Below are 288358 nucleotides of genomic sequence, written 5' to 3' on the forward strand. Positions count from 1 at the left end.
GTGTCTGAATAATAGAGGAGCCCTCCCAAAAATCTAGGCTTTAACATGCAGATTGTTTAAAACTCCATGAAACTGGGAGTGTTCCAAAAATCGGCAGGTATTAATGAACATCTGATTGTGTCTATAAACTCATACTTTGAGCCTAGGCTTTTAATAAGTTCATAAGTAAAGCAGAAATACAAAGCATAGTTTAGATTTTAATTAAATTGCATGGACGAAATAGGCGTATCTAACTCAGTCCAGAGGAATCAGCCAAACAGCTTTCACAGAAGTATTACAACTACCGTATCATTTTATTTCTGTTATAGGCATTATAGTGTTTTGGCAAATTCATCCTTTGAACAGAACTCATAGAATATAAAGCTGAAACAGTAATACTGACTTACGTACGAATTACTTAGGTTTTGTAAATATACATTTTAATGGATTGAGACAGGAAAGGAAAAAGATTGCTTTGATTTCCTGTTTAACATAGATTTTTATGTAGTCATTAAAGGTTTCTTCAGCTAATTTGAAGAATCAAGAGATGAAGAACCCATACATTTTCTTCGGTAGTTAAAAATATGCCTTATTTATAATTTGAATTAATCTGGTTTTCTATAGCAACAAAGAGTGGATTTTCTTCATACATGGAACATAGAAAGCCAATAATTTTTGTACTGGTAAAGAAATAAAATAGTCTACAAATATATTATCTATTCTATAATTAATTCTAGAGTTTCTTTATACAGTAATGAAATGGTCATAATAAAGAAATGATCAATTTCTCATACAGCTTTTGTTTGAATTATTTGACTGCACAGTTTTTGATTATGTGGACTTTCTCCCCTGCTTATCTGAGAGAATTCCTAAGTTTGGCTGCGGCCTTTAAGCATTGTGAAATAATAATGAAATGTCAGGCTCAGGCCTTCCTGAATAATGGGCAATTCTTCCCTAAGTTCGAAGTGAAGCAGAAAAAGGCCTCTCAGCATCAGTTCTAGTTTTAAAATTAGATGATTACTTGTCTTCACAAAAGATCAGTTATGCTTTGTTTTTCTTATTGGATATAAAAGCGTGCGTTAGTTCTTTTCATGTAATAGAATTGCATTTTATATTACTTTTAATCATTCGGTTTTTCATGGTCTTTTTGAAGAGTTTGATGCATCTGGAAAAAAATTATTGCTGCGTACACTTATTACTGAGTGTATATTATTAATTTATTAAGAATTATTAAGAATTATTAAGAAAATTTGAAGCAGATTAAATTGAATCATATGGCAAAAATAGTCCCACTGAAATGAGAGAGAGTACTTTATGGAATCTCAAGATGGATAAGGGTATCAGTATGGACCAAATAACCCACCTTAAACATTTTTATTTCTCTTTTCCATCTTAATGAACGAATTTTTGCGCAACAGGTTCTAAGGTATGCCAAGTAGGGTTTTATGGTTTGATCCAAGGTTAGAACAATGAACATACTAGAGAGACCCTGTCTATGATACTGTGATTTTTAAGATTGGCTTGAAAAGGGTAGAAATCTTATAAGGATATAGAGGTGAAAGATTTATACCTCTTTCTCTCTCTGCAAATATACTAGTTCCAACTTTTACTTAATTATTGTGATGTTTCCGTTGTGTCTATGCTTTAAGTCTCTAGGTGCATTACAGAAGTTTAAAATCACAAATCACACAGTGTGTCCCATCTCAGTATTCTGGATAGAATGAAAAATTACCTAGCCAAACTTTTAACATCTAGAGGGCAACCTCATACACTAGCAGTGTGACTATAAATCTAGCAGTCAGAAGAACAGGTTCTGATTGTGGAAATTGCATTGGTTTAAAGTAATGGAGTTTAAGTAAGATAAAAAACTATGGTATTGCTGCCTTTTTTAAAGTTAACCCTGTGTACTTTCTCTTGGGTTATGTAATTTTTAAATTTATATATCTGGTGTTCTTTTATTGATAACAAGAACTTTATCTTAGCCTATCTTATTCTGTCTTTATTGGCAGTGTTTGGTCTGGGAAGACATGTTTGTAAAAAGTATTGCATAATATTCCACCACAATCCTATCTTCAGTTTTCCCATTCTATATACACACACTTTTACTGGAAGGAAATCAGAAGTTTCAATGCTGTCAGTGGCATTTTATACAGATATATGGAATAACCTATAGTATAAACCCCATTTCTTTAAGTGATGGCAGAGGACTATCCCTTGGTATGATTCCATACCCTTTGGAGATTGCACTACAGTATTGTTGTACTGCATTTAGCATGCTGTGCCTCGGATCCAGCAAAAGTGATAGGACTAGTCATAATGCAGATTTTTCATAGATAACTGTAGAGCGGGTCAAAACAAGAACCCTTTAAACCAAAAATGATCCTGCTTTTCCTGAACTTTGAGGCTTAGATAAAAAGAGAACAAAATCCAAATCATGCCTGCTTTAAATTCAGTAAAGCAAAGATCACACCAGGCTGCCTACCTCTAATTATAATGTTTTTTTCATGATCTTTGGTCTCTCCCCAACTCTTGAATTCTCTGATTTCATTCTCTCTTGAAGAGAATAACTTTCTCTCTAGGATTGTCTGGGCCTCCTGTAATCAGATATTATCTTCATGTTCTAGACCCATTCTGATCTAACGGGTCCAAATTGCATATCACACACACACAGCAGGCAAAAGCATACATAGGAATAAAGAGCTCAAGCATATACTGCTATCCATCAGACTTGTTAGTCCATCAGAAATTTATGTCTGAAGGAATAATTTTAAAGCAAACAAAAGTTTATGGTCATTTTGAGTCTCATTTAAAAACAGTTTATCCTAATTTCTTGGGTGATTAAGTTAAGACAGATTTATGAATGTAGCTTATTCAACTTCAGAAATTCAGATTTCTACAATTGTACATGCTTAGACATCTTAAATTAGTAGCTGATGCAACCAAGACTTAGAGTTGTGCTAATATAAGATGGGAAGGAGGTGGCTAGTCTTGTGGTTAAAGCATGGGACTAGCTGCTGAGAGGTCTAGGTTCTATTCCTGGTTGTGTCACTGACTTCCTGTGGGTCACTAAGTCACTTAGCTGTGCCTCGTTTTACTCGTACATGAAATGGAAATAATACTTACATTGCTAAAGCACTGTGAGACTGAACTCATTAGTGTTTAGACAATTATTTTATGCTCATAAAAGGACTTTGTGTGTAACTGTATCAGCAGGTCAAAATGTATATTCCTAACGTAATTCCTTTCATGTAATTTGATAAACTGATTGATTCCCGTAAAGAAGACTAAAAACTCAAAAGTGCAAAATTTCACTTAAAGCACCTAGAGAACTTTGCTTCCAGGTTCCGATTAAGCATCTCTTCATGATGAGAATTGAGTTTTCTTTGTAAGAGTGTGAGAAAAGCAGTTTTGTGGTATTTACTCCCTCGTAGTTGTTAAAAAAAAAAATTAATTCTCCCCCTTCCATTGTTTCTTTTGGAGGAGTGTGTGAAGATCTCTTGGTACTTCCATTTCCTATAACCTTTGTCCTGTTTTATAGTTTTTATACATTGTTGTGATGGAATTAATTTGAAATACTATTTTTAAAATCCCTGCTTTTTACATATTTTACCCTAATCTCCAGGGTGCTTCAGATAGACGTAGGAAATACTGTCGGTCAACTAAATGACAATTCTGTAGAAAACCAGTATACACTGCAGCTACTAAATCTCAGCGAAAGTCATGGAATCAAGAGCATCTCCTGGTACACTGCCTGGCCTTAAGGGTTAGTTTCTCAGCATTTCAATCACAGTGGCATGGATCTCACATTCATGTTACCACAGCTTTTATTTCTATTGCAGAGGGAAACTCTGGAGGGGTTTAAACCAAGGAGATTGGTATGTCTTTCAAACGTCTGGTAAATTAGGTTTATGTACTTAGATACTTACAAACATTTTAAACATTTTGTAATTCTTTAGGACAGATATGGATTGCATAGATGCATAGATGGCATTCAGACTATCCTATAGATTTAATTATGTTAACTGAAATACTTTCAACAGTCTTTACAGCAAATGGGTTGCATGGCTTTCAATAACAAGACCAAAGACTAAGTAAAGCAGTTTCTCGTTTGTCTTTGTAATTAATATATATTATTATAACGCTAAACATATCCTAAAATTATGTCATTTTAGTAATATTATTTCTGAAAGAATCACCAGGAGGAATGGCATAACAATGAAATGGAAGCAGTCTTTTCTTAGATCTCACAAATCGTATTGCAGAGGCTGCTTTTTCCACAGAAATTGTGACCACTGATGTATATTCCAACAAAATACACACAAAACTCTGACTTCTAACTGTTACATGGGGATTCACAGGCAGTAGTGAGAGACTACTGACAGCAGCATAGTGGAAAAGTACATAAATATTTGTAGTATTAGGGCATAATATTTTTCAAATCTTGTTTTGTGTAAATGTACACAGATGCTAACCTCAAAGGCCTCAGATGACAATTCCTACTGCATAAACAGTATCTGCTTACTCTGTGATTAAATCATCACCATAAAAATGTGCTGCCAACATGCATGGAGTTTTGCTGGGCAGAAAAACAGTAACTTTAATCCTTACTGATCGTTGAATTTTGTTTTGCAGAAGTACAAGAAAATAAAATATGGTCAGGCAATACAGCTTGAAATAGCTATTATATTAAAGTCATCATGTTTCATTCATGCAAATGTTTCCATTGGTTTGTCAGCCGCTCTTCTGAACTGATTCTTGTTAGTCGTTTAAATAAATCATTATTTTCATTTAAGATCTTCAGACTCTTAAAAAATAAAGTTAATAACTGGTTTTTAGTCTGTACTAACCATTAGAGGATGCCAGGTAACTTTAGCAGTGAATCAGGGCTATTTTGGGAGAAAAATATTACAATAATTTGCAGGAAATAACCTTTTTGTTCCAAAACAGCTGTCATTGAACACTATTATATCTACAACAATTAAAATTATCTTTGGTAACTTTTAGTATTTGGCATGGCTCCATTATTGTTCAGTTAAATATTTTTCAAGTATGTTAGGACTTCTGCCCACTGTGTGCTTGAAACCCTTCATTATCAATACAGAAGCTCTCTCATTTTTGTCATATTGTAGTCTCTCATGGCAGGACAATATCTTCTGTGAAGATTCTTTGCCATTCTATAGAATGGCAACAGGACTTCTACTGAGCACTGATGACTCAACATTTACCGTATAGAATTTGCTTTTTAATATGAAGTGCTGAATGCCAAAAAAAAAAAAAAAAGAATGTACTAGCTAACATATAAAGTGAATTAGGAAACATGTGCAAACATCCTGGTGAATTTAAATAGCTGGTTGGATCAGAAATGGAGGAAAAATAACATTGGGTCAGGAACAAAACACAAAGCAGCCAGAAACCTTGTATTTCTAATTTAGGATATAAATACTCACTGCTAAAAAATTCTTTGTTACAAAATGTAATTGATTGAAAAAAGGCAGTTTTAGGGGGTGTTGTGGGTTGATGGCTTTAAAATGATTCAAACACTAATTAAAAGTATTTCCACGGTGCTGAGAGTTTTTTTATTCACTCAGATTATAACTAGTTGATATGCAACTAACATTTTTTGTGAATTGTTTTTCAGAATGAAATCTTTATTATTTGTATTGTAATAGTGCTTGTGATTCCTGTTTATGGCTTTGAATCCTCAGTATTAGCAGAGCAGAACTGAAAGAGTATGCTCTTCAAAGAGTCTATCATATGTATGTAACATACGGTAATGTTTTATTAATAGCACATTTGCATACTATAGTATGCTTACTTGTATTTGCATCAGTGTAAGTTAATATAGAAGTGTCCCTTCAATGTGGCATATATCAGATGCCATCAAACTCATTTTTCTACATAAGATTTTACTCTGTGAACTTAATTATTAGTATTTTCTTAACCCTTGTTGTGTTAGCAAAAAAATGCAATCTTAGGAATATATAGGGGACATTGCATTGATTCCTGGTTTTTGAGTTTTATATGTACTAATAAATAATAAAATATAGCAGTTTCGTACACTGTGGACTATAACCTGGCAATCCACTGCTGTTTCAGTGAACTAAAGTAAATTTAATCTAAACTCTCCTACTATTTGAAAACTTCTGACATTTGGGCCAGATCACCCCTTTATGTGTGTGTTTGTTTCTGTGGACCTTTCATTGTACTGTGTACTGTTCTTTGGACCAGCAGATGAAGTAGTACTAGGTTACCGAAATATAAAACATAGGGGTAGAATGGTAGGACACAAAATTTGATTAAAATGGGAAATTATAATTGAAATTTATTTTGTATTTCATTTATTCCAGTTCAAATATGCTTAATTAAAAGTATCCACATATAAACAGTAATTTGTGTTGTGTGGAGTTAGACCCTTTGCTATTTTTTTGCTCTAAATAGGCATTATAGGTAATTCGACTTATATTATGAATCACTGAAAAAATATTTTTTTTAAGGATAACATATAATAACATACAGATAATAAAGTGTATCAGAAAGCAGGATTTTCTTATCACAGCCCCTCTTTTTAGAGTATAACAGTACAAACTGGGCCACAATTGAAGTTACATTTTCAGTAACAGCTGGTTTTCCATAATTTGTTTTTTCAGTAATCATTTACACCTGCTTCAAATGACCACGGAGTGAGCAAAACATCATTTTAAATGTGAGTGAAAAGAATTTACAGCTACTTCTTCCAGACAGACCACAAAAGCTTCAACTCACTGAGGAACAGCTCTGATAATTTCACTCCTAGAAATAGATGGATTAGTACTGAGAAAAATGGAAGTTGCAACTAAAAAGCTTTTGGGGGAAAAATGGCTTGTTTGTAGACTGTGACTTGGACAGCTTTGTTCCTCAAGGACGTTTTTGCAGGCAGGATACTTCTTCTCATACTTCTCATCTAAATTACAGTAGTGTATATAGAGTGAAAGCATAACAACAACAAATGCCTGAGGCTTGAAAAGCAAAATTTCAAATTTAATATTCCATATTGTAATGCTAGATGCAGAAGAGGAATATTGTAAGGTTTTAACTTTCATTGTGATTTCTGGGAGAAAGAAAAGATAGCAAAATGACTTTTGTCTCTAGATATATGTCCAGAAGATTACTAAAAAAGGGAAAAAATATTCTAGGTTTTAAGAATTTAGCCTATTCCTCTGAATTAAGTTATTAAAACTGCTAATCTTAGCTCAGAACAAAGAAGTGATTTAGGGTAACTGCTGTCACATATGGCAGCAAACTCATTCCATTCTATCTTTTCTGTCTCCAGTTTCCTGTTTACTCATTACGCAGCTCCAGTCTCTTTTTGTCTGGAGTTCTTCATTCATGAGTGTACCTTTTTTCATTTGTTTGATTTTTTTGGTTGGAAACCTCAGCTCCATTTGTACATGTTTTTACCTCAACTTTTTTGTTATATAATATTCCCATTTTTTAAAATTGTGTGATGTGATCTCTTATGGTCTGATCTGTTTACCAGCTCAGGTTTTTAAATGCTCTCAAACCTTTCTTTAAATTAATGTTTATATTTTTGAGAAACAGTCCTTGTAAAAATATATGCATTTCTATTACTGGCAGTATTTTTTTAAATAGACAGCAGTATATCTTATTTCCCAGTTATGTTAGTTTGCTTCTCTAACACTCTGAAAGCACTTAAATTGGGAAAATAAATAATGATTTCGAGTAGCCAGGTGAAACTAGGGGTGTGAAAAAGGAAATAAGCCAACCTGCTATGATATCTGAGGATATGACAGCAAACCCAAATCTTAAATTCACCTCTTTCTGATTGTATTATCTTTCTGTCTTTTAAGAAGATTATCTGAGTATGTTATATTAATGTTTCTAGACAATCTGGTAAAGTTATTTATAAGACCGTATTTCTGTATTTGTTCACACATCTAAAACCAATTTTATAGATATTCTCAACATTTTGAGTGGCGTTGACTTCCAGCTACACTTCTACTTTACACTTTTACACTGTACTGCCTTTCCGTATGCCAATTATCTATTACCCTTAAGCTTAAATAATAACAATTGAGTCGGTGCTGAAGCTCTTCCATATGACCATTTGAATAAATTATAAAACTTCCCTGTTTCAAATTGAAATATGTCCCTCAACCCCTATTTAAAAGTAGAGAGTTACCCTGGATGCAAGCCAGTCTTTTAAAATCCCTTGTAAGTGAGAAAAGACTAAAATTGTTTTATTTATTGTATCTTTGGTTTGCTTTGCTGTCTTCTTTTAACCGTTGGGTTTCAGTTGGAGAAACATTATCAGTCTGCCTACGCCCCCAAGCTTTTAAAAATCATTTCTTTACACTTTTGTTTCTATTAAAAAGGCAGCCACACTGCTCTTGCTGATGCATTAAGGCAGAGCACAAGTGGGCACATCCTGCTGTCAGAAATGTGCACACATGTGACTTACAACAGGAATCGTGTGGGTGTCTGAGATCAGAATTTGGTCCAGTGCATGCTCTGCCTGAATTAGCATCCCCTTTTGCTGTGCAGTAGCAAAGAACTTCACCCAATGTCCAAAAAAGGAAAGAGTGCATTGTGATCTGCAAGTGCGCAGCTGGGGTCCCAGGGGGCCTGGCTGGAGCCCTTGGCGAGTTGGCTTCCTGATGGGAGAGTGAGAAAAGGGAAAGGAGGGAAACTTTCTAATGTAGTTGATAAATTGTGTGTATGGTAGGGGTGGGGTCACAGACAAAAGGAAAAGAAGGCTTTCTGAGGTTTCTTATAACAAGGAGCAGATTTTCTGTGTTCTTCTGACCTCATTATTACATTAAGTGAAACACTGTCTTGATTTTCTTTTTGTGCTTGGGGAAGCAAGGAACTAGGAGGGCTTTTTGATCTCTCCTGGGTACTTTGCAGCAATGATTCCAGGTGTATGCTTCAAAACACATCTTTTAGAAAAAAGGGCATTAACAAGAACCAGTTCTCTCTTTCCCCTGCTGATTCTCTCTGTTGTTTCAATTAGACACCTCTTCTGTTCTCAACCATTGCTAAATGCCAGTAAAAGGGATTACAGACTAACAGAAACTAGTTAAAAGAAATACTTTCTTAATCCAGAAATTTATGCTTATTATGTAAGGCACAACAATAACAACAACAAAAATCCCAAACATCAAACTGAAAGTAAAATAACTGTCAGAATCATGATTAAAAAGACTTTCCAGAGTCTTCAGATTGATTCACATAATAAAAAACATTAAGCAAAACCAACATTAAATTTAAGAAGCGTTGACTTCCTAGGTCTGCATTTTACTTGTGTTTAAACACAGGTCTCCTCTTAAGTTTCAAATCATCCCTTAGAAAAGCCTATATTTTCTGAGTCCTAGAGACACAATAGAAAGACACCTATGTACGTGCTGCAGGCTGCAGTTCGCGTGAGCTGAGGGAAATGAATCTTCTTGAGTCCTGGAACTTTCCCCCCTGCCTGAATGGTGCATCCTGTGACATATGTTCCCCAGCATCCCATTTGTCCTAGTAAGAAACTGGCCAATCTAACAGCGCAAAATGAAATTCAGAGGAGTAATTCCCCTAAAAAATTAGGACAGCAGTTGGTGGAAGAAGGATAGCTACATTTTGATTAATCACCTTCTAGCCAGCAATGTTTCAGAAACGACAGACTGCAGGTGGGGAAAACTGTGTTTTAGAGAGGACCTTTCCAAGACATGTATCTTTCTAGGTTTATTGCCTAATAATGCGTGTCTAAGACCATTCACATCAGACCTTTTGGAGAATAGTTTTTCCACCTATAGAATCTCCAGTTTGTTTTTAGAAGGTTTTTTTTGTTTCCATTTTTTTTAATGGAAAAATTTTCCATTTTCCATTTGTTTTCTCTTTTGGTGCTAAAATTTTTAAGTGTGCTTTGAGCTTTCTAAACAGGACTGCATTTCTTTCATATGTGATGATACGTATCCTGTGATTAGAAAAACTGGCATTAGTGAGACATGTTGAAGAGAAACATAGACCTGAATTACCTATCGTGTCCCCTTAGGTCTCACTGGTAGTTTATGGGCAGAAATGTTAAACATTAAAAATCTGCTCAATTGTGTACAAGATTCTTTGAGTAGATAAATGACCCTGTAATAACTTAAACTCTTAAAGCAGATGTTAATTAGGCTGTGAGTAATTTTTAAAGCATTGCCATAGTGATAGTTTCCAGAATGTTCTCTGCTGAAAGCAGAATTTGGGAAATTCCTTTTACAAAGTGGCTTCAGTTATTCCTGGAATATAAGTGAATAAAAATGTTTCCATAACTAAATGAGGTGATTTGACCTGTTTATGGACTTCCTTAAAGGGTAGAGCTGTGTTTTGATTGATAGAAAAGTTGAGGAAGTTTTGTGTGTCACCAAAGATTTGTGTATTCTCTGTCAATTTTAAAAGTAGCATTGTAGTACTAGCACTTAGACCACAATCCCACACATGTTAACACATGTCTATTGTCACTGCCATGGAATAACTTACATTAATGTAGTTATTTGTATGTGTGTGTCAATGACTGTAGGAATCAAGACTTCAACTTATGTCTGACACTAAGATGAGCAGAATATAATCTCTTGCTCCTTTCCTCATAACTATGGGTAGTCTCTGAGGGGGTGCTTTGCCCCAACTCTTTGTTTTGGTTAGTGGTCTGCGGTCCATTATGAAAAACAGACATTTGTGAACTCAAGAAAAAAAACAGGTTATTGTATGCAACTTTGTTTCCCAAGTCTGAAAAGCTGTTTCAGACTCGTACGCAGGTATAGCTGCATGGATGAAAGCTAGTAAGCAGACAGAAATATCCATTCCCACTAAAACCCAAAACATACCTCTTCCACAGAAAAAAAAAAACACCTTAAAAAATGGAAACTGTGAGTGACAGCTCTTTTAAAAGGTACTCTTTTATCTTTTTTTCTGTGGATAACTGTGTGCCAGGTATTTCTGCCTTTTTGTTGGTGGCTCACGATAAAGTGTTAAGGCTAAGGAAAGGTCCTGACATCTTTCTGCATAGAAGCTTTGCATTATCAGAAAGTTTGTCATTGATGTAGAATTCTATTTTGGCTGTATGTGCCAGAATGGATTTATAGACATGGCAAGGAGCATCTTCATGTTTGATTTCAACAACACCAAAGAATCCATTTACCAATGAGAAAAGAAGTGATGAAATATTAGTAAAAATGGGTAATGTTTTCTGAATTACTTAACAATTTAAACAGGCTTCTACATTCCAAAGGCCATTGGAGTACTATTGATACAATTTAAGTGTGTGGGAAACCATACTAGAAGAAAGTTAAGAGAGCTGCACTACACTTTACAGCATTGTTACGACTTGTAGATATCAGGGTCTTGGACCAACCTACAGAAGGTAAAGGTCAATTGACTAAGTAACAATCTGTGCAGGGAGGGTTCTTCTAGCAGTGGAAACTGGAGAAAGAGGTAAAAGATGCAATACTTACGAATTCAACTACACAGATTCAGATTAAGAATATAATTGAAACACGTAATCTAGAAGGTGATGTATTACTACCCAGAGCCTACAAACCAAGTTTTAATATATCTCTAGAAGATACGTTTGATTATCAAGAATTAGTTAAAGGCTTGCTAGAGCAATTTCTGGGGAGGTTTCTGTGTCTTTGTATTACGTGGAAGATCAAGTCAGATAATAATCTTTTCTGTCTTTAACATCCACAATATCTTTCTTTATGTGCCTGAATTTTGAAGATTAGTAGTATCAAGCAATTATTTGCCTTTGTCTGGAGTTGCTTTGATACATTCTTTCTACTACGGTAAATAACTTAATGAGTAGTAAAATCCATGTAATCTTTCTCTTAACATCAGATTTATAATCTGGTGGGGTTTTTTTCCTGTACTTCTCCCTCATTCCTTCCATAATCTAAATGAAAGAACATCAATGCCTCCATAGCTGTTCACAGTATTTTATTCTGTATGCAATACTGGTTCTGCTTTATAGTTTAATTCTGTGAAATTCTGTATTTAGTCTTAGTTTGCTAAATGTTTAGCTTTACCACTTACTGGTTCTTCCCTAGTTTTATATAAATGTGAACCATTTGGCATGTCTGACATCACATATTCTGCCAAACAACAGAGAAGCTAATTGAAATACTCTGAGTATTTCAGTTTCAATCTGTGCGCCAAATTCTCAGTTGTCATCAACTCAGTTGTCGTAATCATGGAGCTCCACAACAGTACATGGAAATATGCCGATACAAATTGAGACTATAGCCTACTATCTTTAATTGAGATCCGTTGTTTAGTTGCCTGATGGAAAGGAAATTTTTTTTACATCCTGATGCTGTTTTCTCCAGCAACATGGTTTCTCAGTAATTGCCACCTTTGTCCTCCTCATTACAGAATGTGCTATATCTAGCAGCTAAGATGAACTGTTGTACCATCCAGGATTGAATGGGGCAGCGGTCACATCCACTCTTGGCAAATAGTTTCAACCTTGGATCCTGTTTCTTGTATCCTGATGCTGAGAGTTCTGTTTACTACAGTTTTCACAATAGCCTTTGAGAACGAGGACTCTGAGAACACAATAGTGTACCTCCAAAAGAGTTGCCAAGAGGAAAAAAAAATAGACTTCCTCCTTTGGCAGTGGTAGAATATAGGTAAGGCTAAGCAGCATTCTTAGCCAGCAAGAAGGGCATAACAATATATTTTGACTCCAATAGTTCAAATGAAGTTTCCTTTGAGAAAATGCATTTTTCTTGGACAAGGGGAGTCTAGAATGACTTTTCGTGTTAAAGAAGATTGCATATAGAGGATAGAGGAAAGGAGGATGGAATTCAAACATTTAAGAAGAAAGGAAAACATGGACATCTCATAATTCTCAACCTGCTATAGACTGTAGGGAGCAGGAAATGCAATTTAAAATAGAGGATGCCGTGAGTGCCTATGAAAAACATTAGGACATTTTGTTTATAGGCAGTGTACCACAACTGCTTATTTAATACCATTAAGAGAAATTCTAATATGAACAGTAGACTGTGATATCATGAGTACCCATGAGATGTTTCTGGAAGTATAGGAACAGTCAGATAATGAACCAGAATGTACAGGCATACTACTCCTCATCAGGTAGGCTGCTGCTTTCTTGTATGGGAGAAGGACAGAGGGGCTGAGGTAAGAAGGAAGGATGCTATCCATGCTACTTTTTTTTCTCTTGTTCTCTGAAGAGTGGAGAAAGAATGGTATACCTGACACTGAGGTTGGGCCTGGAGACCAACCATAACTCCTAGAAGCAACATGGCAGAGGTAATGGTGCTAAAGCACTGTGAATGCTCTTTGGTTTATGCTATGAGGGAGTGTATGAGTAAAGGGCTGGCAGGATAAAATCTAAATGAGAATACTTTATTGGGAAAGGGAAACAGAAGAGGTAGGCATATAATAAAGGAAGAAATAGGAAGAGAAAATAGATGAGTAGAGAAACATCACCTTCTGGATTCCCAGTCTTCTAGATTTCCTTATAGACTGTTACAGATTTTAGCAGTATGGGTGCTGATTTTGAGTTGGCTAACAAAAATGAGAGCTGTAGTCTCATAACTGAAGCACTAGCCTGATTGTGGCTGTTCTGTATGCATGAGGGTTGGGGTTTTTGTTTTTTTTTTTTCAGTTGTAGCATTAGTTTTTTTTCATCTTCAGCAGCATTTACAACGGAATTAGTCAGACTCCCACTCAACTCAAAAGACATGTTTTTTAAATTAAGCTTCAACCAAAGAACAAATGGATTTAAATTACAGGAAAAAATGTTTCATAAAACTTTGAAAAGTTCAGTAAAGCCCCAAACTTATAAATTCTAAGGGTCTGATGAAACCCCCCATACTATAGCCTCTTTTTTTCCTCATCTCAGCTACCCTGTGAAGGACTTCAATGCCACTGCTTTAATTCCCAATGCCTTTGAAATGAAATAGGGTTTGTGCCTTAAACACATCTAAATCTTTCCATAATCTCACCTTCTTTATTCAGAACTTCTAATGTCTGTGTTTCAGTAATTGCACTGAGGGTGCTGGAAATTGCGACAATGTCAATAGAGTCTAGGTGAGATATACATGGGTCATCCATAGGGCAGGTGTACCCTGGTAAGGCGTGTTGGAAACTTTCACGTTATACTGGCCAGATGCAGTGATTGCTCTGGGGAAGGGGAGGATGAGAGAATGAGCGTGGGCGGTACACGGGAATTCACTCTGGTTGGCTGAAGGCTCCGCTCTAAGTAGAAATATGCTGACTTTTGTATGTATGTGATAAATGTGTTTTAAGAATAGCAGTGATTTCTTAATCCAGTTTTGCAAGTACAAACAATTACAATGCCTTGTAAAATAGTTGCTTAGATTCCATAGTCCCAATGTAACAAAGATCAAACTGCTTTTCAGCTTCTGATCACTTTTACTCCTGTTTAAAGGAGGAGGGGAAGGAATACCAGAATTTGAAATAAAATATTTATATCTTAATTTCTTTATATGAACTTTTGGGGAAAAACATTAGAAATGGATCCTACTATTTTATTCTTTATTCATGGATGGCAGTAAGCATTGGTGGCTTTAAACACAGTTGCTGTTTCAGGACAGACCAAAACAGTTTTTTCTTAACACTTTCTACATTAGTGATGGGATTTGCTAGAATATGCTGTTCTTTTTAAGACACATGGGAGATGAAAATATTTTATTGCTATATGTATGCAGCTATATTTCAGTTTTGAGAGGGAGAGGAAAGCATATAATGACATTTAAGCTTTATATGCCCAAAAGAACCCAAATCGGGATCTTCATTTAAAATAAGAAGTGTGCATTACTGAGGTATTCTCTTTTTAAGCCCAGTCCCTAATGAACACTGCTGCAGTGGCATTTGAAAGCACACAGAAAATAAATCAGCACAATGTGACACTGTTGGCAGGAATATTTTTTTGTGTGTATAAGATAATCCCAGAACTGATCTGGCATATGCTGTCTGAATTGTCTTGCATCCCAAGGGTGAGTTACTCTTCTAACACAAAGCTCAACATTGGAGGTGTTTACCCTTTTAAAGTAGGGATTACAGAATCTATGTACAAAACTACAGGGTAAAAAATTATGAAAATGGTGGGCCTTTTTTGTTGGGGTTTTTTTTGTTTGTTTTTTTTTTTTTTAAACTGGGATGCTATGATGTTATGAGTTTAATTGCAATTGTATCTTTCCTATAGGTAGTGTAGCCAAGATCTGTTTCAGAGCCCATGGGTGGAAAAAAATCAAGCCCTGTTTCTCTTCTTTTTCTGTTCCCTCATTTCCCTCCCATCTCCCTATTGTCAACTGGGGGAAATTGGCAATGAGGTTGTGTGTGCGTGCACTTGGGTTGGGGCCAGAGGAACAACCCCAAAAGCCTCCTTCCTGCAGCTGCAATAAACAAGAAAGTGAAATGTAGTGTGTGCATATACTCAGCCAAAGAACTTGACATGAAAATTTTAATTGTAGGGGTATTTTTTTCTTTTTGGTTTTTTTTTTTTTTTAGAGTGCTATCTAAGGTTTTTCCTTTACAGTACACTTTTAAAATCACGCATTAATTTTCAAAAGGATTTTGCTATCATAGGTAAAATATAGGACATGATTTGGCTATATTTTTGTAGGTCATTCAGTTATTTGTGGCCCACTGTCTCTCTGTTACTCATATTATTTCCTCCTTTTGCAAACCCTTTTCATATGATTTCTTATTGTCTGGAGACGGAAGTTTCCAAGCTAATGCTGCCCAAGCTGAGTTTAACAAAAGAGTAAAAATGAGGAAATGATTAAATGTGTTTGAATTTTATCATGCTTTCAGTTTTAATAGCATTAGGACTCTTAACTGCCATGTAAATAGTTTGGAACAAAAACTAATACATATTTGTTGCTGTACCACATTCAGTAATAACCTCAAATTTCTTTAGGGCTATGGGCAGTAGAATTTGTCCGACTGAAAAATGTACACTTGCACTACTCGATTAGGAGTGACTGCCCTGTTTGCTGCGAAGTATAGGGTTCATGGTATGTGATTAAGCAATTACATATGCCATTGCCCCCTGCTGGAAAGCATGTGAAATACTTATTTCTAGGTAAAACACACACAGGGACAATCTTTTTTTTCCTTAGTTATTCGGGAATTAATGCCATGGTAGACACGTTCCACCTTCCAAAACGATGAACGGCTTCAGTTTTCAGCATTGAAACTGAACTTAGTAAATGAATTTAATAGCAGTGTCTCAAAATGTGTTGTGAGATTAAGGCAGAGGAAGCTTTATTTTAAAACTAAAAGAGAACTGAAAGCTGCCTTATTGAGATTTGTTTCATGTGTCCACAGTGTTGATCTCTAAAAAGTATTTATTTGGTCTTTTATTTAATATTTTACATTTTGGCATAATAATAAGCAGTCACTCTATCAGACAATGTAAGTTCAAATTCAAAACATGAAGGTGTAAACCTCTTATGAATAGTTAGGTACAAATGAACTGAGATTAGTTAGTAGCCATCTCACAAAATGAACATTGATCTCCTAAGTGTTTGCATCAGACAGAAATTGTATCAGATGTTTGTCTGATGTTGGTGGAACTGGGTGTGGTAACAGTTGAACTGGTGTAATGCCTCAGCTTTTAGTGATTAATGTAAAAGCAAGGAACTTATAACACGTGAACATTGTATTAACAGCAGCTCAGCCAACAGTGTAATGACTGAAACACTCATTGAATGACAAATCATTAATTCAATACATAAGCAGTACTACTTTTAGGATCTCTGTGCATTGCAGAAGGAATAAGATAGCAGGAAACTTAATTAATGTATCCTACTAATTTACCTTCTTTTTGCTTTTGTTTTGATAATATTGTAAGTGACTCAGTATCTTTACAGAAATTTTCACTGTGAAGTTTTTTTTCTTCTAAAATATGTGGTAATTATATTAATATCAGGAAGCCAACAGCCACAGAACAGCTACAGAGTATCTCTAGCGCGACGATGGCAATAGACTTGGTAAACCCATTCTAACCAAATCTGCTGAAGAGAAGAGAAAGGATAGGCCTTTTATTTTGGCATATATTTTCTGTACACTGTTACAAAAACTTATGTGCTTGGAGTAAGGAATAATACAGGTCACTGAGTGTAATCACATAGGAATTAAATGTATTGCGTGCACTGTGAAGCAAGAGGCTGACGTGAACTGTCTTTTCTCTTGGTAATTGAAAAGCAAGTCTTTGGAGTAAGATGCACAGATCTAGTAAACATATATACATACATATGTAAGTTTGAAAGATATTTTATTGTTCGGAGAGCACCTTATACTGATTTTTTTTTTTTTTTTAAATTTACTCTGCTTTTGGGAAAATCCTCTTCGTCCCCCAGAGCCATGAAAGACTTGCTAAGACTTGGGGCCCAGTGCTGTTCTCCTAGGTGGGAGATGGTACACAGGCATCCAGTGCACGTACGCTTGCCTACCCGTCTGGGCTTCTGTCACTGCAGCTGGCATGCAGTACCTGCAGTGCCTAAGGGCTCTGTCATGGAACAGCTCACCTATTGCTCTTCAGTGTTTTTCTTGGAAGGGTCCTATAGCTTCTTGATCTCTGCTGACCGACATTTGGTCCCTGTGGTTTATCTTTCACAATGTAACAAGTATTCTGATATGCTGTGCATTTCATTGGCACTTTTCCTGTAAGGCAGCATAATTGGTCATAGCTGGCGTTACCTTCTTTTCAGGATTTTTTTGTAAAATAACTCTTTGAGAAGATAGCTGATGCTTTGGGCAGAAAGGAGGCTTCTGATTTTTAAAGCTACATGTTTCTACCCCTCTTTAGCCCTGAATTTTTTGTTGGTATCTTGAAAATTACAGAACACAGTATTTGTATTTGGGAAACAAGTATTTCCTCCATTAAGAATGTACCTTGTGAAATACTGATATGCATACTAACCCACACTTCCATTTGTTTAAAATACAAATGATCTTTGTGCTGGGTAGCAATCAATTTTGCAATGTTATGGCCTTTTCTGGCTTGAATCCTCCTTATAGTACACACCTGATTTTCAGCCTTCATTGATATTAAAATGAGTGTAATCGGCTTGTAAATACATTGGACTCTTTTGGTGTGGGTTTCATGAACAGAGTATGCTTACTGTAGCAGCAGATTGGGTGCCAGTATTTCACATAGAAAACCAGTCTCCTCAAAGCCCAGTCTGCTCTAAGAAAGTGATCGACTCCTACAAAAATGACATAAATTAGTTTAATTATTGTAAAACAACTTTCAACACTGTTGCAGCAAGATCAGCTAAATAAGCAGAAAATCACTGAGCCTTTTTTTGTGTGTGTCAGAAGCTAAGTAACTGGGGGTTTTGATCAGTTGTGCTGTTAAATTACTTTCGATGCTGATTCAAAAGGGCATGTTGCTGAAAACCACAGCTGGCATTAAGATACTTTTCTAGATTAGATGATGGATTGTATTTTAGAACTGTATTGTGCAAATTGGGCACAAAAGTTAGTCTTGACTTCATCATTATTTCATCGCCTATTTCAGACTTATTGAACTTGATGCAAAGGAAATGGCAGACCTCAAAAATTGTTTTATAAGTTCCCTTCAAACTTCATGAATACAACCTAGAATATGCAAGTTCTTACTTCAGGAGAATGAACAGACTTTCTGGAACACAGTATAATATTTGACAATGATCGATTGATTTAAATGAATGTTTTTTTCTTGTCTCTGTCAATTTTATCCCCATATGTTTGTAATTGTTAGGGATCTTTTCAGAGTCCTTTTCTAAGAACAAGGCTAACTGGAAATGTAGCTTTTAGATTTTTCCAGTTCTTGAAGATGACTTTTTCAACATAGTATAGCCCAAAGGAAATGTTTGGTCTCTCATTGTCTGATGATGAAATTTAGTCAGTTAAGGTCTTACGATATCTTGTTAAAGTATGCACAGATTGTAATTGCTTCCTGTCAGTGGTCAAGGAAGTGATTTAAATATTAGAAAGCAGGGACAGAAGGGAAAGTAAGGTGGTGGTCTGAGTTTTAGTCAGAGTGCTGTAGTTTTGAGAGCAGAGGTGTCAACCTCAGCCGATGCTGAGTGGTGAGGCCAAAGTGTAAATAAAAGGCCAGATACAAGTATATACTGCCTGCAGTTGGATGTTAACTCTAGTACTCAATGACAGGCCAAACAAACAGCAGAACTCTCCAGGAACACGTACAAATTTTACTGATTCTACTATTTCTAATGCAAACTGACTGATTCTGTGAAGACTAAAATCAAATATCCAGCTAGATTTACTCAGTTTTCAGAAATTTTTCTTGTGAGGAAAGGAACATAAGCATGCATCTTTCACAAGTAACTTGCAGTTACAATCCTGTTTCAGAAGAAATTTTGTCATTCCTGCCAAATTAACTTTAACTTGGGCTGGCTTAATGTAATGTGTGTAACTCATTACTTAGAGGGAAGAAGAGAAAGACCACAAGAACTGTTCTTCTGGGTCAAACCAATGGTCAGTATAATTCAGTATTCCATCTCTGACTAATGACAGTATCAGAGGATAATAAGAAAAAGACGTTTTATGTAGTTAATTTTGATAATCATGGTACTTTGGTGTAGTACCTAAAATATAGACTACTGATTAATAAGAATTTCCTGAGATGTTCTATTTTTTTCTTTGAACTTCTACAGAATGGACAAAATTCTGGTTTGAGAGGGCCAAAATCGTAGGAAAAAAGGACTAATTAATCACCTGAATTACCAGGAATGTTTGCTCACACAATTAGAGTTTAATTCCAAATTAGAATTTCCTGCACTATGTGTTGTACTAACTTGCAGAAATGAGCTGGTAACTCACTAGGGAACAGCTGCTGAGCTGTTGAGACAAATTTCCTGCTACTACTGTAAAAAAAGCCTGTGCTAGAATGGTATCAGTGAACTTTGTATGGCTCTTATGCTACTCTCAGTAAGGGCTGTCAAGCTATTTCTGAGTAATCTAACATCCCATTTTGCCTGTCCCATGGCATTTTAAGAGAAAGTATTAGTGAAGGTTCACCATCTTCCAACCGGAAAGAAAATGGAAACACATTCTTCTCAATTGCTGAGTCACTCTGACACTCTGAGCCAAAAGCTGATGCAATTCTTCTTTTATCACCGGAAGATCTCTTTGGTAATCACAGACACACCTCTTATTTCAATAGCTTCGGTAAAGGACTGTTGATTCCTCAGACCTAACCCAGTGCGTACAAATCACATTTTTGTTTTCTAGCCCCAATCTCTAAGAATAAAGGTTTAAAACTTGAGAGGCTGCAAGAGGCAGATATGTAAGGAAATTTCAGTCTTTTTGCTGTGGAATTGCAAGGTGGCTTATGCACAGAAATTCAGAGGAAAAGCACTTCTAAAATAGGAAACACTATTCTAATGTTTAGATGTGTATTTCGTTCTTAACACTAGTTAAAATTTTTCATTTTGTACTGTTTGCTACAATAATCTGGTTTTAATTGTAGCAGAAATTATTTGAGCCTCAACTGCGTGTAAATACACGCACTATAAAATAACAAATTCTCCATTTTCAATCACTTCTATAATGCTGTTCATAATATCAGATTATAACTATCGATTTCTGTATGTAACTAAGTTAATAATGTTTTGTTACAAATGGAACAAGGACCAGCAATGCCGTTTCATTTACTTTCTGTGATCTGCTTGAGTAAGGAGAGATGATACTGTCCTAGGAATGTTAAGCTTGACCTGGTAAGAATTGTAATAAACATTTTACTAACTTCTGCATCAAAGGAATAAGCCCAATGTTATAAAAATGTTAAGCTGGCATTTAAGTAGTCTATAACATTAAGTATAAATGAAAAATTACAGGCATTTTCAAGAGACTTGAGAGAAATGAGAGATCAATGTATTGCTTGTTTTACTGTTAGAAGATCTCCATTTTAAAAAAATAATTGATATTCCTTCTTCCACACCCTTCTGCCATAATTATGTAAAGAATCTGGATTATGCTTCCGACTTGATTTAACTGTTTTATAATAAGTCACAAGCATACCTTGCCTACTTGATGATATTCCTTTAAGGTTGTGCCAGTCTTTCCATTATTAAATCATGTTTAGTGTTATATACTGGTTGCTTAAAAAAAATTCATTTCAAGCTTGAACTTGCTATGCATTCTCAGCTAGCCATATGTGTGAGGGAGCACAAAAAACATCGGTACTATTTAGCAACCTAACACATTATTTTTCAATTTAATGGAAATTTTGGATTTTCTTTAAAACAAATGTGAAAAATATGTTTATCATAATGAGGGCTTGAGTTTGTTAGTGGGGAGAATAAGCATAAAAATAATTAAGATCTGCATTTTGTGCATATGGTCTGTGTGTTGCCCCTATATACTCCTCCCTTCCCACCCCCCCATCATAAATCTGACCCATTTGTAGAAAATTTGACTTTTTGTTTGAACAGGAAGCAACCAACTAAAAAGGAAGACTTGTGTGTAGAGAATAGGAAGGATTGTAAGTTTTAAACACAGCAGTTACAGGTACAGGAGTCCTAGTTACCCACTCTACTACTATTCTGGCTTGTTAGTTTTTCCAAAGTTTAGAATTAGATGAGAACTGAAAACAATGGTGGGTCTTTTTGTAACCTTCTTAGTTATGGATTTTCCCCCCACACCACCCATCCCCCACTCCCCTCCCCCATATCCTAGAGAAACATGGAGACTTTGCAACTCAGTATGGCTGACCAGTCGAGAGACATTTTTGGTATGGAATACTGTATGTTTTGTAGAACAGGGTAGAGATTTTTAATAGCTGAATTAGTGTTTTGGGAGCATTCAAAATGAAACACTATGTCCCTTATGGGTCACTATGTAGAGATCATAGCTGGTCAGTGTACTTTCTCCCCTCCTTCTGTAGAGATCATAGCTGGTCAGTGTACTTTCTCCCCTCTTTCTGAGTTTTATGCATGACCTACTGAAGCTCAAAAATAAATGTTGCTTTGAAATACCTACACCTTAAGAAGATGCACTAAAACATATCTGAAAGAGTTACTGTAAGGATAGTAAAATCTCCTCTTCCTGGCTTTGTCCTGAAGAACAAGTGTCCAACTTTATCCAGCAGCTCTATTTTCCAGTATGCTTCTGCTGACTCTAGTAACATACATTTTTAGGCCTTCAGTCTAAGTAGTGATGTGGTCTGTAGTCTTTCTTGGACATAATTATATTTTATGACTTGTTTTTCAGAACAATGATGACTGTTGCAGTCTTTTCATTCATTCAGTTTTTATTATCTTCTATTTGTTGAGAACTCAGGCCACATAAGATAAGCCTCCAGTTTGGGGGGTTTTTTTGTTTGTTTTGGGGGGCTTTTGGGTTTTTGTTTGTTTTTTTAAACCTATTTTAGGCTTTTGCTGGAGTCAGAGAGGTAGCCTAATAAACTTATCCTAATGCCTCTTTGGAAGGTACATTTACTGTATCTGTAAGTCTGATGTTGTGATCATCCCTCACATGCAAGCTTTCAACTATGAATACATCCTGTGCTAATGTCTAATGCTATGTGGAATTGCCAACTGGTCTCTTATCCAAATACTTACTAGGCTGGGGACTGCCTAATCTCTGAGATCAGGGAGATTTATTCTGATGTGGCTGTAGACTCTAGACAGTTAAATTTGCAGAAATCCACTGAAGGCAGTTTGCTTTTCAGAAGTTGCTGAGGGCATAATTTGGCTTTTTGCAGTTTGAGGGTGGGCTGTTTAACCTGAACAAGTTCCAGCTTGTTCAATTATAATTTAACAATATATTTTCCCCATTCTTGCTGTGTTCCTTCCAAGAGATGCTTGCATCTCCTTGATGCATGAAAGGATACCTGTATTTAATGTATATATTAAATAAGTCTGTAAAGTAAATTCTCACATAATTTTACATTTAAAAGTACTATTTGAGGTGTGTGTATGTGTATATAATTTTGTTAGATGCATGTATAGAAATAAAACAGTCTTTGCTCTTCCCTTTTGTACCTCCTCAAGACATGTAATCTACAAAGCAGGAGAATTGCATGATAAAATGTGCCAGAGTGGAATGCATAATTATTCCAGAGGAGGGTAAGTCAGTTCAGAACTTGTACTAACATTCTTAAGGGCAGCAGGAGTCTTCTTGCCATGAAATTACATCAGCTCTCTATGGCCCAGAGTCAATGCACATGCTTTCCCTTTCTAGTAAAAAAAAAAGGTGTGAAAAATGCTAATGTCTTCAAAAATGTACTGTAGAACAAAGCTGAGTAGACGAATATGTATTATAGTGTGGTGTTCACCTGTAAATGAACTTGAGTTTAAGGGGAGAAGAGATTGAGATGTTGTACTTTTAAAACAACCATTTTGCTTTTTTAATAGATTAAGTCATGACTTGCAAACAGACAAAAAACATCTAAATAAGAAAAAGAATGCTTCCTTGATCCTAGTTCAGAGACATTCCCATAACAGGTGGGGCAGAGGCCTTTAAATTACAGGTCTCCATATACCCAGATTTGTTACAATTCCATCAAGCAATGAGAAAAGACATTTTTACAGTAAATAGCAGTGGATGCAGCTAGCAACACCCATTTTCAAGATTGTTAAATGATGAATGTTTGGTTGGGACAATATCAGAGGTAGAATCTGTTCTATGTGGAAACGCTACCCAGTTTCCTATGCGTCTTGAGATGAAGCATACAGCACTTACTGCTAACTAATATACTTAAAGTGTCACCAAGACAAACAGTTAACTAATGCAGCTCAGCACAGTTCTGATTTGCTATCATTTCTATGTAGTAATTAGGCCTGGTTCACATGGTGGATAGGGAGTGACTAATTTCCATTTCCCCGTGAGGAGAGGGGAAAGAAAGGAGCATTTCCTTTTTCTTAAGCTAGAATATCTGGCACTTACAGCTCTTTGGTGGATCTATTGTGTGAGACAAATTGTACATAGACTGCAAGCTGATATGGCACCTTGACAGCAGAATTTGTTTGCTCACTAAATTCTAGTGGCGGTCTCTTTAGTAACACACCATGTTTCTTACTGCATGAGGCCAGTGGAGTATGTGGTCTCAAGCTGTGCATAACTGAAGGAAAAAAAAGTGTATGTGGGGAAAACATGCCTAAAGATACATCCATACTCATGACACTATTGTTAATGCAGGTTGCAAAGAAAGAAAAATGTGCAAAAAGCAGGCACTACAGGAGTTTGGCTTGAACCAGCCAAAACTATGAAGTATTCAGTGATGATAGATATAGTCAGGATAGTAATCTACTGTTTAAAGGGCCCATCTGGAAGATTTACATAATCATCAGTTGGAGAGATCTGTACAGTAGATCTCCAGTTAGAGCACACTTGGCAAGTGAGGTGTTAGCTTATGGCATTCTGCACTTAGTGAAAGAATGCTTTGCCCCTTCTTCTTTCTTTGTATGTTAAAACTCCTCCTAATGCTAGGGGAAGAGGCATATTATGAATGAAGCTGTGAGATGTTCACGTTTTATTACAGTGGGTGGGAATGAAATAAATATATTCTTCTCTCGCATTGACATCTTCTGATTATCTGAAAAATTTTTGTCCAGTAGCTCCAGTTCCCACAAACAACATTTCGGGAGACTTAAATGGCAGAATTTTATGTGAAATAACCTGAGGGGTAAGGGAAAAGAAGCACCAGCTTATCCTCTTTTTCCTTAACAGCAGAACTACTAAAAATCTAACATCCATGGACCATGTTAATTCTTTGGGTGATCATCTTCACTGTTCTGAGTTACAGTAAAATCAAAACCATACTTCAGGTTTCGCTACAGCCTCAGAAGGGCACATAGCATGCTAATGAAGCACAGCTCTTTTTAATTTTAGTTTCCTGCATCTAAAGTACTGTCTAGTGTTTCTTTAGTATGCAGTAATTCTGTAACTGGTGGAGCAGATATAGCTGTATAATTTTAAGTCCCTAGATCATCTCTTAAAGATGGTTGTCACTCAAACACTTGCAACAGACTTTTTGAGAAGTAGCTCCCAAATTTTAAAAAATGGTTAAGTACCAGCCCATACACACTACTTCATTTCGTTTCTTATCTGGAGAGACAAAGTTCTTTTGTATTGTCTGTCTAGGCGCTTTTAAAAATCTACATAATCTTTTATCAAAATTTCATTCTTAGTTAAGAGAGCAAGAGAAGAACATGAACAGTCAGCTTTCATTTTTTACTACTTACTTCAGCTATCTTCATAGTGTTAGGAAGTTAGATCAGTAGTTAGAGTGTTAGATCAGTGCAAGGCAATAATAACAATTCAAAATCTTGCCTTTAAACAAAAATTCAGCTACTCCTCAGAGCTTAGAAATCCTTAAAGTAGAATTTGGCTGATTGGGATTGGTCAGAAAAAACAGGCACATGTGAGTAAAGTAGAAATGGTTAGGAGGAGAGACAAATGCTAACAAAAAACATGTGTAAAGAGTTAAGCTCCCAATTAATCCATTCTCGGTCTTGTCAGGTTAGCTTACATTTTACCCCATTTCTGTAACCCTGTTACCATCTGTCACTTTTATAGAACAAAGATTTAGCCATAAAGCCAGGTACCTTCTCCTCCATAATATATATTGCGTACTGGGAAACTTAAATGTCAAGTAATGTGAAATGGATCAGTTTTTAAACACCACATCCACCTTTGGAAGTTCTGAGCAATGCCACTGCTAAGAGAAGTCAAAACTCCAGTCCCAGTAAAAAATACAAAATCTGCCTTTTTTTTTAAAAAAAAAAAAAGAAGTTGATTCTCTTTCTAATTCTTTGTAACATAATCTGTGGGAAAAAAAAAACCCTATCTCTTTTACTCCTGGGCTATATTAAAATGAAACAGGGGGATAGTCTTTCTGTTGTTGTTCTTGGCTTATTTAAAATTTAAAGAACTCACTTGATACTCTAGACATTATTTGAACTCTTTCTTTTTTTTAAAAAAGCTAAATTATATTTGCATTCTTTCTTGAATTATTTTTGAGCTGCAAGAATCTAACTACAGATGAGCAAATCAATGTTTCATGAAACTTAATGTAAACTATTGTCTTGAGGTGGCATATTCTTTAGAAAATGAGGAGGAATTGGAGGAATTAGAGGAAATGAGGAAAACAGGATTTTGCAAATTTGGTTGCTTATTTAGATGACTGAATATGCATTTGGAAAACTAATTACTAATTTTAGGTACCTATTTTGAAAATTCTGATATGAGATTTTAAAAACATCTTCAAAAAAAGAAGAAAAAAAATTGCTTGTTTATGTATGTCTAATAAAAAGCATTTCCATGTTGGAGACATGTATTGTCATTCAGAACTTTAATTAATTTGTGCTGTCATATGTGACGGTTTAGATCATCTTTCTTCAATTACTCTGAGTCAATAATCACCTCTAGTTATTTTTGGTATGGAAAAATGAACTCTATTAGTGTTCAAAATTTGCAAATGCTTCTTTGTTTGCAGCACTGTCTTTCTAGACAGGTTTATTTTGCCAGGGGAAGAAGAAAGGTAGAGCTCAATTAAGTTGCCTCTTACTCCATGCCTGAATGGTTACAAATGATAAGATAGTTGAGCGTCGAGACATAACAGGAAACTCGGTCCCAAACATTGGCAACTAGTGCCATTTTAGATCATCTTTGTATATCCTGCCTAGCTTCCAACTGCCATTTTAGTATAGCCTAGGTCTCCCACAGATCCTGTATCATACCTGCCAATCCCTGTGTGGCTATCTTGGTTACTAGGATAGGCATCATGATATGAGATCTAAAAAGGCACTAGATAGTTATGTTGGACTTATGCAGCCACCTGCATCCTACCCAACCTCACTGGAACCTGCTGTTGATGGACAACTTGCTAGGAAATTTATTTGTAGTATTCAACCAAATACTGGCAATGACCATGTCAATGCACAGACAATATCCACTGACTTTTTCAATTTTGTAAATAGGAATTTTATTGTATGTGATCTGTTCATTCAGACAACATTGGCTCAGAGAAGTGACTTTGTTCTTGTGGAGTAGGAAGTATACAAAGTACACACAATATTTACAAAGTACCTTAGTACTATTTTGACTAATTTTTACTGGGGAGTTAGTGGTTGTTTCAAAGCTAGATTAGTCACTTGGTCCATAATTATAATCTCTTGAAATCTGCTTCAGCATTTTGAATTGGCTTCAGGCCTAATGGTCAGAAAATGGCTCCTCCATCTCAATCTTAAGATTAAACTTGTTTAGTAGCTCTGTAGATTTCATATTATCCTGATTTATAAGTGAAACATGAAAAAAAGATGGAGTGCTGTACATAGAATCCTGTGGCATCATAAGATGCATCTCCATGGAAAAGGTGCAAACGAAGTACAGACCTTATGTTCCTAGGCTAATGTTCATAAAGATGAACAACCACAGACACTCAGATTATTTCTGTGTTATCATTTATGCAACCCTAGATGGCATTATATTGGATAACTGGGTATTTAGAGCTTACACATTAATTCAAAGCACGATCTTTTCAATGAAGGCAAAATGGACAATAAATATTTGAATAGAGTTTTTATAAAAACTCATTTTTTCTGATTAGTATTTTGGAGATGTGTTATAGATTGCTTAAAAATGTCTTAACCATGAAACACCGCATAAGGAACATAAGCATGCATCAGCTTGCATGTGACACGCTTTAGCACGCTTGGAGGTATAAAGAAGTTTTGGCATTGTGGAGAGGCAGTGTGTTATGTACATTGTGTGGGAGGATACACCATGCAGATTTGATTGCATCATCTTGCTCTCTTTTTTTCTTTTCTTTTCTTTCTTTTTTTTGTTCCAGATGGTAAAACAAAGACTGTAGTGAAACCCGTTTTCTCCCAGGAAGAGGTGGGAGGGAATTTTATATGAGCGAGAAACTTTGCCTCAAGTCGAAATCTGGGGCCTGGACTAATGAACTACCTGTAATTCACATTGTACTAAATATTGCTGAAACTAGGCATGTACTAATCATGAACCATGCCAAACTATGCATAATTACTATGCTTTCTCTGTAGCAGTAATTAATTTGCGTTAGCAACTTTGATTAATCTTTCTAATCTAAAAGTAAAGCGCTTCTCAGACATGAAAGGCTCTATAACTGCTCAAGGTTGTTATTGCAGCCCAGTGAAGGGTGTTTCAATCCAGTGGGGGGCAGGAAGGGGACAAAACTTTTAAAAAATCAAAGTATAGCTGATATTTATGAAATAATAAAAACTATTAACAGTTAAAGCATTCTGTTTTGCCACAGAATTCATTGTCTAAACTACAGGCTCCTGTACACAGTACATTCCTCCTGAAAGAAAAGAGAATTGTCATTAATTCAGTAAGAGGGCTTCTCTGAGGGCTGTTCCGCAAAGATGAGGGTTATAACCCAAACAGAGAGACTGAGATTCCATCCTATGGAGGGCAATGCTACGTATTTAACATTTGTAATGTTGCAGTGCAAACTTACCCAATAAATTCATTTTAGTCTTAACCTGGAGGAAAGCATTGTTCTAGGCACGATTGTTCAACTACGATACTGAGTCAGTCCTCGTTGTCAGTCCAAAAAGGGTGTCAGTTGTGTTGCCTGATTTGGACACGTCTGCTTTTCAGGAAATATATATGCTAAGATCATCAACTTAAACTATGTTGACAAACAGAGAGCTGTCAGATGCTAGTGTACAAACTAAATTCTGGCATCACTGGAGATTAAGGTTTCCGTACTTCATTGCCAACCTCCTGGCCCAAGCCAGGCTCTTCACCAAAAGGAATCCAAAACTGCTGAAAGGACTTCTGCCATCAAATGGTGATTGTGATTTACCTAGACTTCATAAACTATCAGATCTACAGGAAGTAAAATTTCCGAGGCAATTAGATGTGTCTCTAACAACCCATTTCACATCCCATAGGGTTTTTAAGTTAATATTTTGTTGCTTGTTTTCTCCCTTAGACATGCTAATATTACAGTTATTTTTTTCTTGTTTCCCCTGTTAGCACTGTTTCCTGGCAAGGAATACTGCTGCATGTAATTCATGATAGGCAGAAGACATGATAATAATTTGGAAATGGATAGTCTGGAGATTACTAATGAACTTCAGTTTGATGGAGATAATTAAAAAAAAAATGCTGCTATTACCTCAAAGTCTGGGATCAATTCTGTTTTTGCATGTTAGAGAAATATTTTTAAAATACATAACGTATTAGAAAATGTAAATGTGGTTCCTAGAATTTATAAATTTTATGACGCTGATTCAAAAAGGGAATTATTTGTGATAGTTTATTTTCTTACAGTTGTGGTTTGTGTCCAAATATTTTATAGTCATAAAGCTACTCTTTTAATATCAGTTAAAATAGACAACATATGTTGATGTTGAAACAAGCTTTGTAGAAGACATGTTTTTAAATCAGGCATGGGACTTTACATTTATTAGAAGGTGTTCACAAAAATAAGGGTAACATCATGCATATTCTTTGCAACGAAACCCAGTTATGGTTACAATTTGGAAATTAAATAGACATATGGAGATACAGTAGTACATATACACTCTATTTATGACATTAAGTTAGTGTACTCATAACTCTCAGCAATACATCAGAAGGCTACAACCAGCTGATGGCAAGATTGTATAAGGAGGAAGAAACTGCTTCAATTTCTCACATTATTTATGCGGCTTGACAAGAATGTCAGTGTGAATTGCCTCCTGAATTTGGGAGGCAAGAACAAATCAAGACTATACTTTTGCAGTACAAAACATTTACACACAAAATACACATGCATTGCAATGCATTGGAAATGGGTAAAGCAAGAAGAAACCCATTACTCAATGCTTTATTAACACAATCCTACAAAGGAGTCTCAAAGAGGATTATATAGTTCAGTCACAGTAAGGCCACAATATTACAATGGATAAGGACCTTAGAATTCGGCATTCTGTGTTAGTAGATAGAACCCTTCACTTCTTTCTTTATAGATTTCTATACGTGTTCCTGAATGGTATCTCATCAAAGTCCTCCTATTTTTTTTCTTTTTTGTAAGTTTAACATATTGCTTAATACAACAGTTAGCACAGTAGAGAAGGGCACTGTCACAGGGAAAACAAAACCTATATAACATTCACGTAGTTTTTAGACTATATGCTAGGTGCATTTAGATGAAGCTGGCTAATCAGAAAAAAGACTAGCAAAGGATTTCCTCAAGTTTCGAATAGTTTCAGCTTTTGCTTCATCTTCATTCACAGATGATCGGAAGAAGGATGATTCTGTGAAACTGAAGGCATTTGTCAAAGACTGCGACTTGCTGCAAGACAAAAATGCAACATGTTTTGTATGGTCATATTGTCTACCAGCTTCCATCCACATACAACTTGTATAAATGATGAGAAAAGGAAAAATCTCCATTAGATGTAGACAGTTTGCATGTGAACAAAATGGACAATCAACACAAGAGATATAGTTAGATGTAGCATAGAGAGCTGCTGCAATACAGCACGTTCCTTCTGTACTTTGATTTGAGAAGTAGAATAATCTTTTTCTTTAGAGAACACACTGCTTTTTTACAGATCTGAAACATGCTGTTCCAGTAAACTGGATGATGTAAATTAGAACTTGAGGAAAAAGTGGGCCTGCCTGCTAAATCCAAACCACCACCCAACCCAGGATGATTAATAATTGTGTTCATTAAGGCTGTAAACAGTTACACAAAAAGAAAAATTAGGTATATCAGCAAGAATTTGAAGAATGAATCCTAAAGTTGTAATGTGCTATCTCTCTCTCTATATATATTGGACATTTGATCCTTAATGGAGGCTTAATGACACTTTATATCTTTAAAAAAAAAAAATCCCAATTGTCTATATGCAGTTAGTCTAGCAATGCTATTCTGGTTTTAGTGCTATCATGTAACTACAGTGTAAGTCTCTGTAAGCATGAATAAAATAACATACAAGAAGGAAAATGTCTGATATCTGAAGTTTAAAATGTTAACTCATGACCTGTGAGATAAAATAATATTTAAAAAGTGGGTTTGAATTTAAATAGAAAACATTAATGACTTACAATCTCTTTACAGAGATATGCATGAATTAGTAAAACTAGTTAACTGATTTCATTTTTATCTCAGTACAATAACAGGATTTCAGTTTTGGCTATAGTAAAACTGAAACACTTTTCTTATTCAGATTGTCTTACACTCTTCATGGTTTGCAACTTCTCTACCTCTAAACTAATAATGTACAGCAAACAGTGCTACGGGCGTTTTAGGTTTTTCATAAATTATAGTTGTGTTAATGAGAATAGACTGATAAATGTTTGTTTGTACTCACTGAAAGAGGGAGGGTGGGAAGCAGCACTTGACTTGATTAGTAACACAATAAGTAGCCTAATTAAATATTTATTCACAGATTAATAACATGTACATACAGGTTAGGCAACAGCATGTGGGTGAATACAAAGCATATGCATGCAAATAGATAGAGTTAATCCTACAGGCAGGAGATCTGAGTCTTGGTGTGGACCTGAATCTGCTTCTTGAAAGTTAGAAAAACTACTTTTATTATGGCTTGCATCTTAAAAACTTTAATTTCTCCTTTTTTTATTTTATTTTCAAATAGACACTATTCCCTTCCTTTTGAAGAAGAGCAAAATGAATCTAGATTTGAACAAGGAACTAAAGGAAAGGAAGAAAGCTGGGAAACAGTATGTGGTACAGTTTTTCTGTACCTGTTCTTAACTGTTTTTCTTAAATGTCAGAAGTTCACAAGTTAAGTTTCAAACTATAAACTAGTTTCCATCTTGCTTAAGAAAATCGACCTCCCTATTCTCTACTTATGCTTTAATAATAATGAATTAATTTGAGTTTTATGATTATAAAACCGAATAAAGAAATACACTGTCCTAGGAAGGCAAGGAAAATAGTGTCATCTTTGCATATTGTCACCTACCACATCTCTTCCACTGAATTGTGCTCAGCTGAGGACTCAGAATTGGTTCATGCTAGTATTAGCATATGAGTGGGTGGAAAAAGGGAATCTGTGTTACTTGGATAAAACCGAGACTACGTGCCAGTCTTTGTACTTACCATAATAAGCAGAATGTGTCTGTGACTCTACTGGCAATAGTATGTGTCAGGATCACTATGTTGAAAACCAGCAAATCATTGCCAATACCTTCCCCATGTTTTCTGTTCACTGGGTTGAAGCTGTGAGAGGGGACATAGCTACAGATCCTTTCCATATTCTTTACTGTAGCATGTGGCTGGCTAGACATAGCAACAATAGCATGCTGTGCATTAAGGAATCTTCCAGTAGTGAGATAACTACAGGCAGTTTTCCACATGAGTCCTGCAGTCTTCTCTGGAAAGGGCCTGTGTGAATTGCTTGTGCCATACAGTCAGTAGCAGTGTATAACCACGAACGAAGTGCAACCGTAAAGAAACACAGTTTGGCAGCCACTGTCTAGCATGTTCATTTGGATTGTTCCTCAGATAGCCTTTTGAAACTGGAATCTGTTGTCTGAGCGACTGCAAGGTTAAAAGTTTAAATAGGTAAGATTTCCTCTTTTCTGTGCAGGCTTACAGCACACCCAGATCGTGAGTCAGCGACATAAAAAGGAGAAAACATACACCAGAAAGATGACGAGTTTTCAGACCTAGTTGGGGCACAACAAATAAATGAAATTTTGTGTAGTGCTTAGGATGTAACTAATGATAGTCTTACTAATCATAAAGAGAGACTAAGCTGTCTGAAATGTTTTAACCTCATTTTAGACTTGGGAACATATGTACACATTTTTCTGAATATTAGACCAACTCCCAAATTACAGTTATGACAACAAAATCTGTGTTACGAGGAGAAAAGAAAATGGATAAAGCGAATCTTACTTAAGTTGTGGGTGAGACTGAGGCTTCTGTTGTGGCGCGGGCTGTGGCGAGGGCTGTGGCTGTGGCTGCAGCTGCGGCTGTGCTTCCTTTGCTAATCTGGTGCTGGAAGGACCTTGAGCCTGGGGACGTGGCTGCTGAGTTGTAGGTCCAGGTGGACGCTGTGGCTGGGAAGTTGAGGGCTTTGCTGACTGCCCAGGGGGGTACATGCGCTGTGGCTGCAATGGCTCCTGGCTTTGTGATTGCATTCCTTGGGGTTGCACTGGGCCCCCTAGGTTCAGTACAAGAAAAACTTCATAATGTTATAGTATCAAAGTATTCTTATTAGATTTCATATCCAACACTTTAAAATAATCCTTGAATGTGATTAATTCTACTTTTGAGGCAAAATTCTATTACTATGGACTGCAGTTTCATGTAGTCAATACTACTAATCACAGTTGGTACATTAGTAACTTCCTTGGAGCCCCTATGATTCATCCTTAAAATTGCTAAGAAGTACAAAATTTATCCCAGCAGTAGCAGTACTGACTTCAAATCAAATCAGTGGAGTTACACCCAATACAATTTTGGCCCAGCTCAAGGAGAGGCTGCGAGATAATTGAATATACCAGTAATACCTATTTCAGCAATACAGCTACTATTTTCTGTGTAGTTATTGCAGTTTTGTTTCTCCACAGTTTTAAAATTATTTCTGTAATATTCCTCTTAGATTCCCTCTTACCAAACAACTTTATACTGAAATTTTCCGGCTGATTTAAAGTCTTTTGATAAGATATTTAGCCCCTTAGTGAAATATGTCAAGAACATTACAAAAAAACACAAGAAAGTCATTACTAATTCTTTACCAAGGAGATCTTTCCACTGAGAAGGAAGTATACTGGCAAAATGCTGTATCAAGTGTGAAACTACAATGTGTAGTAGAGACTTAAGTTGTGAAATCCATGGCTGAAAGATGCTACTTCATCATACAGGGGTTTTTTTTCTGCTTTCTGACTGAAATAGTGCTGTGTCAGATATCAGTGGGCATGCTGCTTTTATCTCATATCAGATGTCTGAATGTGGTTTTCTGGGCTGATAGCTGCTATAACTGAATATTCTTGCATGTGACAAGGCACACAGGACATCTGAGTTAAAGGGAAGGAAGGACAGGATGAAATTCTGTTTGTATAATGTTTCAGTCAGGGTAAGAGCTTTGCTGAACAGTAAATATTATAGAAGACAACTGATCTAGATGTTCTGAACATTGGGGAATTTTTAGTCTTACACAGATATTTAGTGCAAGTAAAAGACTTAATCTATTCAGGTCTCTAAAAGAAAACCTTCATATCTGGAAGTACTGTTGCAATACAGGATTATTTCTTTTAAAATTGCTGTTACAGTTAGCTTTCTACTTACTATATGAGATTCCAGTGTATGTGACTGAGAACAGCATGTACTAATGCTTCAGTAAGTTTTAATACAGTTGTAGCAGTGTGTTGTGGTGTAGAAAGATAAATAGCACGTACTGTATGTTAAGGAATGTGCCTTCATTGTTTATTAATTTGAACCACTTTTGTAGGAAATATTTGAAGGTGATAACATGGTCTTGCAACATCTTAATAAGGATCGTTTTCTTATTAGTCTCCTTTCACTCAATATTGAAAAACAGAAAGGTTTCTTTCCCCCACTTGTACATACAGGCTTGAATGCCAGAAACTTTACACTGAAGACAGATATAACTTTCTTTTATTGCACATTAAGCTGTACAAGATATTTCACATAAAAGATATACTGCTGTCACACTTCCAGCATTTGCTCACTTTCTTGCAGCTGGGTTGTACAAAAGGCAACAATCATGAAAGAAACTTTTACCAAAAATAACTCAACAAAACTGAACATTAAGCCTACACTGTAAAACATCTGTTCCCTGTTACCCACAATATTGCACCTAAGCATGCTTACATGCAGAGAGACATTTTGGCTTGCTTCTTGTCTGCGGTATGTAGTAATAGTGTGTGCCCTTGTAAATCCTTTACAGTCAACAAGCTGAAATCCTATCTGAAACACCCATCTCTTCTTCTTTGCACACACAACTCACAAATGTTGTGTGAAAAGCACTTGTGAATACTTGTACTACTACATGCAAAAAAATGCCAACTGCTTTAAATAAAATCAATCATCAGATTCATTTCTTCATCCCAGGGAAGTATGGTTTATTCATTTTTATGGTGTCTGGAGGTAAGGATTTGTGAACCTGATTCTAAGTGGAATTTTCTTAATATAGAACAAAATAGCCAATGCCATCATTGGAATGATCACTGACCCAGACAAATGCTGATCACTAAAGCAAAATATTCATGTAATTTACTGATAGGTAGTAAACAGTAGCACTTACCACAAACATTTAAATAGCTAATAATGCATACCTTAATTCTCATCTTACCAGCCAGCTTGTACAAATAAAAGAAACACTAAGAATGATGATTCTCACTGATAATTTTTTCCAGTGTTTGTAGGGAAAACAGAAGTAGAACATAAGACTGTTTTCCCTTTAAACAAAATTGTTTGCACTAAACTAATGGCCACTACTCATCTTTGTACATATTCAAGATTAAAATTATAGTTTTGTGGCTCACTTGCAACTAAGCTTTATGGTATGCTAGCAGTCTGTAGCCTGTGATTCTAGGCTAGATTTCTCACAACAGATTAATTGCCTGTCTGTGTATTTCTTGTAATATTACGTTCTAAATTGGTTATGCAAAAATCACAAATAATTTACCTACAGAAAATCTAGCAGTTGTCAGGCATCTCAAGTCTTTTTGCATGTTTGATTTCAAGCAATTATTATAAACCCTAGTTATGTGGATAACGCTGGGACTGAATATTCTTTATAGCTATCTGGATACTTCTAGCTTTAAAATAGTAGACCTGAGTTGGTAAAGAAAACTGCTGACATTTTTGTCTTGCGTTCTAATCAAAGGACAAGATCCCTAGCTGGTTAAAGGTACCTTGGTCTACCATCTCCTAACATCTCAGTATTTGAAAAAAAATGAGCTCAACAGGAAGTTTAACAGTCCTTGAGGTACTTCTCACCAAATAACCTGGGATTTAACTCTTAGGTAAGTATATGATTTTTGAAAGTATTTGCATTAGTTTTCATTAAAAATCTCCATAGATTACTAATTCAGAATGACAACAAAAGGTACTACTTAATTGAAATAGGATACATTAAATACACTTTCACTGAGATATTGCACATAGGTGGCCCATTTACATAGCTTTGTAGCTAATAATTTAATGTAGAATTACTAAAAATATGAATACCAGTATGTAAAATAGAAGATATTTTAAATATTCCTTGGGAAGAACTGTATCTTATGGAGTCACTAAAATATTAGACTTCCACTTGCGTATAAGTAAAACTCAAATGTTAACAAACTGTATAAAATTATAAATAAAAAGCCTCACTAGCAAATTCTAATCTAGACTTTTAAAAATATATCTGGATCACCTACCTATTAGTCATGCACACACAAAAAAATAAAGGCTATGAGTACAGTGTGCACACACTCACAGAGTAAGCAAAAGTATTTAGATTTGAACCTTGGTGGTATTTTACTTAACGATATATAATACTCAAAAAATACTGTCTAACCATCCATAATGTACAGTTGCACTGGGCTCTAAAGAGGCACATTCTTTGTACACTGTTGACAACAGCCCTGAAATCACAAATTTTACAGAGAAAGGTAGGTAAGCGTTACACGCACAGACATGAACAAGTAAACAACCAGACGGTATAGTTGACACTGCATAGAAAAAACACAGTCCAGGTCAGCACTGAAACAATGCAAAAATTGAACAAAACTGGTATGTTTGCTTTTAGGATTGTGTGTTTGTTTCTTTTTCTTTTTTTTTTTTTTTTCATTTTTGCTTTAACCCTTGCTTTTAGTCTCAATTATCTAAGTAGCCTGGACTTGTTTTGGTCCTACTGCAACGCCATTACAGTCGAGAATGTACTGTAAACAACCTTGAGGTGGTGGTCGCTGAGGTGGGATTTTGTTTGGCTCTGGCTCCTTTAGTGATCCACTCTGGAAAATACATTTGAAAACAGAAGAGAAAAAAAATTAGAGTAGCTTAGTTCCAATTTTCCACTAATTTGTCTTCATTTTCATTAGAAATCTTTTTATTGGTTGGGGCTGAGCATATACTTTTAATTTATTCCAGATAACATTTTCTAATTTAGTTGCTGTCTGACATGATATATGAATCCTGGACTAATCCAAAGCTGAGTTCTTGAAAAAAAAAAATTGTTTTCCCTTTGCAGCATGTGATTGTGATATAAGGAGTGCCTTCTCAAATCGTGCCTCTATTTGTGTATGGTCTTTCTCCTTCGGTTCCTAGCACCTTGAATGACTTTTCTGTATCTCATTCCTTCTGCTCTCTTTTTTAGGATAGACTGAATAGAAAATGGACTTCAACAGATACCTTTGTGTAATTTAAGAAATAATTTATTTTTAATTACATTCACTTGTATCTGGAAGCACTAGCACAGCAGGATTTTTTGCTAGTGGTAGTTTCACTTTGATTTGCTGACTGTAAATGGGAAGGGAGATGGACTACTCTAGGTTAGCTGTTTTGCTAAGCAAAATGAAAGAAGGAAGCAAAAACCACAGACAAATAATAAAAATAATTGAAATTACTTCATGCTACTCCATCTGACATGTTATTAGAAACACATGGAATACTTAACTTTTCAAAACAGGAGATTTATTTGGCAGTATCCTTTTCAAATGTATACTTGTCGAGAGGAAAAGATGGACCTGAACCAAAACCTTGGAGCAGAACACCCTCTGGGAACATTAGTATTTGAATTCAAACTCTGTCTTAGGTCCATCTCTAATATTTTGAAAAGTAAAATATGTTAAATCATTGGACATAATAGCTTGGGGTTTTTTTAAGGATCCAGAAATTAAATTGCCATCTGTCAAGAGGGAAAAATCCCAGAAGGTATTAAATAGTAAATGTAAAATTAATTAAACATGTTTCTCGCAAAGCTTACTGTTTTTTTCTGATAGATTTGTATTTGATCTTAGAACTACAGAAATAAATCTTACTCATAGTGATGTGAATTCCTGCACAGCAATCTAGACATTACACTTTTTAAATGTTACAAGACAACAATGCTCTGTCGTATGCAGCTGTTGCAAATTGCCTTGTCTGCTTTAGCTACAGAAATAAAAGGACGTAGGACAGGTCCAAAACTCTGTTATTCAGAATTACCAACCTTCAGAAGACCAAATGAGGAGTAAAAATGAAACATACAAAATGAATGAGGCAAAATCTGATCCTTATGTTAACTTATGTTAACTATGTAACCCAGTTACATAGTTCTCGGTAAGCATCATTGTAAGGATGAGGATATGTAGAAAAGAAGAGAATTTCATAAGGAAAGACACAGCCACCAGAAAATTTTGAAGTGCTTTAGTGTGGGTTAAAGTCTTCTGTTTTGTTTCTCTCCTTCCTCTAATTTTCTGAACCACATGTAAAAGTTGACATTCTATCCTATGCATGTTTCAGTAACATTAAGCATTTGTGGTATCTACTCTGTATAATGTGTTGGAGCTCACTGAAACAATATGCATTTACATCAGTAACTTCTTGGATATGGGGGAAATTAGCCCAGAGTGGAAACCTTGAAAAGTTGCCCTAGAGGAGCTCACTCCTTTCATATTCTAGTACCATTGTTCTGATGCACCTGGCACCTTCCTCTGTATGCCTTCAGGGCATTTGGGTGCTCCATATTACCAAGCGAGCCTGTGTTTCCTTTGGTGTTGTAGTGCGACACGTGGCGTGTGCCCTTCAAGGGAAAGTCTAAGTATTTGCGCTTAAGGACCTCCAAGAGTTTCTTTGTGGAGGACCGAACAGATCATGTGACTTTTGTTAGAAAGCATGCATAATATTTTATTACATTACTACAATTACCACGCAATAGACTTCCTAGCCTTACAAAGGGCCATAAACCAATCTATATGGTTCTCCACAGTGGCAGAGGATGACTAGGGGGGATATGAGTGTTGCTATTTTTCTACTAAAACAGAAGTAAAAGATTATGTAGGTAAAACTTATCTTTTATTTAGAAACTAAAAACACAGGCTGGCAATTTAAATTCACATCTACTTTAATGTTAAAACAACATCTGCAGGGCCTCTGCCTCCTCCATGCCTTGAGGCTGAAGCAAATCTGCCATTTCTTCTTGCACTGAAATAATGGTCTTGGGGTTTATCATTGCACACACCACCTAACTGACTTGACGTGACAACATCAGTACTTATGCAATCTGCATATCTCTCCATCTACAAAGAAATTATTCTATCCTAAATTAAGCTTTCAATAAAGGTTATAGAAGCTTGCTAATCCTTACCTCAACTGTTCTGAAAGTTTAGAGCCTTTGTGCATTTTCTGTTGAAGATGTATTTCCCCCTCTCTAGTCACTGACTGCAGCTGTCCTGATTTTACCACCCACACATCCTTTTTTTCACCAGATATCACCTGGTGCTTCCAGGAACCTCACCCACACTCCAGGCCAATCACATGGGTATATTACTTTTGCTAATTAGCCAACCCACCCAGGCTGACCCAAAAAGACTAATTAGCATTACATTCCTAACTGAGAAATCTTACTCATGGTTTTTCAATGGTCTGTAGTAACCCAGTCCTTTTCAAGAGTCTTTCTTTCAGACAGTCAGAAACCTTGATACTTGATATTAAAGACAGGCTTTGAACCAGTCTTGTTTGCTGTCCTGAGCCAAGGCCTTTAATAAAATCCAGGCTTCTTCTAAGACACCAGTTGTTGGCAAATCAACTACAGACTGTTACTTCTCACCTCTCCAAGGTGGTGTGCCAATGTAATTGTAAGAGCTGCTAACTCCTTATAGGCAACACAATCTCTCTGAACAGAGATGCTGGACTAGACCTGTCCTGCAGATGTATTCACCCCTCTTGTTTTTTTTTCTTTTTTCCTTTGTTGCCCAGCCTAGACGCTCACCCTCCTACCACTTTCTTTTAGTACAAACATGTTTTCCTGCACTGCAGTTCTGATCTACAGACTTGCCTATTGCTTAGTTCAAATATTGCAGGAATCAAGGATTAGAATATGCAGAATATGTCATGGAAAATGACCCTGAACAGATTCTTATTTGGAAGCTCAGGGCTGAAGAGCAAAATTAGTAATATAGAAGCTAGAAACTACAGTGCTTAGTATGGTTTAGGATTACCTAAGTGAGGTGTGGTAACTGATGTTGTAAGGAGCCCTTTTGGTTTTCATTTTACGGAATGCAACTTTCATATCATATCCAAAGTCCCCAAAGAGAAGGGATTGCTGATGTTGATAGTAGCATTATTATAGAACTGCTTATAGAATCTCTCCTGTTCAAAGGGGATTTACTGTTTATAAAACTATTCTTAAAAACTACAACTTTACTTGTGGAAACCTCTAAGCCACATGAATGCTGCAAGATATATATATATAGTGATTTCTCAACTCTGGGTGTGACAATTGATGCTTTGGTTGCATAATGGTCTTTAAGAATATTGGCTAAGTAATTTTAGCCAGAGCAGAAAACCCACTACTTGTCTAGAAGGTAGATGTCTCTAGATGTCTCTGTAGCACTTCCTTCCTTTCCACACTTACCTGAAACAGTCTCCTTAGAATTTTAGGGGTAGAACTGGAGGAGAGAACTGGTTGTTCTTCAGAGCATGTTGTATTAGAATTTGATTAGTGGTATTACTTCTTTTTCCACCTTGTATATTTATATAAATGCAGATTGAATTCATATATACTTGAATTTTGAATAGTCTGAAGAATGTTAAAATGGGTGGGAGCAAAAGCAGCAACTTGGCAGGGAAATAGCCCTTGGGCAAAAGAGATGCTAAATGGAGTCCCACAAAAATTGATTTTGATTTGGCTGAGTTTGAAGATTTTGTGAACTATAGTTGGAGCACATATAGTTGTTTTTGGGTTTCGTTTGGTTTTCTTTGTAATACAATGATAGAAACTTTTCATAGGTATTTCAATATTTGAAGGGAAAGCCATGTTTTTCCGGTCAAGAAGTAGAGGGATCAATTGAGAATTGCCAAAACACAAGCTGAGTTAGATCTCATAAAGGAAACAAGAATAAATTGTAAAACAGTTAAGTAACAGAAGAACTAAGAAAAAATGTGATTGCTAAGCAGAGAGGTAATTTAGATAATTTAAGTAGGGTGTCAATAGTAAATGCATGTTTGAAGTGTCGTAGATTATGATAAATACAGGGGCAAGGGCAAGATGGCAGGTGGGGTAAAAGCTAAAAATGAGATGTAGGTAAAAATCAAAGATCTTCTTGGGCTTATATTGGTCAGACCAGATATTCTTCATCTTAGAAATCAAAACCAGCTGACTCATGAAATACAGAATTCCCTACCTAACAATTGGAAATGTACAAGTTACACTGGAGAAGGTTAAGCACTAATACTACAGGAATTACATTGTGGGTAAGGAAGTGGCTACTGAGGAGATAGGCAGTTACTGAAGAAAAACAAATGGGAAGGATATAACTGGGATGTGGAACTCAAGTAGAATGTTCATTAATTAAGCTGGCACAAACAAGTAGGTGTGTGCTACTAAAATCTGTAGATGATACAGAGCTGGAAGACTACAGACCAAAATATCCCAAAGAAACAATGAAATTGACGAGTGGAGTAAAAAAACCAAAACCAAAACCCCAATAACTTAAATGCAATGTCTAAAGTAATTTATTTATGGACTATTAACATGCATCTGTCAGAAATGCAGAGCTCCCTAACTAAAATCTAACAAGAAAGATCTATGCAGTGAAAAAACCAAAATCTTATCACACATTCAGTGAAGTATTTCACGTAGGTGTTAGGCATGATGCTGCCTAACATTTACATCACGCCTGCTCAAGAAAGATGAATGTAAGCTGATCAGGCACAGAAAAGTGCTACTAAACTGACCAGGCAGATGGAAGAGTCTATACCTACCGCATTTGGAAGAACATGTCTTGTTTAGTTTAGCAAAATGAAGGCCTGAATGCAGTACAGTTGCTTTTTATAAATATATTGTACTGGTAAAGAACTAGACAGGAAACAAGCTAGACTAAAGGACAATGCGAACCAAGAAGAAATGGGTATAAACTGAATAAAACTGGGCTGGAAATAAGCACATATTGTATAGTTTAGCAAAGCAGTAAGATCCTGAAGTGGCTTTCTGATATGGAGCATCCAAAAATAAGAAACTCCTTAGAACCTTGTTGCTTACTGCTTTATACGTTTAACGTGTAGTGACTATGGCAGGGATACTTAGCAGTTGCTGATTCAGACCTTATCCTATTTCGGGTGAATCTGGCATAGGTGATGTACCTGCTTCACTGTGACTACAAAGGACTACAAAGGTTTTGCTATTTATTTTATTATATATTCCCTGTGGACTGAGAAAGGCAGTGAAACAGGCTTAGTTACAGTTATAATGAAGAGATGTGGGAAGGCACACCTTAAAAAGAGGCCACCTTCACTTTGTCTAGTGCAAAGGGGGCAGCTAGAGAAGAGTTGGCTCCTGCTTTTTACAGTTCTTTGGAGTACCAGTGTTCAGTCTTGCCCTTCTCCACTGAGGAAATCTGTATGGAAAAGATACTCTCAGCAAAACTGATGCCAGCCTAACATTTCTTCACGTTGAAGTTTTGATAAAGAATTCAAAAATTTATAGCAGCATTTGTTATTGCTTAACCAACTTTCTAAACTACCTGTGTAAAACCTCTTAATATCTTCCTCTGAATGGGAAGCAAAATGACTACTAAGAGGAGAAAACAAGCTATACAGCTTAATTTTTACTTGGAATAGTATTTACAAAATGCACTGAAAAAGTGTTGGGTTTTTTTTTTAAATCAAAAAGTATTCTAACTTAGATTTTATAGATTAAGTGTTTTCCATTGATAGATAAATAATTACTTCCTAGAGAATAGTTCCCTTCTTGAATATTTTTACATAAAATCATACAAATGAGTACCCTAGTATGGACTCACTGCAGTTAAAAGGTACACTCCAGTATTTTCCCTGGGATACTGAAACGGGTGACCTCCCATTGGCCATTCCAGCCCTATTTTCTATTATTCTGCTGAAGAAAAATAATCCGCCCCCCCACCCCCACCCCCAAGAGATGAAGTTCTAGAGAAAAAGTAGGATGTCAATTTAACAGGTAAAAAGTTTCTTAAGAAGTAGCATCACTTGTTGAAGCTAGATGGTCCCCGTCCAGAGCCAATCAGTAATTCTAATGGACAAGGATGCAGTCTTATTTTATTGCAGTTCTTGCTTAAAGAAGCCAGATTTCAACTTCTGTTTTTGAAAAGGGAACATTAAAAGCCTGCAGTTGCACAGCAGCTTTCAGGCAGTTCTTTCCAGTGAAAGAATTGCTCCCTATAGACAAGGAAGGAATGTGGACTATGTGATAGCAGAGAGCTCCCCCTGTGTGCTAAAGCAGCCGAGACTAAAATGTGTATGCGTGCATGTTTGTACCAGAGAAAGAGCTGTAAGAAATGACAGGCAAGCGAAAGTGGTACAACATATCAGAAGACTGTCCAGTTACTGGAAAGTTAAACTTCCTTACACCTTTCTCAGTGTACATAGATACCTCTACATACATAGAGGACAAGGTACCCCTTGGGGCTTGCTAGTGTTAAAATCCTGTGCTATTGTTTGACGTTGTAAGGAAGGTTTTGATGCTTGAACCCAGGGACTTTGACCCTGCCTGATGCTATGTTGTATCTGCTCCTCCAGTCTTAAAACAAAAAAAAACCAGATTTTTTTTTTTTTTTTTAAAATACGGGATGGCAAGTGATCCTTGCATGAAGAGGAAAAGATTAAGGTCTGCAGAACTTCATCTTGAGCCACAAAGATCCATCATAACTGGATCCATCCAGAACTGAAGTTTATGCTTTGAAACAAGCGAGTCTGGGAAAAAGATGGTGGAGCTAACTCAAGTCCAGTCTTATAACCCACATTTTATCTTAATATTATTGTATCAGTGTTTCAGAACAGTGGAGTGGGAGGAGGCATGGAAAAGAGGTAGTGCACTGAGCTAAACACTTGAGCTCTCCCCCAAACAATAGCAAAGTTCAGAACTCTAGTATATGAACAGAGCATAAGACCTCTCTGTCAATGGTTGCGTGTGCTTCTCTTCTTGCTTCTGGTGCAGCACAAGTACACAGCCACACAGAGGAGGTTTTGGTGGTTGGTCTGAACTCTGACAAGCTTCCTGAGTCTCTCCTAGGAGTTGAGATATACTGGAGAATGATATATAAGCAGCTGAAGACAAGCTTGGTCTACTGGCAGCTAGCCAGATGGAGCACTGATCCACCACTAGATTAGTGTCTGAAGTGATGGTGGGGGAGGGAGGTTTCTTCTTTTTTTCTATGGATAAATCAAGAATATTTGAAAATGAGCTGCTCTGTTTTGGATTTTTCTGTAATTTCTCTTGGTGCTTATCCTTGTTTAAAATTTTTAACACATATTTAGCACATGGTTCTTATTCAAAATAAACTGTGGCAATGACTGCTGGGGAGAGGGACAGAATCCTTGCAAGTTAAACATGGAGTAAAGCCAAATAGCTTTGCTTAACAGGTTATGAATTAAAGGTCAGAGAAATCAAATAAAAAAGTCAAGTGGACACAGAGCATGATAACAAAAAAAGTAGATGGGAAACACCCACCACAGTGGGGAAAGGAAAGGAGACCAAGGAAGAGCCTCCAAAAAAAAGATATTTCTATTAGGTTCAGCTTAAATAAACAAAATCAGAGAGTAAAACTAGATGAAAAATAAGGTAAAATAAAAAATCAAAAGGATGTTATATGATTATATAGTAATTATAGCACTAAGACAAAATAGAGATACCTAACTTAGACTCCCCTTTTCTGTTTGTGTATATGGCAGCTATTGGCTGTTCTGTAACAATGGGATTACTGTTTTCCTTGTTTTAATTTTGAAAAGGCTGGTTTGTGCTCTTTAATGGATTGAGGACATTTTTTGAAGTCTCCCAAAAAATGCCTGTGAGACAAGAAAGCTATTTCTCACAGAAGTCTACCAATTACTTATAAAGGCTACTCTATAGTGGTAGGCTCATGATTACTTAAAAATTGTTTTCTTTGTTCTTGAGGGTAGTGACTATGGAATTTCAGAATTCTCAAAGATAGTGTCTGTTTCTGCCAATACAACTGGTAGACTGTGAGATGATCAGAAGATCACCTGGCAGAAGGTAATAAAAAAGTTAACAAAAGCATAGTTTTGTTGTGTGAATGAAGACAAAAAGAGAACAGTATTGTTATTATGTTTAAAATAAATGGGGGAAAGTATCTATTAACTAGTAATACTTGTCACGTTTTCCAGTTTTAGTTAGTATTTTGTTGCCTTCTGTATAATAAAATTATTAGCACTAAGGCTATAGCACTATATCCTACAGACAATTGAAGTCATCCTAATCGTCCTGGTCCTGAAGCTTGACCCTTGTCAGGTTGCCTGTGGGGCTTTTTCCTTTGGACTTCTTTTCTAACGAGTACTTTTGTGAGCAACTCTTTCTCTTACCAAGCTTTGCTTGGCCTCTCTGCAGGGATCGTGTATTTTTCCAGGTACACTGCTGGTGATGATCATTCAATATAGAGTATTCAGGAAAAAAAAAAAAATATCAGGCCACATCATGAAAGCTTTTATTTCATTTGGACAAATTTCTGTTGATGTCAGTAGAAATTCTGACCAAATATCCTAAACCTTTAATATATACCCCTTAGTATATTCTCTCCTACAGTCTAAATGTCATGAGGTCCCTTTAAAAAAGGGCATTGTAAAGGCACACTTGTGTAGGTCTGAGCACATTATTCCAAAACAAGCTAAGAAAGATAAGCACTTATTAGTGTTTTGATTTAATCATTCTCATTTAATGGATACATTCACAGCTAACAACCAAAAGCATTTATGTAGACATTTATCACTAGCAAATATCCAGCAAGCTATTTACCTGTTACTTCTGTTCACTAGTGAGACTAAATAAGCAACAGAATTGAGCAGTATACACATACCTCCCTTAGTAATTACTCCATCTACTGGTATAGGATCTCAATTATTTTAAAATAGGTTATCTTAAATTTCATGATCAATTTGTTAGTAAAATCTCTTCTCAACATTTGTATGTTGTGTCCCACTGTTTTTTAATTAATGTCAATATTAAAAATCTTACAATTTATTTTCCTGCATGAACTTTGTTTTTAGTATATTACAATACGTGAATGTCAACTTCAAATGCTCAAACTAAATCAAGGTTTGTGTAATGAAATGGTGACTTTTAAATATATGGACATCCTTCATCCAGCAGTTAAAGTCTGAGTCTCCACCTCTATTGTGATCTCTGTCACTTATATGAAGAACACAGTATCTGCCCTGAATAGGTGTCTTTTTCAAAGATGGACAAAACATCCGTGGTGTAGTAAAATATATGCTATCATTTTATACTTGTGATAAATAAACTTGAGTGTTGTAAATTTAGCTGGAATGAAGTGTGCCTCAAATGTGGCCTTTTACCAGGATGTGGTAAGCTCAGGCTCCATACATGTTTATTTTCTTCTGCTTTTCTTAATTCCATACATTTATATTAGGATCTAAAAGCGTAACAGCTGTTTTTCTTGTATTTTCACAAAGATAAAATAACTAAAAGGTTAAAAAACCCTTCAATTAAAATAAGTATCTCCTCTTCCAAATATACACAGCTAAAAATTGTATGTATATATGTACACTTATAGATATGTACACATTAAGGCAGCACACTAAAATATATTCCATATTAAAATAATGAAAAGAGGTTAAATCAATACTTTACAATAACATTATGAGAAATTTTCGAATAGGGAGCATTTAGTATTTGTAAAACGTATACCCAATTTCTTGTTGAATGTGATACAGCTTCTGTAATGCGATGCAATACATTGTAATACTAAATAATACAGAACTCCCCAAATCTGTTCTTGCACAAGAGAATAAGCCAGAAGATGTCGCTGTGATTCAGATAACCAAAACTCACGGCAGTAGAAGAGGTCAATACCTTCGGTATTTCAAAAATGACTTGCAAAAATTGTTTTAACATGACAGTTTTAAGAATGGCTTCTGACTTCTATAACCTTTGAAAGGCACTGTGTTTAGTGTTCTGTGATGTATATATGCCCCAGCAATATTTTTCATTGTTCTTTATGAGTTTTGATGACAATGTTTTAGATTCTCTGCCAGTATTTTTAGGAAGGCATCTTGCTGCTGCCTGACTAATTTGCCTTTAAGTCACAACAATAACTCAATAAGCATTTTAATATGAAAAGTATTTTGCTTACTAGGGACTATGATTTAAAAGAACTTCTAGGCAGATGGACAGTGCAAGCAGTAAAGGATAACTACTTAGATTTTGTTTGTAGTCTTGATGCCTGTTGAAGTGCATACAAACTTTCTGAGGTAAACACTGAACAAAAAAAACCTTATTGATTGCTAATGTAGACTACAGAAGATACTCAATTAATATCTACATACTACTTGTTTATTGACAAGCTATATTGCTCTGTTTATACAGAGTAACCTGATGTAAGAGTTTGGAAAAGTAAACAATTAAAGAGCCATATAGTAAAATACTGTCCAGACTTTTTCCAGGGGCTCTGTGTTCCCTTGCCCTGAGCAGAGAGAAAGTCAGGCTAATCTCTTGAGTATATTTAGGATCTGGGCTTCCATCAGATGTTATTCCACAATCTGGCTACATCGGATTTATGTATATGGCACTATGATGCCATAGCTGCCATTTATCCCCTATTTAAATGTCTTCCTAAGAGAAAGAAATACAGCACGTATGGTTTCAGGGGTGATTAGATCATTTAGCAACCTTCTTCAGGCAAGTTGTTCTTAAATTACTCCTGCTGTCTGTTAGTATAGATCTAATTAGACCAGGGAGTGATTTGCTTTGCACCAGTTCAGCAGGATTCTCAGATACTAATACTGAAACTCTGTATTTACCCTCATTCATGCAGAATGATCTAGTGTAGTCTGTTAACTTGTTTATTTGTTAGGCAGCCTTTCCTTCCAGACATAAGGAAGAAAAATATGTTCCTGCAAGTAAGTGCCAAGGGACTGTGACAGAAAGAAAATTCTTGGAGGTGATGTTAATTGGTAGCATGAACATGGCCTGGCTAATGTGAGTAGATTTAGCATTAGGGGTCTGAAGGACGATACAAAGCTGTAGCAAACCTGGAAGTCTTGGTTATACTTGAGGTGAACTTCTGTGAGACTGTGGAAAGCAGAAAGTCATTTAGAGATGAGGTCCACACCTCAAATTAGTGCAGAGAAGTTTACTTCTCCTAATAAGCAGACTAATACTGAATTCTAGGTTTCCATATAACTCCATGATGGGATCCCTCCCAATTAAGTGCATTCCCCTTCAGTTAAGATCAAATCGAGTAACTGTATTGTCTGACCATCATAAAAGCTTCAGTGATTTGAAACAAACTGCTGCTCATCATAAGGAGTTTGCTTTAAAAAAAAAAAAGGCAAATGGACAGAATGTAATAGAAGTATGACTACTCTTATGGAAGTCCAAGAATAGGTAATCTGATACTGGTCTGTTTTTCTCTCTGGAGGTAATACTTTTTTGTTATTTATACTATGTTCATATTTGGTGCAATTTTCTCTCTGACCATAGAAAAATGAAACTGGAAAAAACTGCTTGGCTCCAGTCAAATCATACAAATGGTCAGGAATGAAGAATGAGTAAGATAAAAATAGGAAAAATAGAAATAAATTATGCCAGATGTCTGAATAGCTGAAGATAGCTGAATAAGGGCTCCTTGACCCCAGTTTCTACTGATCTTAATGTAACTGTACTGAACTTCCCTGTGGGTGAACAGTGAAGAAGGTATTAAAATATTTTAGAAAAGAGTGTTAAGAAATGAAACTTCTCAGGTTCTGCTACTCTAGTCTCAAAATAATTAAAGTACCATCCTCTTTACTTCTGCATCGTTTGTTGCTTTATTATTGGTGTGTTACTCCTTTCTTTTAAGTCGAACAGAACCAGGATATAGCTGGGAATGCCGTGCTCTTTGTGATGTTATGTCACTACGGATAAAACTTCTTCCCTCCATTAAGGATAATAAATTCCTTGTTCTTTTGCGGATAATGCAACACGGTCTCAACAGAGCTGGACTGAAATAACATTTGCCTAATATGATTTTTCCTTAGCTTCAACTGCTAATATGACCATAATAATTTGCATTTTATGGTAATATTCATGCACAATGTAATATTCTACACAGAATTTAGTTCATCACAATTTGTATCATGGCTTGATATGCAGCTTTGAATACATGTTTTACTATTATTGTTTTATGTACAAAAGCTGCTACAGAAACAAGCATAAAATAGCCTGCACTGAGCAACCGTCTGCAGAGTTTGGCAAATCCAGACAGCAGAATTTTAAGCAGTGATCTTTCCTATCAACAGATGGAGACAGAGAAAAGTGATTCCACTGGCTAGGACACTTCACTGGGTAGATAAACCTAGTGGTTTGTTTTTTAGGAAAGATTTGAAAAAGGCTTCCCAAAAGATCTGTCAAAAGTATTCGAAGAGGTTACAAAAGGTGGAAATTTAGATTTCCATCATTTTATTGCCTGCAAGAAGAGCAGGTTTGCCTCATGAAAAACTTCTTTTAAAATCATATTCCTAGATAAAGTTCTGTTATATATTTTCATCATGGTTGTAACTAAAACAAGCTGTCATGTTTTTAAATTAAATAGAAACAACTTCATTTTTGGAAAGAGCTTTTTGACCATATGTAGTTATATCAGATAGAACTTCTCTGAGTCCAAGGACTCTTGCTTTTCTTTGAAGTGGAAAGACTTGTAAAGTAGCTGATAAGAGCAAAACTGGCAAGCTTTGAATCCTGTAATCAAGAATACTTTCTATCGCAATATGGTTCAATCATATTGTCAAAGGTATGCAGTAAACTGTAGCCTGGGACCACAGGAGAAAAGCATGAGACACGGTTTGTTGGCTGCAGCCAGAGTCAGCCGGCCTGAGGTGCAACACAGAGAGCTGCAAACTGTAGCTTTTCTCCGTCACAGATTCTTTGCCATTCTGTGTACCAGTTGAACTTGTTATAGAGCCTGTGCAAGTGTCTATGGAAAAATAAATAAATAGATATGTAATATACAAAAATACATATTTTAAAATTCTCAGTATATCTTAAATTAGAAAGGCAAAAGCCCAGCTAGAACTCAGTCTGGCCACTGTTGTAAGAGATAATAAAAAACGTTTTTACAAGTACATCAACAGCAAAAAGAGAGCCAAGGAGAATCTCCATCCTTTGCTGAATGTGGGGGGGAACATTGTCACTAAGGATGAAGAAAAGGCTGAGGTACTTAATGCCTTCTTTGCCTCTGTCTTTAATAGGCCGACCAGTTATCCCCAGGGTTTTCAGCCCCCTGAACTGGAAGACAGGGATGGGGAGCAGGATGGAGCCCCCATAATCCAGGCAGAAGCAGTTAATGACCTGCTATGCCACCTGGACACTCACAAGTCTATGGGGCTGGATGGCAACCACCCAAGAGTACTGAGGGAGCTGGTGGAGGAGCTTGCCAAGCCACTCTCCGTCATTTTTATCAGCAGTCCTGGTTAACAGGGGAGGTCCCTGATGACTGGAGGCTTGCCAATGTGACACCCATCTACAAGAAGGGCCGGAAGGAGGATCCAGTGAACTACAGGCCTGTCAGCCTGACCTCGGTGCCGGGAAAGATTATGGACCAGTTCATATGGAGTGCGCTCAACAGGCATGTGCAGGTCAACCAAGGGGATCGGGCCCAGCCAGCATGGGTTCATGAAAGGCAGGTCCTGCTTGACCAACCTGATCTCCTTTTATGACCTGGTGACCCGCCTGGTGGATGAAGGAGAGGCTGTGGATGTCATTTACCTGGACCTTAGTAAAGCCTTTGACACAGTCTCCCATAGCATTCTCCTTAGGAAGCTGGTGGCTCATGGCTTGGACAGGTGTACTCTTTGCTGGGTAAAAAACTGGTTGGGTGGCCGAGCCCGGAGACTTGTGGTGAATGGAGTTAAGTCCATTTGGCGACCGGTCATGAGCGGTGTTCCCCAGGGCTCTGTTTTGGGGCCAGTCTTGTTTAATATCTTTATCAATGATCTGGATGAGGGGATTGAGCGAGCCCTCAGTAAGTTTGCGGATGACACCAAACTGGGTGGGAGTGTCGATCTGCTGGATGGTAGGATGGCCCTGCAGAGGGACCTGGACAGGCTGGACCGATGGGCTGAGGCCAACTGTATGAGGTTCAACAAGGCCAAGTGCCAGGTCCTGCACTTCGGTCACCACAACCCCATACAACGCTACAGGCTTGGGGAAGAGTGGCTGGAAAGCTGCCTGGCTGAAAAGGACCTGGGGATGTTGGCAGACAGCCGGCTGAACATGAGCCAGCAGTGTGCCCAGGTGGCCAAGAAGGCCAAAAGCATCCTGGCCTGTATCAGGAATAGTGTGGCCAGCAGGAGCAGGGAAGTGATTGTCCCCCTGTACTCAGCACTGGTGAGGCCGCACCTGGAATACTGTGTTCAGTTTTGGGCCTCTCAGTACAAGAAAGACATTGAGGTGCTGGAGCATGTCCAGAGAATGGCAATGAAGCTGGTGAAGGGTCTGGAGCACAGGCCTTATGAGGAGCAGCTGAGGGAGCTGGGGTGGTTTAGCCTGGAGAAGAGGAGGCTGAGGGGAGACCTTATCGCTCTCTACAGCTACCTGAAAGGAGGTTGTAGTGAGGTGGGTGTTGGTCTCTTCTCCCACGTAGTTAGCGATAGGACGAGAGGAAATGGGCTCAAGCTGTGTCAGGGGACGTTTAGATTGGATATTAGGAAAAATTTCTTCACGGAAAGGGTAGTCAAGCATTGGAACAGGCTGCCCAGAGAGGTGGTGGAGTCACCATCCCTGGAAGTGTTCAAAAAACAGGTAGATGTGGCACTTTGGGACATGGTTTAGTGGACATAGTGGTGTTGGACTGATGAGCTTAGAGGTCCTTTCCAATCTTAATGATTCCTAGTTTTTAATTTCATTAAAAACAATCCAGCCACCAAGCCAGGAAACAGGACATTGCTACTCTACCCTTAATTGGTTTAGTTGTGGACTTGGTAAGGTTAGGTTAATGGTTTGACTGGATGATCTTAAAGGTCTTTTCCAACCTAAACGATTCTATGATGCTAGGAACTGATATATGAGATTATAGATTTAATGTGTTTAAGAATCACAGGATCTGCACCTCTGAGGTTTCAACATAAGCAAGGCAGTTGAGGTCCCTGCCTTTGGAATTTGCTCCTTCTGGCACTCTGACAGAGAGCACTTTGTTGGCCTTCAGAACATATTGCAAGGCCAATCTTTTCCATCAAGGTTTGGCTGCATAGCTCTAAATAAAGACTTATTTTCCTAATAATTGATTTGTTTTCTGATGGATAGTTAATTGGAATAATACTGACCATTGCGGGCATTTATAAATTGAAGCATTCTTTTACGTACGATGCACCCAGTGTCACAGTAGTGGGTAGATTATAAATAATTTTAAAAAACCCACGCAGATTATAAGGGAATTCAAAACGTGGCACATCTATAGCTGTACTATTGACTGTAAACTGTTCATTTAAAAGCAGAAGTAGCAAAACACACAAATTATTCTTTGATATTTACATTACTTTGGTTTCTACGACCACACATACATATGCACATAGCTGATTGGGGATGAATTACTGTCTTTGCATTTTATGTGACCTGCAGAAATATGCAGTATCCCCCTGCCCCCCAAATGAATGGACTGTGTTTCTCAAGATTACGAAATAATATCTCAGATTAGAAAAGGAGAAGACTGTTCAAAGATGAAAGGGACAGCTTGTTTTAACAGCCTGATTTTATTCTTAGGAAAACAACCTATCTAAACATTAGCTACACATGAGGAGATATCTGTTTTAAATACTATAGATCTGTTTCATGATTTTCCCTGAAAGCTGGGAAGATTAATGGGTATTTGCAAATAGTATCTTCTGTAGAAATTCAGATCCCCTTTGTCTGTCCTAAACTGCTGGATAATATGACAAGCCAAATTTTAAAGAAGCAGAGTCTGATTAACTGAGAGGAAAACTAACAAATATTGCAAATATTCTGAAGGGATATCTCTGATTTTGGTCAACTGCATTCCATAATTTAAGGATAGGATAAGGAAAAGAAGATTAATGTTGAGTAACATCCTGTTGCCATTAGCAAAGGCTGAATTCTTCAGTAACCTAAACTAAGTAGAAATCTAATAAAGTTCAGCAGCTAGCCAGCAAATATTATCTTTGGATTCATCCAAAGCTTTTTTGTTTAAGAGGAAAAAAACCTTTTCATGGACATGATGAGTGACAGCAACGACTGAGGAATTTGGGAACTTTCTTAAAATGCTCCTTGTGTCCTGTTTTCATTCTGGACTTATGTAGGCAGTTTTCTTTGGAAATGAGTGAAAACTTTATTTACATACAACAGATAACCAGTTTCTTTGAATGACACCAGTAACCATAAACACTTCTCCTCCCTTGTCTTCTTTAAAATTCAGGGAAGCATGCCTACACAAGATGTTACATTTTTTTCCCCAAAATGTGAAATATCAAATGCTTTAAATGACTGTGAATCTATTAATGTTACAATAATGTCTATTAAGGTTTTAAATTTTGATTTATGTTGACTTGTATGCTCTGGGCAACTCTAAATTTGACTCTGCTTCATTTTAATATATGGCTAATTTACTAGTCCTAAAAGAAACTGTATTTTGGCATAAGGTGATTTAATGTTTTCCCCTCCTTGTCCTTCTTTTTCAGTGCCCTTTACAATGGACTTGAGCCATGTTGGATGGAAACTTCTCCATTGTATGTGGTTCCGTGGTTGAAACAATTTTGTGCTTAGTTTCAAGCAGCTGTAATATAAATAGAAGCCACACCACTTTTTTATGTGGGATGATGTATTTTTATAACTTAAAGGATGATGATATATTTGAAGAACAAATTAGTCATTCTGCCTCAAGAACTAGTCTGTCTGAGGTATGCCACAAAATTGTTTTCAAATTGTTTACCTGGTGTGGAGCCTACTGGGAGTAAAAATAGATTCTTGATTTAGGCTTGGTAATTCCTGTATTACAGTTTGGCTTATTCTGTTGCTTAACTGATTACCATGGAGCTGTGCTGGTACAGAGCAGCAATACAGTCCCCAATAGTTTATGTCAGAGTCTATTGTCATGGTTTATTGCTTCAGTATATTAAAAGAAGTACATGCAAGTTGCAGCTGATAATGCGGCTCTTGATCAGACCTGCTGCCTAGCTATGAAGACATAAAAGATGCTGTTTAGCATTTATATAGCACTTTCCAAAGAATCATAGAATTGTAGAATGGTTTGGGTTAGAACAGATCTTTTAAAGATCATCTAGTCCAACCCCTCCTGCCATGGGCAGGGACATCTTTCACTAGATCAGGTTGCTCAAAGCCCTGTCCAACCTGACCCTGAACACTGCCAGTGATGGGGCATCCGCAACTTCTCTGGACAACCTGTTCTTGTGTCTTACCACCCTCATTGTAAAAAATTTCTTCCTTATATCCAATCTAAATCTGCCCTCTTTCAGTTAAAACCATTACCCCTTGTCCTATCACAACAGACCCTACTAAAACCTCTGTCCCCATCTTTTTTATAAGCCCCCTTTAAGTATTGAAAGGCCACAATAAGGTCTCCCCGGAGCCTTCTCTTCTCCAGGCTGAACAACCCCAACTCTCTCAGCCTGGCCTCATAGGAGAGGTGCTCCAGCCCTCGGATCATTTTTGTGGCCCTCCTCTGGACCCGCTCCAACAGGTCCATGTCTTTCTTGTACTGGGGACCCCAGAGCTGGACGCAATACTCCAGGTGAGGTCTCACCAGAGCGGAGTAGAGGGGGAGAATCGCCCAGGATATGGTTTGATGTAGCCCAGGATACAGTTGGCTTTCTGGGTGGCGAGCGCACATTGCTGGCTCAAGTCCAGCTTTTCATCCACCAGTACCCCCAAGTCCTCTCTGCAGTGCTGCTCTCAATCCATTCATCCCTCAGTCTCTACTAATATTGGGGGACTGCTGTGACCCAAGTGCAGAACCCTGACATCCAGGGCCCTCTGGATGGCATCCCATCCCTCTAGCATATTAACTGCACCACTCAGCTTGGTGTCTTCTGCAAACTTGCCAAGGGTGCACTCAATTTCACTATCCACGCCATTGATGAAGATATTAAACAGTATTGGTCTCAGTACAGACCCCTGAGGGACACCACTTGTTACTGTTTTCCATGTGGACATTGAGCTGTTGACTGTAACTATGGACGCAGCCATCTGGCCAATTTCTTATCCATCTGATAGTCCACCCATCAAATCCGTATCTCTCCAATTTAGAGGCACAACTTTTATGTTCTTAGAGCCTTTTACAAAAATACCACACTTTCAGAAGTTATTTAAAGGATCAATAAAATAAACTTCACATTTTGTAAGCATGGAAATGGAAACACAAAGATGATTTCCAAAGCCTGAAATGTAGCAAGGCCGGGGCAGAATTCTGCATCCCCACACTTCAACTATCAGGCCATGTAAGATAAAGTAAGTGAAACACATCCATTTGCAACCTTTGACACAAGTTTTCTAGTATGTTAAACATATTTCAGGTGTTTCCTAGATGTGAAAGGTATTTTTGTGAATTGCAGCACATTAAAAAAATTATTGTGTAATTAATTTCTCACAAGAACAACAAGAACTATTGTCTTAGTATTTTCTAACATCCTCAGGGCAAAGATTGTCTATGACAGTGCTTTTTATTATTTCCATGATATTTTATACAGATGTAACTGAAAGGAAACAATACAAAGCCTGGTAATTCACTGAGTCCAGTTATCAGTTTACTGGTAGAAACACACCAACACTTGGACTACTCAATTATATCTGAGATAATCTCATCTAAATATGAAAAACCTATAAAACATGTTGATAAGTTCTTGAATACTTGTAGTTCAGGATATGTCTGCATAGTTTTCCAGCCAAATTCTTTGGGGAAAATTTTGAGCTTAAAATTATAGAATAAGATTCTCTATTTTACAAACAGAAGTCTCCTACCTGAGGCTGCTGAGTGGCAGTGGGTCTCTGAGGAGATGGTATAGGAGTTTTGGACAACATTTGGTTCATTTTGCTTACGACTAGATCAGTTATATGTTGCCTGTCTTCAGTCTGATGCTCACCAATCAGAGGCATTGCACAGTCCATGACCTGTAAAATAAAACAATACATCAGCTATTGATATGGCACCAAAGTAAACTTATTCCACATCTGTGTAGAATGTCAGGCCATCTGTTTATTTAATTGTTTTTAACAAAAGTCAAACAAGATCTGTAGAAATGGAATATGTTATATCAGAAAAAAAGCCCGAGTGCAGGATAGGGGTCAGCAGAGCAAGAGAACAGCAACTTTACAATGTCATCCCTTTCCAATCTTCATACAATATACAGGTTCAGTATGATACTTGAGCATCCACTCTCTGGAGAACATGACCCCTATGCCCCTTATGGGAAGTACATAGCAGGTACAGAAAATGAGGTTTCTTAGGCTATTCAGTGGTCTGCCAAAAATCTGAAGGAATTGTCTGTGCTTCTGTCTAAGCTACATTTCTGAAGATTTTCTCATGTGTTTTTGTGGCTCATACCATGTTCATCATCTGAATTAGAACATGGAAATGCAAGCTAAAACTTCAGCTTCCTAGCTATTTGTTGAATTTCTGCTAGGGAAGGCTGGATCCTTATTGATTAATTAAAAATTTTAAATAAGACCTTGTTAATATTGATATGCTTTTTTGAAAAGTAGTCTGGCTGCAGTGCAGCTTATGCAAAAAAGAAGTAAGAATTTCTACAAAGAAAGCAGGTTACCAGAGAGACAAATAAAAATGTGCACATTTCCATTCTAAATGTGGCAGGTTAATAGTGTTCAGCAATTATTTAATTCAGCTATTTAGATGGATAAAACTAATACCGAATTCAGTGCACTTCAGTGGATTATTAGTTATTTCTACAGTGTACCTACTTTTGCCACGTGTGTGTTTCAGAGGAAATAAAAGTGTAACATACTAACCTCAACTACTATTCACAATGGCGCTGGACATTCTTATTTCAACAACAAAAGGATTTAATTAACTTTTGAGAAACTGCAATCCTTTTTCAATATGCATCAAAGCTATTCAGAAAAAGCTGAAGGCATGTCACCTGCAGCCCTGCATTCTGGTGTTTCTCATAGGTATGGATCACAAGTGACTGAGGCCCACAATACAAACAACAGTATTAATAATTAATAAGAGGCTGTCAGGGATAAAAAAGTTGGACTACATTAGCAGAAACATACTGTATGGATGTCATTGTATCTGACCCAGTTAGAGTCTTTGTACAGAGTTGTATCCATCTAGCTTTCAGTCTGTGAAAAGCCGTCCAGCTGCCAAATCTCACGCAAGATTTCTGACTAGCATAGGCAAATCATGCACTAGACACAATAAGCTGTGCTGGTAAGCGAGAAGGTGATAGTGGGTGAACAAAAGAATCATTAGTAAGGGATCCTCATGGGTTTTGCACAACTGCAGAAGGATCAGTGAGATTTATGGGGATGTTTTAGTTCTTCTGGAAGTGCACCTTCCTGTATCTCTTTGGCTTCTGAGATTCCTTCTCTATTGCAGGTAAATGGAACAAGACTGAAAAGGTTCAACAGAGTCAAAAGAGTGCTGGAGCACTCTTGCTGCCACAGGCAATTGTAAGTGCTAATGGTTAGAGAAAAACCTTAAACTTCCCTCGCTCCTATCCAATCTCTAGCAAAAGGATTAGAAAGAGAGCTCTGATATTGGGAGGCAAGGCTATTTTGGCTAGAGTTTTTTTTATTTTGGCTAAGTGGAACATAAACAATGTTTTTAATTAATTGAGAGAAAGGTATTGAACCAATACGAGTTCGTATTTCTGAATGGGTAAAATGTAGTCTTGCTGGTTGTGTGGCTCTTGAAAGACAAAATTTTTGTGGATTTACTTTAGCATTAATGTCTGCTGAGTTATTGCTATTCCTTAAAATTGTTCTAATGCTTAAAGATCCACTTCATTTTTATCATGAGCTTTTTCTTGCAGGAGTAATATATATAATGTCTGGAGGGAGGAGGCAACCATATGTGCCAGATACTTTGGCCAGGACTTTAAAGTGTTAATAATGACTGAATGTTAGAATGTCTTGATGTCAGTGTGAAGGTCATTGGATGTTTGACTGTCTGCTGCAAAACATCTGATTTTCTGAGAGGGAGTTATGTCAGCAGTCTAAAAATCTGCCCCCCCTTCCCCCCCCAGCCTTGAAGGCAGGCAGTAATAAGTTATTTTTTAAACTACTGCCCCTCTCATTATCCAGGTGTATATTAACCCCCTCGTACTGCACAACAGAAGCAACAGTTCTGTTTCATAAGTGTGCAAAGAAAACCTCACTTTGTTTGCAATCTACTTACATTAAAAAAAATATTTGGAATGACTGTGAAATAAATTGCCTAAAATATCTTGCCAAAGGATTAGACAGGATTAAGATCTGGAGGACTGGGTTCTGACTGAATTTCTATTTTTAAATACTTCTGTAACTGCAAATTTACATATAAAGTTTCTTTAGGAGATAGTGCCATGTTGTTTACCAGAACATGTGGGAAAACTGTAGTTCTATGGCCACGGGTAAAAAAAGAAGCCTTGAGCATGTCCACTTCAGTAGAGAAGATCTTGCATTTCGTGAAGACAGTATTTTCAAGCATAGATGCCCTATTCACATATTGAGGCAGATTCAAACACATATGACATTAGAAACAATAGCCATTTGCCCTTGACATTCTTTTGTCACTTGGACAGGTTTTGGTGTTGTTAAAAACCCTTTCGGTTGTTGCCACACTTGAACAAATACTGTTGGCCAAAGATATGCTGAACCTAATGCTGAGAAGTACTGAGTCTTGAATGATGATAAGCTATAATGTGCTCTGGTGCTTTCCTGAACTACAAAGATAGTAGCCAAATTGGTAAAAGCAGAAAGTAAGGCATCAGATTATCGAGAAAACTACTGATCCTAAAGTGAAATGTCACTAAATAGCTGCATGAGTAAAAGATTACCAAAGCTTAAAAGCTGTTCAGTTGCAGGACACTGTTCAGTTTAATAACTGATTGGACTTGACAGGCAATGTGGTGGGGTAGGAGTCGTAGGTGGCAGAAGGCTGAAGAGCACAGCATTTACACCCAGCTTTGCATGTGGCTGCTAAGAGGAGGCTTAGCTTCCCTCACGTTATTGCTGCTGTGACTCTCAAGGATAGATGCTAATCTTACTAAGAGATCACTTCTGCTATTCCTTGCCAAAGAAGCTAAGATCAAGGTGAATATTTTACAGGGTGGGTTTTGTTGGTTTTTTTTTTCTTTAAGAAAATGCAGTCTATATTCCTTCCCAGTAAAATAATTATCAGTTATCAAAAATCAGTAATGTTTTATATAACAGTATCTTAACAATTAAAAAATATTTTGGGTAACTAACAGTTGTTAAAACCTGTGAATAAGTAACAGGAATGTCATGCTGGCATTTCCCCCACTTTAGAGGACTTGACAAAATTTAAACACACACAAAGCATCCTGTTTATAAATAGTCTATTTACAGCCTGTACTAGTTTTAAAATATCATTTAAACACAGCCAGGTTTTTTTTTTTTTTTCAGTACCTAGTTCAGCTATTTAAAATATTGGAGCGTCCCACTAAGAGGATTTCTTAGAAAAAAAGACATCTGTAATTTATAAAGTCAAATATATTACTTTTGCAGATGCCAGTAAAAACATGGGTTGCTATGAATTACAGTCACTTAATTGGTATCACTTCTATCTTTAATTTATATGCATTTCAGTAACCAATTCTATGAGATGAATTTCTCTTATCACCCAGAAACCATATTCTGAAATGCACTTAACACATCTTTATATTAAACTATAAGAGGCTGAGTGTATGTATTAGCAGTAGTAACAGAAACTACAGCAGCACATTTAAGCCAGCACAATACCGTGACAAAACAAAACACTGCCCTTTCAGTGACATGACCTTTTAGTGATATGACGTTTTAGTGAGTATTTTAGTCTGTGCCCTCTGCTGCTAGTGTGGATAAGGCAAGTATTTGAAATTTGGGCTGCAAGACTGAGGCTGGCAAGAAAGAGAAGAGACATTCTGTTTAACTCTGATGAATATGAAAGGAAATGGGATGGGATTAACAAAGGAGCCAGTGCAACCTTAAGATATCAGTAATTGCAAAGGGATCATCGCATTTGAAGGAGAAACTACTCTTGACTGCCATTGTCCAGACATAGTTCTCCATTACAGAATATGTTTACCACCAAAGGATTAAGAAAGGTCTCTTGCTTAGAGCTTTATGAAGACCCAGCCCAGATGGTGCTGGGAAAGACAGAGTTGTGGAGGTTAAAGGAAGGGCGAAGGTAAAGAACTCTGTTGATGCAGTGGAAGAACAAGGTGTTTGTCAGCATGCTGAAATACAAGAGGAATATGAAGGAACAGATAGAGGGCTTGCAAGTCAGAAGTGCCCAAGGAATCTGACAGAGTAGTGACATATGGATTTCATATAGAAAAAGACATAGGAATTACAGGAGAAGATACGGTAATTGGTAAGTGCAGAGGGAGGAGGAATTAATTTCATTGCGAATCTGGGTAAATTTGAAGGTCCATGCTTGAGAGTCTGAGGACTGAGAAAAAAACATTTACTTTGGTCTGTGAATAAGAAAAGCTGGATTGTGTTGTTGCTATGTTATGAATGTGTTATTCTTCTGTGTTGTTTTTGTGGGACCTGGATGTCTCCGATTGTGGTGAAAATTTTGACTGTAAAGGCAGAGGCTGATACAGATTTTCATTTAAGAGTTCTAAGTCTGGGGAAAGTAACTGACATTAAGAAAAACTAATAGTTTGAGGAGGTCATTTAAGACTGACTGGGATGTAAGAAGAGACGGTGTGATTTCTGAGAAGTAAGGGAGTGACTGGATATGAAGCAATCATGGGGCTTTCCCTGAGGCCTCTATAGCAGACGCAGGAATAATTTGTAATTGGAAATGTAACCACACCTGAGAAGTCGGTAGGGGATAGTACAGCAGAAAATCAGTGGTGACTGCTAGGAAATTGTTACAGTCCCTCCTGTAGTGGGTGAATAACAACATCTGCAGAAAAAGTAAGAACAGCTGGGAATGTGAATTAAGCATTCCTAGATGAAGGATCCAGTGCCTACAGACAAATTTATATGGTCTTGTTTTAATCTGGAATGAAAAGAAACCAAGCAAATGATTTCTACGTCCAATCAAAATCGCTGGATGAAGCTGAATTTGTATGTTGCAAACTCATGCCAACATCGTAGATTAAAAAAAGTGTAAAAATATATAGAAAATGCAGTTAATATAGCTGAGAAAAAATCAAGTACTTTGAAGAGAATATGTGAAAGATATTGGTTTAATCTATAAAATAGCAATTAATTTAACATCACAATGAATTTTACCCGTATTCACCCCCTATTAATAAACTATCAGTCATTATGAACAAAAGAAAACATTAAGATGGTCACATGTAAGTACTACTACTGTTGCTAATTTAAAATTTAAAAAGTTACAGGTATTTTGACAATAGATACAGTAAACAAATATTATGTGAAAAAATATTAGTGAATAATTATTCTTAGGATGGAAAGCAAAATATTAATGTTATTGACGCAAGTCAATAATTACTCCATTCAAATGCAAACTAGTGTCCTAGCAAAACAAATTCGCCCCCTTCATTAACTGTGTCACTAGGTACACTTCATTTACTTTTCTGTCTAAAAGAACAGCTGATGTCATTATTTCTGGAATGGTGTCTGGAAAATTTCAGTGGATTAAATCTGTTACCAAAATATAAAAAAAGGCCCAGAAGAGTTCATTGAATAAACTGAATTTTTTCTATCACATGAAGCCCACATATGAAGAAATATATTAATGAATTCAGCATTTATGCATCAGAAACCTGGAAAAATCTTAATTAAAAAGTTGTTTTTTTTCTAGAATTGTATCTTCTTAGCCGTTTCTTATTAAGTTATATTAAGTCCTATTAGGAAATGTAGGAATGCTCCTTGTTTTGGAAATATGAATCTTCACAGACAGATGTGGTCTTAATTATAACTTAGTTATATCACCAAAAGAGTAATTTTAGACCCCTAAATGTTCAAAATTTCTTATAGGACCAGATCATAAATTATGAGAGACTTCTGACTTTACCAACTATTACAGCTGGATTTAGTTCCCTTACTAACATGAAAAGAGGATATTCTTTAATGGATGGAAAGCCACTTACATATATAAAAAAATCATGGCCATTATTATTTGCCACTCTTGCACATATTTATATGCCAAATCACATCATTCAGAGATAAAGTTATGTTTCTAGAGAGTTTTTAAAAATCTGTTCATTATAGGATACTTGTAGCTACAATATTGGCAAACATGGTAAGAAATGAAACTTCTCCCTTTTTTCTTTTAGGATAGGGTCTAAGCAACTTTGAAGTTAGCATTGCTTTGAGCAGAAAGTTGGACTAGGTGACCTCCTGAGGTCCCTGCTAATCTAAATATGTCTATGATTTATGATACAGCACTGACAAGGATATTGCCAAATATTTCTAACAGAATATATTTTCATGTCTTTGTCCAGTCTTTGGTGCTGAATTTTGGAACCATATATGATTAAGATAGAAGAATAAATAAGCTTAGCTTCTGAGCACTTGGAAGTACAGTATTAGAGGCTTGTGCTTATTAAACTTGGGCCATAGTCAGTGACATAGCTCTGTCTGAATTGTAAATTGAATAGTATAGCTAGCATTTCCGAGAAAGCACACCTTTAAGTAAAATTGTGCACAAATACTGCATGAGGTACAGGTTTCTTCTGCCTTTGCTCTGTTCTGATGTATTCCTTCACGTACTTTGGCCAATATTACTCAGGACACTGAATATGGGAATACAGAAGTCTGTAACAGGCAGCATACTCAGTGCTGGTGCTGTATCACTACACCTAATACAGTATATATACTCTGGAGTTGGTGGTATATTTCCTAGTAGTTTGATAGACTGCAGCACCTTCAGAAATGGTGTCTATTACACCAAGACTTAAAAAAAAAAAAAATTCTGTTTCTTAATTTCCTATATTGGCTTACAGTGGCTGAAAATATTCTTTATGAAATCTGAACGGTTTGCATCTTTCCAGGTTATAAACCACTTGGAAGCTAATTTTAATATAGCTTAGGGTAAAAATAAGCAAGTAGAAATAAGACACCTGCAGCAGCCACCCACCCATTCAATCTTGAGCAAAATTTGGGAGACTGCCTGTGAGGCCACTTTAAAGGATTCTGTTATATTTGTTCTCTTTTCCTGCATTCATCATCATGATATGAGCTTTTGTTTAGTTTCCCAGAGGTTTGGTTTTCCAAGAATGAATCATGAAAGATTATGTTCAGTGGAGTCAGAAACATGAACAATTCTCAAGTATCTGTTCCTTCTAGTATTAAAACTACAGAAGTATTAATTTAAAAAGGGAAAGATTAAAAGTCCTTCTTCTATTTAAGAAGTTACAGTTTAATGGACCTTAATTTGATGTCTTATTAGCAAGAATTGGTGAGACAGTTAAAAAGCTGTACGTTGCAATGATGTGTTAATAAAATTCTTGTTTCCACAGCTTGTCCCTGGCATAATGATGCTTGGCAGCTGAGTATTCCAATTGAGGTGAAAAGAATAGACCTAAATGAATATAGCTAAGATTGTTACACAGAATAGTAACTTGGCTTGCCTCCTGACCAACCTGACAATCCTTCCTTTTAGCTAAGTGATTCTTTAATTAGTTCATTGCTCTCTAGTAGGAGTTTGGACATAATTCTTTGGAGTATAGCACTAAAAGACAAGAAGAACCACAAGGTTCTTCTAGAGAAGGTAATTTCTTCCAGGGAATAACTTTTAGAAAACCATGTTCTTTTAAAACTCAGAGTTACCTCTTACAGCCCCCATCTAAGAAAACCATAGAGAGCTTGTAGCTTCACAGAAGAACAGAGGTTGTACTGTGCTTGAGTAATAGTATGACTTCAGTATTTTCCTGTCTTCAGACAAAATGGTCTGGATTTTTTTCCTGGGGTTGCATAAGATATCCCTCAACTGCATAGCAGGAAGGCACAAATGGACATCCTACAAAATTCCCCTGGGAGTAGCATTTATAGCAGTGTGGGAAGATGAATGGTACACTAAAAATGTATCCTTTTTATCATGTTTGGGAAATAATAGATCGGCTTCAGCTTGTTCAAATGACTAGAAATCTCTAGGGTGGCTAGAGAAATATGAAGATACTGATGCACAAACTAGCACTGACGAACTGACCCAAATCTATAAAATGGACCCAAATCTAGCACCCAAAGCTATAAAATGTGAGAAACTGTACTTGCACTGCAATTTCTTGGTTTTTTTATTACAAGACCTACTTGGTCAAAGGAATGTGCACATTGCATGAGGGAGACATCTACAGGAAACTAACAGTAACAAAGATCTGTATATTTATTTCATAACAAGGTTTATGTATGCAGAAATTAAGTGTCTAGAACTATACTTCAGTGTCACTAAACATCCTTAATTTTTTTTCTTTCATTTCAGTTCTCTAATCCTTTCATATTATTCCTGAACAGTCATTATGCTACTTACACAGCAAACACACTTTGCAAAACTTGAATGGCCATGAGGCTTTAAAATAAGAATAAGTTATTTAAAAATTCTCATCCTTTTAATCAAATATATATAGAAGAGAAACTATTAGAGAAACTAAAACAGAAAAAAAAAATGTTTACCCTTCTTGAAAAAGTGGGGCATGATGACTGGATCTAACATGAAGAACCAACACATTCTTACCTGCAACGTAAGCATGCCATACTAGATCATAGATAAAGAATCACTTTATAGTGGTGCTTTTTAAGATGTACAGCTAGAACATAGATTCATGACACACAATGTTGTACTGATTCTCTAATATCAGCCACTGGTACAATTTGTTGCTCCATTGTTTTGGGGAATAAAAGAAAGCAGAATGTTAAACCAAGGAATGATGAAATGACCATCACAAAGCAGTTGAATGGCTACAACACCAAAATACTAAAGTTATTGGTATAGGATAAAAAAGGAAAGAACAATATGAAATTAATTAACAACCTTCCAGAAATAGTCATATAAAAAGTCATTTATGTGTTACACTTTCTAACATGAGTTTAGATGGATTTTTTTAAGCAGATTAGTTGTTACATGTCATACTTAAACACTGTGGTATTTTAAAACTATTGTCTTGGATTATGCAGGTACTAAAGCTCTTGTTGAACACCTCTGTCAAAACATATACTATGTACTAAGTACTCATTCCTGTAAAATGCGGCTCTCCCAACCTTACTACAGAAAATCCCTCTGAAGTTAATTTCTGTCCAGAATGATGAGTATATGAAGGATACTTCCATAGAATTCTACCCTAATTCACATTCACTTGGAAGCTGGCTGAAATATATGTATGCCTTCCCATTGGTGGTTACGCTGGTCAAATGTTCAAACTGAAAAATCAGGAAGAACATATCTGCATATATTATTTCATACATTAGGAAGTTTTTATGTTTCTTGTCAGATCATATCTGCAGAATTAAAGTGTCAGTAATACAGAAACATTTAGTTTTGTAGTAGGTGCCCTAGTCACCAGGAAAATATGAGAGCATAGGTTTCAGTATGGGATTGCAACTGGAGTGTAAACCCAGTATTTATGAATTGACTGTCCTACTCAGCTACTGGTTCTTGATTGCAGCATGTACGTGCTAGCCTTAATAACACATTTATTTTCCATGTTGGAAGTACACAAAAGGCAAAAAATTTTCCTATACTGGTGCAGACGGTCTTCTACTCTTCATTGTATCATGTAATTACAGCGCAATAACTGTTAAAATTATAGTGTAATAACTGTTGATGTAAGCTGGCTTTTTAGTAGCAAATGATCATAAGTTTTACAGATGTTCTGTGGATGTGAACTTTGCAAACAATTCTACATTTCAATGTCTTATCCAGATTCTAAATATTCTTGCTGGTGAACATTATCATCTTCCAAACAATTCAGCTGATTCGGTAGAACAGCAAGAATTACCACGCTTCTATCCACTCTTTCTTTTAATTGCAACTTCTATTATCTACACTACTTAAAATGCTCTATAAACCCAGTTCCTGATGTATCCAGCAGTTCTCAGAATTCTGTTGGCTTAAAAGCATGACTATATCTGGCATGGAAAATTAGGGGATTTGTTCAGAAGCAGGAGGTGGGGTACTCTGGTACCATTATATAATTTGCACTGGCTATTTCATTTTCAAAAAACTGCTCCCGCTTCTCCTACCCAACAGACCTCCCAGGGCTGATGCAGGAATTAGTTTGTGAACCTGACTTCAGTGGAAGCCGATGATGCTTGCTGGCTTTGTTCAAAAATTTGAAAAATTGTGCAATATCAAAAATGTGGAAACAGTCAAGTTCAGTGAATGAAAGTGAAGTGCATTTAGTCTGACAGGAATTTGCTAACTGAGGAATGCCACAGAAGCGTCAACTGTTAAAATAAAGGAGACATACTTCAATTCCGTTGGAAGCAGAAAATGTCCAACTATATTTGTACAGAAACAGCAGGATGAAAAGAAAGTATGGAATAAAAGAGATCGGTAGGAGGGACTAAGTAGTGTGGGTTTATGCCAATCATTTTGCAGACTAGCTTTAGCTACAGTGTATAAGAAACAACATTGTTTTATGTCTGAAACCTGTAGTTCTCACAAGAATATACTTGTTAAATGCAATCCTACTCTAGTTTTGTATCTTTTTGCATGCAATCTTTCAGTTTTTAACTACTATCTTATGAGGTAAGATAACCAAGATCTTATGTCTTAAAATAATCTACATTTCTTTACTTTATAGTTTAAATTGGGGGGGTCAAAACTTATCAGATTAAAGCCAGCCAAATCAGCATGAACTATCTCAAATGTAATTAATTTAGATAAATGGGTGTGTGTGGAAAATGCTGGGACCTCCTCTGAGACATTTAGGGGCTATGGGAACTGCAGAGTATCCTGCAAAGCTTTAAATGGCGTATGGGAGGCTGCCAAAGCCCAGCTGCCTGAGAGGAGCTTACTTGTGAGCAGAAATCAATACCTGCCCAGTAAGCAGAAATGTCCAAGATACACCCGTGGCTACAGCCAAGCTGTGAAGTAGCACACGACAAATCTTTTGTTCAGGCATTTCCTCTATATCGTATCACCAGAAGTTGGAGCGGTCTTTTTTCAGAAAGAGGAAAATACTTTTTTTTTCACTCTTTCAAATCTCAGCCAGATTTCACTAGATGAAGCATTAGAGATTTAACAGGAACTTTGGGGTGCGATGGAGGGGAAAGACCACGCTATATGAAGGAGCAACAGAGGAGGTTTAGTATGGAATCCTAAATTTCATGCTACAGTGAGTTTTGATACAATAAGACACAGTAAATTCTGATTTGGCCAGGCAGACTAAGGGAACAGGATTTCTTGACATCTTCCTCAGCATCTCAGGAGGTCGTCATTAAGTCTGTTTGTTTTGCTGCAGGTTTAATGCTGCAAGCTGCTCAGTTCTTTAAAGTGCTATTGATTGACTTGTGAATTATTAGCAATTGCAATAGTGATAAATAAATTTGTGAAAAGTGAAGGGAAGAAAATATAGAGCTGTTTAACACTGTGACAAAGCAAAGACTTTTACCTCTACAAAGCTTTTCTGCTATAAATGGATACAAATAAGTAGAGAGGGTCAATCCATAATGTCCAGATTACTGTCATGGTTTAGAAAAAATACTCTTACTTTTGCTTTAGCAAATGTCAACCTCTTTTTAGTGGGGAGGTTCTGAAGATCCTTGCCTGTCTCCTGAATAAAATTCTAAGAACATGGAAGATGCTGAAGAAATCCTGAATTGTGTGATAGGCATGTGATGATATCTTGTTTTATGGCTAGACAAAGTTATATTTATCCATAATAAACTTAAGGTAAATGAGAAACTTGAACTTTTCAAAATTATCTACAGCAGAAACTTCCGATTCATGTGGAATCAGATCTTAAGGTAACATTTAGGATAGAAAAAAATTAAAGTTGTTTCCACTTCATTCTTAATTTTCCTTTCCATGTAAAGGTATAATTTTGTTGGGGTTCCCTTGGGATAGTGCTATCTATAAACCTTCCAGGAAAAACTGGTAAGCCTGCTCAGGAAAGAAATCATAAGGGTCGGGAAAATGTGACATCCACATTTGGTTTTGTTTTGTAGTTTGTGTACATTTCCTCAAACACTAAAAGACATTACCATACATATGGTTACATTTTCCAGCAAGTGTTGCCACTAACTTGGACATGTGGCTTTGTATTACGATTTAAACGTTGCTCAAAAATACACAGCCTTTCCTGAAACACAAATAAGCCAATGCCCAACTATCACAAATGTTCTTTACGTGGGTGTTTTGTAATATATAAAAGCATATATTGAAAAGAGTAGGATTGCTTACCTCAAAAATATAATCTTTTCCATCCTTTCCATGTACAGCTTTAACAGCACAGATGTCCAAACCACCAAATATTTCAGAACAGGTGTCAACCCAAAGCTTGTACCTGTTTCAGAAAAATATTTTTTTCTGTGAGTATCTCCTCAGGCTCTTGTTTTTCTATAGGCTTAACCTAGTAATGTATTTTATACAACATTTGCTCTAAATTCAGAATTTTCACTATAGTGACAGTTTTACTGAATTTGTATTTCCCAGAATAGTAGCTTAGAGATACTGGCCTGATTATTTTTCCCAGCAGAATCCAGAAAAGTTGTGGCTCTGTATCCTGACCTAGTATTATGCTGGATTCTGTCCCAGTTTATATTGGTCCAGAGATGTGTCTGCCCTAAACTGTGAGTAACCTGAAGATTAGATATGCTGAAACACAAATAGCATTTAGCTATATCCCATTCTGCGTTTCCAGTGCCCTTATGCTAGTACAGCTTGCTAGTTGGGGCTGTACTTTATGTGAGAACTCCACAGAAGGAGAATTTATCAACTGACCAGTTTTTGGGGCTTTGGTGATGCCAAGAGCTTTTAGAAAGTAGGGAACAGGGCTTTTGTTTTCTTGTGAAATTCAAACTTGTGCATCTATGCACAGATTCAGGTGTAACAATCCTCTTGCCTGTTATGCTTGGTAGCGTACTTGATTATGGATGGGTTTTATTCTTTTACCAGGAAAACTAGAATGACAGTCTCTGTCTTAAATTACGGACCCAACTGTATTCCAAAGTAGCAATGATAGCTTTATATGTACATCACTGGACAAGGCAAAAGAAAAATCAAGACAAAACAACCCTTAAGATGATGCAAGAGAAACAGATGTATGACACTACATAAAAGTTATGTAGCATGCAGACAAGGAAAATATTCTTTGTGTAGGGTTACAGACAGCTACAGTAAAATTCAACAGAAATTTAAAGAATCCTGAGGAATGCTACAACTCCTAAAAGTGGCTAGTGTTTCATAAAGTACTGAACATAAGAACCCCTACATTTTATTTCTAACCTCATAGTAAGAAATATGGACTGAGGAATGGACAGTTTACCCATTCTACATGCAGTAATATGATTTATTGTTCTTGCATGAAGAGCTTTATCCATCCTATGAATAGACAGATTATCTGACTAACAAGGGAATGAAGTGGGATTTACTAGAAAAAGTGAGGCAATTCCTATGATCAAGTACAGAACTGTTAGTGACATAACAGGGAGCCATAATATTTTGCTGAGAGCGTTCTGAGCTGATGTAAACTGTGTGTGTTTGCTCAATGGCAAGGATTAACTCACAGGACACAAAATAGCATTGAGAACTTTCATTAACTGACAGCATAGCTGTGCATGGGCGACGGTAGGTGATGATATGATCCCGAAAGGCTATGTAGGCAGATATTACAGTTCCACCAATCGAAGGACATGTTTTGCTTAACTCCCCTGCCCTCCCCGCCCTCCCCAGTTTTAAAGCAGCTATTTATCATGAACTTTTTTCTCTTTCATTGGCTAGTGTTTGAGTATAAATGAGAGCTATTTCCTTTTACAGACCCTCTCCTGCTCTCTCCTGATCCACCCTTTGAGCCATAATGATAGATTTGCCACATCATAGTACTTTCCATTGCAAAATAATTGATGTAATAAACATAGCATTTGACTTCACTGTAGGATCAAAGGAAACTCATTGCTGGGCTGAGAGTTTTATTCATATATAAATATCTTCTGTAACAGCATCCTTTCCAAGTAAACTTATTAGGTCACATTCTTTATATTTTCTTATATCAAGTCTGTTCCAGTGGAGAAGTTTTCCTTTCAAGCAGAATACAAAGAAATTGATGCAACTCTTTGAAAAAATCCTGATGGTAATATTTTAGCAATGAAAATATTTTTTTTCCTGTGAGAAACATGTTTTTTGTCCAAAATGAGAGGTTTTTGGATGCCTGACAATTTCAACATCTGTAGATGCGCTAACTGATGGGACTGCTTGCATGCACTTGCTTATAAATAACTTTTTTTTTGCTGTAAAATACCAACGTGTATCTTAGAAAGTCATGAGGACAGCAAAACTTGTCTTTTAACAGTAAATATCTGGACTTTATATAAAAAAAAAAAAAAAAAGACGACATTTTCTTTAAAATACCAAAACATCAATCAGATCTATGAAAGTATTTTTAATAGTCTATCTTCGGCCAACAAACACAGAGCTGGAAAAATACAGTCACATTTGGAAAGAGAGGTCTTGGATGGACTAGCCTGTAGTGTTTTAAACCCAAGGCTTGCACAGTAGGTTTGACAAGAGGTCACGGTTCTTATTTTCCCAGAGCCAATATAGTGTGCAGCAGCCTTAGAACTGACAGATAATAAAGCATTGTTCCTCATGTGTCTGACATGAAACATCTGTTGTGCCAGATGAGGTGTGCACAATTAGCATAGGTCTCTCTTCTTCTGGTCCTATATGGGGAGCTGTGCCTCTCTGAAATAGAGGCATCAATAAGAACGTGTAACATTGAAATGTGCTTGGTCTCTGCCTCATCATTGTTCCTTACTGTGCCACATTCTTCTTTCTTTTCTAAATTTCTAGACTAAGATTTGCATTCAGTCAACAATGTCAACTCAGGCAGTGCTTTCAAAATACTTCTTCCTAAATCATGAGGAGATGTATTATAAATGAAATGCACATGCATCAGATTTCATTGCTTTTGGTATGCCATTAAACTACTTCAACTCTTCAGAAAAATGTCAGTTTTCCCTTCTCTTCCTTGCTCTGCTTTGTGCACTTCAATGTGTAATCAAACAAAAAGTGGGGCTGTGGGATACATACTGCTTTCTGTTATAAGAAAACATCTATCTTTTCTGTGCCTTGGTCTTCATCAGCATAAAAGAGGTTTTGGGTTTTTTTAATGAGAAAATACCTATTATGCTCTAATTATCTTACATTCAAAAATGGAAGCTGCAGCAAAGCACATAGAGCATTTATAGTCAGGTAGCTAGGCAAGGTTAGCATTTCAAACTCATTACCCATACTTGATACTGTTTAGTTTTCCTTACGGCAAAACTAAAGTGCCTGTGTTTTTACAGAGGAATACCTCATGGACTGTAATTATACACACTAAAGCACAGTCTTTCTTTTACCTCTCAGTGAAGGCATAACCTCACTTTCTAAAGGAAGGTGGGAGGGAAATGAAAAAGAGAAAATAATGTGGCTCCACTCCATCCCCAGAGGGGAGATCAGTGAGGGCACAGTCTAGACAGGCGTTGGACAGCAGGGAGTTGTAATTCCCATCTTATTTGGTTTCACCTTTCTCAGGACAGGCAATGGTTCAGTTCCTGTGTCTCCCTCAGCTCATAAGAGGGACAAAGCTGTAGGTTCCAGACGTAAAAGAAAAGAAAAAAAAACAAAAACACCACCAGAAAAATACTACTGTTGAACTTTAAAACACCTTTTAAATTACACTTTTATTGTACAGAGCTTTTTCAGCTTCCACTGGTAGCAACCTTTGGAGAAGCTGAACAAAAGAAAATTCATAGCCATCAAAAAGCCTCACGTTTATTTTGCAGGGAAAAGAGGCCTATACGTTGTGGAGGAACTTGGAGCAAATGAGCGGTACTGAGAGAAGAGTTCTGTCAATAGAAGACCTGAGCTTCCAAATGGTACTGCAAGGAGAATGTTTTTAACTGGAATACAGTAAGTATCCAGCATAAGGATGGGAGAGAAAAAGAAAAGCACAGTAAACCAAAGTACAGAGCTGGAATGGTGACACGAGGGAAAGAAGCTTCAGTATATCCCAGCTTCTGGGTAAAAAGGCTCACAGTGCAGTTTAGTGGAAATTTCAAAAATTAATGATAAGCAATTTAGCAGGACTGAAAGTAGAAAAGAAAAATATGATTTAAATAGGCAAAGTTAAGACCAGATTGCTTAGTTATAATAGATGATGTAGAAGGAGAAAAGTTTAAAACACTGTGGCATGGGGTAAGACTGTTAGGTAAAAGGGGACAAGTGAACCAGAGGAAATGATCAACAGGTTGAATCCGAAAAACAGAATATTCTGAAGGGAATTCCAGTAGTTTTCTAGGTGCAGGTATGGATGTAGGAAGCCAAGGGTGCATGTAAGCACCCAAGGCTAGTACTTAGTTTGGGTAGTTAACTCTGAGACAAGTCATACGGAAACTCTTGGCTCATGTTCTTTCATCTAATTAAAAGATTTTTTTCCAAAATTAATGGGAGACATGCATTTACTGTGAGTTTTAAAAAATTCATTTAAAATAAAATTCCATTAATTTTTTTTAATTACCTTTTACATGAGACTTGACTTACTTATCTGACATAGCAATTTGTTCCAACATTGCAGAGCCCGTGTTTGTCTTCCAGTTTCCGGATATGGAAGTTCTCCTGAAAGGGGGACAATATTACAAAGACAGCCAGTGGTTTTATATTTTCATTATCTCTTAAATTACTCTGATTTTCACATGAATACTATAGTTGTATTTACACCTTTCATATCTGGCAGCTTATAACAGAACATCTACAACACAAAGAATTCTAACAGGCATCACAATTGTCAGTAATACTCACTTCACTGTAGGCATGTTATGAAGTATGGCAGTGCTGTGAAAGTTCTGCGCCCCGTTTATACATTTAAGACTTTTTTTTTAAAAAAAAACTACTATGATTAAGTGAAAGTGTTAGCAATAAGCTGTTGTCAGTTATAAATGGATTGAATAGCCTGTAACATGCTATTACTGCAAATGTCAAGAAACTGAAGCTTCAGTTTCTTGTTTCAAATCCATACCACTGCAGAGTTAGGTCCCAACACTTGAAAATCAAGATATCTGTCTTTTGAACATCTCTGAAGTGATCTCAGATCTGTTTCAGAGCTGGATTTTGGTTTCTCCTCCAGTTTTCACTCTTTTCTAGTTTACTAATATAATCTAAACAGTTTATGTCAAGGCTTGAGTATATAATCTTTTATTTAATCTCTAAGAAAAAAAGAATTCATATAAAGTTTTTTTTCTCCTCAGACCTTAGGACTGCTACCAGGGCTGAGAAGATTACTGTTTTCTGAAACCTAAATGCTGTACTGGGAATAGGCTAAGGATACAAATTATGAAGTGTTTCCAGTTAGTAAAATAATAGGAACATCTGTAATGTATTAAAAATATATTAAGCAGCAGCTATAGTTTTCTCTCCATTTTTCTATTAACCTAATTGGGTTAGGTTAATAGAGGGTCAGTAGCAATTGTGGGGGGATGTTGACTTTTCTATGGGAGCCTCATAAAGTTAGCTGAATTTTAGGGCATAAAGTTCTTGTAAGGTGCCATATTCTTCGTTGATATGGGAGAACCTAGTGCAAGGGGAAGGTGCATGTTGAGTGCTGTGTGTAAGGTAACTTTGCCCAGTAGTAAGGCTATTTTGTGATTTTTGGCTTCATTTTTCAAGTGATATTTATTTATATGTGTGTATTTACAAATTAAAAATTTTAAGTTCATTACCACTCTACACACATATTCTGCATCAGAGGGACAATACTTTTCACAAATCACAATTCAACTCTATTGCAGACTTCTCAAAGGCATTCATTAGCATGTACTATTTAAGGTGTCTTTTACGAAGCAAGATGTGACCAAATCAGGGGAAAAAAAAAAAAAAAATTCATCCTGAAGACTTGTAGGAAATATTTAGTTCAAAATCCTCAGCTGCACTGATGTAATCTCAGCACTACTGACTAGAGGAGAAAAGATGGTTTGCTTTAAGCCATGCTTTCACTCCACAATGTGAAAGGTCCCCTATTGAACCTGAAGCAGTCTCACGACTGGATGCTTGGCTGGCTCCGCCGATGCTGTAGGGACCAGATGAGGACTGAGAGGAATGCTATGGAGACAAACCTAACTGGTGTAATCTCAATAGCTTGTGGGCTGGAGCCGTTGGTGTTAGGTCTATCACACAGAACTCCAAAACAACAGGGCTGTTCCATTAGACCATGGTTAAGTGATACAAAAGTACCTGACCAGACCATGTGGCACTTCAAACCTTAGATATGATTTCTATAATTCATATATGATTTCCTCCACTGAAATATGTAGCTTTCCCACCCTTCACTTCCGTTCTGATAATTGCTAAGGGTCTTTCACATCACTGTTTCCTCCTCTTTTACTAAACACTGAATAATCTAGAAAACAACTCCTAACACTTTTGGGTGCTTTACACTTAGGCTTAACATGTTTTCACGTGATCTGGTCTTTGCAAAGAAGGAAGAACTGTTTTAAAATTGGGGGAGAAGCAATTATGATTAGTATAAACAATTCATAGTAACTTGAACTTCCCCTTTTCAAACACCTTGCTGCTTTATTTAGTACCATTTAAAGTATGCAATCCAAGTTGTCTGGACAGGGACTTGTCATTAGAAAAAGATGTAGAAATGTCTACCTAAAATTCTTGTGTAGATAGCCTGCTTAGTGGTTTGATTCTATAGCACTATCTTTCTTTGGTTGATGTGCTCTACTTTTGTTTTATTGACCTTTTGATCAAAGTACATTGTTATGGATTCAGAGTACTACTTTTGGAGAGGAGATTTAGATGTAGTGTTTTTGTATTTCTGTTTTTCTTCATTGTGTGTGACCCTTTTAACTCTATTTCCTTGAAGTCCGATGAATTCTGTAACAGTACCAACTGTAGTTAAGTATGCGTCACAAAACGTTTTGAGGCGCTGTGGTATTTAGAGGGATCCAATGTTGCATTTTGGCTATAATCTCTACTGACAGATGATAAGCACCAGTGTTTTGTGAGTCATGGATCCACTTATACCACAATTTCCCACAGAATTACAAAACTGAAGCTCTTAATAACTCTCTTTAAACTACAAAAACAAATGTTCAGCTGGTATTTTTTGTGGTGGCTCTGTAAGTACTCTGTTCCTGTGTCACAGAACAAAATGAGAGCCAGCTGTAAAACAATATTCTACTGACATAATGTATATGTATGCATATGAAGAATTTTTCAGACATTTGGTAAATCTTCTTTTCATGATGCTTTGTAACAATGGACTGGTATTTCATTTTTTGTGTGATTTAACTGTATGAAAGAATCTAGAGAAAAAATGGTTGCTAGGCTTTTAGCATTTGGATGAACCCATAGTTTCTGAGTAGAAACTTAAAAATAAATAAAAGGTAGGAGGAACAGGCTGTCATTTTAACTTATTTTTGCTGTGTCTTAGGCCAACTGCTGCTTCTGTGAAGAAGAAACCATGTTTGAAAATGATAAATTTACCATGGCTGACTCTTCCAAAATTATTCTAGAGACTGAACAGCATTTAGATTTCTAGTCTATGTAGAGCTCTCTCCTATGAAATGCAGTGGTCCAATTTCTATCATAGGCAATGAACCATCAAGTTACTAATACTACATCTGACTGCTTCTATCTGTTGGTGTGTCATAACCATTAAGAGCAGAGCTGGGCCTTATTCCTAAGACTCTGCCACTTGGGAGCTGTAAGACAGAGACAAATCAAGTCCGTTTATTATGAACAACGGATGAGGGCAGAGATAGGTAGCACAACACAAGAAATCTGCCTGTCAAAGCACCAACAAGAGAGAAAAGTACTATCCTAGCCTCATGCTGGAAAATGTCTGAAATAGAGAAAGAAGGCTGACTGGCAACTGGAAGTAGAGGGAGAGCAAGGCTGTTGAGTGGCAGTGAGTAGAATAAAAGGGGCAAGGGAGAACCTGGGGCAATAAAAAAGACTAGGCATAAGGGGTTAGGACTAAGAGACAGAAAGGTAGAAGTGGTCTGGGAAAGCAGTGGGACCGGACCAAGGTATGGTTTGAAGAAATAGGAGAGAGGTGACCTTGGGGTGTAGGATAGTGTAGGATAGCATAGTGCTATTAGAAAAAGTAGGATGGATGACTCCAGATACGGGGCTAAAGCCAGGAAAAGTCAACAGTCTGGAACACCAGTGTAAGACAAGCAAGCAGAAAGGGAATTAACTTTCCTGGAGAAGCCAGGGTCTAAAAGCTGTATAATTCAGAAGCATTTGTTTATGATTCTTATTGCCTATAGGGAGAGGTGGGATAGGCTCACCTGAAATTCTGTAGGGAGCTTGAATTACAGAGTTTCTGTCCCGCATCACCAAGAACACTGGAAATCACCAACAAAGGATTCCAGAAACCTCTAGATCCTCACAAGCTATTTGAGTATCTTAGTCACTATGTACAACTCAAATTCCAACACATTGTTTTTGTAAAATTTAGATAGTTCTCGGTTCAAAATAAAGCAGAAGGATTGAGTGTTCATAATGCTGGATGGATCTGACCTATGGGAACAGTATTTCCACCCAGTTCTGTGTTGTGCTTTCTTGAGGCCCCTCAGATATACAGTGAGGGGCAGAGGGACTACTGTGTTGTTCTTGAAAGGCGTAATCTTTTATGTTCTTTCTCAAATACCCCTTCAAGTCATATGTCAGGAAAGGCCAGCAGTTACTCATACAGTTTTGATCTTGAGACAGTAATATCTTAGGGGAGAAGTCAAGAGTATGTGGCCTTCCAATATCAGCCTAAGGAGATATATTTTGCCTCTTCCCCTGGGCAAAAGGTTCTACTTTCTCATAGAGGTTGTTGGCTGTTCCTAAGTTACTTGATGCTTAATGCTAACTCTGTCTTTAATGTTATAAAACGTTTTATGCATTTTCTTTAACCCAGTTCCAACTTTTTGCTTCTCTTAGTATTTATGGTTTGCTTGGAGTTCAACAGTTCTTACTGATAAAGAACTTGACTGTACCTTTACAAATGTCAACATACAAGAAATCTCTGATCCCTCCAATGTTACAGGAGTTCCTAGAGATATATCTTTGCATGTGTATGTGGGTGTGCATATGTAAATGCATATGTGTATTTTTATCCATGTTTTGTTTTATTTTTCTGCCTCAGAATTGTAAGCATGAGGGAACAAATACATGAGATGATCTAATTTGTCTTAAAAACATGAATGAAGTGAGTGTATGTCAGATTACGATGCTTGATAATTGAAACAGAGTAAAAATATGCATAAATACAGTTACCATAGCTCAACTACTACATGATAACGTGTTTTGCTGTGTCAGTTTAATGTTGTCTCTGAAACTGAAACACTCTTTTTGCCTCTCGTATAGACATGATCTTTAAACAAACACCTGGATTTTAAAATTAGAAGACATTTTCACCCATATATGTGAAGGCCATTGCAAGATTAGAATTTTTCTTACATGTGTTATGTTAAAAGGAGAGTGCTTTGTTCCATTAATGTGTTTCGATTCAGGTTTGTGTGGATGAATGCCATCTAAATGTCCTTAGAGGGAGAAGAAAATTTGACCCTAAGTTCATGAAAAGATACAAAGGAATCTTGATCTGACAAGTCCTCTATAAAAACAAATCCCTTTCCAACTGCTCCTTTCTTTAAATGAAAAAATAAATGAAGGTTAGCAGGAAAACCACTGTGTCAGGCTCACCTTTTGCTTTATTCTCCTCCTCCCAGTCACAATCAACTTAAAAAAAAAGCCTTGATAAATCTAGAAAGTCTAAAATACTGTCTTTTCAGAGAGTATGACGATGGAGGCACGGAGTCACCATATCAGCTCAGAGACCCATCCAACAGTCTTAATCTTATTGGTACTTATCAATTTTGAAACAAAAGTATGAAAAAAGGTAAGTTTTTGGCTCACATGTATGCTTTGTAGTTACTGCCTATCTTTTGGATCCTGATGTCATATTTGGAGTCTATGAAGGGTTCAGTAGTGGCGTAGGTCTGAGTAAGTGCTACCACGCTGGCTATGTCCTGAAAATCGTAGTGGTTGTCTACCTTGATCTGTAGTCATCATACCATAAGTAAACAGCATATACAAAAGAAAAAAGAGCAATTAGGAACAAAATGTAGAATTCAGTTGCAAATGGCATTCATGAGAAGTATGTTTTTTGACAGCATCAGTTTACAAAAAAAAGTACTGGATATTTTATCTGATTTCTAGATTCTATAACATTCCTGCATTAACTATCTATTTTTCTAGGCAAAATATTACCTGTTCATCTGTAGAAAGCAATCTGCAGACAGTGGAATTTTATTCGGCTTTTCAATTTTTTTTTTAAGTGGTGATTGTTAATTTTAGATCTGCAGGCTTTAGAATTTTTCAAGGTGTGATAATATGCAACACTAATTTATACAGAATTCTTGTTGATACTGTAAATTGCTCATGTAACTGGATGTATATGGAGCACAACATGTACTATCACATCACGTATCTCCTGGGAGGGAGAAGATGAAGGGTCATGATATCCTGATGACTGCGCATTCACATGGAGCACAGAGGGTTGGCTCAAGACAGCAGAACCAGTTTTTCTCATTTTTCCCACTTCTCTGCGAGGAGTCAGGTTTTCAAGGAGTAGGATTTCCTAGTTGTGGAACACTGTGCTAAGATGGTGAATGGTACTAAACCCATCAACTTTAACATCCTGAAATAAGAGGGAATTGGAAAAGTGGGGAATATTGATTTGGCGGGAGAGGGAGAAGGAGACTTTAGAGGATAGAGGCATTACTTTTGGACAGGGAGAAGACATCTCTATGGTTGACTTAAAGGAAGCTGGCTGAAATGGGGAGGAGGGACTGGGACTCAGAAGAGAAGTCTTAGGACTAGTAGAAAATGGGAGAGGGAAACTGGAACTCCAACACACTGACCCAAAGTACATTTCAGAATGGTGAGGAAAGGAGGCAGGGATTAGTATTTGCCATGTTATCTGATATTAGGAGAGTTTGCAACTCTTTGCAAGCCCAGTGTCTTGTTTGCTTCCACTGTCATCTGGTACTTAAAAGGGAACCTGTGGGCCAGAGTGCCACAGCAGTGAGATGGGACTTGCATATTAAATGGGGTCTGGTGAAGCTAAAAGTCATAAGGCCTAAGTATTTGCTCTCAACTCTCAGATGGAGAACACCACAGAGTAATTTGCCATTTGAGAGCCACAAAACCAGACACAATGCCTGGTTTCAACTTAGTTTCTGAAAACTTCATAGCATATGCAAGTCTAATTACGACCAATGGAAACACAACTCCTAGCAATGCCTTTAGGGAGGACTGGGGTACGAGGAAAACCTTTATTTAGACTCTGACAGTAAGCATTTCACTACAAAAGACTGGCGTTTAATCTTTAAGGATTTAAAATATTTTATCGCTAAAAAAGTCTAGATTCATTTCTAGACATTTGATATGCTGAACATTTCTGTGCATTATTTCCCTTTTCTATAAATGAGGTGAATATTGAAAGTACAGTATAAACATTCCAACACTTCGCATATGCAATCCACAGAAACTGTAGTTTAAGTAATTAGTGGTAAAGTGTGCTCTCAATTACATTGGCTGCCAGATTTCCACTAACTTACTAAGTATGAAATAAAGCACAACAGTCATAGGCAAAAGAACATAACATACAGTAAAACGTGCATAATTACTGAATAACATACAATTAAATTGATTTTCTATTTCTTTTGCTAGTGGCAAATATCATGTTCATGGAGCTTCTGGAGATTCAAGATGATAAATCTAACTATTCTCTGATGATTTGTTTTAAAATCTAAAGCACTTAAAGCACTGAAGTGTTTCCAGTGAAAGTGGTTAATCTGTAATGACTAGAAATTTTCACTGATACCAATGAAAGTGGGATTTAAATCATATCCCATTGAACCATCATTGTGAGATAAGTGATATCAAAACAACTGTACTCACCACTGAAATGCAATTACTTTGGAGAAAGAAAGCAGCAGTTATATAGTGGTATGAAACAATCACAGAGAATACATTAAGACAGGAAATGAAGAAAAGTTCAGTATCAAACTGAAACTAGTAAAGAACCAAGGCAAAACCTTCCTATATTCCCAGGTCCAAAAAGTTGGATTGTGCAAACAGACCTTGACTCTTAAATAGTTTCACTGCAGTCAACTAAATTAATAAATAAGGTTCTGCTTCAAGAAAGCATCTCAGCACATTTCGAAGAACGTCCTATGTAGGACAACACATAAACTGAAAAGGCATCAATGTGAAAATATATTGTGCGTTTTAATGTTTTCCTAAAGAGAGGTGCTTTCTTGAATAATATATAAGCAGAGATTTGCAAGGGTAGGGATCTCAGACAGAAATTGGACAGTGAAAAGTTAAAATACCCAGGAAACGAAAGAACATGCATATCATTTTAGACAAACACCCGGCCTCCTAGCATGCAGTAAGTAGCATCTGCACCTTTCCCATGCCTGAATGAGCATGTCCAATCTTCACAACAACAGGAAATGTTGGCATTGTTAGCTAAGGGGGAAAACAAAACAGACATATTAGAGAGAGCAACCACGAGTTAAATGATTAAGCTACATCATTTATGAAAATTATTTAAACATGACCATAATACAGCCAAAGCTGTTCTTGCCATGTGGTTATTCGAACATGTTATTCATCTGTGTAAGACTATGTGTTCTGATGAATTACTGTGTATGTTTTCTGATCTTATTCTCAATACATACAATTGGTATACTTCTATCTTAACTCTTATGTATGTCTTTCTTTTGACTTCACTTTTTAAACTGAATTTCTGCTATTTCCTATTTTATGTTTTGCTACTGTGTTTTCTGACCCATAAACTCAGACTCTCCAAGGCTATAATCATTAATGATGTCAAATTAATCACCTTTTTCCTCTTCCCCTTGATTTCCATTATTTAGCAAGGCTGTAAATTTTTTTTGTGACCACTTATGAAAGCAATGATGTCACAAAAAACCCTTTATTTGAAGGCAGATCCCAACTTCTGTTACAGAATATCTGAGTTCTCTAGGGAAGGCTCCAGCTTCTGCCTAGAATTCAAGTAATAATTCAGCCATTGATTAGGAAATCAAATATGCAAAGTCATATTAATATGCTTTAGTCAATCAAATTATAATGGTTCTGTCTTTCAGAAAGTTCTGTGAATAACCAGGGTTTTTTCCATCATTCATTTGAAGAAGTTTTAGATCTCCCAGTCATGGGTACAGCTGTCACTTCTTTCTTCCACCTGAAATGTACCTATATTGAACTTCACACACACAGAATCACAGAGTGGTTGGGGTTGGAAGGGACCTCTGGAGATCATCTAGTCCAACCCCATGCTCAAGCAGGCTCACCTAAGAGCAGGTTGCATGAGATCACATCCACGTGGATTTTGAACATCCCCAGAGAAGGAGACTCTACAGCTCTCTGGGCAGCCTGTTCCAGTGCTCTGTCACCCTCAAAGTAAAGAAGTTTTTCCTCATATTCAGATGGAACTTCCTGTGTTTCAGTTTGTGCCCGTTGCCCCTCATCCTGTTGCTGGGAACCACTGAAGAGAGTCTGGCCCCATCCTCCTGACACCCGCCTTTAAGATATTTCTAAGCATTGATAAGATCCCCTCTCAGTCTCCTCTTCTCCAGGCTAAACAGACCCAGCTCTCTCAGCCTTTCCTCATAAGAGAGATGCTCCAGTCCCCTACTCATCTTCATAGCCCTCCACTGCACTCTCTCCAGTGGTTCCTTGTCTTTCTTGAACTGGGGAGCCCAGAACTGGACGCAGAACTCCAGATGTGGCCTCACCAGGGCAGAGTAGAGGGGAAGCATAACCTGCCTTGACCTGCTGGCCACACTCTTCCTAATACACCTCAGGATACCATTGGCCTTCTTGGCCACAGGGCCACATTGCTGGCCCAATTTCTATCAACCAAGCATAAATATAAATACTTAGTAGAACAGGGTTATAACTAGAAATAAAAAACTGAACACCCTCAACATGTAATTAAACTTGGCATCAGTAGGACAGTAAGTGTTAGGGGATCTGAAACCTTAATTTATTACCAAATTTTAACAGAATAAACACAATCAAAGTCAAAAGCTGATGCTTTACAAAATAAACTACGAATTATTAGAGATTTTATGAGAAATGTATTTTCCAAATACTTACAAAAGATTGTCAAAAGGTTAAATGGAGTTCACACATCTCACTGTGCTTTGCACAACATTGCACAGAAACACACAAACACAGATATTTACATGGAAAATGTCATGGGATTGTAAATATTGACATTAAGATCAAGAGATAAAGAATAGGAAGGTCACTTGGCTTTTGGTAACATCCAAACCTATTTGTAGGGTTATAGAGCTAATTAAATTAGCTAATTAAAGCGCAAAACATGCTTTTCCTATATTTTAAACATTTATTTTCAATATGCTTTTAAGGATGCCTGCTTTAAAAATACTTTAACTGAAAGCCAAATCTTCACAAGAACAAGTGGGCATTCACTGCAAGGTACACATTCTATACTGCTTACTCTTAGATTCCCAGTACAATACATGAATCTCTTTTTTTTTTTTTTAATGGACTTTCCTAAAATGCATACCAATGCAATATTGTTTTGTTCTGACTTCTTTTTTTAAAACACATAAAGGACATCTAAGCAAACAAACCCAACTTGCTTGTGTTTTGACAGAATCTCAGTTTCTGCTCTGCCTGATCAGAAGAAAAAGAAGGAATCTTTGGATCTACTCCTTTAACATATCAGTTTCAAAGCCTGATGAAACTACAGGGTCCTACAGTTGTCATCTACGCAACACAGGCCATCGAAGTTTTTCATTGATTTCTGCATCAAACTCAAAGCTACGTCATTTCAGGAGAAAACCAGATTTGATTTAAAGACTTGCAGTTATGAAAAATTTACTGCAATCCTAGTTAAATTATTCCATTAGTTAAGTAAAGATGTCCTATACATTTCTTGTGCCAGGGCATCCTCGAGATTTGAAATCGAGGATTACCACCACAGGCAAGCAGACAATTCTGAAACCCATCTCTCAGTGCTTTATATTACATGCATAACTGTAGCTGCCACATTTCAGTGCCTGTGTAAAGGCAACTTGTATTTTTCGCAGAACTTCTGGGTACTTAGACTAATACTGTAGGAATCAATAACCAGGAATACTTTAAAAGTCTTTTATTTAACTCTTATTTATGAACCATTTCAAGAGTTGGTCTTTAAATCCAAAATACGTTGACTTGCTTTTTACAGATTTGTTTCAGTCTAACCAATTTAAGTTAAGGCATGTAAGCATGAAAAAACTGATTAGTTTCAAAATAACCAAAACGCTTGCAAAAGCATTATACAGTAAAGGTCACTTATACTGCAATTTAAAAATAAATTTCTTGCTAAACTGTAGGAATGCAACTATATAGTCAACATCTAGTCACTTATTTATTGCTTTCATATTTTAAAACCAGCCACTTCTTTATTCAAAATTTTTCTGGGGAGGAGGGGGAACAAATCATTGCCTGACTCAAGATTCATAAGGGCAGCACCACATTTTTATGATTGAACTATAAACCACTGAACCAGGGTTTGTAATGGAAATGCTGGCAGACCTCTAACTATAGCAATACAAATGGCACTCCTGTAATTAAGAGGACCATGTATCTTCCCATGATTCCAAAGCTGTGGAATCCTCTGTGGGCCACAGGAACAAACACTAACTCAAATTAAAAAAAAAAAAAAAAAGAAACTCTACTTTCTCCCTCAGAAAAATGCACTAACATCATTTAAGGCAATAGAGTTCATTTTGCTCTGGAGTCCGATATCCAGATTTCATGTAGTATACCACATCCCAGCACAGACAAAGAGAAGAGGCGGCTGCAGGGGAAAAAGGCACTGAATACTGCATTTCAAACATCAGACAGGAAAAAAAACCCAGGTAGCATAGAAAGCAGGCAAATATTACTTTATCCCAGCACTTCTCTTGTTCGTATCTATCACTGTGACAGGCCCATGAATCCAGGGCTGATGCAGTTGTAGTTGTTTTGGTTTTTCAAAAGCATTTCTTTTATTCCTGCTCTTACTTTAATTACCACAGTTTTTCCTTTGTATGTGGGGACTAGACATGTGCCACCATGCAGTCACTTCCCTACCGCTAACTGGTTTTCAGTTGCACATGGTATTGTTCTCTCTAGCAATAACAAAACCTGAAATTTCTTATTGAAATACAGAAAACTTGATTTGAGACCTCCGCCCACCTCTTCCCAGTCTGTTCTTTCCTGTTAATTTCTGTCTTAACAGAACAGGCAGTCTCAAGACTTCATACATTTGGGTAAACATTATGTACCACACAACTGTGACAGTAACACCGAAAACTTACCCGTTCCATGGGTTTCCTCTTAATTTACATTATAGTTACTTGGTAGAAAGATGCCTTGAAAGAAGATCTAGCATGTATCAATGGGTCCACTTTAAACAGAGCTGATACTAATAGGACTCATTGCATGTTTTCTTTGAAAAGTATTGTTGTGGGGGGGGAAAGGCCATTTTACAAAAATATTGCTTATTTTTCAAAGGCTTTCTTAAATTCAGAAAAGTATAAATTCTACTGTGACAATTAAAAACTGAGGGGAAAAAAATCAGAAAAGACCAACAACAGAAATTACAGTAAGAAATCTGGCAAGTTCATATGTATGAGAGATGAAAATGGACTACACTGCATGAACCCTTGCACATACATATAATATACATGAAACGCATCTGAATATATAAAAAAAAAGATTAGGATAAACAGGGCTTCTATCATAACTTAAATAACAATGCAATAATCTATAATTATTAATCAGAGAGAAAACAGAATGCATGTCAAGCATACAATGCAATTTTCCATAGTTACATACGAATACGATTGGATTGGTAACAAATATTAGTAGCAACTGGAAAAACTGTCATGGCTCTTGGTAGGAACCCATTTACAAAACAGTTGAGATACATTACTGACACCTGCTAATAAAATATCATTAATCAAAATAACGTCACTGAGTATTAAAATGTTTTATCAGCTCCTAAAAACTACAAAGATGGATTCAGTCTATAAACTTTGATTTCTGTGGTTTTAACTTCTTATACTGTTATTTTAAATAAAGATGAAGTCTCAGTTCAGCAGAACCTTAACTGAGAACATGGCTCACTTCCATGACTAGGACTAGGTACTACTAGTGGTAGGTACTACTTTGATCTGTGAACTTGAACACATGTTCCCTAGGAGAGCAAAAAGTAGATTATGTTTTGCAGATAAAAGGCAGTAGTAAAACATCTTTTGAGGCAGAATCCTTTTAAAATCTGGATAACAGAAGTCTAAATTCCTAAGTTTCAAACTGAGAAATATTTAGCATGGAAGCTGCTTTACTGAAATGACATGTCTTAATGGTTTCTGTCATATACTAACAGCACAAATTAAATTTACGTACTTAATGACCAGACAAATCTAATGGTTGTTACTGTAGGGCACCTTCAAACTGGGAGTTCATTCATGTTTGACGTGAGTCTTAATGAGTATAGCAGTAATACTTTAAAACGTCTTGGCAGACCAGGCACTTGTCTGTGTTAGAAGTCTAACCCTGCCTTGGTTAACTGCACTGCAGAAGGGTTCAAGGATGGAAGAGAATGAGGGATTAAATATTAGAAGTGATTAAATCTGTAATGGAAATACAACAGTATATATGGGTTTAAAATGTGACTGTAATATCCTGCCTGAAAAATCTTCATGTTTTTAATAACATATCTATCTTTTCCCTATACAAATAACTATATGCTAGTATTTTTCATTCAAGAGCTGATTTGTATGCCACTTAACTCTTTACTATCACTTTTTTTTTTACATAACTACCATTTATTTTATTATTTTCAAGGGAATCCAGTTGAAAATAATTCTTTTAATAGTGTTGTAGGAATGTCACTAAAATTGATTCTGTAACAGGCCTAATATGGTTTTTTTAGATGAACACAATTGAAGTTAATTGGCCTAGTCCTCACAGGAGTGATTTTTCTAAAATGACTGGATTTGATTTTTCAGCCATGTACTTGCAATGGGAACACAGGAGCTGACAAACCAGCTCAAACTTCAGCTTCACTGGTAGACCTTCTAAATGCCATGAGATCTGGACTCCACAATCTCCACAGGTAAACTGGAGGCAAATATACAAGACTCACACTTCCAAACCACTTGCAGCAACTGTAATATTCTTTAATTCTTTTAAATTACTGGTAATAATACAGACAGTTACCCGTCAACATATCTCACAGTTGCAGATTTGCCATTTATTTTTCACTGGATCTATTCATATTAGTTCAATAACAGCAAAGAGTACAGTAGGACTCATGACATTATTTCTTCAATTTGCCATTTGGTCTTTTTGTTTCCCATACTACTGACATAGTACTGACTAGCAACGTAATTATAGTGGCAATGAAACTATTTAGATTTACGAATAGACAAAGAACTATCTCAAACAGGAGTTATACTGATGGAATTACTAAATCCAGGGAGAAATTTGACCCAATATTCTGAAGCTGATGAATAAACACTAATTAAGGCAAGCGTGCATTCACAGAAAATAATTTTAAAATGTATCACAGAAGCATATTTCTCATCAAGTCATCAAGTCTCTCAGAATCAGGTCATGACATCTGTTGTGTTAGCTAGCTTGAGACCACAAAGCTTTTTGAAACTGCTGGTGTAGAGAGTAGTAAGTTACCACATCATCCTCATTAAGGCTTGAAATGCTTTGGATTTTTACTCTTCTGTTGCTGTAACTTACTACATCAAACATTCCTTTTCCGTGTTGTTAGGATGATTTGCAAATGGGATTCAAACACAAATTAGGTTCAAAGATTCATTAGTTACTGGTCAGGATCTCTTTAATGCCTGCAATCTGCAAAATAATACTGTACTGCTCTTCTGAAATGTCAAGATATTTTCAATATGTTGCATATGTTGCATATGTTTTTTTCATAAAAGAGTTAGAGCTGGCCTAACTTCTCTTCTGATCCCACATATTAATAATTACACTGAGTGAACAGGGAAATGTGGAAAATTCAATCAAAACCACTGCAATTACTCATCTTTGCTTTTGCAAGAAGGTAAGAAAAATTTGCCAAATTAAAACAATTAAAAAGGACACTGATCAAATGATATAGGTGTTCAAAAAAAGCATGCAAGTACTGTGAGAATTGCTGTGGACACATCAGATAACCCTTAAAAACATGGGTTCCAGAAGAATTCATGAACACAAAAAGGTTTGAAAGCTCCTGACCTCTTATCTGGAGACACACAGTAGTAAATAGCTAAACTAGCTGCATGCAGAACATATTTCAGTTTCAAAAGTAAGCATGCCCTGCCAGCCAAAAATTAAGAAAAAACAGTTAAAGATAAAACATACAGTTTCCTCCTTCTTCTTCTCTTGATAATTGGTAGATTGGTTTTTTTCCTCATTGAGAAGAGGAAGGAATCCATATTCTTCTGGAAGACTTCATTTGTTATCCAAATATAGAGCGTTTGTAAAAGTATTCATTAGCACCATTCAAAACACCTGGGTATATCCATTGGTCTGCAATATATGGCAGGCCCACTGCAATAAAGCCTAGGATGCTTGTTTTGTTGAAATCACCATTTTGGAACTATCATGTAGTATGTACAGAAGAACTAAGAAGATACAGTTGGGCATGAAATTGAAGAAAACCCCAAACCAACAACCAACCCAAACCAATGAACAATACAAAAACTGCCCTGTGGAAAGGAAAGTATTGAAATAGATGCTACAACTCTGACCTCTGAGTAGGTAATTAACAAAACTATAAAGCTCATGAATATTTATCTGCTAATGTTGTGCTCATGAAGAACCGCACTATTTTTTACACTCTACTGCTACCTGTATTTTCAATGCACTTCAATGAAAAATAAGAAGTAGAATCAGTAGTCTGCCTCAGTATTTCTTAATAAGAAGTACGTAATACTTCTCTCCTTCCTGAATTCTTCACTGTGATTTCCTTTAAACTGAAATTTGTGTACTGTGCGTGCAGTTCCAGTGTAGCAGCAGCAGGGAAAAAAAATCCTGTTACTTGAACATATCAACAAGAGTCATGTCCTTCCAGTGAACCTGACAAAATAAACTTAACTTGTGTTTTACAAAGAAACAAAACACACATTGTAACTAGAGGCAGCTGGCAGCACCATTAGTCTGGTGAATGTAGGTTCACTCTTTAGCATTTGTGAAGTGATCAGGGATTTGACATCCCCTTCTTACAGACATATTTCTGCCTTGTCAGTTTATTCTTTTCTAAACTCGAGCCAAACCTAAGGCTCTTGGTCAGAAATCCTTTTTTTTTTTTTTTTCCTCAATGGAGTCTAAGTTAGTTGCAGGATGTGACATAGTTTTACCACAATATTTTCTGAAGCAATTGCCTGATTAAACATCAACTTTGAAATCACAGAACTGTATACACCTGGTCCTGTTAGGTCCAGTGACTAAAATGCACCCTATCCCCATTTATATAAGCCTAGGAAACCTGTTGGTTATTGGCACTGTAAGACATTTTTATAGATGGTAACACTGCCCAGAGATCTCTATACAAAACCACCATGACTAGTTGCTAAAAATACTTCAATTCTTTATTTTATCTAGCTATGAAGCCCATATACTCTTAACTAGGTTCAAGCTTGAAAATCAAATGCCGTTTGCTAAATTCTGACGATTATAGGTATTTCAGCTGTTTAATTTTTGACCAGCATATTCTAGAGACTATAAATTTCATGCATACAAGTTATCTGATAACAATAAAGCTGGCTTACAATCAGAAACACTTCTAATTAGATGAGCATGAAAATCTAAAAAGCCAGTTGCTTCCATGATTCTTATTGATGTCACAATAGCAAGGGTAATTATTATCATTGCTTGCAAGCATTTCATCTGCATCAATGTTTTAAAATTGAAGATTCTTTGTACTATGAGCTTACAAAGATAAGTATCATTTTATTGTATTAATCAAATATCTGGCCACTTAAAGATTTCATAAATCTGCTTATCATGCTTTTTACTGTAGAAGGATGTATTCTAGTTTGATATACTTACACAATACCTACAGGCACCATTATGATCTTCTATATTCTGAAGTGACGGTTATTTAGTTAACCAGTAGATGGCTATATAGTTATCCAGCACAGTCTTCATCTGCATTACTGTTTGTATTTTTCCATATGTAATGGAAATAATACCTGTCCTTTCCTATTTCAGAAATTTTCTGGAGTTTATAAGTCTGGTTTACTAGAGTGTCATCCTGCAATTTCTTCACTGTAAGTCTATTAATTTCAAATAAATCCTTAAAATCTAAGCTTCATACACTGAAGTGCTCAAAGGTTTATAAGTTCTTCTGCAGTGTAAGTATTTTTGAATAATGCTTAGAGTTAAATAGTGTTACCTATTTTATTCCCAAGAGATATAATTTGAATTCTTGTAAATTTACTTTGAATTCTTCTAACTAAGGTATAATATAAAATATAATCAAAGCTGTATATAAAAATAAAACTAGGCAAAGATCATCTGCTAAAAAAAAAAAGAAGCCAAAAAAAAAAGCCATCTGCTGGTAACAACACAGAAAACACAGTTTTTTGAAGGTGGTATTCACCCTGGCTTTAATGTCCTCATGGTTGAGTTGACTAGAAAAGCCACAATAGGAAAAAAAAAAAAAAAAAAAAGGTGTGTGTGGGGGGAAGTAGCCACAAAAACCCCCAGAAGTTGCATAAACATGACTTACCTCAAGTTCAGTGTTTAAATATTTATCTTTCCAATAATCCCCAAGCAAAGTTCATTTAACCACTCTAGTTCCATGTAATTTATTTGTGGAATATGCATCAGACTAAATCTAATTTTGCTCTGCTTACTTTGGAAAAAGGAAATTAAAAGTGAAATAATGAAGGTGGCCTTTTATTCATTTTTTCTTTCCCAGAAACAGGCAGGAAGTGTCCTAAATCAATAAACAAGCAGAAGATGTACTTTCTCTGGTCTATTTGGTTTTAAGAAAACACAATCTCAAGACAAAGTCAGGGCTCAGCCATGCAGAAGCTGTCTGTCACCAGCAGGGGTAGCTCAACATATTCCTCTCTTAATTAAGAAAAGCAGAAACATCATGCTTAAACAGCTCTTATTCTCAGCAAACACAAAGAACGATTCAGAGATGTCGAGCCAGATTTTCCACGGCCTTGTATCTTGACAGAAAAAACCTAGGTGTAGAATTCTATCTCTACAGAGTAACTTTTTATACCCCCTTCACACAAGTGGCAAGCCAAAGGAGAATCTGATATGCTTTGTATTATCTGTTTAGAAATACGTGAATTAAAGAAATCTAAAAGCTCAAGTGGAAAGAAAAAGTAGAGCTTTAATTTGATTAGTATGCCAGGTAACCACAAGCAAGCAAATGTACCTTAATTGTGATTTCTTTATTCAAAACAGAGGGTTAAAATGGCTTGTAAACTAAGTGAGTGAAATATAGATTGGTCCCAGCAAAATGCTGGGCCACCTCAACTCCCACTGAAATTAATGAGAGTCGATGCAAAATTGGGTATTCTGAGCACCCCTTGTACACAGTTTCTTCATTTGCCATTAACACCACCTCATAAGACTGGATCTTAAGAAACCAATTCTCTTGGTACTCACTGAAATCAATACAAGTTTTGACATGATCTTAGTGTATGAAGTGACACTGTCAAGCAAATCTGAACCAGGAAATCAATCTAAAATACCTTTGTCCCCACAGCTGTTTTTCAATTAAAAAAGAAGAGTTATGTAAATCAACACAGAATTGACCTGATGGTAGAAAAATCTTCTGTTTTCAATACTTGCACAGCATGAAAACGGCAAGTGTCATTAACAAGAAAAACATTAAGTATAATGGCAGTGAATCAAAAAGAGCAGTTCCCACAAGATCTCTAATAGAAATTCTGGAGAAGACAAAATCTTTGCAGACATAAATTATATTTTGATTCTGGCATGTCAGTGTTTCGTTCCATTCAAATCATTCTACCAACTATTTAGCAAACTGCTGCCTCTAAAACCAAGTAACATTTTGCCACCTTACAGAAAGATTACCCAAATTGCTGTCCTTATAAACTGTATGGGTTTTTTTTTTAATGTAGTCAGTAGTCACTGTAGTGACAGCTATAAATACCCTCCCTTTTGAAGCAGGCTACAATACATATTGAGACACTGGAATTGAAAATCCACTAAAGCTCAGCTATTTTGTGAAATACTATTCTAATTTTGAATTTTCTATATGATTGTACAGTTTTTGTACACGATGTGTACTGTGACTATATCAGCTAAACTGAAAGTAGTTTTAAGGAAAAATAAATGCAATGCCAAACAAGAACTAGGGAGAAAAGAAATCTAGCAAAGCATCAAGAAGGCAACAGATAAACTGTTACTATGGAGAATCCTGCCTGCTATCATTCCAAAATAAGATTCATTTGCCACAGTGGAGAGAGAATAAGATTGACATAGATGAAAAATTATACTCTGTAGACTGCCAGACACTGATGTCCAGAGCAGGCAGTCCAACCAAAGGACACCGTGTAGCTTCAAACTGCTTGACAGCTGGAAAGGACAGCAAGGTGTCCCCATTATAATTAAAGAGCCTTTGAAAAAGCTGTATGGACAATCCCCATGCAACACAGTTCAGCGCTCCTTGACATAACTCAATGTATCAAACTCAACCCTGCCAGAGAAATACTCATGATCAGTACCCAGGAATCTATAAACTGAATGCACAGCGCTGCCTCTTATGAAAAATGAAATACAGAGGGGAGACAGCAGTGCTAGGAGGTAACATACCAGTACAGGTCAGACAAAGGTAGTGCTGTTGGTGGATTATCCTGCAGACCTGCGATGCTGCAAAGGGCTGCCAGGTGAGAGGAGAGAGCAGATACAGTGAGCAAGGGCAGGGAAGAAGCATGGAGCAGTGGTGATCTGGCAGCGCTGCCTTTCCCCATGTCAGCTCTAAGGGTGATGCACCTCGCTCATCACCTTTTGCCCCCAGTAACTCCTGGGGAAGAGATGAAAATACCATAAAGTCAGTAGAGTTTGCTCTGGAGTTCAGGGGAAGCAGTAGTTCACTCCATGGGACTCTGCGTGTATGGTATCCAACAGAAGGAGAGCTAGTGTTTTTAATACGGATCACTGGGGGCTGTTAGAAGAGAAAGAAACAATGATGGCAATTAATGCTGCTGATCATAGAATCATAGAATCATAGAATGCTTTGGGTTGGAAGGGACCTTTAGAGGTCATCTAGCCCAACCCCCCTGCAGTGAGCAGGGACAGCTTTAACTACATCAGGTTGCTCAATAGATAGATGCTAATGCTTCATAGTAAAAATTAACAAGGATCATGACAACCGACAGTAGAAAAAGCCCCTCCAGAATTAGAAGTCCTGTGCAAAATTAGAATTCCCATTGAGAAAGAGATGAAGCTGATCATAAATTTGACTGCAGTCAGGTTTCCTGCCTTGTTTCTATATTGCACACATCAACAAATACAGTGGATTATCCCCAATCCTCTGTTTTCTTGCATTTTACTAGAAAACAGAAATTAGTTGTTCAACACTAGACTTGCTTAGCTAGACAGAAATGAGAAAATGCCAAGTGTTTCTTGTACTGTGTCAATGACTTGAAGGAATCAGTGACTATATCGCTTGATAAATGAAATTTTCTGTTTCTTATTAGGAAGTGTTAGCTGTATCAGAATACAACCAAAGAGTGGGCACTAGCTTGACTAGTATTATGACATAATTTGCTATGATATCATGGCTTACTTACCAAACTAAAGGAAAACTGACATCATAACATAGAGCGTAGTGAAAGAAACCCTGTATTGTTAATGCATTTATACAAATAGCAAAAAAGACCAAGTGTTTCTTTGGCTTCAGTCTGCTTATATTTATAAAATGTTGGCTATAATTTCTCTACTATTATTTAAGATACAAGATTATTTGGCTTAAAAGTTAGTCAAGGAATATTTCTATGTCTTTTGGGAATAATTTTGTATTCTATAAGGTCAAGATCTAACTGTAAAACAGAATGGGTGCTGAGCTTAGGTTTCTTTTAAACTCTCTAAAAGTAATTTTCCTAATACAATGAAGAATACTAACAATATACAATATAAAAAAGAACAATGCAGCTTCATGCTAAGACCTAATGCTTGCTGATACTGTTTAGAGGTAACAGGTACTCAATCACTGTACTGATATCGGTAGAAGCTACAGGTAATATGTCTCCTCTGATAAACAGACTAAAAATGCATTTTCTTGCATTTGTGAGAGCATGTTCCTGACTACAGAGATTTTCAGACTTATTAAAATTCCTTCCAAATGCTATGATGTAAATATGTCTTTGTCTAAACTCTGAGAGTAATTTGACAAAACTTACTGTTTCAGAATGAAGAGGACTTCTGCTGAGGTTTCAAAAATTGTTTTAATAAGAAGACTTTAATAAGAAGATTATCAATGTTGTCATGAAGAAATGAGAGGTACACCTACCAAAGAACTGCTCATTAGTTAGACTTGCATGGGAAGCAGAACAGCCGGTTTCAAGTCCCGGCTTTGAGTAAGTCCATGCACCCTAGGACTGACTGGTGTACGTACCTGCTTTTCCTGCTGTTGTTGTGACCAGTTGTTTTATGTTAGTGTTGAGAAACCTTCTGGCCCCAAGTTTCACTAAAATCCACATTACCACTGGAAGGTCTTGTTGCGTATAGCATGTTCCAAGCCTATCCCTTCCAATGCTGACTGTGTCTAGAGAGACCTACGGGGAATATATTTCTGAAGTAAGAACCTCTCTTATGGCCATTTGCTTCTCTAAGTGCTTTAAATATTCCACCTATGTACAGATGGCTTTGAAAGACTCTTAAAAATTATTTCAAGAGTAGCTGCAGGCAACACTATATAAGACTGTAATACGTGTTTTTACGGCATTTGTACAATTACCATATGAGATGGAGTTTCAGCCTGTTTATGCTTCTGCACATTCAGTTGAATGTAAGTATTTAATTCTCAACTATGTCTACAAGACAGTTGTGAATTAATTTTTAACTTTTCACCAAATTATTTTTAAACTTTGTTATAAGCATAGTATTTTTTGTTTGGTTGTACAATTGTTTGATTGCACTAGATATAAAGGTCTTTAAGACATGCAGAGCATAGTAGTTTGATGTGCTATTCTGGACAATCTTAGGCAAAATGCACCTTAATTAACCATCGAATAGGTAGGCCTGTATGCTTGATGTTAGAGAAGACACTTTGCCCAGTGTATTTCCTTATTATTTGAATTTTACTGAAACAGTAATCAAATTGGTCTATTTTAATCATCTATAGCAGCAGCCATGTGATGTCATCTGGAAATCAATCAATGGCTCTCAATTAATTCCTTCATCACTCTCCAAACCTACTGCCCTAAGTGAGACTTGAAAATCAATAGTCCTAGAACCACTGACCACAGAGGCCATTAAAATACCTGCTTGGGGTTTTTTTGCAGCCTTCTTGTAGCTTGAACTTCCTGTGTAAGGTTTCAGCCTCACATCTTTTTTATCTTTTCACTCACATGAAAAGCTTCCTGAAAGTAGTAAGTTTCCTCCAGGTAAGAACAGAGATGTTAACAGGTCTAAATTATTTTCAGGTTTCAGTTGTTAGTCCTGGACTTGGACCCAACCTTACAATTTGAAGCCAAAAATTCAGACTGAAAAAATAAAAATCAAAGTATGGCTGCTTGAACTAAATCAGGACATAATGTACAACATTCCTGGCTCAGTTTTGAAGTAGATCTACAGTCTGAACATGAGACCCAATACTAATAATTCTAAATATTTGTGGTGTTTTTTTCTTTTTTTAAAGACAGAGGTTTTGGGGGGGGGGATGGAAGGCAAAAAAAAGAAGCAGCAGAGCACTCATAGTTGTAAAACTGACCTCTTACTGTTCAAAAATAAAATAAATCTGGTGCTGTGAAATGTGTACACATCTATATAAAGATAACAAGCCACTTTGTGTACATCTAAACCTCAAGAAAATACATTTCCACGGGTCTGGATTGAAATGGTTCAAACTGTGTTAATGAATTTTCAATTCCTAAGCTTGATTTGTGAAGTGACAAAATATGCAATCCTTAAGCAGTTCTGTCCTGCCTGTCAATCTGTATGTGTATTTTACTACTCTCTAATCAAACCTTATGTTGCTCCCTCATGAAACAACTTCTTTGTATAAAGAGGGTGTATACATGTTGCACATATCCAGATTGCTACGGCAACAAAAGATCTGAAGTTGACAAAGATTTCCAAACTTTTGTATTTATGTCTCTGTTCCATGTATAACATGAGCCAGAAAATACAGATACGGATCTGTGTTGATTAGGGCTTACATGAATAAGGAACGTAGAGAAAGAGCCGTGCCTCCAGCATATGCCATTGGTATATTTGTCCTTGTTATTTTAAATTAAAACTGTGATGAAATAATAAAAAAATGCCTTTTATTGCAGCTTTTATTTTTAATTCATTATTCCTTGCAACTACCAATTGTTCAAGGCTCACAAATAGAGCATTGAAACGTTGCGTTTTCATGAATGAAGTTCTGTCCAGCCTGCAAACAGGGACGTCATTTCAAGAAGATGCACACAAGTGCAGGGGAAGATCAGGGATTGCAAATGAAAACAGAGCTTAAAAAAGGGCAGCTTTGTTTACTTGACCAAAATAGAGAAGGTAGCAGAACTAGTTTTTAAATTTGAACTGGGAGGAAATTGACTAGAAAAAGAGAAAATCTTTCTTCTGCTAAAGATCATAAAATCAGCTTCAGATACTTGTAAAAGATGTTTTTGTGAGGGCTTTTGATTATTAATAGTTCTACTGACTCATAACAGCAACATTGCAACGCTTACTAAGGTAACCTCTCTCCTGGCACAATAACTTTCACCAATGACGGGCTTTTTCCTTAAAGGAAGGCGGAGTTAGCAGTTAGTGCCAGGGCCATAAATAAGAGGGTCCTATGTCAGGGAAATTAGAAGTCAGTTAACATGAGCGTATACTCAGAGTGAGCATTAGAGGGCTTTCCTAAACCGTCCAAGTCTGCCGAAATTGAACTGCACACAGAAGGAATCAGATAGCCATTAGGAAGTTTAGATACAAAACCAACAGCAAGAAAGCATTTTCTCTTGGCTGACCGATTAAGCTGTGCTCAAGGCAACATGAATCCTGTACTTAGTACCGTGTTGTTTTCCGTGCTTCTACTTCTGACCCACAGAATTCAGGAGCTGGTGGAGGCGTGCAGCTGTGCCCCTGCTCATCCGCAGCAGCTCATCTGCGACTCGGCTTTAGGTGAGTCAGAACGGCTACACGCTTTCCACTCCGACGGTGGGAAATCAAACGGAGCTACTCTAACTGCTGTGATATTTTTTTTTTTTTTTTGTACAGCTGTAGCGGAATATGTTTAACCAGGTGGCTTAGTCTCTCCAAGGATTTTAAAACAAAATGACTGCAGAGATCGCTTTTAAGAGAGGGCTATGGAAAAAAAAAAAAAATGTAGTAGCTGTTCTGCTTTTCTTGTTTTTCCAGAACATTTTGTGGTTACAAATTGTTGAAATTGCTGTCTTATTTAGTGCCTTTTTTTTTTTAAATAGGAACGGATTCTATATTAGGTCTTAACTTAGAGTAAGCAGGGAGGTATACCTGAACTTTCAAATGGCTACTGGTAACAGTATCTATAATAGAATATTCTATCTAAATATGTCTGCTATATGTAAACTATGCATACAGACATTTTTAATAGCATTTTGGGGGGGAAAAAAAAAAGAAAAAATAAACCAAAATAAAAGTCCCCAGTGATAACATATTGAAACACTTGATCTCTGTTCTGCTATACTACAATTTCTTTAATTGGTTGTTGGGGTTTTTTTGTCATTTTTCAAAAATACTTGAGCAGGACACTGACAGGCCCTTTATTTTCTGCAGATAAACTGGCTACAGCAGTTCTGCATAAATATAACTTTCCAGTCTTTAGGACAATTGTGTTTCATGATAGTCAGTCAGCCCTGTGGTTGTCAAACAACTTACAGAAAGAAACTAAAGATCTCAAAATTAGACTGCAAGGGATAAGAAAATGTGACATTTTGCAGTCTTTTGATTTCATTAGCTCAAGCTAAGGCTGGTTAGCTTCCATCTAGCGTGAACAGTAAATGTAGAACATGAGTTTCCAAAGTGTCACAAAATTAGCATCTCTATGGGGCAGGCAATACCTTCTGCATACTGATTAATTGCTTTTATACCCTGACAGAAAATCTTTGTAGTCATGACAAACTCTAAGCTCTGTTTGTGGCCATCAGTTAAATTGTCTTTTAATCTGTTCATGTTAAGCAATCTTTTTCATTAAGTTACCTACACCAGGCATTACAAACTTGGGGTTGTTTAAGGTGTGAAAGAATATAGAAGTTGTGCTACTAGGAGCTTAGCTATATACATTTAACTATACATTTAACTGTGTTAGTCTGCTGCATTCCTATACATAAGTGACAGTTTTTCAACAGACTTAATGTAGAGATTTTCCTAAATAAACAATTTCACAGTATAGAGGAAACTCAAAATACTCGTTATGAGCCATCTTCCTTAGGGAAGCCATTCCAGCCATTATTATGATATGTATTAAGATTTATTCCATTCTTAGATACATTTTACAAATGGTAGCTGTATGCTGCTTTTTATTTATATTTAAATACTGAAGATTGTAAAATAAAACTACTTTATATTTGGACTTGATGCTCAAGCTCTCACTTATATAAATATTCCCATTTAATTAAACTGCACCTTTTGGCTACGGAATGCTTATATCAAGGATCCTGTTGTTTAATATTTACAAATTTAAAATAGCATTTCTATATATTATAAAATGATAGAGATGTAGATATTCATTCATATAAATGTATATACATATTTTTATATATGCATTTGCATTTATGTACACATAAAACCCGCTCTAAACATTTATGGATGAATTATTTGATTTGCTCGGGCCACAATATCTTGCCTAAGCAGAGCAAAATTACTTTAAAGGAACTAGAGAAGACCAGTGGAGCGTCTGCCCTGTGTAAGAGAAAACTCCACTAACCAGACTGGCAACGACAGCTCCTCCATCCCTGATGCCAGCAGTCTTTGTTTTTTCACCAGTGTCCAGGCAAGGCCATGGGCTGGGGCTGCCCTGGGGAAGGGGCAGCACAAGGCTGGAGCCCTGGACACAGCACATCCCCCTGGGAATGAGGGCTGTGCCTCTGCAGCTCTGCTTTGTTTTAGACAAAGCAGGTCTGAAGCCACACCTGTGTCCTTAGGGCCACCAGGTTCTTAAGAGGGATTGTGAAACCCAGGCCATGCTATTAACTATCCCATGCAGTAGCACAACTCAAACTTCTGTTGATATCACCATACTTAAAGATTTTTTTTTTTTTAAGATTTAAGAAGATTAAAGATTAAATTGAAGATCTGTACTTCAATTTCAGCATTTTCATACCTCAAAATATTGATAAACAAAGGGACAGCTCTTCAGCTACCACAGCTCTTCAGCTACCAAAATCTATGGGAGTTAAATGCTAATCCAGCTATTTGCTGAGACTATTCAATTTTTTTCCAGTTATTTTTAAGTTCATGCATCTCTGTACCCACAAACACATTCAAGTATTTCCTTGCTGAATAGAACCCTAGTACATCTTATTAAAAAAAAGAAACCATGCCATGCCTCTAAATTCCACAGTAAAGTAAAAACTGAGACAAAATCTCAAGTCTTGCTCATAGTGCTACCAACCACTATATGTACTTCAGTTACTGCATTATTTCTCAGTTTCACTGTATATCTGTAACATTTTTAATTTCCTTTAGGATCACTTCTGATTTGGGTGGAGTGGGTGGAATGAAAATTGAGGTGGAGGGGGTTGAATCAATAGACATTACTCGAGCCACTAACTGAATGTGTGAAGCCACTCAGAAACCTTAGCATTTATATGAGATACCCAAGAAAAAAACAAGCAGAGAAATTAATTAAGTCTGGGACAAGCTCTTTTCACTTGTACATTTGTTCACACGGTTAGTGCGGTGACACTTTGTCTTTTACTGTCAGGAGGCTTTTGCAGCTTTACTCTTTTTCTAAATACCCACAGCGACCACACAACCTGAGTAACTTGATAGAAACAACTGGCTTTCTGACAGACCTAGAGTGAGAGAGAGCTTCTGGTCCTGCAAGGTGCTGGCTAAACTAAAATAACAAATGAGCGAAGAGCCCTGCAGGTGTTACATGGTTGTACACCGCAGGAAGAACAGTAATGATGGGTAGTAAATCATGAGTGCCATGCCAGTCCTGCCATTTATCTGACCTTGGGTTTGTCAATCTCCCTGCTTAGCCTTAAGAGGGTGTGATTTTGTACAAATTTGAGCAGTTTTCCATGAATTTCTCACTAGTTTTAGATTTCACTTCAAAGAGAGGTAAATTTTCATTTGTAGGAAGTGCCTAGCACCATGAAGATACACACCTTTTATTAAAAAAGGGAGATGCGTTCTTTTGGTGTTCTTCTAAATGGTGCTGAGGCACTCCCAAAACGTGCTGAATGCCTTCGAACCCCAGTGAACACCTATACTTCTCAAGAGGACTTTCACTGGAAACAGAGATGCGAGGTTTGTTAAATAGCAGTTCCATGCACTGCACTGCTAATTATCAGTGCTGACCCCCTGCCCCCCCGGAAGAATCCAGGAGGCTTTCTCCTTCCAGAAGTGAAATGTGATGAGGATGTGCTGTTTAACATTTCATTTTCAGTAGTAGAGGCACCATAGTCTCAAGCCAATACAAGAAAATTCCTCTGATAATGGCTTTTTTTGGAGAGAACCATGGATACAATTGACTTTATCAGATAGTGTCAAGATAACAGATTTCCCTTCTGCCACAGTCTTCCTGCACTCAATTCTAAACCAATGTTCACACCAAATTAGACAATCTGTGGAAAGAAATGGTATACATGGAGAGGACTGATTCCTTCCTAAAGTCTGTCACTTTTAATTCATGCTGGTTTTCCCCCTTAGGCATAAGCAAAGTTATTTTTTGGATAGTAGGACAAATATGTAAATACTTTGCATTTTTTAGCTATGTAACACCAGTACCCTACCTTTAAAGTTAGATGTAATCTTTCGCATTTAAACTGTCTTATTCTTGTTTTTTCTTAAACATATACTGAAAACTATATTTTTATTGAATATTGGGCACCACACTCCAACAGAAATGAGTAACAGATCTTGAGTACAAATAAATATATAATATAGCTTCAGAGAATAGTTCTATAGCTTTGGAGAAGAGTGGCACATTTCAAAATATGATGGAAGCTTTACAGCTGGAGCTTGGCAGAATTTTCAGCCTGTTAAAATCTCATAAGATCACTGAGATCAGGCATTGTAAAGATGTGCCAGATGATATATTAAATTTTAATAACATTTAAAAATAACAGTAAAAAATTTATTTAAATACACCAGAATTAAGTTTTCAAAGTCAGCTTCCTCTGGGATAAAATTACAATATGCTATGTCTTTATTATTGAATTTCATGTGAAAACTTTCATGGCTCAGTGTCCCATGATTTTGCCTCTCTGCAATATAATATCTAGTTTTGTACTGGAATGGATTAATTTGTACATTATTAGAGTGGGAAGTAACTTTGCCTGATGGGAAGAATTAGCATTGGAAAATGTATTAGAAACATAGGCAGTACTTATTCTAAGTTAGGGTAGAAAAGGTGAACAGTGAAATTAAAGTAGACTTTCTATTTTATTCTTACTATATTACGTTCTATTCACTCACCATATTCTTAATCTCACAGCATCTACTTGCTGTGAGCAGTGTGATTATGCAGACACTGACTACCTGCCTGTTTAGGTTGACGAGCACCTTCAGTGGGGGTTTTGACACAAAATGAAGCAGCTATGTAATTAACCTTCACGCGTTTGGAAGTACAGTGTTCATACAAACAGTAATAACCATACCACGTAACAAAAGACCATCACAGACAGGGATGCAACCGTTAGTTAACTTCAGGTGTTAGTCTTCTGTGAGGGTTTCAAGAGAGTCCCATAAAAAATCCCAACTCTTGAGGCCATTGCTTGAGGGAATGAGCAAGACAGCCTCACTGTAGAAGGCTGTTGGCTCCCCTGGCAGGATCCTGGGTCGCAGACCATGCTTTCAGACACCTCACTGACAGACATGGTGTCACACAACTTACACCTTAGCGTTGCCTACAGTCTTCTAGTCTCCCCCATAACAGGGAAAGATTATAGTACTTGGCATACGATCTCCATTTATATTATTATCTGCCAAATGGAGGCACATCTTACTGCTTCACAGCAAAGTCCTTCCTCTAGAGTGGAAATCAGTGACAATAATGCACAGGTATATTTCTAGAGTAACTTCTCACTGACTGGAAAGGATCATGCAGCTAGCATTTCTCAGGAGTCCCACACAGAAATGAAAGCTGAGTTTCTATTCCAAGAATTGTGAATTCAATTATAGAAATAATGTACTGGACTTTTGCTGTTCTAGTTCTCTCTCAAACAACAGGAAAAGCACAGCACCTGAGCATGTTTCTTGCAAGAATTATTATGAAAAAGAAGTTGCAAGACTGTATTAGTGCCGTTGAAAGAGTGCGCTGCCAGAACAATATTTTCAGAACCCTAACTATATTAACCAATGAATCATCTTAAAACCAGCTAGAAATTATACTAATCTCAAAAGTACGGTTATTCGTATTTGGTAGGTTTAATGCAGAAGTGCTGAAAATGAGGTAATTCTCTTATCCTCATGTCCTCAAGCAAGTGGCTAAGAAAAGCTGAATTCCGGTCCTAGGCTCAAGAGAGTCCCACAGATGTTCAGAAAACAATGTTGGCATGTAGGAATCATTAACAGTCATACCCTTCCCAATATCCACTTTTTGTTATATGACTAATATTAAGTTCATTGACAAAAATTATTGAGAAATAGACATTTTACCATTAACTCACATTTGCTAGAAGTTAACTCACAAATGCTAGAAATACCAAACCCACCTTTCACCTATTTTGGCTGTACAATGTCCTACCAAAATCAGTTATACAAAAGGGGATAGGTTTCTTTACTTCTGTAGCATATGAAAGAATTACATAGTGATTTTTCTTACTTGTCTGTTATGCATACTTTTATATATATTAATAGTGTTTTCAAATAAAATTTTAAAAACCCTAGACAACATGAATCCTAGGACGTTACTTAGTTTAGACTAGCTACTGATGCGCTTAGAGTGAAGCTCTTAAAGAAAAAATATCTGCAACCCTGCAAAGGCCCATCACTGGTACAAATGCCTGCATATTACAATTAAGCTATAATTGCAGTATATATAAATTTCTTGGCATTGTAGCCTGAAACTTCTAAATGCTTTCAAAAATACAAAAAATGACTGCACTGACTGCAGAGATGCGGTGCTGTTAATGACTACTTACGACCACATGTATTTGAACCTGTATTTGCTGAATGTTCAATAAAGCACTACAATATTCATGTCCAATGAACTGTTGGAATGCTGCTATGGCAATAGCAGTTTGAGTCCTTCCATTTGCAGCTAACATTTAACAAAATGTTAGTGAAACAGCTTCCTAGGATAAAGACTGAATTTCCTGTTTGGGAGTAGGAAGTATTACCTGAATAAGATCTACAACTAACCCTACATCTACTTGAGGTTTTAAGATAGAAGCAAACATTTTGAATTCCATGTCTAATTAGTTTCCTAATTTACTTTTCAGTTCTGAATTCAAGACTTGAATTGCATTGCCAATATCATGCGACTCTAAGAAATAATTTCCAATCTTCTGTAAATTACTGAACCCTGCCATTTAAGTATGAAAATGGGGCTCAGTCTGGAAAAATGCAGTCACTCTCCTTTCCTTTGCTTGTTGAACTTTTTCATGGCAGTGTTCCCAACAGCTTAAAAGTTGTAGCTGTAAAATGAGGTGGCACCATGAAACTGAACAACAGGACAAAATTTTAAGGAGCCAAATCCACTGAGCCCAACACTCCTGTCAATTAGAACATAGTTGACAACTGTAAAATTATTAAGCTTTAGTGAAAAAGAGAGCTGAGTATTGCATAGTAAAATGAAATCTCAGAAGAATTATGCTAGTTGCCTGATTTATAAGTAACTCAGTAACACCAACTCATTGCTGAACATGTTACAAATACAGGATAAGAAAATTCAGGAACCATGTTACTTTCATTTAAAAGCATGCATTATAGTGCTAAGAAACTAAACCGCCATGATTTTAAAAACAACATTCTACACACACTGTGTGGAAAACAAAATGCAAGCTTAGAAACAAAGATTAAGTAATATAAAGCACAGAACATGAAAGACTGCCAAACTCTTAATCCTATTAATCTACCAACTTTAATCCCTAACTTTCTCATTAAAAAGTAGCTCAATAATGTGGGGTTTCTTCCGCATGGAGGAAGGGGCATGCAGCTATGAATGGAAATCCACAATAACATTATGTATGTTGTTCCACAGACTTTAGAGTATAAAGAGAGTGTTATTCTTCAGCTGAAATTAGGCAGATGTTGATTACTAGTCAAATGATGTGGTATTTGAGGCTTGTGAAGTAGAGAGAAATATTTCTGGTAACATGAGTAGCAGCTGTAAAAACAGTGCAGAAAAATAAAACTGACCTTGGACAACATTAGGAAATCATGCTATTTTTTAGGTAATATTTAAGTTAAAAGAATAGCACACATCTGCTAAAAATCCACTCACCTCTTCTATTTGAAAGTTTATAAAAACTAGATTTTAAAACCTCACTCTCATAAATTGAATGTATTCTTCTAATTAAAAAAAAATAAAACCGCATAATCTTCTGGTTTAACAAGGAAGCCAAACCCAATCAACTCTTGCCTTCAACACAAGGAATTTTTGCATCCTGAGCCAAAAACACACAGAGATTCACAAAATCCTGACCTACCTGAGAGTCCTAATGAGCTTAAATACAGGCCTCCTACGTTCTGAAAGCCTCAAATGGAAATGCATTTTGGATGCAGACTAGCACAGTTTTGTGTTAATAAAACACAAAAGAGTAACCAAATTCTGCAAAGGTTTTATGTTGAAAAATAATATGGTGCCAATTAATATCCATATGAAATAGTGATAAAATAATCCTGCTTTATCAACTTCAGAAGTATTCATGGTTTTTTTCATGATGGTGAGTTTTTGGAATGCAGTAAGTTTTTCTGAATAAAAATGTCATGAATAACAGTGAACAATGAAATATCATCTAGAAAAGTAAGGTGTTTCACTGCTGTCTTTTGTAACTAAAACATTTGCACAGTGGCTGGTTATATTAATTGGGTAGAGGAACCCATACTGATTAATATATTAAACCTTTTCAAATGTATTTGTGACTTTTCCCTTCAATGTGCAATACCTAGGTCTATCTCTTTTTCCTTCTTTCTATGTTGCGTTGGGTTAGCAGAATTTAGGTCTGGCCTCATGCTTACTTTAAATCAATCTTCCCCTTCAAAAATTTCCGTGGAGTTCTTTTAGCCCAAGCGATAAAACTTTACCATAAGGATTTGATTTTTCAGTTATAGATATGATTGTTATCTCACCACACTTACCTTCTCATGCAATTGGAAGCAACACCAAGACTAGGCAACAGCTCTTCCATACATTGCTTTCCATAGAATAAAGGAAAAAAGCCTACTATTGTTAGTTATGTTCTTCAACAAGCTCTGTGGTTACAGATCCAAAACACTTGTGCCCAAATAGTCCACTATTTTTCTTTCTTGTGATTTCAGAAAGTGTGGTTCAGTTAATTACTGTGCCGCTGATTTATTTATTTTACAGATGGCTATAAGCATTTATTGATAGAATATCAGAAAACTAAAATACAAAGCAGGAAAAATAAAATTGTCTTTACATCCTAACTAGCGTAAACATCTTTGGAACTAAAGATTCCTTGACTTTGGGTCTAGGAGTTGTGGAGGAAGAACGAATAGTAACAAATGTAGACTCACAGTTAAGAAATCCATCCTGCAAACACAGATGAAAAGATTTTTTCAGATTCACTCAGTACTGGGCCAGTTTTGCTGCTGCTGCATTCTGTTTATATCTAGAACTGAACTAGTACAACAGCTTCAAACATCTGAGTTGGGTTACAGTTTGGAAATGAAACTGCTGTTTTCTGATCTGTCTTGTTGAAAGACTAATTGATAGGTGAGCTGTTTGCTAAACATTTCTTATTTTTCAGCTGTTTAAAGATCATTCAATAGCATCTTGCTTGGTTCTTAAAAGAGAAAAGAAAGTATAGGGGTTTAATGTTTGGTTTCCACTCCCAAAAGAATAAGGATGATCGAGCATCTCTGCAGATATCCTGAAGTAATCATCTATTTCTCTATTGAAGCCTGGAACAATTAAAAGCTTGCATAATAATTCAGAAATCAACACTGCAAAAGAATGGTTGCAGTCTCCTTCATGTTGTAAGCATCAAAAGCAAAAACTGCATGGAACACCTGCAACTGTATGGCTGTGACAACATCAGACATCGGAAAGATTTGCCAGATTTAGTCTCAAAGCAGTGTATTGTTCTATCTCATCACCAAACTAGGATTATCATCAATAATTTGGCAGCACGCTTGTGGGAATCTAGGAGTCATCTTCGATCTCCCACAAACACTACGCGAACCATTTTGACAAAATGCATCAGTTTTCATTCAGTGCCTAGACTCAACTTCCAATTTCTCTCCTGCACCCCGCAAGATCAGGAGTCCTGTATAAGAAGAAAAAAATAGGTGAATACTATGAAACTATTTTTCAGAGGTGATGATGGTGGCCAGCAAGTTTTGATTAAAAAAACCCAACAACAAAACCAGTTGATGGTAAAGTATTTGGACACCCATGACAGAAGTGGTCTCTAGCTGCCTGCAAGTGCTTGACAGAAAAAGAATTATGGCCATTGTAAACCATAAAAAAAAAAAAACAAAAAAAAAAAACCCAGACATATTTTGCATTAAAAGGAGGGAACCTAAACCACATGGATGCCAAACTGTTCTTTAAAGAAGTTAAAAATTAGTACAATAATGAACAGAAGATGAAGCCCTTTCAGTGTTCCAGTAAATTCATAACAACCAGATTTTGAAAGATCACAAATAAATTTGAGTCGATTTCCAAAAGTGCAAGTTGCCTAGGAGTTTAACTCAGGTTACTTATCATAAATAAAGATAAGGATCTATGTGCCTTGGTCTTCCAAGTTGAAGACCAAATAACTGATGCAGTAAAAAGTAGAGTAGTTTTTGAAAACACAGAGTACAGACCTTTTTGCATGCAGTAAAGATCATCTCAACTCAAAATGTGTGAAATGGAGTTACAGCACTAGCAGAGCCTTTTTTTTTTGGACGCAGAGCAGAGAAAAATGAAGAAAAATTGTAACTGGGAACAGGATAAAAAAGAATGGCATTTTTATGAGACTATAGTTGGCAAATCCTTCAGCATGAAGAGAGAAACCAGAATATTTGCCGTTAAGGGACTTGCTTTGAAAAGGCCTTAAACATTTCAGGTTAAGGGCAACTTATTAAGCCATAACATTACTCTCATGGTACTGGCATTTGATAGTATTACTTATTACTTTGTTCCATTAAAATGCAGCAGACATGATCCCTGCTCCAAGCGACATATGTAACTCACGCAAAGATTTCCACAACTACTTACCATAGCAGTGGATACACATATTCTCTTATTGAGTGAATAATATGCGACTGCTCAAGTACCTATATACAGTACAGTCACATCTACTGTATTTCACACCTCTCTTTTTCAGACATTTCAAATAACTGAGACAGCATTACTACTAATTCTTTTGGAAGCTAACACATGCAAATCAAATACTGAAATGCAAATAGAAGAAAATAAAAATTTTCATTCTCCTAAAAATTATTTCTAAGTCTCTAAAATAATCTGCTTTAAAAATATCAGTGTATGTAAAGCTACATGTTAGGTATTTAATTACTTATTTTAAGACATATTTTAATGTCAATCAATCAATAACTTTTGCCTTCTTTTGGAGAAATTGCCTTCTTTTGGCAGCAATACCTGTGAGTTTAAGCCAAAATTATGATGCTCCTTTTGTACTGCTTATACTTCTTTCTTCCTTTCATATGTGTTTTGAGAAATTATAATCTTTTCCATATACAGATATATGAATACATATTACATGGATATTTAAGCAACTTAATTTGCTTTCTTCATTGGTTGAACTCAAAGCTTTACAACAAGCAAATGTGGCAAGTCAGTCTGTTATATAACTGAACAATTTAGCATATTTAGTTAAAAATATGGCAGGGTTGCATAGGGAAAGTGGTAATACTGCACAGATGGGACAGTTGCTCTAAAGTATGGAGTAAGACTTTTACAAGCTCTCGCACATTTTAGAGGTTTTGTAAGCAATATAAATCAGCAGCCAATACACACTATTTTATTTAGAATTCTATCCAAGCTATCTATTCTATCTTTTCTATCCTGTGCAGTTTTGCTTTAAAGTGGCTTCATTAATTTTTGTCTGTTGTGACAAATTCTGTGCAGATTCCTCTTCCTTTTTGAGGTTAAGATTATTCTTCTTGCCTGCTGTCTCTTTTCCCTCTCTGCAAGAAGTTAAGCACATCAAATGTCTAGTCTCCAATCTAAATAACGGGGTGGGGGTTTTTTTTGGTTTTTTGGTCATATCTCTGTACTCAGGTAACCCAAGTATTCAAAACTGTGTTCTTGGGTTCATCTGGCAGCTTTGATAGCTTTACTTGCCAGTATTATTCTTCAAGAGACCTAGAGTTTGTAAATTGGACCATAATATACTGGGTATAGTATCTATGGCATCAAGACACAAAGAAAGTAAATGAAATAGTGTGTCTATACCCTATCTTGGACTCCTAGCATTATTTTACTGTAACTTGAGTTTAGGTGAATATGGTAGATGAGGCCAGTTCTGCTTGCAAACTTTTAGTTAGTTTGCTTTCTGGTTGTTCACTTTTAAATTCTTGGCCAGTTACAGATAGATGCCTGACTTAAACTGGAAGCAAACCTGACCTGCAATTGTGTGTGCTGGGCAGACTACTCTGAACACAGAAATTCCACCTGGATCAGCTCTTTGGTTATAAGGAGGAATGAATTGTAGTCCCTTCTGTGATTTCAAGCTCCCTCTCCTCTCCAGTCTCGTACTGAATCCACTGAATTAACTTACCCACAAAACTGAAGATGGGCACTGCTAAAAACCTCATTACCAGATTTGCCCCCGTTCTTCTCTTACAGAACACGAAGTATTTTAGCACTTGTATACTACAAGGAGGGGGTGGTCCTGGATTGTGCTGATCACTAATAGAGAAAGAGTGACAGGGTGTTAATAAAACCCTTTCTTTCTTAACACTGTAAGTAAACACTCGGAAGATAATCACCTATTCTTTGGTTGCAAATGTTTGTTAACAGACAACTCTTGGCTTAGTTTTGTTCTGGCCGTGATGTAACCTGTGGCACTACCAACACTGTACTGCAGTCTCTAGTTATTTCAAAGTAGTTTATCCCAATATTCAGATGAAAGTCATCAGTATTATGTCATTGATTAGTTAATGCATCAGTTCTGGAAGTTTCCCTTACGATACTGCAAAATAAATAAAGGCATATAAAATTCAGAAAGCCTTTTATAGCTAATTTAAATGAGTCTATGTTCTTAAAAACAGACAGGCCTATCTTTATCAGTTGGTGTAAAGTTGTATTAGCACCGGTAAGAATTACCACCAGGGAAACTGAGGATTTACTATGAATCTATTTTGATGTTCCCAACTAAGTAACCTATTTTGATAACCCCCATTTCATAGTGAGGGTTACAAAAAGAGCATAAATACAAAAGAGTATACATATAGTTTTACAAATGTTTCATAAGAAGCCCTTCCCCTCTTCACTATTCAGAACGAAGAATGGAGATCTCAGAACGGAGGAAAAAAGTACACACATGGAAGTAACACAAGCATATCATCACAGGAACAGAAAAAGCCATTTCACATAACAACCCTATATGGCCTGCAAAGCCCAGATTCATTTTAGTTGTTTCCTGGTTTACTATGCAATTTTAGATAGCTGGACCTAGAAACTTGACTTTTACAGCTTCAAACAAACAACTTAGATTCTCTTCTCCTGAATGTTCTTTTGATGAATGGTTTCAGTGAGCATATAAACCCAAGATGCACTAAAGCCACTGTCACATTCCAACTATGTTTTCAGTAGCCTATGATCAGAACAACAGAATTGCTAAAGTGCAGGAACAGAGGCAACTGAACAAGTATTACTGCAATTTCTGTAGTAGTGGTATTTACTTCCTTTGGATATGTAAGATAGCATTGGATCTCACAAAAGTGTTTGCAATGAGGCAAAATCCAGAATAGCAAATCTCTTTCATTAATCTCTTTTGAGAAAAAAGCATCTATATATAGGCTTTTGATTAAAAAAACCCACCACCACCCCTGAACCCATCAAGACTTTTGGACAAGAAGAATTTTTTAATTGAAACATCAAGTTTTGAATAAACTCAAGGTCTCTGTGGTTGGGTCTCCTGCAGTTGTCACTGTGGTATTTCCCCTTGACCCATATTCCAGGTGTGATCCTCCAGGAATTGGAGATATTTATGTAGCAAGTTTAGGCTACTGCACCCCAAAGAGGAAAAAAAGTTCTGATAGGTAGATAGAAGTTTTAAGTAATCTTATAGTAGAAGGGTGAGCAGAGACAGCTGCATATTGTGTATGTGCATGTTTTCATTTTGCTGAAAGGACATATTTTTATATATAAAAGTTCATCTGAATATATGTGCCTTCAAAATTATGTACATACATATTACGTGTCCATAGTTCTGCTTTATTTCATACTGCATACTCTGACTGATACATAATTTCAGAAAAACACTTTTGTTTTCTATTTTTGCACATCTGGATGCTTTCTTATATCTGTTCCCATACATATTTGGGATGCTGTCCTCAACCCATCCACATAACAACAACACACTTTTATTTAGATCCCTCTCTTTGTACCACTTATTCCTTGTCCCTACAAGAGCAATTAGCACCTGGCAACAGGTTTGAATTTTCAGACATTCAAGAGACAAGTAGAAATAATTGCTCAAAAATCACTCCTCATATTATTAATTAAATGAAAGGGCTAAACTGAGGCAGCAAAAATACAAGGAAAAAAAGAACTGCATGAGTCATTATCGCAATATTATTTGTAACTTTTTAGTAACTTAATCTTTCTTTTCCTGTCAACATAATTTTTTAAGTCTCATTTCAAGGTTTTTGTAGCAAAGCTGATTCTGATTATAAACTTGTATGATAGGAAATAAACTTTCCTGTTTTCTTGAGAGAAAGACTGTTTAAAAGTGATGAAGATTAAATTTCTATTCAGATAGCTCTGCCATAGTCTGTAAACTTAGTTTGAAGTGAACTGGAGGCTACAACTGCAACAGAGGTTCTTCCTCAAGCTGCATGTCTGAAGGATGTTGCTACTCCTAGTTCTGATCCCAAATCTAAAAAGAGATATAATTATCTGGACATGCTAGAACTCACTGCTCTTACTTGCTTAATGAGGGTTAACCTACCCCAAGCAGCAAGAATATTCAGCAGAAAGGATGGAGAATGAATCAGGGACTTTCCTTTGCAGTTTAAGTAGCTGCCTATTTTTGGTGCCATGTCAAAGATGGAGGCACTGTTTCTGAAATTTGCAAGTGGCCTTAGAGGTGCATAAAAGGAGATAAATCCCAGGGCAAACCAGGAATACAAATGGCTGGCACAGTCCCAGTAACGTGGCTTCCTCTGCATACAGAACCGCACTTCTTTGTTCATGGATCTCAGAATCTACTGTAAGGCTAAGGGACAGGATTTAGCCCTTATTTTTACAAAAAGCAGCTAAGGCATCCTAGTCTAGACAACCTTGCCCTTCTATTCATTAACCTACCTATTGCTGAAGGACTGGAGCTCATTAACTACGGAGTTCTGCTTTAAGCTGCAACTCCCTAAGCAAAAATATATTCAGTTAAGAACTGTAGGTATTACACCAGTTTATCATTGATACAATGAAAACTCCAGTGCAGCTAGTATTTCAAACTGGATGCATCCGTCATGATAATAATCTGTAACTTTTAATTCTAGAAAAGAGTGAAATATTTTTCTTCTGATAGAAATCATACCCCAGAATCAAAAATACTGAACTAAACCCAACTTCAGTAAAACAACAGTTTAACAGTAGTCTGTATTTCTCATAGCACTGTGATCTTAACGCACTTGACAGCTTTGTTCAGGATGTAGCTTTTTAGAGTCCAAACAGATGACAAAAGAGATTTTCAAAGCTCTAAGTGTCTGCCTCCCTATCTATCTTTAAAATCTATGCTCTTCTTACCAGTATTTTTATTTTTACTTATATTTTATTTATTTTTAGGCTGATATATTTAAAATAAGAATGCACATAAGCAATTACGATTTCTTGTTCTTATGTCCAGTAATATCTCCTATGTAAATATTTTTCATTACATAGTTGCTGATATTTAACACATTCTGGGGAAAAAAGTTCTCATTTATTCATCTGTTTCTGCCTTCTCTCCTACCTCCTATTTCTTAGGATAATAAACTTAATCTGGAGAGTAAACTCCATTTTGTTTTCCTTTTTGAAGGAGTAATAAAGTTGATTACTTTTGTGGAGTGAAGTTGCCTGTCTTCAAACAATAGTACTGTGACCAATAGGTTAAGGAAAAAGGCTAAATATCATCATCTTAAAACTTGTATAAGTACAATAATACTATATAAAATAGTATCATAAAGAATATATTATTTAATAATACTAACTTGTAACAATGAGAGTAATTCTTCACTAAACAATTTTCCCTTTGTTAATGCCTTGGAAATAACTCAGAGTCTAAAGAGATACTACTTTTAGGGAACATATGAATTTCAGTGAACGAAGCGCAAGGATTTACTTTATTCTGATTCCATCTATATCTATGACTTGGTGTGGGGCCTTCAGTATATTGCTCAATTCTTTGTGTCTCCTCTTCTGTAAAAGAGATGGTCATTTCATTGCATTTTCATTGCATTTATTCATTTACCACTGTAGTGTGGTAAAATTAATATAAAGGCAGTAAATTTCTTTTAAAAAAGCCCCTAGTGTAAGTAGTTGTTCATGATAATAAAAATCTCTCCTACACAAGGTAATGGTACAGTTTATTTACAGGTAAATAATTACTGTAGTGGATTTCCGAGAGAAACCACACAGGTTTGGGAAAGATGCAGGTAATGCCTAACTTTCTACCCTTATTGTATACAAACACTTTTTTATTGTATAAAACCCAACACTCTTCTCCTCACTGCATAAACACAAATATATCTGATGTTATACTAAGTAAGTTCTGTCCTTTACCCAGTTCAAAATTAACTTTTTTTGGTTCAGACATGGTTGGGAGTTGTTTATTATTATTCAGGAAAGAAGGAATCAAAATATTCTTAATACATTTCTAATAATGAATGTCCAATAGCCAGGCTGATTTACTGAACAGAACATTGTTCTGCTATAACTGCAATATGCTATGACACTAGTAATGAGAGCAGCAATTGCTCAGAGAAGTGGGAACTCGACGCTATGGACTCAGCATAATTGTGGGAGCCAATAACTACCAGTATGATTTCTATTCTGAGGCTCTACCTGACCCCCTGCATGGCTTTGATCACATTAACTTCCTTTCAGTTCAGTTACCCGAGACAACCTTCAGCTACGAAGCGGAGATAAAAGTTTAAATTTTATAAAAGTACCATGAGTTACAAAATACGAGTTCCACAGAAATATTACATCCTACTATTGAAATATTATAGAGAATGTCTTTTGAAAAACATTATGAATTCTAACGTAGAACGAATTTGAGGCAGACTGAATTATTGGCATTAGAATATGAAGGCTATGCATATGTATTTCATATATGCAAATTCCTCAAAAGGAACCAATAACTGTCTGACAGATAAAATGACATTATTACACTAAACAAGCAGAGGTTGTTCTCAGCCAAACAGAGGAGGAGCCAAGCCAGTCATGGTATACTTGAAACCATTTCTTGAAAAGAAGTGCAGACTAGGAGGAATCCTAAGTTATAATCACCCTCTGAACCACGAGTGAAGAGAGGGAGATGGCTAGGCCCAGGAATGCTAAATCAGGAAGTGCTTGTGGTTAAAAACAGAAGCAACCACATGAATAAGAGGTTTTAGGAGACAGCTAGACGACACTGATTGAAAAAAAATATTAAAGCACAGAAAAAAGAAAACCAAGAAGGATTAAAAGGCCCCAAAAGATCTTTGTGCATTTGAATCTGGTTTCAGGAGAATAGAAAGGTAAAACCCCAATGACTAAAGATTTAGACATGCTGTAACAATAAAACTTTGTCATTAAAAAAAAAAAAAAAAATCTCAGTTTGGTCTTCCTTCACCATCTGGAAACTTTCTCTTAAACAAACACACACAACATAAAATGGTTTTCATTTTCTTCTACACACACAGAAAAAGATCTCTTAATGACAAACCCCAGAATGTTGTATTTTCAGCCTTACATGACTCCATGGAGACCCTTTGAGCTATCATTGATCATCTGTAATGTTCCTCAGATGCTAACAAGAAGATGTTAATAAAAATATGAAAATAAGTAATGTTTCGACATTAAACACAAGGGGGAAAGTAGCTTTAATTATCCTACAATTGTTTGCATTGAGTAGGCAGGAAAAGATTTCCTGCATATAAACCATGTTACGGTTTTAAGAAAATAATGGAGCTAGCTCCTAACTGTTGTCCCACCCCTTATCTTCTATATTGAACAAATTCTTTAATGAGAAAACCTTTTTTTTGGAAATAATGATGCAATGGAAAGCAACGCAAAACAAAACAACATGATTCTAATTTGACCTTTCCAGCAGTATAATACACACAATCCACAACACTTTTTATCTGGAATTAGATCAAAGCACTTAAGAAGTACTGTTAATTTGTGGCAACATAACACATCTGCAGATGATTAAAGAGATGCTGCCACTTACTACTTGAAATGAGGAATTTGTTGTTCATACTTAAAAGGACTCTTCCCTTCCAATACAACCCATAAGTCTAAAATGCTCCTTTAAAAGAGTTTCAATGGCATGGGAGGAAGGAACATTGTGCCAAAAGATGGAGGACTCAAGCTTTGAAGCTGTAGGCATCTGCATCATGTTGATTATTACATCTAGCTTGCTCTGCTAATAAGTGAGGAAATGAGAATTGCCCATTATTAGATGGGACTGACCTCTATTTGGCTGTAAGGAAAACCACAATCTGGATTTCTTATTCCTTTTCTTTAGATATGACTGTTAGAGGTCAATTTATCAAATAAACATTTTTTGGGGGAAAAGCATGATTTTGATGCCAAAAGATTCTCCTCTGCATCAGCCTGATTTTTTTTCAGTGAACAGGAAGTATGAGGATTTCACTGTAAGAGTAGTCAAACCCTGAAACAGGGGCTGAGGGAGGCTGCAAAATCTCCATCCTCAGAGATACTCAAAACTCAGTCAGACACAGCCCTGAGCATCCTGATTCAAGTTGAGCAAGGGGTTGGACTAGACCTCCGGAGGCTTCTTCCAACCTAACTTATTCTATGAAACATCATGCCTGTTTCATACTAATTTTGATAGAAAGGTTCCTTTCATCATGAAAAATAAAAACAAAACAAAAAAGAAGGTGTCTGAGAGTTGCCTTCATGCTGAAGAATACTTTCTGGTCTCTATCATACCTGCATCAAGCAGCATACCTGTGACACAGACAGCAAATCTGGCCATTCCCATGAAAAAAGCAGATGTCCTTGCACAGATCCATCTCTGCCCAATTGCAAATTGGACATAGAGTTGAAGTGGGGTTCAACTGTTGATTGCTCTGGCCTTTGCCACTATCTCTCCATGCAGATACAGATTGTTTGTTCTAACAAGTACTACATCTGCAGACGAGTTGCAATAGCGGCCATCCAGAACCGAGCAAAAACAGGATTATAAATACTTTTGGGGGGTAGAAGTCACCAGAGGAATTTTGGCCATATACCATATTCTTAGGATCCCGTTATTCTCTATGCCTAATAGCCCTGGTATACTTCAAACAGTATATACAAGAGAGAAGCCTAAAACAAACAGATGGGAAACCAAACCATTTCTTCTTTCATTAAAATCTCATACTTCCCTTGTTTAAAGAATAGGAACTAAACAAAATGTGTCAAAAGAGGGAGTAATTAATTTATACAAGTTAACACAACTAATTATGTGTTATGTTACGAAAAATGCTAAAACCTCTAGTGTCAGAAAAATGAATGAAGACTATTCTCTTCTTGTCTTCTGATTTCACCCATAAAATGAATGCTTCAATCTTGTCTGGCACAGTCTTTCAGAGTGATAACTTCAAGTCTATTTAATTGATCAACAATTCTTCTGTCATCAATAGAAGTATCCCTTTCCTTTGCTCACTGATTGTAATGATGGGTGTTTTATAAAATTTTGTGAGATTCCAGTCTTTCAAAGATTTTGATGGACAGTTTTTGTCAAAACTGAGTGATAACTTAATTCAGGTTTCCAGATTCATAGAAATTCAGATTTATGTCATAGGCAGCCCACTTATTTTTATTTTCAGGAGTTAACTCAATCTAGTGTTCTTTTAGTAACATGCCTTAAAATCTACTTCTAGCTAAAGTGTAAAAACAATGCTAAAATCTATCAATATAATTTTCGCTATTGCGTGTAAAATTAGGTATACACTTATTTGCATTTAAATCTTTTTCTCTATTACAGTGATTCGAGCAAAAATATCCAGCGAAAAGGTGGTTCCTGCCAGTGATGATCCTCTTGATACCCACAAAATGATCCGGTATGAAATCAAACAAATAAAGGTACATGGAATCACTTAGCTATTTTGAAGTTCAATGCCGATAACCTATGTATATGACTACAATTTAGCCCTAAATGCTTTAAGCTGGAACAGGCTTCAGCTGCCTCCACAGTTACACCTAGGTGAACTACACAGAATACATCAAAGTAGGGATGAAAAAAAAAGGGAAAAAAAAAAAAAAGCAAGCAATTCTCAAATTCATGAGTGAGTTACTACATTTTATTTTGATGACAATTTTTGTTATTCACAATTGCTTTATGAAGACTATGAAAACATACTTCAATCTATGAATGGTATTCAATATGTTTGCTGTTTCTGGTGGGTACTTGATCAGCTATGTTGCATTATGATATTGCAACTCTCTGACTGGAATATGCAAACTTTAAAACAGAGGAAAGCATTTCCAGCTGAAATAGCAAGGACCTTTGTTCATAAGTGAATAGGGATATTTGCAGAAACAGGAGTCCTTTCCTGATATTCATATAAACAAAATTCCATTTGTATGAATGTTGCTAGGAAAGCAAACACAAAGTGGGAGCACCCAAAAATACAGTCATTCAGAATCTCACAGGATTTTTCCATTATTTGTTCAGCTCCAGTAAGGAGACATAGTCACTAAAGTACTTTAAGAAGGCATACCTTGATCCCATTCAAGTCGCCATCAAACTGTCACTGTTAATATAAGATCATGATCTACCTGTTTCTGGAACACACAAAAAACAGGTAGTCTCTTTCAATTAAAATGTATTAGCATGCGTTGGTGGGGTTGTTTTTATTTGGTAGTTTTGTTTGGTTGTTTTAAGTTTTCTAGGTGGTTTTATTTCTCATTATTCAGAGAATATTATTTTGTATTACTTGTATTAATTTGTATTATTACATTTACTGGGAACACTTCAGTAGATCATGGTGAATGGCTACGTGCTTTCAAAAAAATTCAGTCCTTCAAATGGTATCAGTAGATCACCCCACAGGAGTTTTACTACAAAAAATCTATGGTAAACAAGAATATCTCAAAATATTCATAAGCATGGTTATCACACATCAGTCCTGTGAAGGTTTTATAGCAATTTCAACAAGCCAATTCTTTTTACCTTGCTAAAACAAACCCCAAAACTCTTCACCATCTGCCACTTTCTGTCTTCTTAAACTACTAATGATATTTTCAAACATTTCTTTACAGAAATAAGTATATAAATACCGGAGCAATTCTCTTTCCTCCCATTAGCACTTCAATTTTCTGTTGCTACCCTATCTTCTAGAAATGCAAATCATGAAGTATACTGCACAAAAAAGAATGACAAGTCTAGTCTGTGTTACTATTTTCAGTCTATAATCCCATTCTTCAGTAACGGCACACTAAAACCTCTGAGATACATTCATATATTGGAGCTGCTTTGGAGTTTCTCCCAAATTTTCATAAATGGAGGCCTATTCAAAACTCAGGCATCAGTAAGAGATCTTTATTTAATTCCATGAAGCTTCAGAAGGCCAGTCAGCTAGGACTGGACAAACTAGAGAGATTTATTTTCTAATAAAAGATGCTCTACATCATTACATACAAGTTAGACTAAAGACAAACGGGTCATAATAGTCCCACCTTTCAAATTCTTACTTCTGGCCAGAAGAGAGTTAAGAAGAGGTAGGAACTGAGGCTCCCACCCTGGCACGCAGGCTGCTCAGCTGCACTGGAACCCAGCTCCCTGGTCAGTGTCTCTAACAAACGCAATAAAAGGATTTTTGTTTGAAACCTCCGCAATACAGAGGGGGCGAGCGAACAGGATCTTCTGCAAACTGCAAGTCTTTTGTGGGATTGCTAGTAAATTCAGTGTGGCACTGAAATAAATCCATAAAGGCAACTTTGCCTGCGCCTGGTAAATTGTACAGGACCTGTTATATTCTAAACATATAATTGACAGTTAGCATACGAGTAAAAATGAAACAGGACTGGGTATACTGAAAAATTCCTGAGATATACTCACTTCTAAATTAACAGAAGTTTAATAAGAAAGTGTTATGGATAACACTGTAAAGTCCGCATCAAGTTACAAAAGTAGACAGAGTGAGGAATTTTATATAGCTCATGCTTGTAAACATTTGGTAAGTATAAAATAATCAATTAAAATAATATAACATTGTATACAATCGGCCAGATTTGGCCACCTCAATGGAGTGGGACAATTCACAGGCTGGCTAGTACCATCACAGAAATAGCTTTTCGGAGATCTTCAAACTGTGAGCCTCGTGGATCAGTGACCCCATTTGTGTATCTCAGTTTCCTGAATAACTATGAACTTCGTTGACCAGAGCAATAACTTGGTAACACCATTTCTTGCCTTTTCCCTCAGATTATAAAATTTAAAAGAATCTAAATCAACAGTGTATGTCAAGTGGTACAATATTCTTTTCACTGTTATAGTCCTTCTCTTGAGTGCTTACAGACCAGTCCCTCGTATCACAAAAATTGTATTTCTGTTATTTTAAATCCAGTGCATTAGGCTTAGCATTAAAATGTTAGTATTTTTGGACAGAACTATTAAATATGATTTTTTAATTCATTTTCAGGAATACACAAAAGAATAATGATGGGGTTTATTCATTTTATATACATGGGTTGGCACGTTAAGAAACCATACATTCTTTCAATTACTGTTATTTTCTTTTATTGCAATGTTTACAGCATTATACTAAAGAGAAGAAAATATGTGATTTATATGCAATTGAATATTTGTCTTCATAACATTATTGTTATTGACTTGGTTATCATACTTACTCTGAGGAGCCACCTAAATATTAAAACAGTGCCATTAGCTTTCTTGACACTTTGTCCTGTATTATCAGAGTAGTACAGTAAGGCCCAAGATATTACTGTCATACATGAAATCAACACATTTTACCAAATTAAACTAGCATAAGCAAAATTGCTATGTATTTTCCATACAAGCTACATGCAGTTTTAAAGCTAGGTATTAGACACTGCATAAAGCTAAGAAAATAAGCCATGATATAGTTGAAAAGGCTTAGAGAAAAAATAGACAGAAGAATGTAATTATTGTAACAGGAACATGCCTGAGACACTGAAAGTAATACAGATAGTCTTAAAAAAAGGTATTCTAAAATCTTAAAGCAATAGTCATGTGCTGGTCGCAGTTATATACCTCAGAAGGACAGGAACAATATCAATATAGACTTTAGTATCAGACTCTCAACTCTCTATTCTCCCAATCCCTCACCCTTTTTTCCTACCTTCATGAAGTCCTACCAGAACCTCAAATGTAAATGGACCATACCACAATGCAGAATCTAATCAAGTCATCTTATCCCTTTACAGAGAAAGTATCCACACTTTTAGGAGATGAAAGAATACGATTGAGAAGATCAAATATGATTTACTGAATTAAACCAAACATTAAAATCTTAAGAAATGCTTTAACAAATACCTAGGTCAAAACCAGATAGGCCAGAGCTGTAATTTCAAAAAAACCCTAACCAACCAACCAAAAAACCCCCAACAAAACAAACACCAAACTCATTTAAATACTAACTAGATCTCCATTATAAGTTGCTATGCATATTTATCTGGTTTTTTTATAGCTGAATCAATTTGTGTAGTCTGCATAATGCCTCTTCAGTGGATTTAGATCAAGCAATGAAGTATTAAAAGAAAAGTTGTACCCTACTATACATTGTAGCCCAATCAAAGGTTTCTGATTGTGGAGAGGACTCAAGTCACAGGATACTTGCATAGCTCACGTAGTTACTATGTACTAGATGTCTGTGTCTGGTACCCACACCCCGAATAAGGCAGATTTAATGGTAGCAGAAGCAGGGGATTCAAGCTCCGAAGATGGCAGGAATCAAATGGCTCTTAACAGGAGTGAGGAAGGCCTGGGCTCCAACTGAAGTGCTGGGTTAGCAATCAGGCAGATTCTCCGCAACACATGCGCAGCCTGCTCCTGCTTCCTCATTTGGTCATCTTTCTGAAAACTTTTATATTGGGCTGACACACCAGACCACTTTTATCTAATAAAAGTAGACGTAATTTCATCATCACTATATACATTTTCTAGTGTTTTCACTGCTGCTTTGTACAGGATACTGGTTTTAGTTTTGTTTTGGTTTGGTGTGTTTGTTTTTTCTACTAAGTATTTCAAATTCACATCTAATATTTTTGGATCAGAAGCCCAATTACAAGAACTTTGGCTTTTTTTATTCCACAAATAAGGCTTCAGAAAAATCAACATATTACAGTGTCTTTTCTAGTGCGCTGTACTATTTAAATCTCCTGAGAGAACTTGAGTAACGTTGAACACATTTTCCAGTGACGCCAGCTGCAACTGGGAGCGCCTGCCCTTGGGAGCCGTGAGCCTTGCGATTGTCCGCAGCTGTCAACACACAGCATGATGTCACTAAACGGGGCCCCCGAAGTGTTGGGGTTTCAGTTACGTCATATTAGGTGATGACAGGCATTCTGAGGTTGATTAGCATCTTATGGTTCCTTCTCACATTTGGACACAACTACATTTGTTTTGATCTTTTAATGGCTTGCTTTAAGAATTATTTTCATAGTTGGAAATGCTAGTTAAGGAGCAGCCCATCTGAACACTGCATAGGCTTTGATCCCGAACCTATCCATTTTGGTGCTGCAGCCTATAAATTCTAAGAGCTGGATCCCATTTTCCAACAGTTATTTGAGAAGGTTGCATTAGGCAAAATTCTGGATGTGGAAAAGCAGCTTGCTTTAACGACAAAATATAAGAACAGTGCGCAGCTTCTTAGCATGTTGCATGTCCTTGAAGATACACACCATTACACTGATCAAGATAAAATTTCCCATATTAATATGTTGAGAACTTTTTGCATCTTACAACGCTGCAGCAGCTTGTTTGAGATGAATGCTGTCTCTGCATTAAATGAAAGAATCTAGTAGAATATAAATTGAAGACAAAGCTTTAAAGATCCATTAAAAGCACTGAAAAAGCAAATTTAAAAACCTACAATTTAAAAAAATGAAGACCTAATTTCCTTCTAAAAATAATCGACACATTTTATTTAGTGTAGAGAATGGGTCTAATTGTTGGTATTTTCTCATATAAGTTCAGACTTTAGAGCCTTTTTTGAAGAGATGCACTACATATTTCGTTCAGCTGTTTTTTGCAACTGTGTTTTCATGTTTGTTTTCCACTACTGACTTTCTGTTTCTGACAATTTTCAGATGTTTAAAGGATTTGAAAAGCTCAAGGATGTCCAGTATGTCTATACCCCTTTTGATTCATCACTCTGTGGAGTGAAACTAGAAGCTAACAACAAAAAACAGTATCTTTTGACAGGTAAAATATAACAAAACTAATGTGTCTATAAAACCAGAAGTAACCGCTTAGATTGACTTTGCTAAAATATGCCAACCCTTGTTAAAAAAATGTTTATGTACTATCTAAATAATAAAAACACAGTGAAATGTACAAATTGTCTAAAGCTGTAATTATACTGTGATCTTACATGTTTTCCATCCTTCATCTGAAGATCTTAAAGCAGTTTCAAAGGAAGTCGAAGTCAGTAACTATGCAATTAGTAAATAGGAAGTATGGCATTATTATTTGTTTAAAACCAATGGTACTGATTTTCCCAGGAATGCAAACATGTTTCATGAGACAACGCATGCCTACGTGTATGCAGATTTGGGGTTCTACGTAATTAGAGATTTTTCTATAGAGTCCTGAAATCTAGTTTAACATACTACTGCATTTGCATCCATTCCTTGTTGGCAGATTACCAACATCTTTTGGAAAATATCCTTCTTAAAGATTTAACATTTATTTGGCTTGCAATCAGCAGAATAGTCCTCTCAGTTATAATTACATTCACTGAAAAAAGTGTGAAGTATGACTAATTTGGTGCAATTAAAAACTTCAGATATTCTTGTAATTTATTTCAGTATTTAGAAAACAGTTTTATTTGCTTGCCTTGTTTTTCTTCTTTTCCATGCTGTAGGCCAAATTTTAAGTGATGGTAAAGTCCTCATCCATTTATGCAACTACATTGAACCATGGGATGATTTATCCTTGTCTCAAAAGAAGAGTCTTAATCAGAGATATCAAATGGGCTGTGGCTGCAAAGTAAGTACAGAACGAAACACTGTCTAATGGTGGAGCCCACCTTACAGGCACTAGCAGTTTTCACTGATAGGAACTGTTCTCTTATACAGCATATATTTTATATTATTTGAGAATAAATACCATTTTAAGGAAACCTGCAATATACTGAATCAATGTACTATTTCACATTTAGATTACTACCTGCTACATGGTGCCCTGTTCAATCACTGCACCAAATGAGTGCCTCTGGACAGACTGGCTGATAGAAAGAAAGCTATATGGACACCAAGCCAAGCATTATGCCTGTATCAAGAGAAGTGATGGCACTTGCAGCTGGTACCGAGGTGGTCCTCCCCCAGAGAAAGAGTTTATTGATATCAGCGAACCTTAAAATGATCACTTCCTGAAAAGCCTTGGAGTCTAATTCCACCAAACATTGCACGCTCACAGCTTTGAACTGCCATCGTCTAATGTATCTGTTGCTTAGAAACAAAAACAAATTGTCCTGTACAGCTAAAGTCCGAGTCTGTGGAATTGGCACTCAGGCAAGATGAGGAACAAATCTCCTGGAGGTAGCTACTCTGTAAAGTTATGCTTTGTACAGAGAGGCTCAAGCTGAGAATGCTCCTCTGTATCCTCTAAGACATAACAAGTTTCCCTTTTATCAGTATGAATGTACAAAAACAAAAGAATTGCCAGAATTTTGTCCCCTGTTTCTGTTAACCCACAGATTAAGAGAGCCCCATGTTTTATTCCAAATCTTTCTGATGAACTACGGAATGTTTTATAGAACTGTTTTTTTCTGTATGAAAGTCTTCTGATACAAAAGAATTATTGTACAGTGTATATGTAAAGTATGATTATAACAATGTGCTATATAAAAAAAAGATTCAAAAATTCCTGGTTTTCCTTATCTGTTGAAACAAGTGGAACACTTCTGTGATTAAAACAATCTGTGCTCCATATTCTGTATGTTACTTATGTCATAGCTTTCTTTATCTACAGAGTTGTAACTTTCACTGATAATCAAAATCCACTTACCCATTCAATATTCCTATGGACTGGCTATACCTTGTTGAAGGAAAAGCCACATGTTCTAATGCTTCAGCATTTTATGGAACCAACACAAATAATGGTAGGCTAAAACTACTTATATTTACAGAAACCATGTCCATCATCATGGCAGCTGTAGTACTTGATAATGCCTCTCTAGACATGTGACTAGGTCATTGTATTTCAGCACTGTTAAAAGCCTTGGCTTTAGAAACTCATGTAAAAATACATGCAACAGATATTGAATAACTTGCACTGCAAGTGATTTTGAAAAGCTCTCCAATATTTGACCATATTTAATAGTTTAAATTTACATTAGTGATTTTTCATTCATGAATACCCATTGTACTCTGTCGTAATGAATTTGGTAACTCATGAACTTATACTAGAGAAGTGTTAAAATGTATTTTGCCTTTTAGTTTTTTAGTGTCTTAACTTTTATGAATTGATTACTGTAGTTAGTAACTAATCTCACACATATTTAAGTTTACTAAAGTAATTCAATTCACAGTGGTAAAACTTAAGAAATTGTTTCAGTAAATGCCAAAGTTTAGACTTGTCCAACTGCTTGTGTTCTAGAAACTGGATGAGAACCGTCACCCAGGATATGAATCTGTAATAGCTGCCATTTCTGATATATTTTACTCTCTCCAATTTTATCCATTGGGTTTCTTTCACTTCATTTCAATTTTGGTTAGAAATTACTCTCATGTATTCCTCACATGAGAATTTAGAACAACAGGCAGAGATTTAGACAGTTCTGTTCTTGTTTGGTTAGGTCAGGTCTCTTTAAAGGTTTAACACAAACACTACTCATTCCTGCTACACAAACACTACTCATTCCTGCTAACCATAGTGTGACATTTCCAGCCTATGGGGTTATTAAGAAACAGAGCTGTTATTGTCTATTGGTTCAAGGGTCCAGCTTTCCAAATAGTTCCGTTAGCCTATCTGCTATAGAGTCCTTATAAAATCATTGGGACTTAAACTTGCAAAGAAGATACGCACATCTTTAAGTGTATAGGCATCTCTAATTCCATTCAGTTCAATGAAGTAGTTGTTTGGATGTGAAATTCAGCATCTCCCATGTATCTTGTCACACCCTAAGATATGTTGTATTGGATATATAACGCATACTTGCAAAAAAATCCGTACAAATGATGTTTGTGATATATTCTGTTCATGTTTCTAATGTTTATTTTGACAGTTGCATGAATCCATATTTAAAGGATAGACAACGGCAGCTTTGAAAACTCTCGTGAGAATAAATATTCTTATTTACTTTTTTTGTGACTAAGCTTACACAACTCCAATGAAGTGCAAATGGTGCAAGGCCAGCAGGAAGGCATGCCATTATTCCTTTGAGGAATATATGTCCCTTAATAGTCAACATTTCACTTTTTACTTACTGTAAATCAGTTTTGCTGTTTTAATTTACAATCCTAAATTAAACCACCATATATTTGTGCTGCCAAATGTAAATCTTAGCTTCTTTTCTGCTTTGCTAAAGACAAACAAAAAATTACCTAACACTAACTTGGACCATAAACTTACTATGGCTACTCACATAAATGAAATAAGAAGGCTACATTTCTTCCAAAAAGGAATTGATATTGGAGAGACAACATTGACAGTGCTATTTACTGTCAGTGCTGTACATTTATATTGCTAATTTACAGAAAGACTTAAAAAACAGGCCTTATTTCCTCATGTCAAACCAAAACAACTCCTAGACAAGCCTGCAAGAGCTTAATAACCATACAAAGTCTGAATCAAGCACATGGCACATTAATATTCAATACATGTACAGTGTAGCATTTGTTTCCAAATCCATTTTGATGTAATGGTGTCTTTTGAATAGCACTCTGCAGCAAACAGATATTTTCTGCTTTATAACTCAACATAGTTCTGTTTCTATTTTAGTTTTATAGTAATTAGACCTTAAACTCAACTAGCCCATCTCAGATTGCCTTCTTTATGTACCTTGTAAAAATAAATGTTTTCTTGGATATTTATGAACAAACTGTAATATGAATTGTATGCTATAATTAGTTTTAAAAACATTTTATATTTGATGGGCCATAAAATATCCCATGTGAGGTGTTTCAAAATTACCTGACATCCAGTTTGATTTCTGTCTGAGCATAAATCTGGCAAAACTTCCCACAATGGATGGTACAAAGATTTTTTTTTTTCTCATATCAATAAATACGGCACAAGAAGCTTTAAAAAAACCCTCTCAGAATGAGGTTTTTATTTTGCCTGAGATTCAGCACTCAAAGATTATGAAGAGGATTAACTACAATGCGGCATTGCAAATGTTATTTTCCTATCAGGATTTTTACTCTAGTGGCATTGATATATTATCCACAGCAAATTATTTTTACAACATTTTATTTTTACTTCTTGAAACTGTGTATGTGTTAAATGAAAGGTTAGAGCAGAAATATAGCCTGGTACAACAACTGATTTTAATTTGAAAATGACTCTCATGACTTAGGATAAGAGTAGGGAAAAGAACAGAGAAGGGAAACTGTATAGGTGAACAGTGGAAGAAAACCCACCTTGAATATTGCTGGCTTTTTCTCAATGTTCCAGTTAAGTTTTAAATAAATTGTCCAACAATTATGTTGAAAAAGCCAGGGTTTTTTTTCATGACAGAGAACATAGGAGGTGGGAATGTAGTGAAATAAAGGGAACTAATTACTGAGGGAAAGGCTGTAGGGATGACTCAACTAGCAATGAGTTCAAAAAGCCTTCCAGCGTTTTGTATAGTTTTAATCAGTCCGAGATGAATGTTTCTGTTTCAAAAAGTGTTTCATTAAAGCAGCTCCATTTTTACACAAAAGAATGGCATCTTTGTTTATTTACCTTTTATTGCCGTCTAAAGCCTCAGTACAAATGATCACCATAGTACGAAAGAAGCAAAAGAAACAGAAGCACAACCGTACCTCCGGCATGCTCAGCTGAAAACTCAATTCACAGAGATTTGGAGTTTTCCCCTGCTCCCACCCCAACCCCAACTGGTTTGCACTGGAGGGGAGGGAGAGAGCTCTAGGTTACGATTTGGAGAATTAGAAGGGAAAGAACGAAGACAAGAGGAACTACCAAAATTATTTTAAACTGTAAATACCAAATTCTGTAAATGTAAATGCAAATGAGGCTAGCTATTAATAAACAGTGTTTAAAAAGCAACAAAATTTAAATAGCATGATATGATTTCAATTCATCAACTAGAAACTCTGATATGCAGATCATTTTACAACCCATTCTAGAAATTTGAATAAAATGTTATCTTGTACCATGTTGCCTGATCATTCTTCAAGCCACAAAGTTCCAAATAATTTCTTCAGAAGGAAAAAAAAAAAAAAAAATGAGCTTCATCACAATCAGTTATTACAGCACCTCTAAACCATGTATGGCAATGCAATACTGAAATGCATTAGTTTTCTCTAGATTAACATTCATTATGTAGAAATATGTAAAAAATTACTCAGCTTTGGAGAACATTAACACTCAAAAGTTCAAATAAAAGACAAATAACTTATCAGTTCAGACATTAATGAGCAATGTAGAGGAACGAAGGGGGAAATAAACCACTCAAATACTTGTTATACTCTTAAGCAAGATAGGCCTTATAAACACATACACACATTTTCTTGTTTGTGTTCTATTACTGATTTTGAATTCAATCAGTTGTTCAAGACAGCAGTTTGCAATTGAACTGGTAGACCTTCTACAGGGTCATACTACATAAAAATTAAAAGCTAACACATTAATTCTTGTCCCAAAATTATAGGATATTTTCTTTGTTTCTATGTACTGCAATTTAGCAATGCATTAAAAAGGCCTGCTTTTTCAATAAAATCATAGGATCACAGAACATCTCGAGTTGGAAGGGACCCATAAGGATCATTGAGTCCAACTCCCTACTCCTCACAGGACTACCTCTTAGTATGACTAAGAGCATCATCTCCAGACACTCCTTGAACTCTGACAGGCTTGGTGCTATGACCACTTCCCTGTGGAGCCTGAATAATAGCTGATAAAACAATGAAGGAAGAACAATAAATTGTGCACAGGAAATTATAAACCAGCTTTAATCTTGGCCATTTTCAAGAAAATAGGGAGATACAAAACTTACTACCATTTAAAAAAAGCATATTGCAAAACATGAGATGTGGTTCTGCTTCTCCACCTGTTATGAATGAATCCCCAAGGCATAATACTTCTTTTGCATTAAAAAAAAAAAAAAAATTATAAAGTTGTATATTTTCCTGACAAATCCATCAACAAAACCCCCTTCCATTCTGAAAAGATTTGACTGACTGGGACATACTTAGATATGCTGCTCCAGATCAGTACCATTCTCCTCTGGCTCCACAAAACTTCTGTGTAGCAAATTTACTGAATATGTAACTGTGGTGAAAGCTCTTTTCAGAAGTGTCACATGCAACAAAAGAAGTGGAAACATCTGTGAGTTAATAGTCCAAAGAAACCAGAGGGAACTGGGAAAGCAGTATGAAGAGCCATCCTGCTACTCTTGCAATACATCAAAAAATACAGCAGAACTGCGCCATACTGTGTTTATTACCAAAAGATGAGACAGACGTGGGAGAAAGAAGACTTCAGAAGTAATCGTAGTCAACTGCTGTCACTGAGGCTTATCTTAGATGCCACCTACGATAACGAAGTGCTAGCCAGAGTCTCAAGACAGACATGCAGCAATTACAGCTTGGGGACCTTACATAAACAGCTAACATACATATGTATCATGACCTTGCAATGGTACTTGAATCACAGCTGTGTGACATATGCTGAATGGATTATATGCTAAAAATAATTGATGCTTCTCTGCTAGTCTATTCAATCAGCAAATAGCCTCCCTCCAGTTTCTCTCAGTGCTGAAAGTATTTCCTCTAGAAAAACATACTCAGGAAAGAATTTCCATTTAGAAACCATAAGAAAAGTAAGAAAAAAATGGCTGCAGCATAAGACAGGTCATGAATAAAGGTTGTAAGTGTTATTTTTATAAATGCATTTATGTCTGTAAAGGACTGGGAATTCATGTCAGCTCGGGTACATGAAGATCACAAGTCATAAACACCCTGATTTTAGATGAGTTCAAAGTTCTACACTGACAGGCACATAGTCTTGTGCATCATCTACAAAGATAATAAACACTTTGAACAGATCATAAAGGACTAGGCTGAAAACAAACCATAAAAGTAACTCTTGCACTTTAATAGTTGTTCAGTGTCTTTATAAGCATTTAACCTCTTTAAGATCTGAAGTTGGTTAGCTGAAAAATAACTACCTTCACCTCTGAAAAACTTCCAGTTAACCATCACAATGCTTTCATGTGGTCATCCAGTCTCATCCCTCTGAAAGCTTCCAAAATGGCTTTTAAAATAGACGGTAAATGGGGGAAAGGAATTGTGTGTTTACAGTTTCTCTTTTACAGAGACAGTAAGTAAATTTAGTATTGGTATTTGCACATACCATTTCCTTGTGATTTGGATAGAACGTTTGCTCAATTAAAGGGAACTTCTCCGGACCCAAAGTTTTGTAGACAGACACCAGCTGGGCAAACTGTAAAATAAAGCGAAACAAAACAAAAAGCTTAGGAGAGAAACCACATTCTACCAAAATGATCTCATACTGTTATTTTGCTTCTTGTCTCCTGTGTTTCATAAACTCAGCAAATACACATACACATTATACACTTTCTCTCTCCTCCTCTCTCACATGCACACCTTTTTAATCCATCCAAGCTATGGCTTCATACACAGATCAACAAAGAACAATATCTCTGAGTTAAGCCTTCAAATGTACAGAAAATGAAATACATTGGAATACTGATTTGCAGAAACTTCATAGTCTGTATGTTTTAAGCTGATTTTGTGATAATAAAATCATTATAATTTTGCATTTTCTACCATCTTTAATCAAAGATTAGACATATTTCATGTTAATTTAGCCTCTGGCATCTCACCGACATTGAAACGCAATTTTGCAAAACTGGCAAACAGCAAAAAGCAGTAACTATGTCATATGTAACAAGTCAGGTGAAGAACAAGCAAGAGAATTTTAATTTCCTAGGCTCTAGCCATGTACGGTAGCCACATGGCCATTCTTCCACAATCAACAAAGATGTTGATAATTTAAACAGCTACATGTTATTGCCATTTCTATTAATGTTTTCCTTCCGGGCCCTTTCCTGACATATTCAGTCTACCTATATGCTGGATTGTAGTAACTTAACACAGAAAGTAAACCAACATTTAAACACAAAAAGACAAAGAATTCTTTATTAAATAGAAATGTATTTTGTGGCTGTTCTTTCTCTTTAGTGAACAGATCAACTCTTCTGCTTGTAACAGTTCAAAAACTAAATCACTCTTGAAATCACAGCTTAGCAAGTGAGGTTTCTAGGGAGCAAGTTGACTTTGGCAGCCAGAAGACCACTATTGTTTCAAGACTCCAAAGCTCTGGCTTGTACATGCCTGTGATGTGTTTAATTGTCATTATGCCAACATGAGACATAAACAACTTAGCACAACAGTTTGAATAGTGGGATTTGCTGGTTACAAACAGGAAAAAAAGCAAAGAACAACAGAACTCTGTGCATAATGCAGTTTGATAAAATACCTACTTTGCTAATGCAATTTTAGGGTGCAGGGATAGTAAAAACCATTTAAAGGGAAAAAAAGTGATGAAAGCTTTGCATCGCATTTCCAGCTGGCATAGAGAATTTGTTTAATTTAGTGGTGTTTACTTAGGTTTGGTAAAGCACATATTTAAATTTTGAAGTCCAGTGGAAAATACCTTAATGATGAGTAGTTTTCACCAAAAGCTTAAGAAATTCTAGTTGGATAGTGTGCTGTACAAACCAGACCTCAAGGAAAGGAAATATTATCACAGCTACCAAAATATGGTGGTTTGCAAATAGGATTCCTGACAACTTACTATTTATTTCTGTTCTTATCCAAGATCCAAATTCAAAATTTTATAAGCAAATACTGCCTATTAAATACATGATTTTTGCTAAACAATTGTTATGTTAAAATAAATCTATTTACCTATGTTTAAGTAAAAAACTTTTAAAAAATCATATGATTGTATTTCCTGTGATTCTTTCCTTATTTTCTTTTCCATTTTCACTGAAAGCAAGCAAGACAGTGAGAAACTGACACTATTTGTAGGAGTTGTAGCATTCACTCAAGAGGTAAGAAAGCTATAATTCAGATTAGTACTAGCAAATGTTTGTTTACTTAAAATAAAATACTATCAACCACAGATAATACACATGCATCACTCTAAAGTACCCTCTAATCTAGTAATTAAGCTATGAAATAGCATGTAGGAAAAGTTGGTTTAAATTTCCTGAGGCAGAGGAGAGAAATAACTCAGATTTCCCACAGCCAGGGGGGAATGATTTATCCTTTGCCCCTACTGGGACACTGCTTCACCTGTCTGTCTACAATTTCAGGAATCTCTTGTCAAACTTTTCTCCCCCAAAAAAGCAACTTGATAAATTAAAGCCAAAGTCGCATAAAATTTTGGCATTGTAATTGTACATCCTTAAACTGCTATAAATATTTCTTGTTTTCTCTGAACCCTACTGGGCAATTTATGAAAAATAATTTCATTTATGTTTTAATGAACTTTTATCAACTTGTAAGTGTGATCTGGACTTTTTATGTTTTCCTTTTAAACAGCTGAACCAAACATCTGTTATACAGACTGAAGCAAAAGACCACTTCTGAAAATCCTGTTGTATCTGGATAGTTTGGAAGCTATACAGAGTTTACAAATAGGCTGAATATAGAATACCACGTTGCCTGCTTTTCTATCCAAACTAGGTTTTAAAGGTCTGCTGGAAACTACACTAACAAGTTTAATGTGGCATCTTTTAGACACTATTTAAAAAAAAAAAGCAACCAAACCAAAAAACCCAAAACATTTTAATGCATTGCCTTGATTAAAGTTTTGAAAATGTTTTGTTTTACTGGGCTAGCTAATATGACCTTACATTACAGCTTTAAATCACAGTAAAGTTTATCAAATTCTTCCCTGGGCAAAAGCAAAATCTTTTTAGATGATAACATACTGAATTATTATCTAATCCAATGCTGAATGTTTTCAGATATGGGATGTTCACAGAACAGAGAATACTGGTAGAGCCACTCTATGTTTAAATAAAGTCATATATGGATGCTGAAAACCCTGGGAGACTTTAACAATTATCTAAAATAAAGAAACTCATAGAGCTTAGTATTTCAGCAGGAGTCTTTTCAACACCTTAAGAAAAAACAATAAAGTGGAAAAAAGTTCTTTTAGCTCTTATTTTAGCTAGCTAAATTTAATTCTCCTTTTCAAATTTTGCATCTTATTTTCAGCTCAAAGAGAGATATTCTCAGGTACATGTATTTATGGTTTTCAGATTATTTTTTTAAAAGGAAAATAGTGAGATTTTGTAACATTCTTTGTAACATCAGCTATTCTCTTTTCTACTAGGGATTAAATGCTTTCACATCTAGGCCTATAGATTGTTCCTCCATAAAAGAAAAGGAGAGCACCAGCTGTGCTTTTTCTCCTCTCCAACAAAGTATGACACAGATAAGAAGAAATACTTAGTCAAAAGAGACACTTATTCCCTTTGATTTTATATAAAAGCTTTATGGGGTTCCATTACACTAAGAATAGAACAGTATAAATTTTACTTCATAGACTACTGTAATCAAGCAGCACAGTTACAAAAAATCATTTTCCTAACTCAGAATCATAGAATCATCGAAGTTGGAAAAGACCCTTAAGATCATCAAGTTCAACTGTTAACCTAACAGTCCCAAGTCCACCACTAAACCACGGTCCCTAAGCACCACATCTACACGTCTTTTAAATACCTCCAGGGACGGGGACTCCATCACCTCTCTGGGCAGCCTGTTCCAATGCTTGACAACCTTTTCGGTGAAGAAATTTTTCCTAATATCCAACCTAAACCTCCCCTGATGCAGCTTAAGACCGTTTCCTCTTGTCCTATCGCTTGTTACTTGGGAAAAGAGACCAACATCCACCTTGCTACTACCTCCTTTCAGGTAGCTGTAGAGAGTGATAAGGCCTCCTTTTCTCCAGGCTAAACAACCCCAGTTCCCTCAGCTGCTCCTCATAGGACTTGTTCTCCAGACCCTTCACCAGCTTTGTTGCCCTTCTTTGGACACACTCTTTCTTGTAGTGAGGGGCCCAAAACTGCACACGGTATTAATGTGCAGCCTCACCAGTGCTGAGTACAGGGGGACAATCACTTCCCTAGTCGTGCTGGCCACACTATTCCTGATACAAGCCAGGATGCTCTTGGCCACCTGGGTACACTGCTGGCTCATGTTCAGCCGGCTGTCAACCACATCTCCAGGTCCTTTTCTGCTGCGCATCTTTCCAGCCACTCTTCTCCAAGCCTGTAGCGTTGCATTGGGTTGTTGTGACCCAAGTGCAGGACCCCGCACTTGGCCTTGTTGAACCTCACACAGTTGGCCTCAGCCCATTGATCCAGCCTGTCCAGATCCCTCTGTAGAGCCTTCCTACCCTCAAACAGATCAACACTCCCACCCAACTTGGTGTCGTCTGCAAACTTACTGAGGGTGCACTCAATCCCCTCGTCCAGATCATCAATACAGATATTAAACAGAACTGGTCCCAGTACTGAGCCCTGGGGAACACCACTTGTGACCGGCCACCAACTGGATTTAACTCCATTCACCACCACTCTTTGGGCCTGACCATCCAGACAGTCTTTTACCCAGCAAAGAACATGCCTGTCCAAGCCATGAGCAGCCAGTTTCTCCAGGAGAACGCTGGGGGAAAGGGTGTCAAAGGCTTTACTGAAGTCTAGGCAGACAACATCCACAGCCTTTCCCCCGTCCACTAAGCAGGTCACCTGGTCATAGAAGGAGATCAGGTTGGTCAAGTAGGACCTGCCTTTCATAAATCCATGCTGACTGGGCCTGATCACTTGGTTGTCCTGTACGTGCCATGTGATGGCACTCAAGACGATCTGCTCCATAACCTTCCCTGGCACTGAGGTCAGACTGACAGGCCTGTAGTTCCCCGGATCCTCCTTCCAGCCCTTCTTGTAGATGGGCGTCACATTGGCAAGCCTCCAGTCAACTGGGACCTCCCCCGTTAGCCAGGAGTGCTGATAAAGGATTGAAAGGGGCTTTGTGAGTGCTTCTGCCAGCTCCCTCAGTACCCTTGGGTGGATCCCATCTGGCCCCATAGACTTGTGTGTGTGTCTAAGTGGTGTAACAGGTTGCTAGCCATTTCCCCTTGGATTCTGGGGGCTTCATTCTGTTCCCTGTCCCTGTCTTCCAACTCAAGGGGCTGGGTACCCGGAGAACAACTGGACTTTTCTATTAAAGACTGAATAATGACTTTGCTTATCACTTTAGATGAGTTAAAATGTGCTTAATTACAAGTATGTCATCCCTGAAATGCTCAGATTTTTTCCTGAACAAACTGCACAAATTTCTACCTCAAAGATAGTTAGATATGATATTTAAAGTGAATTACTCCAGATGGCTCTTTGTATTACGCTTAATTCCAGCAAGCTTCTACTGTGTCTCACTAGACCAAAGGATTTATCTATCATTGTCCATTCCAGTGGAGAATTTTCTGGTATGTTGAATAATATTTTTATGCAACAAACTACTTCACATTTGCCTGTACAGTTGTTCCCTGTCAGCGAAGTACCACTGAGCTGTGTATTACGAAACCTTTTCTGTCAGAGCTTTTCCTTTATTGTGAGTATTCATTATCTGTGCTCTTTACAAGTTGAGGCTTGCTTCTACTGACAGTGGAAGAATTCCAGCCACCCATCTAATACTTCATGGTAACAACTAAAATAATCACAAAATTCTCTGGATAGTCTGTTTCACTGAACCAGATGAGTTGGCATTCTCTAGGACTAGAGAAACGGGAAAACTTTGATGGGTGAACACTTTTTGAATCCCTCTGTCACAAAAGAAATGGTGCTTTTAGCTGAGATTTAATTTACCTTTGACTGCTCTAAGGTGAGGGCACATCTACAGCGTGATGAAATGTAATGCAATACCAGTTTACTTCCGGATTTCCGTATATAAATTTGCCTTTTACCGAATGCATTAAACGTGTATCAGTGTTTCTGGGTGAAATTGGTAAAATAGAATTTCTAAGTTTCTAATATGATCTCAATATTCAGTGTTGCTGCCAGCTTTCTTTGAACATGTATTACTTAAAAGCAGATGATGCAAAAACAGTTTAAAAATTGGATTGTTATGCTGATCAAATGTTTACACAGAGTAAAAGTTTCATCCTACTGTATATGTAAATCATTCCTTTGTAAGTCTAAGAACTGATGAAAGACAGCTTTCCATGGAAATGCTGTAGAGGCTTCTAGTATTTCTCTGTGAAATGCACACTGAAGTAAATTATGCCTGAATATGTATATCATTACATGTGAGTGCGGATGGGGGCCTCAGCAATTTCATTTTCCCTTTCAATATACAAAGGGAAGCTCTCTTCTCCTTGTAACAACCCACAGAGGTCTCTTTTAGGGTCTGTAGGTTACGAAGCTGAAAGATGAGCTGTGTTACGTTATAGGCTGTTTTATGTTACATTTGTATTACAGGAAACTAATAAACATGACACATTGACTTTTCTACCCCCTTCAGATAGCACTGTGAAAAATGTCCTGAAGTACATTTTTAGGCTGAAATGTCCATTTTTAGGCTGAGGCTTGGAAATGTGGCTGGTCATTCCAGAAAAACACGATTGCCCTGTAAGAGTAAGAGATGCTCAAAAGCACCAACTAAGTACCATTAGCACAAACATATCAGGGGTCGTTGGTGGCCAACAGATTACAAGACAAATATTATAGACTCTTCAGAGGGAGAACAAATTAAGCAGTTGTTAAGTTAAGGGGCCGGCAGGGTACATTTGACACGTGTAGTCTGTGGGAGTCAACTTACTTTGACCAATATTTTTCACTATGCCTGTATTTTAAACACAGTTTCTGTATTTCTCTTTGTGGGTTTTGATTTTTTTTTTTTACATTACTAATATCTGGGAAGTATCTGTGTTACTCTTTTTATGCTCTTCATAATATTTGTTGCAATTGGCCTACTTTTCTTCTATTATGCTTTAGTAAACATTAAATACTTTTCCAGAAGGCTGAGTACATACACATTTGATTTGATATTTGATACCTAATACAAGAATCAAGGGGAACAGACTGTAGCTTACGTACCTCTTTCTGTCAGCAGGAGCTGACAGACAACTTAATGAAAGTATTCAAACTTTCAAAGTCAATTCAAAGTTTGACATGGCGACTGAACAATGGAACATCGCCTACAAATCAGTTTGGGCACACCAACAGAATACAGAAAAGATGGGAACTGACAAAAAAAACTTGATGTTCCTCCAGTAGGTTTCCACTATTATGATGCAAAGCCAAAGGCAACACAGTTGGACTATGAATGGAAAGATAACTTATACGGACCCTGCATCATAATTCAAGGGGTAGTTTTATAACACAGATGACTTGTTTCCTAACCCTTTTGCAGCCGAGCCTCACATGAGAACATGGTGATGACCACTGCCTCACCAAGCTGAGCTGCAAACCCCCACTGCATTTTTTATTCAAGTGCTGCTGCTTGACCCATCACTCTGGGACTAGCAGCATCTCTTCCTTCCACCTTTGACTGCAGCTGACATTTCCTCACCATCTTTATCTCCAGCTCCCTCCTTACCCTCTGGGGTGCTTGTCTGCATCTACTGAGATGGAGCTACTAAGCCCGTGTGGATTGTGCTGACCCCAGAACCATTTGGGTGTCACTGCCCCACATTACCCAGAACGTCCAAAGGCATTTATTTGGCTTCTACACCTCTCCTGCAGCATGAATACTGCAGCCTGTACTGCCTCTGAGAGGCACATCTCTCCAATTGCTAATCACTGGTGTAATTAACTGCTGGAATATTTTCATATCAGAATTACATCTGATAAGATATACAAACCATTAAGAATTTCTACAGGATGCAAAAAGGCGGCCTTAAATAAAAACCTTGGAAGAACTACATGCAGAGTTCTTGTTTATAAATTACCAAAGTGCATCAAACTCAGTCAAACTGGGCTTCTTACCTACATGGATTTTTCTGTCCCAAGATGCTTCCCTCATTTCAGCAAGATAAGGAAATCTGAAAAACTTTTTCTCAAATGGTCCACTGGCAAAGCTCAACGGTAGAATGCCAGTCCCCAGACAAGACCAGCCAACATGCTTTCTTAAGCCCAGCACAGAAAGTCAGAGGACTTCTCTGAGGTGGCCAGCATCCAAACAGTGCAAGACTTTATAGCATTTTAAACTGCACCATAAACTAAAGAAGATACATCACGGAACAGTTATGTTAGTTACTACTCCTCACAAAAGAAACAATGACAAGTACACTTTGCATCCATTTCCCATGTGAACTGGACCTAAGAATGGAAGGTAAACATAAAGGAATGACAGCAAGGAAATCAGACGGCAACAGCAGCACTGGTGGGAGTTTTGAACGTCATGTGGGAGAACAATACTTGTGTAGAGGGAGAGAGGGGACAGGGAGGAGTGGGGATTGTGATGGGGGAGCCAGCACAATGGGAAGGATTTTCCTGGATGGGTGACAAATTCCTTTTTCAGGAAGGGGAGTCTAGCCCCCAGATTCTCCTCATCACTGAGTCACCACGGTTATATATAAAAGAAACAGATATAACCTCTACTTAAGATTTTGGCTAGAAAAAAATATCTTCTTAGGTACTTTCATGAGGAACATAACATACAGGTTTCCTTTTTAATTAAATATTAAGATTGCACAAGAAATCAAACTCAGTTTTCATAATCTGGCCTTCAGTTATGGATATTTGACTTAAGCAAGCACAAAAGAGGGTTTTTGAATTTCAATACTGTAGCAGGAACAGCAGATAATACAAAGGATATGAACCACAGCTTTACAGTCCTGGTTTTCAGATTAACCTTACAGCCTTTATTTAAATATAGTTTCTTTCAGTAGAAGCTAAGAAATGGTTAAAAGTCTGTTTCAATTTTCTGCCACTAGAAGTGTTCAATGCAATGAAAGTCTGTAATGGATGTCAAGAGCTCCCACTGCTGCTCCTTAGCGCAGAGAAGAACGGGCAAAGTGACAGCAACCTAGCACAAAATTCAAGAATGCAGTAAAAAAATCTGAGTCTACTTTTGCATTAAAAATTGGCCCCATGGCAGTAAATGCTGGTCAAAGCAAAATATATTATATATACACTCAGTTTGTAAATAAAGTACTTCATAGTTCAAGCAAAGATTGATGATTATAGACCTGCAAGAATTACTTGCTGTATGGAACAGAAAACAAATCATCACCCCACTGAGGTATATTCATTATTTAAGAGTCTCTGCTTTTTTCAAGGAATTTCAAGGGAGCTTACATATTTTAGGGAAGCAAAATCATTTAGTAAGACTGTAATTTTCCCCTTCTATTGCAAGAATTGATTAAACTTAAAAATAGCTCTACAAAGAGGTGCAAAGAGGAAAACACACTGCTAGGTTTAATGTATTTAGAATTCTTTATTATGCATTTAAATGAATAATTACTTATGAACTTTACTCCAATTTGATGTTAAAACTTGCTAGTAAATTGTCTTGACCAAAAAGCTTAAAATGTTTTTACCTTCCTTTTGACACAGTTTTGTGAATTTACTTTCAGCTCTTGCACTACAAATCCATCAACATGTTTTGCTTTAACTGGCAGACTGAGCAAAGAGGCCAAAATCTTCATTGGCTGACAGAGAATTAAACTACAGTTTTTTATGCTTAAGTTCTGCTTGGATCAGTGCTGGAAGAACAGCACATGTGGATAGTTTGTTCTCTGGCTGCCCTATAGATACAGAGACGTCTGCCTTCACTATGTCTGTAAATGCAATACCCTTCATATAATAAAAGCCACAAAACAGGTTTTAGAAAGTCCTCTACCATTCATGTAAATATTTGCAAATAGGCAAATTGAATTTGTTACGAAGATTGCCACACATTATCATGTGAAGCTGTTCAAGCTTTACCACCCATGCGATTGTGTCCAGTGCCTAAGAAAGCAACTCTTCACTGCTTGAGAGAGAGATGCACAGCACCTGGCTTCCAGTCCTGAAGCGAAAGAAGGAACTGCTCTTGCTACAGTAGCTTCCTAAAGTATAGGGGGAGGAAAAGGCCATTAAACAACCTGTTTGGGTGGGCTCTGGCTGCCCAGGGTCCCTATCATTATCTATCAAGTAGATCAGTCTTGCCAGAATGGCTGAAACAACAGTAAGGTCAGTGCTGGATCCAGGTTTCACCTAATGAAATATACAAAACTAGCCACCGATTAAAATACAGGTCTTAACATTTCTAAGATTTATGATGTTAACAGATATCAAATTGGAACGTCCCTAAATGTCTTCCCTACCTGAGTTGAAGTAGGATTGCAGGTATGCATTTGTTAGCCTTGACCTTCAGTAAGACCCCCTCTGGCATACAGAGAAGTGCAATACCAGCCAAATTCTAGCCCATTGTTCAGCATTATCATACAAATCTTCTTTTTGGTAATGAGCATAGAATTTTCTTATAGTGCAATAAATATTCAGTAAAAAAAAAATGATTTCTTTCTCTAAAACAGACAGGGAATAGCAAAAGGTCTCATAGATTTACAGTGAATAGGTTTTCAAAAGACTTTTCCTCTTGCACATATTCATTTTATTTATTACTTATTCTCCAGAAGGTACTTTGACACAATATTGAAACTCATCTGTGTGGTTGTCTGCCTATTAGCATAGCTTCAACAATTTGTGTCAACAGGAAGCTGGAATGAACAGAGCTCATTTCTTTTATATGTTCCTCCCTGCAGAGTGCCTACATGATCTCTGCCAGTGCCCCAATCTGTTGCTCAACATTATTAAAGTATAGCTTGAAGGGGAAAAAACACAAGAGCGCAACTTCTAACAGCAACACATGAAGGAGAAAACAAGGTGGAGGACAGTACTCTAATACCATCAGAAAGCAAGAAAGGGCAGTTAAAACACACCTTCCAAAGGAAGCAAAGTAAAAAAAGAGAAATTAAGTGTTCAATAAGAGTAGAAAGATGAAGACAGGTAAGTAGAAAATCATCTGCAAAAGAAATGTGAAGCAAAATACAACACCTGAAGGCACAGAATTACGTAAGCAAGGCAAAAGGAGCAAAAAAGAAAAATGTCAACAAACTTACAAAAAAGTATTTGGCTGTCCACTCACAAACCATAGGAAAAGAAACAAACAAGAACTGTGAGATTTAGAATACTACCAATTTTGACAAAAGGCAAAGCCATAACCATGCCTCCCTCAGAATGAATGCAGATGAGCAAGGAAATAAATCTTGGCATACAAAGTATTCTATGGCACTTCTCTTACATTTAAAACCCTTAATAACAATAAATTCCTACAATGAAGTAAAGTCCCAGTGATCTTTTGAAGATATTTCAGTACAAGATGGGTTCACATCTGGAGCTCTATCTGCTCCAAAAAATGCCAGGATCTTTCAGCTGTCTTTAAAATAATACAGATATGTCTGTCTTCTGGATCTTAATTCCACTCTGCCAGCTTTTGACCAGAACACAGTTCCTATTTTTTTTCCTTTATTGCCCACATTACCAAACTGATGCAGCAGTTTGTCACTATGCCAACAGTTTACTTCACTTGAGGCCAAGCCTGCTCAGCACCCAGCTTTCCCATCCATGAAGTGACAGATGCCTCTTCACAAGCTATTACTGCTATGCAGTAGCTTGACATGCTACAGCGGGCTTTCTACATCCCCTCTGTGATTACATCATGTCAGTGTTTCAAGCTAAACACAGACTCTTCCACCAGCATGGCAACAGCTAATTAAGGTCACAGCGCTCACAAATGTTTTTTGTAGACCCATTATTACGTTGTAAGTTGTGCCATCTCCTTCACCAGAGTAAACGTGTAATTAGTATATCAGCAGATCCTTGAAGCTTTCCATACCGAGCACTGTTACGTAGCCTCCCACGGAACAGTAACAAGAGAACAGATTTGCAGCCAGCTACAGATGCTGCTGTGTTTTTCCTCTGCATTAAAGGAACCAGAACCCCTATCATGGAATTGGACTGATTTTATGAGAATTTTCTTTCTCTTCAATCATATACACTTGGGCTATACAACTGCAGCAATTCTGTAATCTCTGCAGTGCTGAAATGTTTATCACTATCTGAACCTAGAAGCAGCAATCCAGCTTATGTAATGCATTGAATTAGTACGCTACAGTCCAGGTTTAACTGAAATAAAGTGTTCTATCTATAGCAGCCACAGACATTGAACCTTGCAGTCCCTGACAAGTCAAGTCAGAGTCTGCATGTTTAGTATACTCACCAGTTAACTCTACCTCACTGCATAATTCCACTTATTGACAATCCGCTATACACAGTATGGGTGAAGAGCTAATAACCTGTGGTATTCCAAGACTGCACCCCTATCATCAATACTTGCAACTGAAGCTAAAATCAAGAGCAGGGTTCAATTGATGTAAACACTTAAGCATGCAAATTTCATGTAAATTTTAATAGGAAGTATGCAAAAGAAAGGATGCAGGAGAGAAGAATTTTTTTAAAAATTCAACCTAATACACTGGAAAATTGTGGGTTTTTAAAAAATATTATTTCCTCAGCCAGAATCATAAGCATGAGATTTTACCTTTTACTGCAAGCACTGTCATTATCATCACATTTTCCAGTTACTTCCAGCTTCCACAACTACTTACTTCGCTTACCTATGTCGTGTACTATCGGAAAGATTACATACAATCTCATAAGACTCAGTTAAGGAATGTCTCACTTATTTCTTGAATGACATTTTCTAAAGGAAAACAGAGATAATAAAGTATCTAGACTGTTACTTTAAATAACATAAAGTCATAACTTTGGGTAATTATGTTTTTTTTTTTTCTTTTTACTATCCTAAAACATTCATAATTGCTTACAACAGGTTCTGCACACTGTTAAACATGAGTATAAGATGGATGACAAATCCAACGAGGAAAGTATAAATTTTTGCCTCACCTTAACTTGATGTAACTGTAAATTAAATTAGGTAAAATTTTTATGCCATTTGAATGGGATGAGTGTCCTGGTTTTGGCTGGGATAGAGTTAATTTTCTTCCTAGTAGCAGGCACAGTGCTGTGGTTTGGATTTAGTAGGAGAAGAATGTTGATAACACACTGCTGGTTTAGTTGTTGCTAAGTACTGCTTATGCCAGTCAAGGACTTTTCAGCTTTCCATGCTCTGCCAGGTGCACAAGAAACTGGGAGGGGGCACAGCCAGAACAGTTGATCCAAACTGACCAAAGGGCTATTCCATACCATATGATGTCATGCTCAGTATATAAACTGGGGGGAGCTGGCCTGGGAGCAGCGATAGCTGCTCGGGAACTCTCTGTGTATCGTTTGGCGGGTGGTGAGCAATTGCATTGTGCATCACTTGCTTTGTATATTATTATTAATTATTATCATTATCATTTTACTTTATTTCAATTATTAAACTGTTCTTATCTCAACCCAGGAGTGTTTCTCACTCTTACTCCTCTGATTCTCTCCCCCATCCTGTTGGGGTAGGGGGAGTGAGCGAGCAGCTGCGTGGTGCTTAGTTGCTGGCTGGGGCTAAACCACGACAATGAGTCATGCACCAGACTACTACTTTGCAACATGACAATGCAATGAAACATTCCAACGTGGTAAGAGAGGGTATGAACCTTAAAACAGTTCCTCCACAGCTCTGCATGCACTCATAAAGAACTTAGTCTTTATTTATAAAACTTTCCCCCCTACATAAGTAGCTTTCTGACATTCTTACTAGCATTTAAGTGAAATCCATCTCACAAGCCAGGATGATGAATTTTTCATGTAACACTGTCTCTACACCTCCCACTACCACAAGAACAGAAGTCAGGATATTCCAAGTTAACTGCCCAAACAAGCCCCCTCGTGTTTGTACAGAAACTATTCTTGTGCTCAAATCAAAAATCCACACTCATAAGTAGGATCCAACTAAAGTACAGTGCCACCACATATTCAGAATGGGAAGCAATCACACATTTGCAGGCTTTGCTTATGGTCATACGTAGTTAAAAGACAGGATTGAGGCCATTGGTGGAGAAAAGCATGATCATGTTCACAACACATGAACATTGCCTACTCTGGAGAGCCTCACTGTCCATGGACTTGCAGTGGGGGGCATATGCTCAGGCCCTGCTGTCTCTATTATGCATCTTAATGAAAACCACTTCAGGGAACTATAGAAGATAATTAAAACCTGAAAGATGCTAGTTTGAAACATATTTTGGCTGTCATATCTAGAAATGGCAAGGTAGAAAAATCTCAAAGGGAAAAAAAAATCATTCTTCTCTATATTCAAATAAAATAAGTTCAGCTTAAAAATATTTTCATTTCATTCATATCTAGGCTGAGACAAACTACAGAAATTTCAGCCAACAGGGAATTTCTGCAAAAAGCAAAGATACAAATACTGCAGTTCAGAAGAGAGCCATTTTATCATCAACTGTCATGTCACACCTTAAAAAAGCTCTACCATAATTCAAGACTATTTTTAAATTATTATAACTCTAAATTCAAATAAAACCTTATAAGCATAATACTTCATTTGTTTGTGAGGTGTACTGTGTAGAACGAAAAAAAAAAAAGATATGGGACATGACAATTATTTTACACATGTAACCTTGCATTTGCTTTTGCCAGGTCTTCCAGTTTTTATAGTAAATATTCCTGTTACTCCCAGTTATTATTAGGAGTGAAAAAAATCAGCAGAGAAATTTTATGTGCAACAAGACCAGTTGTAAGAAAGACATATCTTTATTGGTTTGGTGGAAGAACAGCCATGACACTAATGCCACCAGAAGAATATTACAAGGAGGAATTATTCATTTACTTTTTATTGCATCATTATTGCATATAAATGCTACTGTTATTGCTTCATCACCCAGCTTTATCGCATACAATGAATCAAAGCATTAAGAAATGCCACACAGCACAGAAAATGTGATGTATTAAAATAATGGATTCAGCAATGTACAATACGTATTCTGAGAAGTTATAAATGCTCTAACTTTATTCCCCACTGTAGTTTACTGCAACATAGAAGTATGATCAAATTAGCTGAAAGAGGTCTATATTAAAATCTGCTGACAAGTTTTTGGAGGGATTTTCATAGTTAGTGTGAAAAAATAAACATCTTCAAGGCAGTAAAAAGTATCATGGTAAAACTTCCCTTCGGTGTGAAAAATACTGACAACTGTTCTTTTCTTACCCAGACATCAGAGGAAAAAGTTATGAAGCTTTGGCTATTTACAACAAGTGGTATTCTTTAAAATTTCATTAGCTCTTGGGCAACTGAATACGTCTATTAAAGTAACAGTGATTGCACCATTGATAACCATCTTTTACAGCACTACATTTTAACTTGTTGCTACTAATGTTTAGTTCTCTATGAACCAAAAAGATCACCAAATTCTACCTCCATCACTACAATGCATGTAATGAAAAACTGAATTGGCTTCTACACTAAAACTGGCAAATATCAGTGATTCTCCAGTGTACCCCATTACTCTAGGTGTAACTGAAAAGACCTACTCCTACCCCATATGCACAAGATTATGAAAAGAGCTTTCAAATGAGGAAACTAATAGCTTCAGATTTCCTTGCTAAAGCATAGCCCCAAATATTTCACAGCCGTGAGGAAAACAGTGGCTAAAAGTCTGTTTAAATTATGTTCAAAACCACAAATACGAAAAATATTCTCAGCTTGCTTTTCCCAGACAAATCGTGAATAAACACACTTTCCTCACTTGAGGAAGTATGTTAGCAGTGGATAGGCTTTCCGTTAGTTTCCTCACTTATTTCATTATTTGTACTACAAATATTTTTTCTCTCTGTCTCCACACTGCCTACACTGGCTCTTTGAAAAAATGATTTAAATATCTTAGTTTAGTTTACTTTCTATTCCTTTCACTATTGCTTCACTGCTCTGCTAAGTAACTGCAGTTTGATACTCAATATTCATGAAAGGGAACTAAACAAGCAAACAACAAAAAAAAGTCACTGTTTTTGCACCAGAAGAACTTTTTGGTACATCACTTACCACCCACGGTTTGTCACAGAAGTTATAGATTGATTCCAGGGAGTTGACGCTAGGGATGCCTGCGTACTGCATTCCAATGATCAAGTTACGGAAATCTTCATTTTCTGCCATACTGAATGAATGTTGTCGAACAAGGACAAAATCAGGCCTGAATGACCTAGCAAGAAAAAGATATATTGCTAATAGTCAATGATCAAATTGTTTTTCCTTCAACAGCAAGATCCTAAAAGGGAAAAACATCTAACTGATGGACAGAGAAGTACTAAAAGAACACTCAAAACAAAGGTAAATGCTACAAGACACAAAAAATTAATATGGCATTATGAAAATCTATACTCTATCATTTCTTAACCGCTGTTCAGAAAACATCAGCATCCAGTCAATAATGTGAATCCATGAAGAGGAGAGACAAATTATCATGGCTTTTCAGGTTGTTTTCTCACTGAAAGATAAATCATATATATAAAGTCGGAGTATGTTCTTAGTTTATGTTCACCAGTTCCTGAGCAATAACAATCAAAAACAAAGCAGGCAAATGTCTCTGCCAGAAACTTAAGCTATTTGGGAACAATTTTTTTTTCACAACTATTGTCAGACTGTTTTAAAGACAGTAAGAGATGAAGCAACCCCACTGCTCGCAAAAGGAATCATACCATAATTGGACATAATCACAATTCAGCTTTTGATCAAGACACTTGTCAAAATGAATTTCTAAACTTTCAGTTGCGCTTTTTTTTCCTCTTTCTCTCTTGTATCTAATCAGGATTTCCCTTGTTGCAACCTCTGTGGCTTCTTGTCCTATCACCATGCACCTTTGCAAACAGTCTGACACCATCTTCACCTTACTCAAACCATGACATTTAGTTACTGAAGAAGGTTATGGAAAACAGAAGATATAATGCAACAGGACAGAGCCACCAGTACAGGGGCAATTCACTTCTAAACTTGACTGTTGAAAGATTCTCCTCCTTATCCAAATTTTATAGGTGGAAAAAACACTGACTAGCTTGAAGCTATCAACCCCCTGAAAGAGGTATAACCGCAGGGTAAATTAAATTAGTGTAGTTAATTAGTGTAATTATTTACATGCCTTGAATAAATATAAGCTGTATACCGGAGTGAAAAATTCTGAAGATTACAAAATGATTCAGAAATCTCACTCTAGTAAAACAAACCAAAACCAAAATGATTAAAATTCATGTTAAAATTGCTTAAGCAGTTTTGAGATTCCAGCCTGAATGCAGTAGTCAAAGTATATTAGCTGGATTTGTAAGCTGGCTTTCAAATGTAATGCATGATCTGGAAAAAGCAACATTATAAAGATTTGCTGTCAAGGGTCATTAAAATGGCACTGTAGACCTATGACCAAAACTTGTCAAGAAATGCTTGCTTTCGACAAGTTTCAAAAAAATATTTGTATCATAGTGCTGAGAATTTGTGATCTAGGTTTCATGGTGGTGTGCCAAGTGTTTGAAACAAGGAAATTCAATTTACTGGCACAGCATAAGTATAATACTTAGAGGACTAACGATGCCTTAATCAAAATTGCAGACCACTCAGTGAAAGAAAGAGACCCCCTCTATTGTTTAAAATAGTGCTAAGGGGATCACACATCATCTCAAACCCAGCACTGTGTTTTTAAATAAAGTAAAGAACAGAAAGCGTCTGTTAAAATACCGATTCAATGAAACAGTCGGGGAATTGGGGGAATGTACTTAAAAAAAAAAATTTTTTTTGCTTTGCAAAAATTCCTCAAAGGGACATGATACATTTACATAATTGTTCTAGTTCTCTAATTACCTCTGGACAGAATGACTGTGTATGCCAAAGAAGGTCATGAGAAAAATTTAATCCTGGCTCAAGCATTTGTAAGATCCAAAATCTCAGTATTATGTAACATGAGATACCATTTTTCATGGTTTGATTTTCATTCACAAAAATGAAACAAGCAGGTGCCTGCAGTTTTTTTCCTCCTAAACTAAGGCAGCACAATTTTGTCATTGAAATTTCTATGATTTTACTAACTAATATTTTGCTCATAAATTTATGATACAAGGTCACTTTGTACCTCACATTAATAACACATAAGACCTCAGTATTCAGGCCTTTTTAGTAATATGCTCATAGTCCATAGTCAACATGAACTTTGATACTAGTGGGACCAGCAGTTTCTGCCATCTGTCCTGACAGTTGAGACAGACAGAAACAAAGAAACATGCCACACATCCTATTGTCTAACCCATTTTTAACACTGGATTTCAAATGAAGCTTCTTAACAACTGAAAATGTAAAGTAATATCCATCACTATCTCTGCATTCCTTAGTGATACAAGAAGCATATTCCAAGCCTCAGGCAATAAACTTGACAAACCGATTAGACTTAAAGCAACAAAAAGACTAGCACTTATCTGAAGATACAGAACATTTTTGAAAAATACTTCTGTTTTTTGAAAATATTCTGTATCTCCAGGTAAGTTATCACAGAAACAGAGAACTGCTGTCCCATCATGTCTGCATAGCCTTCTCACACCAGAAAGCATGCACAAACACGCAGATACCTCACACAGATTTGAGTGAAGTTTATGAACTTCAGGTAGCCCTATTTGCTTAAATAAATTACCCATAAAACTGGTAATATTATAAAATCCTTCATCATCTCATTATCAGAGTTATCTGATGACACAAGATTTCTCTGTTTCTTAACATAAGCAGCAGTTTTACCAAGTTTTCTCATAAACTGCAAATATACATCCCTGTAGATGCTATTTTCTGGAGGTTTCCAACTCACATTTAATATTGACATGTTTTGATGTTAACTTGGCCTCAATATTTCTGTTCTGTTTGGAAAATTCTCTACAGAAAAGCCACTAAGGAGCAGTGATCAAGATTTCCTGGCTCCAAAACTTCTATCATTGGGGGGAAAAAAAAAAAAACCCAAACCCTAAAAAAATCAAACCTCTTACTCTTCTAAGGAAATAAGCTTGTGGATTTGGCATAAGTGGTTGCTGTAGCAAGCTGCAGTATTTTTAGAACACACAAGAGATTAAACAGTTGCGAGTTTTAAAGCATAAAGTACACTTATTTTCAATATTTTTTCCCTGCTTTTTTTTTTTTCCATGAATGAGCAAAAATTTTCAAATCTTTTATTTGGACAGATGTGCAAAAACACAAAGATACAAGACATGCTGTATGCTGTCCAGCTCCCTGAACTCTTGCCTAAAGATAAACATAAGCAGTAACTAACAGGTCACTGTTAGTGGTTTGATCTACCCTTCTGAATGCAATTGTTAAGCGAAACAACTGCTACACTTAATTCATACGTAACTGCACTGGCCAAAATAGGAGTAATTCCCACAAATTAGATAAAATAGAGGACTGCCTAAAATAATTTTGCTAATACTTACTTAGGCTTTTACTTTGCCCAAACATACCCCTGTTTTCTCCCCTTACATTTACAGGGCTGTTGTCATCCTCGCTGAAAAAAAAAATGGTAAAATTACCCTGCCTTCAGTTGGAATAATCCTTTTTGGACAAAACAGCCTATTGGGAAATCTAAGGCTTTTAAATGGAAATCCTTCAGACAGTGATATTCCAATAACTATCCTGAGAGAAGTGCTATGACTTGGCCTGTTTCAACAGAAAATATTCAGCACTGGATATAAATCCTGCTCATCTGGAGAGGGCTGGCATGTACAAAATCACCAAGACTGTCTTTATTTCTGAAGCAAAGATAAGGCCCAAATCAGTAACCCTAATTCTCAATCATGTGTTCTTTATACCAGACTTCATTCCCATCTTAATCAAATCCATCTTTCATGTGATCAAAATGTCAAGAGATTTCCTTCCTGTCATAAACAGGACTTACTGCACTGATCAGTTATTTTATTTCCTACTCTTCATGCCAATGATCAAGGTGAGTTATGTCAGTCAAAACCCCTACCACATACACACAAAAAAATTACTTGGTACATTTTACATGCATGCATTATGCCTTTTATTGCTTTTTACTGTTACTCTATTTAGTTTTCCTTACCTGACAACTTTAGTGCCATTTCGAAATACTTGGATATCTACTGCATAATTGCCATCAGCATGGGCTATCAAGTTGATTTCTGAAAATTCTGCCTATGAAAAGAAGACTCACATTATTAGTCAGTCTGGTTTATTCTACCTTTATTTTCCTAAATCCTTTTTTTTTAAGCATTAGTATCTGAGCTGCTGACAATATACATTTGGAATATAACGAGCACTAAGAGAATATTAATTCAACAGTATTTGCCACATACGACACATCACATTTGAATAAATTGTAATACAAAGAAAGCAAAAAGTGAAAAACTTTATGAAAAAGGACTGTGCAGCAGTAGCATGTGTATTTCCCCATTCATGTCTGCATAGAAGTGTAGAGATATTTTTGCTTTGCATGGTGTTATCAAAGAGATGAATACAGGCTCGAAAAACATTTACACAAAGTTTTGAAGAAAATGGCACAAAAGCAATGTTCAAATAACTATGATAAATAGAATATTTTATTATAGCATTTAGTGTCTCTTCATATACTTCACCCCGTTCTATTTCCTTTATGTGCATTTACTCTTCTTTTTAAAAGTTCTGGTGCTAATAAACAATTGACTCGCAAAATTCACAAAAAAAGACCTTTTTCAAAATATCTTCTCACACTGGAAATGTGGAATTTAAAAGGAATCACTTCCATACTCTGAATCTACAGTTATTTGAAAGGAAAGAACACGATGTTTTTCATTTATCCACAGTCTTTCATCAGTTTAGACTCTCAAGGCACTTTACAATAACATTGCATGGCAGAATAATTGAAATGCAGCCAACTGTCTTCTAGTGGATAAATAAAAGCGTCTTTGCTATCCCAGACACTAATACAGAATAGAGAGTGTCAGAATTCTCATTAGTCTCCTCTTGAAAAATGGTATCACTGAAAGTCTTCCTAAGTAAAATCTGTGTGATGCTTTCAGAATTTAGTGTTCAGTTAAGGCGAGTGTTGACTACTCTAACCACTGTTCCAACTCAATAGCTTAAGTATGTCCTTGATTTCAAGCATGGATGTCTCTTTATTAAATCCCATATGCTTATATACTTTCTTGGATGAGTGTTATAATGTTCTAAACAGAAGGGGCAGTTTTAAGATTATTGTAAAAACAGTGCAAATAGTGAGAGATTGAAATATTTGTATAAGTGCTGACAATGTTAAAGAATCATTTAAAATCTATTTAATCCGAGATTGACAACCGATCTCTCCAATTAATAAATCATATTAAACAATTACAAGGATTCAAAATATAGATTTTGTAGCTTAAAAGCTTAGTACATATTAGAATATATTGTATGTTATAGATAGGTTGCTGTAAGTAGTATAAAAATAAAATAATGCTCTCTAGTATCAGCAAAAGAACACTAAAGTAGTTGATAGTAACTCTATACAATTGTCGCAGTGTTGACGTGTTACAAAGTGATTAGTAGGGTTCAGAAACTTTCAATCTCTTACTGATTAAAGGTGGTTCTGGTCCTACAAGAGACCATATGAAGGAAATTCTATGCTTACACAGAGCTTCTGTTAATATTAAAGAGACAGTCTGCATGATGTCAACTCCATGGTCTGACATAGGTATAAATGGTATTTTGGGACAAAATAGCTTGTCTTCTTTTTCCTGTCTCTCCCTCAATACTCTTGAAGATCCCTGGCAAAGCTTTCCATGTTTCCAAGCCAAGAACATCAGCAGATATTCAATGGTGTAAAGAATGGAGCTAAGCTAGATGCTGTACTATTACAGTGAATTTAGGTAAGTTGAATTCACACAGCTAGTGATAATAATTTTCCCTCACTCTTTGAAATTCCAATGGCGAAACAATTCAGTTCAAGTACTGAAGCTTCTTACAGTAGCATCTACTCACAGAATTTAAGATTGAAAAGCAGTGAAAAGACTTATTTACTTCCCTAGTTTCAGATATTTAGCTCAAATAAAATAGCCATAATCCTAATGCACCCTGAATTGTATCTCCATATTTATTCAGTGCTTCTTTTTAAAAAACCCACATGCTAGCACTGCAACCAGAGTGTATGTATATTTTTAAGTGCAGGAATTAGTGATACAGAAATGCAACACGTAACTCATGGAGTGTCTTGGAAATTCACAGTCTCTAAGCAACAACTTTTGAATACAATATGTTTTTAATGTTGTGCAAATTGTGGTCAGAATCTTCCAAAAAGAGCCATGTTAGAATGAAATATAATTAAATCTTTGAGTGTTCTACTTAACTTGTGAGTTTTTTTTTTTTAAGTACAAAGGACTATAGATCTATCTATACATATATGCATATATAATCATAGAATCATAGAATCGTTTAGGTTGGAAAATAGAATAATTTAGGTTGCAAAAGACCTTTAAGATCAAGTCCAACTGTTAACCTAACACTACTAAGTCCACCACTAAACCACGTCCCCTAGGTGTCACACCTATGCATCTTTCAAATACCTCCAGGGAGGTATATAGTTATACATATACATGTAGTTGCATAAATACACAAATATAAAAATAACATTCAGATTAAGTCATTTAGTTACCTGTTCAACCTTTATGTCATATTCTCCATGGACCTTTTTACCACGAAAAGCCTTGGCCCTGCAGGAAAAAAAGAGAGAGTTATCAAGGATATATGTATCTGTAATCAGCAGCTACATAAAAGCTTCCTGTATGGCCTGCAGTGTCTTGAAAATACACATATATACTAATTGAATCTACCTACTAATACACAATTCTCCTTCCTCTGACATCCTTGTATCCTTAACATCCCATCATACAGTATTTTGCGATAAAAAGCATACATAATGTGATTTTCAACATTAAAGTGTATACTAAAGTATACTGAAATACATATTTCACAATTAGTTATTAATATAAAATAAGTACCACTAAAAAGATGCAATCTGCTCTCATTAAAGTCAACAAAGTCAGTGGAAATTCATTTCAATGTGAACAACAGCCTAACAACCACTCATGTTAATCTTTACCCACTTAGCCTATTTAGAAGAACTGGTTTATCGGAAAAACTATGCTTAGAAACTTTATATTGTTTTAAAAAAAGAAAAAAGTATCAGAGGTGCTGGAGACTGTTGTCACCAAATTTGTGAGTGCCTGATATAAGAACTTGTTTTGCTTTTTCTATACTAACTTGAGACAATGTAATTAATCTGAAGCAGAGTTTATGAGTAATTATTATGCATAAGGATTGCTGTGATAAAACAGAAATGAATTCAATGATCCAGTCTCCCAGGCCTAACAAGCAGACACTCTTCTAGGAATCTGTCAGTTGTGTGCCTTAGGCAGCATATGTCTGCTTTGCAGTAAATGGGAATTAAAAAAAAAAACCAAAACCAAAACCTGTTCATAAGAGGGAACTACTCTAACACTGAAGCTGGAAAAGGGATATGGTATCAGTGTCTCTCCACACCTTCTTTGCTCAAGCCAAAGCTTAGAGTACCCTTCCCACTTTCATTATATGCAAGCAAACATCTGTTGCACAATCCAAAACCAGACCACCACAGAACATCATCTCAAGTGTTAAAAAAAAGTAACTTGGTCCATTTTCAACATCTGACAAAATGTTATTATATTAAACTAAATCTACATCATCAGTGAAAGTAATGTATACTGCATATTAAAACAATTCATTATTGCTTTTGGAAAATCTTTTTCCCACAGTTCCAGAAGAGTTTCACCACTGGTTTCAATAGTGGGAGAACCAAACTTCATAATAATCAATGGAAAACGCTGCCTTTGGCAACGTGTTTCTTAAGGATCTCTTAGGTGCTATGGATAACGGATGGTAGAAAGTGAAGAAAGTGTTTATACTGAAATGGCAAAAAAAAAATATTGCCCAACAATTCATTCTGTATGAATATGCAATTGGTAAGAAGATAACAATGAAGAAAGCATTTGCATTACTGGTTTACACAGTTTTCTTGTAATAAATACACATGAAATACAAAGTTTGAAATCCATCATTTTATTATAGAAGGTGCATACTCAGCATAAGGTTATCAAATATTTTGCCAATAGCAAAAGCAGAAGTTAAATACACTGCATCACAAGTCTAACTTAAAGAACTACCATTCATCACTTATTTTTCTTTCCAAATTTGTTTTGAAATTCCATATGGGGAATATGAAAATTCCTTCTTGACAACTTTGAAGATGTCTGGACATGGCTTCAGTTTTATAATGTTATATGAAGCACCAGCTGGACCATGTTAATCTAATAGGTGCAGGAAAAACAAGGACATCTGTATTACCCTGGGAGAAGTCCACAAAAGCCAGACCAGAAAGGAAGGTATCGTGTTCAAAGATAACACCACATCTGCCTCAGAAAACCAACCAATTTGTAACAACAGACAACTTAAATGTCTTAGTTGAAAAACTAAGATTTACCACTTTGAAAAATATTTAAAAGTCTAATTCTGATCCCCATGAGTGCTAAGTCCATTGCACATATTGGAATGTGCTCAATATGTTAGTTAATTATTAATTAGTGAGATGCTATTCCTTTAAATTCAGTCTTTCTACTTAAACGTCATTTAGATGAAGCAACCTTTAAACAACTAAACTCTGGCATGATTCACATGTCAACAAATGACTTCAGCTTTGAAAATAAACAATAATAGTAAGTACTGAAGTTAAGTAATCTGGGGCTTGAAAACAAATGTGACATTTAAACATTTAAAGAGACTTAATTTCAAAGTAGCTTTAACGAAAAACTCTTATAAAAATGTATAATGTTCAATAATATTCTCCAAATGTTGAGCCACAAACTGCAAGAATTTATCTTGGTATCTCTAAAAAAATAACTTACAGCAAAAAGCCATGACTCAGTCATTTCAGAACAAACTCTAAGAAATTCTTAGCATGAGTTTGCTGTGAAATAGAACCTAGTTTTCATGTTATTTACTGTACTTAAGAAACACAGTCATGTCCTGCTTGAATTATTTCCTACTTGCAATATGAGAAATGTGCAATCCTATCGTAAAGACGTTTATTACATGTTTAAAGTAACATTTTTTATACTGAGGGGAGATGGGGAACAAAATTCTTTGGTGTTATTGATTTACAGAATTTCACCAAACTGTAGTTTGAAATTCCTGTTATGCCTTACTCTTAGTACTGAGCATGGAATACGCATATATCAACTCTCAGAGCACCTCTGTAGCACGAATAAAGTTAACAAAACAAGTATGCCCCAATTCAAGTAATATTTGGCTGCCCATTGTTGACAATTTCTTGCATTCTATACACGGAAAAGAAGGAAAGCAAGCACTATCATTATTCATCTGAAACTCACTATGTACAACAGTTGCTATCCAAAGCCTAAATGTAGAGAAAACAGACAGCTACTAACATGAATGATGCCTACTGGAGTTACTAGCGTGACCTCTTATAGTAAGAATCTTTTCAAGATATGTGAAATATTTACGTATTTCTTGCTTCACAATTCATTTTCTGGATAAAAATCTTGCACATTTAAAATTAAACAACTACAGAATATACAGTTGCCACAGATGCAGCCAGTATGAACTCATACTACTTACTGAACTTTGGCAAGGACAATGAATTAAGTAGTAATCACTAAAAATGTTTCAAATATATACACAACACCTATTTCCAAACTACACAGAATCTACGTACATTTCCACAGTATCTTACTATGCCACGAAACCAATATGGTTTCATTTCATATAAACGAACAAAATATTAAAACAGGTGCTACTTTCAACTAGCAGCAAAATCAACAGGAAAATCATTTGCTAACATGCAACAGGTTTATACTTCTCCAATTTGCATTCAAACACCGCAATGCAGAGCTTATCAGCAACACTCTTTCATAAAGCCAAAAGCACACATCCAGCAAATATATGGGGTCCAGTCCTGCAAACCACTGCTCATGTGTGTTGTCTCCTATTTTCACAGCACTGCATACCCTTAAAAACACCGCTACTTGCACTTGTAGTCTGTTTCTGTACAAATAACTTAATGTGCACAGGAATCAGTTCCATTTGAACACTGATTTCTGGGCATGTCTCAACAGTGAACTGGGAACTAATCACTGATTCTATCAATAAGAAGATGATATGCTCAAAAATAATTGTAGTGCCAGTTTATTACAACAGGGCAAAAGTTTGTTCATCATTTAGAACAGTAGCACCCTCTAGAGTACACACATTACAGACTGTCAAGATTTACAAACAGCTAGCATAATTTACTTCAAGCAAGATAATGTATGTGTAGTAGTCCAAATAACTGGTTCACTGGAATTATCACATGTATGTAAACATTTTGGCAAACTACTGACACAGAATGAGCCAGACTTCCACAAACTTTAGAAGCGTGGTACACTAGCCTCAGTGACAGAACAGAAAATGTTGAACAGAAAGCAAGCCCAGTCTTCAAGTTCAAATCTGTTTAGAAATAACTAATTATTTAATTCAATAAGAAAGAAAGGGAAGAAAAGAAAGGGAAGAAAAGAAAGGGAAGAAAAGAAAGGGAAGAAAAGAAAGGGAAGAAAAGAAAGGGAAGAAAAGAAAGGGAAGAAAAGAAAGGGAAGAAAAGAGAAACTAAACCTAAAACTAAAACCGTATGACTAAGAGCATTGTCCAGACGCTCCTTGAACTCTGACAGGCTTGGTGCCCACTTCCTGGGGAGCCTGTTCCAGTGACCGACCACCCTCTCAGTGAAGAACCTTTTCCTAACGTCCAATCTGCACTTCCCCGATGCAGCCTCACTCCATTTCCTCGCGTCCTATTGCTGGTCACCAGAGAGAGGTGGTCAGTGCCTCCCCCTCCACTGCCCTCCTTGAGGAAGGTGTAGACTGTGATGAGGTCACCCCTCAGCCTTCTCTTCTCCAAGCTGAACAAGCCAAGTGACCTCAGCTGCTCCTCATAAGTCTTGCCCTCAAGGCCTTTCACCATCTCTGTTGCCCTTCTCCGGACACACTCTGATAGTTTGATGTCCTTCTTACACTGAGGTGCCCAAAACTGCACACATACTCGAGGTGGGGCCACACCAGTGCAGTGCAGAGTGGGACAACCACCTCCCTCAAACAGCTAGCTATGCTGTGCTTGATGCACCCCAGGACACAGCTGGCCCTTTTGGCTGCCAGGGCACACTGTTGACCGATACTCAACTTGCCATCAACCCAAACCCCCAGACCTCTGTCTGTGGGGCTGCTCTCCAGCCTCTCATCCCCTGGTTTCTATGTATAAGCAGGATTACCCCGTCCCAGCTGGAGAATCCCGCACTTGCTTTTGTTAAATTTCATACATAATACATTTGGTAATCTTGTCTACTGTCCTGTGAAAAAGTATTGAACAATTTAATGAAATTGTACATACTAGAATTAACATTTCAGTGATATAATCTAGACACGTTCTAAGTACATGGTTTTTAAGACAGCAGTTTTGTAAGCGTCTTTGTTTTCAATATGAAATCGAAAGAATCTGCCAAGGAAATAATGGCTTAAAAACATGATCACGTATATATCATGAAGCTGCAAAAAAGGACCATTTAAAGGAGTAAGATTATTACTTCTTCCATATGCTGAGGACTTCTTAGACTGTTATGCAGACTTTTGTAAATATGTGAAAACCAACTGTTACCAAAAGTAAGCATACGATAAGCCTTGCATAGTATTTTCATTTTATGTGACCTAACCCACAATCTACTGAAACCAGTGGGAATCTCTCCATCAATATCAATGGGCTCTGCAACTGTCTGATAGTATCAACATTTGCTATACTGACTTCCAACCGACCAGCCTAGTTAGTAAAATTCATCCTTTGGAACTGCTATGATGATGCTATCATGACTAAATAGAAGAATTTATTAAAAATACTGTAAACACACTGGTTTACAGACTTTTTTTATTTACTTGTTCCACATTTCTGCAACAAGAGACTGATAGGAGACTGTTATAAAAAATAAAACACCCTATTTAAAACCTGACTCTAAGACCTTGATACTCTTAAATGTGCTATGCAGCTTCTAAAAAGACCTATTTGGATTCAAAACATGTTCTTTTTTTCCTTCTGCACTGTGAAGTTATACTTTTGGCACTTGACCCAACCAGTATTTTACTCTCACATAAACAAGTTATGTTTTCTCAAGCTATTACTTCATACATAAATTGTCTTAAAAGAAGCAGACCATCACCACAAAATAAGTGACAGAACATATCAAATGCAAGACTTTTAGTTTTAGTAGTTCTCCCTGTTGAGTTGGATTTCATTAGATTAATGATAATCTCCATTACCAGGAGCCTGTAAATTTGAACAGCAGCACATTTTATCAGCTCTGAAATAGCAAGGCTTATTCTAACAGGTTTCATAGCTCACATGTGTATCAGGCCAGTTAAGTTTTTCTGTTAATTACTCAGTTTGATGAAATGTCAAATGCAATGGGAGCACTGCAACGGCAAGGACGCACGGATTGCTCTTTCCAGTTATTCGCTGTGTGATCTGACAATCCACAGAAACCCTAAATGAAACTTCATTAATTTCATACACACATTTTTTTTTCCCAGTATGACAGGCAGGACACAATTAATGCAGTTATTCACTCTAAGTTATAGCCTAGTCTTTTGCAGGGGAAAATACACTGTTCTTATTTAAAAAAAAAAAAAAAAAAAAAAAGTGCTAGCTTCTGCCAATAAGGTAACATATAAACAATTGCATTTTAGCCTTTTTTTTAATCTGTCACCGTCACAATAGAAATGATTTCTGAACATTTTCTTCTGTGCCCAATGGCACAACATGGTCATATTTTTTTGGATATCATATTGTTTCCACCAGTACAATATGTCTCAGTCTTCACTGTTTATCTTTACCTGAAACCACTGTCTCTACTACTACTATACTAATCTTGTCAATTGTAATATATGGAAAGAGAATGACTAGGAACAAAACCAAGCACTTATGGTCCTAGTGTATATTAGCACATAATGGAGTCATCCCAGATGGCCTAATATCAGAATCTATCACATGGTTAATTCTATCAAGCTAACAGGATTTCTTCACTGCTTGATTGTCCCAATTTTACTGAGGATCATGAAAGTACCCGAGCACTTCAAACTGAACAGGGCAGTAGAAAACGTCTGTAGGAAACACTTCTCTGGTACAGAGCTTTCCTTTCCTGACTTCTGTAACTTGAAGCAAAGAACTTTCTTAGATACATGCTTAAAAAACAGAGCTCCTACATGCAGCCTTTCCTCTGCAGAGGCACTGAACTGTCATACCCTTCCCCATTCCCTTTACCAGTGATGGCTAAACTTATGAAAAAGCAGAGAGTAAACATTTTTCAGTACAGGATTTTCCTGACCAGACAGTAGAGAAGTTGCCCAAAGAGATTCACCTCTAAAAGCATATTAAAAAAAGAAAGCATAAACAATCTAGAAATAAAGAATGCAAGCTTATTTAAGCAGGAATTATTCCATTTCCCTTTCTGTGCTGCACATCCCTCTTGCTAGAAAGGGGTTTTTTTTAGAATAGCTTTATATGTGGCACCTTCAGAGACTTGCACACTCTCTGATTCAATCCCAATTTTTTTTCCTCGTAATTTGTTTAAGAGGCCAGTAACAAATTATCCTATCCTCTTGGCATGTATCAGAATGTTATCTCTTTTACTCTGATTATTTAAATAAAACAGAGCCATTTTATTCTTTCACAGCACAGATCTTCCAGCCCAAGAACCATCTTTGTTGTTTTAATCAGGAGCCCTTCTATTTGTCATTCTGTTCTGTGCCTGAATGTAGTGTTTTCACTAGAGATCTAATCAAGAAGAAAATGCCTCCTACTCTTGAATCTCTCATTTGAGCTTAAATTTTCTGGGTCTTTTGAACAGCACGCTTTACTGAAAATGCCTGATTTTCTGCCCACTCAAGGCAAAACAAGTACTCTTTCATGACTGAACACTGGTCTGCCTTTCTGATGTCTCAAAATCCCACACCTCCGATTATGTAATATTTACCATTATCCCATTACTTCTGTTCAAGATTTATAGTCACAATGTAATTTGTGGGCTTTTTTTTTTTAAATTAGATGACAAATGAAAGTATTTTTAAATGTTCATTCCCTCATCACTAGAAGACCTCATATGTGACGCAACATATTATAACCTTTTCCAAATCTGTTAGACTCATTAGAATGACTACTACACTTTCCCATGGTTAGGTTCATAAAAATATTTTGTACTCATGAGATGAACAGAAAGTCCCAACTTTTATACAGGAAAATATCACTAGCCAAATTACGAAATATTGCTGTTCTAAATACTGAAGAAGGTTTTAATGGTTCTTAGTGCTCTAAGACTCAGACTGCATATTCTGCACCAGTTACTCTAAGTTCCTTAATTGTACCTACTATAGTCAATGTCATAATATTGCAGACTAAACTAACAAAGTTAAATTTGCCATTTCCAAGTCTCCCTACCAACTAAGGAGTCCATTCTTTCCAACTTCTCATTCTGTTGACAACAAAGCTAAAGTACAAACTGTTAAATGAGCAAGTCTACTGTTTAGAAAGTAAGGCACTTTATCTTGAATAAGTGGCAAAAATGTCACACAATGCAGCCGCTGGTGATTGGTTTATGACAGAAAAAAACAAACCATCTAGAAAAGATATTTTAATTTTCTTTTTTCCTATTGAGGTAAATAAAATAAAGTGAGCCTAAAAGGCTTTACACTAACAGAAGATAATTTCTGACAACATCTGAAACACCATAAAACCAGCAAGAAGCTGTGAGACTGAATCCACATTATCGATAAACTCTTCAGCAGAAATTTATCTGCCTTTTAATTTTTTTGTTTATACCGAATTCTCTAAGGTGCTTTAAATGCCTCTAAGCAAGATGTATGACTCTGTGAAGTATATTTGAATCATTTATGCCTGGAGATATATGTAACATGTTGGGCTATCATGTTGTTTGAATTTTCACCTTTGGGCATCCTGCACTTATATAGAAACTGTATCTTAAGAACCTCTCCAGCTAGTTCCCCTCTGTGCTCATCCTATAGATGAGATTCTGAACAAACTAGTCAACATGAGATAAGAGAGAGAGGGAAGCGTGCAGAAGTCACGCATGTCTGGAGAGAAAGTGGGAGAGATACTGCGCACCCTTTCAGCCACAGCTTGTAGTTAAACCAGATTTAGTACAACATCAAACCTTCAGTCTTAATATCAAACCTTAAATGTTCAGCCCCATACAGGGACAAGACCCAGGGGAAACATAGAGTAATAGGAGAAGACAGGATTGCCACAAGTGCCAGAATACCTTATTAGAGATACACATACATATATATACACACACACAAAACCACACTCAATCAAAAGAGTGGCCTTTGTAGAGAATGGCAGTGATAGCACAGGCAAGTATGAGTATTTTTTTTCCCAACTGGACCCCCACAAGCATTTCACACCCTTGCAGCAATACTTCTGTGGCCCTACCAATACTGAACTAGATTTAAATGAGTGAAGGATAAAAAGATTTTTCACAGATCAGCAATTGCTTTGATCTTTGGCTCAGAGATCCTTTCACCTCCATCATGTAGATCTGGGGTCTCTTCCAATTCTATCACTAGCTTCACATTACAGGAATACTAGAGGTCCCATGTGAATCAAGATCCCAAATAATCAGTGTAAAACAGTCCTTGATGTTTCAATTTTTTTTCATGCAACTGAAACTTATGCTTAGACTTAAGACAGTCATGTGCTACCCTGTTTCTCTGACCAGATAAATTAGAAATCCTAGTCTTCACAACTCTAAGTAACTTGGTTTAGCATCTTGACAGATGCAGTAAAGAGAGTATATGGCTTTTGCTGCCCTCTTCTGTAGAAAGAAATGTATACCAGATTGGCTCAAAAATTGTTTCCAATCACTGATAAATATAGATCCATGGTCATCTTTCTGGCTTGAGTAGCTTTAAGGTAGCTGCACCGGTATCAAACCCTCTTTGAAAGAATAGCAGGGGCCAGGTAGCAGTCACACACAGGAGCTCGTTGAAAACAGGGGAAATACTTTGTTAACATAAAATTAGGTGTATGCTTGTGTTGAATGATAGATGCTATGCATGCCATGTAGCATGAACCTAACTTGTAAATAGTTTTAGATCTACTAGAAAAAAACATTACAGCAGTACTACAGTCTCTACGTATTTAACACAGTGTTAGCAAAAACCCACAATGAAATTAATCATTGACATCAACATGGATTAAATGACTAGCTAATGCTTCATATACACTCTCCCTATTTTAAGTTGAATTAATCAATATTATTAAGGAGGGTTTTTTTCTCCCTCACACACTTGCATGCACATACACATACACACACACTCAGTTTCCATTGGCTTCATGACAGTCTCCTCTGACTCTAAGTAAGATTCCCACTGTATCAGAAAGCTCGGTGGTACCTCCAATGCAATTCCCCCCTCAAGGAAAGAAGGATTTCATGCACTGTGCTCAGCAGAACAAAAATATTAATTTATCTGTTATTATGGAAGAATGAGCTTCACATTTTGTGAGAAACACACATTTTATCTACCCACTAGCTTTGGAGGAAGGTCCAGAATGCTGCCATGAAAAACCAATTGCTTCAAGAGGGAGCTGGCAGAGGAGCTTGCCAAGCCACTCTCCATCATCTATCAGCAGTCCTGGTTAACAGGGGAGGTCCCTGATGACTGGAAGCTTGCCAATGTGATGCCCATCTACAAGAAGGGCCAGAAGGAGGACCCGGGAAACTACAGGCCTGTCAGCCTGACCTCAGTGCTGGGAAAGATTATGGAGAGGTTCATATTGAGTGAACTCAACAGGCATGTGCAGGTCAACCAGGGGATCAGGCCCAGCCAGCAGGGGTTCATGAAAGGCAGGTCCTGCTTGACCAACCTGATCTCCTTTTATGACCTGGTGACCCGCCTAGTGGATGATGGAAAGGCTGTGGATGTCATTTACCTGGACTTTAGCAAAGCTTTTGACACCGTCTCCCACAATACTCTCCTTGGGAAGCTGGCAGCTCATGGCTTGGACGGGCATAGTCTTCGCTGGGTAAAAAACTGGTTGGGTGGCCGAGCCCAGAGAGTAGTGGTGAATGGAGTTAAGTCCAGTTGGCAGCCGGTCATGAGCGGTGTTCCCCAGGGCTCTGTTTTGGGGCCAGCCTTGTTTAACATCTTTATCAATGATCTGGATGAGTGCACCCTCAGTATGTTTTCAGATGACACCAAACTGGGTGGGAGTGTCGAACTGCTGGAGGGTAGGATGGCCCTGCAGAGGGACCTGGACAGGCTGGACCGATGGGCTGAGGCCAACTGTATGAGGTTCAACAAGGCCAAGTGCCAGGTCCTGCACTTCGGTCACCACAACCCCATGCAATGCTACAGGCTTGGGGAAGAGTGGCTGGAAAGCTGCCCAGTGGAAAAGGACCTGGGGGTGTTGGTCAACAGCTAGCTGAACATGAGCCAGCAGCGTGCCCAGGTGGCCAACAGCATCCTGGCTTGTATCAGGAATAGTGTGGCCAGCAGGAGCAGGGAAGTGATTGTCCCCCTGTACTCGGCACTGGTGAGGGCACACCTGGAATACTGTGTTCAGTTTTGGGCCTCTCAGTACAAGAAGGACAATGAGGTGCTGGAGCATGTCCAGAGAATGGCAATGAAGCTGGTGAAGGGTCTGGAGCACAGGCCTTATGAGGAGCAGCTGAGGGAACTGGGGTTGTTTAGCCTGGAGAAGAGGAGGCTGAGGGGAGACCTTATCGCTCTCTACAGCTACCTGAAAGGAGGTTGTAGTGAGGTGGGTGTTGGTCTCTTCTCCTATGTAGTCAGCAATAGGACAAGAGGAAATGGGCTCAAGCTGCGCCAGGGGAGGTTTAGGTTGGATATTAGGAAAAATTTCTTTACAGAAAGGGTGGTCAAGAATTGGAACAGGCTGCCCAGAGAGGTGGTGGAGTCACCATCCCTGGAAGTGTTCAAAAAACAGGTAGATGTGGCACTTTGGGACATGGTTTAGTCTAGTCTACCCTTGATTGGTTTAGTGTGGACTTGGTAGTGTAGGTTAATGGTTGGACTGGATGATCTTAAAGGTCTTTTCCAACCTAAACGATTCTATGATTCTATAAGATACTCAAGTTACAATAGCTATCGGAAATGCATTATACTGATAATTCTCAGTACAAACGGATACCAAGAAAATAGAAAATACTTTTGCCACTATCACTTTTTCACCTTTTTTTTTTTTTTTTAAACCACATTTTATGCCACGTTCTGCACGGAAACACATGGCATGGTGTAGCAGATTACCGTTTTGCCACTTCCAGGGTACCTCCATACATTCCTTCTCTGGTCATACTTTCAGACGTACTGGTACTTTTATCCTAACAAATTACCACTAGAAATTTTTTCAAATGGGATACTACATTAGCAGAGACCTGAAAATATAGTACTTGTTCAGTAACTCCTGCAAAACATGCATGAATGGGGGGTTCTGAAAATACAGCAAGGAATATATTTTACTCTAACCCTTTCATGAAAAGGAATAGTCACTTCTGCTCAGAATTAAGCTTCCCAAGTATGTTATAAGACTAAACTAACCATCCTGTATTTTAATATTACACTTAAAAGTATAATCACATATAATTTTGTCTGTACTTAAAATATCTACGTTTGGTTTACTGATTTTAATATTCTTGAAAAATCCAAATAACTAAGAGCCTGTGTTCCTGAGGATTTTCAGCTTCCCCACTATGGATTAGAGAATAATAGAATTTTCCAGTACTGCTGAAGTTAGTGAATGATATTTTTCTCTACAGTAAACTGGCACCACAACTAATACACTAGACTGGAAGCATTACCCACCCCTTCCCCAGGTGAGGCTGACCTTGGGAATACAGGCTTTAAACATTCTTACACAGGAACAGCCCATAAAACTAGAAGTCAGGTAAAGTCTATTGGGATCTATAACACAAAATATACCACAGTCTCAGGGATGTTGTGATAAAGGGGAAGCCACTGACGATGAGAAAAATGACCAGGACACATGACAGTAACTTTCATGAAAGTAGTGTCTGACAAGTTTGGATTTTTGTAGGCAGCTGTGCAAACACTTTATTTGCTTATAGTGCATCTAATTAGGAGCTGAACTAAAAAAAAAAACCTCCATGAGTGATACATTCATTTTGGTCTAACTATGCATTACAATAATACAAAATCACACAATTGCTCGCACCCTCCTCATTATTTATAAAACAAAAGTGATCTGAGTTTTTAGTGCTTAATGAACACTGGAATCAAACAAACCCCACACTGCTCCAAGTGTTAGCTGTAGCTGCACAGGCTACTCCATGCAAAGTCTGCATTACACTCAGGTCACATTCAGCTCTGGAGGTGGAGTAATGCATAACAGTATATTGTACCTCAAATTTGGGATTTTGAAATCCAGCACTGTGCCAATCTTTTGAGCAGAAATCTCCTGATGAGGCTGTGTTGCAAGCCCCCCAGCAGTCCACAGCTGACTGGCAGTACCTCCCAGCTGTGAAGAGCAGAGACAACTGCTGAACATGGAACTGTATTCCAACATCTTTTCCCCTTCCCAGCTGAGCACTGTCTTTTTTTTTTTTTGCACAACTAAATGCTGTCAAATATGAGATCCATTGCCAAAAAAATTGTAGTGTAACAGACATGAATCAACTAAGATGCAAACAAGCATTCTCTTTTGACATATATTAAAGCATAGCAATAGCTGTAATAATTTCATAACTGAACGATTCACATTTATGGGATTAATTCCCCCAGTGCCTACAGGGATGAGAACAGGACCTGTTCTCTTTTGCACACAATAGCAAAGGCTGTTCCAAAATCTCAGAGATTTGAGCAGATCTTCCCTCTAGGAACTGTACTGTAGAAAGAGTCCTTTAAATTTAGTTGGCAACATATATCACATTAGTCAAGGATGCCCAAGAGATGAACTAAATCCAGCCCTACGTCATTCTGTGGGCTACACCCACCCACTTTGCTCCCTAATGGGAAGTGGCTAGCTTATGCTACTAGTCACCTCTCCACTAATGGATCCTTGGGCAACCACAAGTCTGCAGTCCATGGCACTGATTCATTTGGATGGGACTTGTTAGAGAAAAAGACAGGAGTACTTTTCCCATGAAGATACTGCCATTTGGCAAAGATCAAAATAGCAGGCATGTGCAAGCCCTTGTTACGTAAGATCCAAAATCTGCAGCTAGTTACTGGTAAATATTTTTGCTAGTGAATTTATGACTCTGGGCAAGGATGATCATCCTGGTGAGTAAACAAAACATGAACAAACAACAGCATTCAGAGTAAGAATGTTTTCTTGATTACTCTACAGTAAGGCCTGTTGGAACAAAAATTCAGGGTGCGTTGAAAACCTTTCAGACTCAGAGACCCAAGATATCCATACTGCAAATTTAATTTGCTTAAGAAAGGAAGGCTGCTACCCTCATTCTAGTTTGCTACTGCATCAACACAAATTAGTCGGTAGTTATATCAGTGATTGCTTTGAGACAACTCTCGTATCAAACTCCCACATAGTGGCAGACTGCCAGTTTCTCTAAAATCCTTCTTTTTTTCAGTTGTGAACTACAAAAAAAAAAAAAACCCAAACCAAAACAAAACCAGAATGAAACAAAATGAGCAAGTAATCCCTAAACTTCTAACAGCACAATCAAAAGAAAATTCACCAGAAGTTGCAGACATGGCTATTATTATTTTTTTAAAGCTAATCAGCGAAGTATTTCTGACTACTTTTAACGTCACTATTTTCTATCTTTGGTCCTGTGTACGCCACTTCAGAGGTTCATTCTTACCCCCAGGAGTTTTTGTAACTTTATTTTCAGTAACAAAATCTATTTTCTATAGCAATCAACAATAAACCTGATGAGCATTATGTTCAATAACTTCATTTTAAGCTCCTGTAGTCTGAGTTTCTCCATTCTCTTGAACAGCTTGCCACATTACATTGCCCAGCACGTAATTCAAAAGAAATTCACTGTTGAGTTACAGATGGAATCTTACGTACTTTTTTTTTAAAAAAGAATTCTTATTAGTGGATCTCATTTTTTGATAATAAAGTCATTAATGTGCACTAACAGTATGTAGTAAATAAGGACAGATTCCTTCATCAAGATTTAAGGGTAATCAAAAACAATCTTAGTGACTTAAGACTGTCATGACTATGGGCATTTCTTCTAAATGCATTTCAAATTTTGCCCATTTAATCAGGATTACTTAAGGCAAAAATTCTACTTCTCTTTATGTTATTTTGTATCTTCAGCAATTTCATTAAACTTCATTAGGATGTCCACTTTCACTACTTTGCTGGAAAAGGAAAGCAAAACAAACCAAGATTAATGTCTACAATGTCTGTGTTTAGGTAATAATGAATCTTTCTAAGTGAATCAGAGCTTCCGCAGAAAGTACCATCTATTCAGAACAAAACCAAAGCAGGTTTACACCTACATTTTGGTCCAGCACTGCCATCTGCTGGGCAGACTTCTCTGTGAACTGAAGCTCCAGAAAATCAAAACTTCAGAGGAAAAAAATTTTTTTTAATTTGAAGTACTTACCAATTTGTCAATCAAAAAGTATTAAAATTCAAAAGTAATGGTGGTTTAATTTTAAACTGAAATATTAATCGTTGTAAATAAAGTTGGAGGAACTAAAAGTAATTTGAACAGTAACTTCCATCTATTTACTATTGCTATCAATTGTGCATTATAACTCTGCTTCTACAAAATTTCTGAGGGAAAAGAAACAGCTGAAGCATTTTCTCAGTTGTGTCTTAGATTAAAATAAAACAAATGAATTTACCACAACCTGAGATACAGTGCAGCTTTTCACAAATTAGAAAGATACATGGGTACAGTGCTGGCAATGGCCAAAAGCTCCCACTGACTTTTGCTTTTACATTTTATCTCAGTTTGAAAGACTGAAAAGTTTTAAAATGAAAAGAAATATAGAATTAAGGCATAATTGTTTACTAAAAAGAATAACAGCTAGATTAGATTCCCTAAAATTTTACTTCTCCCAGTGCAGAAAACCTCATGCATAAAGGTGTGTCACATGTGGAAGAAGGGGAAGAAGGTAGGCTACACCTACAGCTTGAGACCTTGTTAGCTTGTGGTCCCCCATTACTGAATGTAACACCCCTCTGCTTCTACTGGTTGATACACAGCTCCCAGATTAAGCTGACCATCTGACAGGTAGGGTTAGAGAGACAGAAAAGTTGCAATCTTGTGCTCATAAATGAATACAAGACAGGTATAGATGCCAAAAATTGTAAGACAAAGAAAACTGGGAAATTCTCAGTACCAGTTTATGACTGAATTTTTTTGCATTATTGAGCTGGAAGAAAGAACAGGACACCTAATGGTAAACTGGACTAAAAATGTATCTATATAAAAAAATAAAGAATTAAGCAAAACTACCCCATTTTCATAATTTGTAAAAGACTAAATCCTTCTTTCCCATCAAAGTGAGGACTGGCCTTGCGACTGTGCATCCACATCTTGACAACAACCCTCAGTGACGGGAAGGACAGACAGAGAAAACTGACACTGTTGATGGCTGAACCCTCTCCATCTTCTCTTACTAACTTCCACTCAAACTATCACTTCATTCTTAGTATACACTCCTTCTTGCAGGACAGTGAATCTAAAAGCAATTCAGAACACCATATTTTCAATATACGTGCTCAAAGGCACAAATTGAGGTGAGCAACTCTTTCCAATGCAGTGTTATTCTCTTGGTGGGCCCAACAGAAAAGAGATTATTGTACATTCAAACATACATGATTCCCAGTTAGAAAAATACCCTGAAAACAATTCCACAGTCTTGTCACAAATCGGACTGTATTTTACACTTTGCTGCTGAGGAAGCACCTAATTGGCAAGGCTTAATATTGCCCTTTCTCTCAAAGATGTTCCATAGTCTTTAATAACACTTGCAACGTGCTCCAGCACACCCAGAAGTACAGAGCCTACTGCTACAGAATTAATACTTCAGGCTGAGCCACAGTGTGCTCATCCTCCTTTCTCTCCTCACAGAACACGTTTCACATGCCTCCTCACTGACAAACATAACCTCTGTTTACTACAGCACAAGCCAAAGAGCTGCTATTTCAATAAGCAAAGTAGGCAGAAGAACAGAAATATGGAATAGCAGAGCCTTGCTATGCATCTATTCCAAGGAATCTTCAAATCTTGAAAGAACATGAATTACTGTATCATTCTTGTCAACACAAGAAAGTCACAGACCAACACCATTCAAGATAACACAGTGAGACTGAGAAGACCAACCCCTGACCTGTACATCTTCACTTCCAAGTTGGAAATTTGTGCTTCGCAACAAATGAAGGGAAGGATTTAGGAAGCAACAGAAACGGCAAATACGAATCTTTCTAAATTACTGCTTTTTTAAAACACAATTTTCAAAGGTAGTGGCCAAGTCTTAAAACACTTCAACATTTTGATACTTGTGCTAATCATTGTATTTTGAGCATCTGTTCTGGATTTGACAGCTTCAAGAAAATAGTTCTTTTAAGGGCTTAATTCAAAACCACAATATTATGATACCTTGATTAATTCTCAGTTCTCATATGAGACAATATCAAATGCATCACTTGATTTACATTTTACTGCGTCTTTTTTACTATCCCCCTATAAAAGGTATTACAACTTTTTGTCTCATCCCTGGATTCACACTTTCTTACTCCTTTTCCCTTCTTCCCACCCACCCACCTACACATATTTAAGACTTGAGAGCTTGAACACTTCTCAATCACAATGTTTATACAAAGTTTGTATTTCATTACCACACATATCTTTTTTCTCTTTCTGTAGGCAGGCTATAGTTCTCAATTTTCTGCAAGAGGATCTCAAATTTTGTATCCTATTTTCCTAGGATGGAGCAGTCCTGGCAACCAAGTTTAAGTGGACTCCAAGGACTAGTGGTTTCTTGAGGTAAAATTTCTCACTCAAATACTGCAATATGCTCCTTTCTGACTATAGGCAGAAAACCCATTACCCTGAACAGATGGGAGGTAGTCTGTGGGAAGACAAAATCTGTTAGAGCAAAAACTTAGAATAAAAAAAAAAAAAAATCTGAGTCACAGGCCCGACAAAAATCACAAGATTGGCTTAAAAGATCCCTAAATTTTAAGCAAAACATATATTTTAAGGAAAATAGTATACATGATTCTTTTTATTTGTTGTATGCTTTTGATTCCCTTCAAATGAAGTGTAAGCTTATCTGATTTGGAATCAAGATTCCTACTTGATTCCAAAAGCTGTAACCTTAATTAAAAAAAAAGATGCTCACAAGAAAATTCTGAGTGTTCACAATATTAGGATAGTTAGTAAACTGTGTTGGTTTCTCTGATGGTGTGGAAAAGCAATTGTCAGACGAACTTGGCTGTGACTTGAACAGCTGCTACGCCATGATTACTGTTCAGCTCTAATTAAATCACTGTGTGATCTCATTTGGAAACAGTAAGGACACAAATCAGTCCCAAAGAACATATCGTTACTTTCATTAACTGTTAAGCATCCTCTATGATACAGGAATGTTTGAATCTTCAAACTTGCTGAAACATGTGGTTTTGATTGACAAAAACTTATCTGATGAATTTGAAATTAATAGTCACAGCTTGAAAGAGACATGAAATTCATAAAACCGGCAAAAAGGAAAAAATCTATCATTATTCTTCTTTTAATTGATATCTTCTTTTTCCTAGGGCAGTGCTGTAGGATCTTTTTAGAATGAGTTGCTGACACTGGTGCAAGAGTTGAATCTCCCAATGGCAAAATCAGCTACTTTACACAAAAGTTGTACCCTTGTTCTTACACTTTCACCCTCTAGCTAGCTAGCAAAGCATTTTTTATGAAGTATCTTTTATGAAGATACAGACAGACTAAACCAACATTTCCTATATGCCTTCTGCTGTCTTGCTAGTCACTTAAAACAATGCTCACCCCCTTCTCCATATCACACTTTTTAACAGTATGTCGGTATCACCACTACCAGCTACTTTTCCAGTTTTCTCTCCTTTCCCCTCTCAGGTTCTATTTTCTTTCTGCTGCTTTATTTTCTTTTCAAGCTCTTTCAGGGGGTTATTGCTTTCACCCTCCTTGTATGGTCAGCAAAGTACTTTATATCAAATACAAAATTGTGCTAATAATTTTGTAATAGTTTTGTGCAGTTTCAACTTTCCTTGCAGTACTTCTGTTTCACGTTAAATTAGCTATCCTAACAACAGATGTCTAACCTAAAATTGAAGTGGTGGGTGTGTCTGTGTATGCCTATATATATTATATACATATGTATACATATACGTACATACATGAGTTTAAGAGGTCTGCAAAAAGACAGCATGTCACATTTCCTTTACTGAATCTATAAAACCCTGGCTTTCTTTTAAAGAGTGCAAGTATTGTATCAGAGTCAAGAATCACCAATTATGAGGTATTTTGCAAACCATCACCAAGATGACAGAAGGTAAATTAACACAGTGAAACCTCCATTAACAACCATTCCATCACCTGTTGCTTAACCTCCTAATAAAGGCACAGCAAAAATACACTCAGTAACGAGGCTTTTTTTTTTTTTTTTAAACCCACTACATCAACAACAACTGACCATGCAGTCAGTGAAAATTTGTTGCACTATCCACACAACTATGACATGGAAGCCCATGATGTTGACAGTGACAGGCATGAAGATAAGGATGCAGGAGAAGGTAATCTACGGTAAACTGAGAAGGAGTGAGTTTGGAAGGAAAGTACCAGTATAGCAACAGGGACGGTTCCTCAAATCAACCCACCGATGACTTTATATCAACCCTTCCTCAAAGAAAGGGGATGAAGAAGGGAGACAGTGCTGGAAAAGTGGACTTGGAAGAAGAGGAGAAAGAAGCCACAGAGGACCAGTCCAGAGAGACAGAATAGTTTCACAATCACTTAAAGCTGACTTCAGCCCAGTGCTGTCAAAATCAATGATCTTCCTTGACTCTCCCTGTGGCCACAGCTGCACTTTTCTACCCCAGTCTGGCATTCATGTAGCTACACGGTAGGCCAGATGAGAAGAATGACTGGGGTGACTGCTAGCGATTTTTCTTACTGTCCCAAAAGCATTTGTGCTGTAAGTGAAACAGCAGGAAGGCAGAGACAAGTGAGAATGGCCTCTTAACTTTAAATGACAGCAATGGTAGGTGACCTTAAAGAAATGGATCCACAAGATCCAACTTGGTGCAATTTCTAATTCTCAACAAATAGCACAGTTCTATAGGGCTACACCTTGTTAGTAATTCCTTTTAATTTTTATATATATGTTTATTCATTAAAAATCTTTATATCTTTATATTTGTTTTATATTTATATGTAAATACATAAAATATATATTAAATATTAAAATTCCTTTTATATATATAAAAATTTTACTCCATTAAATGATTTGGGGTTTTTATATATGATATATCATACATATGATATACACTTAATTTTTTGAAAAAAGAAACAAAGTGAAAAATATTTCATTAGCTTGCGGTATAAAAGATGACTATGGCAAATGGGTGTAATGGCTTTTAACAAGTGCCTTCTTTTAATAAGAATTTATTTATATTAACCAAACTTCAGAAAAACAGTTCTTGGAGTAAAATTTATGCTAAGCCAGTAGACTCCAATACTCCCCATGGAGTCTGACTCACTAACTCTCTTAAGATCTTTAGCACCTGAATTAATACAGGTTCTCAATGCCTAGTCAGTTATTCCAATGTTGTGATATGAGACTAAAATGAAACTACAGGGAAAAAAAAAAAAACAACTCAGTAGGTTTTATTGGAAGAACGGCAGAATACCAACACTGAATATTTTTAATGCCATAGGGTAAGAAGGCTAAAGATTAATTCTGAATTATCAGTAGCATTATCACCATCTAAAGTTTGGCATTATGAAATCTCAAATACCGTTATAAAGAACCCTTTAAATAAATCTCAGTTATCAGCTGAATACAGATGAGGACAATAGTTGTACTATTCTTCATTTGCAGTGAGGTTAAGATCTGCCAGCACAAATGATAATATTTTCTAATAAGCTAAAAAAAGAACAGAAAAAAGTAGGAGAAATAGCTTTAGAAAGCTCATGGAATCAACTGAGCTCACTCTCTCTTCAAGAAATTTCCAAGCAAGGCAATACTTAGGCCAGATAAAAGAACATGATTACATAACCTATCTTAACATATGAGAGAGAGAGAGAGAGAGAGAGAGAGAGAGAGAGAGAGAGAGAGAGAGAGAGAGAGAGAGATGTTCTTTACTCTGAAAAGTATCAGACTACAAAAGACAGATGCTACTGTTTTCTTATTTAAGCATTTTAACATACTATAAATTCATAGATTAAAACTAGAAAGGGCATGAGAATCATTGCAAAAACACAGGTCAATTTAAAGAACAAAGAAAAAAAAAAACCCTATCACAGTTTTATAGGCACAGCAGAACAAGATGACACCCGTAAGAAAATTAAAACAATAACTCCCTAACATATAGTCCTAGGTAAAGCAATTTATTTCCCTCTACATAAATTTCTTCCTCTCTATTGAAAAAGAATGGCATTACTTCAAAAAGGCTTTCTCAGATGAAGGAAAAAAAAATGCAAGGTTTTGATTATGTAAAATACTGAAACAAAATTCTTCTATTCTCATTTCAACCCATGACTAACTACAAAAGTTAGTACCATGTGCCTGAGTCACTTGCACACTACTCGTGCCTTAAAGAAGTATGAATAACTCAATGATAACCGACTCATAATTTAACATAGTAATAGTAGATCACTGTTACCCTGTTCCAACAAGCATTTAAGTATATACATATATAATAATTTATGGCAGCTCGTGAATATGTCTTTTCTGACAAATGTTCATGACCTATTAATTTGAATGGAACACATTTATGTATTATTCTGAATAATGAGACAGGCAGACAGACAGTTCCCATTACACCAAAAGACTTCACATCGCAAAACCGTTTTAGAGGGAAGGAAATTGTGTCTTGTGGACCAATAGCACAATTAGTTTCAATGTTGGTGACCTTGATTAGAGGAAGATTTTGTGTTTCAGCTGAAGGCAAAAAGCTCTCAGAATGAGAGATGTGAATATCCACATCTGAAAGAAAAACGTGAGCACTGTAAGCATTACTCATTTTTGCCCGCTGTATCTTTTATCATTGCAATTTGCTTAGCTAGTTTGGTAGGAGAAATGTATGAACACATGCATATCATGGGCCAGTTTGTGCCTGGCAGATTTAATATACAAGAGAATTTCAACAACCGAAAAAAAATGTCTGCCCAGCAAAAAGACTGTTCTTTACCTCAAAACATATTCTATGCAACTTCCAAGTAACTGGAAAATCATTAACACAACTGAGAAGTATTCCATAAGAAAGATATGCCTCATTGCTCAAGACAATTTGGGCAGAATGATAAATGGAAATCCGGTACCAAACTGGATATAGATAGTTTATATAGGGACCCATTAGTGCTCTTAACAGACTTCCCAGTTACTGACATGGGCTTTGAAAATATTAAATCTCAATGGCATATTTATTATTAACACTGTAATCTAAGTTACAATAATGAGAAAGGGAAAGAGAAAAAGTATAATACTTGATAACATTTGGGAAAAAAATAATTTTTCAAATAGAAATGAGAAAATGAAAAAATATTTGGCTTCATGTGCCTTCATTCTCATAACTCACATATTTTAAAGCCTCATATGTTCTGATAAAGTAGTAGTTTTTCAGGGACTTTATTACTTCTGAACGCTTAGGATTGGCAATACTGCTGGTTTGCCAGCATTCCGGCATACATAAACTGATCTAGACAAAAAAGGAATACTTATGTTTTTCATTACTTTCACTTCTCTTAGGAGATTGTTCTTATCTTCACAAGAATAGAGAAGAAGAAATTACCAGACCAAATAGGCCATTCTTTGCTACATGTTCTCCCCTACTGAAAATTGTTACAGCTTCAAAGACAGACTGGTTTTAGAGATTCCACAGCTGAAGGCAAGTCCGCAGATGTCCATATCCCCGCCCTCCTCCCCTCCCCCAGTTACTAAAAATGTGCTGACTTCCTTGTCTGCCTACATATGGCTTCCAGCCTTTTCTCAGTGAAAAAGAAAAACTCTATCCCAAAGAGCACACATCCATTTGTATACTACTCTACCCTAAAAGAGTGGTAGACAGGGAGCTATTTATTCCTCCATCCCATATAACTACAGATGCTATTCTTAACTGTCACTCTCATTTTATATTGTTCATATTGTGTGGGACAAGGCTGGTTCTTTTCTTAAAGCCATGCTCACTAGAAAACAAACTGCAACCGTAATTTATTCCTTGCAAATTGCAAGCATACTTCAGATACCAACTGGCTTTAAAACTAGAATATTAAATTAGTATTTAGGTATCATTTATCATTCTTTTGTAATGCCAGCAGTGCAACACATCGTCTTCTAAATTTCATCATCCCTCACCTTAATTTTAAATCTAAAAATATGATTATTTCATCCTCTTTCACAAACACACAAATGTCTTTAGTGTGCTTGAAAGTATGAAGAAATCCTTCAAAAATGCTTGACATGAAAATTATCGGCAGCAAAATCTCCTCTGGTCTATAAAATTTACATAGTAAGACATTCATAACAATGTAAAAGCTTGCAAAATCCACTAAATTTTGATGGTCTCCTTGTTTTTAGAGAAGTCCTTTTGCATGTGATTTAATGCTTATGGCCATAGCTAAATTTGACAGTTTTAATCAGAAACAAGTCCGTACAGGTGGCACTGTAAGAAAGCCTGCAGAGAAAAAAGCTCAAGGGAATTAAAAATACAGAGAAAAGTGTGGGTTGAATGACAAAATACATTGTACTGAAAGAGGAGTTAAAAGGGACTCTAATGAAAGGAGTTCAAGACAGTGCCAATTCATTTTGAATATAAACACAAAAGATTGCCAGTGATTCGGTAAAACGTGATGACTCATACCTTCTTTCTCTTCTATCCACTGTGATGCTTCTCAAACCTTATTTGCCTTTATTATTGTCTCTACATTTTTACATTCCTTTTATTCTTACAACGAATATGCTACAAGTCGATTAAGAAACCTGATAAAAGCAAGGACATACTGAAAGGTCTACTGCAATGAAACACACCTGATACTTTAATAACCTGTTCACAACAGCATTACAAACTAAGAGGACTTTTTCACACTATCTTTCTGCTGAGTTCGAAATCATAAAATGTATTCCTCCTTAAGAAAGAATAACTGCTTTTCTTCCCTCTGTGAACATAAACAGATCCAAGTACATGTTACACCAATTTCCTTTCTTTTACAGCCACACAATCTTAATAAAGCTGAAATTTCACATATGGAATTACAAGGAAAAAACCCTAACCTTTAGAAAACTATATTTATGCCAAGTAATCTTTAAAACATCTTAAACGGTTCTTTCAGGCAGAAGAATGAACTTTCTAATCTGAAGAATTATTTCACATATGACAAAAAATGTTTTAAATGGCTTTAAGACCAATATATAGAAAAGGTTTTCTAAATAATGACCTTCCAGGTTTCCAAACAGGATCTATATTTGTATTTTCTAATAGCTGTCATCCTTCAATTTATTCATTAGCAAAATTATAGATCTTTCAAAAAGATTGGCTAATGTATAAGTAACATGCATGCAAACACATTACCTGGCACAGAGTATATGGTCATATATTCTAAGCTAACGATATTGCAGATGTCCTCTGTAGATGCTTTGTGACACTTTAGAAGCGGTACTTAAAAGGTAGAGTACTCGGAATTTAACAAAAAGGTGCTTTGAAGGTCATACCCTGAGACACTTGAAATTATTAATCACACTAAAATTCTGGCTATACACATACATTTTTTTGAAACTTATTAATATACTTTATCCTTTCTCTCCAAGCCTTTTTACCCACCGGTGTCTACAGTGCAAGGCAGCTGAAGGAACAAATTTTTTTACTTTTAGGCATCCAGTGACATAGGGCTTTCCTCAAAAACAATAATAAAAAGCCACACACAGATCCAGAAAGCAGCATGAAAAAAATGTAGAGAAAAATTTGCTGTATACTGCTCAAAAGAAAAAGCCATGCTTTTCTGACATCCCCAAACCTAGCACTTCCCAACACACGTGCTCATGAAAAAAAAAATAAAATCCACACACATCCGTCCACACTGACTTCACAGAAATTACTATTTTCTATTATCTGTGTCTTAGAATATATTAACATCATTCATCTAATGAGTAAAATCATGTTGCTTTCTTGTACTTGAAGAGGTACTGCAAGAGGCTACTTATTTCAGTAGTCAGCCTAAATACACACACAGATTCTAGAAATATGTGTTCTTTTGCAAGCAGAAATTAATTCACTCTACACATACCTCTGAGTCACTTGGAAGCCATCTAGCCACAGTTATGCAAGTTGACAAAACCAACTGAAGTCCTTATTTTAGATACATACTTACACAGCCTGCTTATATACACACACACTTTATAGGGAGATGCAAATAAAGGTGCAAAGCATTTTACTCCACTTAGCCTTCTCCAAAATTCCTACATGGTAAAGACAGGGAGATCTACTGTTAGTTGTGCACAGATTGACTCAGGAGTAACTAGGAAATTAAATCCTCCCTGAAGGAACAGTCACAGCTGTGCATTCTTACATGCAAAAGAAGGACCACAAGTAAAAAAAATCAAAATTTAAAAAAAAAAAAAAAAAAGCATTCAGCCTCAGATCATGAACTTATATTCAAAATATTTCCCTATAATTGGCATCATAAGACTCTCTGAGGTGAATTCAATATAAAATGTGTGTTGACTTCACTACCTTACTCACTCAGCCCTGTTTTCTAACAGATGGTAAAGTGACTAACTCCGACCCTGGATCTCCCTCTAGCAGCAGCTCACAGAAGAATGGACTTTCCTGGTGCCCAGCTGACTCAAGATGCTGCCACCTGATTAAGAGTCATTTTGCCCAAATGCCACATAGAAAACAAAGATGTTAGAATACTTTTACTGCGAACAATTTATGTCTGAAACATAGAATCACAAGAATCTATCACCTACATTCAGATGTACTTCTGAAAATTAATAACCGATTAAGGCAGCAGCACTTCTATACTTCTCACAACTGTCAGTTTAACCACACATAAATATTGATGCCAAGGCCTGTGGCTATTCATCCAAGCAAAACAAGTCACAAGGCCCATGCTGACTACAGGTGTAGTAAACAGAACAGTAACACAACAGAGCAAAGAGCAATTGCGTACTCTCTCCTTCATTACGCTGCTACAGGAGGAGTAGAACTGCTGAGGAGAATGCAGATGCCTCCGCTGCTTCAGAGCACTGTTTTGTCATGGTGCACCACTGCCCACTGTTATGTTATCACAGACACTAACTTTTTATCATGTATATCTGAAAAAAATGCTTACATAAGTTATTAGTGTATAGCTTCGCACATAAAAACATCGAGCCTGGTTGGTACAAAAACTGAAGCAGTAGAGACTGTTGAAAGACTACAGTAATCAATGGCATGTGCCAAGCATCCTGCAGTCTATAAATCTCAGCTAGGGGAGAGAGAGACAGAGACACCTTGATCATCACATTTCCACCTGAAGGATGAGGACACGCGGTCAGTGACATAAGCAGATATAGCCAATTCATTGAACAGGTATTTTGAATATGAATACAAATACAGAGAACTACATTAAATACAGTATAAGCTATCAATCACTAAAAGCTTATTACATGCACTTTCTTCTGTGCAACATATATTTAGTTAAGAGCTGCAGTGTTTCTGCTGTCTTCCCTGAAGCTTGCTTCAGTCCTATAGCACAATTTCCACTGTAATCGTGCCTAAATTTCCACAATTTAGGCACTTAGGCGTCACAGTGCCTAAAAATAAAGCAAGTACTTCCATTAGCAGCAGCACTTAACAGCTGAGAAAAATCAAGCTTCACATTTAAATTATGCTTAGTAGTGCAGAATCAAATCTTTCTACCTGCTGAATACCAACTTTACTCACCTCACTTCCATCTTCCTCCCATCAGCAAGAATATAGCATTATCTGGGCCACAAATATGTACTGGTGAACTTAATTACTGTAAAATCATAAATACTGTAAAATCATAAACAGTTGATAAAAACAAACTCAACACAACAAATGAGAAATGATAAAAGGGAAATTAAACCAAAATAATAAAATCTTATATCCAGGAACTAATCAAAATTCCACTTGGGAGAAGACAAGCCTGTAAATTATAACTGGTAGAATTGTGTTCCTGCATTTCTGCTGGAAACTGTGTAGCCACTGTGTTGGATAGAACATCCGGAATTAATCTTGATGTTTTTGGACATGTTGCATGGTACTTCACACAACAGACACCACATCAAAAGTCAGCCCCACCTGATGGGCTATGTTGAGAACACCTGCTTGGAATTGTGCTGTTAGCTATTCCCAGCACCTGTTCACCTGTTCATAACACCATTTGCCTATTAGCAGCTACCACTATTAAATGTAAGGAAAGCTATGAAAAGACACGTAAGCAGCACTACTGAATGATCTGCACCATAAAGAATCGAAAATATCTTATGCATATGCTCACACTGACCAAAGTATGAAGAAATTATAGAGAATCATTTTAATAACATAAGGCTAAAACCTTACTCATACAGTTCATCTGGTTCATAGCATTAAAATTCTTGCATCACAAAATATGAAGCAATTAACACAAGATATTATACATTTTATATCATGTCCTGCTGCTGGATCTTCAGACCAATACAAATTCCAGTTCTTAAGGTGATAGTTTCCCAGTATCATTAATTGCATCTGGCATCTAACGTATGATAACAGCTACACTGTACTTGATAACCTGACAAATACCCGAAAAAAAAAAAACCCCATGAGTCATACGCTTTTCTTACTGATATTAAAAAAATAATGAGTCAGAATGTGTATTTAGTCTGATGAATTCCATGCACATATATACACAGTTTTTACTGAAAAAGTTAGTTGAGTTTCCCATAAAAGCAAGGCTTGTGCAATCATCCTGCACCCCTAGTAATTTTTGAACCTTTTGGGCAATTCCAATCAAATTTGAGGGAGAGACAGAGTCTTACAATCCATTTAGCCTTGTGAAAATTTAAAAAAAAAAAAAAAAAAAAAAAAAGTAGAAAAATACTTAAAACATCTAGACACATATTGATAATTTCATCCAATCATGTTAAGCACCTTCTATATGATTCTGGATGCTCCTCTAAATCCTTCATTTCTTCTATGTTTACCTTGAAATTATTCCCTACAAAAGTACTAAGAGATCTCTTCACAAAGAAGTATATTGTGTTGGGATAGGGAAATTCCCAGCTGGCTCTCTACTTCTTATTGAGCAATGATCAACAGTATCAGAAAGGGATAGTCAAACAAATATATCTTTGGTGTGGTGTGAATCTCAATTTGCTCTGCTACTTCCTCACAAGCATCTCTGTACACATATGGTACATCCTAAAATCCCGCTGCCAGTTCCATGCTGAGCCGTTCCCATCTTCCATCCAAGTGTTCAGCTGAGTGCACCTGCTGCCCTGCACTCCCATTGCTATTGGCACTGCTATATCACATGCTATGTTGTTCATTGGAGAAAAGAAACATTTAACAGTTTACCAACTGGTTTAGGCAGAACGCTGCTGTGCAGCAATAGCCATCACGCGACGGCTGGTGTGAGCAAAGGCTGTGTGCGCGGTGTATCCCTCTGGAAGGCAATTCTCTGCCTCCTTAGAATTATTTTTGAATTCTCCATCCATTTAGAAATTTCACACATATGGACAGTGACATAACTTACATGAATTTGGTTTTTTTAGCCACCTTCCACAGACTCCTTTAAGATAATCCATAGGCTAAGAAGCCAGAGACATCACCTCTTAAAGTGCTTCTCTGCTATAAACCTTAAAACTTTTGCTTTCTTCTTTGTGACATTCAAATTAATCTGCTCTCACAGACTACATTTCAGCTGGTATCTCATGTAATCTGCTTGACAGGACTTGGGTAAAATATGCCTCATTTCTGGCAACCAGACCACCCAACTATTCCCTTCTCAGCTATTTGACTATATTAGAGACAGGACTCCTTGATCTCCCCCACCTTATCTGCACTTATATAGAAAAAATTACAAGTACCAAAGGCCTTGCAGAAATTTTAGCGCCATCTGCGTCTTCCCAAAAGCCTTCTCCTCTAAAGATTTCATGCCTCAGTTCTCCAGTCATGACAAATTCCCTTAGTCTTTTCCCATTGACTGATAAATTCCAGCTATTTATTCCTTGTAGTCTGAAGAAAGGACAGTGAACTGCACCAATGATCACCTCTCGATGTTCCTTACGGGTCCCTTCCAACTCAAGACATTCTGTGATTCTATGAATCTCTGTCAACTTCAAACTGCTAAAATGAAATCACAGTACAGATCAGAAAAAAATACTGTATTAGACTAAGCATCACATACAGATATGTGAACACATGCACTTCATGAACAGAATACAGTTTCAGAAATGCTGAGTAGCAGTTTTACAGAAGAAAGTCAATATCGGTCGCATGTGCAAGTAGTAAATGAATTCCAGAATACTGAGTACCCTAAGTCAGTATCAGTAGGAATGATTAATCTAGTTGTGTCAGAAAGAGCAACAAAGTTAGCATAAAAGGCATCAGACAGGTGTGTTTTATTTAAAAACATTCTAAGCAGTAATTTTTTTCTCCCTTTTCCTATCAAATTTTCTCATATAAAAAATAAAAATCACAAAGTATTTCAAGCAAGATTTCTGGTTCTTAATTAAATGGAAGCTCTTTGGTTGATGGAAGAAAAGCTATTGCTTTACCTCATTTTAATATCTTCCCTTCTTCTGGAAAAGGATTAGAAAGTGGAAAAAAGTGTATGAATGTTTGAATTTTGACAGAAAAATTTCAATCAGCATAATATTATACAGAACACATAAAAAGCTCAAAGAAACAAAACCTACAGTAGTAATTGGTAGATTAGTGTTTGACAGTTTACAACAATTTCAAATAAAATAAGAAAAAATGTTATAGAAAATATCTACCATATAAATTAGGACAGATGTAATAAAACTACTAAGGATTAGGCTTTCTTCTTCTGACACACTGGAAGCACCAAAGCCGACTGACAAAATGAAAGCATCATACCTAGATGGCACATGTTGAAGATGATGGTACAGACTTACTTGTCCATAGCAAAATGCAAACCACCTCCTGTTAAAAATAACCACTATTCCAAAGGGTTCGGTATATAAGGCGGGAGTGTTTTATGTATATTTAGCAGTAAAAAAGATATTAATGAGCATTACAAAAAAGTCTCATACCTGTACCTGGTACATTGGCTGGAAATACTTAATAGAGGTAGGAGAGTAATATTGCTTAATTCGGAAAAGAGGTTAATAGAAGGTAAACTGAAATAAGTGAAAGCTGCCCGGCAGAAAAGGACCTGAGGGCGTTGGTTGACAGCCAGCTGAACATGAGCACACAGCAGAGTGCCCAGGTGGCCAAGACCACCAACAGCATCCTGGCTTGTATCAGGACTAGCATGGCCAGCAGGAGCAGGGAGGTGATTGACACCCTGTACTCAGGACTGGTGAGGCCGCACCTGGAATACTGGGTCCAGTTTTGGGCCCCTCAATACAAAGAAGGACATTGAGTTGCCAGAGCGTGTCCAGAGAAGGGCAATGAAGCTGGTGAAGGGTCTAGAGAACAAGTCTCATGAGGAGCAGCTGAGGGAACTGGGACTGTTTAGCCTGGAGAAGAGGAGGCTGAAGGGAGACCTTATCGCTCTCTACAACTACCTGAAAGGAGGTTGTAGTGAGGTGGGTGTTGGTCTCTTCTCCCAAGTAACTAGTGATAGGATGAGAGGAAAAGGCCTCAAGTTGCATCAGGGGAGGTTTAGATTGGATATTAACGAGAAATTTCTTCACGGAAAGAGTGGTCAAGCATTGGAACAGGCTGCCCAGAGAGGTGGTGGAGTCACCATCCATGGAGATATTCAAAAAACGTGTAGACATGGCACTTTGGGACATGGTTTAGTAGGCATGGTGGTGTTGGGTTGATGGTTGGACTGATGATCTTAGAGGTCCTTTCCAACCTTAATGATTCCTAGTTTTACTTTCATTAGAAAATAATCCAGCCACCAAGCCAGGAAACATGACATTAATTATTACTTCACCCTTAATTGGTTTAGTGGTGGAACTGGTAGTGTTAGGTTAATGGTTGGACTTGATGATCTTAAAGGTCTTCTCCAAACTAAACGATTCTATGATTCTAAGTATATGAAATAATGACTGATTTAAATTACAGATAGATCAAGAATCTATCTTCCTTCCAAGTTTTCTTCCATAACAAAAGAACAAAGGTTTCTTTATTAATCCCAAATTAACACGAATTAATTAATCCAAATTCCATTTGGAAGGAATGTAAGAATCACTAAAACATTAATAAAGAGCGGCTATCATTGCCACAGAAAGTGCCAAGATTTTAACAAAATTAAAGAGAGATTAAACATTCATATTAAAAACATCCAAAGCTTCTATAATTTACAGCAAGCCACATTTCAAGAAATATTAATTTTTTTAAATTAAAGACTCTAGTCAACCTTGCAAGGAGAATATATTATAGCTTACATAGAAACGAAAAAGGCATTTTACCCCTTTTATCTTTTGCATATAAGTTTCTGACAGTTTTTTTTCCTACAGTAGTTGGTGCTGCTTTTACTGAAATTATTGGACTAAGTAATTGGTATGATCTAGTATGGAAAGTTAAAAGGTAAGCTTTCTCAGTGTTAATAGCAGCATTACGTTCAATAACAAGACAGAAATACAAACAGATGCCAAAGAATTGCATACATGGTATTGATTTGGTTAATTTCTATTATGGCTTGTAAAAATTATATATACCCACTTCGTTCAAATTCAAAACAGTAAGTAGTTCCACACCCCAGGGAAAGCAACTGTTCATGCAATGAACAGATAATGAAACACATAATAGAAACAAAAAAAACCCCCTCATCTACCAGCCAGGAGTTTTCCTGAGGATCTAACTGCTTCGGTTAACATATTTCACAGCTCCTTGTCCAGATTTTTGTTTCCAGACAAAAATAAGTCAGTGCAGAAAATGACTTCTCCTCCCCTCCACTGTTAAATTATCTGTAAATTAGAAATGCTCTCTCCACTTGCCTACTTTCTCAGCAACTATATTAATTCCTTTATTTTAGCTTCCACTTTCCAGTTCCGGGGCATACGCCCTTCTCGGAAGGTCACCTGAAGTCTGCAACAACCCAAGGGTAAAATGGAAAGATGGAAAAGCACAAGAGAGGAGTAACTAAGACTACATGATAGGAAAGCATGAATTAGGTCACAAATGCAGAGATGAGATTCTAATATTCTTTCTTCACTTTTGTAAGCTTTGAACCAGTTCTGACTGTGGTATCACAGAGTCATTACTAGAATTTGAACCCACAAATCAGAAAATTAAACAAAAAGGATAGAAATATTCCTTTTCCTTTGTAAACATCCTGGATATAATGAAGACACAGCTGAAGATATAAAGGAAAATGCCTGTTTTGGATAATATTATCTGTACAGTTCTTTAACATTCACATTTAATTCGGTAGGGAGTATCTTCATTTGGATCAAAATACAGGAGGAGAGAACTTCAAATTGAACAAACTGTATCTGACTAAAAAAAAGAAAATTAAGTCCATAAAGAGAGTTTCTCTGACCTTCCTGTGTTTAGCTTCTGGCCATTAAAATTTTTTTTTTAAAAAATGTACATGTGTAAATAACTAAATGAGGCCTTTAATGGCATCGTTTTGTTATGATTATTAAAATACCAGGTATTGTATTTCATAAATCCTGATTGTGTGAGAGAAGTTAAGAGTGGATACGTGGTACAGAAAAAACTGCTAAAAAGAGATAGTACTAATGTTAGAAGATCCATTATTATAGCTACAAGATTTCTTCAAGAAAAAAAAGTAATGAGATTATGCTACAGGTTCTGATATATACACATACATTATCTCTGAAAATCACTTGAGCATAGAAAAGCACATTGTATTAAAGACCGTGTAAATTGCTCAGTCTCATCTGTTTGCACATGGTAGGTTTGCACACATGTCAGTATACTTACTACTCTTTTTAGGTATACAGATGTAACAGCATTTTTAATCTTAAATGGATACTTCAGACAGTTTAAAAATCTATAATTTTTCTTTTTCTGATTTTCTAACAATGAAACAATTTTGGGGTAATATTAATCTTCTGATGTAAAGAAATAGAATATGCACTCTCTCATCCTTCTTTCCCCCTCACCTGCCTTTTAATATTGTAGATTGCATAAGAGGCCTTCTTGTCAATCCATAGCTTTTTCTTTTTAGTATTGCTATTTTGTCATTTTGAAATTTAATATTGTTAATGCTGGACCCAGGGCCAAATTATTAAAATGACTACACAAAAATTTTTAAAAAATCTTGAAGCAATTTCTTAGAAACAATAATAGAAAGAGGTGGATTAAAAAAATATTTTTATTTCTGAAACCACCATTCCCTCCAACACAGACCTTACTTATTTTATGCAGTGTTGCCATCCAATGCTTATAATGTCTGTTGGAAGGATGGCATACTAATACCCATTGACAAGGAAGTTTTAAAATATGACCGCAAGTCCACAGCATCATGCTTCTCAAGTACTTTTTGCACATCAAACCCCAATTTGGACACTACTCCAGTTGTTAGACTCTAATGACGCTTTGCAATAATCATCATAGGCACAAACACCCTAATTTAAAAGCAATTAGCAAGCCGCATCATTTGTAACAGAACATTCTGAATTTATCAAAAAACTGGCTGTGCCTTGTAGTTTGTTTTTTAACACTTCAACTCCATTTTTAGCACTAACAAAAATAATTTATTAGCCCAACCTGTAAAAATCTGCTGTTATATTAAATTCCAAAATCAAACATTCTTTTTCTATCACTGAAAGCATGTTTGCTATTGGAAAAACACTTTTGAAGAAAACTGAACAAGTATTCTGCACAAAATTTATTTAGGAAAAAACATGAATGTGCATTTTCCAGCAAAAGTCCTAAATTTGCCTGATTTTAGCAGAAAAATTTAAGAGCTGTCATGTACAAAAAGTATCTTTCTTTAAAAGAAGGATGTGACCATCATTAACTGTCATGAAAAATAAAAGAAAATAAAACTTTGGGGGTGATCCTCCACAGTACACAGAACTTCAATAATCCAAAATTGTAACTGAAAGCAACTGATCATTTTCAGCTCCAAAACTGTATGTCAAAACCTTTTACAATTACTCAACACTTGATAATTCAATTTTTGTTCTACAACGCACACCTTGTCTCTTAAAAACAGATTTTACTTTTTATTTATGTTTAACTTTCACTAGGTAAGCTAGCTATAGTTGTCAAATCAAAACTTCCAGTACTTTATATACCACAAGGCTGATCCAGGTCCCTGCAAAATCATTGGAGTATAATGTTTAGACTATTGGAGAAAAAGCAAGTCAAACACTAAGTACGTCTAATGAGCACTGTCTTTAAGTCTGAAAATAGCATGTATTATTTTATAGAAAAATATGTTGATCTTGTATTTTGGCAGAACATTTTACTTTCAGATGAGATGACAAACAGATACAGACACAGACATTATCATCATCAGTACTTTGGAACTCTTTTCATTGCTTTGATTGCTGACAATTTTTAGAACCTGAAAATATCTGCAACATATAGCCACTAATAATTAACAAAGATTTTATTACGGCATAAACAAAGAATACAGAATTTCTTCAGATATTAAGCTATGACTTCAAGAAAAGGATAGTTTTCCAGTAAGCAGGCATGACAGATGGGATTTGCTCTACTCAGGAAGTTAATCTATCATCTGACATGACATCCTGCTGGAAGATTCCTGAAGGGTACGCAGCCTTTGCTGTTCCTCGTAATATTTGCAAGTTTCTATTAAAAAACAACAACAACAACTTTTAGCAGGTACCTCTAACACTACCAGATCTAAATAAGTTAGCACAGCTGCCAACCTGTTGTGCTATATTAAATCACATCACGGATTACAGCTACCCTGCACCACATCTTTAGGCAGTTTCACCTTATGTGACACCAGGAAGACATCACACACTAAAACAGCTCCTGCTAGATGCAACAAGCTCTGTTAGGAGCTACTCCAAAGTACCAGTATTAAAAAAAGAACCTACCACAAGCAGAGTACAGACACATGAATTCCACAGAAAAAGGTTCTGCAAAACCAGCAGATGCGTTAAGGGCAAAAAGGAAAGGTGTGAAAGGTATTCAAATTTTTTCCAGTTCAAACTCCTCCTTAGAAGTACAGATTTCCAACAACAGACAACGGATATCAACATAAATTATTACACTTTGGACTGACCCCCACACATATCAAAAGTGATCAAGTATCAGCAGCATTTTTCATCCTTTCAGCTATGCAGCTGTGCAAACCAGACAAAGTACAATTCCACACAGCAGATTATTTATTTCTCAACTTATCTCTTAGTCTGATAAACAAATTAACGTCAGTAATGCTTGAACAGCTTAAAAAAAAAGTAAAATCAGAAATCTGCAGAAATGACTTTAAGAATGTCCTGGAACTTGTATATGCCTTTATCAAGGAAGAACAGATGAACCACACCAAATTTGAACCACTTCTGCTGCCCAGGTTTTACTTGCTCTTAAAGTACAGCACATTTACAAAAGCTCTATTAAAAGCATTTGCTTCTAACTTTTCTTCAGTTAAGAGATTAACTAAAAATGAATCCTGAGGGAACAAAAAATACAAAGAAAATAAGCATCACATACCCTGAAGTCCTTTTAGGAAGTCCTTTTAATCTATTTTGCTGTGAATACTATAGTGATTATCCTCAGATGTCAACATGTCATTTGATAGCAAATGTTTAATATTAATTACGTGTGAATTGCTGCTTGACAAGCAAAATCAATCAGAAAGATTTTGTTACTCATACTGCATGTAACTTTGCTTCAGTATGTTACATACACAACTCAGGTCCTAAAAGAATACTTTGTTTCCTCAAGAACTAGAAGAATTATTGTATTAATTTAGCAGTTTATCTTTAATTCCTATGATTATTGTCCTCTTGCGGAAAATATAATCAATGTAAAATACAGGTATTAGCGAGGTTCATATCCATTTTCATAGGGAACTCAAAAACTGCCTGAATAAATTCCATCTTTTGACTGAAAAAAAAGACTGGCAAAACAACATTATATAAAGAATAATTAAAGAAAAGAAAAAAAAAAAGACAAAACCAAACAGTAACAAAAGTCAGGGAAGGAGTAAAGCATCTGAATACAGAAATCCATGAGGAGTACCATGGAAAATGAGAGTGCGAATTTAAACAGCAGCAGCAAAAAGCTAGAGAAATAAAGAAAAATATGTAGTATGTGTGTATATGTACTGTTCCTATACCACATGAACAGAGTATCATACCTATTGGTGATACCAAATAATTTGTTGGCAGGTGCAATTCTAAAACATTCTTAGCAAGATACAAATACAGCTCAGACTAGAAAAAGAATTATGGGTGAAATTGATTTCGATTGTATATAAACTGGAAAAAACTAAAAAATGTTAATTCATAGCATATTAATATTAAATCATTTTGTTAAGGACAGGAAATGAAGAACAACTCAAATGTGTTGGTCTTTCAAACTATATACTTAGAAAAAGCCACTATGTTAACCATAACCTCCTATCTATGAAATTAAACCTATGTGACAGGTTATTTAAGAATGCAGTGACAGTGACCTGGAGCTTACCTACAGATTTAACCTTCCAACACAAGATCATCCAGGATCTATGGGACTGCAGATGTTAGTTCATCTTACAGAAACATACTCCAAGAATTGATGCTCTGAAGTGATGACCTCACCTATAAGACTCACACACTGATTTTTTTCCCCCACAATACTGGTAACCTCTGTAGGTTTTAACTGCCTTATTTTTTTAGACCCTCCTTTTGTAGACAGAATCTACCTTTTGTAGTTAGAATCAGAGGAGTGGGGTGGTTTATTTGGGTTTTTAGTTTTAAAATACTGTACTGTCTTTTACCCAATAATTTTATAAGTTAATGTCCAGGCAAACAGAAGTCCTTATATCAATGTGATGGAAATAACAAAGAAAATTTTATAAAAATCTTTTGACTCCCAGTAAGAGTGTCTTTCTCTAATACAGTTACCCACAGTTCTCCTGGATAAAGAGAGAAACATCGTAATTCAGAATGTGCATGAGGTAGCTGAATCCAATAAAGGTTCATCCATTGTGGTTGGCATCACAGAAAGATTTCTGTCAAGATTTTTTCCTTGCAAAGTTGATACATTTGTCATTAAGACATTTGTTTCTCCTCTTATTCTTCCATACAATACATGATTGAAATGTGTACTGCTATAATACAGTAATAACACATCCTTTTTTCCACCTAAGTACTTTTCTTTGTTTCAGATATCCATTTGTCCTATTCCAGACCAAACATGCTGTTCTTATCTTCCACTGTGATCTTCTCTTCTGCTTTAGCTCTACAGGTCAACTCCTTTCCTTCTCTAACCCATCCTATCATATTCTGTCTCACTCCAATCCACCTATGAACTAACTTGGACACATGCTTGAGTATCTCCTTATTTACCCATGGAACACAGTCTTCTGCCTAATGTAAGGTATTGGCTGAGTAAAATAAATCAGGAACTTACTTTTAATGTGGCAAGAAAACTAAGGGTTGATGCATTCTTCTGATATCGGTATTCAAAATAAAATATCACGCTGCATTGAGTACTTTCTTTATATACCAGACATAACTGCTATATGAATTATATGTATTTTATATATTTATAAACATTTAAATATCTATCAATTATATGTTTATGTAGTTTTATAAATTTTATACATACAAATACAGCATTTAGAATGGTTGACATTTTAAAGATTACTAAGTTATCGACATATAAATTGAGTTCATTGCCATGGAATAACTTCCTTTCTCTGTTACTTGCACACTACTTTCTTTCATTGCTGTAAACTTTCTGCACAGGACTATTACTTGTTTAGTTAACTGGTTTTCTGCAAACTGGATACGAGTTTATGTTACTGGATATAATAGTACCTTACCAGAGGAAGCTGAAAATCTGCATTACCCTAAAGATATGTATATTTTAACATGGCCAGAATTTGCTCATAGTTAACTTACCCATACCATCTATATTTTCAAAAATATCCTGAGCTTCAGCATTGCTGTCCCTTGATAAAAAGCACATTCCCAAAAGCTGGTGAGTTGACTCATACACTCTATTTAAATCTAAACTGAATATTCCTCCTTTGAAGTTGGTAGCTGAACGTTGACTCAGACTTTTTAAAATCCATAGACTATATTGCAAATTAATAGAAGATTTTATTAACATGACTGCAACATTTTATTTTTATACTCTACTCCACTTCTGGAAATGCAACACAAGAATTAGAAAATACTTTACATTATTAAGGCAGCTCTCATATTTTAAGTATTTACGTATTGTGGAAACAAATGAAGGATAGCACATCAAAAACTCAAGCTTGCAAATAAAGGTATAGCATTGTTAAAGATACAAAAACAAACACTCTGTTAGGTTTAAAACAAACATCTTAGCACTGCATCTCTGTCATAGAGCTTCACTTTAGCTGTTAGAGATATGATGCATTTTTCTTGCATTTTATTTCTAAATATTTGGGTACTAACTGGAGGCAAAATATTCAAATGCAAATGACTCAACTCTCCATAACTGAAATGGGCAGGATTTCAAATAACGAATGTTGAGGCATGAAAAAAAAAAGAAAACTTGCATAAAACTGATCAGCACAGCAATCTATATTTCAGCTATACTTAGAAATAAGTAACATAAGTGCCTAACACTTGGCTGTTGCAATCTGAATAATTGCCATATGCTGTGTGGGGAAAATATATGCAAATAGATTATGTGCAGCTTAAGTAGATCCTGCCATAAACTTGTCAGTTTTTTTTTTTTCCTTTTTCCTTTCATGGAAACCCCAGTAAAGCCAGTGGTTAATATTCACCAAATTACAGACATATCTTTCAATGCCAGCAGATGTAGTTAGTATTAGTAGGTCCTTTTTTTTATGTTACTGAGACTATCTTCTGTTCTTGAGGAACTCAACAAAGACACAAAACTGGAAACTGCAACACTTCGTACCCCCTTCTCACTAACTGGTACTGTTGTGCAGGGGCCAGATGCAAAAACCTCCAACCTGTGGATTAAATGCTTTGGTAATGTAGAACCTGAGCTTCTACACAGAGGGTGGAAAAACATCTTGCAAGTTCCCTTGAGCACAACACATGGAAATTACAGCTGACCTAATTACCCATTCTCAGCTGAAATAAATAAATAGTTTTATTGGGTTAGTTCGTATTAGCAAAATTCTGCTCCAGGCAAAACCGTAAGTCATAGAAAATCAAATACCAAATTGTCCTACTGGAAGGTATCTGTAGCACTCAATTGTTCATTACTGGAACTAGCTTTCCAGCCCATGGAATAGATTGTGCTACAGTCCAGGAAAGACATTTATGGAAAGACATTTACTAAAATACATTTAGAAGTTGTGTAGAACATAAATAAAACCATTATCTTCCTACATTACATCTAGATAATACCAGTGAATTTTGTTAAGTTTATCCTTAATAAAGTAAAGTAAAAAAACAAACACAAACCCCCAAACCCCAAAGCAGAAAACCCCTGATTTTTAATCTCTCTGACTTGAGATACAGTGTAATCACCCTTCGTAAAAGCAAGCAGTACAGTACAAGAGAGAAAGTATTTATTCACTATAATCAGATTATCAACGTATGTTAGGTTTAGAAAAGTATTAATTCCTTTCTGCCAAAGGAAGTCCTATGATCACCGAGACAACTAGGGTACTAACTTAAAACATTTTCTTCATGATAATTTCCAGCCTGTTTCAACCCTCATTCTCCCTGGTCACAGCTATACGGAATATGTAGACTGTAACCAGAATTTTCTAACAACTGCAAAGAAACGGCCCATCTTTTGGATAGGGCAGAACTGTATCCCCTGTAAATAAATACTGCAATTTTATCAGTTCATAAGCATTTGCAAATGCATTCTATGCAAACCAAAAAAATGAAGTAAATGGTATCCAACTTGTCCTTAAAAAAACATAAGGGAAGTTCTAGTCTCTGCTTCACCAGTAAAGTCAAATAGCATTTTGCTGCCTCTGACTGTTCCCCAGAACAGCTAGCTCAACTAAATCACTGTCAGATGTGAATTGCCATGGTGAAAAGCCAATGATGTGAACATGTGAACCCTACACTGGCCCTACAGTTAGACCCTCCCCAACAGGAGCTCACCTTTGCACAGTTTTACTTCAGCTCCCTTCCTCATCTCTATGCAAATATACTTTCTAGACTTTCCCCTGCTTACTGTAAGTAATTATGAGACACTCAAAGATTACTATTTTATTTTGATGTTGTATTTTTGTAAGTAAAATATAAGTATTTCTACTGTTTATTCATAATAATCCCTACTATTTAAGCTTTCTTCAGACTTGTACATGAAAACAGTTGCTAATGGAACTTGAATATCTAAATAAAAACAAGGAAGTTCAGAATTTTACAGTGAAATACAAGCATACAAGAAAGCATGTATGTAATAAAACTGTTGGTGGTTTTGAGGACGTTTATGCACTGACATTTCACACAAGCATTCTAACTTCCAAAATACTGAAATAACTGATCATTACTCAGAAAAAAGGTACTCTACATATAGAATAGATTAAGTAAGGTACTTTCAAAAACATTTCTCAAAGGTTGAATCTCGATAATAGACATTTGTAAACTTGAGAAGATCATCACATTCTGAAAAGAAAAAGTGTATCTGCATAAAGCAGCATTTTCTGTCATGTGGTCTTAGGAAAACAACATTTATTAACACATACCTGTTGGGTTATGTCCCCATCACCTGCAAAAATAATGTTTATCCTGTTACCACAACTGAGAAATTCAGAAGCTAAACTTTTCCACTGGATAGAAAGAGACAATACTTCTTTCCAAATTGTTTCATATGTTGAAAGCATATGATTCCAGTAATTTTCTTTACACAGCTTGTACAAAGTCTTTAGGTAAAATGTTTACAGATCTGTTCTCCTCCATTTCCCTTATCTTTCCATTCCCTTTCCAAAACAGTTCCCCTACCCCTTTTTCCTTACATTAAACAAACTCAGTACGAGCAATTCTTTTGCAACTTGTGCAAGTATTATTTTTAAACTGTATGTTATATTGAAGAAAACTGTGTGCTTCTAAATTTTATGGTCTATAGAATGAAAGCAGTTGCCTGGATGTTAACTAATAACAAACTCTTTTGGAGTCGCCTTTCACTCTCAGTAGCAAATCAAATCAACAAGCAGTTTATATGCTTGGAAGCAGTAAAAATCAGTTCCATAAAAACAAGACATAATTTTATTGCCAAAATCTGGGATGCTGTCCCGTATCTTGAAAAGGTTGGGGCTTGTTCTTTAAATCCCAGTTTGGCAGACTATCATATAAGAACTTCAGTCCTCTAAGCAGATAAATAAATTTAAGCTCCATATATTATAAAATATATGAAGTTTTATGATTAAGATCTCATGACTGTGTCAGAAAGTTTGCTCTTACGATCCAGTTGAACATTAATGACTGCCAATCGCAAATACAAAACAAAATCAATTTTTAGTAGAACACATCATGTATATTAACAGAAAATCAAGAAATCCTCAAAAAACCACAAGTATCTCAGGACATACTAATAAGAGGCTTCACTATAATTTTTACAGCTGTCAACCTTTTTTGTTGCTGTTACAGAACCTAGGAATAATTTATTTGGAAGCAGTGGAAGGGGAAAAGGAGGGCATGGACTTACTGGAGCAAGTCCAACAAAGGGCCATGAAGATGATGAAGGGACAAAAGCATCTGACATACGAGTAGACTGTGAGAGAGCTGGGACTCTTCAGCCTGGAAAAGAGAAGGCTTGCGGGGGCGGGGTGGGGAGAGCACATCTTACCGATGTGTATAAACACCTGATGGCAGGGAGTAAAGAAGATGGAGTCAGATTCTTCTCAACGCTGACCAGTAAAAGGACAAATACAAGAAATTTCATTTAAGTGTGTCTGATGCTGTTTTACACAAGTTGGAGTGACTGGCTGGCAATTAGTTAAAAATATTCTTTAAATCATCTCTATCTACTTACGTGTCAATGCATTCTGAAATCAAAGTTCACTGTAAAAGGGAAAGGACCGTCTTTATTCCGTGCTTTTACAGCATCTAGCACATGCCACGTGATTCTGGTTCAAAACCCAAGCTCCTACATACCACTATGATACAAACCAGTTACAACAGAAAAAGCATATTGAGGGCAAAATATTATGGTCTCTAACAAAAGGCTTCAGAGCAGTCTGAAAGAGTGAATAAAGCGTCTGAGTGTAAGCAGACCCCTTTCTATAGTGTCAAACACGGTTTTAAATTTCCTGTCACTATCAGACCATTCTGACACATGCTTAGTATTATTTTAATAATTTCTGACTAATTAGACGAAGTAACTTATGCATATACAGCATGGCTAAAAATACAAAATACATTTTCAGTAGAATAATTATATGCTGGAGCCAATTTTCATTAATGATTTATATACCAAGCATCTACTCAGCACAACTCTAAATACAATCTTGTGTAGCTACATCCCCATTCTACTCAAACAGCTGCAACTGAGCAAGCAATTTGTATATGTGGGAGATTAAAAAAAAAAAAAATCATTTAAGCAGGTGGATAGTTATTGGTACAGAGGATTTGTTTCCCTACCTGACCTCAGTTCTTATCAACAGAACTGTAAACAGAAAAGACTGTATTTAATTTTTCCTACGACACTTTGGGAGCTATAACCCACCCTTTCATAAGAATATGGAAATAATTTCTATTTCTCTTGTGTGTTCCTGTTCTATATTTTAACAACAAGCCCTTTCTCACTGCTATGGCTCATCTTTGCACTAGCTGGACTGATATTTCTTTTAGATTTTCCAATGGCAGATGTGACAATCAGTGTTTTTAAGTTCTGCTGAAACAAGGCTTAGGTACCTTGAAATGGTCATTCAAACACTAGTTCCCTACTTTTCTCTTTACACATGAATACAGCTTCTGTAATGTAAACAGAGCTTATGCTGAAATCATCCAAGTTTATTAGCAGGTTTGCGGTTTACTCATTTGATTGCTTTTCCTGAACTGGAGAATGGCACACACTACAAAGGCAATTTATTTTTCTTTCTTCACTGCAACGTTAATGGATTTGAGAAATTTATAAATGTATATGACTGATGGAAAGACTAATATAACAAACAATTTGGATTGAATCTTTTTTCCTAATAGGCAAAAATAAACAAAATAAACATAAAACCATTCCTCAGCTATAGTAGCTCCTGTCCCTATCTGCAGTTGTGTTTTCTCTCAGTCCTATAGGTCCTTTCTTCCTTTTCTCCCCACCAGTAACACCAATGTTTACAAATCCTTTTTTCCCCTCTTGCTTCCATCTTGCTGTCCACTACTATTGCAAAGAATTAGTAGTTCTGCTGCAGACGACTGCCTCAGACAGCACCAGTCCCATGCTGGGACATGGACCAGTACGTATCAATACAGGATGAAAAGGACAGAGGTAGAACACAAAAAATCTCACATATTTTCCTTTCATAACACATTCTACAATGTTTTAAAAACTGTTATCTAAATACTAATTTCCAAAAGCATTTATATCTACAGACATGGCATAGTTTAGCAGCATTGTTAACAGTTGTGTGTTGACTTCTAATTTTGCAAATCCTCAGCTGGAAAGGTACAAGCCTATTAATGACAAAACCCTGTGACACAGCCTGCTGATGTATAATGTTGAATGCCAAAGTTTCATCCTTGATGCTTCCCTGAGTCTACAGAGTTGAGTAAGTGATGCCTAAAATCAACATCATTTGATTCTAAGTAAGGTTTGTATAGCTTATGTTTCAGGTAGCTTAAATGGCTTTCAAAGCTGTAAGACACATACTAAAGAATCTAAGCACACAAATAATACGCAAGTATCAAGTACCCATGATACAAATGTGGTTATCCACACAGAACTGAACATTTATGCAGCTTTAGCAATTTTCAGATTAGATAAGCTTCATAGATTATCAATGAAGTCATTAGCACAAATGTATTTCAGTCTTGTTCAAAAATTAGCATATTTTAAAAGTGGAAAATTTTGTCATCTTTGCAAAAGAATTTAATATATGAGGACCTAGTATTTCACCAGAGGAAATAACTTTAAAACCAATAAATATCCTCTGAGAGAATAATTTGAAATACGAGGACTGGAGCATCCTTAGCTCTGGATAAGCACGCAGTAGCAATTTGGATCAGCTAAACCAGCTCAACATTCACAGTTTGTACTCTATTTTCATATGTACATATGACAGCAGGTATACTTCTCTATTACAAACTCTAGAAAAAAACCATGCAATAATTATTGTACGTCACCTTCATGCTCCCAGCCCCCGCAAAAGACACCTTACCTGTGTATTTGTCCAGCGTCACCATGAGAGGTGATTTCTCTCTTAAAAATACAAAGCCTTGATTGTTTTTAAAGAAATTGATGTGTTACAGCAATCTCCTGAATGAAACTTCAAAGAGCCCACGCAAATCTCCTACTGAGTTCTGTATTTCCTGATTTCAGAACGGTGTCTAGTAAAAAAAATCTATGGGTCTTTAGTAATCTTTTAAGATATAATATTCTCACTCTTGTGTATTTACTAAAATACATCTGAATTTGATTTTCAAATATAAACATTTTTGTAGTTCACTGTTATGAGACATGGAAACTAATGTGGCAGAAGTGGTTATCAGTCATATTGTGTCAGTATCACAACACTTTGCAATACAACAAAAATTCATAATACAGACTATTGGATAGTCTGACTTGTACAACTTGTTCTTCAGAGGTCAATAATTTCTACTATCTTATAATAATGCATAGAATTGGAAGTATCTGCACAGTTTATATTTTGCATCGTACAGAATTAATCTTTATTTGTCAGTACTGAAGTCTGCTGTCCATGTCCCATTTTGTCACTTTAATAGGAAAGTAAGTGAACATAGTAAACATACTATAGCAGATGTAGAACAGATTTATTCATACCAGAGTAAATCCAACATAAAGCAAAAACTTCAGCGGGGTGGTTATATTGCAGCAAAGCAAAGCATAGCATTTGCAGAAACTAAAGAGGACTTATCAACATCGACATAATTATCATAGCTGGAGATTCATTTTTGTTTGGTCCAAGCCTGTTATCAAGTGCAATCACTGACAAAGCACCTAACTTCCACCTATTACACGCATTATTAAAATGACTCCCTGAATGCCACAGCCATTAATTAAGGTAAATATCAAGGGGAAAAAAAAGAGTTGAGCAGATGCCAGGTTTTTCTTCTGGCGTACCTCCTTCCCTTTTGTAGAGATATGTAAAATCTTGCATGTTTCTAAATTACTAGTTTATAAGGAGTCAGGCAATGTATTAAACTTCCTCTGACTTTGGACATATGAACAATATGGCAGTATGTCTGGAAATACAGCAGTGACAACAAAGTACAGATAGGACTACATGTACCACTATGACAACAGTAAAGACAAGAATTGTATGTAGCCTTAGATGCATTCATGCACTAACATACATTCCCCAAAACATGCTCAGTCAACTCATTTTTTCAGTAGCAGTATACCAGGGTTAAACCACCTAACAGTCTAATCCAAGAAATTCTCAACAAACATCCCTAAGTACCCTCAGTCCTCTATGGATTTTATTGGTAGAGGAACCAACTTCAGCTACTCCAGATAGGCACATTTAGTACATCATGTAAAGTCATTTCAGGTCACAGTAATGACATTTGATCTTAAATCTAAAGAAAACCTAGCATTGTTTTGCCAGGCACTGTAAGAAGAACATGATTCTGGAGGTGCTGTTAGCAAGGCGAGCAGCGTTTCCATTTGTTTAGAGAACCTGAGAATTAAAACAAACAAATAAACAAAAAAACCCAACCCATGTTGCAGGACTAGGGATCCACTTCCAGTCAGCTTGGAATATGAAGGTTCCTAGTGAGAGCACACCTTGCTCTGAGAACTGGAATGTGATCACTTTATGATGACTTATCATGCCAAGTTAGACCCGATAAATCACAACACCTGAAGAAACAAGCAGCATTCCATGTTTTTGCTGGAAAGGCAACTTATGGTAGTCAGGTTCTCATTAAATGTTTTTGCAGCATCAGCATTTTTCTTTTGTTACTCAGCACAGAGAACTTTCAGAACTTACGCTATCTTGTCACTTTTCTTAAAAGTACACACACAAACCTCACCAACAAAAATGTATTGAAACAGTGTGTTAGGGAAGAAAAAATTCCAAATAAACACATGCAATCAAGCAATCATACCAAACAAGCAGAATAAAGGAAAGGAAGAACCCCAACCTAAAATATTTACGTTATTAAAATGACAAATACAACATTTTTATTTCCTCTTTCAGTGGGACTATAGGCAAGGATCTGGATGCAAAATACTAGAAATCATGTTGAATTAAATGCAGTATTTCTTTATTTAGAAACATAGAGCACTCAATTTAATGTCTGTAAATGCAAAGGAGTCTTTTTCCTGTCATTTAGCCATTTAAACATTAATAAGCTTTCAGTCAACCACTAAAACTGTATTACAACATTACTAAAAGAAGATAAAAATATGAGGACATTCCAAAACGCACTGAAATATCCACCGAAGAGTCAAAAAATTTAAAAAATCAAGATCTGCAAATGAGGATGAATATTTAAAAGAACAAACATGCTGGGTCATGCCAAAGGTCCACCTGGCCTTGATGTAGTCTCACATGGTAACAGAAGTCAATCTTAACATACAGTTAAGCTACTGCATACCTTGCTGAAGAATGACAACCATATCCTAAGCCCTTGACTGTATTGCCGGGAGTATTCTGGTTTCATATTCCTACATGATTGTCTTATTCTAACACCCCAAGTTATCATTGAACTCTACAGAATGAAACAACCCAGTAATAATAAAATACGAAGATATCACTATCTGAAACCTACATCCATGGTTCAGTCATTGCACATAGCTATCAAAAAGTTTTTTATTACAAAGAATTTATTAGAGGAAGAATATCTTCAGCTCTGAAAAATAGGTACTGGTTTTACCATCACCAACTTACTGTACAAGTCTTAATTTTTAAGTGGCAATATTATTTCAAGCCTTATTCTTGCTGATAGCTTGGGAAACCATGTAACAATCTTTTTCATGAGAATATAGTGTTTATATGCTAGAAAACAAAGTTTTAAAGTTTCACTTTCCACTGTTGGGATGTTCTGTTCTACAAACAGACATCTCTTTTTTTTCCCCTCACTGCAAAAAACCCCCTTATTTTCCCTCATGTAAACCTATCCATGAAGTACACACATGAAGACAAAAATGAAAAAAGTTTTAAAAGAGTGAATAAAATACCTCATATGAGTTTACAAGCGAGAGAATTATTAGTTTTGTTAATTCTATCTATTTTAGATATTGGTATAATAATTAAAAACAAAAGTGCTAAAGACATGATCAAATAATGCTGAGATACTGAACCAAACTCCAGATTAAAAATTACAAGCAGCTTCTTTTTCATTAATTTTGTTTTCACAATTCTCTGTAATTTTGAGGCATAGATATCTTTACAAACAATATTTACACTAGAAACGTGAATTTTCTTTTTGAATGCTGAAGAAGTTTGGCCTTGTCTTCTCCTTTGGTACTCAACCTGTGACTTGTGTTTGAAAACTGTCTTTTGAACTACAGCATCCCACGGCATTGATTACCTCTTACTTTTTTCACTCATGGAATTTGGGTGCTGCCCAGTTATTCAAGACAAAAGCATTTCTCAGGCTTTTTGAGTATCACATTCTGTACCAGTAGATGATCCTCCAAGCTAGCAGTATCTCTATTCTTTTCAGGAAGAAGAGAGAGTGAGACTTCTTAGCATTCACTTTGATGTCCTGGATAAACTGAGTTTGTGAGCAATCAAAGCAGTCAGCAACCTAGATTTTGCAACCTATTTCAAATTCTTTCACGATCCTAATTTCAAAAGCAATAATCTAAATTCAAGACTATGAATATGAAGACTCTTTCAGGTACATTAAAAATTCTACCTTAAATCCCTTATATCAAATGCCAGCTGTTTCTTCCAAATTTGTCTAGAACTGCAACCTACTGAAACGTATTTACTGGTAGACATATATTTGCTCAAGCAGAACATCACTGACAGTTTGTAATGTGAATAATCCTTTCTCAGTTAGTGGGTTTTAAGACCAAAATTGGTGGAGATTAAAAAAAAAAAAGGTAAACTTTTGCAAAAAATCCACAGGCATACATTAGAATTTACTACTTTGCTAAAAAAATATATTGAACAACATTCTTCTCTCTCAAGCACAGAATGATTGTACTCAATACTTCTTATCTCTCATTTTCTATTTGTTGCCTGAAATATTCTTCTCCCACTGTCTTTAGAGAAAAGACACATTATTTCATAAATATTTTTTTCAAGTACAGAATCAGCAGTATAAAATACATTTGAGTAATGAAATAGTCACCTGATCTTTGCAATTTGGTCTTCAAAATCACTTACCATTTGCTTGAGGTGCATTCTAGATTAACATGTCTGTTCTAATGGCTTCATTAGCAACTACTCAGCTGACCTGTCTCTGTGCTTCAATCCTCATTCCACATGTATGAGAACCTCTATGGGGACCTGTGTTGTAAAGCCCATTATCTATTTGTACAAATAAATATATATAAAAATAATAAAAAACCCAACCACAAATAAAATACAAATACATAGTATTTGTCTTATTAATTTATACATAATACTATACATAACATTATTAGTACAAGTTCCATCTGTATAATTTTTAGTGAGCTTTATTTCTTGAATCATTGCAAAAACCTGAGTTTTAACTTTTGTATACCTTTCCCCAAAGTTCTATCCAATTTTTCATGCAAAATCAATTTTTGTTCCATGTGTATATGCTTTTCATCTAATGTATTAGAACACACATAGTAAACAGAAGCAGAAATTAATATTACATAAAATTAAATGTGGTGTTAGCAGTGACAGGCAGTTTTGTAAACAATCACACCCACCTCATCGAAACCTGCCTTTTGAGTATCCTGGTCATTATTAAACACATTATCAATCAAATGCTGAAGTTAATTAGGAGAACAAGCAGTAAAGAAAGGCAAGAACAGCCTTCTGGCACTGTGAGCAAATTTTGCTGTCAAAAACAGGCTTCTGAAAAAATAATTAATGTATCTTGGCTAGTGCAAAAACGAGCTAGTCTAGTAGAGCCCAAGAAATAAAAGCAGTTAAGAGAATCACAATTTTCTATTTTTACTTTCTTGAATGCACTCATTTAATAAAGTAACAGATCACTATGGTTTCAGGGCTATTGTGAGTGTTTAGGGATATGTTACATTTCACAGGTTTGTCACCAGAAGAACTACTAAACAAACATCTCATGAAGTTGTGATACCACCCCAGTAACTCACACACGCAAGCACAGTAAGACATCAACGCACAATTAAACCTTTAGGATGACTTCTGTACCTATACCTAAATTGAATGGTTCATTTCATCAATAAAGTAAATCAAGTTAAATATGTTGGGTTTTAGCCCAATATCAGATCAAACTTTTTTTTTTTTAAGCCAATCATTTTTTCCATGCATTTAGCACCTTTGTGACAGTCTACAGAAGTATTTGAAGCATATACATATATTGCCTACATAAAGAAAAATACTGGATTAAATTAAATATTCCAACATATATGTCACTACACAGGAAACTATATCATAAATTGTTTCAAAAGTGGATGCAATTTTGCCTCCTTGCCTTCGTTGCAAACCTATTCTGGAATAACATTACTATTACCAGGAGAAACTGTTGTCTGATTTTTAGACATAAAATCAAAGGTATTTGTCAGTATTTGTTCTTATAACACTGTCCCTTACATAATAACCTCCCCTACCCACCTTCATATACTCTAACAGTGTAGGAAGCAATTTAGAATTAAGGATGTCAGTAAAAGCAGACAACCTAAGATTTGATCCAGACAGTAACTCCTAAACAAACTGCCTGGAAGGTTGGTGAGAGTCGTGCATGTGTTATATAGGTCAATGCATGAAACTTGCTTATTTTAGATAACCTTTACCTTTGCTTTTACAGACCGCCAAGGGAATACGAGCTACTGAGACAAACCAAGACATAATCAGAATGGGAAAGGTACATACAGAGTGAAGATACTGTCTTTAGAGTCTGAAGCAACACTTTTCTACACTACCCAACTTACAAATAGTGTGTGTGGGGGGGAAGTTTTATTAAGTCAAGTTAATAATATTTTAGCACCTCTCAACAATGCTTAGTATTTTACTAACCTAACTTTGATCAACTACACTATTGTCAAGAACATTGTTTGTCAATGGTCTAAGAAAATTCTTTGTATGTACTATAAAACTACCTGAACACAAAACATTATTGGAAGCTTTTATTTTCAAGATAAAATGTGACATGTATTTTCAAATCATTTTGTTAAGGTAAATGATTGTTACTAGCAGGAAGAATCTGCAAAGAAGTTATGAGACGAAAATTCAGTTTTTAGCCTGTATTCATATAGTAGTAGTTCGCTAGAAGAGACTAGAAATAACACCTGTCCAGCCTTATTTTAAAATACTGAAAAAGTACTGAATATTTTCCTCTTGCACCAACAGCTTCTCAAGACAGAGCTTCTCACACATGAACTATGAACTCCCTCAGAAAAATAGTTTCACTCTCCTCATGACACAACCTCTACTGATCAGCTGTGATTTCCTATCTACACACAAGTAAACAGTCTCCCTTTGGTCCATCTACTATTCGTTACAGAATGAAATAAAAAAAGCCATAATAATAATGTACCTTCAGAAAAAAATCCACCTCTATTTTGGCTACTTGATCACTGCTGTTCTTTAACAGAGGTGCAATGGACCTATCTCAAAGTGCCTAAGTACCACCAGGAAAATTAAAAATTACTCAGGGGCAACATGCCACTTCAAGAGAAGGCAGCTGACATGCTGAAAACAGAGCTATGGGTCATTTTTACTGACCAGTGCTTTGACAAGACAACAAGGTTCTTTCTCATAGTTATGAGCTAATAAAAAAGATTTTCCCATTTCCCCTGCAGGTGACCTGTCTGAATGGACAAAGCTAAAACTTTTAAATCTAAATTGTTTTTTCTGGTTTTCTATAGATTATAGACTTAGTTTTGTTTCTAGTGTCAGTGTTACACAAGAGATACTCTATTCACAGAAGTTTCCTGTATGTATGTACATAACAAGTAATATTTTCTGTTTAAGATTGCAAAATCTAAAATTAAACAATTCATTTTTTTTAGCTGAGAGTCTGAAGTCACTCAGATTCAATGATAGAAGTTACAGAAATAAGCAACAGTCTTTTTAATTATGTATAAATTGCCTACTGATTTAGTCTTATAATTGCTGTTTTATCTACACATAAGGATACTCTAATTCCAGTGTCTATGGTATCATCACCTCCTTCTTAAAAAGAGAAAAATGTGCACTTTGAAATAAAAATTTTATAAATAAAATTCCACTTTGCTATAGTTTTGAAGAGACCGATAGCCAATTACAGCATATTTGTTTCAAAAGAGAAAAAGTGTTACTACTTTCATTATACTTTTTAACCCATGCAAAAATAAGCACACTGCTATTTTTCCTCCTCTTCACCTGTATAATTGTAGCCTGGGATTCTAGCTTTAGTTTTTTCCAGAGGATCACCTTCAGAACAACAGAAGCCCAAAAAGAGAACAGCTCCTGTGAGAAAGACAAATGCCTGTAGCAAAAATAAAAATTCCAACATCTACTATTAACTAAGCATTAACAGTGAAGGGTAAAGTTGTCACTTATGCTATAGGAAACTGTTAACTGATCTGAGCTGGCAGTGTTATCTGATCAGGATATGCTATGCCAAAAATTCAGCCTGCCAAGTCCTACTCTTCCATCTCTCCAAAAATTACAAGGAGGCTACAACGAGAAATACTGTACCTAGCCTTACTACGTTTAAGTACCAAGATAAAGGGGAATTTTCTACAAAACAGGAAGAAGTTTAATTTAAATCTTTTATCAGAGCCATTCTAAGAGTTAATGAGCATAAACTATAAACAAACTGATGATTATCTGCTGATGTATGAAGTTGCAAAGGTATTAATAACCATAATTCATGTAAAAAAATAGAATCACAACACAAAACAGACACCACAGAAATTTATCAAGAATTGAGAGAGAAGCAAAACACAAGTTACAGAGCCCTGGCTGCTGAACTGGAGGATGAACCTCAATACACTCAGGTTGGGATTACAAAAGGGAATTATTGAAGAATTTTCATGAACTCCACGACCAGGACATAGCATTCATTTGCTGTTTAAAGCTATGTCTTTTTCAAAAATCCCACTAAATGCTGCACTTCTTGATGCTTCAGAGGGGAAAACTGCGTTATCACCCGTAGCTGTAGCTGTTAACAATCTGAAATATGCAGCTCACCTCACTGATGGCAAGACTGCTACAGCCATTAACAATGCTTTTACAAGCTATAATGTGCGCTCAGTTATTGCTAGCAGATAATAGTTTCCATAGATGCGTTAAACACACTGCAGAAGGTACAGCTAAAAACATTTTCACTGTAATCTGTTCTACTTCCATATTTCTACTCTCTATTAAATAATTTGTAAAATCATTTTATGTACTACGCAGCAGTACATTGGCCACGTAAAACCTAATAATGTTGGCTTTGGCAGTCCTTTCTGGCTCACTTCCTTTTGCAGATGAAGACTGAAATTATTTAGCAGCATTGCTGCCAGCACAGCCACAATTCAAGAGCCATTGTGGCACTGCTGAAGAGCAATACATGAGGAAGCTATAGAGTATATGTGACCAAGCAATGTTCACATACATCACCATTTAATTGTGCACACCTGTTGCAGAAGTTAATGACAAGGGGAGCGGGATACAAAATTGTCTAAATGTACAGACATACAATTATATTACATTATGTTATATCATTCATATATATAAAAATATCTTTTTAACAGAATAAAAATAATGAAAGCCTCACTTCCTGACAGATATCACACTGTATTACTTGTAATCGTAACATTAAGAAGTGTCACACCTTAGATAGCTCTATATGGCAAGTCATCCAATACTGGTTGAAGTCTTAGTGCCAAGGTGTGGTACAGTTCTCCTAATGTTAATGGTATAAACTTGCATTTTTTCTCTAACAAACATGATCTGCAATGCTGAAAGAAATGGTTCAGTTGAGGTAGAAGGCTGCTTCATAGGAGCACAGACAAACTAATCAGAACACAACATTCAACAAGTTTTCCATTACTCACAGGATTTAAAGCAATTTCCACCACTAAATAAGATTTTCCCTAATTTATAGATGAGTATTTCTACCTAGAGGTTTTGACAATGCTCCTGAGGTCACTATCTGAAGGGCCTAATTCACAAATTTTTAATTTTATTACAATAGAAAAAAAATTTAAAAGGCTATGTTTGCACACTTTACCTGCAGAAATTTCCAAAGATTTTGCAAGATTTATGAGCAAGCAGAATCTAAAGTAAAGCTTAAATCCTTGATATTTTTGTTACTAAGGTTTTGTTCTTTCTTTCTATAGAACAATTTAGATATAAAAGTTACCTTATAGAAATAATTTTGACTCCGATAAAATAGTCTGTTATTCAACACTGTGGTACAGATTCTTTACTTTGCAAACAGTAAACATATTTTAAATATGAACTTTTTTTTCCAAAATGCTTTCCATTAATGACAATGTCCATAACATAGCTCGATTATATAAGAATAACCTTTGAAACACTGTTAACAGATACAGCGTAGTGGACGACACATGATGCAAAACTCTCACTGCAGAGTTTGGATAGAGTAAAATCAAATCCTCAAATTTTAAATGCACATTTAAAATGTAAAGTTCTGTGAAAAATTTAGCAGAAAACTTGGTTTACTCAGCAAGATAACCTTGCCAAAATAAAAACCTGGGTGCCACCTAGAAAAGTAAAAGAAGTCCATAAAATTACCAAATCTGAAGAAAATACAAAGAAAATACAAATGCAAAACTAAAAGATATGCTACAAGAATTGAAAGATTAGTAGTTCATGTTGCCAAGATTTTCAATCAGTAGACAACAGAGAATTTCTTAATGCCTGCCTTTCTGAACTAAAACGAAATAAAGTACGGGTTGCAGAGAATAATTTTTGATTGAATAATCATAGATTTAATATTGTTGCTGCTACTGACAAGAACTAAATCTAAAATACTACTCTTTCTGGATGCAATAAAACATTCCCTAAAACTGCCTGTCTGCTGCCACTTGTTTATCTAAAATAGACCCAGAAATCAAAAACGTCATCTTACTAGTCAGCAGAACCTGCCTGAATAATTTCCCAGGTAAATTTATCTGGAGCCAAAGTTGCTTATAAATATGCTGGCCAGTTCTTTCATAGTTCAACACCTTACTGTACCAAAACACTTCCTAAGAGCAATCTGCTGGGGAAAACTATTTCACAACCAGCTCAGATCCAATTGAATAATTTCTTAAATTAGAAAAGGGTATGAAGCATGGGGAATTTTCTGTTTGTTTTGCCAAGGAAGCTTATAAAAAAAGAGTGAGAATAAGTTGTTAGATAACATTTAAACACTTGTATAGAAAACAAACTAAAGCTATAATCGCCTAAGTCTTTCAGGATCTCATTCTAAGCTTCCCAAAACATCTTCCCAACTGACACTTTTTTAAAAAAATATAAAGCCTATCAGTTCAGCATCATCTTGAAAATGAAGATCTTTGCTGTATGCCCAATTTCTACAAAACATTGTTTAAAATGTCAACGCCACCAAGGTATTTTCAAACCACTATAATTACCCTCATAATTTACAATAATTCAATGAAGAAGCAAAGTTTTAAGAGTCAAAAAAAGCTGTCCAGTGAGCATAGTGAGAAGGGGAATTTTTATGAAAGTAACAACTGATCAGGGTATTAGACAATTTGTAAATCAAAAAAAGTTGTCTCAGTTTAATCTGCTAAGTGTGGATACAACTTCAAACAGGAGCATTAAGAAAAGCTGATCAACAGCTATCTGACATATTGCATGGATATAAAGCAGAAAATTGGGACTTTGGCTGTGCATAATTTTTCCAGAGTTTGTACTGAACTTGGCTAAAATACTTGGTTGGTGGCATTTGACTTAGGCATTTGACTTCCACATGGTTGATTCTACCTGATAAAATGCTAATACTGATTAGAAAAAACACAAGATTTGCAAGGCTAGACACATATGGTAAGGTTGTAATACATGTACTATGGCAACAGATCCCACGGAAGGCTGAAGGGATGAGAATGAGTGCCCAAACACACATCCTCAATGATTTCCAAACAGTGGGCACAAGTCAGGAAATAATTTCATTTTTCGTCATTCTATGTACGGACTGTCATATAACTAAGTTCTAAACTTTAAAAAATCCAAACATTAGAACAGAAAACCAAGAATCAATTCAACAAGAACTAATAGCTGCCATACTGTGTAACACAAGTAATACACATTTCTCCTCTTAATTTCATTTAGAATGACACAGCAATGCAGAGCCTGGACAGTGTGTAACATTCACTATGTCTTCCCAAAAACACAAGCAATCCTGATCTTTCTCAATTCTCCACTTTTCACCTCCTGAAGATTCTGGCAGTTATCCATTACCTTTGGCTTTTTGAAGAAAAATAGTTTCAGTAAAACATCTGATAGCTTTTAAGATATTGTAATATATTTTAGCATGAAAAAAATAAGTTTATTTTTTGTTCTACTGATTTCTCCTGAATAATAATAAAAAAAAATCCCTGCTGAAAAATACAGATACACTTCACCTTGGAATATGATAAATTCCTAGTGTTTGCAGAGGATAGAGATGTCCCGGTGCTCACCTTAAAGATTTAAGTGTTTTATTTATACATTTTTCCACCCTTCTGACTACACCTGCTTTACTCTACAAATGTGCTTTCTTTAAAACAATAAACTTACACCTCTTGTACACATAGGGAAAATAATCTCCTATATACATCTTCCTAGTGTCAATAAAAAACTATTAATCTGCTGTATGGAACCAGAGAACATGCGTGGGTGTAAGAAAAATGTCTGTAGGCACTAACAGAAGGGAAGGCTACAGAGATTACTGCAGCATAACCACCCACATACTTTTTATCAGAAAAGAGCAGCAGCTGAGTCACCGTGCTGACTTCCACCCAGAAGAGGGATTTTCTCTAAGCTGAGATACATTTCTGTGACGATTAATTTTTCATTTTCAGAGGACTGAATTTCCAGCATTTTGACGTCTAATTTAGGAATTTGTAAAAACACCTCCTTATTCCCACTTGAATGGTTAATGCTACCCCACCCTTTTCCCCCCCAATACCTCTACTAAGACTTTTGCTGAAATCCAAGGATGAAATAAAATACATTTTCATAAAAAACTGGTGGAAACTTCCAAGTCCATTAATTTCATACAATTATATTTATTTAAAATACATAGTATTTGCCTTGTACTCAAGTTGTTTTTTGATATAGTACAAATATGCACAATGTTACATTAATCACAAAATCCTTACCAGCCCTGTAAATTCAGAAGACCGATCCAAACTCCGAACTTTCAATGATATAACTGCTTGCAATAGAAGCCTCTATTTTAGAAATGTAGCAAATCTGTTCCAATTATTTGCTGCAATGGAAAAAGTTTAGTCTTTGCTGTCCATCAACTGTCAGGAGGTCAATGCCACCTTTCCTGCAACATTTTTCAAATGATAAGGAAAGTGAAAGAAAAAAACCTCCAAAGACAAGGTTCAGAATTGCAGGAATTCTACCATCATCGTCAAAAAAAAAAAAAAAAAAAGCAAAATTATTTTTTAAAAGTCAAATGAACAACATATACTCTTTGCTATGCAAAGACCTTTAATATTTCAAGATGGCTAACATATGGAATGTAAGACTGAAGCCTCCTTACAATTACTTAGCTGAAAACTCTATTTTAGTATTTATGTATTTAATTCTAAGTTTGCTAGACTCCCGTGGGGTCAAGTATGTTTTGCTACTGGTTCCAGAAGTGTTTGAAAAGCAGCAAAGAAATAACAGTAAATAATAATTCAATGCAGAAACTGTTCTTTTTGTTTAAATTCCACTGCTTTGTATAATGTCACTAAATTCCACAAATACATAATCTACCAAAAATAAGCTACTAAAAGTCAACCTTAGTGCACATACAGAAAGTTAAAGAAGCATTTAAAAAATACTAGTTATTTTATTTTTACACTGTTCTTAATGGAATATAAAACATGCATACCTAGATCTTGGAATAAACAGAGCGCATTTTGGAATTTTTTAATTACTTTAGATTACAAATTCTTCACTTTCCTACATTTCCCAGTATTACCCTGTTTTACAATAGCTTAATTTTTTTTTTTTTTTTCATTTTATTACTATTACTGAGGGAAAGTTACCAGTTCTCCTTCCTTCAAACGAAGCTATTATACACGTTCTGTGGTACGCTAGTATAAAAAGATACAGCCACAGAACACTCAAGCAGAAATAAAATGCCGTCATGGCACAGGGAAGTGTACACACACGGGCTTTTAGCTATCTGGGCAGGCAACAACTGAATAGGATTCAACACAGGTTTGCAACACAGTAATTGTGCCCTGTGCTGCAGTTGCTAATTTCCAGTCCTGCTAATTCTCTACGGCCTCTACTCAAGTTAGCTAAACTAGCATACATATGGTTATCTGAACTGTATTATTCCCTCTGTATGTACATCTTAGGGAAACGTGGCTCAATTATGCAGGTATCTCTGACTAGGATTTAAGCCTATATGCTTCATTCGATGGGACTTCTCACTCACAGGAATTTTAAAAATTCTGAAATTTCAGGGAGTTCCCTACATCTCACCAGCAAGAGCATTCCTGACTTGTAAGAAAACTAAAAAATAAAAAGGAGAATATGGGTTTATCTGCAATTCCTGTATTTATTACAAATATGGAGTTGCGGTGTTTCTAAGTAATTTCCTGGGTCAATACCTGACCAACGGCCATAATTATCATCTGTATCAACTTTGCTCATCCTTGCAGAACTGAAGCCTTAACTCAAAGCTGTCCAACTCACAATTTCATCCTGCTCCTGAATTATCTTGTAACTTCTAACACTGTGCTCTATGAATCAAGCAAAACCCAGTAACAAATAACTGGTTCAGAAAAGCCCTGCCATTTTTTAAAAGGTGAATAAACTGTTCACTACATTCTCCAGCAGGGTTTGCTTCTCTAACAATTCTTGGTCTTAATTGCAAAATATAAGCAGCTGCTTATGAGTGTTCTTACTTCTTGAATATGATTCTGTCCTTAATTACCATCAGGAGTCAGATGAAAAATTTCAGATTATTAATGTATGTTCCTTCTCTATGTGTATCCTGCAATAGACTTTAACAATTTAGAACTTGTTCAGTCTGTCTTCTCAAAAGCTGAACTGCTGAAATGCTAAAAACATGCAAAACAAAAGGGCATGAAAAATTGGAAGATGCAAATTTCAAATACTCTTATGAAAACATGGTTTCAATAGTCTTCTAATTGTACTTGTAAGTCACTAGGTAACAGTTTAGAGTGTTAGATATGACAGTAATTTATTTTTGTACAGTGCTATTCAATTACAGGGAACAAACTACGACCAAACTGCTACCAAAGTCTGCTTTACTACTGAAACTACAAGATGCTTGTTAGTACATGTGAACCAATGCCTAAATTTAAGTACTATACACGTATTTCCTTAATCTTATTCTTTTTAAACACTAAGAAGATCATATGAAATCTGACAAATCATTTTGGCTTTAAGGAGGGAGCAGATATTGGGATAAAGGGAAACATGAATGTGAGTTAATCATAGATCCTTACAAATAAATATTCTAATGAAATAGAAGTGCTAGTAATTTTAACTTTGATAAATTTTGTTAAAGAGGAAAAGCTAATTTCATACAGACAGCAAGAGCACAAGGAGAGAACTTTGAATTATGACAACCTAAATGCAAGTGATATTGTAGTTTAAATATATGCAAAAAGATGATCTATTCAGGTACCATATATATTTCAACATATCAATGATGCATTGAGTATATCAATAACCAGTCACAAGAATTTTTAAATCCATTATTACAGCTTGACAAAGGACAAGTGATTCTAGTTTATGAAGCAAATGAGCTACATGCCCTTTACAACAAGCCCAGGAATTGTAATCACTAAGAGCTGAATGACCAAACGAAAAAAAACCACTATGTAAGACTGGGAGAGCAGAAGGGATGAGGAGGGGAAAGCAAAAACAAACCCTCAGGAAACGTGTATTAGGGAAAACTTCACTTTGCTATAAATGTATGTATCAAAATAAATTGAGGAAGCAAAGCGAGCAGAGGAAACAGCTTATGGCTGTTCAAAGAGAGTGCTCGATTTCCATTTTCTTGTGGTATTTTTTTGGTCTAACCATCATTTGTATTTAGAATGCAATAGGCATAATAGGCTCTTGGAAGACTATATAAATAAGAAAATATAATCCCCATTATTCCAACAGAAAGAAATGCCAGCGAAGAGATCTAACAATGACTAAGTAACAAGCAAATTGCAAGTCTCCATCATTTAATGCATATATTTTTTTCCAAACAAGTGCTACTACTATAAACAGAAATGTACAATTTCTCAAAGTGAAAAAGGCATAAGTCAAACTCATATTTATCCCACCAAAACACTGGAGAGGGGAGCTGAATTTTTTTTTTTTTTTAAAACAATACCTGCATTAACTACATGGATACTTTATTTAGAAGTCAGAAGGGTACTTCTGATAAAATGTGTTTGAATAACGGCAAGTATTTTATTTACTGGCAATCATTTGAAATGTACACTAAGAATTATGTCACTCCTCATTGTGATGAATTATTGATGTAAAAGTCTACACTAAATTTTCCATTAACTTCCAACTTTTCCATACGAGGACTCTAGAAACAAAGGAAGGCAAGTAGGAAAAGAATCTCCTAAGTGAAAATTCCCAATGGACTCTGAGTTTCACATCCCTATGTATTCTTTTGAAAGGTAACAAACACCACAGCTGATTGCTAATGGCTTGTAGGAAGTGAAGCTGTAACAAATGTCAGAATGATCATCTGAATGGAGCTCTCCCAAGCCACAGAGCTATGCTGAATCTACAACACCACTCCACTGACTTCTGTAAATTTTGGCTAGTAAATATTTTTATTTGCTTGAAAAAGATTCAGAACTTTTCTTTTTTTTTTTTTTTTGGAGGCATTTATCTGGGTTTATAGCTTACACGAGAAATTTATGACCAGCATGTAATAAATTTTTCCGATTTGAAATAAAAGATGACAAATTAAAGTCAGGAATAAACTTCAGAAAAAGCAGCTAATCCCTAAGAAGCTGTTTGAAATAGCTCTTTTTAAAAGTAGCAACTAGTAAAAATTTCATGACTAACCACACCACACTATTTCTCCAAAACGCCATTGCTTCCACATGCAGATACTTAACTACTTACGTGGAAAAATTACAAGAGTAAATAAACACAGGTATTGTGACAGTACATGCCTAATTACTCTTTTAAATCTTTCATTGTCACTTTCCAGCCTCCACAGTAATTTCATGCTAAATGTTCAGTTTTGGTTTCAACATAAGGGTCAGATAAGAAGTGGTTAATAAGAAAAGACAATGACATGAAAAACACAGATACTTTCATTTTTCCTCTTCACCCTTTCCAAACAAATTCAGTAATGCTTGATCCAAACAAAAGCAAGTTCCGACACATTCTTATTAAATAAAAATTTCAACTTTTAAATAGTTCTAGGAGTTTGCTGGGGTTTTTTAACTTAATTAAGCTATCTGACTGCACGCTGACCTCAAAATGTATTTAGCAACATTGGTGGAGACAGCTGACAAGAAGAATTGTAAAAGACAATAACTGTGCATCACTTTATCTTGGTTTAATTCGAGTTTGAACACAAAAAAACCTATTCCATTTGAATAGAATAAAAGGACCTACATAGGCAGGTCCTGTGTACTGGCACCTAAAAAGAAATTCTTTTTGAAAGTGTATGAAAGAAGATTGCATATTTCTAATTTTAACTATCTCATCAAAGCTGTTTCTAATCAATTTATTTTCCATTTACATACTTAAAGAACTGCTACCAGCCTTACAGTCATGGATTTTCTACCCTGAGTTTTCAGGCAATGTTTCAGACAAGAATTTGTCCTTGTTATGCAGAATGGTTTCATGCCTTGGACAGCACTTTCAGGAAAATATCCCTGGCTTAGTGCAGAGAGAGACATACATACGTGCATACCTTTACACACATGCATATTAAGCCCTCTCTTCTTGGTGCACAAAATGAAATTCATTTTGTATGCTAACTAGATTATCAGTTAAAATACACTACTCAAACACAGATGCAGCAGAGATGTTGACTTTGATCAACCATGCATTGTAACAAGCTGTTTTTGCTGATTAACATCATTTACTTTGATTTATATATCACACACAATACTATTTTCCACCATGAAAGTTATTTGCTAAAGTCCCCAAACTGAAAATACTCTCATCTTGAGGAGCAGTGTGTCTAGATCTAAAGAATTTCTAAGTCATCGATCAAAAAACTATTTTAAAATACAGACTAATTTAAGAAATACAAAAGTATACTTTCTATTCTTATAATACTTCATCAAAATAGAAAGTTTGGAAGAATCTGATTAGTAAATCAAAAATTCTGCAGTGTACACACTTCAGCATATGGTAAGCATACTGACTTTTTAAAAATTCCCTTTGGCTTACTCAAGTTTTCCTTTCTGCTTCTATTTTTTTTTTTTAAAATAACTTTCTCATCATATATTCTAAAACTACTAGTTATGGTAATAGGATGATAAAAATATCTAACTCACTACCTGTCCAAGCTACAGACTGTATCTTTTCAATGACCCAGCATGAAAAGTTGATGTTTACTTGTTCTGATAAGATGAAATCAAATATGGAAACTTTACTATTCTTTGTTCTTCTCTTTTTTTGTGCAACTTGCAAAAGTGTTATGACAAACCTGCAAGCAAAATAATCCAGTGCAGAGATCTTCCGTACCACTGACTGTGGCTGAGCTATCGGTCCTCAACTCGGCATCTAGACAGACTGCCAAACAAGGTGACAGTGTCACTTCCTGAGATGTGGCTCTACACTTGTTACAATCAGCAACAAGATCATTCATGTATCACTGTGTAACTTCATATGCATGGACATAAATACACTGAGTATTATATAAACAATGATCTTGTGGTTACAATTGGATATTGCAGATGATGTAAGATAAGATATTAGAAGAATATCTCAGCTATTCTGAGCAAAAACCCTAGCACAGACATATACACTAAGGTTGAAATTCTTTGAATTCTTCAGCAAATAATTGAAAGAAGGCCACTGAAAGCAGTTTTAAAAAATTACTTAACATTTATAAAAATCATTGCCTTAGGTAGGAGCTCTAGGTACAAACAACCCTGAAAACATACTTGAAAAGTTATGGCACTCTCTTCCAGAATTACTGTTTGCCTCTCGAAAATAAATGTTTTCTCAATATCAATTAGGTTTGCTTCCTTTCAAACACTCGTCGGAAAATTCACGAACTGGAAACGAGCATTAAAATGAAGTAACGTGCTTTAAATCTTACACTAGTGTTCGTTAAGCAGTTATGTGCAGAAAGCCTTCATATCATCCTGACTGACAGATAGCAGTTTGCCACATGTTTTTTCAAAGGCTGAAACCTATACTGGAATTTTGTTCCACAGAAAGCATCATAAATGCATTGTTCTAAATCAACCAAATAAGAAATGACTAACAAATGCTCAGAAAAAAGCCTGCATTAGCCCAATAACAAGCTACCTCAAGCACACCAAACCAGAAAATACAGATTTAATTATGTTGTTACAATGTAAAATCACACACAGCCTAGATTGCAGAATAAATGTATCTGGTGTGTTTATTGTAAATCAAAAGCTTTCCAGTGTACTGTTCTTGAAATATATGGATATTATCACCAAGTGACTTGGACGATTCACCTGCAAAACCAATCACACCATAACATCTTATTTTACTCTGAAGTAGCATTTTACTCTGAAGGCTACCTGGGACATGATATGTCATCAACACACCACCTGAAAGCCAAGGATTTGGGGATCTCAAATCATAGAATCATAGAATGCTTTGGATTGGAAGGGACCTTGAGAGATCATCTAGCCCAACCCCCCTGCAGTGAGCAGAGACTGAACCCATGACCTTGGCATTATTAGCAATGTACACTTATAATGGGTCACACTATTCAGAAAAAGAAAAAAAAAAAAATTGAAAAAACCAAACAACCCAAAAACTTCATCAGCTGCCTAACTTTTTGGAAAGGACGTGTAGCGAACAAAAGCCTAGACAACCACGGCAAGACTTAAATTGAAAAGGACTGCCATGAGATCCTCACCAACCTGAAAAGAACAGACCTGCAGTCTGCTTCTACCCACGCATCTCATGAACAAAGACCAATCCAGTGGAAGTTATTTTAACAGAAATAATGTAAATCTTAATACACAGTAATTATACTTTATTAGTGTCTCTCTTGACTCCAATAAAGTATTACTACTGCCAAGAAAATTAATCTTACCCTCTTGTATGTTGAATTCCTGCTAGTTCATACCAGACATGTCTTCCTTAGTAAGAAAATGAATCAGCACAAAAATTCTAGAACATGGGTCCAACTAAAAGAATTTAGTAGACTACAACCTCATACAAAATACTGAATCTCTAAATCCCATGCTTTCTATCATTACAACCCATACAAGAGATCCTCCGTGTGACCTGTCTTCAAAATGGCTGAGTGGCTTTCCAGTGGCACAATGGAAGAGCCTCCTTTTATTCCAGTGCAACCCAATAGCACCAGAGCAAGAAAACTACAACCACAGAAGTATTACCTACCTGGACAACATCCACCAGTGAAAATTCCTACAAATTCTTTTTTTTTTAAAATTATACATACAGGTATGTATGCGCATGCATACACACAAATAACACCCGTCATAATGCTAGCACACTACTACTAAAGCAACTTTTTTGTTGTTGTTTTAAGTGTAGTGCCTGTCTATTTAAACCTCATCCCAAATACTTAATATTATTTTATTGTAAAATTTTGAAAGTGCTACTATAAACACTATTGTCATTTATTAATATATATGGTATGCAACAATTATATAAGACTCAGGAAAATTAATTTTGGTTATTGCTTCAAAGACAAAGCCATTTATTAAAGAAATAATTTTTCCTAATTAAAAATATTCCTGTGATTTTTATTTACCTCAAACAGTAGATGGCTAAGACAACAACTACAAAGTAAAACAAGATCTGTGGTCACAGCACATTATGTAATTATATTGCCATTCTGTACAATCAGACTTACTTACCATGTTTTATGATAAAACCTTTCTATTGCCCTTCCAGAATCCCAAATCTGAGACGATGGCTTTTCTAATATTAACCATTTTTCCATCCTACATAGAAAGAAACCTTTGAAATTATTTAAAGTTTTCTTAATGATGAACCACAATAAAATGTGCATACACATAGAAAGCTTTCATTGGAAATGATCTTCAAAGCAAACTAAATCATTGAAGCAAACTAAGAGGTACTGAAATAGTGCTGAATCTTCCTCTTTGGAACCATCCTAGTTTCTTTAAACAAAATGTGAGACTTAAGAGACTGTGACTGATCTCATATTGGAGTTTAATCTACTAAATCTGTATTGTTTCAGTAGAATTATAATCAGGGTTTTTTAGTAAGAAATCCGAAGTAATAAACAAGATTAAACAGAACAAAACTGAAGTTAGGCGCAGAGATATGTATGCAAATTCAACAAGAAGGTCATGTTGCTACCTTGTTTTTAAGCTAGAAATCAGCACCTTTCTCTCTCCTTTGGAATTCACTTTAAATCATAAAACTAAAATAAGAGACATTTTAACTTCTGCTTTTTCCCCCAGGCTTGTTTTTATCCCTCACATACACTCACACACTCACCCCTGGTTTCTTCTGTATTAGCATTATCACAGCAAAGGGATCTTTGCATCTGCCACAATGATCAACAGATACTGATAAGAATGTAGCTCAGCAGATTTCAGCCCCTACAAACCAGGCAATTCAGCAAAAAAAGTCAATGTTTCATAAACAGTATTAGATTTGCAAGGTCAAAATGAAGAGATAAAGGCACTTCATGCACAAGAGAACCACTTTCTTTTCAGATATACATGGAAAGAGTATCTAAACTTGCACTCAGTTCTGAAATACTTACTCAGAAAGTTACTGGAATGCAGATACTTTTGACTCCTAAAGACAGGGACACACCCACACACAAATATAACTTGGGTTTTATTACTAGCTGTGCCACAAGCTTTCATTATGTCTTCTCCACATTCACCTTCTCAACAAACACCAAAGTAATTATCTGCAGGAGCCTTCCAATAAGCAGCACACATTGCTGATATTTTGTTTTATGACTGTTTATATTCAATTTGAAATTACATAAAAGCATGCTCCCCTATTCTAATGCCTATTTAACAGGAAAACACGTGCTGCATACAAGATGAGACAAACGACCTTAAATCAGAAATACAGAAGCGTAAAGATTAGCACTGCAATACAGAAAGATGTATCAGTAGCCTGTCAGAGAGTGCCCAACTCTGAAAACAAAGGATGAAGTGACTCCAGAGGACATAATACCGCCATGGCTAATGAAATAAAACCAAGGCTCCTGTCAGCTTTTGCTGTCTCCTTGTTCTGCTGCTGTTCACAATGTGTCAATTCACTTTTTAAAAATGCATTACACATAAATATTTTGTTACTATACTTCTTAATGAGTTTTACAACTTTTCTTCACTTTGAACAGTGGAAACAACTTCCTATTACAGTTCTAAATATTAATGAGAAAACTGTACCTATTACATCTTCAAGAAAAATTTCTAGATTTTTATCTGTTCATTGTGAGATTCCCTAATGCTTATTTACTCACAGTGTATTTCTGTAAAGGCAAGATTTTAAAAAATTTGGTTTTAGGACAGGAAATTATAGCATTTTTCTTAAGTCATAGTGGTTTTGTTTACTCTATTTCTTTATAATACATTCACAAAAATATTTTTAATATGGTTCAATCTATAAGTAGGAACAATTCATTAAACTGACGAAGTCTATTAGTTTATATTGAATCATTTTATGCGGGTGCTTTAGAACAAAATTAAGATATTTAAAAGATTTTATCTGAGGCTTTGATAATATTTTTTTAAATTATTTTAATCACCTGATAAAAATTCAAAGAAATGCATTTTAAAAAAAAAAAAATTTTTTTAATAACTCCTACTAGCAACCAGTGTATATGATGCATTATAAACACCAATATCGAATTGGGATATAAGACTATAGAGATCAAATGGTAAATCAAGCAAGGTCAAACATGGAACAGTCATTACAAAAAGCTAAAAGTGCATTTAATGGTTGGACCAAAACCTCCTTTTGTAACAACTTCTAGCACCTGACTGGCCGATGGTGGCATGTGATGTTTTTGTTCTCCGTATCTACTTGTATGGAGGCAAAACAGAGCACTTCATTAGACACCAAGCCTCCCACAGTTGTTTGTTTGTTTAATGTTTTTTTAAATGAAAATAGGGAAAGTACATTTATGACTCTGCACAAGCTGGGACTAAGTTCCTAATTTCCACAGAGGGAGGAAAGAACTGCTATTCTCCTGCCTCTACCTCTCGTATGAGGAGGTCACAGTAACTTCAAAAGAACGGGCTGAGACCAAGCAAACACAGTTCAGAGGTGAAAGTAATTAAGAGAACATTGTTCACGCTCCTTCCCAGCTACACTTAAGCAACAACATTGTGACATCCCAACACTGTGACATCCCATGTGTCTTCTACCTCCTTTAATCACAGATACACAGGAAGAAAGAAAAAGATAGCTGCAGTGTGCAGAAAAAATAGAAAGGTTCTTCAAAACATGAAGTTCCATGTTCTTCAGCAGTGTCTACTGCACCAATGCATTAATTAAATTAATCCCACCAACATTTGTAATTCAAAAAGGAGTAGAGTAAGCAGGTATACTCTGGCAGCCCTGATCAGCTACGTCACCCTGCCAGCTTGCTTACTGATGGGCAGCCGCAATCACAGCACAAGCCCTAGACATCCCACACTATCGCCTGGCACAGCTGAAGCAAAACCAACCCAGCCTTCGCTACAGCTGAAGGCCAGCCCTGTTCTGCTTCAGACACCACAGGTCTGTAGGAAAACCAGAAACAGCCTCTTCAGATTTAAGATTCAGTGTCTTCTGAATTAAACATTTCTATCACTTTTGCTTGCAAATATATAAACAAGGATTTGACCTTAGTCACCAACTTTCTGTTAGGAATCAGCGTATTTGTCAACAAGAGTTCATTAATATTTGTTTCAGCCAGTTAGGGACACACTTGCGGTCACAGTGGGTTATCGTAAAACTGACAGTCTTTCCACTTTTTGCAAAAGCTTAAACTAGTCTACGGTTCATGTTACCATGAATATCCATCGTTACTCTCCTCCAGCTGGCTGTCTAAAAGCACAGTAGCTTTCCTCTGAGAAGTTAAGTTTGACTCAGCTCAGATAAAGCTGTTTCATTCCCAAAAGCAGCAGTGCAATCAAGCACGCATTTTGCATTCTAGACCAAGGCACGACGCTGTCCTCTCACCCATGGTGCCTTTAAAGTCTTATCACCTCATTACACATTTTTTCACTCCACAAGGTAAGTAGCCTCATCCTTGGAAGCACTATCATTATTCCAGGTAACATTTACTTCATAATTTATTGCTTCACTTTTTGTCATCTACAACACAGCCTTCTTTGCTGATTTACTCTCTTCCATTCTTTGCAACTTCTCCACCTACTTGTAATTACCCTTTGTTGCTGTGTTCATCCAGCCAGGTCTAGAATCCTTCTGTAGAGGTTCTACATCCAAATCTGACTTCCTGTATTTGTTGTTCTCTTCTCCAGACACAAGTTTATACTCAAACACGTATTTTCACTAGTCTTACCATATTTCTTAATGCCGACTGCAGTGTATCTTATCTACAACTGTATAAAAATCCAAATCATCAGTCTATTTCAATTATATTAAAACCAGATTTCTGTAGTTTAGAGCATTCACAATGGTAGGCTGGCTGAAGAGCTAAAGGTGGTAAAAATCATGTGATATTCCAGATGAATACTTCTGTGGGTGACTATCACATGGTACTATTAAGAACTGGGTACTAAAAATGCATACAATGAAGTCACTACTTTGAGAATATTTAGCATCAATCTTTTGGAGAAATCTTTTTGAGAAATGTAGTTTCAACAAAAATGTCTACGGTCTTGCAGTGTCCTATGATGTTTACAGAATGGCAAATAACATCCATTTAAAACAGATACAGCTCAAAATACAGTAAGTCCTCGAGACACGCTTTTTCAAGATGAACAATAAGAAGTCTAATAATATAGTTTTTAATAACCTTTTGTTTCATACTATTCAACAGATTACAATTTGCTACTGGCAAATAATTATAAAATTCTGACTAGATTGTAAGTAGAATTTCTTATTTCACTTAGGTCTAAAATTTACAAAACAATTTGTTATTCCCTTTATCTCTTGCCTCAGTCTTATTACTTTGAAGTATACCTATCTAAAATTCATTAATTATTTCCTTGCCAATTTCCCCATTTCCTTTTCATTAAGGCAAACTTTAGAAGAAAACACTGGCAAACACTTTTTTTTTTAAATACTACCTATTCAACTAAACATGTTACTATAGGTTTCATTAAGCTTCAGAGAAGTTTCTGTGGTCTCTTCAGAGATAAAGGAGGGGGAAAAAAAAATTCACTCTAATTCTGAGCACAGGAGACAGGGATGGGATGGGGGATGACACCAGATACAATCTGTCCAAATTTGTAGTCAGCATCTCATATACCTAAATGTTATTTTAGTTGCCTAAAAATAATGCTAGAGCATGTAAGAGCTTGTTTAGATAAAGCAATACACAGAGTCTGGAGGACTAAGCATCTTCCACTAAAAGCTTTTTTTTTTTTTTTAAATATCTAGTCAAAAAGGCAATCTCTATTATGTACTGTGTTTTGCTATTTATACTAACATAGCCAGGTATTACATATAACAGAACTGTAGATAAACAAAAAAAACTCTGTAATTTTTTCTTAGAACATCTTAAAATACTAGCACACACATTGTCTGGTGTGGAACTATATCAGCTGGCCATTTCAGAGAACAGACACAAAATACAACTTGCATGAGATTGCTGTATGCTACAAATTCAGTTTTGTTAACACATTATGTTACATACTCCAGTTAGTTCAGCTGCATGCCCTTGTTCTTGAGTTCTTGCCCAGCATGGACTTAATAGTTTAAAAAAACGGACTAAGAACAAGTACTACAGCCCAGTGAGCTACACTTCCACCCCTCCAGAAAAACACATTCAGTTGCTCACACTTGATGAGGAGACAGAGTTCAAAATGAACTTTACCTTGCTTTGCAGAAACACATGTTGGTTCGCCTGAGTGTATCCTCCCAGCCAGCAGAGACATGTTGCTTGTGCTCATGGCAGCCCCTGCTTGTGCCTGCATTGCTCCTTTAATTACATTGCTATTTTCATTGCAAAAATGGAGAGCCCTCAATGCAGAGTTGAACACTGCAGTGCATGCTGGGAAGTAGTAGCGATCTAATTACCTGGTTGTAAGAAGCTGTCTAAGCACATATTGTCTTCATGTAAAATCTGGTTGCCAGCTCCTTTTTGGAGTACTAGGAACCCCGTCCGAAGGCCATAACTAGAATTAGACTGCAACATATCCAAATTTTTTTTAAGATTCAGATGAAACTTCTCACAAAGATAATTTCAAAATGTGAAGTTTTCATATGAAGCAAAAATTGAAGAGAAACCAAAGTAAAATCTTTATCACTCTTGCTCAGTTTCAAGGGTTTTAGGAACCTGTTGCCTTCTTTGAAAGACTACAGTGTTATACCAAAGGTAAGGTTGTTTTTCCTTTAAGATTAGGAGTTTCTTGTTGCAAAAGGCACAGCCAATTCTTAACTAGCATTTAAAATTAATAAAAGTAACTTATTATATATTTCTTCCTATATAAAATACATGTATCGATAAGATTACCTTTTCTTTACACTCATTGCCTGAAGGCATATATCTACATTTAGCCATTTGGTCAGTCTTAAGAGCTTAGGCCTTTCTAAAAATCAACCTCCTTATACCTCTGCAACACAGCTGTGCCTTGCCTTGCCTTGACTTGCTTTCAAAACCTTCTCACCTTCAGCCCCTAAATGAGTGCCAAGGGATCCTTTCAATCCCCCTCCCACTGGGCAATCACTACTATTCCACAAAAGTTCCACATTTGCCCATGACCTGGGTTTCCCTCCCCATTTTATATTGTGGCTTCATGCTTTATACTAGTAGCAGTGTGCTTTGCAATGCCAGGAGGCTGGCAAGAACACTGTCCTTCTAGACAGTGTCATCCCAGAGGACTAGGAAGAGCTCTGGCAAAGCACTTGCCCTCATTTATGCATTACTAAAATCTAAGTGATGACCTCTAAAATTGGAAGACTTGCTAACTGAAGACTTACACTGAATGCAATAAATACTGCAGTTGATAAATCAACATATTACTATCAAATAATATAAAATAGAATTCTAGTTCAACTGGAGTTAGGAAATACTAATTAGTTATGCGCAATTGAACCAATCCTACTGAACAGAAAAACTGCAGTGAAATTTCATTGTAGTACGCAAGTTGTTTGGTAGTTACCCCTGCATAAAACAACCACACACGTTTTTTTTTAATTGAAACTGTTTTCCACCTTCTAGTAAGTGCAAAAAAACCCCAAGAAACTCATTCTGCTCACTTCAGTAAATTTTTATGTCATAAACCAGTGTTTTTCTGCACTGACAATAGTGTCCATATTAAAAAACATTTATGATGAGCCATGTTTGCCCATAAATGATTCAGTAATTTTAAAATAGATAGTTTGCTCTTCATATAGCATTTGTCTCAGCCATTTGGAAATTCTCTCTTGGGCCTATCACAAGATGACTAACTACTAAGGCAGTAAACAGTACAAGAAATTTATAATTCTCGGGGGGAAAAAAAAAAGATACTGATACTTAGAACAGGATTTGTGCTCAAAAACACAAGAACAATATTTTTCCACTTGATTCTTTTTATAGTTTCATCACTACTGCCAACGAGTCTTATATTCAAGCTTTAAAGCACAAGACAGGCAAAGTAATAATTAGTTTCCAATATTGAAACAGCTTTCTAAATATTACACATAAGCTTTTAATAAAGATAATAATCTCTATACACAGTGTTTTGGCACCTTGCCACTGATGTATTGCCTCTAATCAATTGCTTGTTCAGCAGTGAATATTCAGCACATTTTGTATACAGAACAGTTATTTTCTGAGGAAATTAAATAGATTTTAAAATAAACTTATCTAGCTGAAAATTTTGGACACTTAATGCAGACCAGTAGCTAGGAAAGGAGAAGTGAAAGAAAAGGTTACGCAAGCCACCTAGGTTTTAATTTATCTTTGTCACTTACGTCTTGGATGACCTTGAACAAATTATTTTACTTCTTAGTTTCCTCCATTTGTAAAGATATCAACAAAGATACCTAAAGCTGTAAAACAATCACTGAAGTCTATTACGTAAAATCATTACTAAACCTAACAAGTGGTTCGTGAAGCTTTCTCCTCCCCAGCAGATCCATGAAGCGTCTGTGAATCCACTACATCTTTAAATACGTTGTAAGGTTCTCGACTAGATGCGTTAACTCAGAAAAAGGTTCTGGACATCAGCGAAGGTACTGAAAATGTCTGTTCAATATGCAGCTGCAGATGAAAAGAACATGACATTAAAATGCATAAAGAATAGGCCAGAAAATAAAATTAGCCTTTCCAATACCTTTCTATAAATGAATAGTACTATCCCATTTGAAGGAGTGTTTGCATTACAGGTCACCCCTTCCTTATGGTGATATTCTAGACAGGAGGTTTCAAAGATAATTGGTGAAAATGATTGCTAGCTATTTGCTTTCACCTTTGAACCAAAGGATCATTTATTGTATAAAGTGAGTAAGAGAAAGCACTCCATGAGAACCAGAACCAACGAAGACTGCTTGTCATGGATTTGTCTCTTGTAGTTGACTACAAGTCTGTTTTCATTTTTTTCCTACGCTTGCCACTGAGGCATGTATAAAGCTACTAGCTGGTAGAATGTCTTGGATATCAGTTTATTTTGCAGTCTTGCCTTTCGTAGAAGCCCTTGAAGGTCTCTCTCATCTATGTAGCTGCAAGTTTCCAAAGAACCTGTAGGAAAAGAATTGTGTTTCACAGCTCTAACACATCTTTTGGAGTGTTACTGGAGAAAGGAGGATGGTTTGACATAATGACTGCATTTGCTCTCTTTCCTTATGGAAGTCAGATAATATAACACAGTAAAAATATACAAACTAGTACAGATAAGTTAATTCTCACATTTTCCTCCTAGCCTATGCCATAGAAATAAAGAAACTGAAAAGGAAAATTTCAAAACTTGTAATAGGACAAACTTCTTAAGGCAAGAAAATGATAAAAGAAGCCCCTGAGATCAAGCTTAAAAAATGCAAGCAACAACTAAGCATTTATTTATATGTAGAATATCCCATATGATTCCATTAGCAACAATAATAATGTTGGGTTACTAAATCTCAAGACTTCAACTATGAGTCAATCTCTAACAGAAATAAAATATATTAGAAACAAAATGTCCTTTTGATGCTAGAGGTAAGAGGCAATACACTTTGCTGACAGAAGAAGGTGCTTAGTACTTCCTCTGGCCCTTGCTAAAAAGAGGATACTGAATTAGTAGGATTTCTGAAGAAAAAGACCGAAACTCTTTTATTTCTATTGAAACTGCAATCCAAAAGGAATACATACATTTCCAATTTAAGACAAACACAATGCAGCTCAAAACATTACGAAAACAAACGCCCAGCATACGATCTTCCTTTCAGGATTAACATAAATCAACTGGAATTGTTTCTTAGGAGGCTCCAAGAGATTTATTGGGTGCTGTTTTTCTTGGTTTTGACAGGGTTTTTTTAGTGTATCACATGACAGCAGCTCTACATAACCTCCTCTTGCTAAGCTGTACGTCAATGCATCATACCAGGCAGGGTAGCTAGTCTAGTGGCCACCAGACCACTGAAATTCATCTATTGCCTTTCAATATTTTTTTTTTCAAATTATCATTTATATTCCATTTTACCCCATACTGTCAAATTCTACAGCAGTTCAACGTGTCAATATAGATATCCATACTTCCAAAGGTACGGAACAAACTTTTCTGCATGTATTTTCAGAATACATGTATATATATATTTTTAAATTTATTTTAAAATCTTCAGTTACAAAATTATTAGCTTTTTGGAGGAGAAAGAGCCAGTACAACAACAAACTGTTCTTTCTAGAACTACTACATATCCATGTCACATACAATGAAAAATAAAAAAAAATAATAAAAAAAAAAAAAAAGCAAGCAGGCATGAGTAATCTTGTGTATATTTGTGACTGCATCTAGTCTCCCACCTGGAATGCTGCTGGTGGCATTCACCATGCAGAGATTTAAAAGCTTTGCTATTGCCGACAGATTGTGTTAATTTTGGGTGCATTTATCAAGTACGTAAAACATGCCACGTTTATAATACACAGGATGGCTTCGGTAGGTATAGAAAAATTCTACCAGAAACAAACTTTATGAACATATACAGGAACATATACAGTTATTTAATTTACCAAGCAAAAAATTGTGCAATGTAGAATATTAAATAAATAGATGTATCTGCAAGGCAGGGAGCAGAGTCCATGGATGCATCTCCATGACACAGGTACAGAGGCTGTCTTAGTCTGGCAGATACACTATATTTAAAAAAAAAACCAAACCCAAACAACAAAACAACCACAAAACCAAACACAGAAGAAAAAAACCCCAAAATATAACAGGTAACATTATCTTAATATTAATAACATATTTGCTATAGATAAAGGCTTACGTTTTTGTTTCAAGTATTTTATTAAAGTACCATTTGGAAGCAAATTGTATCAAATCATAGAACTGTACAAGTCCATCTAGACAGTAAGACTATCAATTTGAGAAGCTGACAATAAAATCACAAACCCACAATCCATTACTGAATGATGTCAGTGTTACAAAATCATACCTGTTTTACTCCGTATTATTTTAAGGCCCTATTAAGACCATATATACTATAATTAGCAACAGTGAATGAGACGATTCACAGCTTGATGTGTAAACACACATTATAGGGAAAGAAGTTAGTGAACGATATACATCCTTCCTATAAAAGACAGCATCCACCAGAGTCATATGTGATAAACAGGTCTGAAAAAGCTATAACCTCTGCTACTGGTAGCAGCCAGGCACAGGAAGAAGGAGTTGACGTACAAGTTTTATGTTTTGTAAATCCTACATTTTTTTCACGATGATGGTAGAAGCAAAACACCCACCCCAACCAAAAGCTACTAAGTTAATTAACCTAATGGCACAAATTCACAGGGCTAAGGTAAAATTGACGGCTGGGCCTCAACACCCTGAAGGACCTTCACCCAAGCTCGCATTTTAGATGCTGCAACAGAAGCGGCAGGATCTGCGTGAAAATAAGCCCGCTCATAAATATGAATTAACACACGTAACGCTACAACCACCCGCAGTTCAAAACAGAAATTCGTGCCTAAGACACCTAAATCCTACCTGCACCTACACACGAGTTCTTTATTTCGCTAGACAACGCGGGATACGCTTTTTCAGGGCGATAAGTGGGGTTTATTCAGTGTTTTGATGGGAAACGGCTTTCATTCCTAGTCAGGCGCTCCGGGGTTTGCTCGTTTTTGCTCCATCTTCCAGTCCGTCACGCTTCGCCTCAGCCCCGCGGCTGCCGCCTCAGCGAGGCCGGGCGGCGGGGAGGCAGTGCCCGGCGGCCCCCCCCGCCGCCGGCCCCGGCCCCGGCCCCGGCCCCGGCCCCAGCGGGCAGCCTCACCCCCCGGGCCCGAGGCGCGCCTCGCCGCCCCCAGGCGAGCCCGCAGCTGCCGGGGAAGGGAGAGGGCCGCTGAGCGGGGAAAGGGACCGCAGTGTGAGGGAGGGGAAGGACGCGGGCGAAGGAGGAGGAGGAGGAGGGCGCCGAGGGGCATGCGGAGGCGCGGGGGCACCTACCAGTCCGTGTGCGGCTCGTCGACGACCAGAAGCACCTTGAACTTTCTGCCAGCAGCCGAGGAGACGGCGGAGGAGGGATCCACCAGACCGGCCGAGGCCGCCGTCTGCTTCACGGCGTTGGAGAGGGAGCTGAAGAAGCTGCTGCCCGCTGACTGCTGCTGCGGCGGCGGCGGCGGCTGCTGCTGGGGGGGCGCCGGCTGCGGCGGCTGTCGGCGCTCCGCAGCCGGGGAGGCAGAAGCAGGGGCCGAGGAGGCTGAGGGAGGCGGCGGCGGCGGCGGCTGCTGCGGCTCCGGCCGCTGCAGGTCGGTCATGTAGCCATTGGGCAGGTTGGCGATGAAGCTGCTGTCCGAGAGCCTGCGCCGCAGAAAGTTCATCATCTGGCCGGGCGGGAGAAAGGCGAGGCTCGGGCGCGGAGCGGGCGGAGGGCGCGGAGCGGGCGGAGGGCGGCGGGCGCCGCGGCGGGCTCTGCGATCCGCAGGCGGGCTCTGCGATCCGCAGGCGGGCTCGGTCGCAGCCTCACTGCCGGCCGGCGCGGGAGGCGCTGCCTCCACCTCAGCAGCGCGGCCAGCGGCGGCTCGCGCGCGCCTTGCCGCGCCCGCCCGTCCCTAGGTGGCAGCCGCGCGCGGCGCCGCGCCGCGCCGCGAGGACGAGGAGCGCAGCGGCCGCGGCGCGCACGCGGAGCCTCGCTCCCGCCCCGCCCGACGGACGCCTCGCGGGCAGGGAAGGAAGGCCCCGGCCCGGCCTTGGCCCTGGCCGCCCGCTGGGGTGGGGGCCCTGCCCGGGCCCCGCCGCTCCCCGGCGGTGCGAAACAGGCCGAGGGGCAGCGGCACAGCCGGCGGGGCCTTCAAACCAGCCCCGCCTGCGGCGCCTTCGTCCTCAGCGCCGGCGGCCGTCCGGCGGCGGCGGCTGACGCGCTGCTGGTTGCGGGCTGAGCGAGCGGGCCTGGGCAGCGCCTTTTCTGAGCGAAAAAGCCGCAGTAAGGCGTCCCCCGAGCTACGGCGGTGCCGAGCAGCTGCTGGGGCGGTAACGGGGCACTGTAAGCGCAGCGGGCGGCTGCAGATGGCCCCTGGCACCGGCAAAGCGGAGTCCCGAAAGTCAGGGAACGAGGCTGTGCGGTCCTTGGCATCAGGTACAAGTACGAACCAAGGTTTATTTATAGCCTAGATACCGAATGCCTTAATTTATTAACAACACGGGGCATGGAACAGCAGCATAAGCAGCCCTCAAAGCGGAGCTATTTATGGTTGCATTCAGTGCTCATCAGCGCAACAACGGATGGCGTTGCCATGAAGTTGAAGGGGAAAAAAACTGCTGGGAACAGCCCTGGAGGGGCTCAAATCACTCTGCTAGGAACAGCAGCAATTTAAAAAAATATCGATGACACATTGCAGCCTGAGAATCGTTTGTTCCTAACCACTGCAGCGTTGCAAGGGGAGCAATAGCAACAGCAGATACCCGCTCAAAGCTGCCGCTGTAATAGGCACGGGCATTGCCACACTTATGCCCCCAAAACGTTAACAAAGCCTCTTACTAATACACAGTGGCAGTGCCTGTTCCTTTTTTTTATTAAAAAAACCCCAAACCAACAGTTTAATGAAGGTTTAATGAAGTGCTGTGCATCGTCAGGCAATTTTACATCATCGAGGAGAATTATGGGTGCATTTTCCTATCTTAAAAACTGTTGGCTTTCTTTAGTTTGAATTCTCTTTCCCCTGAGTTTTGGGATAATCACTGTGTGTTTTAACATAAAATACATACTCAGCCTCTATTGTATGATGTACACATTTATCCAAGATACACATAATTGCAAATCATTTTGCCATTCATCGCTACAGCCCATACTGCATGTAACAGGTGCTTGAAGATCATACACGGTAAATTCATGCAGCAGTTTCTTAAGTTAGAGACTTGATAAAGCTTTCCTGATGCTAACTCTTTCACAGTTTAAAGTTTACATGTTCAAAGGTAGAACTGCATAGGATTCTTAATGAATCACTGAATTTAGAAACGTTTGTATATTATATAATGACAGAAAATTAAATAAAACATCAAGGCTGTTAGAAGATGCTTACATTTTAAACACCACAGACAAACTGGGGACAAATGTTCACTCTGCCAAGCCATAATACAGGCCACACAGGGATCCAGCTTTTTGCGTTAAGGGCACAGAAGATTTAAACGAGTGGAACAATCCTGGGCTATGCCTGCAGTTAGAATGTTCCTGTCATTTCACCAACCCGTGGCTTGTGCTGCCAGAGAAGCTGTGGAACTGCACTACATCTAGATAAATTTAGGTCTAGTGCAATCTAGAGAGAAGAATTTTCTCTTGGTAGTGTTAAGATATCTTGGGGCTATTCATATTTCTAAAAAGCTTGTATGTAAGCACAATAACTCAAGTTAAATCACCTACAACACATGACACAGAAGCAAGTCACTTCCAGACAGGTAGAATGTTGCACTTCACCATGGCAAGTGCACATGTACCATTTCCACCTATATTACACGTGCAATGATGATAAAAATCACAAGACTGAAGAATTGTTTCATTCCTCCTCACCCGAATAGTTGTATCAACAATCCCCCCTCCCTTCTCATCTAAAAAGCAGGAGGCCAAAGTAAAGAAAAAGGGACTGCTTATACTTTTCAAAATATGAGGTTTTATACAGTGTAAACTGTTTCACTTCCCTGTAAAGGCATTACTGAAAAACACTCTTAACCAGTCTGATACTGAAAAATGATATTTAGACATTTTTAAATTACTGTTCTAGATTGAAGGGTGATTGTATAAAAATGCTTCCACACCCCCCACACCCCCCTTTTGGACAGGCTGCTTCCTATATATACTCAGAACCTGCTTATTTTACTGACAAAAATCAGTCAGTCTTGCAGAGCCAAATTAAGCATAGCAGAATGAACTGTATTACATTTTGCTGTGCACATTAACAAAAGTATTAACCATGTCTCTATTACAGGGCTGAAATCTATCCTCAGTGTCAGCTGTACTCTCTGTTATGAAGGCAAGGTACATGTAGCAAACAGAAATGATAGGGAGCAATTTGAATGTCAGCATCTATTACTATAAAAACAAAATAAAAATGATTAAACAGAGTGGCTAGGCTGCTCAAATTTCAGTGATGCAAGATCTATCCTTCTTAACATATTTGTGTGGAAAAATTGTTTTCTGATTGATGAAATCCAATTCCTATCCATAGTACTTTCTTGTATACTTTCAGTGCAGCCAAATAATTAAGATTATACAGACTGATTGTAATTGTAATCATGGCCAACATACTCTCTGATATGTTGCCCTTTATGGTTCACAAACTGTTAGATGTTTGGGTAAGTAGCAGAAGCCTTGTTCACCTACCCTCTGCACTCAGAAGACGTTATGCCTATATAGAATGCTAGAATAGAAGGTATTTCCTAGTTTACACACTTTATTCACTTTGAAAGCACTGTCTCTTCTCTATGAGCATCTTCTCAGAAATTTATACTTGGGGCAGGGGGTGGGTTTGGTTTTTTTTTTACCTCTTTACATTACCACTATGCTGACTAAAATTTTAATAAAATACCAATTAATCATCCTCAAATGCTAGACTTCAGAGATTTTTTTAAAACATCCCAAAGCGTAGTGTAACAACCTTATAAATCCAAAACTGCACTAAGGCAACTGGCAACTGAATTTGGTCAAAGACTCAAGGAACTTGGTCCCTAGTTCAGAACAAAACAAAAAGCAGAGTTCTTCATGTAGCATAGTTACTGTAGATGGAAAACTTTGTTCAAAGAATATCGATAGAAAATTACAGGGACCTTGCTAAATTTAATAGTACATAAAACTGTGCCTGAAAAAGAACTAACAGCACTTATTGTCCAACCTACTATTCATGATACTTCAACACCTCATGACACATTTATGAAATAATTCAACATGATTATGTCTACTAGGAAGTGAGAATAATGAATCGCTACTATGTTAAATGACAAAAAGAGTCAGTATCAAAGCAGAGAGTACAATAACAATTTTAAATCCAGTTTTGTTTCCTAACATTGAAATCACAATGCAAAAAAAGATCAAATTACTGGGGATTAGTTATGTTGGCCAACAGAGGAAAAAAAGAAAAAGAAAGGATGAAGCATCCTAACTAGTACACTTTATAAAGACTTACCACATCTACATACCAGTATTAACACAGAAACAACTACAGAAGGGTTCGTGTTAAAAAAAGATGATAATAAGAGAAATTTACAGGCGGGTTAGAGCCAGTATGATTTAATTTCATATTCATTTGCTATATAATGTAAAACTAAACTTTAGGCTGGTCAAATGCCTCTTAAAATTATATTAGCATTTTAGAGAAGTAATGTTCAGATAACTGTATGTGGTGGAAATGAAAAAGTCAAGTTATACATGCTAGAAATTGGGGCTACCTATCACTTGAACAGATTGAATCTAATACATTTTAAATGAAAACCTCTTAACATCTCAAGTTATCAGCTATTCATCTCCAAAAATATGCACGTCTACAAAAACATAATTACATTTAATAGAGAAAAAATGACTAATCTTCTCAGCCGCTGTGCTGTACATTGTATTATGCATATAGGAATAGAGAACAGAAACGGGAAGAATCCAGGGAAGCATTTTCTTTGCATTTTACGCGCTAATGCATATTCTAAGCCACACGGACTTCTGCACATCACATCCTTAGAAAAAAACATTCCACTATTTGAGTGAAGTGTGTTTCATGCATAGCCATTCATGCCACGCTTTCAGTTAAGTGTTATGCTCAGGTCTGCGCAGCCAGCGCAGCCGGACAGGCGGCTGGCAGCGGCTGCCGGGAGCAGAGGCCAGTGCCCGGGCGCTGTCCATGGTGACCAGGGTTGCCTCAGCAAAGCAATTTGCACATTTCCCAACCACCGACCTACAAAAAATGGGAGCAAGCCAGAACTGAGAGGAAGGAACACTGCTGGCAGAAGGCAGTGTAACCAAGTCTGGAATAGCAGGCACTTAGGCCTATTTTCATGGCAAATGCTAAGCAGAATCTCTGTGCTGAAAATAAGTCATACACAGAAATTACTCTTCTGGACTGTAGCACATCACCTGGCAATCCTCGCAGAGATCGGCGTTACGAGGCTTTTTAAAAGCCTCATAATTTACTTAAACCCACGCTAGTAGATCACCAAAAATTTTCTTACAAACTCCATAGAAATATGACACTTGTTTGTAACAGATAAAGAAAAGACATACATACACAGAAAATACAGCAGACATATGGGCTGAAGTGGATGTTTGCTATATGTATAGCAATATACCAAGCATGCCAAGTATGATATATGCAGTGTGTAAAGGTGACATGCAATATGTCACCCTTCTTTAATGACATATCTGAGTCACTAAACAGACATAATGTTGATAATACTACTGTACTCCCTTTTCCATGTTTTATTTGTAGCTGATTTTTAAAATATTTTTCTCCCTTAAAAGACATGTACCAACTAGTAGGATAGCTGCAGTAATCACATTAGCCTAAGACTTCATGAACACTAATGGAGTCACTTGTGTCAATGCTGTGTCAGTGTGAGAGAAATGTTTGTATGGATATGGATTTGCTGAATTTGTGAAATGTTACTCATTTTTGAATATTCAAATTTCAAATTCGTATTTCATCTGTGATGCATTTCTTAAAAAGCCGGTCTGTTTCTATATTCTAACATTTGTATTATTTATACCAAATATATATCTGATTTTCCAATTAGCAATTTTCCACATGCATCATAGCAACTTCTCTCAGAGGTGTCTGACCACCTATTCCAGCAGTCCCACACTTTTCACTTAGTATCATTAGACAGCTTCACTGAATTCTCCCAGAACTCCTGCTGCTACTATGCCCCTGAAGCAAAAACACGTCAGCTTTCTATTTCTGATCTTCCTTGCATTTTGTTGTCCAAGGTTGCAGAAGTACAGTTAAACCATACGAAGATGTGACAGAAATAGGCACACTGGGGAGTAACTGCCTCAGCTGTTGCTTTAGAAAGGACACAAAACCACCTTGATCTTCCCTTCCCAAATCTAGGCTCGCATGTTTTGATTTATGAACATTAACAGAAAACACAAATTAACCAGAACTGGGTTTTGTCAGATGGTCATTTAAACATCTAGGTTTTTATTACCTAGACTGTTCCCTTGGTATTAATATAATTTTCTTCTGATATGCCTACCTACATATGTTTTGAATCACATTGGGAAATCTGACTCTTAATTTACAAAAAGTTCACAGAAAACGTAACAGGAACTTGAAATACTTACTAAAAGTATTTGCAGGGTGCCATGCAAAATTGTTAAGTAAATGTATCAAGACATAAGGGTTCTCTGTGTTTTGTTTATGTCAGTTTAGTAAATATTTATCTGGCCTTAAGTAATTTCACATTTTATAAGCATACCAATTCAAACAGTTCTGTATTGGCAAGAAATACACTGTGCTAATTCTTCTAGCATTCACAGAGAGAACCTGATGGCTGTAACAGTATGTAAGCGGGTAGTAAAAAGCAGCCTTCTCTGCTCCTGCTTCTGCCCCTGGAGAGCAGCTAATAACTGCTCAGCCCCTGTGCTCCCTAGACAGAAGCTTCTCCCCTGCCCCCAGCAGGGGAAGGAACCCCAAAGGAAGGTTAGCAGGAGCATGGGAGGAAATGCTGTCATCTCTAAAGTGCCCAGTGACTGAACTGAACTAACTTGTGCTACTGTCAAAAGGTGCATTTCATCTCTTTGTCAGTACAAAAGCCAAAAGACCCTATGGCGGTGTTTCCTTAAATTTGAAACCACATAGCGTTCCTGAAAAGAACAAAACAAAAATTATGTACTGTATTATACTGCCTCTGTGCTCAGCAGTCCATTAAATCTTATCTGGAAAAAGCATGACAATTTATTTGATAAATCATAATTTATGAGAGACTAGACTTTTACCTTTGCGAGCTTTGAACATGGATGAATTAATACTGCAGAAGAGGTCTTTGTAGTCTCTTGGATAATACTTGCTGAGATGTAAGAGGGAGCTAAAAAAAAATTCTGTATGTGACATGAGAACAACATGTAATAGAAACAGATAGGCTACAGTCTGAGTGGTAACTATAGGTCAAATAAATGATTACAGCAGATAAAAGTCTCTTAAAATAGTTTGTCTCTATTCCAAAATCTGAAGTTATAATAGCAGTAACAGTTATCTTTCCACTTCCTACTAATATATATATATATGTTATCTGATTTTTTGGTTCGCTATATGCTGTGTTTTAAGGATTTTTTTTTAAAGACATTGACACAAATACAAAGGAACTTTAAGCACTTTTTACTATGTAATTAAGCCTTAAATACTGCCAACCTTACTCAGACGAAACTTTTGTAAAAGCTGAAGGCAATCTTGCAAATATTTCAAAACTCAAGCCACAGAAGTCTAATTAACTTTTAAATACAATTTATAGCAAAAAAAAAAAAAATCAACCATTACGCACATGGATTGAAAAATTGAATATGTATAAAGAAGAGGCATGTTTAATACATATCTTAAATTTATGTCATAATATACATATATTAAAGTATATATAAAATACTGTTTACTGACATTGTATTTCTAGAGGAATGCAGCAATAAAGGTGGTATGCCTATACAACGTGCTATATTTCTTGTGTTTTCTACTCTTTTGGTTTTGAAACCATAGCCTTTATTATACTACTAATCTCAGAAACAGGTAGTTTATTTCTTTGCAACTCAGTGAGAGGTGTTTCATCTTACAATGCAGAAGATTGTTTCTCCATCAGTTCATTTGCTGATTTTCTGTAATACAGAGCAGTCTCAACTAGTAAGACACATCTACTGTTTTGCAGATGAGTAAATACAGATCTTTCTAAACAAACTGTTTACAAACTACACATACTATCTAGGGATAATCCTATCAGCAAAACTTGGACGTTTCTTGGTGTGGAGGAGAGCCACCATTAGGAAAAGGAACAAATAGTAGACATTATGAGCAACAAAAATAAGACATACAAGTCACAGTGAATGTTACACCGGAATTTGACCAAGACAGAAGAATAAACATACTTCTAAAAACCAGAAAAATATAAATTCCTCATAGACTGTACTTAAGGTATTTCTCCCTACTGTATAATTTAGAACTTTACTTTGTTTGATATCTAAAGAATAAAAATAACAATACTATACAAATGCTATAGAAAAAGTCCGGGGAAAAAAAAAAAAATGTTCATCTGCTAAGAAGAACAGAGCTGAAGACTTGAGTTATACTAGATACACGTATGCATACAGTCAGATGTACTGTGCTTACACAGGAATGGGCTCTTTTGTCCATGAAACCTGAAGATTTTCCTAATTGGAGAAAACCCAACAATAAAATTTTCATCCTCCAAATAAGAAGCTAAACAATATATGAACATCCTCTGAAGATCTAAAAGTCTGCCATTTAAATCATACTGTCCTGGTTTTTGCTGGGATAGAGTTAATTTTCTTCCTAGTAGCTGGCATAGTGCTGTGTTTTGGATTTAGCATGAGAAGAATGCTGATAACACGCTGATGGTTTAGTTGTTGCCAAGTACTGCTTATGCCAGTTAAGGACTTTTCAGCTTCCCATGCTCTGCCAGGTGCACAAGAAACTGGGAGGGGGCACAGCCAGAACAGTTGATCCAAACTGACCAAAGGGCTATTCCATACCATACGACATCATGCTCAGTATATAAACTGGGGGGGGTTGGCCGGGGAGCAGCGATCGCTGCTTGGGAACTGTCTGGGTATCGGTCGGCAGGTGGTGAGCAATTGCATTGTGCATCACTTGCTTTGTATATTATTATTATTATTGTTATTATTATATTGTTATTATTACTACTATTGTACTTTATTTTATTTCCATTATTAAACTGTTCTTATCTCAACCCAGGAGTGTTTCTCACTCTTACTCCTCCAATTCTCTCCCCCATCCCATCGGGGTAGGGGGAGTGAGCGAGTGGCTGCATGGTGCTTAGCTGCTGGCTGGGGCTAAACCACGACACATACATAAAGTAAATTTAATTGACACAGAAGTGTTTTGGTCTGTTTTTTAAGGTTTTTCTTCTGCAATTTTTTTATTTATCTTACGAAATTTAGAATGAAAATGTCCTACCATTCTGACTCATATTCTAATTGATTGAATAGATAAATGCGAGATCGACGTCAACACAGTTATGTAGTGAAAAATAAACCCGGGACTGGCTTCTAATGAAAAAGAATAAAACACTGTGAGCCACAATTCTAGGTGAAATGCAGCAAAAAAATATGACATTTACATCCAATCTGGCCTTCACAGTAAACTGTAATTTTCTTTTTAAATTACTTATCAAATGATTAAGATGGATGCACATTTACCTAATTAATTGGCTGCTTTAGTTACCACAAATTAATTTTGAATACCACATATGTGAAAACCTGATAAGCCATTAATGTGCAACATGCAAGATGAGCAAAGAATTGAAAGGATGACAGCACATGAGCTAAGCAATACAATTATGTTTTGTTACTATTTTTTTCTCAAATGAATTAAAAGCCAGTGCTATGCAGTATGTGTAGGATTCAAAAATTACCCTTCATCTCACCACCGTCAATGAATGCCAATCTATTTTACAAAATAAGACATAAAAAAGTCAGCTGCAATATAAAGAATTAAAAGAAAAAACTTCTTTGTAAGTAAAAGGTAAACTATACTATGTTTAGTTTATTATATATGTTTATGTTTATTATTACACGTTTATACATACAGACACATATATTATACATATGTGCCGATATAGTTACATGCATTCCCCATACTTTCTTCAAGATCATTAGCTAAACACATGGAAGGGATACACAATCTGTAGTATATCTTACATCCAATTTTTTTTCCCCAAGAGTTGTACACTGTGTGTGATTTGCTGAGGGTATTATTACGTTGTTTATTCAATTTTAATAGGACTGTAGAATATCTTTGTTTTCACAGGAGCTGATTCCTTAGTACCAAAAGCTGAAATAGTTTCATTCCGCAGAAGTGCTATGCTTGGTGTAGAGTACCAATTTTTCAAGGCCATTGAGAAAACTACATGTGTCTTATAGCGCTCTTGTATACTTGTAGAAGTTGACAATTAAACAGCAGTTTGAAAACAAGCACATCTTCAAATATTTTAAAAGCAGAGTCCACTATTTTAGAGGTTTGAGTACACTGTATAGTTTTCTATACCAGAGTATCAGAAACACATAGCTCAGTCCAGTAAGCAAAAAAATTAGGTGCAATAAAATGATGCAAAGTAATTACTCAGGTCATTGAGTTACATAATGCCTTCAGTCGGGCCTTTCTCAAACGTTTCTTGAAGAGTTGTGAATACAACAGAATTTGATGCAGTTCTCTAATAAAGACCAAGCCATGAAGTGAAAGTCATCACACATTCCTATGTAAATTCATGCATAGAGCATCCCTCACATTGCCAGATCCTAAAAGCTAAAAGACCAAAATATCCTCCAGATAATAACAGGCAAGAAAACTCAGGGGAAAAAACCAAACCAAACCAAACCAAACCCAACACTTTAAGATTACTTGGTTCACAAACCCTTTAGCTGTCACTGTATCTCTCACTTTCACAGCAAAACTGGAATTTTTATGATTAGCAAACAGCTGGCTATATTCTGCTGGCAAAATACTATCAGCCCTCTTCTGGCATAGTGGAAGTCTGCTCGAAGTCTAGAGCACCCTATTTGACAAGACTGCAACTACCTCTTCCACTCTGCCAGCAGTTTAAAAGTATTCAGAGAAACATTCTTGGTCTCAGGTCATGCACTACCAAGTAAAAATACCAAAAATCCAGGCACAAACCCGTTTATTATGAAACTGGTTTTAGGAAAATGTTTCTTAAAACACTATTTTGCCTGCTTCGCATCATTTCCTGTAAGTATTCTGTAAGAATAAGAAATAGTAAAAATCCTAGCATTGCAGAGCCAACCCATTCAGTATTCCTCTATCACTAAGATAAAATAGAATGATAGAATCATAGAATCGTTTAGGTTGGAAAAGACATTTAAGATCATCCAGTCCAACCATTAACCTACACTACCAAGTCCACACTAAACAAATCAAGGGTAGACTAGACTAAACCATGTCCTGAAGTGCCACATCTACCCATTTTTTGAACACTTCCAGGGATGGTGACTCCACCACCTCTCTGGGCAGCCTGTTCCAATGCTTGACTAAATACTTTTGATAAATCTCATTCTGTTAGCTTTCAGCTCCTTCTCCCAATGATTATAAAATTACAACTTCATCTTGAGCAGAAGGCTGCAATAAAATGCTTCAGATGTGACAACCACCCAACATACTCACCCCTGTAATGCTTATACAAATGTAGTGAAAAGTACTTTTATCTGGAATAAAATATAGTTCTCAGAAAGCTTGAAGGAAGCACAATAATTGAATGACTGTTAAATTTTAAGAAATACAGGTCCGTTCCTGAACCATCAATTTTGAAAGGTACACTAGCCTCACTTAAAAAAAAAAAAGGCATTTTAATACAACAAAATGCATAAATCTGGAAATCAAGGATGTACCTTGATCAGATGAGGACTTGAGAAAAGGTAAGAGACACATAAACAAAGACTGTGTTTTAGAAATCAGTAACTCAGACAAGGACTTATAGGGTCAGCATAAGACAAACACAAATCCTAACAGTACCCAGAGTTACCACATTCATCACTGTTCATCATCAATGAACCTGTTTATAACATAATTTGCCAGTTCTGGTGCTGACATAGGAAAAAAAATTAAAAGTAACAGTTTTTTAATTCTGCAATTTGAGGAAGATGAATTATCTTCTATAAAGAAAATTGTACGATTCACTTTTCACCGATTGCATTTGTCTATTTTAAAATTCATTTTTAAAACATGAAGGCCACATTTCTATGTAATACAAAAGAACATCATAATTATAATTTACGCACAAATACATGGTAATGGACTTTAATTCAGTTGCAAGGTTGAGAATCAGAGATTCTCAGGAAAAATGGGGGAATATGCACCTATGAGTTCTATTCTTATTGAAGAAAGAAACTGTAGAAGCAACTGTATTCAGAGGACAATTCAAAACTTCTGGCAGTAGGAAGACAAACTTCTCTCTGTCAGTCTTTATAGTTTAGGGCCTTAGTGTAGAAGAAGGTTTTAGTCATTTACTGCAGAATTTCATCCTGACTTGCTACCTTTAATATGTTGTATACAAAACAGTGCAGGCCTCATAAAACTAACACAAGTACTGTTTTAAATTATTTTTCAAATTATTACCAGATGTCAGCATTTGAGTCACAAATAATCTAGAAGACATATTGACTATGTCATTGTTCATAAACCAAAAAAAAAAAAAAAAAAAAAAAAGAGCTGGGACACCTAATTAAGGAAATACACTATTAATTCCATGAACAAGACAACAGAAGTTCATATTAAACCTGAGGTTGAAGATATAACCTTACTAAAACATTTTTAGACCCTTTTTATTTTAAGCAGTTAAGACTTATTAATGCCAAAAAAAAAATTTAAAACACAGAGACTGAATGTGTACCCATAAGCATTACAGAGATTTACATAACTTTGGTCATGCTCACTGCAATTAAAAGCAGCAAGCCCCACATTTAAAATTGTTAGGCCTCTTTTGTGTCACTTCTTGCAGTGCTGCCAAATACACTATTACAATCTTCTTCAACATTCTACATAGGTTTTGTCACATCTCTGTTCATGAGTTTCTTCAGAAAATTATTTCCATTTTGCTGCTTGTAGTGAGCTTCACATCATCCATTTGTTATGCAACGAAAATTCTGCCTAAGCATATTTAGCCTAGCAAAAGAAAAAAAAAAAAAAAAAAGAGAGCAAGTGATCTGAAGAATCCAAAGAAGAAGATTACTATAGTGTATTGGACTGTGAAACAGTTTGCCTTATTGCTCATTAAAATCACATGAATTGGACAAACTATTGTTCAATGAATAGCCAAAAAAGATCCTCTTCTCTTTTTACAAATACATAGAATTTACACAGATTCTCCTTTACAGAGATTTAAAAGCCTGAATGTCCTTATACATAACCACAGAATAAGGCCAAGTGAGAAAGGACACTTCTCTTGTATTGAAGTTGACTGTGTATCTGCTGATAACTATGCGCTAAATTCTCGATTAAATCTGTCCAATAGAGTGCACAATAAATGGTAGTCCAATGTATTTGCTGTTATCAGGTAAATTTAATTTTGTGTTTAACCAGAGTAACTTTAGTACTAGCTAAGGAAATTTAATGTTGTAAAAATAATTCTATAGTAAGTTCTGTATTGAGGGAAGCACTCTGTCGTCATCTGTATAATGATCATTTATGCCCTGAAATGTTCTTATGGCCTACATCACAACAAATATACAACCATCTAAAGAAGTGCAGCTGTTTTAGTTGCCCACTAATGAGAAAACAGTCTATTTCAGAGGCTCCTAATTTCACAAGACAATTGAGAAAGACCTCATACTTGCTGGACTAATCCTAAGGCTAAGCAATATTGCCGCACGATCTTAGGTGTATGTTCTACTCTACTCTTGGATGCAGAGCTCACTAATAATCAGTTGGACATAAAATACATGTCTGAATGCTTTCTAAAAGCAAATTTTTATGATCTTCCTAGTTAAAAATATCTGAAAACAGCTATACAAAATATGGATACCAATCTACCCAATATATTTTTGTATTGTCTAGAAGAATAGTGCATCACAGTGACATGTTTATATGATGTTGTGAATTGAACTCATAAAGTAATGGTTGTTAATGTGCTGTAACTACTCTTAAAACTGTCACATCAATTTTTAAATTTTATCGGTTTCATTAAGTGCTAATACTCCTTTCAGAGACCACGAATGAATGAAAACTGAAAGAAATCTCCTTTCCAATATGCTCTCTGAAATCAATAGGACTAAAAGATAAAGGTGCAAGACAGAACAACATGTTTAGGTTTAGGATCAAGATTTGAATGTCTTAGCAAATCAGGAAGACTTTCTAACTCCTAATATGTTATAGCTATTTCATCCTGCAGTTGCATTACACTAATCATGTTTTAAATCACTCTAAGGGTAATTGTGCTTTAAGCAATTGATTTCTTAGAATCACTTTAGGGTTTAGAGATTAATTCTGTTTCTTCTACAGAACTGAAACACAGCAAGAGATAATCTCTGATATTTGACACTCAGAAATGCTACAAGACTTTAAAGTTATGTAATAATCCCCTTTCCTATCCTTTACAAAAGTGCTATGCTAAAATATTCTTATTCCTATTATTTACAGTGTGAAATAAAGCTAAAGTGTATAAACTAAGTTACATTGTTCCTGCTTACACAATATTTCTTTGCTGCTAGTGATTAATATTAGAGCTTTTTAAAAGTAATGTAATTATAATAGATTATGGAACTCCCCAAACCTTATCTATCTAGAAGTTACACAATCAGCCATTGACCTTTGCTTGGTTGTATTTCCTTCTCAGCTGTTCACTTTAATACCTTATATTTAGGTTGGAACATAAGCATTTTGCAATGGTGTGGGATGAAAAACCTAACCACCGGCCCCTTTGCAGAATAGCTATTACAGCTTGTGAGTGAAAATCAAACCAGAGCATGGAGAAAAGACACGTGAAATGTCCTGAGATGGGAAATTAGAGCTAAGAAACCTTAGAGAAGACTTTCTCTTAAAACAAGATATTAGGTCTTATTCAAAATGCATTTAGCTGACTTACTTCACTGATCTAGAAATGTGGGCATCACTCCAAGGGTGTACCTGTTTCTCTGCCATCTGTTACGACAAGGAGACACCCCACCCTCAAGTTACACTCATTTCCCTCCCCCAGTAGGTAAGTAAATAAATAATTTTGACAGCTGGCACAACATTTTCCAGAACATCGCAGTATGAGAACTGCCTCCTCCCACAACAGCTGTTGTCTCTATAGCATAGTCATTGTGCAAACATGGGTGGGTTCCTCTACAGTAGGAATCCTAAAATGATAGTTAGTTGTGAAACAGCATCATTTTTGCAAATGATGAAAGCTACGGGGGAGATTTTTATTTCAATGCCTAACATTTTATTTATAGAAAAATATTTATATTTCATATCTGTCCTGTACACACAGCAATTTTCACTTTCTGTCAAGGACTCATGGCGCTTTCCATAAGCTGCTTCTTCACATACCAAAATCCATGCATAAATATTAAGGTTAAATATAAGGCAATGACAGCAACAGGAAACGTCAGATGCTTACATTTTGCAAGAAATTTAGCTTTATCATAGAATTTGACAAAGTAGTTGAACTGAATTACCTAGTTTTATTTGTTATTAATATGAATTTTCTTTTGAGACTGCATATTTTTACAGAAAATCATACGTTTTCATTCCATATACAGGGAAAAGATTCAAATTCAGGCAGAACAGTCAACAATTTAGATTAGCTGAGTCACTGTATTGTAGCAACAGCCTCTCTCAGTAGGAAGCACATAGATTAGCTAGCCTGATCCAAGAGGTGAAGACATCAACATCAAGGAATATGATTAAAAACAGAATCCAAAAATCTTACATCTTTAGTACCAGGGAAATTCAGTTATATCATTATAAACATAAACAGCATCTGCATAATATAGAGTTGATTAACAGATGCAGATCAGTAAAGGTTAAGTCATAAAAATAGACTAGTTTGCTGCACACTGTAAGAGTGTCAGTCAATGCTGTATTTATGGAGTAAATTAACCCTTAAATTTGATGTCTCTGGGATATTCTTTACAGCCCTCAGTTCATTAATGAGCTAGCACAGCCTTGTCTTTTATCCAGTAGTGAGTCTGAAGGCTCACAAATAGCTCTGATTATAGCCCTTAAAAAAAAAAAAAAGAAATTAAAATAGGATGATGAATTTGGTCATCTGAGTTATCTGGTTTGACTGAGAGCATCCTGCAGCGTACAGTAAGCTTCTAAGATTTTATATACTATTATTACAGGAGTAGTTGTTCACTAGCAGTATTAAACAATATTTGTGTTCTTCAGCAGCTGCTTCTCTATGGCTTCTTCCCATTTAGTAACGGAGACCAGGATCTCTGACAATGTGTTGTCTTTTGACATGCATTTATGATTTAGATGCTTGCATTACTGTAGTACCGCATCATTTTTTAAGACTGAAATGATAGTGTGTGTCAGCTGCAACATGCAAGGAGTACTTTGTATGCACTTAAACACACAATACCTGCAATATCTCTCAGTCAAGTAGCTCTCTATTATATTAGATGGATGACAAATTCACAAAAGCGCCTCTTAAACAGTGTTCAGAGTTCCATAATTTTAAAGAATTTACCTCTGGTAAAAGTAAATAGGAGAAACAGATCTTTGTGTCCTGACTCATACTACAGTGAAGTGTTTTTCTTTTACTTGCTCAGGCCACTGAAAGCTGTATTTCCCTAAATTCCCAATTCATTTCCAGGGCTACATAACAAACACCAGTGAAGAGAATACAAATCCTAAACAACTACCTCACAGGGCTAAGAGGGCTAAGCTGGGTAGGGCCTTTGGGAGGGAAGGTACCTAGATAGAAGTGTACCTGCAAAGTCCCTCTTTTTTTTTTTTTTTTAATTGCTGTCTGCTAGACTGACAGACAGACACACACAATGTGTATACACCAGTCTGGGTTAGCATCACATTGGCATGCCACTGCACGCGCAATTTCTAATTGTACTTGAATCACAATTTTGCAAAGATTTATTGTATTTTGTTAGGGGGAGGGGATGACAGTTACAAGACGACAGAAAAGTAATTTTAACATTACTCTCACTCACAAAGGAAATCCAGTGGAGCGATCAGAGAGGGGCTTGGTTCCATTTCCCATTCTATCACTGCTCCCCTGTTGATCATTTGGCTTTGTATCCACATACGTAAAATGTGACTACTAGTGCTTACTATTTTTTGCAGTATAATCCAATACCCTTGGGAAAAAAGCAATTAAAGACTTAAAAAATATCACTACCTTTACCATACAAAGTCATGTTTCATCACTTGGCAAATCTTTATCAAGTCAAGAAACAAGTTTTTAGCAATGTTTTTGAATTCCAAGAGAATAAAAGCTTTGTTGAAAAACAGAAGACAAGGTTTCTTGTAAGTCTACTTCAGCTCAGTGATATGATGCAACCCAACACTTGAAAAGGCACCTACACTACCATAGTAGCTTATATGAAAAGGCATGACACATAGGTACAGAAGATAGGAATACAGTATGATATACAAACAGACAAATTACACGTCTGCAAGTTGGGCATCCAGTCAATAATTAACATAAAACTCAAACTATTAAATCTTTTACTAAAGCACTACAGTGATGAAAGCACAATTCTTTAATTTATGTCAGAGAAGTGATTTTAAGATTTGTGACAAAATGTAATATGACAGCATTCATTTTATAACATAAAGCTGATGAGTACAGATTGGACGGTTTTATGTTAAAAGCCATGAGTGAAAAGCGGTACTTGGGAGACAGAACACAGGTACATCTTAATTGTATTCCAGAGTCCAGGCTTTCTTTCATTCAGAGGAAGTCCTGCTAGGTGTCAGGGCGATGAAGAACCCTGCAAGACATGAACACAGTGAAAAAGATGTCAATAACTGTGTGTGAGTTTCCAGAAAATCAGAATCAACTACTTACAAAGAGAAATATTCCATCATCTCAATAGACATTACTCGGATCAGCCATGATACCTTCCCTGTTAACATTACTAATAATTTATTTGTTTGGATCATGGAAATATGATCCATATCATGAAGATATGATAACTGGGCATGTCTTTACCAGGTTACTACAGTTCATTGCGTTGAGCTTTCCACAGCTCGTAAACGCTGCATTCAATGAAGTGGCATTAATGCCTAGATTTTCAGTCATCTATTTTGTATATTTCTCAAGACTGCAGTTCTGTTTTGCTAAGCAACTAATGTATCATAGCCAAATCAGATATTTCCAGTATATCTACAAAAACATTACTAGACTATTGTTTGTAGTATGATATTAGTTGTGCTAGCTAGTAAACCAATTTAAAGCACAAGTCAGAAATATCCACTGAAATTCTTAACAACCAGATAGCTCAGTCATAGTGATGCTGCTTGTTAAAAAGATAGTTTTGTTCACACCAGTGTTTTGAGAATGCCTGGTTTTTTCCAAGCATTGAAACAGAAGGATGATACTAAATTTTCGCATTTGGTGTTCAAATACTTAGAAATAGGAAACAGAAAAGCAGACGTCAGTCTTTTCATTAAAATTCACAAATGAGGAAAGAAACAAATTAGCAGTCAATAGAATGTCTAGCTCCAATTGTGGGTTATTCCATGTGGCTTTGTTTTCCGGTCTACCTTCACTAGGTGCCCCTCACTTACAACCATCCTTATTTTTCTGATCCATAGCTATTGTATTTTTGGCACAGATAGAAAGGGAGTAGCAGAGAAAGCCAAAACAATGTTCAGACAAGCAACTGTTGCAACAGGTTTGATGATAAACTGGAAGTGCAGTGAAAATTTATTATCAAACCGATAATCCAAAACCTCCACTGCAAAAATTTTAGGAAAGTTAAACAAATACATTAACAACAAATACATTAAGGTAATTACAAATAATTCTTACAATAGATTTTACAATTTTAAAACATCTCAAAGTTGACCTCCAGTAATTGGTTTCCCCAGTATACCTGTTTGCACAAGGGTCTAGGGGAAAAAAAACCCAAAAACCGCAAACACACAAACAAAAAGCTTTTCATTCAGAAGCTTACTGGCAGTTAAGGCAAAACTGATTTACTTAAAACTACCCTTACTTTAAGTGAAGTTCTAACAAATTCTGTATCCAAAATGCACATTTAAAGAGAAAAAATTCCTCCAAAGTAGAGAATTAATGACAGATAGGCTGGAAACTATAAGATGCTATATTTTAACTCTATATTCTGGTATCGCATTTCCCAGCTGGTGAGGTATGTTAACATTCAAGTTAGGCCTGTACTGTGGGCTTAATAGGAAAAGAGGAGCAGTCCTGTGGATCTGTGAAATAGGGATAAAGGGAGAAACAGGAAAGAAGACAAACAATAACATAACTGCAGAAATCTAGGGATATGCAAAAGAGTGAAAAACCCAGGGAGGTAGCACTGGGGGGGCCTGCCAAAGAAAACGATTGCACAGTGATGGTGGTGCAGACTGCAGGGATGGTTCATAAAGATTTGGAATTCACTGCTTTAGTGCATGTGTGCACATGTACATGCATATTCTCTCCACTGGTTTCTGAGCAGACCTCTCAGTCATTATAAAGTGATCATTAAAGTGTGACCTGTACACTTTGAAGCAAGAGGGTAATTTCAGGCATCTTAGTTCTGTTTGAAAATTCAAAATCCTAACAAAAAACAGGCAAAATTGTGACCTTCTTTCCAGAAGTACTCTAGTTCTTAGCTAGTAACAGACCACTTCTTAGTGACTGCCTGTAACCAAAGGAAATACCTGCCAGACCTGTCAACCAGTTCACATCCAAGAAGTTGCATTTAATTTCTAAATTTGTAGCTCCATTCTTCAGTGCTGAGAAAATGTGACTTATTAACCAGGCTGATGCAAACATAGCGAAGCGAAGACTGTCTTCCCACCACAGAAGAATCGTAGCAAGTTTCCAGTTTACTTCTACAGGCAGACAATAGTATAAACAGAGGAACAGAGAAAATGAAAATGATAAAATTTTATAAAATTATAATTTTTTTTTTTAAATTACAGCAGCTAAACTAAGTGAAATAGAGGAAACACTCCAGTCATTCAAGTCAGAATGCCTACAGAGCTACTTTAAGAAATGTATAACAATACTGTTTATTAAGTTGCTTAAATAAAAAAGCATTTAAAAACCTAACACAATAAAACTGTAATTAGTCAAGCATTTCTGAATTAAAAGGCAGTTATAAAGGAGATGGAGACAGATGGAACAAAACCATTCGCCAACATTTGCTAAAGGCAAAGGATACACAAATTCTACTTCATACTCTCTGGGCTTGTCCTGTCCTTACTTGGTGAACTAAAAACTCTCCCTCAGTTTCAGTATACTTTTGCAGCTCTTTCATGCCTAAAACAGCAGAAACAACCATAGGATTTAGTGGAAACTTCCATTTATACAATCATTTTACCTTGCTTCAAGTTAATGTCTTAATGGATGTGGGAAGGCAGTACATAGAAAAAGACCTGCAGCTTTATAATACATCCCTTTTTGCCCTTCATTCACAGTTAAATCATGCTTGCCACCTGCACATCTTGTGCACAGAGGCCATTTCCAAAAAAGAGCAGAATATTTTGTTAAAAGTTTTGCCTGATTTTTTTCTGACCATTTAATTGCCACTGACATGTTAAACAGGCTAACTTACTGGATTTAAACTGAAGTCTTCACAGGTTTGTCCAGTCATAAAGCTTAACTTATGGAAGAAACACATTAAAACCTGCTCCAATTTGCTTCAATAATACGAAAGCATGAGTGGGTCCTGTGATAATGGTTCCTTATGTATTAAAGAGAATTTAAGTGAAAATGAAATAAAAGGTGCTTGGTAGAAACATGCAGACTGACAGAACATTACTAGGCCAGTCACAGGGGTTTAGTGGCAGTTAATTAAAAAAAAAAAAAGCCTCAGTGTTGCAGCAGAATCTTACTGTAATTAAGCTGCACATTATGAAAGCCAATCCTGGCAAAACAGTAGCATGTCCTGAGAGATGGATTTAACTTAACTGGATATTGGTGAATGAACTGGATATGATGACGAATTTTGTATTTGAAAGCAAAACATTTCTGAAATGTTGTAGAAACATGCTGGCCATTACTATCTGTGTGAACATATTATGAGATTTGCTACTGTGTCTGCTCTGCATCTTACTTGCTCCCATTTGCTGGTCTTGTTCTCTTGTTACGTGTTATCATTAAGAAAGCAAAAATATCTGGTAAAATGATTAGTTCTGAAATCCCTTTAATTATAGCCTGCAGATACTAGTGTAATAAAAGTCATCAAATAGACTGCTGGTGAGTAACCTTGTTAAAAAAAAGGATAAGCCACTTTAAAAAAAAAATCTATTTTATAAGAAAATTACCCTTCGTACTTTCAGTGATCAGAAGATTGCACAAGCTTAGTTTTCAAGCAAAAATAGAAACAAAAGAAGTTCAATTTAAAGATAAAGAATGAATTTTACATAGACAATCTAATCAAGAGGTAAAAAAGGCACTTTCCATTTTCCCTAGGAAACTCACTATTACACTTGGTCCAAATCTCGCAGCTTCTGTTCTTAACCTACCAGTCCTGCTGAAAACCTTTTTCTACTTCTGGCAATATATTCCATTAGCAAATCTCTGAAGGCAGACTGGAAAGTTCTACAAGGTTTCAGTGGTGTTTATCTTCTGATTTTGCAGAAATGCACCTTCAGATAAGATTTGGGATTGCAAACACACACCCTGCCAGCTGTTACAAAAAGAGCAGAACAAAAAAATGTGTTATTAGAAATAACATTAATAAAAGAGCCAGAGGGATTTCATGGACATATTCAGCTGATTTAGGCTGAAGAGATTTGGTTCAAAGGAAAATTCTAATATTTCATAAATGAAGTATGAGGTACTCAGTGGAGTATTTTAACATGCCAACAACAATTACTTTGCCCTGAATAATACGCTGATAGGTGATGCGAATGTGATGCCTCTACTTGCACTGCAGTATGAGTCACTAGCTGAGATAAAGGAACAGAACAGAACCCCAGCAATACTGCTAAAAGCTGTTAACATACATAAAGTATGCCTGCTTCAGTGATGCAGTGAGAATGATACTTTCCTCCTTGGCTGAATTTTCAGCATACTGAATCTTCAACTGTGTAGTCAGTGCCTAGTCCGTTTTCTCTCTGAAAAGCCAAAGGAGCTACACAGTAAAAATGCTATAAAAATCTGTATTCCATGGCTTTGTCTATTATTTTCAGACATGTTTATGGAATTTCACATCAGCTCTTATATGGGAAAAACTTTAGAAGACAGTGGGTTTGTACAGACATATCTAAATAATGCATAGGCATAATTATAAAACAATGAGCTAGGCAAGAGGCTTAAATTGCATTGCACAGCAGGTAAAAATGCACACTATGGAAAGACGTCCCATTGAAAATGTGAGTGTCAGGCTGTCTTAAAACCTCATCCATTTAATTATAAGCCGTGGATATTGCATACATCTCAGGCAAACACAATCTCAAGATGGATGAGAAGGGGAAACCGGATCCCCACCAATCTTCATAGCAGGTCAAAAGATGACAGGACCTTGCTTTGCCCCATCACTTCAAGTCTGGTGTGAGGATATGCGTATAACACAAGGTTTCACACAGATAGGGGTTTATACTTCCTAACTGCTGTGCAGCACAAAAACCAATCGATGATTTCCCACACCTTGTGCATATAGTCAAGGAGGGCTGAGAGAAGCTGGAACAGAGTAGAGGATAAACAAATGCCCTCACTGAACTAGTGGCAGCAAAGACAGCTCCATATTGCCAAACGGCCCATGGACAGAACATTTTTCAGCAACTGTTTTGAAGGCATGACAATATTTGTTCATCAGATTCTCCCATATTTTCAACAGACAGTTATGAGATTGCATACCAAGTTATGGCTATTCCAAATACCTAAGGATTTTTCAAGATGTAGGTGCCTGAGTCAATAACACTCGTAACTGCATCCTTAAAGTGAAAACTTCTTTAAAGGTTTTGCTCAGTCAGTCATTCCTCTCACTATGTTCCCCAACAGGTCCAAAATAAATAAATGGTCTTATTATTTCTGTTGGATGTATCTTATGCTAAAAGAAAAGTCACTGAAAGAAATGAGGCATTGAGACCCCAATTAAGGATACAACTTGTAAATTAACATTCACTTTTATTATGTAATCTTTGTGAAAAAAGTTCATGGAAATGTTTTTCAAATAAATGGAGGTTTATAATATCCTGAAATATTTTGCAGTTAATTTTCATATTTTCATTTGATCTTTCAGAAAGCGTTGTTTTAATTATTTTAAGTTCCTGTATTCTTCCATGCCAAGTTAATTCTAGCCTTTCAGAGTTTTTTATTCCAATTTTTCTTTTCATAATCTTCTCCCAGTGCAAATAAGTAAAACTTTGAAACATTAACAACTAACTTTGTAATAGCTGTGCTGTTTATTTGTATCCCATCTCCATTTTCAATATTTTATGGCTGTAGAAATGATGCTACCCAATCAAAAAAAAAAAAAAAAAAAAAAAAACCAAACCAAAAAAACCCCTTCACAATTCTACTTGCAAGTATAATGAAAGCAATCCATGATCCAGGCTTAAACACAGCTATATCCTAAAGGTATTTCACCTGAGTCACTTAGCTGAGGATGGTTTAAGTTAATTTATTTTAAGCTTTAGTAATATAAATTAAAAGTCTTGTAATCACAACCGAGTAAACCCGCACACTGTCTACAGTCATGTCCTTCTTTCCCTGCCCTCAAGACAAATGAGACAAAATTACACATCTCTAAAAATGTAATAATTTTTTTTCAACTCTCCTACTATAAGATGAAACTGTAGAGAATGCAGAACAGAATTAAGCAAATTGGGTAACAACTTTATTTTAGACACAAGAAACTGTTCAGGCTGACATTAAGTTCTTATGTTCTTACAGTCAGCTTTTTTTATATTTGAGCTTTGATTCAAAATGAGCTTCAGTACTGATGCTTATCTAAAAGCATCCTTCAATTCAGGATAGCCAGAAAGGGGTATTAAAAAAAAAAAAACCAAACCCACACCACAAAAAGAAGAAAGTCAGCACCCACAAAAGATCTCTAGTCCCTAATATAACACATCTAACTTCTTGTACAACCTGCCACCTTTCTAATAAATCTGTGATCATCGTCATGCTATCCATCAAAGCATAAAATATTTCATAGAATCATAGAATTGTTTAGGTTGGAAAAGACCTTTAAGATCACCAAGTCCAACCATTAACCTAACATTACCAAGTCCACAACTAAATCAACTAAGGGTAGAGTAACAATTAATTTCATGTTTCCTGGCTTGGTGGCTGGATTATTTTCTAATGAAAGTAAAACTAGGAATCATTAAGGTTGGAAAGGACCTCTAAGATCATCAGTCCAACTATCAGCCCAACACCACTATGTCCACTAAACCATGTCCCAGAGTGCCAGGTATACACATTTTTTGAACACCTCCAGGGATGATGACTCCACCACCTCTCTGGGCAGCCTGTTCCAACGCTTGACTACTCCTTCCGTGAAGAAATTTCTCCTAATATCCAATCTAAACCTCCCCTGATGCAGCTTGAGCCCATTTCCTCTCGTCCTATTGTTAACTACTTGGGAGAAGAGAACACCCACCTCACTACAACCTCCTTTCAGGTAGCTGTAGAGAGTGATAAGGTCTCCCCTCAGCCTCCTCTTCTCCAGGCTAAACAATCCCAGTTCCCTCAGCCACTCCTCATAAGACCTGTGCTCCAGACCCTTCACCAGCTTTGTTGCCCTTCTCTGGACACGCTCCAGCACCTCAATGTCTTTCTTGTACTGAGGGGCCCAAAACTGGACACAGTATTCCAGGTGCGGCCTCGCCAGTGCTGAGTACAGGGGGCAATCACCTCCCTGCTCCTGCTGGCCACACTATTCCTCATACAAGCCAGGATGCTGTTGGCCTTCTTGGCCACCTGGGCACACTGCTGGCTCATGTTCAGCCGGCTGTCAAACAACATCCCCATGTCCTTTTCGTCCAGGCAGCTTTCCAGCCACTCTTCCCCAAGCCTGTAGCGTTGCATGGGGTTGTTGTGACCGAAGCGCAGGACCCAGCACTTGGCCTTGTTGAACCTCATATAATTGGCCTTGGCCCAATTTGTGACCTCAGTAGTCAGCCTTCCCACCTCCCCCATGGATTTACCCCCAAAAGGGATTAATTCTATCTTTTCACAACTTCTTAGAACTCCCCTTAGAGAAACTCTAGTCTGATTTCATTATTATTTCACTTTCTTTTTATAGTCCTCCTGTTCGAACTCTAAATGTGACTGCTTCATTAAACAAACTGATTTTAACATAGATGGTCTAAAGCAGGTATAAAATATTTATCCAGGACTTAAGTGATGAAGGAAGGCTTTGGTCCACTGAAGATCTGTAGAATTAAAGCTACACTTAAAACAGTTTGGAAAGTTTTGTCAATAAGACATTTGCTTACTCCATCAGCCAACATTACTGCCAGGGCAGAAAAACCCAGGGGAGTTACTGACACTTGGGTTGTTCAATATTATGAATATGCAAAAATAGGACCTAGTCACATGGATGTAAGGAAAAAAAAGACATTCGAACACATTTAAGTGTTTCAAAAACCCCACATAAGTTTTCTTAAGTTTCAAACAAACAAACAAAAAACACCCCACAAACCACCAAAAACCCCCAACCACTCAACCCCCAAAAATGCATACTTCCTCCCTTATCAGATTCTGCAGATAAAATATATAGTATACTAGAAATACTGCCTAGGAAACATATAGTGAAGGGCAGACTATATTTCTCTAAAAGAATTGTCTGAAACGCATTCTATGTTCAGCCAGAAGAAGGTGAGGCAAGTATGACATAAGTAGGTGCATTATCACTGGAATGTCATATGTTATCCCTCATAAAAATAAATACTTAAGATAGGTTTGAACAACTGAAACACAGACAGCTTATTCTTGACAGAGTATCAAATATGAACCACCAAATGCCATCCTGAAGGCAAAAACATCCTGGCTTGATTCCACTGGGTTTTTTTCTCCATTTGAAGTAAAGGAAAACTTTATGTGAGTTTATCTTAGGAAACCAGAAACAGACACTTATTGCCCTGCATGTGTTTAGTCTCACTAAATGGATTTTATGTTCATTTCTTATTTATCTTTCTCATCAAGGTTTCATGGCTGTGAATGTTATCCTTCTGCGAACTGTCTCATGATCTTATGCTATCTGAATCTTTTGTAACACACTGATTTTCATACTCCTAGGTGGAGTTTTGGTGTGTTTTGTTTTGTTTTTTAAATCAAATTAACATTTTCAGCATTTCAATTAATTGTGTAAATTAGTAATTCATATTTTGGTCATTTGGTTGAAACAAAATTTAATTTAATGATAGTTTTAGTAAGGGTAATTATTTTGATCCAATTAGGCTTTAATAGAGAATGACTTAGAATTAATCAGTATTTTGAAATACTGAATTACTGTCTTCACCAAAGGGGCTAAACAAAGAAATTCTATTTTAAAGTCACATCCAAGCACGGACAGAGGAGGAGTGGGTGATACAAACATACTTTATTCACATCCCACACCTTTTGTCTTGTAAGTAGAGCCATTTAAATAAAATAGCATATCTCAGAAATAATTTCCCCTTGAAGCAGATCTATGAACTCAAGTAGCTGAAAGGGACTCAGGTAAGCTTTTAAATTCTGGGGTTTGGGTTTGGTTTTTTTTTGTTTGTTTGTTTTTTTTATATAAGGCTGATCATCACAGAACAAAACATACTCGTTCACATTAGCCCAACAGTAAATTTGCTTTTCTAAGTCATTTATTACAAATGGAACAGATTTAGTGGCTCTTAGGGATAGTTATTACATTTAAAAAAAAAAAAATCAGCCTTCATTTAAAATTGTATTGATACCTACAAATTTGATTGATACCTACAGACTGATGCTGTCTCTTGCTGGTGTCATAATATAAGGCAATGAACCAGTTAAGATTTGTATCCGTACACAAAAATAAAAACTAAAAATTGAATTTAAATGAAAGCATAGTGTTTTCAAGGCTGAAGTCCAGCAAAGCACTTAACTACACATACATATTCTCAATTAACTCAGTGAAGCTGCCTCTGTGCCTTAAACGCTTTGCTGGATCAAGGCCATCCAGAAGATGATTTCTGCCCCTAGGATTGTTCAGAAAAGTCTGTATAGCTCTCAAGTCTCTGCTCCGTAAGTGTTTTATTTCCATTAAATCCTATTCAGGGTTCAGCTTCCCCCGTTTCACTCCCAACCCATTTCGCAACAGTTTTTCTCTCAAGAAATGTTTAACGTGTAAAGTTTATTTATAAATAAAGTGAATGAAAGAGGAAATACTGTAAAATTCATGATCGGCTGGTATAACTCGGCAAAGGTGCGTGGAGCCGCGCGTCAGCCTCCGGCCCAGACAGCCGCAAAACCCACCCACGACGGAGCGCCAAAGGAGCTGCACACAGGAGAGTTACACATTAAAAAATGGCCTGGGGCAGACCGGGAACAACTTTTAGAATATGATGTCATTGCCAAATCAACATAGTCCTATCCCTTCTTTCTTTAGAGACAGTAAGAGAAGAAAAGCATGGCTTCGGAGGAATTAGAAGTATCATCTGTTTCTCCTTTACCTACAAAGGCAGTGGATAGTCCCATCACAGATAACCAGGCACGTACACCTCAGAGCACTTCGTGGAGAAGCCATTAATAGCCGGAGGGGAGAGGGAGGGGAGAGAGGGGGCGAAATGGCGAGTCAGAGAGGGAAAGACAGGCACTAAAATCCGATTATTCAATAGGTAGCAGAAAAGCTGGGAAACATCTCCGTGTTTTCGGAAGTTGGATGACTTCGCTGCTACTCCTCTGATCCCTGAATAAAGCAGGGGGGTTGGAGGCTGACATCAAAATGGGGGCTCACGGAGAGCGCTGCAGCTGGGCTCCTCCGACGGGCCGGGGCCCGCAGGCGCTGACCCCTCGGTTCCCACGCCCCATGGAACCGGCTGCGACCGGCGTGGGCCGGCTGAGGGCCCCTGGCCCACCTGGGGCCGGCTGAGGGCCCCTGGCCAGCCCGGGGCCGGTTCTGCCCAGTGCGGCCGTGTCAGAGGAACTGGAGCCAGGGCGGTTCATTTGGAAGTGCTGTTCTGTCGGCGCAGGGCCTCCCGTGGGCGGATTGCTACCTCAAGGGTAACAGACAGCGTGGGGAGGTCGGGTCCCCAGGTGATAAGTATGTAAAATAACATTTAGGACTTGCGTCAAACTTCTTTTTTCAAATAGTCTTAGGGGAGCCCAACACTGACCTGTAACCGGGATGGCTCTTTGTATGGTAGCTTGTGAGGGCAAGCTAATCATAGAATCACAGAATCATAGAATGCTTTGGGTTGGAAGGGACCTTTAGAGGTCATCTAGCCCAACCCCCTGCCATGAGCAGGGACAGCTTTAACTACATCAGGTTGCTCAGAGCCCCAGCCAATCTGACCTTGACTGTTACCAGGGATGGGGCCTCCACTACCTCTCTGGGCAACCTGTTCCAGTGCTTCACCACCCTCATTGTAAAAAATTTCTTTCTTATGTCTAGTCTAAATCTATTCTTCTTTAGTTTAAATCCATTATTCCTTGTCCTGTCACAACAGGCCTTGCTAAAAAGATTCTCCCCATCTTTCCTGTAGGCCCCCTTTAAGTACTGGAAGGTCGCCATAAGGTCTCCTCGCAGCCTTCTCTTCTCCAGGCTGAACAACCCCAACTCTCTCAGCCTGGCCTCATAGGAGAGGTGCTCCAGCCCTCTGATCATTTTGGTGGCCCTCCTCTGGACCCGCTCCAACAGGTCCATGTCTTTCTTGTGCTGAGGGCCCCAGAGCTGGACGCAGTACTCCAGATGAGGTCTCACCAGAGCAGAGTAGAGGGGCAGAATCACCTCCCTTGACCTGCTGGCCATGCTTCTTTTGATGCAGCCCAGGATACGGTTGGCTTTCTGGGCTGCAAGCGCACATTGCTGGCTCATGTCCAGCTTTTCATCCACCAGTACCCCCAAGTCCTTCTCGGCAGGGCTGCTCTCAATCTCTTCATCCCCCAACCTGTACTGATATTGGGGGTTGCCCTGACATAGGTGCAGGACCTTGCACTTGGCCTTGTTGACACAAGCAGTTTCAGCAGTTAGCTGGAATTATTTTGAGACAAGTTACAAAGTATTTGGGATCCTTTAAAGATGACAAAAAAAATAAATACAGGACATGAAAAACTGAGGTCTCTATTGAGCTTGTAAAACATAATCACAAAAGCTTCAGAATATTTACACCGCATGCTGCATTTAAAAGCAATTCCATACTCTTAAAAAACACAGACTGTGTGAATGATCTCTCTACGAGTGAAAGCCCTCAAAAATACTTTATTTCTGAGGGGGAAAGGGAAAATACTTGAGAACTGTGATAAAGGTCCTCATCTGTCCTTCCCTCACCGTGCTACACAACGAATGCATGAAATACGGAGGGAGGGTTTGCCATAGGGAAACAACAAATATCATTACCTTTGCTTTCTAAAATTCTCTTAAACTTGAGGACTATGAACTGATGTCAAGCTACTAGAAAGAATGTTTTTCAGTTAGTCTCAGTAAAGCAATCAATTTCTTTGTGAAAAGCGAAAAGATCTTGAGTAGCTTCAGTTGCACAACACAGAAAAACACAGCTTAACTAGGGAACTCAGTGCAGTGCAGTCAGAGTATAGTGAAAGGATGGTAAAAGAAAAATTTAGAAAAAACGTTGAAGTTCTAAGGGCAACATTAATAACAAATTCATACTTTTGTAATTGCATAACAAGCCTACCCAAATCACTCAGTGCTTCAAGTATTAATTAAGCAATACAGTATCCCTGGGAGGAGAAAGTGATACCCATTTCACTGAGGCACCAAGAGGTTGAAGCATGATTATGCTCTGGATTTTCATTTTGCTGTCTTCCTGGTAGTCTGGGAAATTGTACTTTAATAACCTCTAATGGCTTTGCATGGACTCGTTCAAAACTGATAGAGACTCTAATTTTAAAACACAGTGTACTGCAAATTCACTCAATTATTGATGCAGTAACGCAGCTGAATTTAACTGTTTGCTTCCATCATAATGAGTCAAATTCAGTTTCTTATTATTTTTCCCATGATTTTGAATTGTCATAATGCAGCGAGATTCTGCATTTCTTTTCAAATCAAAGGATACAGTGGAAGTACTTTGGTAAGAACAGATCCATGTGTGTGTCACATGACATAAAAAGCACAAATTGAAACAAAACATCCACAGAAGGAAGTTATAAATCACAAAACTATTAGATTCAATGAGAGAGAGTAGGCTAAGAGAGTTCACCTCTTCTATATTCAGCTCACCTTCCATCGTCCATCACCCTTCTCCCATCCTCTGCTCTCAGACCTTGCGAATAGTGTTCCAGACATTGGTTTCTTTGCTGGGCTAAGCACTTTGCCCTCGTTCCCAGAGTCATGGCTATTTTGGTTAGGATCTCATCCCTCTGTACAACTTTTCCTGCAAATCCTATTTCTTTACTCCAACTCTGATGTTATTTTAATCCTGTCCAATCATGCATGCATACTAAACACAAAACACACTCCCTCAGGTCTGCATACACAGCTCACCACTCTGTGTTACTGCAATAGACCTCCTCCTGTTCCTTGTATTTAGGATCTTCCTCATTTGTCATTTATTCTTCAACTTCTCTGTCCTAATCCCCCTGTCCTGGTTTCGGCTGGGATAGAGTTAATTTTCTTCCTAGTAGCAGGCATAGTGCTGTGTTTTGGATTTAGTAGGAGAAGAATGTTGATAACACGCTGATGTTTTAGTTGTTGCCAAGTACTGCTTATGCTAGTCAAGGACTTTTCAGCTTCCCATGCTCTGCCAGGTGCACAAGAAACTGGGAGGGGGCACAGCCAGAACAGTTGATCCAAACTGACCAAAGGGCTATTCCATACCATATGACGTCATGCTCAGTATATAAACTGGGGGGGGGGTGGCTGGGGAGCAGCGATCGCTGCTCAGGAACTGTCTGGGTATCAGTCGGCAGGTGGTGAGCAATTGCATTGTGCATCACTTGCTTTGTATATTATTATTATCATTTCTATTTTACTTTATTTCAATTATTAAACTGTTCTTATCTCAACCCAGGAGTGTTTCTCACTCTTACTCCTCCGATTCTCTCCCCCATCCCATCGGGGTAAGGGGAGTGAGCGAGGGGCTGAGTGGTGCTTAGTTGCTGGCTGGGGCTAAACCACGACACCCCCAGATACTGTGAAATGTGAACAACTCTTGTTCCACGCTGATGGTTACCTCTGCCTCCAGTTGCTCTATGCAGTTTCTTCTTTCAGATTCTTTCTCTTCCTTTGGCTATTTGCCAGACTACTCTTTGTTAAGCATATTCTCTCATTTTCTTTGGTTTTTTTTCTCATCCTCTCTTCCATCCTTAATATCGCTTAGTTTCTTCAGTGCTAATTTCCAGAACAATTAGTGTCTACTTATTTGACAGCCTTCTCTCCATATCAAAATACACAGCTTCTTTACCCTATCCTTTCGATATTAGCATACAGCTGTATTCGCAACATCAAATTTCTCAGTGTATGATACAGGTAATCAACCCACACCTGAAAGTGCGTATTCTGAAGCAAAGGAACCAACACATTGCCAGACTTTGCATCCATGCTTCTAATCCCTAGAGAAAACAAAGGCTACATCAGAATTCATCATGAGCTTGTTGACTTTCCGTTCAGCCTGCCATTGCCTTCTGTGACCATACTAGTCCTCTTTCCTATTTAAACCTAGCATCCATATCCCCTACCTCATAAAGCACTCTGCCTCATAAAGCACTCTGCTCATCTAGCTTCTTTAAGGAGATGGCATTTAAAGTTTCCTTCCACCTCTATGCTGTTAACGCTAATCTCCACTGTGTTATACAACATATGTTATACAAAATTTTCCAAATATTACTAGGTAGAAGCTCTACTACATATATGGCTTTTGTGCCAGTAAACTATTTACTGTCTCCCATTTTCACTAACAACACTACAAGCAAGTGGGGTTATAAACAGGGGGGTTTAGTGCTTTTGACCCTAAATCTATCTTGCAGTTGAACTAAATGGGTCCAAACCTGAAAACTAGCACTTTCTTAATTTTCTTTCCATTTTCAACCATCCCCTTAAGCTTATTCTCACAACACTTGTAAACCAGAATTTTGTAACTGTTTTTCATATTAAGCACATGAACAGAAATTTAAAGGACTTCAAAAAATAACTGCACTGGAATAAGTCTCAAAAATTTTCATCCCCCACAGTTGATAGAGTCCCTTTCACCATTCATAGTCCCTAAGAATCCTGTGGTTCAAGATTTGACCACAAAACTCTTCCCCCCCTCCCCCCACTCCCTCCCCCCAGTGGTATATTTAAACTGCATTCCTTTATCATATACATTATACTTTGCTATGTTAGAAAGTATAATTACATTTGTGTCTCCCAATATGCTCTTTCCAGCTAAGACTCGCTATGTCATAACTGTGTTCTGTGTGCAGATAATCATATTAAGCTTCACCAGAGCTCTTGGCTTATTAAAAGCCCCTGCCTGGAGACGATCCCAGCTCTGATCTGGAGAGGAGTGTTGGTGCTAGGCCCACACTCAGCTCCTGAAAGCAGACTCAGGTTCTCATCACTGCAGAGTGGGAAGGGAGGAGCAAGACACCACTGAACTATGGTAGTGCCATACGCTGCCTGGTGCTATGGGAGGCTCTGCAGTGGCCTGGCAATGTTAAAACCTCCTGCACGTGCAGCCAGGGATGGGAATGGGATTGTTTCCCTCATCTTCTCTGTTCCTCATATGAGCAATGCTATCATTAATGCCCTGGAGAATGTTTTTTCCAAGTAGCTCCTGAAGCCTGAATACAATGTCCCAACCAGCAAAGCACTGCTGACACCACCCTGCAGGCTTGGCAGGCAGGTGCAAAGCCTGCATGGTCACACAGCAATACCTTAAGTAAACCTCAGGTAAAGCCATCACTTAAATCCTCTTCACATTCATAGCAATGGACTGAAGTGGGATGTACAAAGGCTCTGGGTCACCAGGAGCTGGATTCACATCAGCAGTTAATGCACCAGGAAGGAAGGTCAGCAGCACAGTCCCCCCAGCCCCAGTGTACAACACTGTACATAGATGAGGGGACAGAGATGATCACTAGCTTAAGCAGCTTACAGTTGAGCTGAGGCTTAAGCAAACCCTGTGTTAAAACTTCACATTAAGTTTTTAAATGCTAGCACTTATATGTTACAGACAAGTCTGAATTAATGGAAAAAATTCTACTGAAACAGGAAGTTAAGTGCCTTGATCCTGTATTCTCTGATTTACACATGCAGATAAACATAGCAAGACAGGATCCTGGTGAAGACAACAGTGTTTTGTTGGAAGTCGTGTGGGTCAGAGTACAGAGCTGGACCCATAGCTTCTCTCTACAAAAACCGGGTTTCAAAACCATTTTGAGCATTACTAAAATAACATAATGAGAATGATAAGGCTGAAAGGTACTTATTCACAGTGAAACTTTCACTGCGTGATTCTTAAAAGTATTGGTGTTAGTATCCTAACTATGGGAAAGCAATTTTGTTCAGGGCAAGAATGATTTTTGTTGCTTAGTTACCCTACTTTTTATTCTAAAAGAGAAAACTCATTGCACTGTTACATAAGCAGCAGTGTTACATCCATCCCAAGAAAAACAGGATAAAAACCTGCTTCACTGATAGGAGGGGCTCATTGAATAGATTTACATAAAGAGCATAGAGTTTGTTTCGATTTTTTCTTTTGCACACAGCTTTGCTCCAGATGGTCTGAAAATGCTCTAGATGTAAATGCTACAGCAAAATATGCTAGCAACAGAAATTCTTTGGTTTCTTCTGCAAACATAGGATAGATTAAAATGCAAAGAGTTAGATGTATTCTATCCCAAACGTTCCCTGCTCACCAGGAGCAACTCTCTTTCAGTCCCATTGTTGCCTGTTAAGAAAAATAATAGAACAAAACAACAACCAAAAAACCCAACACTGAGTCATTGTCATTAACAAAACAAGTCTTTCTCGCTTTGTCTTTTCTGGTAAGACAAACCACTCATTGCAAATTAAATGGCTGCTTAATTATCATTATTAGAAGTTCTGTACACAAAACAACATATAAAACAAGCTTTCTATCTTTATCATTAAATGCAGGGAATTAAATGCACATGAGCTTTGAGGGAAGAGAAGAGCAAGGACCAATTAACAGATTTGGAAGCTTGGTATTCTTCCCGCCAGGTATCAGTATAGTTCTAGGTCAACATAAATCCTGTTATGCAATGCTATTGTAGTATAATCTATTTCACTTCTTAGCTTACTTTTACCTTCAGTGTCATCTTTGTAAAATCCCTGACTTTGAAGAAGAACAAAGAGTTAATACCAAGAAAGGTTATTCTGGTATACCCATGTGCTGGTTTTGGCTGGGGTAGAGTTAATTTTCTTCACAGTAGCTGCTATGGGGCCATGGTTCAGATTCATGCTGAAAACAGCCTTGATAAATACAGAAATGTTTTCGTTATTGCTGAGCAGTGCTTGCACAGAGTCAAGGCCTTTTCTGCTCCTCACAGCACCCCACCAGTGAGTGGGCTGGGGGTGCACAAGAAGTTGGGAGGGGACACAGCTGGGACAGCTGACCCCAACTGACCAAAAGGATATTCCATACCACATTACGTCATGCTCAGCATATAAAGCTGGGGGAAGAGGAAGGAAAGGCAGGACATTCGGAGTTATGGCGTTTGTCTTCCCAAGTAACCGTTACGCGTGATGGAGCCCTGCTTTCCTGGAGATGGTTGAACACCTGCCTGCTGATGGGAAGGAGTGAATGAATTTGTTGTTCTGCTTTGCTTGCGTGCGCAGCTTTTGCTTTACCTATTAAACTGTCTTTATCTCAACAATGACAAGCCAACATGGTCATGAAGGCGTACCAGAAATACATAAAGGAAATTATTTTCATTCAAGTAGAATCTCTGGATTTTAAGAACATGAAGGGAAGGGAATTCTGCTTTACCATGCGACCACTAGAGATCCATTACAGTCCTAACTTTGGAGATACTGCATATTCGAAGTTGAATCTACATCCAGCCTGAATAGTGGCATAAAACTCAAGGGGGTACCAGATCTCAAGAGAGACGGTTTTCTTCCCAAGTCTGAGAAGTTAATTTCCTGTATAAGACACATTTTACTTTATTTAGCTACAAGTAAACTAAAATAAACTAACATCAAAATGAAGTAAAATCCTGACTAATTTTAGGAGTGATAACAAGTGAAACCTGTAAAACACAAACACCACACTTTTCTATTCTATTCTTCTCTAAAATTAACTTAATGACTTCTTCAGACTATTAATGAAATCTTCAAAAATTAGCATCTTAACAATTAAATGCTATAGCAGTGTTAATATTAAGTCAGACTAGCACATCTAGTACAGTAGTTAGCTTACGTTGAAGTTATGTTACAATTTTTAAATATGCTGATTAAAAATCAGTTTACAGTAGTTAGACAAAAACCATCCTTTGTAAACTAGAGTGGGGTCTTTTCACTTTGAAAGATGATGTGAGAGCAGATAAAGTGAAAGTCCAGATACAGTGGGGTGAGGAAGGCTTAGAGCAGCAGAAGTCATTTAAGAATTGCTAAGGAAAGACTCAGTAAATCTTTATTACAATACTGTCTTTTTTGTTACCTATGTAGGACAATTCTAAAACAACATGTGTCAGATATGAGGAAATATATGATGAAATCATTTTGCCAGCTGTTCTACAGAAAAGGTCTTCTAACTCAGAACATGTTGAATTGTCACAAGTGAAACTTGATTTTGCTAGGAATCACCTCACTACTTAGGCGTTCAGTTTGCTAATCTGTGCACGATATTTGCCAGATTGCCTTTTTACTGCTTTACAACCTGCTCTGTATTTATTGAGGGAACTTTAATTGCATATTTTACTCCACTACATTGAATATGGCATTAACACAAATGGGATTTGTGTTGGTAGAAAAGCAAAGTAAGAAACTGGCATCTTAGTGCTAGCCATGAAAGGATAGCAAATCCAAAAGCAGTTTAGTTTTTTGTTTCTAACAGATGAGCTCTCTACCAGTGACTTCTAATTTTAACTTATTCTTAAGAGGTTTGAGGTTCATCTAAGATGCACATATTTACCTAACTATAAATAAAAGCTGCTAGTACTACAAATTAATGCTGCACAGTATGAGTATTATCAAAGGCTAACCACACAAGAATTACATTTCTGGTCAATCTATATTTTAAGAAGTGATTACTATTTAGTTTCTAGGAAATAAAACAGACATCCTATCTGGCTGATTCTGCAAGCCTTTCGCATATGGCTTCCAGGATGAAAACCAAGCACAGCATAGTAACAAAGGCAAGATAGTTAAGATATCTGAATATTTACTCTTAGTTCTTAATGTGTGTGTCAGATGGGAAGCAAATATTCTCAAAAGGAACAGCGCACATACCGTTCTAGCATTCTCTTGGAGGCTAATAATGGTACTTTCATTTTCTCTAAGCCAGAGGCAATTTGACTTTAGTAAATGTTGCACTAAGCAAAAAGCTCACTACTGCTATTCTTTCCTTATAGGCATGTTCTGTGACTGCTGCTCATTACCATTCAGTATATGTCTCAGTCAGTTTAGCATTGCACTTTAAGAATCACAGCTTCCATTTATTATTTTGAATATTTCTCACATTCATTAGTAAAAGATGATCTAGCAGAATATTGTTTTGTATGGAATTAGAAAGACTGAGTCATGACAGGGTTTATAAAGAAGAGAAGGACCTGATAGGTAACAGTCATTCAACAGTAGTATGGAGCATGTTGTACAGGGGCACTTTTGCTCACAACAGGGAAAAGCACTAAAATATCTCAACTTTAGCCAGTGAAATAAAGAATAATAACTATTAATAATGTTGGTACCTTGGTAGTTGGCACCTTGTACTCCAAAGATGAAACAACAAAATAATTTATGTCCCGAAGTTATTCAGATACTTGATTGCAGTAGTCACGTATTACTTCTGTTGAATGCTACCACATTCATTTTTTCACAGTGCTTATCACCCCATCATCCTGGGGTTCTTACCTGAGCCACATTATATTGCAACAATAAGTCTCTAAGCAGATGAAGGTTATGCTAGCATATCAGCACTGGGAGAGGAAAAGCACTGTATCACTGTAGGAAACTCTAAACAATGACAGGAGTAGAGTTTGAGTAAGATACAGAATAATCTTTAAACATTGCTGTCAGTGCTACAAAACTAGACAATAGATTCCATTTTATGTGTTATCAGTAATCAAGATTTATTCAGCCAAACCTTTCTGTTATCAAAGCAAATATATCCCTCATTGTTCTGCTCTATGTTCAATATTTCAGTCAGGAAGGCATTAAAATATATTTAAACACTCTCCACTGCCTGTATTAAATAGCATGACTAACCTCTGTCACGCAGTTTATTTCCTCTCTCATCCTCTGTCCATAATCAGGTTATATACAGCATACTTAAAACTGGTGTCTGATAACACCATTATGTGCTTATGCTAGTCAAGAAAACATGGAAGAGTTGCACCTCATACTTGGAGTAGAATGTGACAAGGTTTGTAATAATCCTTTTACTGGAATTCTTTCTGCTTTTAAAGTAGAAGATTTAAATAATCGTAAAAAAGAAAAGATATAGTGATGTGTAAGGAGAATGTATCATGACCGGTAAGTTTTAGTTGCTATAGATTGATCCTACTGGGCATCCAAACACCTAAACTAAACCGGAATTCATTATGAAAACCACAGGCTAAGCATTTCAGACTGATTAGCCTAAGTATTCCACCTTTTCCATTTCTAGAAGTTCCCCATATGTGCTGCTGACAATCTTACAGAGAAAAATAGGTATTTGACTAAGTATATTAAAGCTGTTCCTTTCATTCTCCCATGTAATTTCAGACTATCTCTGTAAAACCTAAGTGTTTCCTCATAATTCAGTAAAAAACCCCAAACACCTAATAAGCAAAAGTTACACAGGTTGATAAGACTGTTTCACATGATAAAAATCAGTGAAAGACAAGGGACTCAGTAAACCAGGATTTAAAACAGCATAACGTGGGTAATCTCAGAACATCTATTGTGCAAAACAGGGCTAAACTAGACTTACAGAAAAACCTGAAAGTAAGGCAAAAGAAAGAGGCGTATTACTTGCAGAAATACTTTTGGTTTTAGTTTATTTTAATAAGATCTGTTAAAAATGAACCCACATAAAACATATATCAGAATGAGCAGATTTAAATTATGTATCAACAGATGTCTCTAAGACAAACAGCCACAAAACTCCTCCAGAATGTTTCTGGACACCTGTAACTTGTGGCTGAACAATAATGAAGCCCAAATTGATGCAATATGCTGTCTGTTCTTCCTATCGCTGCAAGCCTGATAGCGTTTACAGCTTTAATCCATTGTTCAAACCCAGCAAAGAGAAGTCTCCAGGTCAGTATCAATATGTCTGTTCCTAATGACAACTGCAAAAGACTGGCTACCAACTCCTGTCCCAAAAACTGCCAGTTGAATAAACAGGTCTTTTAAACTTGGTTGCTTGTACTGTATGTAGTGGCTTCAGCTGGTACTGAATCTTCTATACTGGGCATGGTCCAAAACATAAAATTAGGTCCTGACTTGCAATCAGATGATTAAGAGGTAGAGAATGGAGTTGGTATTTCCCTTTACAAATGCAAAGCCAAAGTATAAGCAGCAAATGAATTTTCCAAGGGCACAGTCATTATTCAATGGACATTCAGAATTCCAGACAGTCTTCAATAACAAGATTTTCTTTCCTCTCTAAGAAATTAGCAATTAAATGCATTTCAATTTTTAACTGGTATGGAAAATCCTGTTAACCTGATCCATGACCACAAATGCCTTAACTGCAGAAAGCATCTCCTACTGATTCACAATAAATTAGTAGATTAAAATCAAATGCTATGTAAGCAGCTTTCAAAACTGTTTCTAAACTTATAGACTGCTTTGCGAACAATGCTTTTAGCTGAAATACAGTATCTGTACTGTCAAAACAGATTTGTATTTGCTTTTTCCCTGAAACCCAAGCATACAAACACACCAGGGCATAACATTGCATGCTTGCCACCATCACCACCAAATAAGAATACTGCACCTGCCACTGGACTGAGGTCTGGTTGTGCTTAGATGGGCTTCTCCATGCAGTTTGGGATACAGGCATAATACACATGTTGCATAAATACATTGCAAGGAACTGTCTAAAAGAGAGAGGACCTGCCTAAGTGTCGATCACTTTCAGTTTTATCCTCTCTGTATTGCACATGTTCCATAAGCACCATTTTCAGTCATATCTTCAAAATTACCTTTGAAAGTGCAATATATTAATGCTTAGATAAATTACTTGAGGAAATTACGTGATCCTAAAAGCTTATGCTAACGCAGAAGAATTCTAGTTTCTACATGAATCAATGTGGCCTCCCAAGTAGGAGGCAAAACTGGGGGGAAAAAAAAAATTGTCAGTGAGGGTGTTGCATAGTTTTTATCAGCATTCTTCTGTGAGGCTTGCTCTGCTAACAAACCTCTTGTCTTCTGCAAGCTATAGCTTGCTGAGTCACGTTTATCTTCACTTTATATTTTCTTACAGTTTTGTGATGCTGCAAGCACAACTCCATGTGGAACTATACTTAAATGCCCGTGTGGAAAAAACAAGATATAAGGAAGAACAAAGCAATTTCTTAGTAAATATTGGGACTTAGTACATATTAGCACCATAACACATTTGAAACTACCTTATACCATCAAACTCTGTGATATATTATTTTTCTGCTTATTTTCTTGTAGTGGAAAATTAGAAGTGATAAAACCAGAAGGTCTGGTTTGTAAGCCCAGGTAGCCAAGCTAGCTTGTTACACACTCTTTTTGGGAACTGCCGTCAAGACCTGAGGCAGCTGTTCACGAATTTGGGTCATGGAATTAATAGTCTATGTTTATATCTAAGCAACACTCAAGACAAACAAGGAATCATGGCACAGTGCAGAACATCAACTAAAACTTCACAAACTGTCATGTGCAATCAAAAAAAATTCAGAGGCCAGAGGGATCCTACAGGAAAGTATTTTGAAACAGTAGATAATACAATAATAAAAAATTTAAAAAAAACCCACAAAGACATACTTGGCAAAATATTTTGCATGTTTTCTAAAAATTCAAGGGAAATGTTTTGCCTTTTCCTTTTAAAAGCCTTATTTCTTACAATTCAGAATTGACTGTTTATTACTTTCAACAGGTTAAGTCCTTAGATCCTGATTTGTAGCTGCTCTTGTCAGTGAAAACTGGAGAAAGGTGACTGGAATGATGCATTTAGTAATGAACCTTTTTGAAGGATTTTATCCTTACTTTACAGTTAAAGAAGTGGGACATAAACTGTTACTTACCAGAAACCATTTTACAATTTAACTTTTATTGCTGTAACTGATTATTAACTAAATCACATACTTCGTGAAGGACTGTGTAAAACAGCAAAAATATGTCCATGATGGCAATAATGGAGATTAATCTACAAATCTTTCTAGAAATTTTAACTGATGAAGATAGCCAGGATAAGTAGGACAAAAACAAGCTAGCATACAGGTGTACAAGCCTTTATTTTTTGAGCTACCTCCCCCAACTTTTATCAGCTGGTGTAATAAATAGTTTCACCTCTTTGCATAACTCTCAGCTCTTTTTATCTTAAAAAAAAGAGAAAAGTGACAGGTAGCTTTCTGGTCCTACTCATGTAAAAATAAAAGGTAATTTTACTGTTGGCATTATATAATAATATTATATATAAAAATATAATATAATTATATATAATATATTATAATTTTATTGCTAGAAATTTTTTAAACAAACTTATTTGGCTTTTGGGTTTTTTTCTCTTAAAATTAGGGTCACTTACCATTTTTGTTTAATATGACCATATTATCTGAAGAGATCCATCTGAGGTGTGACTTGATATGAATCCCAAACAGCTTCAAACCACTGACTTCTCTTGGAATTTTCAGGAATTCTCCAGCTGAAGTGGAAACCCAAACCCAAAACCCCAAAAAAACACCTCCTGATTTTATAGAACCTTTAGAAGTGCTGCTTAGCTTAAGTACACCTTCTATATATTGCAGACTATTATTAGCTCCAAAGATACAGATGTATGGGTACTAGATGTTCAGAAGCATCACTTCCCTTTGCAGACTGCACGTTGCCTGCATGAATCTAAATCCTAAAATGAATTTAGTTAAGGCTGCTCACACTACTCTTCAGATCATATGCACACACAATTCTTTCAGGCATTCTTTCATTTTCCTGTTTTGAGTTTAACACCTAATACTACCGAAGTATCTCCAACTTGCAGGCTGTTTATGGAAGTCTTATCTACTCAGAAAAAAAAAAAAATCCAACTGGCCCTAATTACTGCAGCAGCAATCATGGTTTTAGACTGGCCTTCTGTATCCAAGAAACAATAGGCTAGAAGCCAAATAAGTAATTTTTCCTGCCCTCTGACCCCAATTCAAAGCCTCTTCCTGTGGGAAAGTACCTGAACACATGCACTCCTGAATTAGAAATTAATGGGCTTTTAAGATGGTGACAAAACCTGTGGATGCTATATCATATTATACCAAGAAATAGAGGTTATTAATAAGGAGGCATTTGAAGAAAGAAGTGTACAAGAATTCTGTCAAGTCAATATTAAATGCAAATATTTTTAATCCAGCTTTCTAGAACTGAAGCTTGTGCAATCATATGGTGTATGTATTGGTATGCCTCCTTTTCCCCTCTTAACTTTTGGGACTGTTGGCCAATTTCAGCCAAACTTGACAGAGCTGACGGTTACATGAAAATACATGGCTAGGCTGCAGTATGAATATTACAGAGTAGATGGCATGGTCTGCAACCACAAACACTTTCAAACCAGAGCCACCCCATTCCTTAAGATAACAAAGGCAATTCTGTACTTCTGTACAACACCAGACCTAAAACAAAATGAAAACACATCACAGGGAAACCCTGTCAGTTGTTCATATGCCCCACAGGCCCTAGGACTTTTCACATCTAAGTTACCTATCTGTAAGCCAGGTAGCAAATGAGACTGTTTGTACCAATGCCTCTAATTATCTCCATGGTCTTCTGCTGGCGAATCATTAACTAGATGGCATATTTTCTTGGTTTATTTAACCATTCGATAGTTGCAAGACTGTCATCAAGGTGCCAAACTACATACTAGCCAAATTAACACAGCACCTAGTCTATGAGATCTGGTAAATTAATGTTGATACTGGGAGTTTGTGTAGAACACTTTCTCCAGCAACATTCTAACAGAAATACATAGTTTGTTTTGGAAAATGCTTCTGCACTTTGCCAGAGCTATAGATCTCTTTCCCACCTATTCTGACACAATGTCACTGAAGACCAGCAGCGCTTAGAAAGGGCTTTGCAAAAATAGTAGGTATTTTCATTTCCTTTCATCATGTCAAAAGATGACTTAATGGATGTCAAGAAGTTTGAAAGAGAAAGCAAATTGGATTTTTACTTCTATCCTACTGAATTTCTGCAGAAGTCAGCGTAAGAAACATTGAAAAATCAAGATAGCCAAAGGGGGAGAGAGAACACATTCCCTGGTTTACCTGAGGATTCAAAACTCAGATAAAATTTAAGTGAGAGCAGGCTGCTTCACAAGTATTTGTCAACATTACCATATCGTTAATAAGCTTTCATGAATGCTTGAGAAAAACAAGTATCTTTCTGTCTCAAGTATTTACATACTACCCATTGACTTGCCTATGGCTATTTGTATCCAAAACCCTTAAATAATTAGCAGTAGTTAGACATATCGTATCAGGAATATTCAATGATCTCTTTATAAAATTGGATCGTACAATTCTGTTTCTCAGTCTTCTTATATCTTCAGTTTCACTCCATATTAGTGAGATCAATATCCTACACAAGCTTTCTTCTCCCTATCGAAATTTTCCTATTAGAGAGAGAAAGTACATGTTTTCTTTTTAAAATAATTTTTTAAATTGTATGACACATCATCCTGTCAGAACAAGCTATGACACTTAAATTTTTTTTTAGTTACAAAACAAACCCACATGTAGCTGGCTACAAAATCCCATGATGTAAATAAAAACATATAGGAAAAAAGTCTTAACAGCTAACACATTTTTAAACAAAACTGCTTTTGAACAGTAATTAGGTCCACTTTTCAAGTAAAAGAAGGTGGATCTTACTAAAAATAAAGGTTGCTACATTTTTTTTTTAAAGGAGAAATATATTATTTCTTTTCAAGAATTTCCTGATACCACTGTCATTTTACAGAAATTAGGCACATAGTAAGATACAACGAAACTCAGAGGCAGATTCAGTTATTAAAGAAAGCATCATGGAACCACCACTATTCATTTTACATCTGAGCTGTTTCACATGGGAATCTCAAAGTGCAGCCTTGGAATTTGGTCTGGATCTTTCATTACAAAACAGAAACAGTTTTTAACTGCCCTGGTTGAGCACTGTTCTAATTATGAGCCCTGCAGAATAGATGGTTAGGTAGGGGAAGGTAGCAAACTGTGCTTATGTTTAATTTCTCATTATTTAATTCCTTAGACCAAAAAAAAAAAAAAAACCCCAAAAAACAGGTCGTAGCAATATCAGAAAGATATTAAAGATCCATAACGAGAGCCAATTCACATGGCAAGGGCCATCACAGCTCTTTGTGATTTCCTGATGAGGAATACATAGGTATATGCAGACCCAATACATTACATCAACAATAAACCTGATATGTCAAAGGAGGAAAAAAAAAAAAAAAGAAACTGCAGCACGTGTTGTGTCAAGATGCACTGCACATAGACCAAAGCCAGTGTTTCCTGGATATGTTGAGCTGATGTGTTCACACTGTTCTGTCTGCCCGTGAGAAGGATTGTCACTGTCTAATAACCCCTAAGCTACTAAGCTACTTAGTAGCACTGTTTACATAGCCAGGTGTCTACTAATGCAGGAAAATGCAGTCACCTGCCTAACACGTTTGCCTGCCAAACGAGGATTTATACTGGAAATTCAGGCTTTAGGTGGGCCCAGTTACAGCACCTCCACAGGAGGAGAAACCAGTGGAGAGGAACCACAGTACAGGAGTGTGTCGGGGGGAAGATGGACAGAGAGACAGATAAAAATTCACTTTACGTTTTACGTTCCTCACATTTTGGAGAAACTGCTCAGTCTTTAAAGAACAGGGGTTTTGGTTTGAGAAAAACTGGCATTCAACCCAAATCAATATACTTTTGTATTAGTTTCATTTTTTTTCAGTGATGAGTTCTGAATCTTACATAGCTGTATCTATATCTGTGTCTATATTCATTTAGTTAAAAAAAATTTTAAAAACTAGAAAGTCAACCTTAAATTCCTTATAGACTTTCCTAATGGAAATTATCTACCAACCTTCAGAGTTCCAGAATACATCTGAAGACTTTTATTATTAACACAAATTAAAGAATGTGTACATGTTTTACTGAAGGTAAATATGCACTAGAGAAAAATAAATTCTATTTACCTTTTTCAATGGAAGAGGTTCAACACAGCTACGAGTTATGTATTAAAAAAAAGCAATACAAGCAAAACTTAGAAACTGCTGATTCTGTTTTACACTAAAAAGCAGAAGAATCCCTCCCCTCCAAAAAAACCCAAAACCAAAGCCTCAGAAACAGCCAAATCCAAATCTTATCTTCCAGTTATACATATCTTGTTATAAGGCCTGTTGCAACAAACCAAATAATAGAAAGTGCTAGGGCAAGCTAACTCCACAATCTAAGAGCATGATGTTCTCAGAGAGATGGAAGGAGTAGATGCTTGTCAATGAGATGTGTTGAGCTATGTCAGAAGTGTCACTGGAGGGAGGACACACTGCTTCCAACTTCGGGTTGCTTCTTTCTATTCACCTATCCTACGCTCTCTTTTCTCCTGGATGAAGGAAAAAAAACCAGGTACATTCCAGTTTAACAGAAATGTTCTCTGTAATTCAGCTCTACAGTCCCTTTGGAATTTTTTTTAAGTTTTGGGGTTTTTAAAGTAGTTACCATATATGGAAGGTAGCAGAAATGACATCTGTGACAAAAACAGACCTCATTTTTTTGTTTCGTGCTGCTCGTTTCCCTCAAAGCAGTCACCAATACAGTCGTCTTAGTTATCTATTGAAAAGAACAGACTGCACCTACATAACAGTATTGTGTAGCTATTAGTGGGAGATAGGCAAGCTTGTAGCTAGTTAAAGTTTCAGATTAGACCATCTCTTTCAATCTCTGATAAAACATGAGCAAGGCCCATGTCTTCATGGGATAGTAAGCTGGAATCAAACTCTATAATGAGATTGCTGGCATTCAAAGAAAAGAACAGAACCTGAATTTTAAAACAATTAAAAGATGAATGACTATACAACGGTAGCAAAGTAAGTAATCTGGGTCGCTTAAACAGCTAAGGTATAAATTTTCTGGGGGAGGATTGGCAGGTTATCAAAGGGATGCTTACTTGAACCTGTGGGAAAAGCAGGTTAGCCAGAGGTTTTGGTGCAGCTTATAATTAAAAGCTCTCCACGATCCAATATAATGCACCAACTCATTATTTTATACTTCCCACCTATTTTCCAAAGGTATCCTGTTGCCATGAAGACAGCCTTAGTTAACAGTGTTTTCATCTGTAAGCATCTCTTAATGGACAAGAGTACTAGACTTTTTTTGTTGTTGGTTTTTTTAATAGCTTTAAGACTAGAGCACAGCTCTACTGAAAAAGTTGAGAAACCTCACAGAAGAAATCCTCAATCTATAGGGCTCCAGTGACACTTAACATTTTTGGAATATTTTGCCATCACATTACACTGCTAGCTTCCTTCCCACACTGCATGCCACCTGAAGAGATGGTGATTTGTAAGAACAAAGCCTAGTAAAAACAATATTTAGGAACCTTCCAGTTACAGAAATTATGCATTACAAGTGCCACCTATTTATAAATCACTTTCTGCTGCCTACATCTGGCAAGTCCACCAGGGTTTACTAATTTAGAGGCTATTGATCCAAATCTGTGTTTTAGTAAAAAAATACTCAGTTGAAATTAAAAAAGGTTAGATGCTGTAATTGTGATTGTGCATATCCACTACACTCAGTGAAGAGGGGTTGGGTTTTTTTATTGACTGGAATGTGCAGTCCTACTTTACAGCTGCTGGAGGTAAGTGTCTGCTGCACAGAACAACAGCTTGCTTCCCTATGTGTATACGTTACCAGCGTGCGAGTTCTTTCTTGCCTTTCGTACCCACAATTTATTAAACTTCCTCACAATTCGCTTGTTGTAACAGATGCTTCTACTGCACAATATCTAATGTATTTGGAGAAAAATAAAATGGGGGATTATGCATGAAATTGAACACCGTGAATAGGATTTTTCCATATTGGTCAGCAGTGCTTTGAAAATTGTAACTGATCGTAAATAAAAGTCAGTGCTTTGTAAAAATGCCCTACCCCCTAAGGCTGCGGTGACTTAAAATGATCAGGCAAATGCTGGGTTTGCCATGGGAAACACAGTCCTTATCTCTCAGGTTTTGGGAGGAAAATATAGAGGTTAAAATCAGAAATAATGTCCTTCCTTTTGTAGCTCCTGCTATCCTTTTTATGTGGGTATTTTTGTCACCACTAAATTCAGGGGTTGGACTTTTCTCCAGACAGCAACTAGACAGAAGTATTTTAATTTTCACAGTTCCAGTAGTAGTCAACCTGCGTCCCAAGTCTCACTCCAACAAATGGCAAGACCATACCTTTGGGATGGGTGGCTCACAAAACTTAATTCACTTAAAGAAAGATCAGAAAATTCTCCACCGTGACTGGCCCTTTCATTGCTCTTGTGTGAAAATCCCATCCTTATACAGTGACAAAGTAAATTATGTAACAATGTGTGCCTTCCAATAGTAAAAGCCTATCTAAGCAGTAGAAAGCAGCTACAAAAGATAGAGTAGATGCAACTATGAAAAATCACCACCTCATCTGTAAGATTACATATTTACAGTGTATAGACATATCCAGAGAATTTAATGCTTCTATTTAATCAGTCAGACCTAAAACACTTTCTGCTTTCAGGTTCAGCCAGTTTCTGTAATAATTTCCGATCTTGTTTTGGGAGCTTAATTTATTAATTGGCTTCTCTTCAAAAACTACAATGACAGCTCTTCTATTTTAACCATTTAGCTCATCCTATGCATTCCATATTTTCTTAAAATAATCTAAGCCATGTTATAAGGCATACCAGACCCAAAGTGAAAAAAAAAACCCCAAAACCAGATGAGGACACATACTTCAGGAGAGTGGAAAATTCTCTGGAAAATGTTAGTAAGTTAAAACAAAAAGCTCCCGAGTAATGCAGTTGTTCAGGATGCAAAGAAATAATTGCAATACTTACACAAGTATTAATGTAATTGGTTAAATTTAAACATGCTCACACTCCTTTTATTTACTCAGGGAAGATATAGTCATTAGAGAAAAGCTAAGTGAAATCTTCTAGAGTTTTTTAAAGCAAACAGTCACTGTATTGGTTAAAATTACCTAAGTGTACTGTACCGGGATTTTTCAAACCTCTGACAACTCACCAAAGGCTCTTCATGAAAATAAGTTCTCCTAGAGCACAAAGACAAGTCTTTGCATGAACTAATACTTTTAATAAATAAAAAAGGTTAGGAATAGTTAGGAAAATTAATTTGCTTACCCAAATTACACCTTCAAAATTAGCTGTTGCTTCTCAGATAATATATGGAAAATATCCTGATAGTTCTCTAAGAATGTAAGATCAACATGAAAAGGCACTCAAAATGTAACGAAGTATTAGGAAAAGAATTGAGAAGAACTAGAAGATTAGAAGATGTTCTGCTACTTAATAACACTCTCATGATGAATGCTTCAGTGCACTGTGATTTCCCACTGTCCTACCTCAAAAACCACAGATGGATTTGAAATGATAAACAGAAGGGGAAAAAAATGAGTAACAAGTGCAGAAAAGTTTTCATGTGGGAAGGACTGAGAAGCCAGGGATTCTTCAATCAGGAATAGCAATCACAAAAGATGGGAAATTTGAGAAAGTTCTGTAACGTAAACTGAGAAGCAATTATGTTCAAAACCAAAAGGAAATAAGTGCTGTGGAATATAAAGTAAAAATACATTTTTTTTTAATTAGATGACTTAATAGAAGATATGTCAGTTGCTGACTGTGAAATACAATATCTGTCTTGCAAATAGGAGGCTACAGTGGCATCTGATACAAGCTTACAATTGTCTGTGAGGGCAACTTAAAACACAATTGGCCAAAATCTGTAAGGTAGCAAAACAAGGGGCAGCAGCCACAACATCAAGCGTGGCACCTTCATATTGGACATTAACAGAAATTTCTTCACTAAGTAGTACAGCACTGGAACAGGTACCCAGAGAGACAGTGGGTTCTCTGTCCTTGGGTCAGCTACACAAAGTGATGGCTGACCTCATCTAGGACCAGGAACAATCTTGCTTTGCACAGGAGCTTAGACTAGGAGATCTCCAGAGAACCTTTCCATCCAGTGTTTCTGTGATGCCTCGCTCTACAAAAATTCTTTTTCTACTGGTTTTTGCCTAGATGATCACTACAGGTCATTATCTGAAACAGTAGTTTTTTATAAGACTTACGTGAATATTCTCATGTTCTTGTTCAACTGGGAAAAATATCTCAAATGAAGTTTGGTTTGAAATCCTTTGTGCTAGTCCGTTTCCCTAGTGAGAAGGCCTACCCATCATACAAGATTTCATTTGACTTGCTAGAGCTGCTTATGCTGCTTTTGGTTCTGGCACTATTTTGTTTGGCACTAGTTTAGGCTTCTGTATGCTCTGCTGAACCTGGACAAGCATAAAGTTCACACAAGTAGAAGCAGCACTCAGAGGAGAGACTGTGAGCTTTTAGTCTCATGAATTACAATTACCAGATAGCAAAAGCGTTGTAACGGGAACACGAAGGGGTCCCTTCCACTCTGTGATTCTGGGAGTGAATGATAAACTGAAGTGATATGTAAAGAATTTCTTTTGAGAATATTAAAAAATTTTCTTTCCATGCAAAAATCTGGAACAAAACTGGAAAATTAATTTTGTTTCCATTAGAATGACTATCCACATGTCAAATTAGCCCATGAGAGAAAGATTATGATTTTTTGCTCATCCAAAATACCACCACTACTAGAGAACACAAGAAATCTTTCATTGTTTACCCTGTTTCACGATAAGAAGTAAACTGTGATATTTTTATGTCAAGATTCTCTCGTTAAAAGATTCCTACCTCTACCACATAGTTATGAAATAGATTTTGTTCTTTAAGGTCTTGTGCAGGGAAAGTGGGAGAAGGTTCCAACTCACAAACTATCATAAATTTCATCATCCCTCCTTCTGGAAAACAGTCAGATAAGTGGGTTGTTTCTCCTTTAGTTAGAATTTAAAGGGCAGAATTGAGAAACTGTGGCACATTTATCGCTCCATATGCCAGTGTAAAAGAATGCCAGAGAGACTCAAGCATTTTAAAAGATAAATGTGTCATATAAGTGTTTAGACTAAGCTAAACAAATATTTCATCCTGTTTTAAATCAAAACACCTATGATCATAGAAAGGTGTTTTTCTCCCTGTTCCTTTTCACCATCATTTACTTCAACCACTATGTTTTAATGTCATTTTAGCCTGACTTTTTTTTTCCTACCCGTACAAAGGCAATTGTGTTTTAACAATATTCCCCCCCTTTTTCTTTTTTTTTTAATTAATGGCCTGTATGAGTCACCGTTTTTCTGATGTTTTTATCAGTCTGTCCAGGCAGTCATCTTTTTTTTTTAAGCTCTCAATGTTTTCCAGCAACTGGTCTATTATATATAGCAGGCTTAAGATCCTCTTGAAAACCACCTCTACAATTTCAAAAAGATGTCTGTTTAGACGCAGGTGATATAAATTTTTTCAGCATAGGAAGGGGAAATTTGATAGTCTCTATTTACTGAATGGCTCTGACTCATCTTGTCCAAGCTGTCTGTGCTCTCAGTGAGGTGGAGGCATTCTGGAGAGGGGGAGAAGGAGGAAAAAAAAAAAAAAAAAAAGAGGAAAAAAAAGAAAAGAGTGTGCAAGAGAAAACAAATGTGATCATGTCATTAGAGACTGTGTTCCAAATTTCTAAATTATACACAACAGGGAACTGAATTAAGATCTTAAATCCCCAGTGTTAAGTGTTATATTTTTCATGTTCAAAGAGCAAAACTATGTGCTGACATCCTAATTGGTACTTTTTATAATGGAAATACACAAAGGAAAAACAGCATCACTTACATAGGAAGCATAATACTCATTCTGAATCTTCTTACAGGCCTATCTCCAAGCAGCGTATTTATGTTTCAAAATATGGCATACAAAAACCCCTAGCTACTTATATCACACTTTTTTTTTGCTGTTTTGCTTGAAATTTTAAAAAAATCTGATTTGAATATATCTAGCAGGTAAAAATTTAAATGTATGCTTGATTCTATTGCTCTAAATACCCTTAAGTCCAAATACATAATTTCATGTATACCTTCACAAAAGTCAGTATATTTACATAGGAACTTGGCTAAGAGTGATTTATAATACTTTCTTTCAGAAGTGTGGCTGGTCCCCTTCAAAAAATATCAGGGATTTGTCTTCTAAGGTTTAACTGTTACAAGCAATTCTGTAAGACTCTTGCAAACATCTCGGTCCTGCATCCCGTATTGGCTCAGTCTTCAGAACTAACTTTTCACTGTCAATCACACGGCTTGTCAGATGAGAGTGAGAATATTGTTTCTACCCCATCTCATCCAGTTCATTGCAAAAGGCTGCCTTTTAGCTCTCCTTTCAGTACTGTACATGATGGATTAAGATTATTCGGATCACGGAACAGATGAATGTTGAATATACACTATGATGAAAATCTTCCATATTTCATTTCAGACAAGTCATTAACTTGGTGAAGCCAGTTTAGTGACCCAGGTTCCAAGTAACAATCTTCCTAATTTCAGAAATACTAAGTCATTAAGTAGGATTTCAATTCATAAATCCCATCTTATTTTTTTACTGGAGTATGCTAACTTTGAGCCACAAATAAATTATGGCTAATGAATTAATATTAGCACTTCAATTAAATAACCCTCTTAATTTCTAATTGCTGTGATAACGATTTCTGGAAAAGGTCATACAGCCTTGTGTTTTACTCTATCCAGTACTTTTCAAAAACACCCTATGGGAATACTTTAGATTTTTTCACTCTTATGGATTTAGAGAAATGCTGTAACAGCACAACACTGTTACTCCTATGCTACTCATGGGAATGTTGGAGTAGCAAAGCCTGTATTTCTGATGCCAGTTTAATCTTTTGCCTAGATATCTTAGCATTATGGCTAAATGGCACCTGCACTCAAGCTGGTGGAAGCTGTGAATTTGCAGTTTGCGTACTGCCAAGCCCAAGATAACTTCTCCAAAAGCAGGGTCTTGTCTTCTGCCAATCCAGAGGGAGTAACACAGCCACTAGGGGAATGTCTCTTAGGCTTTATGTGGCAAATATGTGCCAATGTGAGTCAGCCCAAACAACAAAGTTTTTTTTAAAGCCTCTACTTACATTTAGCCCAGGTAGCAGTGTCCTTCAGTCACTGTAAGAGACATCCCTTCCATCCAGGGGAGAATCAGCTTTTTTTAAAGAGTGTCCCTCTTGAAATGCATGTTTGTTTTCCTCATTCTAGGTGGGAAAAATTTCAGTTTGTGCATTAAGGTCAGCAGTTTTGCCTAGCATTAATTCATTATGAAGCGGATCTATTTGTTCACCACCTAAGGTGCCCATATACCTTGCTAAAGAGTATTAGCTCTGACTCAGCGTGGTGGTAGGCACCTTCCCAGTTCCTGCTCAAGGTGCTAGCAGTGTATAAGCATGTCCTTCCAGAAGGACAAAAAGGCCAGTAGTTACATGGCAAAAGTAAAAATCAGGCCCAAAAGAACCAGTTTCAAGCTGGTTTGGAACCATTTTTTTAACAGTTTTCTCAGCTTTCTTGCTGCTATTCACTATCCCACTCCCTGAGGTAATAGACTAATTAACCCCCAGAGAGGATGCCTAAATAATGCAGGTATATAAGAACTTTCAGTGAAGCGATTAAGGGAATGCTGGCTTAGCGCTGCATCTTGCCTCTTTGCAAGAACCATCCCTGATAACAACTACCTTCAGAGTTGTAACAAGATATCAGTCTCACATAACCACATTTTCTCTCTAAGAATCTGGAATATGTTCTCAAAAACCTCCTATCTTATTAGGCCAAAACAATAAATATGTACATAGGTGATCAATGAATCTAGGAAGATCATTTTAATCTGTATGAAGTTTCTCTGTTGTATCATCTCAGTGAAAATAAACTTTCAGAAGTAACATAATGAAATTGTCAAAACTGATTTGTTATAAATCCCGCTATATTAGCTGCACCAAGTTCTTTATTCTTTCCCCTTATGCCCATATCCTCTTCTCTCCAAAATATATTTAGCCGTGGGAAAAGAAAATAAGTACTGCAGGACTGCTGGGAAAAGCCCTGATGTTCAGCTATCAAATGACAAACACAAGCTTTCCAAATATTTTTCTAAATACATTATTATAAGTTATTTCCACATCTAATGTCAGAATGAAACAGCAGGTTTTTAAAGTGCCCTGCGAAGGAGACCGATGTTAAAATTAATGATCCAATACCTTGTTAGACCCATTTAGTTTTTCACAGAGCACCAGAAAGACCTGAATTTCTGTATTTTCCTCCTCCTCTTGATGAGTCACTGCTTGTGACACCAAGACATTGTGCAGACTTAGTGTCTTTATGAAGATTAAGTAGTCTCATGAAATGCAATTAGAATGAATTTGTACTTGTCAATTTGTAATTACATTCAGAACAAACTTTACGTTAACAGCAAAATTAGAATCTAGCAATAGAGAAATACAGGCTGCCAGGTTATATCTGTCTAGTTCATTTCCCTGTAGCAGTGGGCAGAGATTCAGAATAGAGCACTCCTTTCTGATTTCAGCAGTAATCAATTTATGCCCTAAAGCAAAAAATAGTAGTATGCAGCCAGGTACTAGGGCCATCTCCAAAAACACAGGGATATCTGGCTTATATGGCTACTGAATCAGATGCATCTCACTGGCTCCATTGAAGAGTGTTTCTGGATAATCCAGTAAGTAAGCAAAAGAAGTTTGAACAGGAAGAGTTCTGGGAAGAGCAAAACAAACTCCTGTTTACTGTTCATTAGATGAGAAAAGGAACAGGTTAATAGAAGAGTTGAGGTTTGGGTACTAACTACAGAATGCACTGCTCAGGCAAGGACAGACATGCCATCCACAGAGCCCCCACCTGTAGCTTTCTTATAAATTGCTCTTAAATATGTAGACTAAGATTTATTGTTGCTATTTGATAGTACTTCTCAGTCAACTAACTGAGCATTCATCTTACCTAATTTACTTTGGAAAGCATAGCTAAAAAGCATAACTATTTAGAGTCAATATGAGGTACCACTACTTTTATTACTACTTCCTCTGCTTTTTGACTTATGTCCAGCATTTGGGCAAAAAAATACACTGATTTCTTTAGACTTTCCTTCAAGGAAAAGTTCCTGCCGGAAAGCTCTAGCTCGGCTGTTCTGCAGCATGCTCTGTGTTTCTACAGGAGACATTGCTACAGGATTGCAAATGCTTACAACCATGCCTCTAGCACAGATTAGCTGTACAGGCAAAAGACAATACCACTTCAGTTCTCTAAAACAGGTGGCTCCACGCTAAAAGAAGCATTCAAAACACTCTGTTTTGTCTGGTGTTTTTAACTATATGTAAATAATGAATGCTAATTACTATGTCCAACACACTGCTTTAAGGTAAACTATTTACAAAATGTCCTCAGGAGCTCTGCACTATACCTTAATTCAGCAGTGAAATGCACATGTATGCAGCTAAATACAGGGCATTTTGTACACCAGATTTTCAGTTATTTCATATATAGAGAAAAATATTCAGTGTCTCCACATGGGTATGTTCACTGTTACTGCAAATTATATGTAAAAAGTGCATGTGAATTGAGCTACCTGTGCTGGGGATGGGCAAAATGGAAGTAATGGCTGCAGGCAGACAGCTCGCTCAAGAGGATGCAGGAACTCTGAGCAGGCTGTTTGAGAAGAAAATTTGGTGCTCTCACTCTTGCAGGTCAGTGACCCAGCAGATGTTGCATTCATGACCTAAAACAAGAAGAGGGCAGTCAGTCATCTGGAAACGCATATGAGGAAACTTCTTAAACTATTTAATTTATATCAACAATGACACTCAAAGAAAAGCAGTGGAAGACCATTTCAGGACTGTTCAGAGGAAGTTTTAATTAGACATGGTCAGGAATTTGCCAAAACAAACTCATTAGGCTTTTGCTTGTGATAATTGGCTAGAGTGTGGAAACCGCTGCTTTAAGCCCTTGTTCTGTCATTCTCCCATATCCCAAGGTAGAGGGCTAGCCAGTGGCCTGCTCTGTGGCCAGCTCTTTCCTAGTGCATGTATTTCATCTTGTGCAAATATTCACAATTCAGAAAAAGGTTTTTGAAGCGTGGATTTCAGGTACTTAGAGTCTCGGCAAATAAATACTCACACATAGTTATACAGCTCCAAAAAGGACAGCTGTATGGAAACCTCTCTCAAAACTAGAAAGTATCTCAGCCATAAAGGCACTCATTTACTATAATGGGAGACCACTGTTTCTGGAGAGAACACAGGTCTTAATATTTTGGGTTATTTACTGCATTCGTATTTTCTTACTCTTCTTAAAAATGTTTTTAAAAGTCTTAGTATCATCCCAATGAAGAAACGGGATTTTTTTTTTCCACCCCCTAAAATTTTGTACAATGAAAGACTGTTTCTGTGACCAACTTTTAATATGCCAGATTTGTGGTTATGCACATGCAAGAGTCTTTTGTTGGCTCAAATCCGTATGTGGTAAGGTGAAAATTACAACTGCTAAACACTACAGACAGATTTAAATAAGAATGAAGGATACTCCTGAACTTACCTAAACAAAATCGACCGTATTAGAGGAACTAATTACCTTCAATAGTAACACTTCAAAATCTTTGGATCTAATCCAAGTTCTTTCCAACACAGACATTTCAACCATGTTTGACGTATCTAGAAAGAGTTGACAGAGATATCAGTCTCTTATTTAACTCAGAAAAAGCTAAGGCAAACGGCCCTTCATTTCCTTCGTTATCTTGCAGTAGTTTGTAGCCTATTCTGATCTTCCCCAAAGAAACTATAATATTTATCAGGACTTGTACCAGGCATGCAAAACACTGTTTCTATTAAATTGTCTGTTTACTAACAGAAACTTAGAGTGTGATCATCTTCAAACACTGAGTTTTACATTCATATCCATTACATTGTAAGTGTCACTATACTCTGTTCCAACACCTTATGATTCAAGTTTACCATGGTCTTTTGCCTTGGATTTTATGGAGCAGCCAGAGTTCTGTTTGAATTTCTACAGCATTGGGTTTTGTTTCACACTAGTTATAAGCAGCTGAATATCACATTATACCAAAATATTTACTGTTGCCTATTGATCTGTGTAGTCTGGGATACAGGTTTGCAAACCTGTATAGGAATTCACAAAACTGAATTCCTACAGAAAACGGGAGTGCAAATCACTTGAAACATTTCAAGAGAATGTTCTTTTTTCTATTTTGCCTTACAGGACTCTCTTGTCACAGTATACTTGGAAAAATAATGAAAGCATTGCGCAATGGAAAATACATTTACTCTAGCATGCAAGACATTTTTAATGCTTTTACTGTCTGACACATCAAATGAGATAAATATGTGCCAAGCATCAGCACAAAAAAGCAAAAATGACAAACACAGAAGAGGAGGATTGAAAAAGCACTGGGGTTTCAAAAATGTGGTTATGGGTTTTCAGACACAATGCTATTGTGATGAATTTATTAAGCCAAGAACTCTGTTCATGCTAAGACATTCTTAAGTACCAATGCCTTTGTTGAACCCTGTACAAGGTAACGTGTCTTTGGCCAAACCTTTCCATGCCATACCATGCAAAATAAAGCACTGTCTACAGGCCAGTTCTGTTTACATCAAGTTAAAGCATGCATTCTCTAATGAAATGGCATTTTATTGCAACACCTTGTTTGGAGTAATGAGACGGGTAAGTAAAGCTACTAGTTCCACTGCCTTTCCTATCTGGGGGAAAGAAAAGCCAGGTGTTATGGACATTGCCTAACATTCCTGTTTGGAAACAGAAGAGCAACTTCTTGTTCAAGGTCCTATATTAAGGATAGTTTTATAAACCAAGGTCTAATAGTTACTCAGAACTAGGCATATCATCCTGCTGTATACATCAGAATTCCTAGTAAGCAACAGCTGTGGGAAAACACCCTTCTCCAAAAAAACCATGCCCCTGCCTTATTTAAAACCCATTTACCCACTCTTAAAAGGAATAAATACTTCCAAATGAGGGGTGACCACGTTTACCAATATAGTATAACCAGCATGTTGGTACAGTATTTAGTATTGTCTGAAGCTTATACACAGAAGTCAAGAAGAAAGCAAACTTTTGGTTTCTAATATACAGTAACATCTGTCCTATTTAGAGGAACTTACAAGCTAGTAACTTAAATTAATATTGTAGATAAATTATTCATAGTAAATTTGAAATTTCCTAACCCAAGTGATTTTCTAACCTAACCCTGAGATGTATCCTGTGACAGATACATGTTTCTAGTTGTTAAAAAAGTTTAGGCTTTACAGTTTGGCTTTGTGTTTAGGCTTTTATTTCCTGAAAAACTTCTGGTGTGGACAGAGAAGACTTTATATAAGCTGGCTATGATACCAGGATGAATTACCAGAAAGCACTCTCCAAATATTTTTTGAAAAGAAATTATAGAGTCTTAACTGTTAATAACAGAATTATAATAAGATTAAAATACAAATAAAAGAATATTTCATTTTTAATAGAAAATCTGCCTTCATTTTCACATTCTAAGGAGAAAAGAGACAGAAAAACAGAATTTATGGATTACCCAGCAAGGGACAGGTTATTGCCCCCTAATTTAAACACACTATTTTAAAGTTGCACTGTGATTTTTAAATTGCATTTTTAAAATTTTAAAATCCAAATTAAAATTAAATGTTTTCAGACAGAGAGCACTAATTTTATTCTCAAAGTACTGAATTAGCTTAAACACAAGGTCCATTAAAACACAGATGGTTGTCCAGTTGGGGAAAGCAAGATATACAAGGTAACGGAAGTAAAATGGAGACAGAAGAAAAAGCTGCACTATAAAAAATAGGATTTTATACTTCTGTTATTCAAAGTACTCTACCCTCACTACTCATAAATGGTAAGGAGAGTCAAAATAAGGTCTGTTTTAGCATTAACATATGTTATTCAGCTACTGTAGACAGTCATTAATTATGGCCCTTATAAATGCTACACACAAGCAAAGAATTTAACTGTCAGGACCACATTAGCAGTCACAAAGACATCTCAAACTCTGAGGAGTTCTTCTGTATGACTTAAGACTATTAGAGAGCTATGCAAGAGCTCAGAAAAAAACCTACTAGATTTTTATCTAGTTATACTAATTTATAAATTTCCTTTAAAAAGTTCTAAATAAGAAATTATCTATACATGTATTTGTAAACATCAGCATCTTTATAAGATCAGGACTGTTATAGACATAAATGAAAACTGAGACTGAGCCGTAATTCTATTCTAGAAGAAGCAAAAAACCTGCTTGCTGCACTGAAAGAGGAAGACTGTTTTTCTCTCCCATCTCTGTTGCTTCCCTAGCTCCCAAATACATTCAACTATTGCTTGCCTGAGGGCTGTCTGGTGCTTGTCTGCTGATGGAAGCGGTGCCAGATGGATTCAGAGCATGGTTTTTGCCAGGTGACAGAGCTGACTCACCCTACCTTGCCTTCAGGCAACCCCAAGAGCTAGTCTGGAGAGGGGAAGAGAGGAGTGGGATCATGGGGAGGAATGAATGAGAATGAGCAAGTCACAAGACCTTCCTTCAATAAGCAGAGAACTGTTAGTCCAGTGCATCTCCATCATCAAATTATAGCCCTCTTTAGTATTAAACTTTGGCTTTTTCCTCTTACATGTGATGAAATTTGTATCCTATCATATACAATTTTTATCATGTGTATGTGTCAAACTGGAGATCAACAAATGCTGAAAACCATGTATTCTCTCAGTTTTTTTATAAGGTTAACCGTACATTATTTTTCTCATCTTGGGCATGTTGTACTGCTGAAATTGTTAATACGGACTTTCAACACAATCTATAATTTTGGCAACTGTGAATTGTACTGCAGCATTTATATTAAACTTTAGAAATGGTATTAACACAAAAATATCATTCTTCATTTACCAGAGATGCCTGTGTTTCCACTTATTTCTATTTGAAGTTCTGGCTTTGTGCTCTTTTCTAGTAAGAGCCCTTCCAACCCTTTACCTTTTGGCTTCATCAGGTTCATTCTCCATTGATGTTGTTCTACAAAGACGCACATGAGAAAAGACTGAGATTTTCCTTGCATGTTTTGTTGTACAAGACTGGCAGACATACAACTTTGTTCACCAGAAAAGCCTACTACTCCTAAGCACTTTGAGTTCATCTTTCCACAAGGACTAGTTTCTTCTCTCAACTAAAAAAGCATGAGCATAAGAAGAAAATGAAGTGACCACCTTGCTCTTCCCTTGGACTTCAAGGCTTGGTCTCCAACAAATAAATGGAAAGGGTAAGTCTGACTTACCAAAAAAAAAAAAAAAAAATACCCCAAACCCAAACAAACAAAAAAAACCCCAACTAAACAAACAGTCATCTTCTAATTCTCTACAAAAAACCTCTTGCCAACACCTCACTGTTTAAATATATGTTTCATGCTGTAACCTCACTGAGTCAGACACACTGCCACTGCCATAACCTCAGCTGCTTGGCAAACTCAGCAGTGAAGTCAGACAAGCTTTGCAATTCCAGAAACTTTTGCCAAGAAACAAGCAAGGGCATCTTAATAAAGGGCATTCTAATGCCTAACTGGAGGTATGTCCTCTTATTGCTTGTTTGTGGGCTGTCTCAGAACCCATATTCTTCACATCCATTCATTCATTTTTTTAAACTTACCTCTTCTTTTTAACTTGTGTTTGTTTTCAAGTGTTCAATATAATCTATACACTATAGAAGCTCTTCCAGACTCTATATGTTGCTATAGGAACAGATTATTTCACTTACACAGCTCTCTTAAATGGTTAAATTGGGTAAATGCAGAAATCAACAACTGCAAAACTGAAAAGATTACTCTTTTCATACCAAATTTTAAGAGAAATGAATCAGCAAGACATTTGGCAACTGAAGGCAAAAATCAGATCTGAAGACAACTTCAATGGGCATCTCAAATAATATCTTTAAATAAACTATATAACATATTCACTTGGTATTGAAATCTGCTTGCTAATCAGTATATTATCATTTCTGGAGTGATTTCTCACTAGAAAATAATCTTACAGGACAAGTTTATGTGTCGCACTTATTGAAGAAAAATTCACAGTATTTCAGTAACAATACAATACATAAGCATGAGAAGAAATAGTCTGTTTTCATGTCAGTCAAGATAGATAAAGTGAAATGAGTGCACATATATATGCAAGTCATGTGGCGATGTCTTGCAGTGCAGGCACAGCAGCACAAATCCCATTATTGGCTCACACTGAACTCCAGGCCATAAAGCCACTTCCACATGCACATGGGTTACACATATCAATGCAGAATATATTCTCAGGTAGTAAAAAGAAAGTTTTAATGAAGTTACACAATATCCTTTTGAATAAAAAGAAACAAACGAGATTCAGAATAATACCAGATTCTGAATTTGAACACTTTGGGGAGGTTTACTGTTTTATTTCTTAAAAACAAAGGATAGGGCTGTTTATATAAAGCTAGACTGAGAGAATACACATTTCTCACTTAGTGCTCAAGATATTTGATGACCACCAATTTGCTGTTAAAATTAAGCGAGGAAAGGAAATTTTAGGAAGAGAACAATTTTAATTATTAAATCGTGTGCTGTAATAAGGGTTACATGGACTGACCGCAATGAAAAAGGCCGAAATTATGTTTCTGTTGTAGTTAACAAAAAAACTTCTAGTAGTCATCATATGTGATATTGTTCAAATATAGTAAATACAGTATTGACATTTAAATGGGGGGGTGGGGGAGGGGTGGAGGGGAGGGAAGGGGGAAATTACAGTCATTATTCCATGGCCAGAAAATTACAACAATCTGGAATTCCATGGAAAACTTCACAATCTACAAGCAAATCATTTTTGGAGTTTTGTGATGCTAAAGGTTATAAACATTGTTTCATGGATAAGATCCATAAAGTCAGGATTAAAACCCATAACTGAAGAACACCCCCAAATAAGAATGCTATGTTTCTACAACATGATAACACACAGACAATAACCACTTTAACCACCCTCATACATTTGAAATATTTTATGTTATCAATGGTATATCTAGATAATACTGTGGTATATTTTTGGTTAAAAGAACTCTGGATCTCTTAGTATTTTTTCATAGTGCAAGTGTTATTCATATAGTCATGAGCAGGTCACTAGGAACCTTATGTAAAATGGCTTTCTCTTGTCATTTACTAGCCTGACTCCTGACAACCATCCTGAGTGAAGGCATGAGAACCTCAGGAATATTCTACCCAGACTTTGTATCTCACCTTTCTGAAAGTGTCCACAGCTACTAGAAAGAAGAGTGTAATATTTACTTCAGACCAAAGAAAAGGTGGAGAAGTGCCAATAATTGCCTTCATGCACAGAACTGCAGCTGGCCATTTCTTTTGCCTTCCCTTCTATATTAGCAAACTGACCAGTGGGGATGGGGCCAAGACAACACAGGGCCAAGAGATGGAGTGGTGATGCTTCATCCTGGGGAATGCCAGACTCACCCCTAAGCACTCTGCATGGAGTCTCTGGGATGCCTTGTGCAGTGCAGAAGGCCCTCAAGGCAACTGGAGCAGCTTGAGATGAACGTTGCCAAAATCTACAGTGCAAGATGTGGGAGTGGAAGGTCAGGCTGGATTTATCAGAGCTTGTAGAAAATGGAAGGGGGAAAAAAAAAAAAAGTGTTATATTCTGAAGAGGAAACTGAAGTTTGCAATAAACTAGAGAGATGGAGGGTGGGCGATGGTACGCTGAAGGAAGAGGAGAAAGAAAGGGGAAAAAAGAAATTAAAGGAAGGTGCTGAAATAAACACTGGCAAGCTGATGTAATGAAAAGTACCCTAAGAAAAACATGTACTTGAACAATCTCATTTGATTGAATTAAAGATGGACATTCTTCCATGAGTAAATTTTTGACAGGAATAGTGTTTATGTCTCTGAATCCAAAATCAGTTTTTGCTACCTGCAGAATACACAAGACTTGAATTTTTGATGCTTGAATAAAAAGTGAATCTGTGACTGCATTTTAAATTCTAGTTATGCTGCAGATGCTCAAGTTCTTCTGCAGCACTTTGACTAATTCACTTTCACTTCAGTGTAACACAAGTATTCTCTCTTACACATTACTTTATTATTCTTCATCCTAGAGCTGCAT

General features: G+C 36.7%; 2 protein-coding genes across 3 annotated transcripts; one reads left to right on the forward strand and one right to left on the reverse strand.

Annotated features, from left to right (window-relative positions):
- Positions 1-30141: 30141 nt before the first annotated feature.
- SYN2 (synapsin II) lies at positions 30142-228107 on the reverse strand. Of its 2 annotated transcripts, XM_075714460.1 has the most exons (14): positions 228082-228107; positions 226703-227083; positions 151476-151533; positions 148914-149005; positions 144881-145037; positions 129153-129242; positions 80887-80949; positions 78328-78470; positions 72955-73029; positions 68614-68716; positions 56085-56234; positions 36867-36927; positions 32858-33125; positions 30142-30277 (listed from the first exon to the last, which is right to left on the reverse strand). In XM_075714460.1, the coding sequence occupies exons 2-14, from the start codon at positions 227077-227079 to the stop codon at positions 30142-30144; spliced, it is 1773 nt and encodes a 590-aa protein (XP_075570575.1). In that variant the 5' UTR covers positions 227080-227083; positions 228082-228107. The 2 variants fall into 2 exon arrangements, with proteins under 2 accessions (XP_075570575.1, XP_075570574.1); XM_075714459.1 differs by lacking the exon at positions 228082-228107 and having other exon boundaries at positions 226703-227079.
- TIMP4 (TIMP metallopeptidase inhibitor 4) lies at positions 96711-122988 on the forward strand. The gene is made up of 5 exons (XM_009488365.2): positions 96711-96840; positions 116409-116506; positions 121718-121832; positions 122494-122618; positions 122791-122988. The coding sequence occupies exons 1-5, from the start codon at positions 96711-96713 to the stop codon at positions 122986-122988; spliced, it is 666 nt and encodes a 221-aa protein (XP_009486640.1).
- Positions 228108-288358: the final 60251 nt, after the last annotated feature.

The sequence above is a fragment of the Pelecanus crispus genome, chromosome 7 (assembly GCF_030463565.1).
Source record: "Pelecanus crispus isolate bPelCri1 chromosome 7, bPelCri1.pri, whole genome shotgun sequence".
Taxonomy (NCBI): Eukaryota; Metazoa; Chordata; class Aves; order Pelecaniformes; family Pelecanidae; genus Pelecanus; species Pelecanus crispus.

What these genes read in the sequence shown, in the direction of transcription:
- TIMP4 (XM_009488365.2), top strand. Translation starts at nt 96,711, where the DNA reads ATGAATCCTGTACTTAGTACCGTGTTGTTTTCCGTGCTTCTACTTCTG. An exon ending in ATGAAATCAAACAAATAAAG is followed by an intron (nt 116,507 to 121,717) that starts GTACATGGAATC and finishes GACAATTTTCAG; the next exon opens with ATGTTTAAAGGATTTGAAAA. An exon ending in AAAACAGTATCTTTTGACAG is followed by an intron (nt 121,833 to 122,493) that starts GTAAAATATAAC and finishes TCCATGCTGTAG; the next exon opens with GCCAAATTTTAAGTGATGGT.
- SYN2 (XM_075714460.1), bottom strand. Translation starts at nt 227,079, where the DNA reads ATGATGAACTTTCTGCGGCGCAGGCTCTCGGACAGCAGCTTCATCGCC. An exon ending in CTCATTCAGGCATGGGAAAG is followed by an intron (nt 78,471 to 80,886) that starts GTGCAGATGCTA and finishes TGATGACTACAG; the next exon opens with ATCAAGGTAGACAACCACTA. An exon ending in CTGCCACTCAGCAGCCTCAG is followed by an intron (nt 36,928 to 56,084) that starts GTAGGAGACTTC and finishes TGTATTTTCCAG; the next exon opens with AGTGGATCACTAAAGGAGCC.